Here is a 231,701-nt window from a genome sequence, read left to right on the forward strand (position 1 = left end):
GGGCGCAGTTTTGTCTGGGTTTTGTCTGGTTTTAGGTTGTCTTGTCACTTCCTGTTTTATCTTTGAAAAGCTAACTCTCCCGAGGATCCACAGAAACGTGGCGATGGCCGTGGACAAGACCGTGGCAAAGAAACGCTGGAGGTTCGCACAAGAAGAAACGAGACACTCTGGCAGAAGACAAAAAGAGGACACAACCTTTAAGCAGGGGGGAGTAGGTGAAATCAATCAGGACAAATGACAACACACGAAGAAGAGCAATTGATCTGAAACAAGAGGGAGAGTTAGCTTTTCAAAACAAAACAGGAGAACATGAGAACCATATATACTAGGGGTGTGGGGAAAAATCGATTCGAATACGAATCGAATCAAAAACGTTGTGCGATTCAGAATCGATTGTCAATTAAAAAAAATATATATATTTTTTTTTTAATCAATCCAACAAACCACTACACAGCAATACCATAACAATGCAATCCAATTCCAAAACCAAACCTGACCCAGCAACACTCAGAACTGCAATAAACAGAGCAATTGAAAGGTGATACAAACACAACACAGAGCAAACCAAAAGTAGTGAAACAAAAATGAATATTATCAACAACAGTATCAATATTAGTTATAATTTCAGCAGAGCAGTGATTAAAAATCCCTCATTGACATTATCATTAGACATTTATAAAGAATAAACAAAAAGAACAATAGTGTCACAGTGGCTTACACTTGCATCGCATCTCATAAGCTTGACAACACACTGTGTCCAATGTTTTCACAAAGATAAAACAAGTCATATTTTTGGTTCGTTTAATAATTAAATCAAATTTACATTATTGCAATCAGTTGATAAAACATTGTCATTTAAAATTATAAAAGCTTTTTAAAACAAATCTACTACTCTACTAGCATGTCAGCAGACTGGGGTAGATCCTGCTGAAATCCTATGTATTGAATGAATACAGAATCGTTTTGAATCGAAAAAATATCGTTTTTGAATCGAGAATTGCGTTGAATCTAAAAAAATCGATATATTATCGAATCGCGACCCCAAGAATTGATTTTGAATCGAATCGTGAGACTCCCAAAGATTTGCAGCCCTAATATATACACTATATTGCCAAAAGTATTTTGCCACCTGCCCTGACTCACATATGAACTTGAAGTGTCATCCCATTCCTAATCTATAGGGTTCAATATGATGTTGGTCCACCTTTTGCAGCTATCACAGTTTCAACTCTTCTGGAAAAGCTGTCCACGAGGTTGTGGAGTGTTTTTTATAGGAATTTTCCACCATTCTTCCAAAAGCGCATTGGTGATGTCACACACTGATGTTGGTCGAGAAGGCCTTGCTCTCAATCTCCGTTCTAATTAATCCCAAAATTGTTCTATCTGGTTCAGGTCAGGACTCTGTGCAGGCCAGTCAAGTTTATCCACACCAGACTTTGTCATTCATGTTTTTATGGACCTTGCTTCTTTGTGCAATGGTGCACAGTCATGTTGGAAGTGGAAGGGGCCTGTTTCCACTAGGTTGGGAGCATGGAATTGTCCAAAATGTTTTGGTGTCCTGGAGCATTCAAAGGTACTTTCACTGGAACTAAGTGGCCAAACCCAACTCCTGTAAAACAACCCTAACCATAAAGCCTCCTCCACCAAATTTCACACTCGGCACAATGCAGTCCGAAGTGTCGCATTCTCCTGGCAACCTCCAAACCCAGACTTGTCCATCAGATTGCCAGATGGAAATGGATAATTCATCACTCCAGAGAACGTGTCTCCACTGCTCTAGAGCCCAGTGGCGATGTGCTTTACACAACTACATTCAACGCTTCCATGGCAGCTGCTCAGCCATGGAAACCCATTCCATGAAGCTCTCTGCGTACTGTGCATAGGCTAATTGGAAAGTCACGTGAAGTTTGGAGCTCTGTAGCAACTGACTGTGCAGAAATTTGGCAACCTCTTTGCACTATGCAGTTAAACATCCGCTGAACCCTCTCTGTGAGTTTACGTGGCCTACCCCTTCGTAGCTGAGATGCTGTTGTTCCCAAACTCTGCCACTTTCTCATAATAACCTAACTTTGGAATATTAAGGAGCGAGGACATTTCACGACTGGATTTGTTGAACAGGTGGCACCCTGTGACAGTTCCATGCTGGAAATCATAGAGAGCAGCCCATTCTTTCACAAATGTTTGTAGGAACAGTCTCCATGCCTAAGTGCTTGATATTATACACCTGTGGCTGGGCAAAGTGATTAAGACACCTGATTCTCATCATTTGGATTGGTGGCCAAATACTTCTGGCAATTTAGTGTATATGTATATATATATACATTTGTGCACAATAATAAACAATCACAGACATTCAGTATGTATGCAGTACTATAGCTGAAAAGAAAATGCCGTTACAAAACATCTTGTATTGTGAATTAACCTGTGAGACAGCGCCCTCTGCTGGATTTAAAGTCGCAACACTCTTTCTCCCTGCAGATTGTGCCATCAAACCACTTTCTGTGTAGGTAACCATAAATAAATTAATTATTTGCAATACATAACAGGTTGTTTATTTATTTTTAATTTATTTCTTTTACAACCATTCTATTCTTAAATGTGACTGCAGGAACAAAAAACAGAATGAATTATTAATCTATGTAAATACAGCATTAAAGGGGAAAAAAGAGGCATTATTTAGCAGAGTCACTTTGAAATATTGCCCATTATTCATCAAACGTGAAAGCTCAGACTTGGCCCACTCCTAAAAGACACAAATAGTACTTCATTAATACCCAATGACTAGCGGTTAGAATACAATTTATGGCTCTACTTTTCCCTCTGACTCAGCAGAGCTTCCAGCTAATTTAATTTAGCCATGTCCACTGAACATTCCATCTTGCTTTTGCAGCCCACTCTTGGTTTAACATGTATAAGTAATGATATATACAGTAAGTACAACAATAAGATACCTGATAGAATAAAAGTGGTGGCCGGCGGGCCACATCCGGCCTGCCAAAGCTTTTCATTTGGCCCGTCGACCATCACCCATATAGGCTTAATGAAACCGTTCAAACTGGGGTCGCTCATGTATGCAATACTCCCGCCGTTCCGCAGGAGGCGAAAGAGAAACATATATGCCAAAATTAAACATCAGTGGGTGAGTAGAAGAAGACTACTCATTCAAACCAAAAATCGGCCTTGAAAACATTCTAAATAAATCTTTTTAAAGGGGAACATTATCACCTGACCTATGTAAGCGTCAATATATATCTTGATGTTGCAGGAAAAAGACCATATATTTTTTAACCGATTTCCGAACTCTAAGTGGGTGAATTTTGGCGAATTAAAGGCCTTTCTATTATTCGCTCTCAGAGCGTGACGTCACCTACGTAGTCAGTCTGCCATTTTCTCAAACACATTACAGACATCGAGTCTAATCAGCTCTGTTATTTTCCATTTTTTCGACTGTTTTCCGTACCTTGGAGACATCATGCCTCGTCGGTGTGTTGTCGGAGGGTGTAACAGCACGATCAGGGACGGATTCAAGTTGACTTACGTGGAGTGTGCTTCGATTAGCACAGCATGCTAATCGATGCTAACATGCTATTTAGGCTAGCTGTATGTGCATTTGTAGCTATATTTGCATCCAGCCTTTCTCTCCACCCACATTTGATGCCAAACAAACACTTACCAATCGACAGATTTAAGTTGCTTCAGTGTCACAAGATGCGAAAGTCCCGATCGTTTGGTCTGCACATTTTACCAGTGATGCTAAGGCAGACATGGCACAGAGATGTATGGACATCCTACGACACTCAATCGAAGGCGATCGCCGAATAGCATCAATAGCTATTTGCTCAATAGCTTCAGTTTCTTCTTCAATTTCGTTTTCGCTATCTGCCTCCATACTCCAACCATCCGTTTCAATACATGCGTAATCTGTTGAATCGCTAAAGCCGCTGAAATCCGAGTCTGAATCCGAGCTAATGTCGCTATATCTTGCTGTGCTATCCGCCATGTTGGTATCACTAAAAGACGTCACAGGAAAATGGATGATGGATTTAAAGATAGCGAAAATCAGGCACTTTAAAGCCTTTTTTCGGGATATTCCATGATGGGTAAAATTTTTTTAAAAACATCGAAAAATAAAATAAGCCACTGGGAACTGATTTTTATTGGTTTTGACCCTTCTGAAATTGTGACAATGTTACCCTTTAACAGCGACTGGACAACAAAGTGTAAATGTATTGAAGTAGCCGATTTTGTGATGTATTTTGTATTTGTGGTTGTGTTGTTTTTTGGCTGAGTCACTCTCGCGATCAAAACTCGTTTAATAGTGAATACATGTACGGCTGAATTTTATAAGTAGAGTGTTGTAGTAGTTTATCGTGTGAATGTATCAATACTAAACTTTCTATTCTACAATGTTGAATACACAATGAACATTATTCTTCTGTAATGTTTATTTTATGTTTTATGAACAATTTCCCTTGTGGATCGATAAAGTTTGTCTAAGTCAAAGTTCACATTTTCAGTCCTACAAAACTAAATAAAGGAAGAAATGTAATGCAGCTGGGATAGGCTCCAGTCACCCCTGCAACCCTGAGAGGGACAAGCGGTAGAACATGGATGGATGAATGGATGTAAATAAATACACCTGAAAAAAGGCAAATAATTTAAAAGAAGGCACATCAATCCTCAACAAAACTGATGAAGTTTCGGTTTCATGCTGTTAACTATCTGTCAAGCTGCACATACTGGAAACGAATAGTGAGAATAACACATTTCTTGACAGTGTAGCATGACAGCTGATGTATTTACTTTGCAATTAATTAAACGAAGTCTCAGAGTAATTTAAACTGTGGAGGCACTTTTTAATGAAACAACACAATTTTTACGTTCGGTCCCTGAGCCCTGAGGCTCCTGAAACTGTGGCCCTCTTCATTATGTAGTTGAATAGCCCTGATGTAAGCCAATGCAAATATAGCAACACATTCACATATAAAACATTCTCTTTCACTACATAACATCGTTGGAGCAAAATAAAGTCAATAATTAAAAAAAAACCCTAAATAACACAAACTAGTATATATACATACAAAACACACACACACACACACACACACACACACACACACACACACACACACACACACACACGCACACACACATATATTTCTACATATATATATACAGTATATATATATATATATATATATATATACATACATATATATAAATACTAATATAGTATATATATGTATATATACACACACATACGTGTATATATATATATATACATATACATATACCTGTACATATATACATATATATACACACTAATATAATATATTTATGTATATATATATATACATATACACACACACACACACACACACACACACACACACACACCACACACACACACACACACACACACACACACACACACACACACACACACATACACACACACACACACACACACACATATATGTATATATTTGAAATATTGGATATTGTTTAAAAACAATACAATAGAATGTGCAACAAACAACAACAGTAGTTTTTTGAAGTGATGTATTAACGGTGTAAGCATTTACCATTGAGTATGGACTTCTATGGTATCTCCTCAGAGCTGTTTCACACCATCGACAGCTTCTCCATATTTCCGTGGATAAATGTCTGCCACTTACATAATTCAATGTCTATCTCCGGAATATTCTCTGCATTACCTTTACACTAACTTTCCTTACCATCAAAATCCAATGGATACCACAAAACACACTTGAGATAGTAATTCGAGATAAGATTAAAGAGAATTTAAACAAATTAAATAACATTAGCATCACTTTTATTTTTATTGAAGACTCTTGTTGACACCATCTTTGTACTTTGCTACAACTTCTGTCTTAAATCCAATAGTGTTTCGCACCTTCTTTAGCTTAAGTGCTAACATTCACAACTTTATTTGGCCCCATGGTGGCTAATTTTGCAGTCACACTCAATAAAGAAAAGCACAGAGACTTGCGCCATCCAGCAAAAAACCACAGTGTGTACCAGTGATGATGTGATAGAGCAGTGTTTTTCAACATTTTTTTCATTGAAAAAATATGAAGGCACACCACTAGCAGAAACATAAAAAAATGAAACTCCACCAAGTTGTCTTTTTTTTTTTTAGTTCGTTGTTGTTTTCCTGTGTGTAGTGATTTAGTTCCTGTCTTGCACTGTTATTTTGGTGGCTTTTCCCGTTTTGTTGGTGTTTTCCTGTGGCAGCTTCACGCCTTCCTTTGAGTGCTATTGCCTGACCTGCTTTGTATTGACAATGAAGACTATTTCAGTCGTGCGGACGCTATCCTTTATATATTATATATATTATATATTACATTATTACAATATGTATATTATATATTATGTACACTATTTCAGTTTTGTGGATGCTATCCTTCTTTGTGGGGACATTGTTGGTTGTCATGTCACGTACACATTGTAAGTCTTTGCTGTCGTCCAGCATTCTGTTTTCGTTTACTTTGTAGCCAGTTCAGTTTTACTTTCATTTTGCATAGCCATCCCTATACTTCAGCGCCTTTTCCTAGCGAGACTTGCCTTTTCTTCATTTTTGGTTTAATCAATCAATCAATGTTTATTTATATAGCCCCAAATCACAAATGTCTCAAAGGACTGCACAAATCATTACGACTACAACATCCTCGGAAGAACCCACAAAAGGGCAAGGAAAACTCACACCCAGTGGGCAGGGAGAATTCACATTCAGTGGGACGCCAGCGACAATGCTGACTATGAGAAACCTTGGAGAGGACCTCAGTAGTGGGCAACCCCCCCCCTCTAGGGGACCGAAAGCAATGGATGTCGAGCGGGTCTAACATGATACTGTGAAAGTTCAATCCATAGTGGCTCCAAGACAGCAGTGAGAGTTCCGTCCACAGGAAACCATCTCAAGCGGATCAGCAGCGTAGAGATGTCCCCAACCGATACAGGCGAGCGGTCCATCCTGGGTCCCGACGAGCGGTCCATCCTGGGTCTCGACTCTGGACAGTCAGTACTTCATCCATGGTCATCGGACCGGACCCCCTCCACAAGGGAGGGGGGGACATAGGAGAAAGAAAAGAAGCGGCAGATCAACTGGTCTAAAAAGGAGGTCTATTTAAAGGCTAGAGTATACAGATGAGTTTTAAGATGAGACTTAAATGCTTCTACTGAGGTAGCATCTCGAACTGTTACCGGGAGGGCATTCCAGAGTACTGGAGCCCGAACGGAAAACGCTCTATAGCCCGCAGACTTTTTTTGAGCTCTAGGAATCACTAATAAGCCGGAGTCTTTTGAACGCAGATTTCTTGCCGGGACATACGGTACAATACAATCGGCAAGATAGGCTGGAGCTAGACCGTGTAGTATTTTATACGTAAATAGTAAAACCTTAAAGTCACATCTTAAGTGCACAGGAAGCCAGTGCAGGTGAGCCAGTACAGGCGTAATATGATCAAACTTTCTTGTTCTTGTCAAAAGTCTAGCAGCCGCATTTTGTACCAACTGTAATCTTTTAATGCTAGACATTGGGAGACCCGAAAATAATACGTTACAGTAATCGAGACGAGACGTAACAAACGCATGGATAATGATCTCGGCGTCTTTAGTGGACAAAATGGAGCGAATTTTAGCGATATTACGGAGATGAAAGAAGGCCGTTTTAGTAACGCTTTTAATGTGTGACTCAAAGGAGAGAGTTGGGTCGAGGATAATACCCAGATTTTTTACAGAGTCACCTTGTTTTATTATTTGGTTGTCAAATGTTAAAGTTGTATTATTAAATAGAGGTCGGTGTCTAGCAGGACCGATAATCACCATTTCCGTTTTTTTGGCATTAAGTTGCAAAAAGTTAGCGGACATCCATTGTTTAATTTCATTAAGACACGCTTCCAACTGACTACAGTCCGGCGTGTTGGTCAGCTTTAGGGGCATGTAAAGTTGTAAAGTTGGGTGTCATCAGCATAACAGTGAAAGCTAATACCGTATTTGCGTATGACGTCACCTAGCGGCAGCATGTAGATGCTGAAGAGTACAGGGCCAAGGACCGAACCCTGGGGAACTCCACACGTTACCTTAACATAGTCCGAGGTCACACTGTTATAGGAGACGCACTGCATCCTATCAGTAAGATAAGAGTTAAACCATGACAGGGCTGAGTCTGAAATACCAATTCGTATTTTGATACGCTCTAATAAAATATTATGATCGACGGTATCGAAAGCAGCGCTAAGATCGAGGAGCAGCAACATAGATGACGCATCAGAGTCCATCGTTAGCAATAGATCATTAGTCAGTTTTGCGAGGGCTGTCTCAGTCGAGTGATTTGCCCTGAAACCGGATTGAAAGGTTTCACATAGATTGTTAAACGCTAAGTGCTCATTTAGCTGCTCTGCAACAATTTTTTCGAGGATTTTCGAAATAAAGGGAAGGTGAGACACCGGTCGGTAGTTTACCATGAGGTCTGGATCGAGGTTAGGTCTTTTAAGGAGAGGATGAATAACCGCTTTTTTGAATGCAACGGGAACAGTGCCCGAGGAAAGTGATAAGTTTATAATATTTAGCACTGATGGACCTAATAATACAAAAAGCTCCTTGATAAGTTTCCCAGGAAGTGGGTCAAGTAAACATGTTGTTTGTTTTATTCCATTTACACGTTGTAACAATCCTTCTAATGTTATTTCATCAAAACGAGAGAAACTATTTTGGATATTTGCAGTATCCGCCGTATATACAATCGTATCTGTGTTACTATAACCCCGTTGTAGCTGGGACGCATTGTCTTTAATCTCCTTTCTAATAAGTTCAATTTTCTTATTAAAGAACTTCATAAAGTCATCTGCCGAATGGGTGGAGCTACTGGAAGGAGTCCCTTGTTGGGTTAGCGATGCTACTGTACTAAACAAAAATTTTGGATCGTTTTTATTAATGCGGATGAGATTTGAGTAATAATTAGTTTTAGCTAAGGTAAGCATGCGTTTATAAGTTATTAAACTATCACTCCATGCTTGATGGTGCACCTCAAGTTTAGTCGTGCGCCATTTGCGTTCCAGCTTTCTACATAATAATTTCTGAGCTCTAGTTTCTTCAGTAAACCATGGCGTACGCCTTTTTGGAGCCTTTTTTAACTTCAGCGGTGCTATACTATCAATGGTTTCGCGCAGGGCGTTGTTAAAGTTGTTAGTGAGGTTATCAATAGAGCCCACATACTTTGGGAACGGTGCCATTACCGAGGGCAGTAGGTCCGCAAGAGTCGTCGTTGTGGCAGCATTAATGTTGCGGCTGCTATAGCAGTTATTATTATTATTAGCTTGCCGAACATGAGTCTGAACTTCGAATTTTATAAGGTAATGATCGGACATTACTTTAGTATACGGGAGTATCATAACTTTGGAGACTGTGATACCTCTGACAAGCACTAGGTCTATCGTATTACCGCTGCGATGCGTCGGTTCATTTATTATTTGTGTAAGACCACAGCTATCAATTATAGTCTGGAGCGCCACGCACGGTGGGTCCAATGGGGTATTCATATGGATATTAAAGTCCCCCATTATAATTATATTATCGGCGTGCGTCACTAGATCAGCAACAAACTCTGAGAATTCACTAATAAAGTCCGAATAGGGCCCTGGGGGGCGGTAGATAACGGCCAGGCACAGAGGCAGAGGTGTGGCAGACTTCATAGAAAGCACCTCAAACGATTTATATTTATTATTTAAGTTAGGACTAAAGTTAAAGTTTTCGTTGTATATTAGTGCGACACCCCCTCCCCTTTTGAGGTGACGGGCAATATGCGCATTCGTATAGTTAGGAGGGGATGCCTCATTTATCGCAAAAAAGTCGTCTGGTTTAAGCCAGGTTTCGCTAAGACCGATGACGTTAAGGTTGTTGTCTCTAATGACCTCATTGACTAATAACGTTTTGGGAGACAAAGATCTGATGTTTAGAAAGCCCATATTATAGGTAGTGGGCTGTTTTAAGGAGTTGTTGATAAAATTATCCGTAGTAGCAATATTAATAATGTTGCGTTTATTATGCGCAGTGTACTTAAAATAATTACGACCATATCTAGGAATTGATATGACGGGAATTTTCAGATTGTCTACTTGGCGCTGCGATAAACTGAACGCATCATAATTTGCCACCTCAGTAGAACGCATGACTAACTCTGACGAAGTCATAGACACAGTAGAAAAAACATTTTGTGAGTTGTGTATTATTCTACGAAAATTGCTATGTGTACAGGGATCATCCAGCCTGGCGCTGGCTAGTTCTAACTTAACTGACTCCATACCCAGGCTAGCAGGCTCTGTAATTGCCTGTGACCGGGCTTGCTCTAGTGCAGTTAGTCAAATGTGGCTCAATGCGAAGTCTATGTTCCGAGACAAGAGGATAGCGCCTTCCTGGTTAGGGTGAAGGCCGTCTCTCCTCAGCAAGCCAGGTTTGCCCCAGAAAGAGGGCCAATTATCAATAAACGTAAATCCCTGTTGTCTGCAGAAGCTATCCAGCCACCTGTTAAGAGAGACTAATCTGCTATATCTCTCATCATTGCCTCTCCCAGGCAGGGGGCCAGAGACAATTACTCGATGCCTGGACATCTTTCTGGCGAGATTACAAGCCCTGGCTATGTTTCTCTTTGTAATCTCTGATTGTCTCATCCTAACGTCATTGGAGCCAACGTGCATTACTATATTCGCATAACTAGTGGTGCGGTTAGCCTGCCGTACGTGCTTACTAGACCTGTTGCGAGTTAGCTCCCTAAGATTAGCTTCAATGTCAGGTGCTCTGCCCCCGGGAATACACTTAATTGTGGCTGGTTTGCTAAGCTTTATGTTTCGGGTGATGGAGTCCCCTATAACTAAAGTGTGGTGCCCGGTAGACTGGGGTGTAGGACTAGCTAAAGGGCTAAATCTATTATGCGTCTCAACCGGTACACCGTAGCTTGTAGGCCGCTTAGGGCTGCTACAAGCTGGGCTAGTTAGCTCGCTACAGCTAACGCTAGCAGATGTGTCCGCAACATCTAAAGTTACGAAATTACACTGCTCTAACTGGCGGACACGGCTCTCTAGCAAAGCCAACCTATCCATGAGTAAAGTGCACGAAGCGCAGGAAGCCATACTCACAGAAACTTTCCGTCGCCGAGTGGAGTGCCAGCTGTCTTCGGGAAGTGGTGGTCACGGTGGCGGGGGAGAAGCTTCCTTCAGACCGGCGCTGCCTTTCTCCGCTAGCCTCGTTAGCTTAGCAGCTAGCTAGCTGAGGGCGAAGTGGTGAGACAGAGATCGGGTGATTTGCAAGTTAAATTGAACTATTAAATATGTTCGATAAGTTGTAAATAAAGCTGCAAAACAGTTAAAATCACACAGATAGAACGATACTTAGCTTTTTTGCAACAAGAGCAGTCAGCGAGCAGTCATTCACGTTGACTTTAAGCGTAACATACCTTTTTACCTGCACACTCTCTACCGCTGTGCTCTGCATTTTGGGGTCACCACAAACCACAACGTGTTCCGACTTCCACAAAGTAATGAACTACCTTCTGCCACCTACAGATATGGAGTATTACATGGTTACCCTGCCGAAATCTATACAGCACACTAGATAACGGCACATTATTCGCAGATTCTAAATATTGATTTGCGAATAATACGTTTTGGACCAATTAGGTAAAGTTGCATTATTTCTCACGGCTCGCCAGACGATATCCCACGGCACACAGGGCACATGTGGTTGAAAAATACTGTCATAGCGGGCTGACAGAGCAAGGGGAGAATGCCTTCACAGTTTACTGTACTGTACTATCAAGTATCAAAAATATCAAAAGTGTAAGAACATTAACAACAAACCAAAATACAAGAATATATAGCGCTTTTCTACCTTCAAGGTACTCAAAGCGCTTTGACACTATTTCCACATTCACCCATACACACATACATTCACACACTGATGGCGGGAGCTGCCATGCAAGGCCCTAACCACGAACCATCAGGAGCAAGGGTGAAGTGTCCTTCTCAAGGACTCAACAGACGTGACGAGGTTGGTAGAAGGTGGGGATTGAACCAGGAACCCTCAGGTTGCTGGCACGGCCACTCTCCCAACCGCACCACGCCGTCCCCAAGAAGTATAGCTTTGATGCAGACACTGCCCTGGCTATTGTTTCTATCGATATTTATCCCTCCACCCTCACAAGACGACCATGATGACAGGTACTGTGTATGTAAGCCTGAATGTTTTCTCACTTAAAGCAGAATTCGTTCCAGGGTGAGAAGATAGTCGATGCAATAAGCTCTTTAACACGTCATGTGTCAGCTGCTAACAACATCAGACTGTAATTTGGAAGTACAGTAAACGATTCCACCCACTGATGGGGTGTCATTGGATTGCTGGGTTAAGATGGATTCGGTAGGCTTCATAAATGAAACATGGGACCACTACCACTTGTTTGAATATCTGGGATGTGGCGTTGTTAATGACAGCCCGCCTGCAAAGATCAGAAAAGAATATAAGAAATATGCAAGGGTGCACAGTGTTCCTTGACGTAGCGTCCACTTGAACATGTGAACAATCTATATAAACAAGAAACGAGTGCTTTTCACAGAATTTCCTTAGCACATTTCACAGAAAGCTAACTGTGGGGATTAGTGAGTCAACCAGCAATCATGCTGTCAATTCCTATTTATTATTCATAGAGCCATGGTAACAAGAAAAGCTGTGGTCCTCGTGAGCCCGCCTGTCTGCAGAACCTCATTAGGCCCAGCTCAGAATGATTACAGCTACACAGCTTAGTCATACTCGTATAAGGGTGCAATTGGCAACAGATTAATTAGGTGGTGTCAGTCATCTGTGGCATCTCTGCATGTGTACCGTATGGCATATTTCTTGATGAAGACTAAAAAAATTATAATTGCTCTTTTTGTGTCACAGCAGGTGTAACCTGGTAAATGTAAAGCATTGGAGTAAAAGTATCGGACTCACACTTTGCTAATGGACTGAGATCCTGCACACAAAGTAACCCAGCTCAAGAAGACACATGTAGAGGTCGCTGACATACACACTTTATGTGGTTGTTAAAGCGCCACAACTACTAGTGGGGGCCACATGATCATGGCGACCTTGGCTTGTTCTACTTTGATTGACTGAATTACTTCATGGATAGGATTCAGAGTTCGTACGGTTGCTTAAAAACTTTGAAAATGCTTGGATTTTAATGTTGTGTTTTCAAGGTTTGAAAAATGCTTGAATTTTGGGTGAAGCGCCTGGAAATGCTTGGAAATGTTCATCATATTTTTTGGCAGTCTGACTCATTCATCCATCCATTTCTACCGCTTATTTTCCTTTAGGGCGGCGGGGGGCGCTGGTGCCTATCTGAGCTACAATCGGGCGGGAGGCGGGGTACACCCTGGACAAGTCGCCACCTCATCACAGGGCCAACACAGACAGACAGACAACATTCACACTCACATTCACACACTAGCGCCAATTTAGTGTTGCCAATCAACCTATCCCCAACTACAGTACATACAAACGTACATACACACTCACGATGCATACATCCACACATTCACTGTACAAACATACATATACACATACTGTACATATACAAGCACATATGCATCCATACACTCATGCAAATAATCAGGTATTATCAAACATAAATTAACATTGTTGCCCTTGGGGAAACTGGGTAACACATGGCACACTGACAAAGCTTAACCTATTATTACTATAACAATCTACAAGGTTAATACAGTGTGCTTGTTTTTCTTCTCCTCCATTTATCTGCTTTCTTTTGTAATTGAAGTTATTATTACATATATGTATTGTTGCATGTGAAACAATTGTATTGTTAGTTATAGAGGTAATTATTGTTATTATTCATTATCAAGAGTGCTATTTCTATTGGTATTTGTATTGCTCCATTTGTAGTGTAATATTGTTCATTGTCATTTCTGTGTTATCAATATTTATTTCACTAACTGCTTCTTTGGTACCCCTTTTTGTATCATATTTGTACATATCATATTTGCTGATGCTGCTCTGTCATCGTTGTTGTAGTTGTCTGTCTGTCCTATCCCCCTTTTGTCCCCGCAATTTCCCCTATTAATGTAAATCTATTTAATAAAGTCAAATAAAAATACGACAACAAGAGAAGTATCCCAAACTTCTCTTCTGTAAAGTACATTTGTACAGCCGATACAGGCATCTACATCAACAATATTATTTGCCTAAGTAGCTGGACAGGACAAAAAAAAAAGAAAGAAAATAAATATCTGATTGTTTATTTTCAGCTTTAATGAGAGAATATATTGTAAACATGTTTAAGTCTGACATGAGATTCCAATCATAAACATAGTTTCCTTTCAACTTGTGATTTTTCATGTTAATTAAGTTATTAGTTACCACTGCTGGCTCAATAAGCAATACTTATTTCACCCAGTCAAACATAAATCAATAATTTAGTAACCTTGCTGATAATCTGTTTATCTCTTTGTTAAAAATATGATGAACCGTTCATATATTTGTAAAAGGGATCAAACACTTCTCATTGACATGGACAACAGACAGCGTTTGTAAACACACAGATGATATTTATTCTGTCGTGATTTTTACATTCAGTTGAACATTTCCTTTTTTGTTGTCGTTGTTGTTAAATCCTATTGTACTTTTTTTTTTACTTAACACACACTTTACTGATGTTCAGGTTTGCTTCTGTTCACAATGGAAGTTGCAGTATCACTGTTATTATTCAAAACATATCTGATGCTTTGAGGCTTTCAGGTGCCTCGGATAATGTTGGAAAATGCGTTTTTGATCATTTCCAGGGATATGGTCTCATACCTTTGTGCTTTTGAACGGATATACAGTTTGCAGTTTTGTAAACATAAATACATATCTGCATGATTCTCCATTTTGGCTACACTGATGCTTTAATCAAACCTTTACTTTCAGTGTTGTGCTTTTATTTTTCTAAATGCTATCCTCACACCCTTTGTCCTTTTAATGGGTTTTTCCTGTTCAGTGCTGAATGTGTGCTTGCATTTTTCCCTTTGTCAAATTTAAGCAGCACAGCCCTTGATGTCTAGTTGTGTTTAAGTCATTTCATGCTTAATTTCCTTCGCAACAAACGCAAAAGAACATTGCACAGAGCCTGAATGAATGTACAAAAAATATCCTCAAAAACCGCATTCCATCTTGCAGACATGAACCAAATTCGCCTATTTTGTGGTTTCCAAGAACCGAGTGTTGCAGAAGAACCCATTTAAGTTGACAGACTTACTGTATAATGCCTTAAGACATGACCACAAATTTGGGGTTGCAAAAGAAGAAAATACCTTTAGTCCTATGCCTGCTTTATTGATTTTGACTATAGCTGTCAAAGTTACACACATTAACAAAAAAATGGAGGCATTCATCGTAAAAAAAAAATAAAAAAACACTGATTAATCACAATTTATATTGAGCGCACATGCTCCTTTACATTAACCGCAGATGGTTGCCTTAAAGTGACGCAGGTTGCTTTACGGTGAGCTATCAGATCAATGCATGCGTCAGTGCAAAGATGAGTGAGGAGACTCCCACTGGTGTCCTAACTGGCAAATTGTACTTTAAAATACAGTTGTCCCTCATTTCTTACTGTTAATTTGTCCTGAACATGACCGCGATTAATGTATTTCTGCAAAGTAAAAGTTATCAATTATATATCAGTATTTTCATAGCTGGAGCCAGGAGCAAAACATGTATATGTACATATATATATATATATATATATATATATATATATATATATATATATATATGTATGTATGTATGTATAAATATATGCTTTTTTAACATTATGAGAACCCTCTAGACATTCTGAGTGCCGAAAAAAATCGATTCACATCCGAATCGAAATTCTTAATACTCCCAATTGTAAGTCGATTTTTTTATTTTTTATTATTAGAAACAATTTTTAAAATATGTTTGTAGCCCATCTCCATGCAACCCGAATGAGCTTTTTTAGCCTGTAATCTAAATGATACATTGCGAGAATTGGTTTGAACCTGGAATTATGTTAAATCGAGAATCGATTCTTAATCGAATCGTCATCACAGGAATCAGAATCGGACCGAATCTTTAGGTGCCCAAAGATTCAGACCCCTACTTCCTTTAGTCATGTTTACACTCTTTTAATACAATGAACTAATGCTGTGCTTGAGACTGGGCCAATCAGTGGCCACGATACTGAACAGTTCGCTCTGATTGGTTTGGTCTCATCTAGTGGCCAATACTAATGTAGTGTTAATATTAATATTTTATTTAGTATTTTTTTATGATCTAAAATTCCCAATTTAGGATCAAAAATGGTAAAATAGGATTAACATTTTTTCTGGAAAATATCCCATCCATCCATCCATTTTTTCTACTGCTTATTCCCTTTAGGGTTGTGGGGGGCGCTGGTGCCTATCTCCGCTACAATCGAGCAGAAGGCGGGGTACACCCTGGACAAGTTGCAACCTCATTGCACGGCCGGAAAATATACCCAAAAAATCTAAATAATATTGTCCCCAAGTTTTGAAGGACAAAATGACGCATTCAAGTACTGAAATATGTATGAAAATCTATTTAAAAAACAGTTATTTACTGTGATTGATCATGAGTAATCAAAATGAAATATGTGATAAGACACATTTAAAAAATTGACAGCACTAATTTTGAAACTACTACAAACCTGATTTGAAGAACACATTTCGACATACACAGATTGGAAATCCACATTGATTTAGCAGGCACTTTTTATTAACAGTAAGTGGACACCATGGACCGAGTCTTGATGAGTTGGTCGAGACAGATGGGTCGTCGATATAAACAGGGTCAATTTAAAGGTGTTCCTTGTACTGAGGCCAGGGAAACGCTTGTCCATGAATGTGATACTGAAGTGGTCCCTCAACAAATTAGATAAATAATTGATCTAATAAATTATTTTAATGATAACTGTATAAGTTACTGTTTTACGAATATATTCTCATTATTTTATATATCATTAAAAATGCTAATTTATCTCAATTTGTTTAGGGTCTCATCCATTTTTAATGTGTTTATAGAACTATTTTAATGTTTTTTTACTAATAATTATTTTACTTTTTCTTATATAAATGCAATTGTATTCAAAATGTTGTACCAGCATAAATAAATCATTTTAAATCAAATACAAATACAAATAATTTTGTTTCCCCATAAAACAGAAAACTGGTATCCTTAAGATCTTGTTTATTAGTTTTTAGCTAACTTCAAGTACTGGTAAATTTAGTTCCTGGAGTTAACAAGCTTCCTCTGAGCCATTATATTTGAGATACATAAAAAGTAAGCCTGTCCTGATGCAACTTTCTCACTTCCGATATAATACCGAAATTAGGGCCTAGAGTTTTGGCCGATACCGTTATTAATATGATACCAGCACAAATCATAGTACAAACTATTATTTTATAGTGTAGAATGTTAGAAAAGGCTTGCTCAAGTGAAATTACTCAGAGAAAAATGGTACCAATAAGAAATAACCTTATGACAGCCTTATGGAGAGTGATTGTTTAAGTTGAATGAAGCGGACACGTTTGTTACTGGATACTTTCTAATGCGCTTCTGCCTAGGGGAATTTGTATCAGTAATTGATACACTACTATAATTATGTTAACCTTGTTTATATTGACAAATAGCAATATTGTCAATGAATGGCACTTAATACAAATGTCTAGCTCTTATGCTAATGTGTGCTTAGCTGTTGTGTAGCTGTTAACTCCCAGTAGCCTGTAGCCTACCTTGTTTACCTTTTGTAAATGACTTCAGCAAAATAGAAGAAAAGACCAAGCTTGTGTGCTTCCCGGAGGACATTAGTTATGAACTGTCAGACTATCTTTGCACATGTAAATGTAATGGAATTTCTGACTTTATTGTGATTAATTTATACCTTATTTGTGTCTGTTTAAAGTCCGAAAAAGAAGGTCTATTTAAAAGCCTATTTCTGAATCACTGGGAAACAAAATGTAAGGTAAAGTTCAGTTTGTGAGCACTATGACCATTCTAAGAAATGTTATGAGTATTTGTTATGACTAGGAGATCCACGATTATGTTGATGCCAGGTGTGGCAAAAACAACCCGACCTCGACCCATGAGGAGTCATATAAAAAAGCCATGGACCAAGAGAAGAAAAATGATTTGCATTTTTTTGTTTGATTCTGTTTTCCCCTGAAGGACGATGTCTGTCTGCATATGGGCAATTAAATCCAACCTGTACTTTTGATATTTGGTAAATAAAACTTTTGTGCTAAAACCACTTTGTTTGCAGTTAAGTTTCGGACCTTTCCACTACATAAACACACTGCAGGACTGCTTGTATCAGAGCTGTTAAACGCAAGACGATATTTTCCGATTCTTGTTTTTTTTGTTGTTGCTGATATTAGATTGGGACACCCCTTTTTAAAAGGCGCCCAGTTTCAGGTTCTGGGGTAAAGTTCCTCCGGTGAAAAATATGTTTAAGATGATAAACATTTCTTTTTCCTGTTCTTGTAAATCTATAACGTCATGTCAAATACTTTAAATGAGTGGATACATTTCGCCCGTTTCATTCAAAAATACATTTTTGTTGATGGCAGCCTTGATTTTAACATTTAATGTTGCTTCTTCTTCTTCTTTTTTTTTTTTTTACCAACCAAGCATTTCTGAGTCCCCTTGTTTTTGGGGGGTCAACTAATAATAATTGCAAAGGAAACACAGTACAGTGCCTGTTTTGATACTTTTTTTTTTTTGTGGTTCAGGAGAAGAAGTGTTGACTAAGCGATGAGCGAAAAATGAAGTGCCTTCATTAAAACATCTTGTGCTTTGATACTAAACTATTTCCTTGTTCTAGTGAAAGCAAAATTATCATTATCTGAATCCATTCTTCCACTGAAAGCTGAATTATTTAACATTTTATTGGCCAGGTGACTCATTTGCATTAAACAGGATACTGCATCTCTCCATTATCAAATCTTGCCACACCCAAAATGTTGGGCTATTTTTATATATTTTTTTCTCTCCAGAATAAACCCTTGCATCACACACAAACACACTTCATACGTACATTTACAGCTAGGACTAGAATGGGAAAACTTGCTCTAACAATGTCAATGGCTTCATTATAAAGGAAGTTAATTTGATTTAAAAAAAAAATGGGATCGAATGCACCTAAAAGAGGCTGAGATGACGCTTCCTGGTTGTCTCCGGAATATTCTGTACAGTATGATACAACAACTTAGGTCCAAGATATCCTTCTGGTCTACTTGTCCCGAAGTTAGGAAGGGCTTCAGAAGTCAGGTCCATTCCTAACTGAAGAAATATCCACAAGGAACTTCCATCCTCCTTTTAGAGTTCTGCAGTCCATAGTTTATAGTCACATGAGAGCAGCAGTTCAGAGACAGACTTCCCGGTCCATTGTCCATCTTTACAGTTTTGTTTCAAGCTCAGGTGTCCTTTCCTTTTTCCAGGCTGTAGCAACCTCACAACAATAAAAACAAGCACAACTTGGTATTTTTCTTAATATATTTCCGTAGTTTGCCAGTTTTTCTCATATTTTTTTTCAATATAGCAGATTTTCAAACACCCAAAACACAGAAATAAAAAGAAAACATCTGGGGAGATTGGCGATAAATTGATGGATGGACAAATGGAACAGTCGTTTTTCCTCTTTTTGTTGCCGGTTTTCGGTATTTAGCACACGGTGCCGTTCTCCTGTCGGGACTTGGGGCAGGTGGAGCGCGGTATGGGCTGCACGGAGGGCGCCAGCGTGCAGAAGAAGCCGGCGATGAGGGTGAGGCCCAGTCCTCCCCAGGCGCAGAACATGGACCAGCCGTACCCGTGGCCGATGTCGTCTGGCAGGCCGTACAGATAGCGAGGGTAGCGTGAGAGTTCAAAGTTGATGCCGGCGACACAGGTGCAAAGGGAGATGATGCAGAAGGTGCCTGCAGTAACAGATCACACGCGACCATGAGAGACAAGCCAGCGAGCAGTAACTCTAATGCGATCATTTGGTGGCAAAACCTGCGGCGTCTGATCTAACACCTGAGGAAGGAAACAAGCTTTTATTTGTTTTCTTATACATACACAGGAATAATAAAACATTTAATAATTATTATAATTTCTTAATTTTATATAGCAATTTTCATCAAAATTCAGATGCTTTACACACACAGGCGCACCCCCCCCCCCCCCCCCCCCCCAAAAAAAATCCAGTTATACCTATTTACTGTATAAATGGTAAATGGGTTATACTTGTATAGCGCTTTTCTACCTTTAAGGTACTCAAAGCGCTTTGACACTACTTCCACATTCACCCATTCACACACACATTCACACACTGATGGAGGGAGCTGCCATGCAAGGCCTTAACCACGACCCATCAGGAGCAAGGGTGAAGTGTCTTGCTCAGGACACAACGGACGTGACAAAGTTGGTAGAAGGTGGGGATTGAACAGGAACCCACAAGTTGCTGGCACGGCCACGCTCTCAACTGCGCCACGTTGTCCGTATTTACTTATAGATTACCTATTAATACACTAATTTGCTAATTATGATATGAATGATATTAGTTTTTAGCACAACTGCAGCATTCTTTGCGCAGCAATTCAGGACTGATAATTGATAATAAATAAACAACATTTTTTATTTCTAAAGTGATTCAAAAGAAATCATTTTAAACTACTATGTGTGATGATATAAATAAAGACATTACAATTAATGAAATAAATACAATAAAAGAACAGAGTTATTATTCCATATATTCTTAAAATGAACATACCAGATAACATGTTTTTTATTTCTTATAAAATACAGAAAATAAAAGTATTTAAAAAACATATTATGAAGAAAAAATGTAATTCAATCAATCAATCAATGTTTATTTATTTAGCCCTAAATCACAATTGTCTCAAAGGACTGTACAAACCATTACGACTACGACATCCTCGGAAGAACCCACAAAAGTGCAAGGAAAACTCACACCCAGTGGGCAGGGAGAATTCACATCCAGTGGGACGCCAGGACATTAGTACAGCGTCAGTCAAACTAATTATGTATATTTTTTAAATTACCATCTTAAATCAAAAAAATAAATCCTCTCAAAAATATATGTGTATATTTGGAATGTAATTTAAAACAGGATTAAATATTAATGTACAAATCATTTCCATCAAATCATTGGGGTGCCGGAGCCTATCCAAGCTGCACCCGGGCGTAAGGTGGGGTACACCCTGGACTAGTCACACTCACATTCACAAACTCGGGCCAATTTAGTGTTGCCAATCAGCCTATCCCCATGTGCATGTTTTTGGAGGTGGGAGGAAGCCGGTATACCCAAAGAGAACTCACGGGGGGAACATGAAAACTCCACACGGAAAGATTTTCTGTATTTCTTATAAAATACAAACAATACAAGTATTTAAAAAAATGTAAAAATATTATGGAAAAATAATTAAAATGTTATAATTAATATTTTTTTAGTTAATTACATAAATTAGGACATTAGCACAGTGTCAGTCAAACTAATTATGTATATTTTTTAAATTACCATCTTAAATCACAAAATAAATCCTCTAAAAATATATATAAAACATGGAATGTAATTTAAAACATAATTAAATAATAATTTAAAAATAATTCAAATCAAATCATTAAAAAAAAAACCCAAAAAACCCAATACATTTATTAAATTATTAGAACATAATTACATATATTATTTAAATAATTTGTTAGAGTAATATATAATGTATTATATATGTATTTTATATTAGTTCATGTTGTATTATTTATTTACATTATACATCCATCCAACCATTTCCTGCCGCTTGTTCCTCTTGCGGTCATGGGGGGTGCCGGAGCCTATCCCAGCTGCACCCGGGCGTAAGGCGGGGTACACCCTGGACAAGTCACACATTCACATTCGCAAACTAGGGCCAATTTAGTGTTGTCAATCAGCCTATCCCCAGGTGCATGTCTTTGGAGGTGGGAGGAAGCCGGAGTACCCGGAGGGAACCCACGCAGTCACAGGGAGAACATGCAAACTCCACACAGAAAGATCCCGAGCTTGAGAATCAAACCCAGAACCTTTTCACTGTGTGATGCACAAGCAGTAAGCACTGCACCACCGTGCTGCCCTACATTATAGTGAAGTGAATTATATTTATATAGCGCTTTTTCTCTAGTGACTCAAAGCGCTTTACATAGTGAAACCCAAAATCTAAGTTACATTTAAACCAGTGTGGGTGGCACTGGGAGCAGGTGGGTAAAGTGTCTTGCACAAGGACACAACGGCAGTGACTATGATGGCGGAAGCAGGGATCGAACCTGCAACCCTCTACCAACCGAGCTATACCGCCCCATTATACAATACAGTAAAAATTATATATATTTTTGCGAAATTTCCAATTTTATACTGTATGATTTTTCCCCCTTGTGTGTTTGCTGACTCACCTCCCATCAGGAAAAGCAGTCCGGCCACATACTGCATGAGTCCCCGGTCCCAGCAGCAGCCTAGCACGCCGATGACCCAACCGAACAAAATGATGGCCACGGCCATGCCCATGAACCCTGCCGTCATTCGCCGCAAATCTGCGGACACACAAGTACACAGGACGTGTTAGGTGACTGACACAGGTGTGAGCAAGGACAGGTTGCTCCAGAAGGACAACAGTGTGAACACCATGGGACTAATGACAGTCACAGTACCATGACTTCAGCTACGAAGGTGACAACGAAGAAGCAAAAGCACTTGCGGCAAAAACCCTCCTTCCTCCCTTTTCCTTCCTTAAGTAGATTAGAATGTCACGGGTGAGCAAGTCGGGAGGTTTAAGAGGGCGACTGTTGTTGTTAGAGGGTGACGGGCGGGCTGAGAAAAGGTCACAACATTTCCCCTGAGAGCATAAATTAAGAACACCAGAAGACGAACCTACACTCATGTAACACATAATGTGCACACAAGTACAGGGGATTTGTATTTATTTGTTTGCACACGCATGCCAACACAAAACGCATTGAAGTTTAGTTAACATTCTACATAATAGTACATAAATGTCACCGCAGTGTCATGTATATGTATAGCAGAAGAATATGGAAAACTATTGTTGGGTCAGTAGATACATGTACAAACCTATACATAAAAATAAACATACATTGTATGTCTACTAGAGATGCGCGGTTTGCGTTCTCATCCGCGGGTCGGGCGGTTGACATGATGAAAAAATAGATTTTAATTAGATTCAGGCGGGTGGCGGCTTAACCATCCGGAAATATTTGATATACATGGTCCTGGGATCGGTATCCTTTGCCATTCAAAGAGCCATTTAAGGCCCGTGTCATAAAGCAAAGAAGACAATAGGAGACGCTATTATTCTCCTGAATGACTGCCGGCAGTCACCCAGAAAATAAGTATTAGGGCGTGCTATGAAGCCTTTAGCTCTGTCGCCTTCTACAGCATGTACAATCTGATTGTCAGTCCAGCATCATGTTGTGTGTGGCTTCCGAGGCAAAACGCACACGACTGCAAGGCATACTGGGTGACACAGAGTACACTAATGGTTGTGATATAAACATTTTTAACACTCTTAGTAATATGTGCCACGCTGTGAAGCCACACCAATTAAGAACGACAAACACATTTCGGGAGAACATCCTCACAGTAACACAACATAAACGCAACACAAAAAATACCCATTATCCTTTGTATTCATGACCCTTCCTGACTATTTTATACACCCCGCTAGCAGAGTGCGTCGGTAACGTGGGCAGGGTTGGGGGCGCGGGGGTGTAAAATATATTCAGGAATTGTCACGGATACAAAGGATTATGGGTATTTGTTGTGTTGCGTTTATGTTGTGTTACTGTGAGGATGTTCTCCTGAAATGTGTTTGTCAATCTTGTATTGTGTGGCTTCACAGCGTGGCGCATATTAGTGAGTGTTAAAGTTGTTTGTATCACAACCATCAGTGTACTCTGTATCACCCAGTATGTCTTTCAATCTTGTACATGTGATTGAGGAAGCTGCACACAACATGTTGCCAGACCAACAATCGGTGTGTACATGTTGTTGAAGGTTTCTAAGGCAATGGCTTCACAGCACGCCCATATTCTTGTCATCAGGATGAACGCTATTGGATAGTCGCGAGAACGTTAGCGGCTCCAATTGTCTTCATTACTCTGTGAAACAGGTTTAAATAGCTCTGTGAGTGGTAAAGGCGGTCGACGTCTGATATATTTCAGTGGGCGGGTACGGTCCTGATAAAATGTTGGTTCGGGTGGATGGCGGGTGGATGACGACTTTGGTGATGTGGATGCGGATGATATAATTGCCTATCCGCGCATTTCTAATGTCTACATAACATATTGACAAAATGTTGTCTTATAAACAGTGGAGCAGTCAGTAGTAATATGGGGGTGGAGGATTGGTGGTAGCGGGGGGTGTATATTGTAGCGTCCCAGAAGAGTTGGTGCTGCAAGGGCTTTTGGGTATTTGTTCTGTTGTGTTTATGTTGTGTTACGGTTTGGATGTTCTCCTGAAAAGTGTTTGTAATTCTTGTGTGGGTTTGGTGTGGGTTCACAGTATGGCGCATATTTGTAACAGTGTTAAAGTTGTTTGTACGGCCACCCTCAGTGTGACCTGTATGGCTGTTGATCAAGTATGTCTTGCATTTGCTTGTGTGTTTAAAATCAGTACATTTTTATCCGATTGGGCCGGCACACTGTTTGTGTGAAGGAAAAAGCAGACGTGACGACAGGTTGTATAGGACACTAAAGGCAGGGTCTTTAAGGCACGCCCCCAATATTGTTGTCTGGGTGGAAATCGGGAGAAATTCGGGAGAATGGTTGCCCCGAGAGATTTTCGGGAGGGGCACTGAAATTCGGGAGTGTCCTGGGAAAATAGGTAGGGTTGGCAAGTATGAGCAGGAGTGAGAGTCGGCCGGGCCCTCCCAAGTCCCCCGCTACATTTGGGACCCAGGAGATGGCGCCGTCGGAGAAGACGGCCTGTTACGCCGACAATAGACCACGCCGAACCCGTCTACGGACTGTGGTCGGTCGCTTCGGGTCATCAATGAAGACGTGGGAATTGGCGGACAGTGCGGCATGCGAGTGCGGTGACCTTGAGCAGACCGTCAAATTAGCTAGTTATCTCTTCATTTTTTTCGGTTGAATTTTGAATTTTAAAGAGTCGAAATTGAAGAAAAACTATGTTTCAAAATTTAATTTTCATTTTTTTCTTGTTTTCTCCTCTTTTAAACCGTTCAATTAAGTGTTTTTTTTTCATCTTCTATTCTCTACAAAAAAACCTTCCGTAAAAAGAAAAAAAATGTACAACGGAATGACAGACAGAAATACTCTTTTTTTTAATATATATATATATATATATATATATATATATATTGATTTGTTTATTAAAGGTAAATTGAGCAACTTGGCTATTTATGGAAATTTATTTAAGTGTGTATCAAACTGGTAGTCCTTCGCATTAATCAGTACCCAAGAAGTAGCTTTTGGTTTCAAAAAGGTTGGTGACCCCTGATTCAAACCATTCAAAAATGTAAGACAGTTCTTAATTTTTGCTCGTGTCAAGCAATACCGATTAGAATGTGATATTTGTAAACATAAAAGGCACATTCTTACAAACATTTTTTAAATAATTGATAAAGATAAAACACGTAATTCCGAGGAATTCCAGAAAATAATTTATTGGATCTGTTAGAATTTTGATTATTAATAGCAACATATTGAGTAGTATATACATTCACCTGGTAAGGTTTTTATTTTTATTTTTATTTGATTAATTTAGTTGCCTTTAAAAAAAAATTAAACATTTTAATTTTAACAACTACTTTGTAGGAACATAATAGTGTTTAACTTTATTCATTAAAAAAGGGCAATTAAATAAATCACAACATACTACAGTGTTTGTTTTCATCTTATTGTGATAGGTTCTCGTGTGAAGAGTTGATTAAACAATGATGCGCTCAAAAAAAAGGGGATGCATCTTTATAAAAATGATTTATAAATTATAAATTATTAGGACATATTTCCGGTGAAATGGATTGAAAAAATGGCAGATGTTTATAGGACTACAACAATGGCGACTTGTTATTTTATAGGCGGTCTTCCAGTGAATTAGACTACAAAAATGGCCGATGTCTGTGGGACTACAAAAATGTCGAGCGAATATGATGTTAGCGAAAACCCGATAGAAATTAGTATAAAAATGGCAGATGTCTGTAGACTACAAAAATGGTGACAGGATAGGATGGAATCGTTTATTTCAGCTAAACAAAAATGAGACTACGAATATGGCGGACGTCTGTAGGACTACGAAGATGGTGACTGAATATGATTTAAACGAGCTTCCTGTAAAAAAGGACTACAAAAATGGTGGATGTCTGATGGACTATAAAAATGGCGATTTGCTATGAGTGGTCCGAACACTTCCCAGGGGGCGACGTCTTCCCTTGCAGCCCCCCTTTTTAGAATCTTAAAACTGACGGAAGTAAATGCTTTAAACAAATCTAAAAATATGCTCTGAGAGTATATTTCTTGTTCGGTAATTGATCTGATTCTGTGAAGGTAGTAGTGTTGATCAGTTTGGTATTATTTTTGTATTCATACATGGTTACATTGTTTTTCCTGCAGATATCGCTATTATCTATTTAAGTTACCCACAAAAATACTTTCTTTATTTAATAAGTGAGCGAATGCCTAATGGCGAGTATATCCTAGAGCAGGGGTCTCAGACACGCGGCCCAGTCTGCGAGATGTTTTTTTGCGGCCCCCACCTTAATATGAAAGTTTAATGTTAGTGCGGCCCACACATTTGATATGAATGGCGCTTGACAGCGTTGTGTTATTTGGGTCCAAAATGGCTCTTTCAACGTTCTAGGTTGCCTACCCCAGCATAAGTGGAAAAGCGGCAAACGAGTGAAAGCGATAGAGACGTTGCCATGGAGACGAGGGTTTTCTTACGTGCCTGGCTGTAGTCACACCGCGACACCTGTCCGTCATTAATAACAGTCCCCAATAATCTGGACCAATTCAAACCGTTATTTGTTTTTTTATTGTTTAATTTCCATAGCCTCACACGATGAACACTACATATATTTCGATATGACGCCGGATAACACTCTGGGAGCCGTCACTTTTTTGCGCTCGCTATTATCCCGCGACCGCCGTGTTGCTGTAGGGAGGAAAAGCGGAATGACACACATTGCGGAAAAAACATTATTCTTAGTGCGTTGGCTAACTACAAATATATTCCACAACCCCAAACATGTCTTTTTCAAAGCCTGCAGTGAAGAGAAGGGTTAGTGATGTGCAAAGACAATTCCAGGAAAAGTGGGAGATTCAATATTCTTTTGTTGAGCACAGGGGCACCCCGACGTGTCTTATCTGCACGGACAAAGTTGCGGTGCACAAGGGATACAAATTGAAACATTATTATACAACTAGACATGTTGAGGAGTATGCCACATTTTTTTAAAGAAATCTTTTCTTGCAGCCCAGCTTCACCCAGACTCCGTGTCCAGTGGCCCCCAGGTAGATTGAGTTTGAGACCCCTATCCTAGAGTATATAAGAAAGGGTTGGAGGTTGTAGCGTTCAAAGGAAGGCTGTCAGCATATTGCGGATAAAGTGAAGTGAATTATATTTATATAGCGCTTTTCTCAAGTGACTCAAAGCGCTTTACATAGTGACACCCAATATCTAAGTTACATTTAAACCAGTGTGGGTGGCACTGGGAGCAGGTGGGTAAAGTGTCTTGCCCAAGGACACAACGGCAGTAACTAGGATGGCACAAGCGGGAATCAAACCTGCAACCCTCAAGTTGCTGGCACGGCCACTCTACCAACTGAGCTATTGCTGTCAATACTTGAATAAGTCTCATGGGAACGTCTTGGAAAAGGAGCGTGATGTGTTAAATGATGACACCCTGCAGTTCGGATGAAAAGATGTAAGTCTGTCTTCCCACAAGCGACGGATTATAACAGGGCGCCGCGTGAGACAGGCTGCCCTTTGTCACGGTGCAGTGAAAAGCAGCAGCCATGAACAAAGAAAAAAAGGATCAATATTAAATACAACAATGACCGATGGTAAAAAGGAGTGCTCAAAAATGGATTGAAAATTGATCTACAGTAAATCCCAATTATTATTTATTCTGATTCCAATAATATTAATATTCTGATTTCAATTTATATCCTTTTATTATTTATTCACAATAAAAAAAAAATAATTAATTGTATTTCTTTAGGAATCAATTTTAAAAAAGTCACTTACTGTATTAGGCCATCACCACGCTTACTTGATGCACACATCTGTCAGAAGCCTTTTGCAACCTGTTTTTAAAAGGCTTTATTGTAATTTTCAAACCAAATAATATATTGCAAGAATAGGTTTGAATCGAGAATTGGTTCTGAATCGGACTCAAAGGAAATCATGAGTTGTTGTAAGTTCACCATCTCTAATAGTAAATGTATTCCTTATTTGTAAGCCCTTTTTGGCACTTACAGTAGTACCACAAATATATTGTGAATATAATCAATGTTCTAGATGGATAAAACTGTACTTTATTGAGTGGTTTATGGGTATTTCTGCTACTATGTGGTTTTCCTCAGCAATTTTAACACCAAAAGCCTGTTAGCAAGACTTTTCAAGACATAGTCATTAAAGAAATAAAGTAAGGGCAGTTGAATTGTAATAGTTGACAACCTATTAAAGCTTTGAAACTTATAAATTACTTAAAAAATATATACATTTTATGGCCAAAAAATAAGCGTTCTTAATTTGTTCACCTGTCATTACCCTGAGTAAAGCTTTGGGTCTGTGCCACCTCAAACCTTCACAAACAACCAGAACTTCCCGAATGGTCTATTTTAAAACGTCAATAAAACTGCATAGCGGCTTATTGAGGAATGCTGGCAAAAAAGTAATTTGTAGATGAAAACAATACATCATAGTCAGCATTTTTGCTGACTCCTACACGACGCAGCGAAAGCACACACTTCTATGGATATCACAAATGTTCCATATAATTTTTTTTTTCTTTAACGTATTTTTTGACTAAACTGTGCACGTGAAGTGTGAAATAAATCATGTGCTGACAGGATGCTTGTCAGTCACATACTGTAACCACACCGACCTCTGGCGGCATAGCTCGGTTGGTAGAGTGGCCGTGCCAGAAACTTGAGGGTTGCAGGTTCGATTCCCGCTTCTGCCATCCTAGTCACTGCTGTTGTGTCCTTGGGCAAGACACTTTACCAACCTGCTCCCAGTGCCACCCACACCGGTTTGAAAATGTAACTTAGATATTGGGTTTCACTATGTAAAGCGCTTTGAGTCACTAGAGAAAAGCGCTATATAAATGTAATTCACTTCACACTTCACACCCCTGCAACTTGGCATGAGGTTTAGCGTGATGGAGTCTGTCTGACAGCCTGCTGACTATATATGTACTCACTTTTAGGTCTAATGTTCCCTCATTTGCTGCTACATCGATTTGTATTAATAGTGGACCCTGGCGATAATGATGAAGTTGAGAATACATTGGTACCTCGATTTACGAACGCCTCTTTTTGCGACCTTTTCGGTTTACGAATATGTCTCTGCGTGCAGTCACAAACATTTCATTCAATCATTTTGCATGTTGCTTTAAGCCTTTTTGATGACACCACTTTTTGTACACACGGGCATGGTAATTTTGGAGAGGTGCGGGCTCCTATGTCACATCCTGTTTACATCCTGTACACGGCTATTTGGATGAGCTTTGACGGCGAGCGGCGCTTTCAACTTTTTTATTTCCACAATTGTCATACCTTTCGCCGGTCAGAACTGTGTCAGTCTATCTTAGGGATCACTTTGTATGATCAGACATGCTTTAAATGTGTCCAAACTGACAGTCTCGCTGTAAAGTTTCAGGTTGCGAGAGAACTGATTCAAGCTACCGCTTTGGCTAGTTAGCCGCCAGCTTGGGGCCCCTTCACTTCCAGGACTTTATCAGCAAAGGGGGTTTGGTGCCGCAGCAATTTAATTGTGATGGGACCGAAAAAGATACCACAGCGGACCTTTATTACAGCGTAGGACAAGGCACTACCGGGACACAAGCCGATGAAGGATCGTCTCACACTGATAGTTTGTGCTAATGCAAGCGGTGATTACGTGTAGCTACAGTTCCTTTATCACTCCAAAACTCCCAAAGTCTTCAACAGAGCCACAAATATTTGCACTCAGATGGTAAAATTTTATGTGGTTGTGCTGTTTGGAAAAAAAATAAATTGTTGAGCCGTTAACCCTTTGTTATGTTGGTTTGAGATTATATATCAATCAATAAATAAATCATTCAATCAATGTTTACTTACATAGCCCTAAATCACGAGAGTCTCAAAGGGCTGCACAAGCAACAACGACATTCTAGGCACAGATCCCACACCAGGGCAAGAAAAAACTCAACCAGAAGGGATAACAATGAGAAACCTTCGAGGGGATTGCAGATTTGGGGACCTGTCCAGTGGATCTAGCATAATATACTGTGTGTATATATATATATATATACATATATATATATATATATATATATATATATATATATACACATATATATATATATATATATATATATATATATATATATATATATATATACATATATATATATATATATATATATATATATATTAGTTGTCATAGGTGCTTTTACCTATATATATATATATATATATATATATATATATATATATATATATATATATATATATATATATATATATATATATATATTAACTGTCATAGGTGCTTTTACCTGTTAAACTGAAATAAATGCATTGTTATTTAGATGTGCATGACAACAGACAGTTTCTGACTGGCTCCGAGGCGGGTAGTACTAGCGCCATGTCACGTCTACCGTACCTCTCTCTTGGTGACAAATGTCACCAAGCAGTGACGTAGTTTGTGGTCAAAACCTTGCAACAATTTGCCTCAGTATATGCTCCTGATTTTCAGTAGGTTAATGCTCTAATTCAGAGAAACGTTGTCCTCCATTCTCACTCAGTCAATTCCCCTTTAAGACGTCACTGTAGGATTTGTCGGGTTATTCCACCTCTAAAACTAAAAATGTATGCTAATCCACCCGTTTGTTCTCTTCTTTTTCCAATTAAGAATCGATAAGAGCACCGATAACGAACCAAATCTTTAAGCACTATCGAAAGTGGGATCGGAACCCGGAAAATCGTATTAATTCCCATCCTTACACAATGCACCAACTTGGTGTGCAGTGCGACGTCACATAACTTTTTGCAGATTAATACATAGACCAGAAACAACGCACATTAATAACAGCACCTTCGAACCTTGCACGGCGTCTCCCATAATATGAGTTTTTTTATTAAACATTGCTATCACAATGTTGGAGTATACTTGTCATCCTAGCAATAGTCGTGATACTACATAGTTGCTCTACTTTCAGTAATATTTCTGCCCTGAGAGTCCTATGTCAGGTCACATCAATCCTCAGCATGCGGTCTGCAAGGCGCCCGATGCAGGAAGTCACTCTGTGAAGACCCTAATGCAGCACACATGTCCTACTGACTACACTAATGGCATGTGACGACAATGTATCACATCGCACATCCGGTCCTTTGTCATGCTGAATATGCCTATACACCACAAGCCCTGCTCAAATCAATTGAGATTTAATCGTTTAGTAAAACTATTTAAGTTATATTATTTTCGATTAATTGTTTAATGAGTATAACTGATCACAATTAATTGAATCTGGACTGAATGGAGTGCCTGGTACTTTAAATAAGCTGACATTAGTTTTCGAACATCGCTGATAGGAGCTTTCTCAGGGCCTTCAATCGATCAAAAGCGAACTGTTTAATACGTCTGAGAAGACATTTTGCATCTCATCGAAGTAGCCTCATCAGTTCATGCTCAAAGACTTAGATTGGTCTGATCGAGTCTCGCGCACATAAAAGCAGTGGTATGTTGGGACTCAAGTTTTTTTTTATTATTACACAAATTAAAAGGGCATTTTCAATGTTGATGATGGGCATTTTTAGGAAAAAAAGAATACAAGTTATGGCTTGCAAAGCTTGTTTATTTCAAGTTTCTTTAAAGTATGAATTGAGGCTATAAAGTGTGCTCAATCTGACTACTTGATTAATCGAACAAACTAATTGATTGATTACAAACATATATCCACTATCTTTGGTAATTCATGAATGAAAATGTTAAAAAATGTTTCGGCCCAGGTTGACTCAAAAGTATCAACCTGATCCAACGAAAACGTCAACATTTTTTTTGAGATACAATATTTTACCAAAGTGAGAACAACCTTCAGATTTAAGCGACCATTGTTAATACTGTATATATACCTGATATTTGGATAAACATTAGAGTAGTCAGTGTACAGCTTGTATAACAGACTTATCCCCTGGAAACACCTAAACCAAGAGGCTGCAACTATCGATTATTTCAGTAATCTAGTAATCTATTGATTAGATTGTGCCATTAATCGAGTAATCAGATTAAACACACTTTAGAGCCTCAATGTGTATTTTAGGGGGAAAAAAATGTTCAGCTTAAAATAACCTTAATTTTTTTGCCTAATAAACACATGATCAACATTGAAATTTGACTTTTAATATGTGTGCATTAATAAAAAACAATTACGATAAAGATATTTGCTGTTCACCCCCAAACAGCGCTCTATTTCAACCGCAGTGCAGAATCTATTTGAAGTTTAATTTGTATTATTTACTCTCATTAAACGATGATCGATGCAACAGAATATAAAGAATTTTCGTAGTAGAATCAACTACATGGATTTAATCGATTAATTGTTGTAGCCCTACACAGCCAATGTTTTCCAAAAAGCTGGCAACACAAGTGAGTGCAAAGATAACTATTTTGCCTACAGTCACAGTCTGGGACCGCAAGAATGCTGCAGGCATTGGGAAGCTGCGGTTCATGACTAAAAACATATACTGTGACAATCTTCAAGGGAAACATGGAGGAACTCAAGGTGTCTAACAAAAAAAAAATAAATTATGCATGCAGGTTGTTTTTTAACCAGGACAGGAGAAGCTGGCAACATAACATAGTAATATTAGCTGCAGGTATAAACAGAGTTGATAAAATGCGAGGATTAAAAGTGATCCAAGTCTCGAGGCGCTGATATCAGCAATTCTGTGACATGCAAAGTTGCGGAATGCAATCAGGAAAAGGACAGAATGACAGGACCGCCGACTGAGCTGTCAGTCAGGAAACAAGCGAAGGAAATCCAGCAGTGGACGGAACGTGTGAGTAAACATGCTTAGTCCCAGCTTCCTTTTTGCTGCCACCAACACAACAGTCTGAGGAATATTAATATAAAGTCGCTGTTTGAAAACTGTATGTGCTTTAAACGAGAGGCTCATGTGGGATTGGTATGGTCTGAAAGTAGTGTGTGTGTGTGTGTGTGTGTGTGTGTGTCTATGTATATATTGTATATATCCATATGTATATATATATATATATATATATATGTGTAGGTGTGGGAAAAATCACAAGACTACTTCATCACTACAGAACTGTTTCAAGAGGGGTTCCCTCAATCATCAGGAGATTTTAATGGAAGCATTCACATACAATGGTTTATATAGGGCACAGATATATATATATATATATATATATATATATATATATATATATATATATATATATATATATATATATATATATATAGGCTGTTTTAGGGAATTTTTGATCAAATTATCCGTAGTAGCAATATTAATAATGTTGTGTTTATTCTGCGTAGTGCACTTAAAATAAGAATGACCATATCTAGGAATTGATATGATGGGAATTTTCTGATTGTTTGCTTGGTGCTTTAATAAACTGAACGCATATACATGGTACTATTTGTGATGTTACGAGCCAGGGAAAATAGAACTACCCTACCCAGCATGCAACAGGAGTGACGAGCATGCGCGGTAGCCCGGTATAGGTTGTGTCGCCATGACGGCATCTTGTATGTTGTGATATGCACGCTCTGAAAGCAAACGTTAAGAACTCAGCCAACACTCCTCGTCTGCATTATTCACAAATAGACAGACAACACATATACTCCGCTGCTTCACAAGCCGCTGGATGTAGCCGGCAAAGTATTCCCATGCTAGCTAGCCGGTCTAGCAAGCACCCGTCATTCAGTCCAAAACGGCCCGATCTATCCACATCCAGAATTGTCTGGCGGTCGTAAGTGATCCCGGAGTGACCACGCTGTAAGCCAGCCATGAAATTTGCAGAATTGTCCGGTATTTTTGCCAAATGTTCCATCTTTACCAAGAGCCCCTCGACGGCGAAGCCCGTCCGGGTGACGCCATCTTGTTAAGAAAAGGCGTTAACAAAATAAAAGCATGTAAACAACATAAGCAAATGTGCGATAAAATAATTGTCGGCGTTAATAGATTGATGAGTTAACTAATAATTAACGCATTAATTTGCCCACCCCTAATGTATATATACTGTACATATATATAAAATATATATATATATATATATATATATATATATATATATATATATATATATATATATATATATATATATACATATATATATATATATATATATATATATATATATATATATATATATATATATATAGATATATATATATATATATATACACACACATTTATAAACCTCCGATCGGGATTCGGGCCCAGTACTTTTGCATTAATGCTATGCGCCACAGGAATCAGTTTGTTGGAATGGAGAAATATGCTATTATGTTCTTGTCAGTGACGGAGCAGGACACATTAAAAAGTCCCAGGTATTCATCATTCAATATATTTTGTGTATTTCTTCACGCAAAACAGACAGAAATAGAAGATAAAGATAGAGTCGAGTTTGTTGGAAATGTAATCATTTTACCATAGGAGAGTCAATAATGGTTCCAACAACATGTCGAACATATTCCTCTAAAGTAGAGAAAAAAAACACCCTGTTAATCATAAACAGTGTTCCTTGTTGCAGACTTCAAGTTTACAGGAGACTATTATGGCAATTATGTCGATTGTTAAAGCTTCTAATCAATGTCGCCCACTCGCCTGGGGTCCATGAGCAGCACATTTCACTTGCTTGGTAATTAAGACCTGTGAGAGTGTTTTGATGTCTTCTCGTGCGAGAGAAAACCCTGCTGTATTTCCTGACATGTCTGCCGGCAGGCACAAATATGTTGAATTCCACTTTTGTTCCGCGTCCCTTGGGTTGTCAACCCGCTCCGGAGCGGCGGCTCAAACACTCCCAGGAAGCCTGAAGCAATAAATGATCATCGTTTTTGCAATTCTTGTACTCCACAACGTTGGAATTGAGCATGGAGTAGGTTGCTGGGCTAAAAGGCAAACATAAAGCCCAGGCAGACGGGGCCGTGTCGGTGAGAGCTGGGGTAAACATGGAGCACTGTGTGAAGATGAGGTGAGTCAGACTGAATAACCCTTCTGTTTCCACATCACTTTCCCCGCTGAGATGGTGTTCACGCTTGCTGATTCCAGTTTTATTTATAATTTTTTATGCTCTAACCCACAAGTCGTGACAGATGCTCAGTCCCCCAGAAGCAGCAGTTCCATCTTGTTTCTGCAATGTGAGGATTTGATCATTTTTAGGTCCAGAACTATAAAATAAGTGACATGTCAGTATTAGAGGGGCTCCTTAAGTCTGTCTGGGTTATGTCGGCGACCCGTCTAACATGTTATTCTTATTAATTGAAATTGCCCACATGGGCATACTTGGTTGACAGCTTTTTTTGACATAAAAGAGCGAAAGGGTTCATTTTTATGGATAATGCGTTTATGTCGACATGTGGTGCAATATTGTCAACTTCCTCAAACTTACATAGGAGCAACACCGACACACAGACTGAAAAGGTGTGTTATAGTTTTGCTACGGGGCCATCTTTTGGAAAAGTTTGCTCACTGCATGTTCTGCGTGTTAAAGGTCTACAGTATCGCCTCCTGTTTTGTGCCTTTAATCAGCAGCATAAATTTCGTTCTGTCTATGAGTTATCCACAGCGTTTTTACACGTACAGTTTCTTCATTCATCACTATTAGTAATGTTTATACGTTTTACAATATAACTAAAACAATCCATACTTACTAAACGTCACATGTTTGATAGTAGTGTTTTCATGCACATTTATATGTATCCTAAAGTGATCAAGCTAGCGTCATTAACATTAGCTCATATGCCAACACATTTAGAATCATCAATCAGTCAAAGTTTAGTTATTTAGCCCTAATCCACAAGTGTCTCAAAGGGCTGCACAAGCCACAATGACATCCTGGGCTCAGATCCCACATCAGGGCAAGAAAAGACTCAACCCAATGGGATTACAATGAAAAACCTTGGAACGGACCGCAGATGTGGGGACCCCTCCTGGGCGACCGCTGCAATGGATGTCGAGTGGTTCGAGATCATAGTGTGAGAGTCCAGTCCATAGTGGACTACAAGTGTCTGTTTGTACCATTAACTCACAATGGCAATCTTTTTGTATTGTATCAGTTTCACAAATTCCTCAGTAAATTCACCAAAACGTTACCGAGGAGTTGTTGAGTCTGTTAAACTGATTGGATACATAGTATGGGTGTGGGAAAAAATCGATTCGAATTTGAATCGCGATTGTCACTTTGTGCGATTCAGAATCGATTCTCATTTTTAAAACATTTATTCTTTTATTTATTTATATATATATATATATATATATTTTTTTTTTAATCAATCCAACAAACCCCTACACAGCAATACCATAACAATGCAATCCAATTCCAAAACCAAACCTGACCCAGCAACACTCAGAACTGCAATAAACAGAGCCAACGAGAGAAGACACAAACACGACTCTGAACAAACCAAAAGTAGTGAAACAAAAATGAATATTATCAACAACAGTATCAATATTATGTTATAATTTCAGCATAGCAGTGATTAAAAATCCCTCATTGACATTATCATTAGACATTTATAAAAAATAGTAAAAAAGAACAATAGTGTCACAGTGGCTTACACTTGCATCGCATCTCATAAGCTTGACAACACACTGTGTCCAATGTTTTCACAAAGATAAAATAAGTCATATTTTTGGTTCTTTTAATAGTTGAAACTAATTTACATTATTGCAATCAGTTGATAAAACATTGTCCTTTACAATTATAAAAGCTTTTTACAAAAATCTACTACTCTGCTTGCATGTCAGCAGACTGGGGTGGATCCTGCTGAAATCCTATGTATTGAATGAATATAGAATCCTTTTAAATCGGGGAAAAAATCGTTTTTGAATCGAGAATCTTGTTGAATTAAAAAAAAATCGATTTTGAATCGAATTGTGACCCAAAGAATCTATATTGAATCGAATTCTGGGACACCCAAAGATTCACAGCCCTAATACCTAGCTTTGGCAGATAGTGGGTCCATGACGATGACTTCTGTTTTGTTTGATCAGCCCTGTACTGCCGTGTTACAGACACTGTTTGGAAACAATTATTCCTTTATTAAACTAATAAGTTTACATTTAATGTGTGTGTCTCTCTATATATATAAATACATATATATATATATATATATGTATGTATATATATATATATATATATATATATACATACATATATATATATATATATATACATACATATATATATATATACATACATATATATATATATATATATATATATATATGTATATATATATATATATATATATATATATACATATATATATATATATATATATATATATATATATATACATATATATATACACACACACGCACACACATATACATATACTGGACATACGTATATATATATATATATATATATATATATATATATATATATATATATATATATATATATATATACTGTTGCGCTAGTAAATAAACAGTTAATGTGCACGCAAATGGCTAGTTTAATTTTGGTCGACAACCACTTATGTCGACGTGATTCAGTCTAAAGGAACTTTAACGGGTTCCACTGTACATTCCAGTGTGAATGCCAAGCAAACTTTCATCCGAACGGAGCCTGACTGAAGAAGACCGGGGAAAATTTCGGACTAAAACCAGAATCACGAGTCATTTTTCTCTCTCCATCCAACAGTTTTTTTTTGGACAATAAGGCTGACAGTGACCCTCAACAAGTAAATTATGTAATCTCCACAGCAAACATTGTATTGTGCTTCACGCTGTGACACACAGCGGGCAACTTTGCTGCTGTCTGTGTAACAAATGAGCACAGAAGATGACTCATTTATTCACACGCCGTTAGAACTTGCTTTTAAGGACGGGAACAAAACCCCCACCTCTCTTTCATATCTGCCTTGATAAGTCGTGTCTATCAGTGGGAGTGCATTCAAACATGAGCACTGTTACAAATGTGCTGGTGTATATGTATTAAAACAACAGATATTCAAAACATTAAAACTTTTTTGAATTTTGCTTATCGTTCACAATCATAATGAGAGACATGACGACAAAAGTTTTTTTTTTTTTTTTTTTCCGCTTTCTAACTTATTAATATCAGCTGTTTCCTGGTGGCAAGCTAGCAGCGAATTGGAGCAATCATCTCTATTACTAAATCACTTTATAATGCATTCAAAAATGGTCACCAATTCTTCATTCACGTTCCGTAACCTAATAACAAAACTGTAGCGACATTGTTACTGTAAGAGCGAACACCGATGAACTATTTTTCTAGCGACATCAGCGCGCTTCACTATAAACCGTAGAAGCTAACTACAGCAAACTATAAGCTAGCTTTCACGTCAGCACTAGAGATACGCGGATAGCCCATTATATCATCCGCAACCGCATCACTAAAGTCGTCATCCACTCGCCATCCACCCGAACCAACATTTTATGAAAACTGCAACCGCCCGCCCGTTGTTATTTATCAGGGGTTGACAATCTTTATCACTCTAAGAGCTATTTTGACCCGTTTCACAGAGTAAAGAAGACAATGGGAGCAGCAAATATTCTCGCAAATATCTGCTGGTGCTCATCCTGCTAACAAGAATAAGTGTGTGCTATACAGCCATTGCCTTGAACGCCTTCAACAACATGTACAAACTGTTTGCCAGTCCAGCAACATGTTGTGTGTAGCTTCCGCAGACACATGTACAAGATTGAAAGGCATACTGGGTGACACCGAGTTTACTGATGGTTGCAATATAAACAATTTTAACACTCTTACTAATATGCGCCACGCTGTGAAGCCACACCAAACAAGCATGACAAACACATTTTGGGAGAACATCCTCACAGTAACAACAAAAACCCAACACAACAAATACCCAGAATCCTTTGCATCCATGACTATTCCTGAATATGTTTTACACCCCGCTAGCACCGAACCCTGCGCCCCCAACATCGCCACCTTACCGACGCACGGCTACTGATTTTGACTTTGGCTTTTACCCTTGGAAGACGGAGAAAAACCTGCAAATAACGGGCGGACCCGTTAAAAGTAAATAAATTACCTATCAGTGCTATCTCCCATTCTAAAACAGGAGTCATACATTTTTATTTTTAGTCAAGCATAAAGTCTGATTTTAACGGTTATACAAAAAAATACGAACACCCTAAACACGTGCAAACTTAATAGTAAACATGCAAAGCTGATCTACTAAGCTCGTGCGCAAAGGACTTTGTCTCTGAAATGAGAAAATTTGATATTTGAAATTAAGATTTAACAATTTATGGTGTCATTAATATATGCAGGAAATATGCTGATTATGAGAACACCCACAATACTGGGAGGATGAGATGCAAACATAATCATTTAGCACTTGCAATGTGATTTATCGAGATTAAAACTGTTTAGTGGCCCCTGTTTGTTGTCTGTATTCAGCAAATCCAGAAAAACTGGCACAGTTAGGCACAAATGGTTTTCGTCTGTATGTGTGCCAACATATTTGCACCATAAGAAATTAAAATATTAGATTAGATTAGATTAGATAGATTAGATAGTACTTTATTTATTCCGTCAGGAGAGTTCCTTCAGGAAAATTACAATTTTCAGCACAATCCCATTCAAGATCAGACAAACATTACAGGGAGACAGAACATTAAACATTTCGTCATCATTTTACAATTTTATTGCTGCTGAATGACTTCAGGGGCTGATTTAAAAAAAACATTGATTTGTTTTAGTGACTGTTTTTGTTACTATTTATTTTTTTTAATCTTTTTTTTTTTCCATTTAGGAGATATACTGTATCTCCCATATGCCAATGCTTTTGGCCACCTATAGAGCACTTTCAGCATGCTAAAAGTTGGTTTTGTTGTCTAGCTTGCGCTTCTATACAGCCCGGAAAAGGTGATACAAATTATATTTGTGTTCCGCATGTTAAACAACATCTGCGATGAGGTGGCGACTTGTCCAGGGTATACGCCACCTTCCGCCCGATTGTATCTGAGATAGGCGCAAGCGTCCCCCGTGACCTCAGAGGGAATAAGCAGTAGAAAATGTATGGATGTTCAACAACATGATAAAACATGACAGGTTTGAGGGAAATGAGTGTCTCCATGGTGGCAGCCAGTATACACACAAAAACATAATTTAGGTATGGCAATCTGCACCACTTTTGCACTCGTTTTTAATTGCACACACAGTCACAGTAGATCACCAGCAACACCCCCACACAGTACACACAATTTTATAGTATGCACACGCTATTTAGCATGCATTATTTGGATCTCAGTAGATCAAGCCCCAACCATTCTTCGACACTTTAAGCTAACTGTTGGAGACTCCTCGCCTTAACCAAATAATGTGCCTCTTTGTTATTGAACAGGTTTCAAATTTGGGTTAACACAGTAAGCAACAATTACCGGCATACGGAACTTTCAAAACATGCAATTGCACAAAAATACATCTTGTCAAAGCATCCTCCTGCTGGAAAATGTTGAATGAATTGACTTTTTGAAATTTTCTTAGAAATAACTCTTAACATTAATAATTTGTTTTTGTCATAAGAAGGACAGGGTGGACTAGGAATTGATGAATTGGTTAACTCAGATGGGTTGTCGACATAAACTGCATGAGGCTTTTCCTCTGCATAAATCACGTACAACTTCACATGCAGGGTTGCAGCCAAGGAGGCTGGTGTTCAGAAGAAGCACTGTAGTGTATTCACAGGGTAAAACATTGTCATGTCTTCCTGAATGTTTGTCAGTGTGTTGGCATGCCGGGCAACGTTCCCTCTAAGGTACACGCCTGTGCAATTGCACATTGCTCACGCGTCCCCTGCGCACAGCAAATCTAGGCCTCGCACAAAATCGAATAAAAAGATAAACGCATAACAGTGTGCACGTCTGCCGTCGCTCACATGTGCGCCACTGAATGCTCAAGGAGTTTTGGCGTTTGCTTGCACATATGAAAAATTGGAAGGAAAATTGATGCCGGGCATGAACGTAATCAGAATGAGACAGGCGGCTGTCATTTATCTGTTTTTTCTTCTTCTGCTTAATAGGTTCCATTGTTCAACTTTAATTACAGACCAGTAGCTATGCAAAAAGATGTGCTGCAATTGCATGATGGTTGACAAAACAAGATGTCAAGAACGGAGGAGCACAAAATAAAATGGTAACAGAAATCATGTTTGTTGTGCCGCTTTAGAGTTACTCTTGTTGGCCAGACTGCATGAACGTGCTAAAATGACCAAGGCAGTGACCTTTGCAATCGTATGCAGCTGACTCATTCGTTAAAACACCACTTCTCAAATTGGGTCTCACTTTTTTTTTTTTTTGTAAGTTAGTTGGTTTATAGGTCAGTTACACAAACCTAAAAGTAGCACATGTGGTTATCAACTAAACAAAGTGGATGAAGCCGAGAAGTCTGGGTGTCCCTACTGAGACTACTACCTGGACCGACAGAAAATGGATCAGGGAACTTTTTTCATCTATTTGTTCTGTTTCATAAGCCCCTCCAGACTTGGCAGATTGTCGTATACTGTACATGTATAGTAGGTATACGTTTACCTTAATACAATTCAATTCAGCTAAAACAATTTACAAAAACATCCTGATATGTAGAGCTGAGAGGCCTACTGAAATTAGATTTTCTTATTTAAACGGGGATAGCAGGTCCATTCTATGTGTCATACTTGATCATTTCGCAATATTGCCATATTTTTGCTGAAAGGATTTAGTAGAGAACATCCACGATAAAGTTCGCAACTAGAGAAAAGCCCTGCCTCTACCGGAAGTCGCAGACGATAACGTCACATGTTGATGGCTCCTCATATATTCACATTGATTTTAATGGGAGCCTCCAACAAAAACAGCAATTCAGACCGAGAAAACGACAATTTCATCTTTAATTTGAGCGAGGATGAAAGATTCGTGTTTGAGGATATTGATAATGACGGACTAGAAAAAAACAAAAAAAAAACAAGTAAAAAAAAACGCGATTACAATCGCGTTGCATTGAGACGGATTCATATGTTTTTAGAGACATTTACTAGGATAATTCTGGGAAATCCCTTATCTTTCTATTGTGTTGCTAGTGTCTTAGTGAGTTCTAACAGTACCTGATAGTCGGAAGTGTACGTCCACGGCCGGGTGTTGACGCGCAGTGTCTCGGGGAAGTCGACGGCAGCTGTATGGACGGCACAAGCTCATCTGATATCCGGTAAGAAGCGACTTTTTAACCATAATTTTCTCACCGAAACCTGCTGGTTGACATTCGGTCGGGATCCATGTCCGCTGTGATCATACTAAAGTTTCACCTCCGTGAATTTTAAACAAGGAATCACCGTGTGTTTGTGTGGCTAAAGGCTAAAGCTTCCCAACTCCGTCTTTCTACTTTGACTTTTCCAATATTGATTGAACAAATTACAAAAGATTCAGCAACACAGATCTTCAAAATAGTGTGTAATTATGTCGTTACAGCAGACGACTTTTAGCTGTGTGTGTACGCAGCACTCATATTCATAACAGCCCGTGACGTCACGCGTACACGTCATCATTACACGACATTCATTTAAAAATTAATTTAAAATTGCAATTTAGTAAACTAAAAAGGCCGTATACATATAACTTATATTCAATTGAATAAACTGCAAAGACAAAATATTTAATGTTCGAACTGAGAAACAACATTTTTCTTTGCAAATAGTCATTAACTTAGATTTTAATGGCAGCAACACATCGCAAACAAGTTGGCACAGAGGCATTTTTACCACTGTGTTATATGGCCTTTCTTTTTAACAACACTCAGTAAATGTTTGAGAACTGAGGGGACCACTTTTTGAAGTTTTTCAGGTGGAATTATTTCCCATTCTTGCTTGATGTACAGCTTAAAGTTGTTCAACAGTCCGGGGTCTCCGTTGTGGTATTTTATATTTCATAATACGCCACACGTTGTCAATGGGAGACAGGATGATTCAGGATAGATGGATGGATGGATGGATGGATGGAAAAACGTTGCTTGGATGGCAACATATGTTGCTCCAAAACCTGTATGTTTTTTTCAGCATTAATGGTGCCTTCACAGATATGTAAGTTACCCATGCCTTTAGCACTAATGCACCCCCATACCATCACAGATGCTGGTTTTTGAACTTTGTGCCTAGAACAGTCTGTATGGTACTTTTCCTCTTTGGTCCGGAGGACATGACGTCCATAGTTTCCAAAAACAATTCGAAATGTGGACTCGTCAGATCACAGAACACCTTTCCACTTTGAATCAGTCCATCTTTGATGAGCTTGGGCCCAGCGAAGCCGGCGGCGTTTCTGGGTGTTGTTGATAAATGGCTTTGGCTTTGCATAGTAGAGTTTTAACTTGCGCTTACAGATGTAGAAAAAACTACTGCTAACAAAAAACACACAAAATAATTTGCCAACCATGAAGATGAAGTTTGGGAACATAAATTATGTATTGAAGAAAATAAGAGTACTGTTATCAAAAACAGATGCCAATAACAGGGAAATATTAGGACTCACATTGGAAAACATATTATAATACACACGTCGATTTTATTTTTCCTATGGAATTTGATATGATAGTGTCCTGGCTCCATACCAGAAAGTCCCAAAGTTCCAACAATGCCAACAAGATGCCAACCTTGCAGGCACAAGACATTAAAACAACATTGAGAACTTATTCAATTAGGTCCTAACACAAACTTGCCAACCCTAATGATTTTTCCAGGAGACTCCCGAATTTCAGTACCCCTCCCGAAAATCTCCCGGGGTAACAAATCTCCCGAATTTCTCCCGATTTTCACCCGGACAACAATATTGAAGGCGTGCCTTAAAGGCACTGCCTTTAGCGTCCGCCACAACCTGTTGTCGAATCCGCTTTTTCTCGAAGTAAACAGCATGTTTGTATGCGGCTTCTACAGACACACATAAGTGAATGCAAAGCATACTTGATTAACAGCCATACAGGTCACACTGAGGGTGGGCGTATAAACAACTTTAACACTGTTACAAATGTGCGACACACTGTGAAATCACACCAAACAAGAATGACGAACACATTTCGGGAGAACGGCCGCACCGTAACACAACATAAACACAACAGAACAAATACCCAGAACCTCTTGCAGCCCTAACTCTTCCAGGACGCTACAATATACACTCCCACTACCACCAACCCTCTACCCCCCATCCACCCGAATTCAGAGGTTTCAAGGTTGGCAAGTATGTCCTAACATTGAGCAAGTCTAACGTAGCGTAGAAACAACATACTTTTTGACGACATTTCATCAATGTTGGGTTCTGACGTTGATTTGACCATTGAATTTTGGTAATTTCACAACCAGTAGTCTACAACACAAATACAACGTTGAAACAACATGATGTTTGACAACGTTCCTTCAATATCAGGTTGTGACATTGATCTCACCTTTGAAATTCAGTCATTTCCCAACCAACAAAGTCGATCCGACGATGGACATCAACATTTTGTCAATCTACAAATACAACTATTTTGCAACGTTGTTTCGAAGTCAGTTTTAAAAGACATCTACGTACAATCAACATTGTATCAATGTCTTGTGCCTGCTGGGAAAGCTCAAGGTTCCATACACGTGATGTACGAGTCCACGGATCAGAGAGACTGAACCTTCGCGAGGAGAGGTGTTGGAGGGCAAAACAATTCCGCAAGGTTTTGCTGTTGTAAGCATGTAGCCTTGTCACTGATGCCGCCTGCAGCCACAGCGCGTTGAGGGGAGCGGAGGGGGGCTTAATTTCATTACCCATGTCAACTGCCTCAGGGGACAAAACAATAGAGTAGGGAAATCAAATTACACGAGAGAAGAGGATGATTCGATGCTGCAGTCAAGTATTGTTGACGTCCTTTGCCGAGGCAGACCTCACAAAGCGCTCGTGGCTTTGATAGTTCTCCTCAGGGATACAGAGTGACCATATGGAGGATTTGGTGGCATGTCAGTCAGAACAGAGTCATGTTTAAAGGGAGTTTGCTCAACTAAACGAGAGGCACCGCCATGACTGCTACCAAGGACGTGTGTGGCTGTGTCCGGATGCATGCAATTGCTGTCGTTTTGACGAAACAAACCAAAATAACACATCTGAAAATAGTTCTCAACATACTCCAGCTCATAAACTTTCAATCAAGCATATTTTTATTTTGTCAATGTAGAATTTTGCGGCCATGATTGACGTACTCTGCTGCTACATTCCTGCAGTGTTTCGTGACCACCAAGCACTCTAACACTCACCTGACGACGCAAATCATGTAAGAAAACCCACGCAGTCACGGGGAGAACATGCAAACTCCACACAAAATGATCCCGAGCCCGGGATTGAACTCAGGACATTTGTATTGTGAGGAACACGCAGTAGCCCCATGTTCCACCGTGCTGCCCAGGTCCACAACATATTTTGCTTCATTCATTATTTACATATTTCTTGCAACTTTATGTTATATATATTTTTTCTGAGATTTGTAGTTAATTTTCTCATAAATTATTACACCCAAAATGTGGTTTCTTTTACTCATCTATTTGTATTTGTTTGACTTTGTCTTCCACTGCTACCTTTTTGCATTATTTTCATTTTACTAAGATTCAAAGATTGTTTGTTTTGGTCAAATCATCTCTTTGATGTACTGTATTAATTTATTCTGTTATTTGTATTAGCGTCTGTGTGTTCTCTCTTGAACAAAACACAAACGTGTTGTGTTTACCTCGCACAAGACGCTGCGATCAATGGCTTTCCAGTGTTGATGGCAAATCTTTACTTCCCTTTCTTTTCCAGGTTGTTGGGGAAGCGATGCCAACACTTTTCACAATTATTTCAGCTGGAGCAGCTTCATGGTGCACAGCAGGGCATTTTGATAGGTTGAAAAACTAACGAGGAAACACCGCAAACAGATTGGATCAGTTAGTAGTCGTAGTAGTCATGGCGCCCTCTAGTCATGTGAGTGCCTTTTGGACAATCATTGAGGAGATGGTCTTAAACCAAGTTGGCCATACTCTCTTTAAACACGACTTTGAGTCTGAGGCAGCATGAACACCCTCTTAAAGGCCTACTGAAATTAGATTTTCTTATTTAAACGGGGATAGCAGGTCCATTCCATGTGTCATACTTGATAATTTCACGATATTGCCATATTTTTGCTGAAAGGATTTAGTAGAGAACATCCACGATAACGTTCGCAACTTTCGGTGCTAAGAGAAAAGCCCTGCCTCTACCGGAAGTAGCAGACAATGACGTTGCAAATGTGGGGGCTCCTCATGTATTCATTGTTTTTAATGGGAGCTTCTGACAAAAAGTGCTATTCTGACCGAGAAAACGACAATTTCCCCATTAATTTGAGCAAGGATGAAGGATTCGTGTTTGAGGATATTGATAGCGGCGGACTAGAGAAAAAAAAAAAGTAAAAAAAAAAAAACGCGATTGGGGCGGATTCCGATGTTTTTAGACACATTTAATAGGATAATTCTGGGAAATCCCTTATCTTTCTATTGTGTTGCTAGTGTTTTAGTGAGTTTAATATTACCTGATAGTCGGAGGTGTGTCTCCACGGGTGTCTTGACGCCAATGTCTCAGGGGAGACGACGGCAGCTATGGAAGACACAAGCTCAGCTTTTCTCCGGTAAGAAGGGGACTTTTTAACCACAATTTTCTCACCAAAACCTGCTGGTTGACATTCCGTCTTGATTCATGCTCGCTTGACCGCGCTCTGATCCATAGTAAAGTTTCACCTCCAGGAATTTTAAACAAGGAATCATCGTGTGTTTTTGTGGCTAAAGGCTAAAGCTTCCCAACTCCATCTTTCTACTTTGACTCCTCCAATATTAATTAAACAAATTGCAAAATATATAGCAACACAGATGTCCAAAATACTGTGTAATTATGCCGTTTAAGCAGACGACATTTAGCTGTGTGTGTGCAGCGCTCATACTTCCTAAAAACCCGTGACGTCTTGCGTACATGTCATCATTACACAATGTTTCCAGGACGAAACTCCCGGGAAATTTAAAATTGTAATTTAGTAAACTAAAAAGGCCGTATTGGCATGTGTTGCAATGTTAATATTTCATCATTGATATATAAACTATCAGACTGCGTGGTGGGTAGTAGTGGGCTTCAGTAGGCCTTTAAGGTCCAAAATGCCCTTAACACATGCCAAAATACAAGTTCAAAGGGATTTTTATACAGGCATCTTTTTTCCCATTATGATTATGACAACCTGGATCCCCAGGGTCAACCGGAGGTCTGGGATAGGGCGAGATGATTCATTTCAATCCGACATGGATAGAAAAAGAACAGCAACACTGGAACCGACACACTGTTTTAATGTTCAAACATGTAATAAAAATAATAAAGTAAGTTTTAGCCAGTGCTGCATGCATGTATGAAAGTGCACCAGCACCATAAAAATACAATTATATGATCCATTACATATAGTGTATGTACGTTCCATAAATAAATGCTCCCTGCTTTCTACAGCAATTATGACTCACAGGAGTCCATATACTGGAAGTGTTCTGTCTTAATACACTGTTACCATGACAACAATGCAACTGGACTGGGCTCACCCGACCTATAACACCATGTTGGGGACACTGGTTGTCTTTTCAGTTTTTAATGACATAGTTACAGTATCCATGGGCAGGATGATGAATCCTTACGATTCTAATTATTTGAAAGAAAACATTAATTTACTGAATATGTCCCTTAAATGGAGATTAGCCAATTTACTGATTATTGTCTCACTAGTCTCACTTTAACACGTGAAATTGATTAGTCGCTAAATCAATAACAACCACAAATGCCAAATGTAATAAATCAAAGTGATGAAATTAAGAGGGCTAACTCTGTCAGAGCTTGTGTTGTGTTGTATTACAGAGTCTGTGTGACACAAAGATGGTTTCAGTCACAGACTGAACAGGCGGCAATCAAAGAATATATGACAGAGACTTCGCCCTCTCTAAGGTCAGCCAGCTCAAACTAAATTTCTGCTCCAGTTGCTGTAAGTTACGTTCGCTGCAAACATTGTTTAGTGGCTGGCATCTAGGGTTCTGTGAAAATGTGGTACATGTAAAAATATGCTACCCAACGCTACTGGGCATCAGCGCTAAAAGTGTAACGGCGCCAAGGCATGTTGATGGCAGAGGTTGTCTTTCCAGGAAGCGGCGGAACGACCGGAAACAGCTTGCATGTAAGAAGAATGATTTATTCTTCTTGAAAACATACCAAATACAAAATAAACAAAATAAGTGTGCCTATAGCACGGAAAGCTAACGGGAAAGCCAACAGGAAAATCTGAGCATAAGAACAGGACAAAGTTTAGCTCAGGAAAACAAAGGGTAGACATCGTAACTCGTTGCATGAAAGCAAAGAAAAGAACCAGCTTGAGTGAGGCGAAAAGGCAGGACTAAATAACTCTCTGATCAGTGCCCAGGAACAGGTGAGCCTCCCGAACACTAATCAGCACCCATGACAACCGAGGAACAAAAAACTGGGGTGCTGAAACAAAACTTAAACCACACGTGAACCCAAACCTAAATCAACTATGATCCGGGCAACACAAAAGGTTTCCTCAAACAAAATAACTATAGCAATTTAGGGAAAAACGTTGCTGTGTTGTGGTTATTTTGAGCATTTTGTTTTACATACCAAGAAAACACACTGAAACAAAAACGGGTATGAACCTTGATTAACCTAAAAGGCATGACTGGTTGTCTATACTGACCGTCATCAAACTTTTTTCCACCAAGTACCACATCAGAAAACACTTGGCTCTCTAAGTAGCACCACAATGACCAACATTAAAACACAGCCGGCCTATGTTTTCATTTAAAGCAAAAGCAAATGTTTTATTTAACAAGTATCTTTTTGGCCACTTTGACATTACACACAGTTTGAACAGTAACACTGTGTTTGGCTATTGCTTGGACTAAAAATGACGTCAAGTACGGCTCATTGAATACGCGTGGTGGTCAAGCCGGCGTCTGTTCTCAATGGATACTGGGCGCCATTTAGCCTTTCCCGAAGAACTATGCCCTATGCTTGTGTTGTTTACGACTGTACTGTACTGTTTGATTTGCAAAAAAGATAACCGTTTCTTCAGAGTTTCTCGAGGGGTTATCAAGAATAGCGTAAGAGAGCAACATTTTATGAAAGACGACAAAAAAAAACATGCCACGCACTCCAGTCCAAGGGAGCAGAACCGAAGAATGCACAAGTTTGCAGAGGTCACCTCGTTAATGGTATGTTGATATACTTTTAGCAGGTATTATTTTTCATTTAAGTAATATTTTGATATTATGTTACGTCGAGCTCGCATGGCTTTTTCTCCCAAGATGCAGACAGAACTCCGGATGCAGTGTGCAAGTAACAAAATGACTTTATGTTCATGAATCAGGCAGGAACAAACAAACACAAGGAGAGCGTGCCGATTTCACAGGTAATGCCTATAGCAGAGGGAGCTAACGGAATAGCTAACAAGGAAACACATAATGAAAGGCTTAGCCTCGAGATCCAAAGGGTAATCGACGTAAACTGTTGCATAGAAGCAAACAAAAGCACCAGACCCGGTGTGGCGAAAGGCAGGACTAAATAGCTCTCTGACTAGTGCCCGGAAACAGGTGAGCATCCTGAACGCTAATCAGAGGCAGGTGAAAACAATGAGTAGCCATGGCAACCAAGGGGACACAAAACAGGGGTGTTGAAACCGAACTAAGCCAACAAGTGAAATAAAACGTAAACAAACTATGATCTGGGCAACGAATCATAAAATACTATTTGTATGTCTTAAAATCATGTTTGCTACGAGTTTTCCGTAAAGAACCAACTCGGCGTGTCTAAATAAAAGAAATCAAATGTAAGCAATATCTAAAAGAGTTAAGCTACCAAATGCAGCAATCATAAATGAAACTTTCATCATATACACAATGTTGACATCTATAGTTATGTTTTGATGAAGATGGGGAAAAACACCCATACTTGTAAGTGACGCGTGCAACAGCACTAAACATGGTGGTAGACGCAAAATCATGAAATGCAACATTAGCTGAGCACAAACGATGCATATACTGTATATTCAGGAGAGTCTTGATATCAATGTACTTGACCCAGCCACACACAAAGAAGTTGTAAACCTTTATGCTTTTTCTAGTTTTCCCCTGTTTTGTCCTGTAGAATGATGTCTGGAACACATGATAGTGTGATGTTTGGGAGCTGCGCCAACAAATAATCCCATCACTCGACAAATCTTTGAAAAAAAAAAAAAAAAGGGATTGTGGTGGGCGTGGCCCGCGGACCTACAGCGAAGCGGGGTGTGGCAGAAGCGGCTTTGAGATCAGCAACAGGTGCGTAGATGACACAGCTGAGAGTGTTTGTCTGATCACCTGTCGCTCTGTTGGCGGTTGGCGAAGCACGAGGAGAGCAAGACAGATAACTCTGAAGGAAAGACAATTGCTGAAAAGCACAGAAGGACTTTTGCATGAGCCCTTGAAAAATAAATATTGTTAAACCTTCAAAAGGAGCGGTGATGTCAGTGACTGGTGGCCCAAAGAACCTGGAAGGGAGCGACTTCCACAGGGATCTATTTCATTGCATAGCTGGATTTTTTGCCCATATCTGCTTTTTTGCAGTAAGATCCAGGCCCCTTGTGTAGACAGCTAGTTCACGCGCTGCTTGCTGTACAACAGTCATATTGGCTTGTTTGACCACCACTGTTTTTTACTTTTTTACTTGAAGTCACGTGTCGGAATACATCCATCCATCCATCCATTTTCTACCGCTTATTCCCTTTGGGCTCGCGGGGGGCGCTGGTGTCTATCTCAGCTACAATCGGGCGGAAGGCAGGGTAAACCCTGGACAAGTCGCCACCTCATCGCAGGGCCAACACAGATAGACACTCACATTCACATACTTGGGCCGATTCAGTGTTGCCAATCAACCTATCCCCAGGTGCATGTCTTTGGAGGTGGGAGGAAGCCAGAGTACCCGGAGGGAACCCACGCATTCACGGGGACGACATGCAAACCCCACACAGAAAGATCCCGAGCCAGGGATTAAACCCAGGAATACTGGACTTTTGTATTATGAGGCAGACGCATTAAACCCTCTGTCACCGTGCTGCCCGTGCTGTCGGAATACAATCATTAAAAAAATATAACATTACACTTCAATTAGGTGATTCTTTGGTGTACCACTCGATGAAGTACACATACCACTAGTGGTATACGTACCACAGTTTGAGAATCACTGGTCTACACTGTATGGTGACAGCACTAATGTCAATAATAAGTATTTTGACAAGCTCATATATGAATAATAAACAAACTATAAAAGCACTTGTCCCTATTCGGGACATTTTCTCAAAATGTCATCAAATACTGTGCGTTACTTATGGAACTAACTATTAAATTATGCAGGTTGTTGCATTTTTCTTTTAATGAAGCATGACCTTTTTCAGACCAGCTGTAGCCATGATCCTTTTACAAACCCCGTTTCCATATGAGTTGGGACATTGTGTTAGATGTAAATATAAACGGAATAAAATGATTTGCAAATCATTTTCAACCTATATACAATTGAATATGCCACAAAGACAACATATTTGAAGTTAAAACTGACAAACTTTTTTTGTTGTTGCAAATAATCATTAACTTTAGAATTTGATGCCAGCAACATGTGACAAAGAGGTTGGGAAAGGTGGCAATAAATACTGATAAAGTTGAGGAATGCTCATCAAACACTTATTTGGAACATCCCACAGCAGTGCAGGCTAATTGGGAACAGGTGGGTGCCATGATTGGCAGCTTCCATGAAATGCTAAGTAGTTCACAAACAAGGATGGGGCAAGGGTCACCAATTTGTAAGCAAATTGTCGAACAGTTTTAGAACAACATTTCTCAATGAGCTATTACAAGGAATTTAGGGATTTTACCATCTACGGTCCGTAAAATCATCAAAAGGTTCAGAGAATCTGGAGAAATCACTGCACGTAAGCGATGATATTACGGACCTTTGATCCCTCAGGCTGCATCAAAAACCGACATCAGTGTGTAAAGAAAATCACCACATGGGCTCAGGAACATTTCATAAAACCACCGGCAATAACTACAGTTGGTCGCTACATCTGTAAGTGCAAGTTAAAATTCTTCTATGCAAAGCGGAAGCCATTTATCAATAACACCCAGGAACGCCGCACGTTTCGCGGGGCCCACGCTTATCTAAGATGGACTGATGCAAAGTGGTAAAGTGTTCCGTGGTCTGACGAGTCCACATTTCAAATTATGTTTGGAAACTGTGGACGTGGTGTCCTCCGGAACAAAGAGGAAAAAAAACATCCGGATTGTTATAGGCGCAAATTTCAAAAGCCAGCATCTGTGATGGTATGGGGGTGTGTTAGTGCCCAAGGCATGGGTAACTTACACATCTGTGAAGGCAACATTAATGCTCAATGGTCCATACAGGTTTTGGAGCAACATTTGTTGTCCTCCAAGCAACGTTATCATGGATGCCCTTGCTTATTTCAGTAGAACAATGCCAAGCCACGTGTTAAAACAGCGTGGCATCGTAGTAAAATAGTGCGGGTACTTTCTTGGCCCGCCTGCAGTCCAGATATGTCTCCCATCGAAAATGTGTGGCGCATTATGAAGTGTAAAATACGACAGCGGAGACAGGTGTGCAGGAACCGAGAGTAGCAGCTGAAACCAATAAGAAACCATGGAAACAGACTAAACAGGAACTAAGCAGGTGGAACGACGGAGAGTGATACAAAAATAGAGCAGAAAACAATAATATGTAGAGATCCGAGCAGCGGATCTCAACAATAACACTGTTATTGATACGTGAGACGTTAGTGAAACTCTAGTTTTTATGCGGACAAAACAGATTTAGTATCCCAGCAAGTTCACTTTGGCATTAACTCTTTACTAGTGCAAGTGGCAGCTATCACACGCACACAAACACGCACGGTACTACTATTACTATTACTACTACTACTACTACTACTACTACTACTACTACTACGGGGAATAATGTTCACTCAATAAAGCGACAATCATCAACCATACCAATCGTACAATACCCCGTTTGTAGACAAAGAGAGACATTGATGGACATTTAATCGCTTTACTAACCATCAGAGAAAACTTTCCACATGCGCTGCGCCGACAAGCCAATGGGGACGCCCTTGCAACAGGTACCGCCTTTTAAAAGGCACACCCTCACCTCTTATGAAACATCTCTTAAAATCTCTTAACTGCATACGCCAGTTATATAAAAGTTAAAAAAAATGCAATTAATTACTATTTCTAGTAACATATATTAAAAAGTAACTACCAACTGTAATTAATTACTTTTAAAGTAAAGCATTTAAGACAAGAATTCCATTTCCAACTAGAGAAAATATGTTGCAGTGTGTTGTAAATGTTCTTATATCTTTTAGCTGCACGTGTACTAACATTAGATAAATGATAAATGGGTTGTACATTTACCCATTCACACACACATTCACACACTGATGGAGGGAGCTGCCATGCAAGGTGCCAACCAGCACCCATCAGGAGCAAGGGTGAAGTGTCTTGCTCAGGACACAACGGACATGACGAGGTTGGTACTAGGTGGGATTTGAACCAGGGACCCTCGGGTTGCGCACGGCCACTCTCCCACTGCGCCACGCCGTCCCATTAGCTCTATTATAACGTCATAAGTGATTGTAAAAGGGGCATCTTTTGTGGAACAGGCTGTAGTATCTGTCTCTCACATGCACAAGTACTATTAAAAAAAAAGTTAGGCACCAGCAGCAGTAGAACAGTATTTCTTTTTAACTAAATACTTACTCCTAGTCAAGTAATTATTTGGTTGAATATTTAATGACTTTACTGATACTTGAGTATCTCACTTAAGTAAAACTTGTCCACTCTACCCACGAGTCAATCAATCAATGAATGTTTATTTATATAGCCCCAAATCACAAATGTCTCAAAGGACTGCACAAATCATTACGACTACAACATCCTCGGAAGAACCCACAAAAGGGCAAGGAAAACTCACACCCAGTAGGCAGGGAGAATTCACATCCAGTGGGACGCCAGTGACAATGCTGACTATGAGAAACCTTGGAGAGGACCTCAGATGTGGGCAACCCCCCCCCCCCCTCTAGGGGACCGAAAGCAATGGATGTCGAGCGGGTCTAACATGATACTGTGAAAGTTCAATCCATAGTGGCTCCAAGACAGCAGTGAGAGTCCCGTCCACAGGAAACCATCTCAAGTGGATCAGCAGCGTAGAGATGTCCCCAACCGATACAGGCGAGCGGTCCATCCTGGGTCCGACGAGCGGTCCATCCTGGGTCTCGACTCTGGACAGCCATGGTCATCGGACCGGACCCCCTTCACAAGGGAGGGGGGGACATAGGAGAAAGAAAAGAAGCGGCAGATCAAGTGGTCTAAAAAGGAGGTCTATTTAAAGGCTAGAGTATACAGATGAGTTTTAAGGTGAGACTTAAATGCTTCTACTGAGGTAGCATCTCGAACTGTTACCGGGAGGGCATTCCAGAGTACTGGAGCCCGAACGGAAAACGCTCTATAGCCCGCAGACTTTTTTTGAGCTCTAGGAATCACTAATAAGCCGGAGTCTTTTGAACGCAGATTTCTTGCCGGGACATACGGTACAATACAATCGGCAAGATAGGCTGGAGCTAGACCGTGTAGTATTTTATACGTAAGTAGTAAAACCTTAAAGTCACATCTTAAGTGCACAGGAAGCCAGTGCAGGTGAGCCAGTACAGGCGTAATATGATCAAACTTTCTTGTTCTTGTCAAAAGTCTAGCAGCCGCATTTTGTACCAACTGTAATCTTTTAATGCTAGACATGGGGGGACCCGAAAATAATACGTTACAGTAATCGAGACGAGACGTAACAAACGCATGGATAATGATCTCGGCGTCTTTAGTGGACAAAATGGAGCGAATTTTAGCGATATTACGGAGATGAAAGAAGGCCGTTTTAGTAACGCTTTTAATGTGTGACTCAAAGGAGAGAGTTGGGTCGAAGATAATACCCAGATTTTTTACAGAGTCACCTTGTTTTATTATTTGGTTGTCAAATGTTAAAGTTGTATTATTAAATAGAGGTCGGTGTCTAGCAGGACCGATAATCAGCATTTCCGTTTTTTTGGCATTAAGTTGCAAAAAGTTAGCGGACTACAGTCCGGCGTGTTGGTCAGCTTTAGGGGCATGTGGAGTTGGGTGTCATCAGCATAACAGTGAAAGCTAATACCGTATTTGCGTATGACGTCACCCAGCGGCAGCATGCAGATGCTGAAGAGTACAGGGCCAAGGACCGAACCCTGGGGAACTCCACACGTTACCTTAACATAGTCCGAGGTCACATTGTTATGGGAGACACACTGCATCCTATCAGTAAGATAAGAGTTAAACCAAGACAGGGCTGAGTCTGACATACCAATTCGTATTTTGATACGCTCTAATAAAATATTATGATCGACGGTATCGAAAGCAGCGCTAAGATCGAGGAGCAGCAACATAGATGACGCATCAGAGTCCATCGTTAGCAATAGATCATTAGTCAATTTTGCGAGGGCTGTCTCAGTCGAGTGATTTGCCCTGAAACCGGATTGAAAGGTTTCACATAGATTGTTAAACGCTAAGTGCTCATTTAGCTGCTCTGCAACAATTTTTTCGAGGATTTTCGAAATAAATGGAAGGTGAGACACCGGTCGGTAGTTTACCATGAGGTCAGGATCGAGGTTAGGTCTTTTAAGGAGAGGATGAATAACCGCTTTTTTGAATGCAACGGGAACAGTGCCCGAGGAAAGTGATAAGTTTATAATATTTAGCACTGATGGACCTAATAATACAAAAAGCTCCTTGATAAGTTTCCCAGGAAGTGGGTCAAGTAAACATGTTGTAACAAACATAAGGGGGTGACTTGCTAGCACATGTACAGGAGCACCAAGCATCGCTTGATACTAAAGTCAAAGTAAAGCTGTCTTGAAGTGGATGAACTCCCCCTTCAGCATTAGTGACACAAACACAAATGACAAATGTACTAACTTGTTCCTGAAGACAATTCAGCACACTAATACAACTAACACCAGCTAGCAAACATGGCACAATGTTTTGTTTGACTTTAATGCTGAAATTAAAGTTACATTTAAGGAAATAAAATAATACTAACTCAATAATACAAAATTAACATCTCCAAAACATGTGTGGACAAGTTGTGCCATGCACATTCACCACCCTATAAGATAATAGGGTTATTCTGACGTCACATACTGTCAGAATCTCATACAAGCGACCGCTAATTTCTGTAAATGTCATCTATCCAATATGGCATGTAAGAAGAATGAGATAATATTTTAGCAAAGGAGTGTGAAGCGAATGGGATAAGAATCAGCACCTACAAGTCCGAGTCCATGGTTCTCGCCCGGAAAAGGGTGGAGTGCCATCTCCGGGTTGGGTAAGAGATCTCGCCCCATGTGGAGTTCAAGTACCTCGGAGTCTTGTTCACGAGTGAGGGAAGAGTGGATTGTGAGATCAACAGGCGGATCGGTGCGGCGTCTTAAGTTATGCGGACCCTGTATCGATCCGTTGTGGTGAAGAAGGAGCTTAACCACAAGGCGAAGCTCTCAATTTACTGGTCGATCCACGTTCCGATCCTCACCTGTGGTCTATGAGCTCTGGGTTATAACCGAAAGGACAAGATCACAGGTACAAGCGGCCTCCACATCAGATGAGGTGGTTTGGGCATCTGGTCAGGATGCCACCCAAACACCTCCCCAAGGAGGTGTTTAGGGCACGTCCGACTGGTAGGAGGCCTCGGGGAAGACCCAGGACACGTTGGGAACAGTATGTCTCTCGGCTGGCCTGGGAACGCCTCAGGATCCCCCGGGAGGAGCTGGACCATGTGGCTGGGGAGAGGGAAGACTTCCCTGCTTAGGCTGCTGCCCCTGTGACCTGACCTCGGATAAGCGGAGGAAAATGGATGGATGGATATTCAATTTTAGCAAGTTGATTTTATATTTCTAATATGTTGTGTTCCTGTATAGTACAGTTTGAAAATAAATGACCCACATACATTTTAGGTGGAGACATAATTACACCAAAACTGAAAATTAGAACTACCGTATTTTTCGGACTATAAGTCGCTGTTTTTTTCATAGTTAGGTGCGACATATACTCCAGAGCGACTTATGTGTGAAATTATTAAAACATTACCGTAAAATATCAAATGATATCTCATTCGCGAAAGAGACGAAGAAAATGTCAGCAATCGTCACATACACGTCAGCCAATAAGAATTCAGCGGGGGAGGGTCATGGCAGAAGTGCATTGTGGGTCATGGAATGCTAACTGCTATAGGCTACTTTACTGCCATAAAATGGATCATTTCATCGTTGGCGGTAACTTATAAAAACTGAGAAGGGCTGAACAAAAATGGCACCGAAAAGGATATCGTGTACTGCAGATTACAAGCTGGACGTAGTGAAATATGCAGCAGAAAATGACAGAAGGAAGCGGAGCATACCTTTGCAGTTGGCAGAGTTGTTTACAAGCGACATCGAGGAAGAAGATTTCATCAAATTTATCGATTAGGAGTGACAGATTCTATATATTATAGTTATTTGAATGACTCTTACCATAATATGCTACGTTAACATACCAGGCACGTTGGTTATTTATGCGTCATATAATGTACACTTATTCAGCCTGTTGTTCACTATTCTTTATTTATTTTGAACTGCCTTTCAAATGTTTATTCTTGGTGTTGGATTTTATGAAATAGATTTCCCCTAAAAATGCGACTTATACTCCAGTGCGACGTATTAGGGCTGTGAATCTTTGGGTGTCCCACGATTCGATTCAATATCGATTCTTGGGTCACGATTCGATTCAAAATCAATTTTTTTTTTTTCAATTCAACAAGATTCTTGATTCAAAAACGATTTTTTCCCGATTCAAAAGGATTCTCTGTTCATTCAATACATAGGATTTCAGCAGGATCTACCCCAGTCTGCTGAAATGCAAGCAGAGTAGTAGATTTTTGTAAAAAGCTTTTATAATTGTAAAGGATAATGTTTTGTCAACTGATTGCAAAAAAATAAATTTGTTTTAACTATTAAACAAACCAAAAATATGACTTATTTTATCTTTGTGAAAATATTGGACAGTGTGTTGTCAAGGGACGGCGTGGCGCAGTGGGAGAGTGGCCGTGCACAACCCGAGGGTCCCTGGTTCAAATCCCACCTAGTACCAACCTCGTCACGTCCGTTGTGTCCTGAGCAAGACACTTCACCCTGGCTCCTGATGGGTGCTCGTTAGCGCCTTGCATGGCAGCTCCCTCCATCAGTGTGTGAATGTGTGTGTGAATGTGTGTGTGAATGTCTGTGTGAATGGGTAAATGTGGAAGTAGTGTCGAAGCGCTTTGAGTACCTTGAAGGTAGAAAAGCGCTATACAAGTACAACCCATTTACCATTTATGTATGAGATCCGATGCAAGTGTAAGCCACTGTGACACTATTGTTTTTTTTTTTTATAAACGTGTAATGATAATGTCAATGAGGGATTTTTAATCACTGCTATGTTGAAATTCTAACTAATATTGATACTGTTGTTGATAATATTCATTTTTGTTTCACTACTCTTGGTTTGTTCTGTGTCGTGTTTGTGTCTCCTCTCAATTGGTCTGTTTATTGCAGTTCTGAGTGTTGCTGGGTCAGGTTTGGTTTTGGAATTGGATTGCATTGTTATGGTATTGCTGTGTATTGTTTTGCTGGATTGTTAAAAAAACAAAAACAAAAAAATTAAAAAATCGATTTTTTAAAAATGAGAATCGATTCTGAATTGCACAACGTAAGAATCGCGATTCAAATTCAAATCGATTTTTTCCCACACCCCTACGACGTATATATGTTTTTTTCCTTCATTTTTATGCATTTTCGGCCGGTGCAATTTATACTCCTGAGCGATTTATAATCCGAAAAATTCGGTATGTACATAGAACATACTCAGTATTCTTATTTTAAGTGTAACACTACATTGCATTTTAAGCCAAACATGCTGCAGCATTCTACACCACTGCTGTAGCGACAAACTTGCTCTGTTTGTCAAATATTTGATGGGATCTTCTTGTTCTATTTGGAAAAAAAAAAAAACAACACATTTTTGTTTCTACTCCAGATGGAGCAGCAAGACTGTAAACACTGCATATGTGATGAGTATTCCCAGCAACCTGATAGCATATTTAATCACCTTGCAGTTCTAAAGCATGTCGCCTGTCGACAAAAGCTGTATTAGAAAACTCTGAATGAGGGTTAATGACTACAATCAAAGAGGATAAAAATCAGCAGTCTCTGCAACATCAATTCTGATAGCAAACTGGGAAAGAAAATTACTCAATATAGCGCCTCGGGAAGTTTTCCTTCCCTTGCCAAGCCGGCTGACATACTCCTCTGCTAACACAGTTTAATGTGCTGCTCTCTGGAAATTGCTGTGCGGCTTAGTGGGGACATGCATGCTGCAGAGGCTCTGTCACTGCACAGCATTATTTCAGCATTGCTTAGCATCGGCCCTGTTTTTAATGGCTGCATTTATTTTTCTTTTTTTTTTTGGAGAGAGAGATAGATGGAGGATTTTCTTAATCTTTCAAGGGCTGACGCCAAGTTGCTGAGCGAGTGGCGCTCTTGCGTACCCTACAAAAAAAAAGAAAAAAAAAGCTGTTTGACTGATTCAAAGGCAGAACAGGACGCATTAGAGAGGAGAAGGCGGTGGAAGTAGTGAAAGGCAGCGCTGGAGCAGGGAGATACTCAAAGCTCTTAGCCGTTAATAACATGGAAATATGGAGAGCACAATCCAGAGCGGCTCAAACTTTACCCCCCATGGTACTAACTTTATGCATTACGTTGGTGTTTTGCAGCAAACCACATGAACACTGTACATTCTGTTATTAAAAACATACAGCAGGCGTGTCATCAAGCATGTTATCAAGGCTCCTCAAGGGCCAGTAGAGTGCAACTCGATCAAGTCAGGCCCGCTTATGTCGACAACGCGTCAGTCAGCACAAAAAGTCCCATTGCATTGTTCTTATGACTAAAAAGTAAGTGATGTCAACACAAATGGGGAACCTCACTCTTGTCGACATACAATTTCACAGCATCAAAACAAAAGTTTCAAAATAAAAACATGGCCATATTAACTTATATTCTACCACAGGAACTATCAAAATGGACCCATTTTTTTTCATCAGCAAAAAAAAAAAGATTAAAATCATGAATTGGATGATGCATCCATCCATCCATTTTTTTTTTACCGCTTATTCCCTCTCGGTGCTGGTGCCTATCTCAGCTACAATCGGGCGAAGGGAGGGGTACGCCCTGGACAAGTCGCCACCTCATCGCAGGGCCAACACAGATAGACAGACAACATTCACACTCACATTCACACACTAGGGCCAATTTAGTGTTGCCAATCAACCTATCCCCAGGTGCATGTCTTTGGAAGTGGGAGGAAGCTGGAGTACCCAGAGGGAACCCATGCAGTCACGGGGAGGACATGCAAACTCCACACAGAAAGATCCCAAGCTCGGGATTAAACCCAGGATTACTCAGGACCTTCGTATTGTGAGGCAGATACACTAACCCCTCTACCACCATGCTGCCCTAGGATGATATTGGCTTGCATATAAAATTTCCATTACAAGCAATCCTGCATCATTTTTACTGGTGCAAAGCTGGACAGCCAAATATCATATAAATAGCCTCCAATAAGCACACAAGGTTGATCTTTTATTCTCTTTTAATCAAGTATGCAGGTTAATTTGTGTCTTCATTAGGAAAGCTAAATTTATGTAGCTGAAATTTTTGCGTTTGATTTTTGTGAACTGAATTTTTTTTTTTTACATCAAATTATGCTGACAGTTTCATTGAAAACAAACGTGTGTGTTTAGAAATTCAGTGTTTTAAAATCCATCCATCCATCCATCCATCCATCATCTTCCGCTTATCCGAGGTCGGGTCGCGGGGGCAGCAGCCTAAGCAGGGAAGCCCAGACTTCCCTCTCCCGAGCCACTTCGTCCAGCTCTTCCCGGGGGATCCCGAGGCGTTCCCAGGCCAGCCGGGAGACATAGTCTTCCCAACGTGTCCTGAGTCTTCCCCAGTGGCCTCCTACCGTTTGGACGTGCCCTAAACACCTCCCTAGGGAGGCGTTCGGGTGGCATCCTGACCAGATGCCCGAACCACCTCATCTGGCTCCTCTCGATGTGGAGGAGCAGCGGCTTTACTTTGAGTTCCTCCCGGATGGCAGAGCTTCTCACCCTATCTCTAAGGGAGAGCCCCACCACACGGCGGAGGAAACTCATTTCGGCCGCTTGTACTCGTGATCTTATCCTTTTGGTCATGACCCAAAGCTCATGACCATAGGTGAGGATGGGAACGTAGATCGACCGGTAAATTGAGAGCTTTGCCTTCCGGCTCAGCTCCTTCTTCACCACAACGGATCGATACAACGTCCGCATTACTGAAGACGCCGCACCGATCCGCCTGTCGATCTCACGATCCATTCTTCCCCCACTCGTGAACAAGACTCCGAGGTACTTGAACTCCTCCACTTGGGGCAAGGTCTCCTCCCCAACCCGGAGATGGCACTCCACCCTTTTCGGAGCGAGAACCATGGACTCGGACTTGGAGGTGCTGATTCTCATTCCGGTCGCTTCACACTCGGCTGCGAACCGATCCAGTGAGAGCTGAAGATCCCGGCCAGATGAAGCCATCAGGACCACATCATCTGCAAAAAGCAGAGACCTAATCCCGCGGCCACCAAACCGGAACCCCTCAACGCCTTGACTGCGCCTAGAAATTCTGTCCATAAAAGTTATGAACAGAATCGGTGACAAAGGACAGCCTTGGCGGAGTCCAACCCTCACTGGAAACGTGTCCAACTTACTGCCAGCAATGCGGACCAAGCTCTGACACTGATCATACAGGGAGCGGACCGCCACAATAAGACAGTCCAGTACCCCATACTCTCTGAGCACTCCCCAGAGGACTTCCCGAGGGACATGGTCGAATGCCTTCTCCAAGTCCACAAAGCACATGTAGACTGGTTGGGCAAACTCCCATGCACCCTCAAGAACCCTGCCAAGAGTATAGAGCTGGTCCACAGTTCCACAACCAGGACGAAAACCACACTGTTCCTCCTGAATCCGAGGTTCGACTATCCGGCGTAGCCTCCTTTCCAGTACACCTGAATAAACCTTACCGGGAAGGCTGAGGAGTGTGATCCCACGATAGTTGGAACACACCCTCCGGTCCCCCTTCTTAAAGAGAGGGACTACCACCCCGGTCTGCCAATCCGGAGGTACCGCCCCCGATGTCCACGCGATGCTGCAGTCTTGTCAACCAAGACAGCCCCACAGCATCCAGAGCCTTAAGGAACTCCGGGCGGATCTCATCTACCCCCGGGGCCTTGCCACCGAGGAGCTTTTTAACTACCTCAGCAACCTCAGCTCCAGAAATAGGAGAGCCCACCATAGATTCCCAGGCACCGATTCCTCAAAGGAAGACATGTTGGTGGGATTGAGGAGGTCTTCGAAGTATTCCCTCCACCGATCCACAACATCCGCAGTCGAAGTCAGCGGAACACCATCCGCACCATACACGGTATTGATAGTGCACTGCTTCCCCTTCCTGAGGCGGCGTATGGTGTTCCAGAATCGCTTCGAAGCCGTCTGGATGTCGTTTTCCATGGCTTCCCCGAACTCTTCCCATTTCCGAATTTTTGCCTCCGCGACCGCTAAAGCTGCACACCGCTTGGCCCGTCGGTACCTGTCCACTGCCTCCTGAGTCCTATGAGCCAAAAGAACCCAAAAGGACTCCTTCTTCAGCCTGACGGCATCCCTCACTGCTGGTGTCCACCAACGGGTTCTGGGATTACCGCCACGACAGGCACAAACAACCTTGCGGCCACAGCTCCAATCAGCCACCTCAACAATAGAGGTTCGGAACATGGTCCACTCGGACTCAATGTCCAGCACCTCCCTCGTGACATGTTCAAAGTTCTTCCGGAGGTGGGAATTGAAACTCTCTCTGACAGGAGACTCTGTCAGACGTTCCCAGCAGACCCTCACAATGCGCTTGGGCCTGCCAGGTCTGTCTGGCATCCTCCCCCACCATCGCAGCCAACTAACCACCAGGTGGTGATCGGTAGAAAGCTCCGCTCTTCTCTTCATCCGAGTGTCCAAAAATGAGGCCGCAAATCCGATGACACAACTACAAAGTCGATCATGGAACTGCGGCCTAGGGTGTCCTGGTGCCAAGTGCACATATGGACACACTTATGTTTGAACATGGTGTTTGTTATGGACAATCCGTGACGAGCACAAAAGTCCAATAACAAAACACCACTCGGGTTTAGATCCGGGCGGCCATTCTTCCCAATCACGCCTCTCCAGATTTCACTGTCGTTGCCGACATGAGCGTTGAAGTCTCCCAGTAGGACAAGGGAATCACCCTTTTAAAATCAGTTGTTAAAAAAATCAGTTTAAGTGTATAACAATTCAGTAAAACAATATTCAGTGTATACAAATTCAGTATAAAAAAAAATCAGTATAGAGAAATTCAGTGTCGAAAAATTTGCTGTTTTAAAAAGCAAGACTCACTTCCGGTAAATTAAGACTGAAGCGATCGATCCTGTCTCAGAACCAGCCAATGAGGTGTCAAGTTTGAAGTCATGTGACATGGGTCTTGCAAATCAGCATAAAAATGCAGTTAACTGGGCTACCTGGGCATAAGACAACATAATTAACACTTGGCTTGACTACTTGTGCAGTTCATTTTTAATTCCACAAACTGCTGGAAACATCTACTTATATTTGTTCTTGTGTGTGTGTAAGTATGGCACTTGAGAATGTACAATATTCCTTACAAAATTACCTACAGACTGACAAACAGTTTATGTCCATTTGGCTGACTGACGTCGACATAAACGGTTGTTGACATAATTGAAACCATAACAAGCTGTTGCCTGCATTTTTACTTGTAACTGTGGCCGGACATAAGAAGAATGGGCAGATCAATGTTTTACAGGTAGCTGTTGAAACAGTTTCGCTTCGTTTGTGTTTTGATGATCTGCTTTCATGTTTTATATTCTTATCCAACGGAGCTGCGGTGATTTCCTTGAATCAAAAACACTTCCGTACATGAACAAATCTTTAATTTTGGTGGCTGTTTTTAAACAATGGCATTGAAATCCAGGTTATTGCCGTCTTGCCCTTATTTTGAAGCCCACTTTGCACTGAACAGGAACAGGTTTTAATGCTGGGGTACCTAAGTTATTTTCTTTAACTAAAAAATATACATGTTGCATCATGCAGTATATCATAACAGTAATCATTCCGGAAAAAAAATAATACTATGACATGATACTCACATTTTACATAAAAATAATTTTTGGGTTCTTGAATTTTGTGTCGACATCAGTTTAAGGCGTTTAAAGAACAGTAACTAATAGAAAAATAATCAGGTTCCGCAGTATGATTACTATCCAACATTGTCCCTAAAAGGATGTCGAGGTTGTGAGTTCAAACCCCGGCCAAGTCATACCAAAGACTATAAAAATGGGACCCATTACCTCCCTGCTTGGCACTCAGCATCAAGGGTTGGAATTGGGCGTAAAATCACCAAAAATTATTCCCAGGCGTGGCCACCACTGCTGCTCATTGCTCCCCTCTCTTCACATGGGGCGAGCAAGGGTGATGGGTCAAATGCAGAGAATAATTTCGCCACAACTAGTGTGTGTGTGTGTAACAATCACGGGTACTTTAACTTAAACTTAAATTTAGTTAATTGGATAATGTTGTCTGTCTATCTCTGTTGGCCCTGCGATGAGGTTGTAACTTGTCCAGGGTGTACCCTGGCTTCCGCCCGATTGTAGCTGAGATAGGCACCAGCGCCCCCCACGACCCCAAAGGGAATAAGCGGTAGGAAATGGATGGATGGATAGTTTGATTCGGACCAATCCCGTCCTTCAGAATGTTTTCACCACTTTGCTGGATTTGCTGGGAGCAGTTCATTCACCATCATGGTCCGATACAATGTCATCTATCAAAACCATCTGTTGTTTCTCCGCAGTCTGTTGATGCAGCATCTTATGCTTGTACTTGTTGAGACTGTCTCTGCCAGTCATTCGCGTTGCTTCAATTGCTTTGAGTGCCCTTTGGCGTCAAGAACCTCATCTTTTCTTACCTCAGATTGCACAGCTTTGTAGACTTTAGTTTTAATCCCCGGTGCTAACTCGCACTTGTCCTTGTCAACCTACTTATTGGTTATAACAGCAACTCGAGTTTTTCAAGACTTTTTTTTTCTACAATTTTTTATATGTTGGGAGAATACCCAGCAGGCACAAGACATTAAAACTACGTTGAGATCTTATTGAATTAAGCAACTCTAACGTAACGTTGAAACAACATGCTTTTTCATCCATCCATCCATCTTCAACAGCTTATCTGGAATCGGGTCGCGGGGACAACAGCTCCAGCAGAGACCCCCAAACTTCCCTCTCCAGAGCAACATTAGCAACTTCCTCCTGGGGGATCTCGAAGCGTTCCCAGGCCAGAGAGGAGATGTAATCCCCACATCTGTCTGTTGGCCTGCTGCAGGGTTCCCTCCAAAGTGGGACATGCAACGAGGACGCTTGTGAGGCATCCGCACGAGATGCCCGAACCACCTAAGCTGGTTTCTTTCCAAGCGAAGGAGCATGGAATATGCTTTTTGACAACGTTTAATCGATGTTGGGTTCTGATGTTGATTTGACCATTGACATTTGGTCATTTCCCTACCAACAACGTGGATCCAACGTTGGACGTCAACGTTGTTTCAATTCAAAAATACAACCATTTTGCATTGTATGGCTGGGTATGGCTGTTCCACTACTGCAACTATGCTGTTTTAATTTAAGAACATGCTATTTAAAATCGCAAACTAATGAATAATGAATGTAATGTTTTTTTTTGAAGCATGCAAAATTACATAGAGAGATCGTGGGCACATTTTGGATGGATAGTTGGCGTGATTCAGGAGACAGAAAAGGTAAGCAAAGTGCAGGTAAAAATATATTTGTTAACAAAAATAGTTCAACAGGGAAGTGCACAAAAAAGGCGGCCTCATTAATACAAACCAGGCACAAGTCAGAAACAACTTAGGTTGTGCAGGAAGTCGGGTATATACCATTCACTGTGGCATAAAGAATACACAACACAGGAAAACACAAGGTCCAACATTTATAACAGGTCATAACAAATTTGGGTTTTTTATCTAAACATGTTTTTCCCTATGTTGTTCCTTAAATTAGCTTAGCAAGGCTATCCGAAAAATAACCAAATTGACCCCAAAGGCCCACTTAAAATTTGAATTGTTGATACCACATTTACAGTATCCGAACATAAACTAATGCATTTCCTTATGTACAGATTTCCATTTGAACTCCCGCACTAGCTTTACAATGTTGTTTCAATATTTTTCCACAAAGTAGTGCTACTGTATCCCCACTCAAAGCATGCAGCAAGCCGACACAAATGGAAGTGTCATGACAGGTTGGACTTTGTGTTGTCCTGTGTTTTGTGTTTCTTTTGTGTCAGCGCTCCTTCCTCCCTTGTTTCCCCACTTCCTTTAGACTTACTTGCACGGAAGTCCAACTAGTGAGTTTTTTTGCCGTGTCTGCCTACACGCAGATGCTGGTTCAGTGTGTATCGTCTGAATGCCACAGTATGGGTTTCGCTAAGCCAGAGTTCCTGCACAAAACTGTTTTGTTATTTCTGCCTGCTTGTAAAGGTACCATCTTATTTGCACATTTCTTGCTGTCTCTGCATCCTGAAGTTACGCCAACAATCACAATGCGGCAAAGTGACAGGAACTGCATTTCATATTTTTATATGTACTGTCCGTCGAGCAATGCGCAGTAGAGGACGACTGGGGTTGTAGTGGTTTTAAGAATGCAGACAAACAATGTGGCAGCGTGCAGTAAAAAGGGAATTTATGGATAAGACAAACAAAACAAAAAGCGAGAGCAATGGGGAAGTGTTCTGAACGGACAGACTATGAAGGAAACAAAACAAAATGCTGGAACACAGCAAAAACACTTACTAGGAACGTGGAGCAAACGGCGTCCACAAAGAACCTGCGTACTTGAGCTCTGCATTGACCGAATCCTCAACAGTCACCACTGAATCGTGAATAATGTCCCTACAACGCAATGGTGTCGCAAGTTCAACTTAAATAGTGCTAATTACAAACAAAACACAGGTGAGGGGAAAATTGCTCGAAGGCAGGCATAAAGCTGCTCCAGTAAAGGGAAATACAAGTGAAAAAACACAAAATAAGAGCGCAAGACGGAATTAAAACTACACGCAGCAATTTACCAAGAAACTCAAATTAAGGCACGGCATGGTCTGAAAAGACATGATACTGTCCAACGATTGATTTTTTAAATCAGATTAAACATCCATCCATCCATCCATCCATTTTCTACCGCTTAGTCCCTTTAGTGGTTGCGGGGGGCGCTGGCGTTATCTCAGCTGCAATTGGGCGGAAGGCGGCGTACACCCTGGACAAGTCGCCACCTCATCGCAGGGCCAACACAGATAGACAGACAACCTTCACACACTAGGGCCAATTTAGTGTTGCCAATCAACCTATCCCCAGGTGCATGTCTTTGGAAGTGGGAGGAAGCCAGAGTACCCGGAGGGATCCCACACATTCACGGGGAGAACATGCAAACTCCACACAGAAAGATCCCGAGCCTGGGATTGAACCCATGACTGCAGGACCTTTGTATTGTGAGGCAGACACACTAACCCCTCTGCCACCGTGAAGCCCCAGATTAAACATATTTTTGAATTTTTTGGGAAAAGTATTACAAAAAAAAAAAAAAAAGAAATTACATGTACAAAAGTATTCACAGCCTTTGCCATGAAGCTCAAAAGTGAGCTGAGTGCCATGTTGTTACCGACAGTTTGGTTATGTTTGGGTTTTCCTCTGTGTTTGTGTTTAATTTCCTGTCAGCACTCATATTTCGGTTTCATTTCCTGCATGTCTCCCTGAGCGCTCGTTTCCCTCACCTGATTGGCGGCCTGACACACCTGGTTGCTGTTGCCAACCAGGCAGCTATTTATGCCTGCCTTGCCCTCCTGTCAGGGCTCGATGATTGTATCCTGGTGCCTGTTTCCTGTAACTTGTTATCCTGTTTCCTGTTTTCCCTGCATTTCCTTTTGACAATAAAGTCATGTTTTCCTGCGCTGCGCCTGCCATCTCTGCATCTTGGGGTTCCAGACCGGCAGCAGTCCCTGACACTAAGGGCCATCCTGTTTTAACTTCTCAACTAGGAAAGTACCTTTGGCTGTCCTAAAAGACGCCATCGCCTCTTTTGCATAGGTTATGGCAATGGATGCTGTAGGAGAAATACAAAAGTGACTTTTAAAAATGATAATTATGGATTAAAACGGCAGATTACTTTTCTTCTTTCGATTCTTAGTTGTTGTTTTAATCAATTTTGTTCTGCATTAATACATGGTAGAGTATCAAAGTTGATTAAAAAAAAGGAGGATTTTGATATTCACTACGCAACCATATTCAATGACTGGCTCGTTAACATGAACAATAGAATTGAGACGTTGCAGTGATTTTATATTGGCTTGACATGACAGTGAAAAAATATTTATATCTCGCTCTTTAAACCAAGGCAGATACAGCGGCAGCCTTTCACATGTGTATTTCATTTGCAGTCTGGAGGCGTCTGGGTCTCCTCTCTGCTCTGACATGATGAGCTAGCTAGCGAGACGTTCAACTTTTGTAACACAGACACACACACACACACACACACACACACACACACACACACACACACACACACACACACACACACACACGCACGCGATTTCGATGTGAGTAAGTGGCTGAGGCTGTGTACAGTAATCAAATCAAATTAGGTGATTTGATGATCAGTGTGACAGTAAAGAAACATTTACATTTGAAATTCTTTCTTTCTTTCTTTCTTTCTTTCTTTAGTTTATTTCGAACATGAACACACTTACAATATAAAACATCACACAGTTTCATATCATTTCACTTTACATCATGTCCGAAAAGGAGTAGGAAGAAACAAAGTTTTTTAATCCTACCCCTTTCCCACTTCAGAGCGTTTACAAATAAATATATAGAATCATTTACTGACCTTTTTATAATAAAATAACATCTGTGCATTAGTATACACAGCAATATTGTAATATGTAATAAATTAATTCAGTCATTAACCTATTGAGATGCAGAATATCTTATTTTCAATAAGGTTGAAAGTATTTCTCATAATTCTTCTTCTTTGTCCTTTGTAAGCACTATTAATTAGAACAACCTCTTAAACTGGATCAAATCAGTACTTTTTTTAATCAAAACTTTTTTATTTTATCCATTCCATAATTTAATTAATCAAAAATCCAGACGAAAGTAAGAAATCGTAAATTCTGACTTACCACCAGCTGACCGACAGCACCCCTCACTGCTCGTTGGCGCTTTCACCTCAGACTTCAAGACTTCAAAAAGTCTCCAAGACAGGAACAAAAGTATCCAATAACATCCGACAAAAGTCGCAAGATTTTTTGCGAGGAGCTGCTAAGATGATTGGAAAGTCGCCAGATTTAGCAACAAAATCGGTCAATTGGCAACTGATCATCCCTGAGATGTTCCCACACCCTAATTGGAGTCCACCTGTGGTAAATTCAGTTAGCAGAACATGATTTTCTGACTGCTGTGAATACTTTCCACATGCAGTGTGTGTGTGTTAGCTTGTTATCAGGATTTCTTAAAAAACAATAACATCTCTTCCAGTGGTTCTCAACCTTTTTTCAGTGATTTACCCCCTGTTAACATTTTTTTTTAATTCAAGTACCCCCTAATCAGAACAAAGCATTTTTGGTTGAAAAAAAGAGATAAAGAAGTAAAATACAGCACTATGTCATCAGTTTCTGATTTATAAAATTGTATAACAGTGCAAAATATAGATATAAAAATAACTAAAACCTTAAATAAACAATAAACAAGTGATTCAATTATAAATAAAGATTTCTACACATAGAAGTAATTAACTTAAAGTGCCCTCTTTGGGGATTGTAATAGAGATCCATCTGGATTCATGAACTTAATTCTAAACATTTCTTCACAAAAAAAGAAATTTTTAACGTCAATATTTATGGAAAATCTAGCTGTCAACATTGAATATTGCATTGTTGCATTTCTTTTCACAGTTTATGAACTTACATTCATATTTTCTTGAAGTATATTCAATAAATATATTTATGAAGGATTTTTAAATTGTTTTTTTTTTTTAGAATATTTAAAAAAAATCTCCCGTACCCCTTGGCATACCTTCAAGTACCCCCAGGGGTATGCGTAACCCCATTTGAGAACCACTGATCTATTCCAATGCAACTTTGTGGTTGTCTCATTTTGAAAAAAAAAATGTTTTGCTGAAAATGCAGTATTTTACTGAAAACATCACTATATAGTCTTATAGACTCAAGCACACACAAAGTCAACCGGGACGTCACGTTTCTTTATTGTTATTTATTCCATAACCCCCATCTCGAGACAACACACCTTCATATCATATATGATTAGATGAGCCGCTCTAATTCCTCTGCCAGCTGAATATAATGCTACCGCTCTGTCCTGACGCGACCTGCTGAAGTAAATCTCATTCAATCCATTTGCAACGCCAACTCAAATTTTTCATATCTTGGCTTTAAAGCTCAAATCCCAATAAATGACCTCAGCCTGCAAACTGGAGAGTACTCATTCCCTCACGCAGACTGGAAGGCAGCAAGAGCATCCTGGTCCATTTGGGGCTTAAGTGCCTCCGTCTCTGCTGCTCTGGCTGTCGCTGAAAAGACGTCTTGAATACTTTTTGTGATCTTATCTTGGCGCTAATAAGAGCGAGGAGAGGAACGGCCCGGGCAGGTTGAGGCGAGCAGAATAAAAGTAAAAGTAATTACTTCATAAACTGTAAGTGCGAGATTAAAGAGACAGAGGTCAAAGAGATGGACTCCGTACCAAAGGAGATGAAATGATGGATACTATCAAGCGTCCATTGGCAGAGCTTTAAATATGATTTATTCACTTTTCGTTATCTCGGTTTAACATGGCAAATATGCCTAAATAAGCACTTAGTCAAATTACTCCAAAGTAATTGCAAAGACGATGGGTCACCTGGGGCTCACTTCCATGTTAATTCTCAGTAATATATTCATATTCTACCTCTGAAAGGAATTTGCATGGAAGCCTTTTTTTTTCATTGCGATGCAACAGTATGCTTGACAAAATGTGCATGGTGGAACCCAGCAAGTCTTCCATTTATAACGCAGACGCTTCAGACCTAATACAAGTGCTGTGCTTCATCCAAGACTTGGTGTCAGGCGGATTTAAGCTCAAAGTCAGCATGCAACTGTTTCTTAAATCTCGCCAGAGAGGGAAGTTGTCTCTCTCTGAAAGCCGGGAGACAGGAACAGAAGGAGGAAGAGTCCCCAGCAAGAGTGTGATTGACGCACATTGGGACGTTTCCATTTGAGGAAGATTGACAGTGTTGTGACTTCCGTACAGTAATCTTTGTGGGACATCACAGAGTGTCAATGTTGGAGTTGAAGCTGCATGTTGAAGTTTTGGCACTAAAACGACCTCATAAACTGCTCTTAATCAAAGTCCTTGAGTAATGACCTGCCAACACGGGTCATGTCTTGTTTTGGTTTTGTTGTGATGTTCCCTCTGTCAAGTGTTTTGTTCTGTTCCCATCGCTCCTTGTCTGTCTTTGTTTACATTTGTGTTGCTCGGTGCGCTGAATATTACACACCCGTTTCTATTTATTGATGACTGTCCCCACCTGTTGCGAACACTAAATCTCGCCGTTCACTCTTGTGAAGTTTGGTTCAGTCTTTGCTACTGTCAATTTATTATGCGAGATTCACGCTACGACCTTGGTTTTTGTTATTTTGCTATTGTAAGTTTGCCTTGAGCTTCTAGGACGCTTCCAGCTGCTCAAACCTTTATGCATTTTGCCTCGTTTAAAGGGGAACTGCACTTTTTTTGGAATTTTGTCCATCGTTCACAGACATTACGAAAGACATATCGACTGATGTATTTTTTTTTTTTATTGCATTCAAAATAGTAAATACATGCGATCAAAAGTCTGCTTACAATGGATCCTATGAGAGGTGCTCTATTTTGCCTGTTAAGCCTTTAAAAAAGCCCGTATAACTGGGTTGGTAGAGTGGCTTCAATCCCCACTTCCGCATTCCTAGTCAGTGCCGTTGTGTCCCTGGGCAAGACACTTTACCCACCTGCTCCCAGTTCCACCCACACTGGTTTAAATGTAACTTAGATATTGGGTTTCACTATATAAAAGCGCTTTGAGTCGCTAGAGAAAAGCACTATAAAAATATGATTAACTGCACTTCACTAAAAAACATCCAAACACCTCCATTAGGGTTTTATCTACAAACCCCGTTTCCATATGAGTTGGTAAATTGTGTTAGATGTAAATACAAACAGAATACAATGATTTGCAAATCATTTTCAACCCATATTCAGTTGAATATGCTACAGGGAAAACATATTTGATGTTCAAACTGATGAAAACATTTTTTTTGTGCAAATGATCATTAACTTTAAAATTTGATGCCAGCAACACGTGACAAAGAAGTTGGGAAAGGTGGCAATACATACTGGTAAAGTTGAGGAAGGCTCATCAAACACTTATTTGGAAGATCCCACAGGTGTGCAGGCTAATTGGGAACAGTTGGGTGCAAGATTGGGTATAAAATTGCTATGTCTTTCACAAGAAAGGATGGGGCGAGGTGCACCCCTTAACAGTTTAAGAACAATGTTTCTCAAAGTGCAATTGCAAGAAATGTAGGGATTTCGACATCTACGGTCCATAATATCATCAAAAGGTTCAGAGAATCTGGAGAAATCACTCCACCGTAAGCGGAATGACAGTGACCTTCGATCCCTCAGACGGCACTGTATCAAAAACCGACATCAATCTCTAAAGGATATCACCACATGGATTCAGGAACACTTCAGAAAACCACTGTCACTAAATACAGTTTGTCGCTAGATCTGTAAGTGCAAGTTAAAGATCCCATATGCAAAGCGAAAGCCATTTATCAACAACATCCAGAAATGCCGCCGACTTCTCTGGGCCTGAGATCCTCTAATTTGGACTGATGCAAAGTGGAAAAGTGTTCTGTGGTGGCGACAAGTCCACATTTCAAATTGTTTTTTGGAAATATTCGACAACTTGTCATCCGGACAAAGGGCAAACTAGCTTTTGTGGCAATGTTGACATCATCGGCTGGTGAGCTGCTTTCTGGCCTCGGATCTTGTGAAAGTGTATTTCTGGGTATAAATATTGTCTCTCTCTTTTATAGTGGAGAGATGAAGACATAATTAGACAAATTTGAAATTCACTTTCATTTGAATTTAGATTGTTCGCCACTGAAAAAAAGATGTGCACATGTGTGAAAGCTGACCAATTCAAAACAAAAGCAAAGCAAATATGCAAGCAATGGTTGTTTTCAGTTTTGGTTTTGTCGACAACTGCTTATGTTGATATTGGGATCCCCCCAAAAGTATTCTACAAAATAGAAATAATTACAAACGATAGAGATTCCAGCGCTGAGAGAGAGTGTACCAAACTAGCTGGAGGTCGAAATCTCTAAAATGGTTGCTTGTATCCTCATGCTTTTGCCCACAAAGTTTGCACCTCTTTGGCAGGAATTGAAACTAAAAGTTAACTTGACTCGTATGCCTAGAGCATACACATTCTCCTCCACTCTCTCTCTCTCCAGGCTTATACCTAATCTTCTAGAGCCTAAATGAGATACAATCAGTGACGTGCGGTGAGGTTCATGGCTGGTGAGGCACTGACTTCATCACAGTCAGATTTATAAACATATGAACCGTATGTAGTATCTTATTCACCATTTGATTGGCAGCAGTTAACGGGTTATGTTTAAAAGCTCATACCAGCATTCTTCCCTGCTTGGCACTCAGCATCAAGGGTTGGAATTGGGGGTTAAATCACCAAAAATGATTCCCGGCCGCTGCTGCTCACTGCTCCCCTCACCTCCCAGGGGGTGAACAAGGGGATGGGTCAAATGCAGAGGACACATTTCACCACACCTAGTGTGTGTGTGACAATCATTGGTACCCTAACTTAATGTAGCAGGTACTTTAGCTAGTATAGTATAGTATAAAAATATTACACTTATTATTATCATTATTAGCGATAATACTGCTAGCATTAACAATATTAAATAATCACATGTATGTACAAAATAACAAACACGACAGTACACAGTGTTGTCACTATGACAGGTGTAACTGCGCTCCAGCGGCCGTGTTAATTCATTGTCGTTACAATAGCATAAAAAATGCAGATGGCCTTAAAACACCACAATACTCAGTCACCATATTTAGGTGCCCAAAATAAAGATTCGACATAAATATGAATTCAATCGGATCAGAAACATTGGAGGAAACGGGATTAAAACCAGATGCTAACCGCCCATAGAAAATACATTGGTACGGCTAGTTGCTACTATTAGCAAACAAATTCACTTACCAACTCGGCTTAATATCTCAACATCGACACACTCTTTCGTCGCAACTCGGCCCTGATGGTCGGCACCTATAAGTTTACAATTAGTTCTAAAATGTTGGACGGTTGTTTTTTCGATATGCAGTCAAACGACAACTTTAAAACATACCGGCTTCAGATGTCCGCAGGCCTAGCTGAGTAGTGCAAGAATGATCTCTGGGATCACTAGCGCCCTCTACTACTAGGAGGCCGGAGAACAGGTGCCTCACATAGTGGGTCTTCGCAGCCGTTTTATGATTGCCCAGCACAAGAAATACGTTACACACATACAGTTGACAAAATACACTGTACATTATATACCTCAGCTAACTAAACTATGGAAATGTATCATATAATTCATATAGCAATACGGTCTCACTGCACAGTAGGCCAGCAGTTAGCCGAGTCATTGCGCAATCCATGGTGAGGCTCAACTGGCTGTGACTCACCGCAAGTAATTCTCAGTATTTGTAATTAAGTAATTAAGCGATTTTGAATAAAAAATCATTTAAAACTGGGGAAGTTAAATGGAAAATAAATTTATAATATATTCACTGGATACATATAACAATATAATATATATTTTTTCTTATTACATTTTTTTCTTTTTATGATGGATACAATGTGTGTGTATTTGCAAGGATAAATACACAGAGTGTATTCATGTTATGTCCCTCAACATTATATACAGTACAAGAGATGAGATCTCATGTACAGTTCACTCTGTCCAAAAGTGGGAAATAGTCCTCTGAAGTGAGTCAGCCAGTCTGTGAGTCATCAATATTAATGGGTTACACTGTGCTATAGTAAAGGGCCGTAATTTTATACAAGCAAGATTAAGAAATTATTTGGGTAGAAATGGCCAACTGATTTATTTATTAATTTTTTTTAAATAATGACATTCATTTGTGTACCGCTTGTCCTCATTATTGTTATGAGTGAACTGAAGTCTATCCCAGCTGACGTCCCACACATAATGTATAAAAAAAAAAAAAAAAAAAAAAAAAAAACGGTTCAGACAAGAGTCTGCAAATAAGCTAACATTTGGTACGTGTGAACTTGCACACACCACACAGAGAGATGCTCTGACAGAGGTGTCATTCGAGGCGGGCATGCTAACCACTAAGCCACTGTGCTGCTCTCAAACTGATTGCAATGAATTCTGTCCTTGCATGACTGTGAATGAAATTTGCAGTACACACTAAGATTTCAGCTCAACATACTTTTGAAGACATGCTTGCATACATGTGATACGCAAAACACACAAATTGCACAAAAACCGGTTCCTTGCAAAAACATGTGTTGTTGGATGATGGCCATTTCTTACATTTTGTGGTAATTTGGCTTAATATCTTAAAGTTACGGTGGGTCTTTTGTATAGCAAGTTGAGCCATGTGAAACATTTTAAATCATAGTACCAGCCCTACCGTGTGATGTGTTTGTCAAAACAATTGTTAAAAACCTCAAGATCAGCTCTTTTACCTCTGCAAGAAGGTAAATGTACTTACCAGGGTTTGTCTGTTAGTTAGTTAACAACATAACTCAAACAGTTTTAAATACATTTTGATTAAACTTTCTGGAAATCAATCAATATTGGGATAAGAAACACGTGATTAGATTTTGGGGTTGATCCAGATCATTTCTACAACGTTACCTTCATTTTCGTTACCAGACTGAACTTCTTTGTGTGTAATGCTACTGTACACAGTGGTAAAGGAGGGGAAAGATTGACAAGAGGGTTCACTCTATTTCATTCTGCAAACAGTGAACCCTCTTGCAGCCTGTTTGGAAACAACAGATAAACGAAACAAACAAACACACAGACAAGGCAATTTAATTTATACTTCGGTTCATTACCTCCGCCAGGATGTTATGTACTGTGTTCACTGGGGTTTGTTTGTCCATCCGTTTATTAGTTAAGAACATAACTTAAAATACTAGTTAATTTTGATTTAACTTTCAGGAAATATCCAAAATGGACTAAGTATCAATTGATTTCTTTTCCGTCAGGATTAAGAAAATGTTTTAAGTATTCTTTGCTTTTGGAAGATGCTAAGATCTGAGCTTTTCTAGATATTTTTTAGATTATTTTGGATAAAATTTATGGATTTGATCTTCATAGTTTTCTAATAGAATGCTCTTTTGTTAGCTTTTCATGGATTCTAGCAAACCCAAATTGCAGGACCTGCACATGACTGACGGCCACAAATCGTTTCCAGATGTGTTTGTCTACAGCTTGCAGATACGGCACGTGATTGCAGGGGATTTATATTGCTGCCTACTTTTCGGACATTGTGTGCATATTTTGGTTTCAATTATAGACACAAACCAGCTTCAGGGGGTCCTGTAATACTTTTTTTTTTTTAATGATATTGGATGCTTTTGGAGTTTTATAGTAAGATTACTTTAATAACATACTCCATAAATCCTGAGTTGTGTGTAGAGTAAATTTGCATTCTTACCATGGATATCTGGTCTAAATAACTGGCAACGCATGCTGGTCTCATGATCTAGGGCTGCATGAGTGTTTCCATCCCTGGGGAACCTTTGAGAAGCAGAGCCCTTCATATAGTCAAACTGGGCCGCATGTAGGGTTGTCCCGATATTAATATGTTGGTACTGGAATCTGTACCGAAATTATTTTGATACTTTTCAATACTTTTCTAAATAAAGGGGAACACAAAAAAATGTATTATTGGTTTTATTTTAACGAAACATCTTACGGTACATTAAACATATGTTGTTTTTTTATAAAATAGTGAGCATACAAGACAACTTGTCTTTTATTAATAAGTAAACAACTAAAGGCTCCTAATTAGTCTTCTGACACATGCAGTAACATATTGTGTCATTTTCCATTCTATTATTTTGTCAAAATTATGAAGGACAAGTGGTAGAAAATCAATTATTAATCTACTTCTTCATTTACTGCTAATATCTGCTTACTTTGTCTTTTAACATGTTCCATTCACACTTCTGTTAAAATGTAATAATCACTCATAATTCTGACGTTTGATACTTTACATTAGTTTTGGATGATACCACACATTTGGGTATCAATACGATACCAAGTCGTTACAGGATCCTACAATGGTCATATTCAAAGTCCTCATGTGTCCAGAGACATATTTCCCGTGTTTATAAACATAATATAAATAAAAATAAATAAATAAAAATAATATTGAAAAATATTGACGTAATCATAGTAGTATCGACTAGATACGCTACTACTGTACTTGGTACTTTTTAGAGTCGGTATAGAACTGAATATGATTCAATAGTGTCAGAGTACTATACTAATGCCGGTATACCGTACAACCCTAACCGCATGGGAGTTTTAATTCAATTTTTTTCCTGCTTGCACACCTTGCACAGGTGGACCAAAATGCTGAATCACTAAGTCATGCCTCTCTTGATCATACCAACATTACGGTCCATGAATTTAAAAGAGAAGGGATCGTTTTAATCCCCCTACTATATTGTAACCGAAACCCTTCTGAGTTGAAGCGAGGTAAACCCGCAAAAAGCTTTGAGATGTCGACTAACTCCCCCCCCCCACCATCCGCCAGCCTGTTTTCTGTCAGCCTCGGCGACTGAGGATGACTGCGTTTGTATTCTCCTGAGGACGACAGAGAAAGAGACAGGCGGTATGCAGGAGGTACCGAGAAGCAAGGCGAGGGAAGACAGATGACCTTGGTGTCTGAGGCTGAAGAGTGGCCGCTGCTGCAAGAGTGCGGCGAGAAGATAAGAGACAGAGCTTGACATACCCTGACGCCACGCAGCGTTAAAGCCGGACACATTTTCTCCCACGGCGTTGTGATTATGTATAGTCAACGAGGACGCTTTGGCGACTGGCTTAGGTTCTACTTCCATCTGTGCGCTCACACAACATCGCCACTTCTTATCTGCCCTGCGTACATGTGACTCATGTTTTATTCATTTTCATTACAGGGGCTAATAATGGAGCTTAAACAAGAAATAGCAACATCAGTAGACCAACACAAAAATGTATACTAGCACTCAGTTCTGGTCTGAAGTGAATGGAATGATTATATAGAGGTGCAACACGTGTTTTTTTAAAAACTAGCTGCAATTAATTTGGTATTTTCTCTCATTTACACAGGGTCAGAGTTATAATTACACGTTCAAACATGTCGATACACCCCCATTTATACTTGGTAATATTTGTATTAGTATGTTTCATCTCAATACACACACTTTTAGTAGCCTGTTCTGTAACGACAGCCAGCCAATGCAGTGATCTAGTCAGGACTCGAGCAGCAGTATTCTTTACAGCTCGTTTAGAGAGCCTTTTGAGATGTCCATTACAGTAGTCTAACTTGCTGGAGGCAAAGGCATGGATTAGTCTTTCTAAGTCTGATTCAGACATTCCTCTGATTTTAGCAATGTTTTTCAGGTGGTGAAAAGCTGCTAATGTTATTGACTTAATGTGTCCGAGTCCATTATTACTCTTAGATTTCTAAGACGATTATTAGGTTTCAGTGAAAGGGTCTCAAGATGACTGATAATAGTTTGTCTTTGCTTCTGTGTGGCAAAGACAATGACCTCAATTTTGTCTGAGTTTAGCTAAAGAAAATTGTTTTGCAGCCGCAAACTGATCAGTTCAATACAATGACAAAGTAAAAAAAACAGACTAATGTTCACCTGCCGTCACTGACACGTAGAGCTGAGTGTCATTTGCATAGTTATGGTAGGACACATTGAACCTGCGTATTAGCTGACATAGTGGCAGCATGTACAAGTTGAACAACAGGGGTCCCAAAACTGACCTACAGGTTGTAGCCATTTGGTCAGAGACAGTTGCCAATTCCAACAAATTATGTCCTGTGATCGAGATAGGACTTGAACCGGTTAAGAACAGAACCAGATATTCTCACCCAGTTTTCTGACCTCTGTATTAAGATAGTATGGTCAGCTGTGTCAAAGGTAGCGATCAGGTCCAGCAGAACCAAGACTGAGACTTATCCTGCATTGTGTTCAGGCGGATATAATTTGTCACGTTCATAGGCTCTGTTTCGGTGCTGTGGTGAAGCCGAAAGCCTGATTAAAAATATCAAACACATTGTTAAACAGGAGGAAGTCAGTAAGATATTGTTATACAACCTTTTTTTAGGACTTTGCCCAAAAATGTGCAGTTCGATATGGGCTGACAGTTTTTCAGTAGTTAAGCATCAAGACTACTCTTCTTTAGGAAGGCCTTAATGACAGCAGTTTTTAAGGCATTGGGAAATGTTCCAGTCCGAAGTGAAATTGATGACTTAATGAACAGATTTAAACAAATTAAATTCATGTGTTTTAGTATCTACTGACAAGTTTTTCGTACATATGAAAAAAAACTTTTGCAATATGCAATTTCTCGCATCTGAAGCGCAGTCTCGCATTTGGTGCCAGAGCACACTTCCGGAGCGCTAAAAAATTGTGTTACATTGTGGATGCACTAAAATTCTAAAATTCCCAGAAAAAGTGTTACATATCTGTTGAATGTTTCAAAACACAGCAAAACGCAACAAGCAGGAGGAGCATGATTGAATGAACGTGCAGTAAATGAGTGTATTCATGGTGACAGCAGGTAGTACTTGCAAAAACCCAATTTAATTAAGGCGATCCGCACCAGTTATCAATTGTAAACACAGTCTTAGTAGATCACACGCATCACACCCACTAATAGGACACACAATTTTATGGTTTGCACATGCTGTTTAGCACGTGGTATTTGGGTCTTACAAGATCAGGACCTATACAAACAGTATAAAGTTCAACAGATCATCAACATTAACATACAGGGTGTTTTGAAACCTAATCATTTCCACAAACTGTGTCCGTATGCTATCCTTTTTGAGTCTTCCCCTAACAACCACACGGCCAACTGCTGGTTTGGGTCTAACAGACAAGTAAAAAAAATCCCACAAAGATCTGATATAGCATTGATAACATCCACCTTCTGAAAATTACTTAAAAAGTAATTAACTATAGTTATTTGTTACTGTATCAAGAATGTAATTGAACTACTAACAGAATTACTCTTTAATAACTGTAATAAATTACTTGTAAAAAAAACAACTTCACATTTCAGTCCCATGTGATGACCAGGCAGACTGCAAGTCCATCCATCAATCCATCCATCCATCCATCCATCCATCCATCCATTTCCTACCGCCTGTCCGTCTCTGGGTCAAGGGGTTGCTGGAGCCTACCCAACCTGATCTTGGGCGAAAGGCGGGGTACACCCTGGACAAGTCGCCACCTCATTGCAGGACCAACACAGACAGACAATATTCACAATCACATTTACACACTAGACTAAAAATAATTCAGTGAAATCATCAATAAAATAATTCCGTTGTGGTTTGTCAATCGTAATATTAGATTTGGAGGATTGTTTTATCTCCATTTTGAATGACACATACTCAAATGATGAAACAAAACAAAATGACAAATGTGGGTGAGAACATTATTTGTGCCATATTATTGAATATGGCACGAACCCTTCTGGTTTTGTCGTGTCTCAGAAGCAAAGTGAAAGTGAGGTGGACTAGAGTCATTCAGAACTGCATTTGCAGTGTTTTTGTCAAGCCACGTCTCATTTAAGAAAATAGAAAATACAACTATGAATTAAAAAATAATGTGTTACTCAAAGATCCGACTTTGAGTACTGCGTGTTTGAGATTAGCAGATTAGCTCCTGTGAAACTGGACACTGCATGTGTTCTTGCAGGGGATGTGGATTCGATATCTGATCAGACAATCCAACTAATTTGCAGTTTAAAAATTACACATTGTAGTGTAATAATGCACATTGTCATTTCTGTATTATTATTTATTTTACTAACTGCTTTTTTGCTATCACTTTTACCATCATATTTCTACATATCCTATTTGCTGATGTTGTTCTATTGTTGTTGTTGTTATTTTTGTGATTGCTTTTGTTTTTGTCTCTCTGTCTTATCCCCCTCTTTTCTCCACAATTTTAAATACAAATAAGGCAACAAGAGAAGTATCCCACACTTTTATTTTGTGAGGTAAATTTGTACAGCCGATACGGGCATCTACATCAACAACATGATTTGCCTGAGTACCTGGACAGGACAAAAAAAATACAAAAAAATACAAATTACATTGTTGTATGTATTCAGTTTTCAAATTTAGGAAGGTTGGGAACTCCTGCACTGTTTGTATGGTTCAGCAGACAGATCAGCATTATTAGCGGTGTAGGCAAATGATAAATACACAACAAAATGGTTTAGAGGTGCAGTAATGTTTTTGCATATACTATTAATAGACACTACAAAACTAAAAAAAAATGCATTATAAAATATATAATTTAGTTTGCGATTTTACACCCTATTTCCTTTTCATCTAATATCAATATGGGGGTAGCCTTTAGACCAGGGGTCGGGAACCTTTTTGGCTGAGAGAGCCATGAAAGCCAAATATTTTAAAATGTATTTCCGTTAGAGCCATAAAATATTTTTTTAACACGTGCATTTTTAAGTAAGACCAACATTTTTAGGGTACAATGAGTCTATTATTCTTTTTACTAACATTTTTATTCTGAAGCTAATCAATAAATACAATACTACTTACAATTAAGGCGACTTCTTGAACAGGTGTGGTAGAAAACACATGGATGAATTAAAATTTATATTTTGAATGTTATATTTAACACAGTAATTACCAGCGGAATTATTAATTACTTAACGTGTTAACTAATGTCAGCTAAGATTTATCTGAGGGCCAAATGCACTCATCAAAAGACCCACATCTGGCTCGAGAGCCATAGTTTCCCTACCCCTGCTTTACACCATTGGTCGGCAACCCAAAATGTTGAGAGCCATATTGGACCAAAAATACAAAATTAAAAGCCGTATACAAGTCTAATAATGAAGGGGACACATGATATAAGTGTCAATATTAGCTATAAGAGCATACCATCTAAATGACTATGTGTCGCAGACTGAAGCAATTCTTTGTTGACAGAAATGTTGAAATTTAGTATTTATTCTACACATTTTTACAACATCAGAAACCATTCGTAAAACAGAAGGTAAGATAACTCTTTGAAATTACTGTCTTAATGGCCAAAGTTATAGATGTGTGTGTCCAAGTTAAAGGAAACGGCAGACTGTCTGCTTTTAATGATGCATTACAATCTTTGGCAAGGTAAGTAACGTTTGCTGTGGTCTGGAACAAAATGGCCCACAAACAACAATCAGAAATGCAGCCAATATTACATACAGATAATATGTTTTGAGACATCCATCCATCCATCCATTCTGTACTGCTTGTCCCTTTCGGGGTTGCGGGGGGTGCTATGAGAACATGTATAATTTGATTATATACAAAGGGGATAAAAGTAAAGGATACTAAATGAGCTGAAATATACTAGTTAGCCTAAATAGGGTGTTAGCATTGATTAGCTTGCAGTCATGTACTGACCAAATATGGCTGATTAGCACTCCAACAAGTAAATAACATTAACAAAACTCACCTTTGTGCATCCATGCAGAGCATAAAACCTTTGGTGGACAAAATTGAACAAAAGAGGAGTGGAAGATTTTTCATGTAAACAAACTGTTGCGTCACAGTCCACACTATGGTGAGTTCAAGAACCGCCGAAATTAGTAGGTAAAAAACGATGTTCATCAAATACTCTCATCAGTGAAGCATACACACATACATATTAAACAGATGAGTTTCTAAGGTTTGCGTCATGTGTGTCCTCAAACAAAAAACACACTAAAACAAACAAAACATTTTTCCCCCATCTCTTTTCCATTTTAAATCATTTTTTAAAAATGCTCCAGGGAGCCCCTAGAGCGGCACTAAAGAGCCGCATGCGGCTCGAGAGCCGCGAGTTACTGACCCCAGCTTTAGACGGATGAGAATTCCTTAGGTGGCCAAAGTGAAACTGTAAGTCAGATAAGTCAGAGTGCATTGTGAACTCACATCTGGCACTTGATCTAAGGAAGCTAAGCTCTCTATCGGCTTCTTTTTACGCTTCTTTTTTTTTTGCACTCATCCTAAATGACTGCAGTATTTCTGAGCTGGTGGATACAGAAGCTGCGTGATGTTACTAACCGGATTAACAGTTCAAGAGAAAACCCACTGCACTAACTGCAAAAAAATTATTAAAAAAACACATTCTTATTCATCAAATATATTTATTGCGACATGAGAAAAATAGTGGCTGTTCTTGCCATGTTTTGTGCATGACTCAGCCGGATGAGTGAATCTGAATCATATGCAAATGTCACTTGAAGGCTCCCATATTTCCCTAAAGCTTTTTTTTTTTTTTTTTTTGCAACTTACTTTTTGGAATGGAACGTTGAAATATCTGACAAGTGTGTGGTACTACTGTCATACCAGCTCCCACTTACTCATCCCGAGTTGCCTCAAAAGCTGACAGCCAAGCAAATGATGTTAGACAAAAACAAAGTTAATAAAACTACAATCATAATAATTGAAGTTTGCAACCCATTTTCTTTTTGGTCAGATTTTCATAAACCTCTCTTGACTTCAGACCCGCTAAATACTACCAAACAGTTGCTAATTTTCAGGATTTTAACCAGTCAAATGCTGGGTTAATATTTTTAGGAAATAATATTTCATCCAATAAATACTGAGAAGATATTTTTGCACATTATGTATACTCAACTAATGCATGTTGCACTCTCTGACCACCTTCAGACCAAAAAATGTTACACATATGAATAAAAAAAACTATTGAATAATCATTCATCAATATGTTTTTTATATTTTTTCATAAATCACTCAAGACTACCAAACATTGTATGTTTTTCAGGATTTTAACCCCTCAAATGTCAAATAATGAATAATTATTAATGTAAAAAGAGAAGTATTTACCATATTAAAAATATTTAAATAAATAAATGATAAATGGGTTGTACTTGTATAGCGCTTTTCTACCTTCAAGGTACTCAAAGCGCTTTGACACTACTTCCACATTTACCCATTCACACACACATTCACACACTGATGGAGGGAGCTGCCATGCAAGGCGCCAACCAGGACCCATCAGGAGCAAGGGTGAAGTGTCTTGCTCAGGACACAACGGACGTGACGAAGTTGGTACTAGGTGGGAATTGAACCAGGGACCCTCGGGTTGTGCACGGCCACTCTCCCACTGCGCCACGCCGTCCCATATTTTTACCATATTAAAAATATATACTATTTTAATGATTTTACTGCCATTACCAAAACCATGCATTCTGTTTTGTTTGCATTTCATTTTGAAGAAAAAAATTAATATTTGACATGTTCACTGTATTCTAACTCCAGTATGCATTAACATGATGGGGAGATGCAACCCCATAGCCTTTTATGTTGTGACAATTAGCCTACAACTATGCAGCTTTAGTATCAGTCCGACCAGCATGCTCCATTTTGCTCCTAGAGTAAGTCTTGTATGACACAACACAAAGAGACCGCCACAACATTTGAAGAGAAACCGATGTCAAGTTCATCTGTACAGCAATAACCAATTAGTTTTTTTCCCCCTCACTTTTCATAAAATTCGAATTTTCGGTAAAATGTTGAATGTGTTTTGGAACCTACCTGCATAACATTCTGGCGAATTGAGACACCAATTTTTTTGTTTTGTTTTTCCATTGAATATTACTATAACATGGGGCCAAAGAAAGTTGCGAGGGACATCGTTTTGATTGAAAAAAGGTAAAAAACACTACCCAAGTCACGAAAGAAATTGAGTTGGGGTCTACGCGACTCTCCCTTTCCCCACGCTCTCTCTCTCTGCTCATTTCTGTTTTCGCCCACAAGAGTCCATCCATCCATTTCTACCGCTTGTCCCTTTTGGGGTCACGGGGGTAGATGGAGTCTTATTTTAGCTGCATTCGGGCGGTAGGTGGGGTTCACCCTGGACAGGTCGCTACCTCATCGCAGGGCCAACACAGATAGACAGACAACATTCACACTCACATTAACACACTAGGGGCAATCAACCTATCCCCAGGTGCATGTCTTTGGAAGTGGGAGGAAGCCGGAGTACCCGGAGGGAACCCACGCAGTCACGGAACAGATCATGCAAACTACATTCAGAAAGACCCCGAGCTCGGGAACCGAACTTAGGACCTTTGTATTGTGAGGCACATACACAAACTCCTGGTCCACCGTGCTGCCCTGCCAACAAGAGTCTTAAAAAAAAAAAGTAGTTAAATGTTAATGTATTAATTGCATTTGTCGTGTGTGTTTTTATTTGCTAGTGTCACCATACTTGCCAACCCTCCCGGATTTTTCGGGAGACTCCCGAAATCCAGCGCCTCTCCCGAAAACCTCACAGGACAAATTTTCTCCTGAAAATCTCCCGAAATTCAGGCGGAGCTGGAGGCCACGCACCCTCCAGCTTCATGAGGACCTGAGTGACGTGTCTCAGAACGTGTCTGCCCAATGACGTTATAACTGTAGAATGATTGACGGCGAGTTCTTGGTTTCTTTTGTGGGTTTATTGTTAGGCAGTTTCATTAACGTCCTCCCAGCACGTTAACAACACACAACATGACAACAACAGCAGTCACGTTTACGTCCACCATTCTACCGTATGGCAGTTTGTCTGCCGTAAACAGCATGTGACACTCTTAAACAGGACAATACTGCCATCTACTGTACATGCACCAGTACAACACCTCCAGGCAACTTCAACCCTTTACTATTCCTCCTACATTCACATCCCATGTCCCCGGATTGTAAATAACCTAATGTAACTAATCGAATGTATTTCTAATGTATCTAATTGTTCTTATGCTATCTGAACTCACTATGTTCTCTGCTGGCTGTACATATCCTACTAAGTCACACCTACACTGTTTCAATGTCCATTTCTCTGTTGATGCAATTGTTGATGACTGAAGTACTGATATCAACCAAAGCTCCTCATCCCACCCCCCGGATTGTAAATGATGTAAATAATTCAATGTATATACTGTGACGATTAACTTGTGTGATGACTGTATTATGCTGATAGTATATATTTGTACCATGATTTGATTAACGTGGACCCTGACTTAAACAACTTGAAAAACTTATTGCGGTTTTACCATTTAGGGGTCAATTGTACGGAATATGTACTGTACTCTGCAATCTACTAATAAAAGTTTCAATCAATCAATCAATCGTGCAAGTATGAGTGTCACTCACACCGCAGTTTGAGAAGCAATGACGTAGACGTTGAAGGTGCGATATAATGACTAAGAAAACATTGCATCACTCTCACATCGTTAAAAGGATTTGGCTCTCTGCTGCTGATTCAAGTCCCTCCCATTTCCCCAGCTAAGCTACTACTGCTGCGGTTGTCATAGAGTAAGAGTGGCTTTTGCAGACAAATCCCCTAACCCAAAGCCTCATCCTGGAGCTCTTGTGACTCATACATTTGACTGTGTGCGCGTGACAATTCTTTTTCAGCTCTCCACTTTCAATGGAATTGGGGATAAGGGAGAGGCAAAAACAATGATATGATCTCCATGGATGGATATAGAATGTTGCAAAGACTGGATTTGCATAACTGTTAGATTGTAAACGTGCCACTTTAGATCAGGGGCGTCACTAGACCTAATACTGTACTGGGGCACACATAATTCATGTGAGCGTGCAAAGCACGCAAGCAAAAACATTTTTAGCACTTATTTATCATAAAAAATACATAAATAGTGCTTTAAACTATGAAATCATATCAGATTATGTTGTATGGATCTTTGATTAACCACCTGAAATTAACTAATGCATTTGACCTACTTGTGCACTTTTTTACTCCAGACTTCTGAACTGCTACTGGTAAAAGCAAAAAGGAAGAGCAATCAGTAAAACAAAAAATAAAGCACCCTTACATCTCTGGGTTATTTTATATTATTTAATTTCCATTTATGGCAATGTGGCTAATCCTATTTCAGAAACATAAAACTGTAAAATATACACAAAACAATAACGCCACAGTAGTAGAATAAATGAACAACTGTTGTGTGTCTGTTCAGGGAATCATTTTCTGAGAAGTAAACTGTAACGTCTCGTTTTCATTTTTGCAAAGTGGTCAATCACTCTGGACAGACATGGAAATATTACAGTAACTGTTATACAGTTGACCAGTGGTTCCCAACTGCTGGGTCGTGACATAAAAGTGGATTGTGTGTCATTTTCAGTCAGATGTGTGAATGAAAAAAACAAAGTTTAGGGAGAAAAAAATCAAATTTTGGCAACAAAACCAGATATTTTTAGCCATTTTTCTAGTGACTATTAGTGAGTATTTTAGCAAAAGGCAAACCGACTAACAAGTTGGAGGAGGACTCAGGACAGACATGGAAATATATTTTAAAAAAATCTAAATGGGGCAACAAAACCCGATATTTTTAGCCATTTTTCTGAAAACAAATACAGAAATGTTACTATTTTTTCTGGAAACAAAACCAGATGCTTTAGCTGTAGCCATTTTTCTGGTGACAAAACAAGATTATTTTAGTCAAAGTCGCACCGATTAACAAGACAAGTTTACTGTGCTATTTTTCTGTGAAATAAACTTGAATGATTTAAAAATTGGCTCACGACTTGATGATATGGAAAAATGTTTTTCTTCCTGAAGATAAACCATTTGAGAAGCACTCAACTCACACATGCTTACTCCAAATCATCATTGATGCAGAACCAGCAGACAATAACCAACATTATGTTTCATGTTCATTGGAAATTCCCCCGACTGCTCGTACAGCAAATGAATATGTTTGTCTTGATACAAGGAATAACGTTAGCTAACTTAGCATCAACTTAAGACAATGATGTTGCCTAGCTAGCTAGAACTTCACTTACATCTCTCATTCCTCGCTTCTTCTTCATTGCTGCGGGCAAATAACTTTCTGATATCTATCTAGGAGCTACAGTTTGAGTCAAATCAAAATCAAAATAATGTAATTAACAAATTGTTGTTGGCTAACGTTACCTGCCTCACACAGTGATTCGCAGCCCCCCTCTCTCTCTCTCTCTCTCTCTCTCTCTCTCTTTCTCTCTCTCTCTCTCTCTCTCTCTCTCTCAACCGAAGTCTCGATCCACACGTGAATAAATTACCACATTAATTAGCCATGTGCTCATTGTTAGTGGAGTGAATACAGTAGCAATCAATTACCATAATAAGTAGTATGTGTGCTGTTGTCTATGTTATGTAGACTTAAAACTCTGAAGCGTTTTTTTTTTTATTGGTGACATTTTTACGAGCAGACGAGCATGTTCGGCAGCGCACAATCACAGAGTACTAAAAAACAGAAAAGAGAGAACGGACTCATTTTGGCTTAAAAACTAACGATAGAGTTGAAGTTATAACACTGAAACACCCTCAGTAAGAGGTGCTTCAAGACATGGCTAGCTACCTAGCAGCTAAAGTTCAGCCGCAGTCTGGAGAGCATACTTGCCAACCTTGAGATCTCCGAATTCGGGAGGTGGGGGTGGGGGTGTGTTTGGGGGCGTGGTTAAGAGGGGAGGAGTATATTTACAGCTGTTGTGTGCACATTTGTGTACTGCACTTTCTAAAGTAAATGTTATTGTCACGTATGCATGATTGATTGAAACTTTTATTAGTAGATTGCACAGTTCAGTACATATTCCGTAAAATTGACCACTAAATTGTAAAACCGCAATAAGTTTTTCAACTTGTTTAAGTCGGGGTGTATGTTAATCAATTCATGGTACAAATATATACTATCAGCATAATACAGTCATCACACAAGTTAATCATCATAGTATATACATTGAGTTATTTACATTATTTACAATCTGGGGGGTGGGATAAGGAGCTTTGGTTGATATCAGTACTTCAGTCATCAACAATTGCATCAACAGAGAAATGGACATTGAAACAGTGTAGGTGTGACTTAGTAGGATATGTACAGCCAGCAGAGAACATAGTGAGTTCAGATAGCATAAGAACAAGTATATACATTAGAAATACATTCGATTATTTACATTAGGTTATTTACAATCCGGGGAGATGAGATGTGAATGTAGGAGGATAAGTAAAGGGTTGAAGTTGCCTGGAGGTGTTGTGTTGCATGTACAGTAGATGGCAGTATTGTCCTATTTAAGAGTGCCACATGCTGCTTACGGCAGACAAACTGCCTTACGGTAGAGTGGTAGACGTAAACGTGACTGCTGTTGTTGTGTGTTGTTACAGCGCTGGGAGGACGTTAATGAAACTGCCTAACAATAAACCCAAATAAGAAACCAAGAACTCGCCCTCGATCATTCTACAGTTATAACGTCATTGGGCAGACACGCTCTCAGACACGTCACTCAGGTCCTCATGGAGCTGGAAGGGCATGGCCTCCAGCTCCGCCTGAATTTCGGGAGATTTTCGGGAGAACATTTGTCCCGGGAGGTTTTCGGGAGAGGCGCTGGATTTCGGGAGTCCCCCGGAAAATCCGTGAGGGTTGGCCAGTATGCTGGAGGGTTTTAGCTTCTTCTATATCACTAATCCTTCGCCTCCATGGCGACAAATAAAGTAAGGTTCCTATCCCCAGGTGCATGTCTTTGGAGGTGGGAGGAAACCGGAGCACCCGGAGGAAACCCACGCAGTCACGGAGAGAACATGCAAACTCCACACAGAAAGATCCCGAGCCGGGATTGAACTCAGGACTACTCAGGACATTTGTATTGTGTACCAAACAAAATAGCTTCAAGGTAGGTAAGGTCAACCAGACTTAATCTTTTCATTAGGCGCACCGGGTGCAACGTCGAGTTTTGAGAAAAAAAAATGTTTTTAATTGTGCCTTATTGTGCTGAAAATATGGTATTAATCGAACCTTCTACCTGCACGTTGCTGCTGTCTCTGCATCCTGAGGTGACACCGCCTGCCAACATGCCAGAACGTAACACTTTTAAGTCATAAGGACTCGGTGGACTGGGACTTGGTGAGTTGGTCAACTTAAACCAATTTAATCGGATCTTTGGTTTATACATTTATATTTGTGCGTTTATTTCATAAATCTTTGGAATTATATTTTATTTTATTAATGTCATTCTAAGAAGCTGAAAATAATTGTTTTAAACAGCCCAAACACATTCAGGTTAGGGAGTTTTAAATATCTTGATAAAGGTTTGTTTGTTGTTTGAAAGTGTGCTAGATGAAATATGAATTTAGTATGGTCCTCAGAGGACTTAATAAAACTACTTACACACATTAGCGGAACGGATAAAAAATGCATGCCATTCAAATCCATCCCCTCCTGCACTTTTTGCAGTCTGATGAGTTATTGTCAATGTTTTTTTAATCAGGTGTGATTTTGCCTCCATGAATATGAATGAGTCGCAGCTCCCCATCAAGCTTTTTAACCATCTCTCATTTCTGGCTTGAAACTCCTCGCCAATGGCCACATCCAAACTTTGCATATTATGTGTCAGAGCTACTTTATTACAGTGACACAGTTTCCTCTCCGTTGGAGTCTTTCAGGACAGAAGTGTTCAACATTTTTCCACCGAGGGCCTCGCAAAGAAACATTGAAAGCTGCATTTTGTACATGGGAGATGCTAAAAACGATCAAACATGGGTCAACACATGCTAAGTTATCGTGACAAAACATCCAAATATTAGCTTTGTGTTATATGTGACACAGCAAACTAGAGTAATGTTTGATTATTTCTGGTTATAATAAATGTATATATTTTTTACAATTAAAACAACAATTTGCCAGGCTGACAACGGTGGGACATTTTTTTTAAGGTGGTATTTTTATTTGTATTTATTTATTTATTTACAGACATAAATAGTTTTGTATTTTCTTTCTGTCTTCAAGTTCTAATGGATTTATTACAATCTTTGCAAGCTCGGTACGTTTGCTGTGGTCTGGAACAACATGCCACGCAAACAACTATCAGAAATGCAGCCAATATTACATACAGATAATGTGTCATGAGACATGCAGATATGACATAAATACACAGAGGACATACGTAAAGGAAATTAAATGAGCTCAAATATACCTACAAAAGGCATAATGATGCAATGTTTACATAAGCCTAAATAGCATGTTAGCATCGAATTAGCTTGCAGTCATAAACTAACCAAATTTGCTTGATATAAGCACTCCACACAATATCATCAACAAAGCTCACCTTTGTGCATTCACTGACAGTAATAAAAAGTTTGGTGAAATTAGACAAAAAAGAAATGGCATAAAACACGTCTTTCTGTGCCAATGTCGGAGAAAGTTGTACATGTAAACAAACCACGGTGAGTTCAACAACTGCCGAAAATAGGACAAAACAGCGCTCACCAAATACTCTCATCAGTGAAGCATGTTTAACATAGACAGTCAAATTTATAACAATTAAGAAAGAATTGTGTCATGTTTGTCCTCCCACAGAAACCATATTAAAGCAAAAATATTACTTTTCCCTCATCTTTTAAAATGTTCATACATTTTTGAAAAAGCTGAAGAGCTGCGCATTGTCGACCCCCCCGCCCTGATATAATGCCAGGGAAAATGTTGTGTACGCATACGACTTAAATGGTGACTTCCTTGAGGTAATTATGCATATAACATACTGTGGAGGGAGGTATTGCCAGCGTTGCCTGCAGGAGCAAAGGTCACCTTCTCTGTCCATGGTGCTGAGGACAGAGCACCATCACACAAGGGCGTGGCAGTGCTGACAGCAAGACACAGCTGGCAGGTGATTAGATTTCACAGGTGGTACGTGTTGATCTGATCATCTGTTGTCTTTAACACTGAGCGGCCGGGAGCAGGAGAGGAGAGAGGATACGGACGTGACTGAAAAGTCACGTTCTGCGGGGGAAAGATTTTGATAATAACCGATGTACATTAAAAACTTTGTTAGAAAAAATGCATGCTTAGCTCATGTGCCGTGTCTTCAGTGGAACTGCTAGGAGGCGACTTCCAATTATACATTTATATAACTTGGGATAATGTCATGGCACACTGCTGTGGGAACACCAAGAGGCTCCACTGTGAGCCAAGCAGGACACGCCCCCATGCTCGTTGCGCAGACCGCACCCACGCGCTGACACAGCCGGTGGCAATCTCCCAACGACACACCTGGGACTAATGAGAGGCGACAGAATAAAGAGCCTCATCGCTGACTGCTTCTCGTCGGAACGTAGCCCTGGTTACAGTAAGCTCTCACGTCTCTGGCTCCCCTCTTGTGCTTTCTCTCTTGCCCGTTTTTGCCTTCCTTGTGCCTGGCCCTGATTTTGTCCTTTTGTCTTCTCCTGTTCCCACAGCCATCGTGCCTCAGTCGTTGCCTTGCACTTCCACCCGGATTCCGATTGCCTTCCTCGATTCTAGACCCCCTCACCCGGATTTGGACCTCGGACGCTTATCTCCTGCCCCACGGATCTTGCTTGGATCACATCCCCTTTTGGATCTTCCCCTCTGGACTTGGACGCTGCCACAACCAACACGCACCTTCAACAAACCCACGGTAATTCACATTGTGTTAATTTCCACACATATTCTAACATCCACACACATAGTTGCATACACACTCCACGTATTCATTAAAGACTCAATAAATCCATTGAGCTATACCTCCTGTTGTTGTGCCGTCTCCTTCCCCCTTGTCGATACATAACAGATAAACTAAAAAAAGCAAACCAAAAAAACAACTGCAGGTCTTTTGACCCCCGAACAGTCAATTAAAACTAAATAGTTCAAGTACACCCTGCAACAAATGATTCCGTCTTTGATGCCTCCACTCCAAATAAGATTGCCACATTGCTTATGGCAGAGTCCACATTGTCCTCACAGTGCCCCTGCATTGACGCAACGAGGCGGCAGAAGAGCGAGGAAAAGAGGACAGGAAACAATTGTGCAGCAGGCATTTACTTCTACACATGCAAATGATACATGGGTGTTCCAGTAAATCAATGTTTGTTTATGTGACCTACCGTGACCCTCTAATACAAGACTATTAGTCTCTCGACTGTATCTGCAGGACAGATGTTACACACACCTTGGTTTTTAATTTTAGATTGCGATGGTTTTCAAAACAAACAAGACATAAAACATATCACCAGCAATTCAAAAAAAGCCCCCAGGTTTGCACATTAATCATATTTATATTGGGTGGGTTTCATTTCACGGCAACATCAATATTGTTAAGCAGCCAAGTGACGTATTTCTGTAATCCCGTCTCCTCACCTGCATGTACGCCGCTGCAACACAAGTTGGCGCCAAGTGTTGTAAAATGGATTTTGAATGAAAATATGTCCAGCAGTGTTACATTTCAATAAGACCTGCATTTAGGTATTTACAATACAAATAGAACAATATAATTTTTACAATATAAATACAATATTTAAGTTGTGTCTACTTGAAAGTCACCTTTCATGCTATATATACTTTTAGTCATGTCTTGTCTTGTTTGGGTTATTATTCTTCTCTATGTTTAGAATGTGTTTATGTTGCCAGCCTTTTTTCCCTACTTATTTACCTTTCTTGTTATTAGAAAGTTAAAGTTAAAGTACCACTGATAGTCACACACACACACTAGGTGTGGTGAAATTATCCTCTGCATTTGACCTATCCCCTTGTTCACTGCCTGGGAGGTTTGGGGAGCAGTGAGCAGCAGCGGGTGCCTCGCTCGAGAATCATTTTTGTGATTTAACCCCCAATTCCAACGCTTGATGCTGAGTGCCAAGCAGGGAAGCAATCGGTCCCATTTTTATAGTCCTTGGTATGACTCGGCCTGGGTATGAACTCACGATCTTCCTGTCTCAGGACAAACACTCTAACCAAAAAGCCACTGAGCAAGCATTGATTTATCACACCTGCAGCCCCAGATAAGTGATCAGGAGGCTCACCTGCTCCTGATCGTTAATCAGAGAGCTTTTTATACCAGTTTTGCATCACGCGACTGTTTGCGTTCATGCATTAGATATATGCTAACTGCTTAGGTTTATGTTTTGTCGATGGTGCTATGCTAAGGACGTTACGTTTTTCTTTAGGGTTTACATTATCTGGGTGACCTTCATGTAGAGCTATTGCAAGTTTCAACATATTGCTCATATATCCTCCTCTTGAAGAAATAGCAACCTTTGAATTATATTACAAGTAGCGCTGTTGCAATAGTTTCTAGTAAAATGTTGCCAAACTTCCATGCGCTTCTTTATGTTGCTGTTTGACGTCACTTTGCGCATGATGTGATGATATCATCCTCACCTGGAGGAACGGTTAAAGGAATCCTTTGAACAAATAGAAAGCGATTCCAGAGAAATTCCTACACTGTTACCCGGTTTTGAACAAGCAGATATGCGCTTCTGGTAGGTTTAAACATACTTTAGTCTTGATGAACAAACTTTTTATGCTACATCGGAGCTAGTTTAGCGAGCATGATGATGTGTGTGTCGTTCATATTTGCTAACATAGCGTTTGCAATGAGGTGATGAAACATTTTAAATTGTTTACGCAGACACACGACAGCCGCGGAGGAAACACAATGGTCATTGACTTCCAGAAGAAAGTGACTCCTGTGGAGCCCATCAAGATCCAGGGCCGGGAGGTGGCAGTACAAGAACCTGTGAGTCCATTTCAACAGCAGACTGGACTGGAAGGACAACTGCAAAGCTGTTTACAAGAAGGGCACAAGCACACTCTTTTTTCTGAGGAAGCTTAGGTCCTTTAATGTGTGCAGCAAGCTGTTGGATATCTTTTATCAGTCCGTTGTGGCCAGTGCCCTGTACTTTGCAGTGGTTTGTTGGGGGAGCAGCACCAGCAAAAGGGACTTAAACCGGATTGAAAAACTGATCTATTGGCACACAGTTGGAGGCGTTTGTGTGAGTGAGGGACAGGAAGACACTGGACAAACTGCTCGCCATCATAGACAATCCTGCCCACCCACGCCACCAGACAATTGAAGGACAGCGGAGTTCATACTCCAACCGGATCCTTCAGCTTTGTTCTCACGGTGTTCGATGAAAGAACTCCTTCATTTTGCACTCCATCTAGCTGTATAATCACTCGCCATACAGAAATAGATAATATCTGTCTATTACCTGATTGCTTCTATGTTAGCTACTTCCTTTTTTTTTGTAATGTATATGTTCTGCTGGATCTCCTCTATTTTATGTTGCCCTTTGTTGTTGTTGTTGTTGTTGCAGCTGTTACATATACTTTAATATTGTACATGGTATATGGGATTTGTTATAGATTGTATATATTATGTCAAAATATATAATATATATAAGTATACATTTTATACTGTATATATGATATGTTAATATTATTTATATGTTATATTTTATATTGCTACTATGGTACATTGATTGGCAACACTAAATTAGCCCCAGTGTGTAAATATGAGTGTGAATGTTCTCTGTCTATTTGTGTTGGCCCTGCGATTAGGTGGCGACTTGTCCAGGGTGTAAACCACCTTCCGGCCGAATGCAGCTGAGATAGGCTCCAGTGACCCCCCGCGACCACGAAAGGGACAAACGATAGAAAATGGATGGATGGATGGATGGTACATTTTTAGTCTACTTTATACCTGCATTATACTTTCCAACCCTATCCTTTCCAACCTTTGTAACTGAGCTACTGTGTGGAACAATTTCCCTTGTGGATTAATAAAGTTTGTCTAAGTCTAAGAATAAAGAAAAAGTGTTCGGTGCTCACTTGGATTGTGTTTATATAGATTCAGGTATGTAGTATTTATGGTTTCATATTGTATTTGTTGTAAGTTAATCTAAATGATAAAAGAAAGTAAAGAAATAGTTATCAATCTTTACATCACACACAATTAACCGTCGTATCGTTGCCATTCTACACTTTTAACAAAAGTTACAATATTAAACGTCACGAGTACATAAGTACATTATATAACAGTAAAACACTGTTCTTTAGCAGTAGCGTACAGTAGGAAAGGAAAGAAACAACCAATCGTTCTTCTGGTGGCCGAGCTTGACATTTTTCTATCTAAAATAATATGACGTGTGTATTATTATTAAGTGTGTGTGTCTGCTGCATGTTTAGTTAATCGTTGTGGTTTGTGCAGCCCTTTGAGACACTGGTGAATTAGGGCTATATAAATAAACATTGATTGATTGATTGATTGAGATAAGGATGAAGTTGTGTTGCCATAGTGATAATAGTAGTTACTACTGTACATCACAATCACAGCTTTGTCGCTGACTGCTGTTGTGCATGCCTCCTTCCTGCCGGGGCGGCGACATAGCAGAAAGGAGGTTGCGACATCATCATTCTCTGGTACTGGTGTTTGGAGTGGAATATTCAAAATGGCTGACTGAGTTTGCAGCATTTTAGGACATTTTAGACGGTATTTTCACATAATTTGTGGATTGTTAATACCCGAACGCCTCCCTAGGGATGTGTTTAGGGCACGTCCAGCTGGTAGGAGGCCACGGGGAAGACCCAGGACACGTTGGAAAGACTATGTCTCCCGGCTGGCCTGGGAACGCCTCGGGATCCCCCGGGAAGAGCTAGACGAAGTGGCTGGAGATAGGGAAGTCTGGGCTTCCCTGCTTAGGCTGCTGCCCCCGCGACCCGACCTCGGATAAGCGGAAGATGATGGATGGATGGATGGATGGATGTTAATACAATTGAACATGGTTTATTTGATAAAATGAAACAAAAAAAACAAAAACAAAAAACAATAGTCAGCTTGTCTTTCCACTCTACTGGTACATTAATCATACTTGGCTGATATTATTATTATTATATAAGGTGTCACCTCTCCCAATTTATGGAACTCACTCCGCGTGATGTGCGATACCACTGATTTTCTTTATGGCTGGGGTGGGCAATACAGATCCAATACTTTGTGTAAATATGTCTAATGTATCTGGTAAAAATGAAAAAGTAGTGTGTTTCAAGTGTTGCTGCTCTTGTGGAATCATCGTCAACGATAAACCATAGGGTGAAACAAATTATTCTGCACTGAATGTGTTATCTTATTTATTTTCAACTCAGGATGTAGTGCCACCATATAGCCTACTATAAACAGATACATACACTTGCGGTTTTATGTATTTTATTAATTGCCACTCATTTTCTTAAATAAACACTGTTCCACTGTGCTTGCCTAGGCGGAAGAAAAAGTACTTCCCACCGATCACATTTCATATATACAAGACCTCAATGATTTAGTTGTTAGTGTGTTATTGTTATTATACATCATCTCAAATAAATCAAGTATCAAAAGTATTGATATTTTGATTTAAGAATCCATATTACAAAATGAAGATCTGTTGTCAGCAATATTTCAGTATCTATCTTGTGTCCTCCTATCCCACTCCTTAATGTTATGTTAGCATGCAGGATTATATAAAACGTGATTACATTGTACAACAGTTTGTTGGGAGACACACTTTAACATAGCTGTTATGTTCCCACTTGGCACGCTTAAATAAATAAAAAATCATGTTTTGGAAAAGCTCCCTGGTTAATTTAATTTTAACACCACTTTAGCTTTATAATAATGTTACACTGTAGCAAAATGTATAATCATGTCCAATAATCCCTGCTCAATATTTGGGATATTTAAGAAAATGAAAACCTGAGCCACAAATGGATCCAATTATTCTCCATTATGTGTTAAAGGCCTACTGAAACCCACAACTACCGACCACAAAGTCTGATGGTTTATCCAATCCAATCCACTTTATTTATATAGCACATTTAAACAACAGGAACAGTTCCAAAGTGCTGCACAGCCATGTTAAAAACAATATTAAAAAACAATATTATGCTCCACCAATGACTGAAAAAAAACAAAAAATAAATATAAAACCAATATAAAAACAATATAAAAATAAATATGATTAAAAACAATTTTAAAGGGTAAAATCAATTAAAACAGTAAAATAGATATCAAAGTGTATAAAAAACACAGAGGACAACAGAGGACATAGGACCACACAACTCACGTAGTGTTAAAAGCCGAATATATATATATTTATATATCAATGATGAAATATTAACATTGCAACAAATGCCAATACGGACTTTTTAGTTGACTAAATTGCAATTTTAAATTTCCCGCGAATGTCGTGTTGAAAACGTCGCGGTATGATGACGCGTGCGTTTGACGTCTCGGGTTGTAGCGGACATTATTTTCCAGCCCGATCCAAGTTATAAGTAGTCTGCTTTAATCACATAATTACACAGTATTCTGGACATCTGTGTTGCTGAATCTTTTGCAATTTGTTCAACTAATAATGGAGAAGTCAAAGATGGAGGTGGGAAGCTTTTAGCCTTTGGCCACAAAAACACAGCCGGTGTTTCCTTGTTTAAAATTCCCGAAAATGAAGCTTTACTATGGATCAGAGCGGTCAAGCGAACATGGATCCTGACAACATGTCAAAGGGGAGTTTTCGGTGAGAAAATTGTGGTAATAAGTCGCCTCTTATCGGAGACATCAGCGGAGCTTCCGTCCTGCTGCAGCTGCCGTGACTTCCCTCGGAGACTCTGGCGTCAACACACCTGTGGCCACACCCCTCCGACTTTCCGGTACAATTTAACTCACTAAAACACTAGCAACACAATAGGCAGATAAGGGATTTTCCAGAATTATCCTAGTAAATGTGTCTAATAACATATAAATTGCTCACACTGCAATCGCCTTTTTTTTTTTTTTAGTCTTTCACTCTAAATTTCCTCATCCACAAATCTTTCATCCTCGCTCAAATTAATGGGGAAATTGTAGCTTTCTCGGTCCAAATAGCTGTAGCTGCTGCTGGCTATGATTGTAAACAATGTGATGCTGTGAGGAGCCCTACAACCTGTGACGTCACGCGCACATCGTCTGCTACTTCCGGTAAAGGCTAGGCTTTTTTTATTAGCGACCAAAAGTTGCGAACTTTATTGTCGATGTTCTCTACTAAATCCTTTCAGCAAAAATATGGCAATATCGCAAAATGATCAAGTATGACACATAGAATGGACCTGCTATCCCCGTTTAAATAAGAAAATCTCATTTCAGTAGGCCTTTAACTCAATGGCCTCATGAATTTAGCTTGCATACGCACAAAAAGCTGGCATACGCCCATTTTTACGGCAAAGTTGAGATATAACAAAACTGACGTTGACGTTTACGGACATTTCTACAGGCTGGGGATACTTTGGTGACACACAGATGTGTGGGTTTGGACTTTACCAACATTAAATTCCAACAATGTAAAAAGATCGAGACAAGGACTAAACATTAATTTTTTCGCCAATATATTTAAAACTTCAATTTCATATTAATATTTGCGAGGATGTCTACTAATTTATCTCGGTGATAACGTTGCCACCTACTGCTGTCACAAAGTGTTCCTGACTTCAGCACCAGCTTGCGGACAGTTGCAGAAGTCCGGGGTTGGGGCATATTAATGGCATCAGATATCCACGTCACCTGTCTTGTAATAATAAACTGAGTAATCAAACAAGAGTCAAAGTCTTTAATATCCATTTTGAAATGCTGGCATGTTAAAATGTGAAATATTTCAAACCAAATATTACATAACTTTTACAAGGAATTCCGGCTGTTAGCACATTTTGTTGTAAGTTACACAAATGACATTGAAGGTAATCAGAGTTACCTGCCTCTTCAAAAGTTTTACATTTTATTGCAGGTTTGCTCAAAACACAAGAGAGGGAAGTTGCCCCTACTGACTCCTACTGAATTCTGATTGGCAGATCTAAGGCACATGGCTAATTTTAATATGATTTGCATATTTTTAAGGGGCGTGCAATGCAAACATCTGCAATCAATTCCACGTTGACTGGACTATAACCACAAAAAAAAAATGCTTTGTTTTAGTGCCTGCGCGCACGGTGGAAGAAGAGTTAGCGCGTCTGCCTCACAATACGAAGGTCCAGAGTAGTCCTGAGTTCAATCCCGGGCTCGGGATCTTTCTGTGTAGAGTTTGCATGTCCTCCCCGTGACTGCGTGGTTCCCTTCCGGGTACTCCGGCTTCCTCCCACTTCCAAAGACATGCACCTGGGGATAGGTTGATTGGCAACACTAAATTTGCCCTAGTGTGTGAATGTGAGTGTGAATGTTGTCTGTCTATCTGTGTTGGCCCTGCAATGAATTCGCCACTTGTCCAGGGTCTACTCTGCTTTCCCCCCAATTGTAGCTGAGATAGGCTCCAGTGGCCCCCGCGACCCCGAAGGGAATAGGCGGTAGAAAATGGATGGATGGATGGATGGATAGTGCCTGCGCACACTTTAAAACATCATCAATTTTCTGGATTTGAACGTGCGCCAATTTTGATTTGGAAATCCACACAACTCTTAATATAAAAAGCCCCAAAACTGCACTGCAGCAATGGAAATTACAGTCTTCACAAACTTTGCTGCATGAAAAATATAATAATCATGTAGTATTATTTTGAGATTAAAAAAAAAAGAAAACAAAGTCGTTCCACAGACTTGCATAATATAATCAATTTCAAAAGAAGCCGGTAAGTCTGTCCCGATCATGCCGACAACTCGTTGAGATTGACGGCTTAGTTGACATACATTTAAGACCCAAAATACTCGCACTGTACAGTGCTGCAATATAATGTATCTTTTTTCATACAATATTATTTAAACAAAGAAGCTTGTTGCATTGTTAGAATTGTGCTGTTTTGGTGGGCCGTTAGACCTCAATTTGCAACATTGATTCGAGATACAATTGATTTAAATAAAGAGCTTTGTCACAGAACCTCGTTAGTTGAGGTCCTACTGTATCACACGTTTTCCCAATGTGTCTGGACAAATTCTGTGATTCCGATTATGTGGATGAGCGCTGTGGATGTCAGCGAGTCCTTGGTCGAAACACTTGGTGAATACTAGAATCTTATACCTCATGATATGTCCCTATAAACAATCACATACAGTATATTTTGTGGAAATATGGTGGCTGCCCAACTTCCTGTCTTACCCCGTGGGCTGCAGTGTCTCAGAGCTCTTCCCTCTGGTCTGCATCCATATATGGATGAGCGCTGATGAATCACCGGGCCCAAAGGCGTGCTCACTCAACTGGACACTGATTTCCTGTGGAACTCTGTGGAACCCGAATCACAAAACGGGCGCGTCGGCGCCGGCCAGCCGCGTTTTTCTGCAGGGTTTTTTCCATCCCTCGGTAATTATGCCTAATCTTACTTGCCATCAATCATGTGCAAACACCTCCAGATTCTGTTTTTGTTTGAGTGACAAAGCACCGCTTATCATGCCAATCAAAAGCCCTTTCACCAAGGCTAAATATAGAAACAAACTGGGTTCTAATTATTGTACGGATAATTGCCTGCTGTTTAGCATAATTGCCTTTACGTCACGTTTCATGGCGGATTATTTTTATGGTATGAATTTAAAGACGCTAAAGTCGAAGACTTTCAAAATCTGCACTTAATTTTTACTCTGCTTATTTTCACCAAGTTTTGAGCAAAGCAATGACTTGCAGTTCAGTAAAACACTTCAAAACTAATCCTGTATGACATTCTGACTACTAACTTATATTTGTAGGGTATTTTGTTGAACAAATTGGATTCATGCAAGCAAATGATATTTGATTATTATATCTAAATATTTATATATTGCTATAAGTATTTGGCCACCAGTCTTGACTCTCATATGAACTTGAAGTGCCATCCCATTACTAACCCATAGGGTTCAATATGATGTGGGTCCACCTTTTGCAGCTATTACAGCTTCAACTCTTCTGGGAAGGCTGTCCACAAGGTTGCAGAGTGTGTTTATAGGAATTTTCGACCATTCTTCCAAAAGCGCATTGGTGAGGTCACACACTGATGTTGGTCGAAAAGGCCTGGCTCTCAGTCTCCGTTCTAATTAATCCCTAAGGTCTTATATCGGGTTCAGGTCAGGACTCTGTACAAGCCAGTCAAGTTCATTTACACCAGACTCTGTCATCCATGTCTTTTGAGACCTTGCTTTGTGCAAGAAAAAGGGCCCAAAATGTTCCCACAAGGTTGGGGGCATGGAATTGTCCAAAATGTTTTAGCATCCTGTAGCATTCAAAGTTCCTTTCAATGGAACTAAGGGGCCAAGCCCAACACTTGAAAAACAACCCCACACCATAATTCCTCCTCCACCAAATGTCACACTTGGCACAATGCAGTCCGAAATGTACCGTTCTCCTGGAAAACTCCAAACCCCGACTCGTCCATCAGATTGCCAGATGGAAAAGCATGAATTATCACTCCAGAGAAGGCGTCTCCACTGCTCTAGTGTCCAGTGGTGACGTGCTTTACACCACTGCATCCGACATTTTGCATTGGACTTGGTGATGTGTGGCTTTCATACAGCTGCTCGGCCATGGACACACATTGAATGACGCTCTCTGTGTACTGCACGTGGGCTAATTGGAAATTCACATGAAGTTTGGAGCTCTGTAGCAACTGACTGTGCGACTGAAAGTCGGCTACCTCTTTGCACTATGCGTTTCAGCATCCACTGACCCCTCTCTCTCAGTTTACATGGCCTACCACTAGGGGGCTGAGTTGCTGTTGTTCCCAAACTCTTCCATTTTCTTACACTAAAATTGGATTTTGGAATATTTAGTAGTGAGGGAATTTCACCACTAGTTCTGTTGCACAGGTGGCATCCTATGACAGTTGCACACTAGAAATCACTGAGCTCCTAAGAGCGGCCCATTCTTTCACAAATGTTTGTAGAAACAGTCTCCATGCCCAAGTGCTTGATTTTATTCGCCAGGTCAAGTGATTAGGACACCTGCGTCTAATCATTTGGATGAGTGGCCAAATACTTTTGGCAATATAGTGTACACACACACATATATATATATATATATATATATATATATATATATATATATATATATATATATATATATATATATATATATATATATATGTATATATATATATATATATATATATATATATATATATATATATATATACATATATATATATATATATATATCCAATCCATCCATTTTCTACCGCTTATTCCCTTTTGGGATCGCGAGGGGCGCTGTGCCTATCTCAGCTACAATCGGGCGGAAGGCGGGGTACACCCTGGACAAGTCACCACCTCATCACAGGGCCAACACAGATAGACAGACAACATTCACACTCACATTCACACACTAGGGCCAATTTAGTGTTGCCAATCAACCTATCCCCAGGTGCATGTCTTTGGAAGTGGGAGGAAGCTGGAGTACCCGGAGGGAACCCATGGATTCACGGGGAGAACATGCAAACTCCACACAGAAAGATCCTGAGCCCGGGTTTGAACCCAGGACTACTCAGGACTTTTGTATTGTGAGGCAGACGCACTAACCCCTCTTCCGTAAATATATATATATATATTTCTATAAAACGGAGACAGAGCATTAAACGGCTTGGATTAAGTTTGCCCTCAAATGTATTATCCTGCACTGTTATTCTTGGATTCGATTGGCATTTTCAAAAACTATTTTTGTTTTCTATCCAGATTCCGAAGTGACTGCAGCTCTCAAAAGCCCACATTTTCAGTTGAGCTTGGGCGGTTTATGTGTTGTCGAATCTCCCCGCAAAATCTGAACACGTCATCATTTTTGGCTCCTCTTCTACATAAAGCTAGCCTCGATACAAGCTTCGCTGAAACGCAACCTCCATTACTCGACACCTTGGCACAATTAATCCCATCGCTATTAAATACTTTTTGCCTGCCTCCACAGCAACCATGACACCGACTGATCTGAACACCGTACATAAATTAAAGGCCAATATCTTTACATAACGCCACTGTCGTTGAGAATTAATGGATTTCACTTCAGTGGTACCTAAACTTCGAGTATTTTGTGCTAAAGCTGTCTCTTAACTGTTATGCATCACATTCCAAGCAAAAAAATGTAATTACAAGCATCCCCGCCATTAGTTGTCGTAGCAAATGTTCGAATGAATCCCGTAAGATCCACTCATTTAATAAGCAAGCGTACACGCAGAAATCTGACTTTGTGACTGCAAAGTTGAGATGTATCAAGAGGGAACTGGGCGTTGAAATGTGCTGTGCCTCATGCAAACGTACGCATACTTCTACAGGCTGTGGATACTTTGGTGTATAGGTCATAAAAAATGAATTTATATGGGTGTAAACAGTCACCCCACATCTTCTAAAGTTTTACGTATCTTTTACACGGGGTGCAGCACTAATTAATCTACAGTCCCCTCGTCTGTTTTGGTTGGGCACATACATCTTCTTCACCTTCTTCCTGGTGTCCAACCATTTCTATTTTTATTTTAGCCTGTATGCGGTTCTCTGCGCACACAGCATTCTCATAATCTCAAACCTCTTTCGTTCGCTGGAAAAACGAGAAAGAAGCACCTTGTACTGGATTGTAATTGGGCAGAGCCTTCAGAAGTCACGCACAAGGCTAATTTAATATGACTTGAGTATTTATTATTATCTTGGCTTGCCCAGCCACGCGCCAGACATCCGCAATCAATTCCGAATGTATCAAATAAATGTGCTCGGATTAGAGTCTGCTCACACTTTAATAAATCTCATTTTTTTCTTGAGTCTGCGGTTTACCGGATTTCAACATACGCAAAGTTTTTAGTAGGAAATCCACGCAACTCTTAATACATGAGGTCCCTGGTCTAACTTGCTAGCTTTACCTTATAGTTCAAGCTTGGGCAACTATTTTACTTGGGTGGCCAGATTTAGATAAAAAGGTGTGTCTGGGGGCTGGTATATCTATTTTTAGGAACACTATTACAAAACCTCACAATAATGATTGAAAGCAAAAAACATTATGACAGACCGCCTTAAAAAATGGAATGGAATTTGACTTTTTTTTTTTACTGAATGAGACACACCCATAATGTACATGAAAATAAAGAATGTGAGATTTACAATATCAACTATTAAGGATAAAACACTGAATATTGACAACATATTTTACAATCAACCGAAACACAACCAAAATGCAACAAACATAGTGAAATATGAACGTGAATGGTCAATGGGTTATACAATCCCCGTTTACATACCAGTTGGGAAATTGTGTTCGATGTAAATATAAATGGAATACAATGATTCGCAAATCATTTTCAACCCATATTCAGTTGAATATGCTACAAAGACAACATATTTGATGTTAAAACTGATAAACATTTTTTTTGTTGCAAATAATCATTAACTTTAGAATTTGATGCCAGCAACACATGACAAAGAAGTAGGGAAAGGTGGCAATAAATACTAATAAAGTTGAGGAATGCTCATCAAACACTTATTTGGAACATCTCACAGGTGTGCAGGCTAATTGGGAACAGGTGGATGCCATTATTGGGTATAAAAGCAGCTTCCATGAAATGCTAAGTAATTCACAAACAAGGATGGGGGGAGGGTCATCACTTTGTAAACAAATTGTCGAACAGTTTTAGAACAACATTTCTCAACGAACTATTGCAAGGAATTTAAAATCATCAAAAGGTTCAGAGAATCTGGAGAAATCACTGCACGTAAGCTATGATATTACGGACCTTCGACCCCTCAGGCGGTACTGCATCAAAAACCGACATCAGTGTGTAAAGGATATCACCACACGGGCTCAGGAACACTTCATAAAACCACTGTCAGTAACTACAGTTGGTCGCTACATCTGTAAGTCCAAGTTAAAACTCTACTGTGCAAAGTGAAAGCCATTTATCAACAACACAAAGGAACGCCTGGCCCTGTAATGAGGTGGCGACTTTGTCCAGGGTGTACCCGCCTTCCGCCCGATTGTAGCTGAGATAGGCACCAGCGCCCCCCTGCGACCCCAAAGGGAATAAGCGGTAGAAATGGATGGATGGATGGATGGATGGACAAAGGAACGCCGCCGCCTTCGCTGGGCCTGAGCTTATCTAAGATGGACTGATGCAAAGTGGAAAAGTGTTCTGTGGTCTGACGAGTCCACATTTCAAATTATATTTGGAAACTGTGGACGTAATGTGTCCTCCGGAACAAAGAGGAAAATAACCATCCGGATTGTTATAGGCGCAAAGTTCAAAAGCCAGCATCTGTGATGGTATGGGGGTGTATTAGTGCCCAAGGCATGGGAAACTTACACGTGTGAAGGCAACATTAATGCTGAATGGTCCTTACAGGTTTTGGAGCAACATATGTTGTCATCCAAGCAACGTTATCATGGACGCCCCTGCTTATTTTAGCCAAACAATGCCAAGCCACGTGTTACAACAGCGTGGCTTCATAGTAAAAGAGTGCAGGTACTTACCTGGCCCGCCTGCAGTCCAGACATGTCTCCCATCGAAAATGTGTGGCACATTATGAAGAGTAAAATACGACAACAAGACCCCGGACTGTTGAACAACTAAAGCTCTACATAAAACAAGAATGAGAAAGAATTCCACTTCTAAAGCTTCAACAATTAGTTTCCTCAGTTCACAAACGTTTGTTGAGTGTTGTTAAAAGAAAAGGTGATGTAACACAGTGGTGAACATGCCCTTTCCCAACTACTTAGGCACGTGTTGCAGCCATGGAATTCTAAGTTAATTATTACTTGCAAAAAAAAATAAAGTTTATGAGTTTGAACATCAAATATCTTGTCTTTGTAGTGTATTCAACTGAATATGGGTTGAAAAGGATTTGAAAATCATTGTATTCCATTTATATTTACATCCAACAAAATTTCCCAACTCATATGGAAACGGGGTTTGTACTCGTATAATGCTTTTCTACCCCTTTTTAAGGAGCCCAAAGCACTTTGACACAATTTCCACATTCGCCCATTCACACACACATTCACACACTGACGGTGGGAGCTGCCATGCAAGGCGCTCACCAGGACCCATCAGGAGCAAGGGTGAAGTGTCTTGCCCAAGGGCACAACGGAAGTGACTAGGATGGTAGAAGGTGGGGATTGAACCAGTAACCCTCAGATTGCTAGCACAGCCACTCTACCAACTTCACCACACCATCCGTGAAGGGTAAAAAGACCACCACCTACAATCTGAGATATCTCATAGTGACCAAAGTAACTAATTAGATGACCATAGTAACTAAATAGATGACCATAGTAACTAGTATGTGTTCCAAGCATTGAAAGACTTAGTATAGTTGAAGACTTACGGTCAATAGAAAACATCACTGCACATCATAATGTCCGCTACACTTTCCATCTTAAACTTCTACCTAAAACCATTATTTGGTAATATCCGGTGGGCCAGATTGAAAAGCTCAACGGCCTTAATTTGCCCAGGTCTGTTATAGTTGAAGAGCGACATAACTTAGTGTTTTCCAAGCATGTGCAGGAAGAAAGTGAGTGTGCAGGACAGTCTTGGGAAGAAAAGGTGGGTGATATTCTTTCAATTAAAAACACGACAGAGCATGTAGTTGATTTGTTAAAACAGTTACACTGCTGGTCGGTGCCATATTGAAGCAGAAAGAAGTCAATAATGCCAGCTATGGATTTTGAAATAATATATAAATGGCGGACATTCATTCCCGAATATACAAAGAAGTTGATGGTGTGTTTGACGTAGAAGTATCTGAAAGGAGATTATTATAATCAGCATGGATGGATGTAAATCAAGTACAACTGTACACTGTGCAATTGTTCATCCATCAATTATGAAAATTAACAATTGTTTTGTGGAAAATTGAGCATTTCTGCTTTTTTTGGAAGCATACGCAATATTGCTGACTAATCACAGTGTCACCAGCTGTGGAGAACAGCTCTTAGACAGGCGGCGGGTCAGAGACTCTTTCGTCATGGGATGCCTGAGAAACATTCACTTCACGTTTCCAGTTAATAGCATGATTTCATAAAATGATATGCAGTGTTAGTTTGTTACTTACCTGCAGTATTAAGATTAGAGGATGTGCTGACTTTACTTACAACCTCGGAGGGGATCGAAAATGCGTCATCAATTCAACGTTATCACATGCTGTGTCTGCCAATGTTTCTGCTAGTATTTTCACAATTTGATGCAATATCCACATTGCAAGTGTCGCACGTTGCCCTGTTGCCTTCCTTTCTCGTGAATAAATCTAACATCTGTGCTGCTGATCGGGACTGTGCCTAGTGACGTCATGATTGATGACATCATGCGCGGTGACATCATGCGTCACCGCAAAAAGGTAATCGTTAAGCCAACTGTGAAACCATTTCCAGCTATTGAAACCCTAGGGTCCGGTTCTCAACAAGAACCGGTTTTTGATTCCCACCCCTGGCGACACCTGGCATGTGTGTAAAGAAACAGCCGGCCATGTTTTGGCCTCATATATCTCTGCACGCAAACACATTTTATAGTGTTGGGATGCTATTCTATTCTATTCTATTCTATTCTATTATATGATGTTTCTTCACGTAATCAAGGCTTGTCAGGACGTGCTGCTGTCAGACACCAAGCTCTCCATGTCATCACGCGCCTCTGAGACATCTTGCGGTACACCCTAGGGGTCAATTCTGGGACTTAAATTGTTAAATCTTTACATAAAAGACATTTATAAAGTCACCCGGGACCTAAAGTTATTATATTTTGAAGTACAAATAATAACAGAAAAAATATACAAAATAAAAAGATAGTTTGACAGAAACAGACAATCCTTGAATCTCAGTAAAACCAAAATTATGCTGTTCAGTAACAGCAGTAAAGAAAGTCAAACACAAATACTATCGACGGTGTAGAGAACAAGGAAAATAAATCAATTTTGCGGGTATAACAATTGATGATGAAATTAACTGGAAATTAAATGAACAAATGAAAAATATGTATTGGACAAAAAAAATCACTCCATATTCTCTACCGCTCTCTTGTGTTACCATATCTGAGCTATTGTGCAGAAATATGAGGCAATATTTACAAAAGTACATACACTTCACTCACTAACCGTGTTACAAAAAATATCAGTTAGAATAATACATAATGTTGGATATAGAAAACATACAAACTGTAAATGGCAGCAAATTTTGTTCTTGAGAAAATGCAGTTCTGTCACTTTTTTTTGTGCCTGTATTTTGAAGAGCCCACTTTTATTCTGTTACTTCCTTTATTGCTGATACTTTACTTCCTGCTGCTGTTCCATCTGACATCAACAGCATACTCACGTTACTCCAGGACTGTTAAAACATGCTGACAAAGATATGTTTGTCATGTTTTGTGTGGATATTTGTAAAAACTCATTTTATTGTGCCTCGTGTTTGTGTTGTTTATGTGTCACATTTAAGCAGAGTCACTACGAGCTGTGTGTGGAAGCTAGGCTAACAAGCTGAGCAAACTTAGCACCCTTGGAAGCGGAAGGAGGTACTAGGAGGAGACTAATAGTTTATTTATTTAAAACAAGTGGTTCATTTCATTTAAAACAAATAGGAAAATGTCATTATTTTTATTTACTAAAATGGATGTGATCATAAGTTTGAAAATGTAAACATAATTTATGTTTTGTTTGTGGAAATATGGTACGATGGAATTTGTATTTTCTGTCCATCTTCATAGTTTTCACGGTGTCAAAATTGTGAGAAAAGGAGGAGAGAATTAAAGTTCCACCAGTCGAAGCTCTCTGCATCTTGTGTCATTACTCCAAGTGGGCCGCTACACAAACCTTTCATTTATCAAATCAAAAATATTGAAATTCAATGACTTAGTGCATTTGCTAACAGGTAAAATTATGTTCAAAGCAAACTATAATCTACCCAAGAAAATACAACAATTCCTTTCAACAAAAGACGATAAATATAACCTTAGAGCAAAGTCAAAATCAAAACATCTGTATGGACGTACCACACTAAAAACCTTTAGAATATCAGTACGTGATCACATTTTGGAATAGATCAGGCACAAAAGTCAAAAAGTGAATCAACATGATTCACTTTAAAAACCTGTTCAAACTATAAGCGTTTACAAAGTGCAAGGAAGAATTACACGTCATGGACTTATTGAAAATAAGATATAATTCTTTAAGTGAATCGTAACTGATATAATTATTGATAAGGAAAACTGATGTATATACAATGCATGGATATAAATTGTAACTGATAAGTGCATTTTTTTTTTTTTTTTTTTGCTGATTTCGAACTGATATCCCATTGGGACACCCTCAGAGAACTTGAAAGAGGTCAGTATGAATATGTATTATACTCATTTGTATACACTAGCCTTTAAATAGACCCCCCGTTTAGACCAGTTGATCTGCTGTCTCCTTTCTGCTCTGTACCCCTCTCCTGCATATATAGGTAATGAGGTGACCACAGATGACGTGCTAGCTGTTCAAAGTCGGGATCCGGGGTGGACCACTCATCTGTGCATCAGTTGGGGATGAATCTGCGTTGCTGACTTGTCTCTACTCAAAATGATCCCCTGGTGGCCCCACAATGGACTAGACTCTCACACTATTAAGTAGATCCACTCGACGCTCTTTGCATCCCCACATCTGCAGTCTCCTCCAAGGTTTCTTATTGTATCCCATTGGGTTGAGTTTTCTCTTGCCCTGTTGTGGGATCTGAGCTGAGGATGTCGTTTTAGCTTGTGCAGCCCTTGAAACACTTGGAATTTAGGGCTATATAAATAAACGTTTATTGATTGACTTGAGCAGCCACCCTTCTGAGGGCCAAACCGAACAATTCAGCGGGCCAAATTTGTCCCCCCAGGCCACACTTTGGTCACCCCTGCATGACAACGAGTCAGTATACACTTCTACATGTCCTCATCTGTTTATTTCTCTTCAAAAAAGCACCATACATTGGACCGAGCGTAGACGATTGGCAAAATGAAATTAATCAGATTCGACCAAGAAAGTCCTTAGTCAAAGACGGTCCTATTGGGGACTATGAAGAACATATATTAGGAATGACAACCTAGTCGGTGTTATGCTTTGGAAAAAAGAGGCATTTGACACAGGCGGACACTGCACTCATATTTGTTGTTGGTGTAAATGACTAAAGTGATTGAGGGTTTTGAGGTTCTCTCTTATCAGCTCAGCGGCATGAAAGCAGAGAACCTGCACAGCAATGAATCAATGAGTTAAACCCTGTCATCTTCACTGCAGGCAGCCACATATGCCAGATGGGATTGAGTGGGAGTGGCCACGTTGTTAAAAAAATATATACCAGTGCGTAGCTACAACCTTTTAAAATGCTACCTTTTTGGATTATACACTGTCAGTCACTAGGAGCTTTTCCCATGCTTACAATTTGAACGTTCCTTTTGAAGTAGCAAAATCCCTAAGCGGCTGTATTAGAAAACTCTCCTTCCAATTTTTTTCTCGTCTAAAAGCTAGCTTCAAAAAACGAAGGCACGCACAGACAATAGAGATGGCGTTCTGTGTAGTCGCCGTCGTTGCTTTGAGGGGTTATTTTGGTTACCGACTCTGCTGCGCTGACTCAAGTCGCTGCAGCGTTTCTGACTGATGGAAACAAATGAGTATCATGTTCATCTCGGAGTGTTCAAGGCGGCCTCATTGTCACCCCCTCAAATATTTGTCAGGCCTGCCCAAGTTCAATTTCACACACTTCATGAGAAGCTAGGCCAGGTTGTCATTCTTGCTTAATCTATACAAGGCCCAAAGGCAGCGTGGGAGGATTTCGGTCCATGGTGTCTCTCCAGTTCAACAACAAACTATTAAACTCTGCCAGCTGACCAAATATCTCGAAAGGGCAAAGTTGAAGTGGGGTTACTCGTACGTAAAATTGTTTCTTTTCATCTAACGGTGTGCGATCACAATATTACAATGTCTTGTAGACCAAAATGACAGCAAATAATAACCAGGATACTACAGTGGAACCCTGGTTATGTCAACAATCCATCAATATCGGTCAACTCATCATGGCTCATACCAGCATGTTATTATTAGTACCTAATACCCAAATGTTGTCAAGATTCCACTTAAAAGGGCTGTTTGCAACATTTTCCCAGATGTTTAGAGAAGGACACAATGACATAACCGGTATTAGAATAGTACCGCGATACTAATGAATAATTTTCGGTACTATATGGCCTCTGAAAAGTACCGGTAAAATTGACATTATTTTCATAACATTTATATTATGTTTACAAACTCAGGAAATGTGTTCCTGGACACATGAGGACTGTGTATGATCCTGTAACGACTTGGTATCGGATTGATACCCAAATTTGCGGTATCATCCAAAACTAATGTAAAGTATCAAACAACAGAAGAATAAGTGATTAACAGATTTAACAGAAGTACAGATAGAACATGTTAAAAGAGAAAGTAAGCAGATATTAACAGTAAAAATTAAGTAGTAGATTAATAATCAATCTTTATAGCTTGTCCTTTTTGATTTTGAACAAATAATAAAATGATAAAATGACACAATATGTTACTGCATATGTCCGCAGACTAATTAGGAGCCTTTTATTGTTTACTTACTACTAAAAGACAAGTTGTCTTGTATGTTCACTATTTTATTTAAGGACAAACTTGCAATAAGGCTTAGACTTAGACTTCCTTTTTATTGTCATTTAAATTTGAACTTTACAGTACAAATAAGAATGACATTTTGTTGCATTAGCTCATGGTAGTGCAGGATAAAAAAAAAAAGCAATAAGGTGCAGATATACAGTAAATAAATAGATTACTGTACAGACAAATATATTTCAATGTTTGTATTTACATTTTTTGAGTTGATTTTCATAAAATATGCTATTTAACTGCTACTGTTTAACAAGGACTGATTTAAATTGTGTTTGCACAACAAATGTTTTGGCGCTTTTGTTCATGTGGGAGAATATTCCAATAAATGTGCACTGAACCGTACTTTTGAATTCATTATTGGGCTTTGCGTATACAATGCAGTTAATCGCGATTAATGATAGAAATAGTGCGATTAACTTCAATTAAAATTTTTAATCGTTGCCCAGCCCTAATAAAATTTGATACATGCAGAACAAAATTGGTTCAATATTAAAGAAAATGATCTATTCGCCAACAGGAAAAAAGTTATTTTGCCGTACTTGGATGCATGCATTTTTTATCTCACTTTTTTTATCACTCCCACTACGTTATTCATCTCTCCTACAGCGTCCATTGCAATCAATTATGCAAATGAAACAATTAAGTCATGTAGTGCCTTCTGGCGACGTTGCCTACTGAGGAGACTGCAACACTGGACTTCCTGTTCAGTGCAAAGTAAGCTGTAAAATGAAAGCATGATATGAACCCATTTAAATTTTTTATGTTATCCGCCAGAACTAAATATTTGCACATGTATCAAAGTCTTCATATTGTTGTAAGCAAGAACAAAATGTATCTTTATTAGATAAGAGTGTAAAATATGATATGAAAACAGAATAATCTAAAAAGAATGGAGGAAAAGGATGTCAACAAACTATCCTCTCTTATAGCATTCCCCTTAGGACTATGGACAAAGTCACAAATAAATGTGCAAGCAATGGCTACTTTCGGTATCAGTTATGTAGACCAGTGGTTCTCAACCTTTTTTCAGTGATGTACCCCCCTGTGAACATTTTTTTAATTCAAGTACCCCCTAATCAGAGCAAAGCATTTTTGGTTGAAAAAAAGAGATAAAGAAGTAAAATACAGCACTATGTCATCAGTTTCTGATTTATTAAATTGTATAACAGTGCAAAATATTGCTCATTTGTAGTGGTCTTTCTTGAACTATTTGGAAATAAAGATATAAAAATAACTAAAACCTTGTTAAAAAATAAACAAGTGATTTAATTAAAAATTTAGATTTCTACACATAGAAGTAATCATCACATTTAAGTGCCCTCTTTGGGGATTGTAATAAGAGATCCATCTGGAGTCATCAACTTAATTCTAAACATTTCTTCACAAAAAAAGTGATCTTTACATCAATATTTATGGAGCATGTCCACAAAAAATCTAGCTGTCAACACTGAATATTGCATTGTTGCATTTCTTTTCACAGTTTATGAACTTACATTCATATTTTGTTGAAGTATTATTCAATAAATATATTTATAAAGGATTTTTGAATTGTTGCTATTTTTGGAATAGTTTTTAAAAAATCTCACGTACCCCTTGGCATACCTTCAAGTATCCCCAGAGGTACGCGTACCCCCATTTGAGAACCACTGATGTAGACAACCGCTTATGTTGACGTCAGTCAGCAATCCCGAGGCGCATCAAAATGAACAGGTTCCATTAAAAAGTGGCTTATTCCAGGTGATTGTAGGTTTGTATATTAAAGAATTTGTGAAAATAATAAGTCCTTTTCTACCACCTAATTATACTGCCTATAACACACACCTTTTTGCAGCTCTGCTGTTGATGGAGTGAGATGTTTACACCTCGTACCTGACCTCAACGAGCGTCTACGCTGACCTATGCAATTCACACCACAGTGATAACACGGCAACGTGGGATATCTTTACACACCAGCGGCTCTGTTACTACGTCAATACAAACAAAAACATATACTGAGGGCCTGGTCTCCTGAAGGTTTGCATGTATTAAAACACATGCAAACTTGATAGTGCACGCAAATCTGGTTAAGTAAACCTGTGCGCAGAAGATTGTGTCGTTCAAAAAAGCAAACTAGATAGAAGAATATGCAAACTATGTGCGGATTATCAATATTGGGAGGAAGAGATGCAACTATAAAAGGATTTAGCCAGTTCAATGTGATTTATCAAGACAAACTGTTCTGCGGCTGCGGTTTTGCGTCTACATTTAGCACAATTTAAATCAACATGCAAACTGGCACACTTACGGCCGTGGAAAAAGTGCGCGATTACACTGCAGAGACAGACAATGAAGGGACAATCCTCTATCTGTGTGGGTGGTGTGAAAACAACTTTTTGCAATGTGCATTCACAACACTGCTGCTCCCAAGAACATGAAGGTGTGCTAAAAATAGATTATGTTTAGATCAGGGGTTCTTAAAGGGGAACATTATCACAATTTCATAAGGGTTGAAGCCAATAAAAATCAGTTCCCAGTAGCTTATTTTATTTTTTGAAGTGTTTTTCAAAATTTTACCCATCCCGGAATATCACTAAAAAAAGTTTTAAAGTGCCTGATTTTCGCTATCTGGGAAGCCATCGTCCATTTTCCTGTGACGTCATCCAGTGATGCCAATACGGATAGCACAGCAAGATATAGCGACATTAGCTCGGATTCAGACTCGGATTTAAGCAGTTTAAGCGATTCAACAGATTACGCATGTATTGAAACGGATGGTTGGAGTATGGAGGCAGATAGCGGAAACGAAATTGAAGCAGAAACTGAAGCTATTGAGCGAATAGCTATTGATGCTATTCGGCCATGTATGCCTTAGCATCGCCGGTAAAATGTGCAGACCAACGATCGGAAGTTTCGCATCTTGTGACACTGGATCAACTTAAATCCATCGATTGGTAAGTGTTTGTTTGGCATTAAATGTGGGTGGAGGGAAACACTGGATGTAAATATAGTTTCAAATGTACATACAGTTAGCCTTAATAGCATGTTATCATCGATTAGCTGGCAGTCATGCCGCGACCAAATATGTCTGATTAGCACATAAGTCAACAACATAAAAAAAAACTCACCTTTGTGATTTCGTTGACTTTATCGTTGGAAATGCATCTGCAGGTTATCCATACATCTCTGTGCCATGTCTGCCTTAGCACCGGCGGTAAAATGTGCAGACACTCCGGCACATTCAATGGGGGTCTGGCGGCAGATTTCTTTAACTTTATCGTTGGAAATGCATCTGCTTTGAGTGTCGCAGGATATCCACACAATCTTGCCATCTCTGTAGTAGCATAGCTTTCGTCGGTAAAGTGTGCGGAACAAACGACTGACCATTTCGTCGGCTTTCCCCAAACCTTTGTATTTTGAACAAATTTCGTCCAATTTCTTGCCACTTTCGCATCTTTGGGCTAGTGGTGCAACTTGAATCCCTCCCTGTTAGTGTTGTTACACCCTCCGACAACACACCGACGAGGCATGATGTCTCCAAGATTCCAGCAAATAGTCGAAAAAACTGAAAATAACAGAGCTGAGATGCAGAGTTTGTAATGTGTTTGAGAAAATGGCGGCTTTATTACCTAGGTAACGTCACGTTCAGACGTCATCGCTCTGAGAGCGATAAATAGAAAGGCGTTTAATTCGCCAAAATTCACCCATTTAGAGTTCGGAACTCGGTTAAAAAAATATATGGTCTTTTTTCTGCAACATCAAGGTATATATTGACGCTTACATAGGTCTGGTGATTATGTTCCCCTTTAACCTTTTTGACTTCTGTGTCCAATTTTATCACTGCAGAGGGGCAGAGGGCCCACTCAAATAGTAACACCGAATTAATATTCTTACGCTTATTTTAATCACATTCAAAAATTATATCTAACTTACTTACAATTTAACAGGATACAACTCGGTAAATGATATGAAACAATGTGTTAATCACAAAGATTATTGTCAAGGCTTTGGTCAGGCTGATTACAAAAATAAATACTAAGCAAATATACATCAAAAGAAGGGACGTATAGACTGATTAAGAATACATTTACATACAATTACGCAGTGCTAAAATCATTTATAACTGAGGCAATAATAAATAATAATAATATATGTTTCTTATCTAAACAGTCAATACAATTTAAGTGTATGTGAAAATACAGTTTCATCACTTTATTCATAGTTATTGCGCCTGAAAAACGTATTTATAACTTTAGCGTCAGACTTCTTCTGTTTGTTTGATATTGTCATTAATGCCACAAGTGGTGGAAAAGTGTATTACAACTGAATACCGCTGCGACGAATACGGGCCGCAGCTGAGAAACATATTTTTGGGGGCCCTTTTGGGGGATTGGGCTATGGTTAACAAACACTGGTCTAGATAGCACTACTACCATCCATCCATCCATCCATCATCTTCCGCTTATCCGAGGTCGGGTCGCGGGGGCAGCAGCCTAAGCAGGGAAGCCCAGACTTCCCTATCTCCAGCCACTTCGTCTAGCTCTTCCCGGGGGATCCCGAGGCGTTCCCAGGCCAGCCGGGAGACATAGTCTTTCCAACGTGTCCTGGGTCTTCCCCGTGGCCTCCTACCAGCTGGACGTGCCCTAAACACATCCCTAGGGAGGCGTTCGGGTGGCATCCTGACCAGATGCCCGAACCACCTCATCTGGCTCCTCTCGATGTGGAGGAGCAGCGGCTTTACGTTGAGCTCCTCCCGGATGGCAGAGCTTCTCACCCTATCTCTAAGGGAGAGCCCCGCCACCCGGCGGGGGAAACTCATTTCGGCCGCTTGTACCCGTGATCTTATCCTTTCGGTCATGACCCAAAGCTCATGACCATAGGTGAGGATGGGAACGTAGATCGACCGGTAAATTGAGAGCTTTGCCTTCCGGCTCAGCTCCTTCTTCACCACAACGGATCGATACAACGTCCGCATTACTGAAGACGCCGCACCGATCCGCTTGTCGATCTCACGATCCACTCTTCCCCCACTCGTGAACAAGACTCCTAGGTACTTGAACTCCTCCACTTGGGGCAGGGTCTCCTCCCCAACCCGGAGATGGCACTCCACCCTTTTCCGGGCGAGAACCATGGACTCGGACTTGGAGGTGCTGATTCTCATTCCGGTCGCTTCACACTCGGCTGCGAACCGATCCAGTGAGAGCTGAAGATCCCGGCCAGATGAAGCCATCAGGACTACATCATCTGCAAAAAGCAGAGACCTAATCCCGTGGCCACCAAACCGGAACCCCTCAACGCCTTGACTGCCCCTAGAAATTCTGTCCATAAAAGTTATGAACAGAATCGGTGACAAAGGACAGCCTTGGCGGAGTCCAACCTTCACTGGAAACGTGTCCGACTTACTGCCAGCAATGCGGACCAAGCTCTGACACTGATCATACAGGGAGCGGACTGCCACAATAAGACAGTCCGATACCCCATACTCTCTGAGCACTCCCCACAGGACTTCCCGAGGGACACGGTCGAATGCCTTCTCCAAGTCCACAAAGCACATGTAGACTGGTTGGGCAAACTCCCATGCACCCTCAAGAACCCTGCCGAGAATATAGAGCTGGTCCACAGTTCCACGACCAGGACGAAAACCACACTGTTCCTCCTGAATCCGAGGTTCGACTATCCGGCGAAGCCTCCTCTCCAGTACACCTGAATAAACCTTACCGGGAAGGCTGAGGAGTGTGATCCCACGATAGTTGGAACACACCCTCCGGTCCCCCTTCTTAAAGAGAGGGACCACCACCCCGGTCTGCCAATCCAGAGGTACCGCCCCCGATGTCCACGCGATGCTGCAGAGTCTTGTCAACCAAGACAGCCCCACAGCATCCAGAGCCTTAAGGAACTCCGGGCGGATCTCATCCACCCCCGGGGCCTTGCCGCCGAGGAGCTTTTTAACTACCTCAGCGACCTCAGCCCCAGAAATAGGAGAGTCCACTACAGATTCCCCAGGCACCGCTTCCTCAAAGAAAGACGTGTTGGTGGGATTGAGGAGGTCTTCGAAGTATTCCCTCCACCGATCCACAACATCCGCAGTCGAAGTCAGCAGAACACCATCCGCACCATACACGGTGTTGATAGTGCACTGCTTCCCCTTCCTGAGGCGCCGTATGGTGGTCCAGAATCGCTTCGAAGCCGTCCGGAAGTCGTTTTCCATGGCTTCCCCGAACTCTTCCCATGTCCGAGTTTTTGCCTCCGCGACCGCTAAAGCTGCACACCGCTTGGCCCGTCGGTACCCGTCCACTGCCTCCGGAGTCCTATGAGCCAAAAGAACCCGATAGGACTCCTTCTTCAGCTTGACGGCATCCCTCACTGCTGGTGTCCACCAACGGGTTCTGGGATTACCGCCACGACAGGCACCAACAACCTTGCGGCCACAGCTCCAATCAGCCGCCTCGACAATAGAGGTTCGGAACATGGTCCACTCGGACTCAATGTCCCGCACCTCCCTCGTGACATGTTCAAAGTTCTCCCGGAGGTGTGAATTGAAACTCTCTCTGACAGGAGACTCTGCCAGACGTTCCCAGCAGACCCTCACAATGCGCTTGGGCCTGCCAGGTCTGTCCGGCATCCTCCCCCACCATCGCAGCCAACTCACCACCAGGTGGTGATCGGTAGAAAGCTCCGCCCCTCTCTTCACCCGAGTGTCCAAAACATAAGGCCGCAAATCCGATGACACAACTACAAAGTCGATCATGGAACTGCGGCCTAGGGTGTCCTGGTGCCAAGTGCACATATGGACACCCTTATGTTTGAACATGGTGTTTGTTATCGACAAACTGTGACGAGCACAAAAGTCCAATAACAAAACACCACTCGGGTTTAGATCCGGGCGACCATTCTTCCCAATCACGCCTCTCCAGGTTTCACTGTCGTTGCCAACATGAGCGTTGAAGTCTCCCAGTAGGACAAGGGAATCACCCGGAGGAGCACTTTCCAGAACTCCCTCGAGTGTACCCAAAAAGGGTGGGTATTCTTAACTGCTGTTTGGTGCGTAAGCACAAACAACAGTCAGGACCCGTCCCCCCACCCGAAGGCGAAGGGAAGCTACCCTCTCGTCCACTGGGTTGAACTCAAACGTACAGGCTTTGAGCCGGGGGGCAACCAGAATTGCCACTCCAGCCCGTCGCCTCTCACTGCCGGCAACGCCAGAGTGGAAGAGGGTCCAGTCCCTCTCGAGAGAACTGGTTCCATAGCCCTTGCTGTGCGTCGAGGTGAGTCCGACTATATCCAGCCGGAACTTCTCTACCTCGCGCACTAGCTCAGGCTCCTTCCCCCCCAGTGAGGTGACGTTCCACGTCCCAAGAGCTAGCTTCTGTAGCCGAGGATCGGACCGCCAAGTGCCCTGCCTTCGGCTGCCGCCCAGCTCACAATGCACCCGACCTCTATGGCCCCTCCTATGAGTGGTGAGCCCATTGGAGGGATGACCCACGTTGCCTCTTCGGGCTGTGCCCGGCCGGGCCCCATGGGAACAGGCCCGACCACCAGGCGCTCGCCATCGTGCACCAACTCCGGGCCTGGCTCCAGAGCGGGGCCCCGGTGACCCACGTCCGGGCGAGGGAAATCTGGGTTCATTTCGTTGTAATTCCATAGAAGTCTTTGAGCTGCTCTTTGTCTGATCACTCACCTAGGACCTGTTTGTCTTGGGAGACCCTACCAGGGGGCATGAAAACCCCCAGACAACATAGCTCCTAGGATCATTGGGACACGCAAACTCCTCTACCACGGTAAGGTAGCAGCTCAGAGAGGAGTAGCACTACTACATCGCCCAGAAAAGGTGCTACATATTATATTTTTCTGAGGAAACATGACCAAACAGCACAGGTTGGACCATTAGAACATATGACATCATGAATGTGGGGGAAAGAGTGTCTTCATGGTGACACTCAATATAGTGCATTCAAAATCCTCATTTAGAAAGGGAAATCTGCACCACATTTGCACTTCAATTGTAAACTTAGTCTTAGTAGATCAGACGCAACACTCCCACTCTAACACTTTTCAAATTGATCTTACTTTCGTAGTTGACCAGGCCTAACATGTACATTTAAAAATGCCTTTTTTGCTTTAAAACGTAGCCATGACATGGCATTGTGCAATGTTAACTCACATGTCAGTTTGCCTCCACACTTAACCTAGATTTTATCCACCTTTGATTGAATAAATACGGTTAACCTTCAGCACGGCTTTTTGTTAGTAAATGTGTGTCATGCCCTTCACTTGTAAAATATAGGACAACTAAATAAAACGTCCTCTGGAACCCACTGCCGGTTCAAGGCCATCTCATTGGGTCATCCAGTACCCTGCAATGTTAATGGATTTAGTGCAAATGCTTAGTCATCAGACAGTGACTCGTTTGTACCTCCCTTTGCTATTTACATTTCAACACAGGAGGGGCGGCCCATCGGTTGGAAGGTGTGGGAGTTATCTCATTATGATATTCCGTGTGGATAGACCCGTAATAAGGACATTCAACATTTCTGACTACATAGAGGTGACCTTCTTGTCACAAATATGAGCTATGTGTTTTGCGGGAGCTTGCCAAGATAGCAGAGATGAAAATCCCTGTCCTCGTGCATGAAAAAGAGTAAGTGGCTTGAAGTTAATGCTACATCAGTAAATATGATGTCACTTCATTCATTGTTCAACCGACTACCTATTACAGATTTTATTGAGACATTTGGGGGCAATGTCATGGTAAGATAAATCCCCAACTGTGTGTTTTACAGAGTTACATGCAGTTAAGACACAAGTACAATCCATATCCTCATTTATTTGTAGGTTTTGGTGGGACAGTGCTGGTATCACCAGATCAAAAATGATAATATTACAAATGATCATGTTTATTATGAGTGTAATGGTAAACACAGCATGGTACGTACCTGTCCTTTAATGCCCCAGTTTAGTTCCTTTTAGGTATGGTAAATAATTTAGCTTATGTGTGAACAGCTTTAATAATTTTTTGGGCTTTTAAATGTAACATCCATCCATCCATCTTCTTCCGCTTATACGAGGTTGGGTCGCGGGGGCAGCCACTCCGATCCGCCTGTCAATCTCACGATCCACTCTTCCCTCACTCGTGAACAAGACTCCTTGTTACTTGAACTCCTCTACTTGGGGCAGGGTCTCCTCCCCAACCCGGAGATGACACTCCATCCTTTTCCGGGAGAGAACCATGGACTCGGACTTGGAGGTGCTTAATCTCATTCCGGTCGCTTCACACGCGGCTGCGAACCGATCCAGTAAGAGCTGAAGATCCCGGCCAGTTGAAGCCATCAGGACCACATTATCTGCAAAAAGCAGAGACCTAATCCCGCGGCCACCAAACCGGAACCCCTAAACCCTTAAATGTAACATGTAAAGCCAAAATATGCTGACAGGTAAATGAAAATATAATGATTCAATAAGAACATCAAAATATAAATATAAAGTACAGAAACATTTAAGAGACCACATTGATACATTTTGTATGTCAAAGATGATAAAACCAATGTACAGTAAAGTTAACACATTAACTATATGTTATTGATATTACATTTTATTATTAAATAAAACAGGCCAAGACATTGTCATGCAGAGATATGAATAGTATTAACTTGTACAACATGTAATGTACAGAACATTTATTCAGGTCGAAAATTGGCAGATTACATTACCAAACATCTTTGACAATCAAAGCATAACAATCTACATTTTGTGTTATTATTGTTTGAAACTGGTTTCAAAACATGGCAGTCTAGCTCTTCTCCTCTGAATGCAAGTGCTTCTACAGCAGGAATACAAATTCTATATTCCTTCAAAATACAAAATCTGGCAAGACACCAACACACTGCAGGTATTTTTTTTTTTATAGTCATTAAATCGTGTTTATGTCCTTTTTGTGTTGAGCTGTTTATAAAATATTTGTATAAAGAAAACTATTTGTCCAGTGATGGGAGTAAACTGAAAATTATCTGTCCAGGGTACATTTTTAATAACAAAATATTATATTCATCTGAAAAATCCAATATTTTTAAATTAACCATAAGCAAACTGCGATTAATCGCAAATGTTATATTTAATTGTTTGACAGCCCTAATATACAGGGATGTCCTGATCAACATATTTGGCCTCCGATCCGATTTTTGGCCTCATATCCGTACAAATTTTGAGTCTCGATCCGATATATTGACAATTAATCATAAAACTATGTATATGATCTCACAAGAAGGCTATGGCTACTGGTCAAACGTAAAACGATGCTTCGATCAAATAAACTGCTGTTGACTAATTTTCATGGTCGATTTTGTTGACTGAGGACCTGATCGACTAAGGTCCAAATACCATTCGCTAAACTGTGTGTGCAAACAATGAACGTGCTAGTACCAGTAACGTGCAGTCAGGGGAGGCAAGTGAGGTAGTGCCTCACCTGCCACCAGGTGGCTTAACCTTGAGATGTTCCAAAACGAAGTAATAAAATAAAATAAGTTTTAATATTTCTCTTTTGGTTTATGCTTTCTATGTGATTTTGGTGTGGTTCCTGTAAAATTGCGTAAATTCAATTTTTTCTTGATCAAAACAATGCAGCAGATGAGAAGTGAGGCAGACACAGGTGGTCCCTCCACGATTTCATGCGAGGGGGAGCATGCTTGTTGCCACGGGAAAAGGAAGGCCATGAGGCAGCAAGTACCTCTGCCTCAAGGTAGGCGGCGATATTTTGTCAACTTGCAGTTCAATGCCTCAGCAGTACTCTGACTCGCCACACTGGGAGAAGTGGGGGCGCTCAAGCTAGCAGACACAGGTCTCTCCAGCAGAAGCCAGCCTTTATTTCTTTTCTTTTTTTTTTTAACTGTATTCGTAGCAAACATGGCATTTTTATTGGAGTAAGCCACTGTTTGTGGGTGTTTTTTGTCAGATGCAAAAATATTGTAAAATTTTTTGGAATGAAATTAAATTAAATGAATGTGTCTGCCAATATGGAGGATTATATACTGTATCCAAGATGAAATACTTCTCTAAACTGTACTTTAAGACAAAATAAATGTGGTCATACAAAGACTGTTTTCATGGAGGATAGCTGTTGCTGTTTCAGATACAAATACAGAAAGGTAAAATACACTCACAATACTTGATTTATTTTGTTAAAAGCAAATGGGACCAAAAAGTATTTGATAACAACTTTATTAAATACTTTTTGGACCCATTTATCATATCATAATATCATTATGATAAGGTTTTTATGAAAGCGAATAACTCCCTTTTTTTCTTGTACCCGTAATGTGCAACCTAAATCAACAATGACTAGAGCTGCACATATTAATATGAGTAAAAAAAAAAGGAAGAAAAAAGTATGTATGCCTCACCTGGTGTTTAGTTCACCGCACATCACTGGTTTGTACTATTAGTGTGATCTACTAAGACTGTGTACAATTGACAACTCGTGTGTACTGCCCTAAATAAGTTACATCTTTGCATGTTCTACTTGCTGTAGCCACGGAGACACATATTTACTCCCCATTCATGTTGTTATGCTGGCCAACTTGTGTGCAATGTTGTTGAATTAGCACCACATATCTATAATCTGTAATATATTTTCTGCAACATAGATTTACAATCAAGACAACATAATGTAGTTTTAGCTTTAGGGAGGCAGTGGACTATCACAACATCATGTGTCGGGAATTATCCATATGCAAGAAAATGCATATTGTATGATTTAGTTTTTCAAATAAGAGATTATATGATACTACATTTCCTAAACAAAAAAGTACATACACCGGCTTTAACAACCCGAATATTTAAGGTGCAAGTGGTTGCAAAATGTACTTACAACAGTATTATCAAAAAAATATATACATTAGAAAAAAGACAGGTGGAAACAGACAGCTGAGTCCTGGGAGGTTCGGAGACAAGAGAAGCTGTTTTCTCCAAGCTTGGCACCTGACAGCCAATGACGAGTCAAGACTGAAACAGGAAACTGTGACAGTATGAGGTCAGAGCGTGTTTTTGCTTGGCTCTGTTGCCTTGTAGACTGGGAAGTTTACAACGACCCCCCCTACCCAAAGGGAGAAACGGAGTGGCAGGTGTCCTAAAAACTGGACTCGTCATACTGACCGCGTTTCCAACCGACACTGACATAATCCTACAAAAGGAACAGCGCTGTGGAGGAGAGACCCCCTGCTGCTGAGTGAATCGAATTAATGAAAATAGTAACAGTGATGGTAGATCAAAAGTGAAGTGTTCATTAGTTGCACACATGAAAGTGTAGAACAAACAGCACACTGACCTCGTCCCTTATGAATAATTCACATTGTTCTTCATAATAAATAGCAGTGTTTGCAGTCATTTGAAACAATTACGAAACCTTAGGATTGTCATGTTTTTCAACCAATCCTGCAAGAATCCTATTAACACACTCTTATCAGTCTCCTAAAGGTGTGTACCAAATTTTGTGGCGATTCGGCCAAACACCCTAAAGTTACAGTGGGTGTTTTTTTTAGAGCACATTGAGCTGTGTGAGATATTTTCAGTAACTAACAGTAAAGGTTTTTCAGTCACTGTCACCGACGTCCCACTTGGGTGAGTTTTTCATTGCCCTTATGTGGGCTCTGTACAGAAGATGTCGTTGTGGTTTGTGTAGCCCTTTGAGACACTTGCGATTTAGGGCTATACAAATAAACATTAATTCATTGATTGATTGATAACTCGGACTTATTAAATAAAACTTGCAGCCCCATGTGGTGTTTTGTTCAGAAAAATAACCGCTAAAAACTGAACAGGGGTGCTTGTTTTGCCAACTTTCCACCCTTTTGTGTGCAGTTAACTTACACAAACAAGATGTTTAGAGAAATGTATCTCAGAATGTGGTCCTCTGACCAGGGTTGAGAGTCGTTTTAATTTGCACGATTCTGGCTCTAAATGATTCTTGATATCCAAATTTTTTAAGAGGAACAGTGCATTTCTTTCAATATGCACGATAACAAAAAGGGTAATATTAAAGAAATGAATAGATGTTGGTAGTCCAACACATTCTGACTGGTATACACAAGTGATGGAGATGATATCAGTAGAAAAAAATGCATTTAGTTTTAATAATAACGAATCATATATTGGAATATGGGATCCATTATTTAAATTTGTTTTAACTATTAAATGAACCAAAAATATGACTGATTTTCATCTTTGTGACAATATTGGACACAGTTTGTTGTCAAGCTTATGAGATGCGATGCAAGTGTAAGCCACTGTGACACTATTGTTCATTTTTGTATTTTTTTATTTTTTACAAATGTCTAATGATAATGTAAATGAGGGATTTTTAATCACTGCTATGTTGAAATTGTTATTAGTATTGAAACTGTTCTTGATAATATTCTATTTAGTTTCACTACTTTTTGATTGTTCTGTGTCGTGTTTGTGTGTCCTCTCAATTGCTCTGTTTATTGTTGCTGTTCTGAGTGTTGCTGGGTCAGCTTTGGTTTTGGAATTGGATTGCTTTGTCATGGTATTGCTGTGTATTGTTTTGTTGGATTGAATACATTTTGCAAAAAACAAACAAAAAAAAAACAGGAAGGGTGAACATTTTACATGGCATTTCTCACGGGGCTAATTTTGACAAGTACATAAATATCGATCTTTTGAATTTTAATATAAATATTTGGAAGTTCCTTTCACAGTTTTACTTTATTTATGAAAACCTCATTAAAAAAATTTAGACACATCCTGGTGTTTGTGTTCGAGATAAGGATGTTCCGATCACAATTTTATGCTGCCGATTCCGATACGATCACATGTATTAACGGTACTTGTTTGTTGTTATTTACGGTCAGTGCTATTTACAGTGCAACAATATCTACACTACAGATGCACGGATAGGCAATTATATCATCCGCATCACCAAAGTTGTCATCCACCCACCGTTCACCCGAACCAACATTTTATCAGGACCGTACCCGCCTGCCAACCGCCCACAGAAATACATCAGAGGTTGTCCGCCTTTACCACTCACAGAACTATTTAAACCTGTTTCACAGAATAATGATGACAATTGTAGCCACTAACGTTCCCGCAACTATCCAATAGCATTCATCCTGATTACAAGAATATGGACGTACTGTGAAGCCATCGCCTTAGACACCTTCAACAACATGTACGAACCGATTGTTGGTCCAGCAACATGTTGTGTGCAGCTGCCGCAATCACACGTATGGTGGGATTGAAAGGCATACTGGGTGATACAGAGTACACTGATGGTTGTGATATAAACAACTTTAACACTTACTAATATGCGCCACGCTGTGAAGCCACACCCAACAAGATTGACAAACACATTTCGGGAGAACATCCTCACAGTAACACAACATAAACGCAACACAAAAATACCCAGAATCCTTTGTATCGGTGACACTGCCTGAATATATTTTACACCCCCGCGCCCCCAACCCCGCCCACCTTACCGACGCACCGGGGGGAGGGGGGGGGGGGGTGTATAAAATAGTCAGGCAGTTTCATGAATACAAAGGATTATGGGTATTTGTTGTGTTGCGTTCATGTTGTGTTACTGTGAGGATGTTCTCCCGAAATGTGTTTGTCGTTCTTAATTGGTGTGGCTTCACAGCGTGGTGCATATTACTAAGAGTGGTAAAATTGTTTATATCACAACCATTAGTGTACTCTGTGTCACCCAGTATGCCTTGCAGTTGTGTGCGTGTTGCCGCGGAAGCCACACACAACATGATGCTGGACTGACAAGCAGATCGTGTATGATGTAGTAAGCCACAAAGCCAATGGCTTCATAGCACGCCCTACTAGTTATTATCTGGGTGTCTATAGGCAGTCATTCGGGAGAATAACAGCGTCTCTTATTGTCTTCTTTGCTATATGACGCAGGTCTTAAATGGTACTTTGAATGGCAAAGGATACCGATCACAGAACCATGCATATCAAGTATTTATCCGCCACCCGCCCGAATCTAATTAAAATCTATTTTTTCGTCATGTCAACCGCCCGACCCGCGGTTTATCCGCGGACTCTGCGGATGAGACCTAATCTACACAATATTTAAACTACTTATATATTTTATTTTGTTACAACCAATTGTTTGAACAAAACAAAGTCCCTCACGTTGCGATTGTTGCCGTGACTGCCGGATGCAGAGGAAGCAGGCAATGTGCAGGTGAGATGGTGCCTTCATTGGGAACAACAGGCAAAATCCACACAGTATTGCAGGAACTCAGGAATAATACTTTGTAGTCAGTGTTCAAGAGTAACTCTCTTTTACTACGTGCCTTGCACCAGTCTTTTGTTTCTGCGTGTTTTTGCTCTCTAAGTACATAAGTAAATTGTACGATCTGTACACCGTCTGTCCTCCTGTGCCCAGGACATAATTCCCTGACTTTCCAAACATTGATAAAAACAACAATAACAAAGAGAAAATAACAATTCTTATACAATTACTTTGTTATCTATCACATACTGATACCACGCTTGGTATCAACATCAATCTGTCTTACATTTACGTGTGCTTGGCTAAACAGCAACAGATCAGCCCAACAGTTGCTGTTTCATTATTCTCTCTTTAGACTGTTAACAACAATAATAAAAACTGCATGCTTACTTTCTTATGTACTGCAGTTCCATTTAGCTGTGTTATACTTTACGAACCACTTGTGTTGTTACAAGCTAGTTTAGCAACTAGCTTAGCTTTTCTGTTCCTGCTTGTTCTTACTGTGTGTGTAACTTGTTTAGCCTCATCCTTCAGTCCTCCAGTGATGTTAATACTTGTAAGAAATGTAGTTTCTCTGACGCTATGGAACATTATTGACTTTACAAAAGCGGTCTTTGTAGAAAGTTAGCTGTCTCGCCGCTGAGGAAGTTATTTTTGGTCGATGTCGAAAATAAGAACCCACATTTAAAATCATAGATGGTTCCAGGAGAATCGGAATGTAAGAATGTGTCATGCCCAACTCTACTTCTGACTATTTTTTGATGTTAAGTAATCCTTTTTGCGAAAAAATGTTAAGAACTATTCCTAAAAAGCAGAGGTTCTCAAACATTTTTCACCAAGTCCTACCCCAGAAAAAACTTGTCTCTCCAAGTATTACCGTAATGACTAACATTAAAATAAAGTGTCGTATGAGGCCTAATTATTCAATAAAAACAAGGTAAACCTTTTATTTAACAAGTATATTTGATATCTTTGGTTATTATAATGGTACACACAGTTTAAACAGTAACACTATTTAAATATAGGAAAATAAAACACTGTACTTTAATCAGGTGATTATTTGTCGTACCACTAGAGGGAGCCTGCGTACTACTAGTGGTGCACATACCACCTGCAATAGAGCTTTGCAATCCAATATTTGTCATGTAATATAAAACAGAGCAAGGAGTATGATTGCAGACTTACGGAGGGAGTGCCACTCATCCTGTCTTATTGTCTTGGTGTTGTTGTACGAGAGGTTCTTGGGTATTGTGGCTGAGGAATAGTGGTACTTGATGTAGGAGCACCTTGCAATGGAACCTACAGAGGAAAAAAAACTGGTTAGAATGTTGACCATTGATATAAAGGTTCATCATTACTTAGTGATACAACACAGAATTATTGCAAATTTTTTGTGCGATATTTGCTGTGGTTCTCTTTCTATTTCTATTACATAGGGTGATGAATCATTGATGGGGTGATTATATGACACCAAATTGTGAACGTCCTCATGCATTAGCAATTGTACTGTGGGCTTTGGCTATGTGCATTATCTTGCGATGATGCTTATCAAGTTATTTATAACTGATGGGGAAAACCCTCACATTTTCTATATGGGCAAGCCAGATGTGCTCATGCACAAGCAAGTGGGCTGGGTCTGTACCAGGGAAGTGTACATCCCCTTCGACTTCAGGCATCCAATTGCCTCGTGTGAATGCGTAATTAATCGCCCTGCAATTGTCCAGGGTGTAGCTTTTCTCGAAAGTCGAATGGACCTGATAGGATATCCAGCATAGAAATGGGATGTATTGTGCGGCTACATTGACTCACAGGTTGTTGCATAAGCACCACACTGACAACACAGGGCAGGACTTAAAGGAACGATGTGATAAAAATGCTACGTTCTACCGTGATCCAGTTCCGAGGCAATGTGTGCCGTTATTGACGAAATAGGCAAATCCAAAACCCAAGACTCTTTTCTGACATTGCTGAAGGATTTCTTGAAACATTCTGTCTCTACTGAAACATTTAGAACTCCAACCCAATGGTATAATGTGCTCTTTTAAGGCTATTACTTCGGGATTTTCCAATCAGGGTTTTATGATGGGGCTTCACGGTGGCAGAGGGGTTAGTGCGTCTGCCTCACAATACGAAGGTCCTGCAGTCCTGGGTTCAAATCCAGGCTCGGGATCTTTCTGTGTGGAGTTTGCATGTTCTCCCCGTGAATGCGTGGGTTCCCTCCGGGTACACCGGCTTCCTCCCACTTCCAAAGACATGCACCTGGGGATAGGTTGATTGGCAACACTAAAATTGGCCCTAGTGTGTGAATGTGAGTGTGAATGTTGTCTGTCTATCTGTGTTGGCCCTGCGATGAGGTGGCGACTTGTCCAGGGTGTACCCCGCCTTCCGCCCGATTGTAGCTGAGATAGGCGCCAGCGCCCCCCGTGACCCCGAACGGGAATAAGCGGCAGAAAATGGATGGATGGGATGGGTTTTATGATGTCTATTCCAATAACGTCATCCAGGATACCAGTGCAGATCACATGTACAGTATTAGCTGTACATTTTTCAATTTATGTATGCTCCTCCTGTGTCCAGGTATATATTCCCAGAGTTTAACATGAACAAAGACAACAACAAAAACTGTTAATTATTGGCCAAATTCCCCAAAACGTGCAGTTACCCTTTAAGCGCAAGAAATATGACTAAGGTGGTGAAGCTGCATTTTCATTTATACTTTGATTTTTATTGACAGTTAAGTTAAGAAACATATTCAAGGAACTCTTCTGAAGGAATCAGTAAAGTATTATCCATCTATATTCATTAAAAAGTGCGCTTATTTATTTTAGCACAATGTAATTATATGTAAAATTATTTATTTTCAGTCCCTTTTTATGCAGTAAATTTTGTTAGTTCTTACTTTTCTCCTCAGCTCGACCTAAAACTAAGGTGTATGTGTTAAATAAATAATAATCATAGTTTGGTATCAGGGCAGCTCGGTGGAACAGGGGCTAGTGTGTCTGCCTCACAATACGAAGGTCCTGAGTAGTCCTGTTTTCAATCCCGGGCTCGGGATATTTCAGTGTGGAGTTTGCATGTTCTCCCCGTGACTGAGTGGGTTCCCTCTGGGTACTCCGGCTTCCTCACACTTCCAAAGACATGCACCTGAGGATAGGTTGATTGGGAACACTAGAAGTGTGTGAAAGTGAGTGTGAATGTTGTCTGTCCATCTGTGTTGGCCCTTCAATGAGGTGGAGACTTGTCCAGGGTGTACACCACCTTCCGCCCGATTGTGGCTAAGATAGGCACCAGCGCCCCCCGTGACCCTAAAGAGAATAAGCGGTAGGAAATGGATGGATGGATGGAGTTTGGTACCATTTGACAAGGTTGTAAACTGTCAGTGGGTTAGATATAATTATTTAATACAATGAAAATCCAGTGTAAAATTAGTCCAGTGTCAATGTTTGAGTGGGTCCCGGACCCCTCTGTAGTGAAAAGTTGAGCCAAGAGGTCAAAAAGGTTAAGAACTGCTGAGTTAATGCATTAAGTATGACATATCTGAACTAAAAGGTATAAAGACATTACTACAGTCCTTTACTGTTATATTCATATAATATTTTTTAAACTTTATTTATTGTGATTATAATTTCGTACAACAATTAAAGGCAAAAATCACAAAATCCTTCAATGATGTATCGGTGTCAGTATACTGGCTCTATATTAACTTGGTTAGTAGAAGATCGATACTTAAACTTGCAGTATCGCCCCACCCAAGGACACACTAAATGTTTATTCCTCGGAAGAGCTTCTTGTTTTGGACATCGTTACAGCATGTCCACCCTAATTATCTCTTGCAAGGCTGCCAGGCTTAGTGAACATTATATTATTGCAGTCCCGGGAGATTTTGAACGGCATAAACAGAGATCATCAGGATATCCATCCCCCAACCGAGCCTCTTCGCCGACGTCCTGCAGCCATCCATGCACATACTCTGGCACAAACCCAGGAGATCACGGCAGCTGATAACGATAATTAGCCTTTCATGACGATCTTCCCTGCAGTCGGGACCCATTCTCTTTCATTTCATTTCAGATTTTGATTATGATAAAAATGGGAATTCTAAAACTGCTACCTACTGCAACATTTTCTTTTTCAGAAAATTCAGTTCCTACAAGCGTAACCCTGCCAATATGGATTCCCATTGAGATTTTAGAACTTGATTTCCAATTGAGCATTTTTGCAAAACAACTAAGGCAAAGATGCTTGTACCAGGATGAAAAAACATATTGATTTATCAGTCATTGTCATACGCGACAAAACACATGCTTGTTTCGAGGCCAGCAAAATTCACTGTCGACAACGTCAGAACTCCTGGCATTTGAAGGCAAGCCGTGATCTTACTCTGTGTGATCCTGACGGCTTTCGACGATGCGCTGATGTCTGGTTTTAGAAAAAGAAAGACGGATCTAAGAAGCTGGCGGCCAGTAGAGTTATGGAGCTCAAATGGATTTTCCTGACGTTCAAGGAAACCCCAAAGCGCTGGAGGGAATTCAAATGTGCCAATAAACTCAACTGCTTGGAACACAGCTCACCTAAGAACTCTCACATAGATGGTTAGTCATTGAAAGAAGATAATATCATCGATATTCACTTATATTATTGGATTTTAAAGAATTATTTATGTAGTGCTCGTTTAGCTCTTAGGGAATCAATGTTGCTCTTGTGGAGCCCCTATGGGTTGTACTTTATACTTTAGAAGACATGCTGCTATTCACCTAAAGATTATAGTGGAATTTTTGTTGGCATGACCCCATTATGTAGAGACAACAGGCAACAAATACTGCATGTAAGATGATTACTTTATTAGGAACAGCAGGCTGACTCTACGCAGGTAATGCAGGAACTCCGGAATAATGCTTTGTCAGTGTGCATGAGTTTCTGTGTTAACACATGCCTTGCACTCGGCTTTTGTTTCCAATGTTTTTTGCTGTCTAAGTCAGTTCAGTTTCAGTTTATTTCGAACATACATATGATACAATGTAATGCATCACGCAATTCCAGTTCTTTCATTACAGCATGTCGGAAAAGGGGTAGAGAGCTTATTTAATCCTGACCCTTTTCATACCATGGCAACTGTATCCAATTTCCTTGTTATCTGTAACAGAACAGTGAATAAATAAATAATACATAAATGATGCACTAAGCAAAGAAATATTAAATACATAAACAATCTTTGTCTCCATAAAAAAATAAAAAAAGGGGGTAGGGGATTTAAGATGTTCATCACAATTCTTGTTCTGTGTACTTTGTGATCACTTGGAGTTTGAACAGTCTCTTAAACTGAAATATATTGGTGCTTTGTTTGATTTCTTTGGTTAATCCATTCCACACTTTAATTCCACATACTGATATGCTAAAGATTTTAAGTTTTGCACAAGGATACAAATGTTTTCAATTAAATTTTCCTCCAAGGTTATATTTCTCCTCTTTTGTTGAGAAGAATTTCAGTACATTCTTGGGTAGCAGGTTACAATTTGCTTTGTACATACTTTTAGCTGTTTGCAAATGCACCAATTTGTTGAATTTCAATAGTTGTAATTTAATAAATAAAGGGTTTGTATGTTCTCTAAAGTCAATTTTAATTTTCCAAGACAAACAGTACACAATACCTAAACAAAATCTAAAACTACAAAAACTTGTTCAAATCTTTTGGGTTTTGCATTAAAAGTCCACCTGCGTATTCCCTGAGTTTGTAAACATCAACAAAAAAGATTGAGGAAATACAAATCTCATATACTGAAAGGACACAACTTGTAGCATCAATATAAAATAGACAAATTAACTTTGAACCTGTTAAGTTGTCGCCCCTCAGACTGATTGATTGACGTCGACATAAGCGTTCGCCGGCATAACTAAAATCAAAACTAGTCAGTTCTTGTACTTTGATTTATTTTTAAGCTTACTTTGCACTAAACAGGAAGTCATTGTGTGCATGTTTGAAATGCTGTGTAACGAGACAGTAGTTGTGGTTGTCATTTCAACAATGAATGTTACGGCTCAGGTTCCTGCCGCCTCTCATTCATCTGTGCGCGCCTCTAGACATGCCCACGGTCGTGCCCTCCGCGCAGCTGCAGGCAATCTGAAATCTACACACCTGACACCGAATTAGACTCCACTCCCTTCATAAGCCAGTGGGTCCTGCGTTCCAGTGCCAGAACATAGCTACTTGTCTCAGTACTGTAAGCCTCCATGTCACTCCCTATGTGCATCCGTTCTCTCTGTGTTTACCCTCCTCTGTGCTCATCGTCTTGTGTCCTATGTCTGCTACCCGCAGCGTTTCCCCATGTCCTGGTTTTGAGTTATGAGTCTCATCTCCCCGAATTCCCTCTGGCTCCCTGGCTGCCTTCCCGGATCTCGACCTCTCGCCTGGACACCGACCTTGACGCCTTGCTCCTGCCTTTGACCTCTCGCCTGCCCACGGACCTCGGAGCTTGCCTTGCCCTCCTTGTACTTCCCCATCTCGCTCAATACACACTATCAACAACTCCCTGTGACACTCAGTTAAACACAACACATAGTCACACCATACTTATTTGGATTAATTACACACTCCACTTCCTTGTGTTTAATAAACACGTCTCATACTATCGACACTCTTGTCTCAGTGCCGTCTCCTTCTCAATCTCCACAGTACTGTCACAATGAAGTTGACAATATTACAATACATGCCAACATAAACGATTGATTTTTCATAAAAATTTCCTCTTTGGGTCTCAAATTGCACTTTTTACAAACAAGAAGAACACGGTGAAGAAAGACCGGATTACCTGGTAGACATAAGTGAGACTGACTTAAACAGCTTCCACTGTTCATTATAAATTTTTAGACTAAATTCAAGTTGCTCTGGCACTGAAACGTTGGTGTACAGTGTTGTGAGGTCAGTGTTGTATATTCAGCCTTTCTGTTCGACAGTGATGAATGGGTAAGCATAAAGTTTGAAGATGGGCGGAGGTTTTCTCCTTGTCCATAAAACAAGAACTCCTTAGACAGCAAGTGTAGCTCAGCAGGTTTCAGAAGTACAGGTAAATAAAACACGTCCAGTCTGCTCCCCAAAAGACAACAATGAAATGTGCTATAGAGAGCATTGGAGCAGAACTAATTAACCAAACATTTCTTTAACTCCTCCATGAAGAAATGTTATGATGCATTTTTTGTTTCTCCCATGACAGTTTTCAGAAATCACCACAAGGCTAGCCAAGTGCGACATCACATTGTCCCTTTCGGAGGAGCTCCGAGCTGGGCTTTTCCGGCTCCAACCCCCTTAACAAGTGTCAAATATCAAAGATACATGAAGAGATACAACGTGAAAAGAAGCTCCAGAAATATCTGACAAGCAATTGGCCTGGGAGTAGAAATCCGATATGTGATTTTGGTATTGATTAGGCAATTTGCTGGGACATTCAGTGCTTAGTGATCCCACTTATTCTTCTCAGGGTTATCTGGACAGCAGCCATTCCTTGAATTGAGCGGCAGGTGTGGGACCACGATGAGAGGTCATCAGTTAATCAGACATACGCAGGTATATCAACTCGACCACCATGTCTTTGGTTAGAGGTCCAAGAAACAGCCGGAGAGAACCAAACACATCCTGACATACTCTCACTTGAGAATTCGAAGCGGGTTTGTCCTGATTTACTAAGATCCAAATACCACAAGCTAAACAGCATGTGCAATCTTTAAAAATAGAGTGTACTATTAGAGCAGGGGTCATCAACCCAAAATGTTGAAAGAGCCATATGGGACCAAAAATACAAATAAAAATCAATCTGGAGCTGGAAAATATTAAAAGCCTTAAATAAGTGATACAATGAAGTAACACACATGATATAAGTGTCTATATTATCAACATTAGCCTACTATCAAAATAACTATGTGTCGCAGGCTGACACAAATCTTCGTTGACATAATTGTTGAAATTTAATATTTATTCTACCCTTTTTACAACATTGGAAAACATTAGTAAAATGGAGGTTTCTCCAAGAGTGAGATAACTCCTCTAAATTACTGGTTTGGAATGGCCAAAAGTATAAATGCAGCCAATATTACGTACAGAGACTTGCAAATATAAATAAAATATGCAAAGGACATATGTAAAGGAAATTAAATGAGCTCAAATATTCCTAAGAGTGAGGCATAATGATGCAATCTGTACATAAAGCTAGCCTAAGTAGCATGTTAGCATCGATTAGCTTGCAGTCAGGCATTGACCAAATATGCTTGATAAACACTTCACACAAGTCAATAACATCAACAAACCTCACCTTTGTGCATTCACACACAGCGTTAAACGTTTGGTGGACAAAATGAGACAAATTTTCGCGATTAATTACGAGTTAACTGGACAAATGTGATTAATCCTGATTAAATATTGTAGTCATTAGGCAGGCCTAGCTAAACTTTTAATTTAGATCTCTCATTAGAGAAATGAATAATTACGTTAACTTAAAAGTGTTATTGGGTTAATTGTTTGTCTTATTTCCGGTCAGCGCTCTTATCTTTGTATCCCCTTCCTGTTTTCCTCCATTTGCTTGCACTTCTTTACGCTGAACGCTGGCTTCCTCACCTGTCCGTGATTGGAAATCAGGTTGTTTCTTATGCCAAACCTGTCCTCTGGACCTGGCTGGATCATTGTGCATTTTGCTATGGGCCTCATCTCAATGTGCCATTGATTTCCCTCCGCTTCCTGCACTCTTCCCTGCTAAATTTGTAGATATGTTTTTGTCATCAAATACAATTTTACCTGCACTTTGCTTGCCGTCATTGATTCCTGGGGTCCAAACCAACATACCTAAGCCAGATCATGACATGCGTCTCATAATGGTCACATTTGCACTCCCCAGTGACAAACCACACAAGATCACTGGCAACAAGGTTAGTTTTTAACATCTGATAATGATCATATCAGTTGTGTAACTCCAAAATGAGATCAAAAGCCCAAGTTGGATGTTAATTCTGTCCTGAAATGAGCATTAGTGCAATGCATGTAAAACCCTTCTGGACAAAAGAATGGGAAATGGGAATCATGTAATTCCATGCTTGTGATACATTCAATATCCTGCTGCATCAATCACTATGTCCTCCCCCTGGCTCGAAGCGGTTCACATGTTTAATTTCCTCCTTTCCAAGGGAGGTTGACATTCATCTGTACTGCTTGTGGACTACATACCGCACCGTTTTTATTTATTTTGCACCGGAAGACACATTACAATTCCCAAGATTAAACCTTTTCGCCAAAAAGCACAGCTGCGACGGGTGCATAACGCTTCGGCTCTGTCCAAATGGATTTCTAACTCGAGTAATTTAAGCGAATTGCCCTTCAGCCTTTCGCAAACATTTCCGAGACAGACACTCTTTCCCCTCTCATACTGCATGTACCTAAAGAGATTGTACTATAGTGACTGGACGCATGTGTGTTTGTGCATGGCTGTCTATAGATAAAAGATATGCACTGCATACGGAAAATATGAGGCTGTATAATAGGAAACTTCTAGACCAGTGGTCACCAACCTTTTCGAGCCGAAGAACCCTGCTTGTATATATATTTATATAAATATACACACACACACACACATATACTATATATATATATATATATATATGTATATATAATATATATATATATATGTATATATATATATATACATATATATATATATATGTACATGTAAAAATTTACAAACATATTCCTGGGTATTGTGGCCAAACGGCTCAATTTTTGTTTTATTTGACCATATGACTTTCCTCCAGATGGTCTTATCTTTGTCCATGTGGTGTCAAATGAAACAAAAACATATTTGGCCACAATACCCAGCAATATGTTTGGAGGAGAAAAGGTGAGGCCTTTAATCCCAGGAACACCATACCAACCATCAAGCACGGTGGTGGTAGTATTATGCTCTGGGCCTGTTTTGCTGCCAATGGAACTGGTGCTTTACAGAGAGTAAATGGGACAAGGAAAAGGAGAATTACCTCCAAATTCTTCAGGATAACCTAAAATCATCAGCACAGAGGTTGGGTCTTGGCCGCGGTTTAGTGTTCCAACAGGGCAATGACGCGAAACACACGTCAAAAGTGGTAAAGGAATGGCTAAATCAGGCTAGAATGAAAGTTTTAGAATGGCCTTCCCGAAGTCCTGACTTAAACAATGCTAAAGAAACAAGTCCATGTCAGAAAACAATACATTTCCATATGAGTTGGGAAATTGTGTTAGATGTAAATATAAACGCAATACAATGATTTTCAAATCATTTTCAACCCACATTCAGTTGAATATGCTACAAAGACAACATATTTGATGTTCAAACTGATAAACATTTTTTTTTTTTTGCAAATAATCATTAACTTTAGAATTTGATGCCAGCAACACGTGACAAAAATGTTGGGAAAGGTGGCAATAAATACTAATAAAGTTGAGGAATGCTCAACAAACACTTATTTGAAACATCCCACAGGTCTGCAGGCTAATTGGGAACAGGTGGGTGCCATGATTGGGTATAAAAACAGCTTCCCAAAAAATGCTCAGTCTTACACAAGATAGGATGGGGCGAGGTACACCCCTTTGTCCACAACTGCATGAGCAAATAGTCAAACAGTTTAAGAACAACCTTTCTCAAAGTGCATTTGCAAGAAATTTAGTGATTCCAACATCTACGGTCCATAATATCATCAAAAGGTTCAGAGAATATGGAGAAATAACTCCACATAGGCGGCATGGCCGGAAACCAACATTGAATGACCGTGACCTTTGATCCCTCGGACGGCAATGTATCAAAAACCAACATCAATCTCTAAAGGATATCACCACATGGGCTCAGGAAGACTTAGAAAACCACTGTCACTAAATACAGTTTGTTGTTACATCTGTAAGTGGAAGTTAAGGCTCTACTACGCAAAGCGACAGAACAAAACAACATCCAGAAATGCCGCCGGCTTCTCTGGGCCCGAGACAATCTAAGATGGACTGATGCAAAGTGGAAAAGTGTTTTGTGGTCTGACGAGTCCACATATCAAATTGTTTTTGGAATAATTCGACATTTTATTATCTGGACCAAAGGGGAAGCGAACTATCCAGACTGTTATCGACACAAAGTTCAAAAGCCAGCATATGTGATGGTATGGGGGAGCATTAGTAGAATTGAATAGAATAGAATAGAATAGAATAGAATAGAATAGAATAGAATGGACTTTATTGTCATTATATTTGCATATAACGAGATTAAAGACTCCAACTTAAGGTGCGGTAGTGGGAACAAATATGGGGTGAAATAAATAACACAAGATGTAATAAAGGAAAAAACTAACAATTGAAATATACAGACTACTATCCAATAAAAATAATAAGCAATTCTGTACAATATACAAGACACTATAGAAATACAAAATACTGTACAATATACAGAACAACACAAGAAGATCGAAGTAATAAATAACAATCAGTGTCGGACGTATTGCACTCGAAGGGTAGTATTGCAAGTGACCAAGGCATGGGTAACATACACATCTGTGAAGGCACCATTAATGCTGAAAGGTACATACAGGTTTTGGAACAACATATGCTGCCATCCAAGCACCGTCTTTTTTATGGACGTCCCTGCTTGTTTTAGCAAGACAATGCCAAGCCAAATTCAACACGTGTTACAACAGCGTGGCTTCGTAAAAAAGAGTGCGGGTACTTTCCTGGTCGCCTGCAGTCCAGACCTGTCTCCCATCGAAAATGTGTGGCGCATTATGAAGCGTAAAATACGACAGTGGAGACCCCGGACTGTTGAACGACTGAAGCTCTACATAAAACAAGAATGGGAAAGAATTCCACATTCAAAGCTTCAACAATTAGTTTCCTCAGTTCACAAACATTTATTGAGTGTTGTTAAAAGAAAAGGTGATGTAACACAGTGGTGAACATGCCCTTTCCCAACTACTTTGTCACGTGTTGCAGCCATGAAATTCTAAGTAAATTATTATTTGGAAAAAAAAAACAAGTTCATGAGTTTGAACATCAAATATCTTTTCTTTGTAGTGCATTCAACTGAATATGGGTTGAAAAGGATTTGCAAATCATTGTATTCCATTTATATTTACATCTAACACAATTTCCCAACTCATTTGGAAACGGGGTTTGTACTTTGTGAACACTTGTAGTTTGAACAGTCTCTTAAATTGAATCATTTTGGTGTGTTGTTTGATGTCTTTGGTTAATCCATTCCATAATTTAATCCCACATACTGATATGCCAAAGGTTTTAAGTGTTGTACGAGCAAACACATGTTTTAATCTACATTTTCTTCTAAGGTTATATTTTTCTTCTTTTGTTGAGAGTAATTGTTGTACATTCTTGGGTAACAGGTTATAGTTTGCTTTGTACACCATTTTAGCTGTTAGTAAATGCACCAAGTTGTTGAATTTCAATAATTGTGATTCAATACATAAAGGGTTTGTATGTTCTCTATATCCAACATTATGTATTATTCTAATTAATCTTTTTTGTAAATCAGTTAGTGAATGAAGCGCTCATGTGTAGTTGTGTTCCCAGTACTTGTGTAATTTTACCAACTAACATAGAAAACTACCAACTAACAGTCGGTTGCAATCTTAATTCTGAGCAAGGGAATTCAAGGTTCATCCATGGCTAAGATGTTTTGTGGAAATTAAAAAAATGTTTGGCTGTGCTGAGAAGTGGGAACGTGAGCCAGCTGCAGTTTCATCCTTGCATCACGGCAGATGGGAGCTGCTGCTGCAGTTCAAGCCCTGGATGGCCTCATTTTGTTGTGACCCACTTCCAGGCGAAAGAAAAAAAAGGAAAAAAAAAAAGCCCCCCCACAGCGAGACCCATGGGATTAACATGGAAAGCCGGACGGATGCTGTTCTCCCTGCTCGAAAGATGCAAAAGGGCAAATTGGGGCAGCGGGCTTTAGCTTGTGGTAGGGATGGACGAGGATGGGGTGAAAGTGTACCACCCCGTATTCACTAATACCAGCTGTCTTTTATTTATCCCTATAAACATGCCAACAAATCTTGTGTGTGTACATGTGCGTATGTGTACATGAGCGTGTGTGTGTGTGTGTGTGTGTGCGTGTGTGTGTGTGTGTGTGTGCGTGTGTGTGTGTGTGTGTGTGCGTGTGTGTGTGTGTGTGTGTGTGTGTGTGTGTGTGTGTGTGTGTGTGTGAATGTGTATGTGTGTGTACTCCAGTATCTGTAAATGGAGCTTATACAGCCCTACACTGTATTTGGCCAATCAATGTTTAATGCCAAAATTAAACATATATGTTTCGTATACCAGTTGGCTCAAGATGGTTGAAGCAGTTGAGGTCAAAGTTCAAGTGGCTAAGTCCCTACCTGAAACATACAAAACTCAAGAAAAAAAACTTGACCACGAATTATATGACAAAGTGATACAAGAAGGCTGAGGGAGAGAGACGGAATCACCGAATGCCCCTTTCCACAGCACCACATTTAAAGCTATGGGTCACTCATACACCACAAATAGTGGTAGTAGTGGTAGTTTATTTAATACAAATAAAACCAAAAATTAATAATATTAAAAACTAAAATTATGATAATACCAATACTGTACTGTGCAGCTATAGAAACAAATACAGGTGCAACTTAATTGATTAGAACTTGTGCAAAAATTAATTCATGTCAGCCTTTCAACTCCAAATGTGGGACTAATATGTGATATAATCTCATTAAATGCAAAGTAAATTATGGCAAGCCTTTATGTGTTCTAATTTTGATGATCATGTCTTTTCAATTTGAGGTTTCCATAAACTGTAAGCCAGGGGTGTCAACCTCAAATACAGAGTGAGCCAAAATTTTAAACTGAACAAAGCCGCGGGCCAAGGTTGAACAAATTAACCTTTTAATAGGGACCCAAACAAGTTTTGTATTAAATATTGAACAAGCAAGGCTTATGTAACTTTAGTGACATGCAAAATCCAGTTTCAAATAATAATAATAATAATTGAAGAAAATATCAATGGCATATCAAATAAAATTTAAATAAAAATGAAATGCCTTTTGTTCTATTTGCAATCTTCTGAGGTAAATATCATTTTTTTTCCACAGGCTAATAATACATTTGAAAATCAAATAACAATAATGAATGAACCAAACTTTCAAGCCTTGAAGTAGCAAGAGAAAATGCATGAATAAAATGTTAATTATTGGTCAGTTTGCTGGAAGTTTCCCGGAATAGTTAGTGCTGCAAGGGGTTCTGGGTATTTGTTCTGTTGTGTTACGGTGCGGATGTTCACCTAAAATGTGTTTGTCATTCTTGTTTGGTGTGGGTTCACAGTGTGGCGCATATTTGTAACAGTGTTAAAGTTGTTTATACGGCCACCCTCAGTGTGACCTGTATGGCTGTTGACCAAGTATGCGTTGCATTCACTGTGTGTGTGTGTGTGTGTGTGTGTGTGTGTGTGTGTGTGTGTGTGTGTGTGTGTGTGTGTGTGTGTGTGTGTGTGTGTGTGTGTGCGTGTGTGTGTGCGTGTGTGTGTGTGTGTGTGTGTGTAAAAGCCACAAATATTAAGTGACACGCTGTTAGTATGGAGGAAAAGCGGACGTGACGACAGGTTGTAGAGAACGCTAAAGGCAGTGCCTTAAATGCACGCCCCCAATATAGTTGTCCAGGTGGAAATCGGTAGAAATTCGGGAGAATGGTTGCCCCGGGAGATTTTCGGGAGGGGAACTGAACTTCGGGAGTCTACTGGGAAAATTAGGAGGGTTGGCAAGTATGAGTATTAGCGGTGAATGCGGTGTTACAGTGGCACCGACGCTGTATAACACCGGTGGGCCAGCTCTAATGCTAAATTGATATTGCCTCAAGGGCCAAATTAAATTACACGGTGGGCCAGATTTGGCCCGCTGGCCAGAGTTTGACACCCATGCTGTAGGCCATAATCATCAAATTTGTATCAAAATGAGGCTTGAAATATCTTCAGTTGCATGTTATAAGTTTATATAGTTATATGCTGTATTACTGTCACCTTGTATATATAGCGTATTTCCCGGACTATAAGACACTCCTTTTTTGCTACGCTTTGGACCCAGCTGCTTATAAAATGGTGCACCTGACCTCTGTATTTTTTTCTTGGTAACGTACATGATGTTTTGTATTCAACAAATTGCTCTAATAGAACACAGACGGAGACACTGATAAGGTGTGATTTTGTTTGTGCTATGGGGCCATCTTTTGGACTGGTTTGCTCACTGCACATGCTGCGGGTTAAGAATTGACTTCCTCTTTCGTTCCTTAAACCGGAGGTATTCATTCGTAATGTTTCTGCGAGAAATAATTCTTCGTTCATCACTCTGAGCAATGTTTGTAAGTTTTACAATACAACTAAAACAATTGATACTTACTAAACTGTTTCATGTGTGATGATTTTAAGAGCGCTTTCATGCATATTTGTAGGTGCTATTGTAATGAAATCCAGCTAGCGCCGTTAACAGGAGCAAATATGCTAACTATAGATTTCCGATAATGGCTTTTTTGCCGATATCCGATATTGTCCAACCCTTAATTACCGATTCCGATATCAACCGATACCGATATGCACAGTCGTGGAATTTAACACATTAGTATGCCTAATTTTGTGGTGATGTCCCGCTGGATGCATCAAACAATGTAACAAGGTTTTCCAAAATAAATCAACTCAAGTTATGGAAAAAAATGCCAACATGGCACTGTCATATTTATTATAAAAGTCACAAAGTGCATTATTTTTTTTAACATGCCTCAAAACAGAAGTTTGGAATTTGGGACATGCTCTCCATGAGAGAGCATGAGGAGGTTGAGGTGGGCGGAGTTGGGGGTGCGGGGCTGAGGTGGGGGGATCCGGTGGGGTGTAGATTGCAGCGTCCCGGAAGAGTTGGTGCTGCAAGGGGTGCTGGGTATTTGTTCTGTTGTGTTTATGTTCTGTTACGGTGCGGATGTTCTCTCGAAATGTGTTTGTCATTCTTGTTTGGTGTGGATTCACAGTGTGGCGCATATTTGAAACGGTGTTAAAGTTGTTTATACGGCCACCCTCAGTCTGACCTGTATGGCTGTTGACCAAGTATGACTTGCATTCACTTGTGTGTGTGGAAAGCCGTAGATATTATGTGACTGGGCCGGCACGCAAAGGAAGTGCCTCTAAGGTACTTCTCCCTACGTCCGTGTATCACTCCGTACAGAGGCGTTTTTAAAAAGTCATAAATTTTACTTTTTGAAACCAATACCGATAATTTCCAATATTACATTTTAAAGCATTTATCGGTCGATAATATCGGCAGCCCGATGTTGTCGGACATCTCTAATGCTAACACGTTCACAAGTGTCTGTGTTAGTATTATTAACTTACAATTGCATACTTTTTGTATTGTTTTAGTTTTGTAAACCAAAACGCAACCGTGGAGTTGAGTATGTTTAGCTGATTATAGAGCGAGCTTGCGCCGCTTGTGGGTCCATGATGATGACTTCTGTTTTGTTTGATCAGCCGTTTTACTGCCGTGTTACAGGCGCCGCTTAGAAACAATTAAGGTATGTAAATACATGCTTACAAAATCTTATGTTAATGGGCGGGGGGTTGCCCACATATGCGGTCCTCTCCAAGGTTTCTCATAGTCATCATTGTCACTGTCACCGACGTCCCACTGGGCTGAGTTCTCCTTGCCCTTATGTGGGCTTTACCGCGGATGTCGTTGTGGTTTGTGCAGCCCTTTTAGACACTAGTGGTTTAGGGCTATATAAACAAACATTGATTGATTGATTGATTGATTGAATGATTGATATCCTACAGAAAAAGGAGTATTTATTTTGTATAACACTAATTATTACAGCAAAACATGTCTTATTGCAAAGCATGTCCTCTTTTACATAAGACATACAAACGTCCTAAATCACCAAGTGTCTGACCTCTTCTGCAACATTAAATGTACTCCAAAAGGGAGTGAAACAATCATGTTGGCTGTCTCTACACTTTGCAACCCCAAAAAGTAGAAATCCTGCTTATTTCAGCATTAAAGTTCAGTCAATTATTCCGCGGTCCATTTTTTGAGCCCCTCGAGAAGCATTTTGTCGGATCCGGACTGGCACCTGTGGCAACGTCAGCAAGTTCCACTCACATTCCGCAATCGCGTTGGAGCTGCGTTTTGAGCAGTTTTTTTCCCAAAAAAGATGTATTAATGTATTAAAATTCCTTCGAATTGACAAATCCTGCTGATTTTAGGGAAACAAATGAGTTCTTAAACAGGGCATGTCTCATTAAAATGTGAGAGAGTGGCGACACTCGTCTACACACGTGCGACGCACACTTGTATCTGACAGAAATAATAAGCTCCCGAGGATGACTTCTAAAGTATTGCACACTAAATATGAATCTCGTCTGGTAAAGATCATCTCAGGAGACGCAACCCGCCAGGTGCGGTGTGCGACAGGAATGTTTTTTTGTACAATATTTGAAGCTTTCAAGAGAAAATGCCAACGCTAGCCTTCAGGTATAGGGCTAACCTTTTACTTTTGGGGAGAATGAAAGAGATATAAATGTCCAAACTGTGCACAGCCATCAAGACCTTTGCTGCACTATACATTGTGACACAGAATGCTTTATTTTGTTTATACATAACTTTATTAGGCTGTCTATAACCTAACCTTACGTCGACACAAAGGGTTGTGCACCTTTATTCGACATTAAAAAATAGCTAGTCTCAGTTATGGCGACCAAAACTGTAGAAGTAAGGCACAACTTGCGACAATTCTTGCAAAAACCTTCCTTTGATGACATGTTTGGTTGCCTTGGTGATAGGGTTGTACGGTATACCGGTATTAGTATAATACAGCGATACTAATTAATCATATTTGGTAATACACCGCCTCTAAAAAGTACTGGACCCCCACCTGTCGTCATGCAGACAAGCATGTTCGGCATTGCACAATCATGGAGTACATGGCTAGCTAGCTAGCGGCTAATATATATCCGCAGTCAGCAGTGTTGTAGCTACATCTAAATCACTGATCCTTGTCTCCATGGCAACTAGTTAAGTACATTTATTTCTAGTGTCACCCCTGTAGAACGAGTGATGGCCATTCATGCTTCACTACTCACCGCAGCACCCCGGACTCATAACATTGAATGTGTTAAAACTGGTCTATCTTTACCAAGGTCCAGTAAAGATTTCACTACGTCCGATCATTAAACATTGAGACAATTATCTTAACCTTGAACACACCACACATGAGTGAATGAAGAACATACTTAGTCAAAACCCATACATGTCACACTAAGGGTGGCCGTATGAGCAATGCCAACACTGTCATAAAAATGTGCCATATAGTGAAACCACACTAAACAACAATGACAAACACATTTTGGGAGAATATTTGCAATGCAACGCAACATAAACACTACAGAACAAATCCACAGAATTCCCTGCAGCACCAACTCCTCCGGTACGCTACAATGTAAACAAACGCCATTGGTGGATCCACACCTAACATTCACTGTAATGATACCAAGTACAATTGCGTATCTAGTCGATACTACAATAAATACATGGATATTTTTTAGCATCACAAAATCTTTTTTTTTTTTGTTAAATGTATATTATGTTTCTAAACTGAGGAAATATGTCCCTGGACACATGAGGACTTTGAATATAACCAATGTATGATCCTGTAACTACTTGGTATCACCCAAAACTAATGTAAATTATCAAACTACAGAAGAATAAGTGATTGTTACATTTTAACAGAAGTGTAGGTATGTAGGTAGTAAGGGATCTGAGCCGAGGATGTCGTTGTGACTTGTGCAGCCCTTTGAGACACCCGTGATTTAATGCTATATTAATAAACTTTGATTGATTGATAGGTGAAACACGTTGAAACAGAAAATAAGCAGATATCAACAGTTAATAACAAGTAGATTAACAATTAATTTTCTACCGCTCGTACTTAATAATGTTGACAAAATAATAGAATGGAAAATGGCAAAATATTTTACTGCATAAGTCAGCAGACTAATTAGGAGCTTTTGTTTGTTTACTGGGCAGCACGGGGGTTAGTGCATGTGCCTCACAATACGAAGGTCCTGAGTAGTCCTGAGTTCAGTCCCAGGCTCGGGATCTTTCTGTGTGGAGTTTGCATGTCCTCCCAGTGAATGCGTGGGTTCCCTCCGGGTACTCCGGCTTCCTCCCACTTCCAAAGACATGCACCTGGGGATAGGTTGATTGGCAACACTAAATTGGCCCTAGTGTGTGAATGTGAGTGTGAATGTTGTCTGTCTATCTGTGTTGGCCCTGCGATGAAGTAGCGACTTGTCCAGGGTGTAGTTCCCTTCCGCCCGAATGCAGCTGAGATAGGCTCCAGGACTCCCCGTGACCCTGAAAAGGACAAGCGGTAGGAAATGGATGGATGGATGTTTGTTTACTTACTAATAAAAGAAAAGTTGTCTTGTATGTTCAATATTTTATTTAAGGACAAACTTGCAATGAGAAACATATGTTTAATAAACCGTAAGATTTTTTTTGTTAAATTAAAGCCAATAATGAACATTTTTGTGGTCCCCTTCTTTACAAAAGTACCAAAATATTGATATCGGGACAACACCACTTGGTGACAATACTAACTTGTTAAGTTCCCAAAATATATGTGTTCACAGTACAACTACCAGACCTTTTTTGCGCTGGGTTTGGTAAATGTGCTCCTGATGTCTGCAAACGGGGAGACAGCTGAAGCTGCACTGAGACGGCACTGAGCTAACTCAGGTCGACATTGCACGTGTTGGCTGGCCTACATGCAGATTGCCTTGGGATCCTTTGACACTCCATGGAGACCCAGTGGAGACCTTCACGCTCGCTGTAGTGCGCCCAATACATGCTGGCTGAGGATGACTGTGTGGGCAAAGGTCAGTTTAATCTGCTTCCTTAATCGGATCCCACTCTCTTTGAAATACTCTGGACACAGAGCATCTGGAGGGTTTGGAACCCTGAACACTAGCAGTCAAGTCTGCATGGCTACGTTCCACCATACGTTTCTTCATTAAGTCCATGTTGGTTAGACATTTTCCTAGGATGCATGGTAAAACTCTGAAAAGCCTGCTAGAAAGTGAATTTTTAATTGGGCTGGGTCATGGCAAGGGCTTCATGATACGATAGAAAAAAATTTGGCCGGGGCCGAAAGTCGACTGCATTCAAAATAACACACACACACACACACACACATATATATATATATAAATATATATATATATATATATATATATATATATATATATATATATATATATATATATATATATATATATATATATATATATATATATATATATATATATATATAAATGATAAATGGGTTGTACTTGTATAGCGCTTTTCTACCTTCGAGGTACTCTAAGCGCTTTGACACTACTTCCAAATTTACCCATTCACACACTGATGGAGGGAGCTGCCATGCAAGGCGCTAACCAGCACCTATCAGGAGCAAAGGTGAAGTGTCTTGCTCAAGGACACAACGGACGTGACGAGGTTGGTACTAGGTGGGGATTGAACCAGGCAAAGGTGAAGTGTCTTGCTCAAGGACACAACGGACGTGACGAGGTTGGTACTAGGTGGGAATTGAACCAGGGATCCTCGGGTTGCGCACGGCCACTCTTCCACTGCGCCATATATATATATATATATATATATAGTTATAAAATTGTGTTATGTGTGACATGTTTGTTGACTTTTTGTGCTGGTTGAATTTTTTTTCCTGCGCCATGACTAGGGAAGCTTGTTTGCATTGTGTCATATAAGTATTGTTGTGCATATAGTCTTGAGAAAATACACTCAATGGTCATCGGCTTTTGTCACTCACGTTGTCCACAGGATCAACAAATAAGCACCTAACAGACCCACAAGCTATGCAAATTAAATGTATAAACACCCTGCCAAGATTGCTTGTTGGACTCGTGCCCTCTCTCGGCTAAATTAAAGATGTCCGTGGGTCGTAACTGGCCAGCGAGTTGTAGTTTGGACACCCCTGATTTAAGGAAAACCTTGGGTGGTTGGAAGAGGGACCAGCATACACCACAAGCACTTCAAAGCTTTTTAGCGGCCGAGGAGGCTTCAACCGCAGCAAGTTTTTAACTCTAATGAGACGTTTCTTTTTTAGGAAAAAATATACTTAAGTACACCCGAGGAGTACAGCCCAGGAGAAGGCACAACCGGGACACAAACTGATGAAGGATCACCGTTTACAACTCAAAAACTCTCACACTATTCAAAAAAAGTACCCTATGTTTCTCGAAAAAATACAAATATAAGTCTAACCCATCATTATTAGTCATTTTTGTTTTTTGAAACGTACAGAAGTTGAATACCCTTTCCTGCCACTGAAATTTCCAATAATTGTCTCAGAGGATAGGTGCGGATTGTCTTTCAGTTACAACAATATATTGTTAGCATACGTTTCAGGATAAATTGTCATATTGATTTTTTTTTTCATCCATTTTAATGATGTATGAGTAATATGTTGTGAACATGGTGCATAGCGGCTATTGTTGGAATCAAAGGATGCAGAGAAGGCAAGCGACGTGCAGGCAGAAGGTTTAATCGGATACCAGGGTGAACACAAGGAACAGGTCGACAGGAACTCACAAAGCAACAGAACACTCTGGCATACGCTTGATAATGAACCAGCACTGAAAGAGGGAACAAGGTGAAACTAAATAAAACTAATTAATAATGTGGAACAGATGTGTTGGTATAATAAGGAACAAAAATTAAACGAAAAATAAAAAAATCAGTCTAAGCCTGGACCCTGGAAAAGGGGTCCAGACTGAGGCCAAGGGGGGGAAAAAACTCTTAGCCATAGCACACATAAACATGTGTGTAATAAGGAAACATCAAAGAACACAAAGGACATTAAATACATTAAAAGAGCAGAGCTGATGCAACCAGCTGCCACTCCAGCAGTGCCACGTCTGCACACTGCCACAAAAGTAAAAAACAACAACAACAAAAAAACAATAATCAACTAATAATATTAATTGGGCACACATGATTGCACCATGCATATACAAGCAACCAAACAAAAACATAATGTCAACACCCATACACACTGTGATGGTCTCTGCGGTGTCCCACTGCGGTGGGGGGAGCAAGGCCAGAGAGAGGAACAGACCCAACAAAGCAACCTCGGCCACCCTTCTATGTCATGGATATGATAATGCCTCTGACCTAGCCCTAACATTGTAGAAAAAAACTAAACAAAAAAAACTGGCTTCTCTACACATCTTACAGTAAAAAATGGAGCTTTGCCAATTATCCGTCAATCAGCTACAGACGTCGGAGCTGTCCATTTTAGTTTTTCTTCAGCAAATAGGCGAAGCTAAAATAATGTTGCTGCTAAAATGTGTGTCTAACATTAGTGTGAACGGCTGGCAGCCCCCATCGTGCGGATTGCATGGACCATCGATGAAAGACATCGTGGAGCAGTTTTGACACTCGTTTATTATTTCAATAAACACTTCTGGGTCCCAGTCGGTCGCGCAGATTTCCAGCGCTTCCTTCTTTGCTGCTCGTCTCGGCTCGCCTTTCGGTCGCCGGTGACTCCGTCTTCCTCGGGGGCTCATCCCTCGTCTGGTCTCGCTCGTCTTGTTCGTTTACTGGTTCTCCTACTTCTTCGGCCCGATTGCTCCTCCTTCTCCCCTTTTATACAGCAGGAGAAGATGCACAGATTGAGAGCAGGTGTGTGTTTTACGCACCTGGCTCTGATTGCTGCAACGTCGCTCCAGGCGTGCCCTGCCTCTCCGCTCCGCCGCACACTCCGCCTTCTGGTCCCCAACTTGAGTAGGACCACGGTTTGTCCTACCCCGCTGTCGGCCCGTCGGCTCCGCCTCTCCACAGATAGCAAATAGTAATTCTTGTGTTGCTAACGTTTGTGACTGTGCCTCTACACTTGATAAAAAGTGTTGCGATGGGGAAAGTTTGAGTTCGGAGTAAATGAATTATCTGAACCCAGAATCCGGATTGTGTTGGACTTTACGCATTCACCGGTAGTATAATCATTACTGAGGAGTATAATGTGCATGTGAAGGTTGGCTTTGTTCTTCAGGCTGGCATTCAGAGAAGCCAGCTAGCAGTAATGACATGATGGCGGATATTCTAAACCTCAGCAAAACGATGCAAGGGCTATTCCGCGTATTGATGGAATAGATTTTTAGGCCTCAATAGCCAGGTCCAATTATTGTGCCCTTCGGCGTGTGGGATTCAGCATTCTGTGAAGAAAGTAAGGGAAAAAATAAGCAAGACACAATCTTAGTTGTTATCACTGCTTTCATCAGATTCAGCCTATTTTTATGTCCACTTTTGTTGTCCCCTTCCCATCTGATTTTACATTTTGAGCATAATGTGGGATTGGATGGAAGTATAAAATTAGCATTATATTAGAATAATGATGGCAGCATTCCCTGCAAGTTGCTGCTGCAGGCTCTTTTTCTGCTAGTGTATCTTGTTTCATTAATGTATTCTTTTGGTGTCTTTCTGCACATGGCCTCTTAACAACTTAACGTTTGGTGCTCATAGAAATTTACACTATGAAGGACATTTGTGGCGGCCCCTGTAGATTGCGCTCCTAATACTTCGGATTACACAATAGCATACTGCACATGGAACACAGACGTCAACGTTTTATAATTATTGGACAATAGGTCGAGGACGGGTATGGGGGGATGGAAATCTTGCAACAAACCCCAAACCCCAAACTCCCCTACACCCGGACACCAAACAGAAGCAATGCAACAATATCTCCTCTTTCTTCTTGACTAAAGTAGAAAACATTCGCTCCTCTCGCTCCACCTCCCCTGCCCCCCAGTCCCAACTGTCAACCCTCAGCCTGGGACCACTCAGCCTCTCTGCTGCTTCACAGACATCAAGCAGCAAGAAGTTGAGGGCTTCATGAGGAAGATGAAACCCTCCACCAGTGTCCTGGACCCCTTTTACTCAGCCCAGGGTAAAAACGCACACCCCTGCCATAAGTCCTTTGATCACCAAAATTATTAACCACTCCCTCCAGGCTTTTCAGGTCCCCTCTGTCCTGAAAACTGCAGTCATCAAACCACTCCTCAAAAAGCCCAGCCAAGACCCAGAAGTGCTGGCCAACTACCAACCGATCTCCAACCTCCCATTCCTCTCAAAGGTGCTGGAAAAGGTAGTTGCTGCCCAACATCATGACCATCTTAAAACCAACAACCTTTATGGAAGGTTCCAGTCTGGTGTCCGCTCAGGCCAGAGACTGCTCTGGTCAGGGTCAATCAATCAATCAATCAATCAATCAATGTTTATTTATATAGCCCCAAATCACAAATGTCTCAAAGGACTGCACAAATCATTACGACTACGACATCCTCGGAAGAACCCACAAAAGGGCAAGGAAAACTCACACCCAGTGGGCAGGGAGAATTCACATCCAGTGGGACGCCAGTGACAATGCTGACTATGAGAAACCTTGAAGAGGACCTCAGATGTGGGCAACCCCCCCCCCTAGGGGACCGAAAGCAATGGATGTCGAGCGGGTCTAACATGATACTGTGAAAGTTCAATCCATAGTGGCTCCAACACAGCCGCGAGAGTTCAGTTCAAGGCGGATCCAAGACAGCAGCGAGAGTCCCGTCCACAGGAAACCATCCCAAGCGGAGGCGGATCAGCAGCGTAGAGATGTCCCCAACCGATACACAGGCGAGCGGTCCATCCTGGGTCCCGACGAGCGGTCCATCCTGGGTCTCGACTCTGGACAGCCAGTACTTCATCCATGGTCATCGGACCGGACCCCCTCCACAAGGGAGGGGGGGACATAGGAGAAAAAAGAAAAGAAGCGGCAGATCAACTGGTCTAAAAAGGAGGTCTATTTAAAGGCTAGAGTATACAGATGAGTTTTAAGGTGAGACTTAAATGCTTCTACTGAGGTAGCATCTCAAACTGTTACCGGGAGGGCATTCCAGAGTACTGGAGCCCGGAATGAAAACGCTCTATAGCCCGCAGACTTTTTTGGGGCTTTGGGAATCACTAATAAGCCGGAGTCCTTTGAACGCAGATTTCTTGCCGGGACATATGGTACAATACAATAGGCAAGGTAGGATGGAGCTAGACCGTGTAGTATTTTATACGTAAGTAGTAAAACCTTAAAGTCACATCTTAAGTGCACAGGAAGCCAGTGCAGGTGAGCCAGTACAGGCGTAATGTGATCAATCTTTCTAGTTCTTGTCAAAAGTCTAGCAGCCGCATTTTGTACCAACTGTAATCTTTTAATGCTAGACATGGGGAGACCCGAAAAAAATACGTTACAGTAATCGAGACGAGACGTAAAGACGTAACATAAAGATCTCGGCGTCTTTAGTGGACAAAATGGAGCGAATTTTAGCGATATTATGTACATGAAAGAAGGCCGTTTTAGTAACGCTTTTAATGTGTGACTCAAAGGAGAGAGTTGGGTCGAAGATAATACCCAGATTTTTTACCGAGTCACCTTTTTTTATTATTTGTTTGTCAAATGTTAAAGTTGTATTATTAAATAGAGGTCGGTGTCTAGCAGGACCAATAATCAGCATTTCAGTTTTTTGGGCGTTAATTTGCAAAAAATTAGCGGACATCCATTGTTTAATTTCATTAAGACACGCTTCCAGCTGACTACAATCCGGCGTGTTGGTCAGCTTTAGGAGCATGTAGAGTTGGGTGTCATCAGCATAACAGTGAAAGCTAATACCGTATTTGCGTATGATGTCACCTAGCGGCAGCATGTAGATGCTGAAGAGTGCAGGGCCAAGGACCGAACCCTGGGGAACTACACACGTTACCTTAACATAGTCCGAGGTCATACTGTTATGGGAGACGCACTGCACCCTGTCAGTAAGATAAGAGTTAAACCAAGACAGGGCTAAGTCTGACATACCAATTCGTGTTTTGATACGCTCTAATAAAATATTATGATCGACGGTATCGAAAGCAGCGCTAAGATCGAGGAGCAGCAACATAGATGATGCATCAGAATCCATCGTTAGCAATAGATCATTAGTCATTTTTGCGAGGGCTGTCTCAGTAGAGTGATTTGCCCTGAAACCGGATTGAAAGGTTTCACATAGATTGTTAAACGCTAAATGTTCATTTAGCTGCTCTGCAACAATTTTTTCAAGGATTTTTTAAATAAAGGGAAGGTGAGACACCGGTCGGTAGTTTACCATGAGGTCGGGATCGAGGTTAGGTCTTTTAAGGAGAGGATGAATAACCACTTTTTTGAATGCTAGGGGAACAGTGCCCGAGGAAAGTGATAAGTTTATAATATTTAGCACTGATGGACCTAATAATACAAAAAGCTCCTTGATAAGTTTCCCAGGAAGTGGGTCAAGTAAACATGGTGTTTGTTTTATTCCATTCACACGTTGTAACAATTCTTCTGATGTTATTTCATCAAAAGGAGAGACACTATTTTGGATATTTGCAGTATCCGCCGTATATACAGTCGTATCTGTGTTTCTATAACCCAGTTGGATCGTTTTTATTAATGCGGATGAGATTTGAGTAATAATTAGCTTTAGCTAAGGTAAGCATGCGTTTATAAGTTATTAAACTATCACTCCATGCTTGATGGTGCACCTCAAGTTTAGTCGTGCACCATTTGCGTTCCAGCTTTCTACATAATAATTTCTGAGCTCTAGTTTCTTCAGTAAACCATGGCGTACGCCTTTTTGGAGCCTTTTTTAACTTCAGCGGTGCTATACTATCAATGGTTTCGCGCAGGGCATTGTTAAAGTTGTTAGTGAGGTTATCAATAGAGCCAAATAATTTGGGAATGGTGCCATTACCGAGGGCAGTAGGCCAGCAAGAGTCGTCGTTGTGGCAGCATTAATGTTGCGGCTGCTATAGCAGTTTTTATTATTAAACGCTAATAGGTCACCAATGACCTGCTGATAACTGTTGATGCTAGCTCACCATCCGTTCTCAACCTCACTGCAGCATTCGACACCTTCAGACTCTCTGACACTGCCCTAAACTGGTTCACGTCCTACCTCACCGAAAGAACTGAGTTTGTCTCTCTGGGAGAGGCAAAGTCGGACACACTCTCTGTCACCTGTGGTGTCCCACAATCACTCCTCGGCCCCACCCTTTTCACACTCAACATGCTCCCCCTTGGCCGTGTCATCAGCCAGCACGGAATATCATTCCACTGCTATGCCGATGACATCCAACTCTACCTGAAAACCAACCCAACACCCTCTGCAGCCCTGCCATCTTCCACACTTACCAACTGCCTGGAGGAGATAAAGGCGTGAATGAAACACAATTTTCTGCAACTGAACAGCTGCAAAACCGAAGCCATTCTCGTCAGCACCCCACATAAGACCCATCATCCACCATCATCAGCATCACCTTCTCCGGTCACGACATTCAACTCTCATCCTCAGTCACTAATCTAGGTGTTAGAATGGACCCTCACCTGACCTTTGAGGCTCACATAAAACAACTGTGCAAGACCTCCTTCTACCACCTCAGGAACATTGCAAAACTCCGCCCCTCACTCACTCTCTCTGATGCCAAGAGGCTCGTCCATGCCTTTGTCTCCTCCAGGCTAGACTACTGCAACACACTTCTTGTCCGGATCCTTAGCAAGAACATCCAGAAGTTGCAGTACTTACAAAATAGTGCTGCTAGGATCCTGATGAGAGTGCGGAAATAGGACTACATCACACCGGTTCTCAAATCCCTTCACTGGCTTTCTGTTCCACTCAGGATTGAATAAAAAGTATCCTTACTAACTCACCAATACCTCCATGGAAATACCCCCCTCTACATCAAATAACTGCTCACCCCCAAATCTTCCGCACGACACCTCCGCTCCGGACAGGCTAACTTCCTCCAACCTCCGAGGACAAACCTCCAAACTATGAGTGACCAGGCTTTCTGTTTCGCCGCTCCCAGTGGAACACTCTCCCTGACCACCTGAGAGTACCACAGACTGTGGACGCTTTTAAAAAAGGCTTAAAAACCCTTCTTTTAAAAAAAAGCATTTTTTAGATGTATGTGTAATAGTTCTAGCTATGAGGCTGTTCTAGTTTTTATTTTTTTTTACTATTTATTTTACTGGTTGGGGGCAGCTATTTGTGGTTCTAGCATTGTTGTTGTTGTTTTTTTATACACACTGTAGCACTTTGAGGCTGTTTGATCAATGTAAACTACTTTTATTATCAAAATCCATTGTTATTATTATAATTATTATTATTAACAACTCATGATTCGATTCAATACTGATTCCTGGCAAGACGATTTGATTTACAATCGTTTAAAACTGATTCCAAAACATCTTAAAAGAGGTTACAGTTTACAAAAGACCCCGTTTACACTGCACACCATCTCTGAGGGACACAGATCGGATTTTTTTGGCCAGCCTGAACGCTCCAAGGTGCTTCAAATCAGATTCAGGCCATGTCAGGAGGTAGTCTGAATCAGATTGGAATCGGATCTTTTCAAAGTTGACTTCAGTTTAAACGGCAATGCGACCCAAATGCAACATTTTTGTCAGATTTGGGCGAGCTACGACATTCATGTGAGCAGCTCGCCAGCAGAAATAGATAAATATGTATATATGTATATAGGTTAGGTCAGGAAAAAAACACAGAGGCTATATCATCCCTACAAGCCAGCTTTTATTAAACAGGCTTGTAGGGATGAAATAGCCACTGTGTTTTTTCATGACCTAACATATATTTTGCAAATAATTGACAAAATGTAACATATGAACATGTATTTTGATCTGAGGTAATAGCAATTGTTGAAGGACCAGAATTGACACTGTGGTGTATTTGCTTACAATAGAGTCTATGGTTGTCGTTTAATTTTACCTATCGATGTTACGCCTGGGTTGCATTTTTCTTCGTGGATCATTCTTCCAAGATACAGCAGGAACTCTGGAGGCAAGGTGCAAGTAAGACGATGATTTATTCTCATAAATCATTCAAAAATACAAGAATACAAACAAGCTAGCCGATAGCACGGGCAGCTAAGGCGAAACTTAGCACAAGAATGAAAATATAGAGACATAGGCACCAGAAGCAAGATATACAGTACACAAACTTAACTTGTTGCTTACAGAAAACTAGACAGCTAGACTGAGTGTTGCAAAAGACAGGAATAAGTAGCTCTTTGATTAGTGCCTTGAAGCAGGTGAGCATCCCGATCACTAATCAGAGGCAGGTGAAACTAATCAGCACCCATGACAACCAAGAAACACAAACCCAGGGGTGCTGAGAAAAAACTAAGGGAGTCTTAAACTAAAACAAAACATGATCCAGGCAACGGCTCATTACAATAGAGACCCTTAAAAAAACATCCTAACACCTCCATTAGGGTTTTATATACATGATGTAAGTATATATTTAATGTATTAACGGGCACAAGTATAATAACATTTAATATTTACGTATGTTGATAATTTCAAGCACAAATGGTGCATTATTTTAAAAAACACTTGGCTATCAAAGTGTCCCGACTTGTCAGTTTATATTCTCAGCCATCTCCTTCCACTGGAACCTATTTTAGCTGCATTTGGGTGGAAGGCGGTGTACACCCTGGACAAGTTGCTACCTCATTGCAGGGCCAACACAGATAGACAGACAACATTCACACTCACATTCACACACTAGGGCCAATTTAGTTTTGCTAATCAACCTATCCCCAGGTGCATGTGTTTGGAGGTGGGAGGAAGCCGGAGTACCCTCAATCATAAAAACAGTCAGACGGTAAAACAGGTACATTTATACCTGGCTAAATTGGAGTACCCTGAAACCTCTTTTCACACTTATTTTATTCAAGTGAAAGGATTTTCATGCTTTTTTCAATCAAAATTTAATTGAATTTGATGCATGTTTTCTACCAAAACAAATTCATGGAAAATAATATGTTCAATTGTTTATTTTTTTTTAGGGTGCAAATTAAAAGAAAATAACAATTAAAAAGGCATGTTTGAACTTAATTCTAAGTCCAGGAATTAAACCCGTTATGACTGTTAACAATTGTGGAAATTTGACATTATATTTCTCTCAGTGACAGCGGAGTAAGAGGCTTGGAATATGCTTTTAAACACCGTGTCATTCATTAATTGTCGTTTTGCTTATTTAAGCAAAACGGGCCCCACATGAATGCGAGGTCCTATGCACAGATCAGCAGGGGCGGCCCTGACAACATTTTTTGTTTCTTTTATTTATGCATGTATTGATCTGTTGTGGTGAAGAAGGAGCTGAGCCGGAAGGCAAAGATTTCAATTTACTGGTCGATCTACGTTCCCACCCTCACCTATGGTCATTAGCTTTGGGTTATGACAAGTTAGGACAAGATCACGGGTACAAGCGGCTGAAAAGAGTTTCTTCCGCCAGATGGCGAGGCCCTCCCTTAGAGATAGGGTGAGAAGCTCTGCCATCCGGAAGGAACTCAAAGTAAAGCCGCTGCTCCTCCACATCGAGAGGAGCCAGATGAGGTGGTTCTGGCATCTGGTTAGGATGCCACCCAAACGCTTCCCAAGGGAGGAGTTTCCGACACGTCCAACCAGTAGGAGGCCACAAGGAAGACCCGGTACACGTTGGGAAGACTATGTCTCCCGGCTGGCCTGGGAACACCTCGGGATCTCTCAGGAGGAGCTAGACCAAGTGGCTGGGGAGAGGGAAGTCTGGGTTTCTTTGCTTAGGCTGTTGCCCTTGCGACCTGACCTCGGATGAGCAGACAAAGCTGGATGGATGGATGGATGGATGCATGTCAGCACTGTGGTCTCTAGATTTGACCTTAATTAATGATCAGGATGCAATCAAATGCACTTTATTAGTCACTGATGCCACAACTAATCCATATGAATATCATTTTATGTGCACCCATTCTGGTTTAGGTCAACACATTCAGCAAGCATGATGATGCCTTTTCATTTCATCTCTAACCAAATGCAATAACCCCGCACGTCAAAGCAAACCTCCAGACAGCCCCTGATTCCCCCGAGGCCCCGCAGACGGACAGACTATATTCAATTAGCCACATTACGCTGCTAGCTAAAGCTCTCTGGAACGCATGGAGAGAAACTGCACTGGACCCTCCATTGACTGTTTAGTGTAATGATGATTTTAAAGCGAACCTGTATTTTTGCTGACAGGCAGTAAGAGAAGCCTCTGCAGATACCACAGGGTAATTACAAGGTGCTAACGCTGTTAATTATGTGGATATTAAAGCAGGAATAGGACCTTCGCCAATGAAGTGTCAGTAGCTAGACGTCCTCAGGCGCCTCGGTAGTTATTATTACTGTGGCAATTAACATCTGCACCTAACAGTTGTGGGTCGCCATGGTGATCATCTTCACACACAATGAACATCTAGTACAATGTGAGAACAGGCTCTTTTTCCCCCATCACAATTTACAAATGTATTAATATTTGCAAGATGAAATCACCATAAGCCTGTTTTTGTCAAACTGAGGGCACCAAAGTTTGTATTAACCTCTAAAGGCTTTAGTGGCCACATGCGTGGACAGCCCCTTTTAGCTCTTATTTCCAAAATTGTGTACACTACTGAATTTGGGTCTTATGCTGACATATGAACACTTATACTTCTATCCGTTGGTGTCAGAAGAGTATAACATACAATGGAATTTGGGAAAAAAAGTGTAAAAATAAAACTACATATGAAGTAAATGATAAATGGGTTGTAGTTGTATAGCGCTTTTCTACCTTCAAGGTACTCAAAGCGCTTTGACACTACATCCACATTTACCTAAACATTCACACACTGATGGAGGGAACTGCCATGCAAGGCGCTAACCAGCACCCATCAGGAGCAAGGGTGAAGTGTCTTGCTCAAGGACACAACAGATGTGACGAGGTTGGTACTAGGTGGGGATTGAACCAGGGACCCTCGGGTTGCGCACGGCCACTATTCCACTGCGCCATGCTGTCCCACACGTTTGTTACTTATGGACTAAGTATATCATATAAAAAAGAGGATTTTTAGTTTTTATTCTAATTAGGGTCCAATAAGCCCAAATAGCAAAGAGAAAAAAAGATTAAATATCATGTAAACAAACAGCTTGGGCCTTAAAACGTTAAGTTGCAAAATGCTGTAGGATTGATCATGATAAAGACATACGAGTTTTTAACAAATGTTGTTGTTTTTGGAGTAGGTGTTGGTGTTAGTAGTTTATGTACATGTACATGTCTCGGAACCCCTAAAATATACAAAGTTATAGCATTTTCAATTATTTTATGCAAAAAGGATACATTTTGTGCCCAAAATACCTGCTAGAAATAATTAGAAAATAATCACTAGTCATCTTCACTACACAGATGTTATACATTTACAATATAGAACACGACAATCATCAGCTAAAAGCAAAACAATTGTCAGGGAAATAAAACAAAAAGCATTTAAATGGGAAAATGTAAAAAACAACAACACTATAATCAGTGTATATAATTTTTCATTTTTTATTTTTTTGGACACAACAAACCAACAGCACCCTTAAAGGGGAACTGCGCTTTTTTTTTTTTAATTGTTCACAATCCTCAAAAGTTGTTTTTTTTGGATTGTCATTTGTAAAAATCGGCTTGTTCTTGGTAGCTGATAATGCAGCCAATGGGATCCATCCATTCTGCCTGTAAATCACTTAGCATCCAATAACTGCCAACAATACTTCCTGAACGTTCCGTAACCTGTATAATAACCAAACTGTAGCGACATTGTTATTGTAAGAGCAAACACTGAGGAACTCTTTTTCTAGCGTAGTAACACATCGCCTTACGCCAGAGATTTGGATGGTCATTTAGAGGGTGTTGTGTGCAAAATAGAGAGCCTCCATTGACTCCATTGTTAGCTGACTTGTTGTGTATTTATTTATTTACGACTTGGAATGCATAAAAAAAAGAAAAACACGTGTTCATGTGAATATTAGACAGCACATCTCTGTCTAATTTTTGCATATTTCAAGTATGACTGATCTAAGTACTATGGTTGGAGAGCAGAAGTCTTACATCAGCAGCTGAATGGCTTTTGAGTTTGTAATGCACAACTCAATGTGATAAGACACCAATCTGTACTGACTGAAAAACATGAAAAATCATATTACATTATTTGTAGAGTATTAGCCCACATTTCGTGTTCTGTTTGTGCACAGCTAGCTTGACAGTGTATGTATTTTGGTTGTAACAATAATTTTGGGTAGGCGATCTATTTCTCGTCGGCTCAGCTTCGCTCCAAGCTCCGCATTTACAGCGTCAAAGTCACGCCGACCTCACTTTCCCGGCTTTTGTCTGCACCAACGTTTCATTCTCTGTTTGTGCTCACTTCAATAAGCAGCTGTTCATCCTCTGTATGTTCATCTTCTAAAAGATAAGGTTGTGAATCCTCATTTGTCCAAAAATTAGGCTTTGTCGTTGTTTTATACCAAATCTGCCATGATTAGAACACACATGTGTTTGTTTCCAAAAGTAGGAACACACATTTGTTGCCAGAAGTTGGACTCGTGCTGCTATGGGAACGGAAATAAATGCGAAGAGGAAATAAGTTCCTGCCATGCATAAAATGAACAACAATTCCAAAATACCAAGAAAAAAACACCTGATTGTTGATGAACAATACAATAAACAATTAACGTGATATATAACAATATTTAGTATATTATTACATTGTCTGTCCATCTGTGTTGGCCCTGCAATGAGATGGCGACTTGTCCAGGGTGTACCCGCCTTCCGCCTGAATGCAGCTGAGATAGGCAAGCGGTAGAAAATGGATGGATGCATGGATGGATTATAATTCATCTAGCAGTGACTTTAAAACTGTGGTTTGTGTAACACTACGTCAAATAATCACTTGATTAAAATACAGTGTTTTATTTTCATGTATAACACAGTGTCACTGTTCATACTGTATGTAATGTTACAGTGGACAAAAATATGCCTGTTTGTTCATGAGTACTTAAGTCTCCTGTGCTACTGTATTTAAATGTTGGTTATTTTAGTGGTACTTGGAGAGCCAAGTTTTCTCTGAGGTGGTACTTGATGAAAAAAGTCTGAAAACCACTGTCATATATCATATACACTATATAGCCAAAAGTATTTGGCCACCTGCCTTTACTCACATATGAATTTGAAGTGCCATTTTGGAATCCTGGAGCATTCAAAGTTCCTTTCACTGGAACTAAGCGGCCAAACTCAAATCCTGAAAAACAACCCCACACCATAATTCCTCCTACACCAAATTTCACACTCGGCACAATGCAGTCCGAAAGGTAGCGTTCTCCTGGCAACCTCTGAACCCAGACTTGTCCATCAGATTTCCAGATAGAAAAGCGTGATTCATCACTTCAGAGAAGGTGTCTCCACTGCTCTAGAGTCCAGTGGTGATGTGCTTTATACAACTGCATCCGACGCTTCGCATTTGACTTGGTGACGTATGGCTTAGATGCAGCTGATCGGCCATGGAAACCGATCAGCCCGATGGCCGCCCCTGTGAATCATTTTGGTGACTTAACCCCCAATTCCAACCCTTGATGCTGAGTGCCAAGCAGTGGTCCCTTTTTTATGGTCTTTGGTAAGACTCGGCCGGGGTTTGAACTCACGACCTACCGATCTCAGGGCGGAACTCTCTAACCACAAGTCCACTGAGCAAGCAAGAGTCCTTTTCCGCTGCAACTCAGGCGTCATGACAACAAAAGCTGGCCAAAATGGACGTTTACTGCATGATTATGAAACTCGTCTTACCTTGGCTAATTTCTGTTCTTTACACGGTGACAGACAACCACAATGTATTCCCCAAAAGCATCCCCCAACTTTTTATGCTACAGGATTATGGAGCGTAAAAGTTTAGAAAGTAAGTTACTGTGAACACTGAAAATCAGCTAGTGATTTGTCCTTTTAACCTGGGTATGATAGTGCCTCTATGCTAATACTTTCGGACCATTATTTATGTTATGGGGGTGTGAGCTGTTCACGCTTGAATACACGCGTGGATTCATCCTTTGCTAACTTTTCCCAGATTTCAGCTCAAAGCGCACGCTCCATGCATTTAATTAACACCGGCTATAACCTAGTTAGTGCACTTCCATCTGTACAATTCCTCTGGGGGCGTGGAGAGAGGCGCAGGGGGTGTTTGTGTGTGCATGATGTATCGTCTCACACCTTTCCGGATCCTGCACTTTTTCATTAATCAACTCCTTTCTTACCTACACTAACCCACTTAAAAAAAAGAAGTGGAAAGAGAACATGGTAATGCAGCTTAAAAACTTGCCAGTTAACAAAGTACATTTTTTTTAAAAAGGTCATAAATGTTAATATCAAATAAACGTAGTCAGGAAAGTTCAATAATAAGACTAACGACACAATCTATCAAAACTACAAAATAGTCTGTTCCACCTGGATAGCAAACCTAACTTGAAACACTTCACTCAACACAGGCCTCATAACGTCATTAAAGCTCACCTTTAGGCATTCACACACAACAGCAGCATTTTGGTAGAATGAGGTGATTAAAAAAGAGGTAAAAATAAAAATATGATACGATAATCTATGGCAGCATAGAGGAAAGTAATGTGCAAGTGTAACTTTTGTATCTCATTGCACAATAACTGTGGTGCGTTCAAAGACCCTCGAAACAGTTTTAAAAGTAGAATGTAAAAACAAGTTGCCTCTATATTGAAGGTACTATCATATATATATATATATATATATATCCATCCATCCATCCATCATCTTCCGCTTATCCGAGGTCGGGTCGCGGGGGCAACAGCCTAAGCAGGGAAACCCAGACTTCCCTCTCCCCAGCCACTTCGTCCAGCTCTTCCCGGGGGATCCCGAGGCGTTCCCAGGCCAGCCGGGAGACATAGTCTTCCCAACGTGTCCTGGGTCTTCCCCGTGGCCTCCTACCGGTTGGACGTGCCCTAAACACCTCCCTAGGGAGGCGTTCGGGTGGCATCCTGACCAGATGCCCGAACCACCTCATCTGGCTCCTCTCGATGTGAAGGAGCAGCGGCTTTACTTTGAGTCCCTCCCGGATGGCAGAGCTTCTCACCCTATCTCTAAGGGAGAGCCCCGCCACACGGCGGAGGAAACTCATTTCGGCCGCTTGTACCCGTGATCTTATCCTTTCGGTCATGACCCAAAGCTCATGACCATAGGTGAGGATGGGAACGTAGATCGACCGGTAAATTGAGAGCTTTGCCATCCGGCTCAGCTCCTTCTTCACCACAACGGATCGGTACAACGTCCGCATTACTGAAGACGCCGCACCGATCCGCCTGTCGATCTCACGATCCACTCTTCCCTCACTCGTGAACAAGACTCCCAGGTACTTGAACTCCTCCACTTGGGGCAGGGTCTCCTCCCCAACCCGGAGATGGCATTCCACCCTTTTCCGGGCGAGAACCATGGACTCGGACTTGGAGGTGCTGATTCTCATTCCGGTCGCTTCACACTCGGCTGCAAACCGATCCAGCGAGAGCTGAAGATCCCGGTCAGATGAAGCCATCAGGACCACATCATCTGCAAAAAGCAGAGACCTAATCCTGCGGTTACCAAACCGGAACCCCTCAACGCCTTGACTGCGCCTAGAAATTCTGTCCATAAAAGTTATGAACAGAATCGGTGACAAAGGACAGCCTTGGCGGAGTCCAACCCTCACTGGAAATGTGTTCGACTTACTGCCGGACCAAGCTCTGGCACTGATCGTACAGGGAACGGACCGCCACAATAAGACAGTCCAGTACCCCATACACTCTGAGCACTCCCCACAGGACTTCCCGAGGGACACGGTCGAATGCCTTCTCCAAGTCCACAAAGCACATGTAGACTGGTTGGGCAAACTCCCATGCACCCTCAAGAACCCTGCCGAGAGTATAGAGCTGGTCCACAGTTCCACGACCAGGACGAAAACCACACTGTTCCTCCTGAATCCGAGGTTTGACTATCCGACATAGCCTCCTCTCCAGTACACCTGAATAAACCTTACCGGGAAGGCTGAGGAGTGTGATCCCACGATAGTTGGAACACACCCTCCGGTCCCCCTTCTTAAAGAGAGGAACCACCACCCCGGTCTGCCAATCCAGAGGTACCGCCCCCGATGTCCACGCGATGCTGCAAAGTCTTGTCAACCAAGACAGCCCCACAGCATCCAGAGCCTTAAGGAACTCCGGGCGGATCTCGTCCACCCCTGGGGCCTTGCCACCGAGGAGCTTTTTAACTACCTCAGCGACCTCAGCCCCAGAAATAGGTTCACCAAAGATTCCCCAGGCACTGCTTCCTCATAGGAAGACGTGTTGGTGGGATTGAGGAGGTCTTCGAAGTATTCCTTCCACCTATCCACAACATCCGCAGTTGAGGTCAGCAGAACACCATCCGCACCATACACGGTGTTGATAGTGCACTGCATCCCCTTCCTGAGGCGGCGGACGGTGGTCCAGAATCGCTTCGAAGCCGTCCGGAAGTCGTTTTCCATGGCTTCCCCGAACTCCTCCCATGTCCGAGTTTTTGCCTCCGCGACCGCTGAAGCTGCACACCGCTTGGCCTGTCGGTACCTGTCCACTGCCTCCGGAGTCCTATGAGCCAAAAGGACCCGATAGGACTCCTTCTTCAGCTTGACGGCATCCCTCACCGCTGGTGTCCACCAAGGGGTTTTAGGATTGCCGCCCCGACAGGCACCAACTACCTTGCGGCCACAGCTCCGATCTGCCGCCTCGACAATAGAGGTGCGGAACATGGTCCACTCGGACTCAATGTCCAGCACCTCCCTCGTGACATGTTCAAAGTTCTTCTGGAGGTGGGAATTGAAACTTTGTCTGACAGGAGACTCTGCCAGACGTTCCCAGCAGACCCTCACAATGCGTTTGGCCATCCCAGGTCTGTCCGGCATCCTCCCCCACCATCGCAGCCAACTCACCACCAGGTGGTGATCGGTAGAAAGCTCCGCCCCTGTCTTCACCCGAGTGTCCAAAACATGAGGCCGCAAATCCGATGGCACAACTACAAAGTCGATCATGGAACTTCGGCCTAGGGTGTCCTGGTGCCAAGTGCACATATGGACACCCTTGTGTTTGAACATGGTGTTTGTTATGGACAAACCGTGACGAGCACAAAAGTCCAATAACAAAACACCACTCGGGTTCAGATCCGGGCGGCCATTCTTCCCAATCACGCCTTTCCAGGTTTCACTGTCGTTGCCAACGTGAGCGTTGAAGTCTCCCAGTAGGACAAGGGAATCACCCGGGGGAGCACTTTCCAGTACTCCCTCGAGTGTTCCCAAAAAGGGTGGGTACTCTGAACTGCTGTTTGGTGCATAAGCACAAACAACAGTCAGGACCCGTCCCCCCACCCGAAGGCGGAGGGAGGCTACCCTTTCGTCCACCGGGTTGAACTCCAACGTACAGGCTTTGAGCCGGGGGGAAACAAGAATTGCCACCCCAGCCCGCCGGCTCTCACTGCCGGCAACGCCAGAGTGGAAGAGGGTCCAATCCCTCTCGAGAGAAGTGGTTCCAGAGCCCTTGCTGTGCGTCGAAGTGAGTCCGACTATATCCAGCCGGAATTTCTCGACTTCGCGCACTAGCTCAGGCTCTTTCCCCCCCAGTGACGTGACGTTCCACGTCCCAAGAGCTAGCTTCTGTAGCCGAGGATCGGACCGCCAAGTGCCCTGCCTTCGGCTGCCGCCCAGCTCACATTGCACCCGACCTCTATGGCCCCTGCTATGGGTGGTGAGCCCATTGGAGGGGTGACCCACGTTGCCTCTTCGGGCTGTGCCCGGCCGGGCCCCATGGGAACAGGCCCGGCCACCAGGCGCTTGCCATCGTGCCCCACCTCCGGGCCTGGCTCCAGAGGGGGGCCCCGGTGATCCGCGTCCGGGCGAGGGAAATCTGGGTCCATGATTTTTCTTCTTCATAAAGGTCTTCGAGCTGCTCTTTGTCTGATCCCTCACCTAGAACATGTTTGCCTTGGGAGACCCTACCAGGGGGCATTATGCCCCCGGACAACATAGCTCCTAGGATCATTGGGACACGCAAACTCCTCTACCATGATAAGGTTGCAGCTCAGAGAGGAGTATATATATATATATATATATATATATATATATATATATATATATATATATATATATGATGTATGACACCGAAAGACTTACAAAGTTTGTGAGTAAATAGATATGTTAAAAATAGTATCAATCCCCCGGAGATTCCCCAGCCATTTTGAGAGCTAATGAGTTAGCCTGTTACGTCATTGCATGACACATTGGTAGGAACCGAAGTTCTCCTCATCACCAACAACAATGCAAATCATGAAGACTTTGTCAAAGCAAATAATGATTTCTTGGGGAAAAATTATGATCCAGAAACATATATTGTTGATCCTGAATATATGGAGGAGGATCTATAAGTTTTGAAAGCTCTGCTAAACAGATCCAGCGTTAGTGAAACACTATAGTCTCATGTAGCAGTATTGCAGTAAACAAGAAATACAAACTACAAACATAGTAAAATGATAGCTTACTGTACAATATCTGCTCTTGCTGCGATGACGACTGATAGGATGTTGGTATATTCCGGTTCATATGAAGACTTAATCATGATACACACGAAGGGTTAACAAGGAGAAGTTTCCCTGCAGATATGGTTTTCAGTTGTGTGTGTTCGTCTCCATGTACGGGTATGAATTGAATGTCACAGATGAACAATTTCTAGATTAATGGTTAAATCTTATGATGAGAGGCATGATTTATAATTTAGAACAATTTGACAAGCCATGTCACGATGATGCGGGAACAGCAGGACACCGGTGCTGGCTCACAAAGCAGCGCAGTGTTATTTGGCTGTGTGCTAGCAATCCGCCGCTATATAAAAAACTTTGTCTGCGTTAGCGTTTAAAATAAGAACATCGCTAATATTCTGTTTGCATTCAGGTCACGATATGTAGATAGAGTATTGTTGGCGAGATTTGGATGGTCATGTGGAGTGTTGTGTGCAAAATAGAAAGCCTCCATTGACTACATTGTTAGCTGACTTTCTGTGTATTTATTTATTTACAACTTGGAATGCATGAAAAAAGAAAAATATATGTGTTCATGTGATTGTTAGACAGCACATCTGTCTAATTTTTGCGTATTTTAAGTATGACTGATATAAATACTATGGTCGGAGTGCAGAAGTCTTATTCCATCGACGTCAATGTACAAAAATTACCGAAGACGTTCGAAGCATCCACCCATCCATTTCTACCGCTTTTCCCTTTGTAAATTATTTACAGGTATTTATCTGTACGTTCTAGATATGTTAATGCAATCTTTAGAAAGTCAAAAACCTAGTTAGGGTTTTACATGTATTTTAAAAGCTGTCATTGTCGCGAAGTTTCATGGCTGCGGAAGTTTTGACCCCACGATGCAGGAAATGCATGCTGAAGTCCTAAAAATAACCAATTCCCGAGCACTGAGGAACAGGCGAAGCAGGCATAAATAGCCGCATAGCCGCCTGATTGGCAACTGCAAACAGGTGTGCCAGGCTGCCAATCAGGGACAAGTGAGGGAAACGAGCTCTCAGGGAGACAAGCAGGAAGGGGAACAAAAATAAGAGGGCCGACATAAAACAAACACCAAACAAGGAACCACCACCAGAAGTGAAGTGACAGATCGTCACAGTCATGATAGTTTGGATGTTTATTTTAGTGTGCCTGGTGTTATTTCCGTTCCTACACTCTTGTTTTCTTGTTTCCATTTCTTTTGCGCTTTTATTTTCTCTCACTTCACCTGTGGCCGGAGCGCTGTTTGCGTCACCTGTCTCAGATTGGCAATCAGGACACACCTGCTTCTGGTTGCCGATCAGAATGCTTCTTCAACGTTCCTCTGGACAGGGCTGAATCATTACTGTTTTGCGGCTACGCTAGACTGATCATACGTCCTCTTTTCCCCGGACATGTCCTCTTTTGGGGGCAAGGATTTTTAAATGCCTCAAATGTCCGGGGTTTTGAGTTAGGGTTGCGTGTATTTTCAATGTAAGTACAGGGTTGAGAAGGGGTTAAAAACAAAGTTTAATTGTAAAGGTATGCATACACAGTAACATCCATGAGGGAGGGGCAGAGATAAAGAGAGCGAGAGAACGAGGTGTTGAGTGTTAATCAAGGCATACTTGATCAAAAGCCTTTTTTTTTTTTTTTTTTTCTTTGTCATGTAAAAGGGACGTTTTTGTAATGAAAAAGGGAGGTTTTTGCGGGTAGTGCACTAATTGTAAGTGTATATTGTATTTTTTATGTTGATTTAATAATAAAAAAAATATATATATATTTTTTTTCATTTTATTTTTTTTTAATTTTTAAATAAAAATGAATAAAACATTATTCTGCGGCCCGGTACCAATTGGGCCACTGCCTTGTAACACTGATTCTTCCGGGATGCTGCAATATACACCCAGCTACACCCTACACCCCCCCCCCCCTCACCCCCCCACCTTAACCCCGATTATGTCACATCAAATATTCCACTTTGAAAAATATTTTTTGTGGAACATTTGGGTTATTTTGTGTGTTTGCCATAAAAAAACATAGTTTTGTTCGAGAAAAAGGGCGTGAAACAAACAAACACAAAAACAACATAAAATAAAATAAAACATTTTGAAATGAGGAATAGATCTGAAGTTGATGTAGACTCCAGAGATTTAAGCGTTAAATATAAAATGTATGTATGCCCTGGCACACCATTATCATCATTTCATGACCGAAGTGTCATGATACGTTCCCCGGGTCATGGCATGATTTATGTTTGGTACTTTTTCTGTGTTAGTCTGTTTCCTGGGTGCACCCTCTTTCCCTTTTTACTGTTGGTTTCCATGGGTACTGATTCTTCTCACCTATCTTAGTTTTGCAATTAGTGTTCCCACCAGGTGTTTTGGTTAATCACTTCCCTTTATAGTTTCCTGTCACCCAGCAATAGTTGCTGCGTCAGTGTTTGCAATAAGCAACAGTTATGTTCTCCCGGGTTTTTCTCCTCGCTCTAGTGATTTGTGTACAGTCTTGCTGTCCTCATTTTTTTCAACCTTTGTGACATTTTTGTTTTGTTTAGCTCCACGCTTGCTAGCGTCCTCAGTATGTATTTTTGATCCTGCCTTTATTTATTAAAAGACTTCATCTTACTTCCATGCTACTCCTGCTTGTTTCCTGCGTTGGAGGGGAACACGACAATCGCAGCCATGCGTCGAAGACGTAACACGAAACAAAACACTGTTTACACTTTTACTCTGAAATAAATACACCTACAACTTATTAAATAAATACATAGAAAAAATTACCAGCTGTGGTAAAGTATAGATCCATGACGGAAAGAAGAAAGTGAATGAATGTTTATAACTACATTTACATATGTATACAAATGTGTCTTCTTTGAGGTGGCGACTTGTCCAGGGTGTACACCGCCTTCCGCCCGATTGTAGCTGAGATATGCACCAGCATTAACCCCGCGAACCCAAAGGGAATAAGCAGTGCAAAATGGATGGATGGATAGATGGATGGATTTGTCTTCTTTTTGTATTATTTATTTTAATGAATTAAGTAACGTTTATGACAACCATTTTCCCCCCAAAAATATAGAATGTGAGATATAACAGGACAAAGCATACGTTTATCATTTTTTTTCAAAAGACTTACAAAAAAGTGGGACCCCAAAAATGTACTGTGGGACCCCATTTTTATGACTTGATGGATCAATATATTATTTTTAAAGCAAGTTCGAGTATCATTAGCAAATTTTCACCAAGTCCTGGCCTTGGCATGCTGCCCACCTTGGGACGCATATGTGTCCTCTTTTTGGGATTTTAGAATATGGTCAGCCTAGGCTATGCTAACTCATCAGGCGTTAGTTTTCTGTGCATTTCCTAGCTGCATAAGTTTCCATTTGTTAATTACCTTTTTACTGTCTGCTGTCTCTGCATCTTGGAGTCGCATTAAAGCGTCGCTGCCAAAACATGAGAATGGTTTCAGCCAAATCCATGCAATAACTATTTGTTTGTGCATGTAGCCATGTCAACAGGGGCGGTTCTAGGCATGCTTATATGAGGGGGCAGTCAGAAATGTGAAGGGGGCATCATGTGTACACATCATGCTCCAGCACTTTTTTTTCTGTGCTTATAGTAACGATGCTTTCTTCATTGAAATGGGTCTTTAGCTATGTGTCCAACCCCAACCTGGAGTAGTGGATTGCACTTTGTCAGGCCTCTACCTTCAGACCTGTCCAACTTGGGTGTCCCACCTGAAGACTAAGATCCTGCTGGTATAGCTCTTACGGTCAATGAGGCACGCAAACCCCCTGACCACAATAAGGTAGCAATCCCTCAGGGGGGGGAAACATTAACAGCGCTGCCATATTTCTGACAGGGGAAACAGAAGCAGGCGTCTCGCACCACAGAATACTTTAGCCATGGTCGTGTGCGGTACCAGGCAGGATTGAATGATCTTAATGTTGTACCAAATGCACGCTTTGGGTAGCCACCCAGTATTGGCTGAGATGGTGCGTTGCCATTTAAGTCACTGGGTACATGAGCAGGCTGCATTGGGGGAGCGCTTGTTGGGGGGACGGAGGGAGCTGGTGCAGGAGAAACAGTGCTTGCTGGTGCTAAAGGTGCAGTATTGCTAGCTGCTGTCCCTGATGTACTAGCAGTAGCATCATTGCTACTACTACATGCAGGAGCAGGACTAGACTTTTTAAATACTCTGAAAAATGGATGCATTACATAGCATTAACTTTCTCTTTGTGAGCTGCTGGAAGCTGGAGCAGAAAATAAGTGAGTTTGAACAACAACAGAATAAACCCGCTGTGATTACATGAAGAAATACAACAACAGTACAGGACTACAGCCTGGGGCGGAGCTTTACGTAGGGGTCTGTCAGACACAGGTCACTTGTCTTCAGTTTTTCGCATGCAGTGGACGTGGGCACTCATCTGGGCACAAAATTCATTCACTCCAATGTATGTGTTGCCCACTTGCTTGTAAATTGATGAAAACGGCTGTGTTTTTGTTTTTAGGGTGTCTTGGTCATATCAAATGAAACTTATAATTTGTTTATTACAAAATGTAGATTGAAACATTAAAGGTTGACTATGTAGAATTACAAGAAAAATAACAGAAAAAGAATTCCAGCAGTCGATTGCCAGACCGTTGCTAAGTAAAACGGGCCGTTGCTAGGGACTCCGCTCTGAACAGAGGACAGCAGAGGAGGACTGCTAAGCAGGATATATACCTTATGTTTGATTTTTCCTGACATTAACAGCATCATAAATGACTTGTAGCTTGTTACAGAGACAGTGGAGGCTCTCTGCCTTCCAAACCACTGCTGCTCAGAGCCTCCGCTGTCACTGCTCTCGTCAAGTTGTAAAAAAAAAACAAAAAAACAAGAAACTCCGTAGCACCGAAAGTCCGCGACGATAAACGTGTTTATGACGGATAAGACTACACAAATACACCCATCCTAACAAGTATATGATAAATGTAAACAACTTTTCATTTTCTTTTACTTTCATACTGCAACAGTGATTGGATGTTTGCTGAGGGCTGAGGGGTGTATGCGGGTGTGTGTCTGCTGCGCAGCCTGTGGAATGTTGAATACACGCACAGCGGAGGGAGGGATGAAAGGGAAGCCGACAATACTATATCGTGTGTGTCCCTTTTTCGGCAGATTTTTCTGCTAGTGCAGATAATTTTGTCAACTTGTAATGTAGTAATTTTGTGAGTTTATTAAAATTTGCTTTCTCAAATTTTGATTTGAGGGGGCAAGACATTTATTTAAGGGGGCTCTGCCCCCTCTTGCCCCTGCGTAGAGCCGGCCATGCATGTCAAGTGTGTGTGTATGTGTCGGGGACATTTGTTTTTTTAGGGTGTGATGGGGGGCGCCTTTAGGAGTCTCGTGAATGGGGACACGGTGTTTGGTACTATGACCCAGGTGAGTGGTGTCACCAATATAGTGTGACGTTATGTAAACTTGCTTGAAAACATTTTGTGACATTTGTGCCTTGTCACCAAAAATATGATACGAAAATGATAGCCTGTTACAGTGTAACCCCTTGAAGAAGGTCAGGTGTACGTGAAAAACCTGTCATTCTCGACCAAATCATTAATTAAATTGAAAGGCGTCATTTTTTATGAACAATCGATTGTAAAATGAGTGTAAAACGACAACAGCACCTTGACTACTGTCTAATTCAGGGGTCCCTAAACTACGGCCCGTGGGCCAGATACGGCCCGCCAGCGTCAAAAATCCAGCCCGCGGCTAGATCAGACTAAAAAAAAAATAAAAGTTAATTTTTTTTTAATTATTATTAATTTAATCTGTCCTTTTGTGCATCAATCTATTTTCTACCCATTGTTACTCTCGGGGTCTCTTAGCAGCTCAGGCAAAATAGATTGTCTAAAAATGCATTTTCCCATCGATAACATGTCATATACAAAAGTCTCCGAGTGTAGAGTTTTTAAACATCAGTGGGAATATATATATATATATATATATATATATATATATACACCACAAGACCCCAAGAATCGATATTGAATCGAATCGTGGGACACCAAAATATTCACAGCCCTAATATATACGTATATATATGTGTACATATATATATATACAGTATATATATATATATATATATATATATATATATATATATGTATACATATATATACATACATATTTATATATATATATACATTCATATATATATATATATATATATATATATATATTATATATATATATATGTATATATACATGTACATTCATTTATATATATATATATATATATACATATAAACATCGAGAGGAGCCAGATGAGGTGGTTCGGGCATCTGGTCAGGATGCCACCCGAACGCCTCCCTAGGGATGTGTTTAGGGCACGTCCAGCTGGTAGGAGGCCACGGGGAAGACCCAGGACACGTTGGAAAGACTATGTCTCCCGGCTGGCCTGGGAACGCCTCGGGATCCCCCGGGAAGAGCTAGACGAAGTGGCTGGAGATAGGGAAGTCTGGGCTTCCCTGCTTAGGCTGCTGCCCCCGCGACCCGACCTCGGATAAGCGGAAGATGATGGATGGATGGATGGATATATATACATATATATATATATAAATAGCCCGGCTAATGGCCAGTTTTTTTTTTAACACAATGTGGCCCTCAGGTCGAAAAGTTTGAGGACCCCTGGTCTAATTACACAGCATGTAAAATGTACAAACACTGACTTCCTGTCCTGTGTAAAGTAAGCTTCAATATAAAAGCATGTCAGTCATGACTTGGAATTTGGTTTAATAACATACACATATATACATGAATTTACTTTATCGAGAGGATTTTCCAGTAGAATAAAAATGTGTGCCAAAAATGTGTGTTCACCCCAAAGAGTTCAATCTTTATCTGATCAGACAAGATAATTTTGTTTTTAATGGTGTGAGAGTCTTTCTGGTGCATTTGGGCAAACCTTTAACTAAGAAATGGCTTCTGTCTGGCCAGGATAAAATAAAGGCGTGATTGGTGGTTTGCTGCAGAAATGGTTTTCCTTCTGGAAGGTTCTCCTCTCTCCACACAGGAATACTGTTGCTCTGACAGAGTGACCATCAGGTTCTTGGTCACCTCCTTGACTAGACTAAGAAGAATGCAGCAATGTACAGAAACACCCTTGTTGAAAAGCAACGCTTCCCCTCCAACCTGGTGAAACTTGAGAGGTGCTGCAAAGAGGACTGGGCAAAAATGCTCAATGATAGGTGAACTAAGCTTAAAAAAAGACTTGAAGCTTTAATTTCTGCCAAAGGTGCATCAACAAAGTATTAAGCAAAGGGTCTGAATAATTATGTTGGTGTGTTTTTTTTAAATTTGTTTATGGGGTATTGTGTGTAGAATTTTGAGGAAAATTTTGGAGTAAGGCTGTAACAACACAATGAGGAAAAAGTGAAGCACTGAGAATATTTTCCGGATGCAATGTATATTTGGTGGTGCCTTCCGTAGTTGGTTAGATTTAGGCACAAAGAACTGATGGATCAGTTTGATATTAGTCATTCAATCAGAGTCACTCAAACTATGGCAAGCCACGAGGACCAAAGTTTATCATCTTAAAAAAAATATGTATGGAGTCGTGAATGGGAAATACAAGCGAGGTGAAATGTCAATTGTGGTGTGAGAATGAGCGAAATTGCCTGACTTTCACACTCAAAGCGTGTAAACAGGTTCCACTCTATCTACATAGTCAATAAGTAACCCAGGAAGCTGACAAGGTTAAAATCCTGGTTAGACTCATCCCCTCAGTCTAGTCTAGACTGAGTTATTGATCCACAGTTGTGATACTAAGGCCTCAAAAGGATTCACCTGGCAGGCTGAACCCTGGAGTGTGACGCAAGCGAGCTGCAGCTGCACTTTTGTGCCTCGCTCTTCTTTTTTCTCACTCTCTCCTGTTTGAAATTCTCATCCACACGCCCGTGGTAGGGACAAGGCAAGGAAGAGACTTCTGTGTTGTCCAATTAGCCAAACAGTGAGCAAAATTGGGTCCAACAAATGACTAATCACTTCTATGTTTGCTAAAAGGTCAACATGGATCATGAGACATGATCAAAACAATCCCAACTGCATTTAAAGCGGCGGTTCACTGGATGATAGAGAGCAAAATGTTTTCTCCTGCTCAGCCATGCTTTAGTGGACAAGCCCCGAAATGCCCATCCGGCAACTTCATTTTCCAGAAAAATAAAGGTCTAAAAAATATGATTAAAGCAATTCATGTTGTAGGAATTGGAATCCCGCAAGCCCTCTCTGAAAACTGGCCTGTGGCCATGCCATCTCCAGTGTTCCATTTTTTGTGTTACACAAGAATTAACTGGGGTCTAGCTAAGCCTTCTGGGGGATTAAATCGGCAGTTGAGTGGGCATTCTATCTTTAGGAACATGAAGCTGGGATGTACAGAGCATTTTTAGGAATCAGATGTTTACGATGGACAATGTGTAAATCAGAAAAAAGAATGCAAACTGACATGTGTTTAGGGATGCAGTACATTCTGTAGTTAAGCCTGCAATACAGCAAGTAGGCCACATATTCATTTAAATCTGGAACTCGTTTATGTCGACGCCACTCCAACTGGCTGTGTGATGTCGACATAAGCTGTTGTCCATACTGAAATCGAAACCAGAATTGCTTGCACAATCACTTGTAACAGTAAGGATAATTCTTCTGTTTTCATATCAAGATGGAGGGGGGGGGGTCCATCTCCCAGGAAGGCAGATGGACTAATCGGGACATGGCGTGCAGGTAAAAACATGATTTAATCATAAATCTCAAAAAGGTGAAAACAAAAAGGCGCATAAAGCGAAAGCACAACTTGACGCAGGAGACAAAACTAACACTTAGAATGAACTATGGGCATGAAACACAAGTAGCTAACTGTGGCATGAATAAACAAAAAATTACTTGGCATGGCATGAAAAAAACAGAGGCATTGCATGAAACAAGCAAGACTTACTGTGGCAAGAACAGAGTGTGAAACGAACAATGACGCCAGGGCGACTGACTGGCAAAGACAGGCTTAAATACTGACTCTGATTAGTGCTCGGGAAGCTGGTGAGCGGGCGAGCACTAATCAGAGACAGGTGAACACAATGAGTAACCAAGGTGACAAAACAAACAAGGAAGTGCAAACAGGAACTAATTGAGTCGTCATGGACACTAAAACAAACAAGGGTGCTCAAAAACAGGAACTAATGGAGTCCAAAACTAGCAGAAAAATAACAAGACATAAACCAGACCACAGAACATGACACACTATTTTATACTCTAACAGAGCTCCTGCAGTAATTATGTTGTGCGATTTTTTTTCTACATTTAAAACACTTCCTGGTGGTCTACATAACAGGAAATGGTGGTTCTTTGGTCAAAATGTTGCATAGGTTATGTTTTAAGGACCATTTTTCGAATTATTTTCTTACCGCCTCTTTAGAATGCTCCGTTTTGTGGGCAGTCTTTAACTGCCTTCGCTTCGACTCTGTTGTAGTGTTTAGTGCTTCCATAGTGGATCTACTGACTGATAAAAGTTTGGATTATACGCAACTTTGTATTGAAATCGCAACAGTGTAGGATGCATGTGCATGTACGAACCAGTCTGCCCCACAACAAGAGAATAGCCAAAAACAAGGAGCCTATTGACTACAGCACGGTCTACATTGACGGACCTGCTCAAGGAATTAATTTGTTTCTAAACCAAACTCTCAATTAAATTAAAGTGCAAATGAAAATACAGCTTCACCACTATAGTCATCATTTTTTAAAGAAAGTTATCTGTGACTTTAGCTCCAACTCCTTCGGTTTGCATGATATTGTCATTACTGCCCCAAGTGGTGAAAAGGTGTGTTACAACTGAGTACCAATGTGACCCATATAAACCACCATTGAGAAACAGATGTTTTTTTGGCCGCCCTCTAGGGCCCCTATGGTCTGATCCACAACGCAAATGACCTAAAATGATTATTACTGCCCTAAACTCCAGAGGTGCTCACCTGTTTTTCTGCGAAAAGGAGAGAAGTCTCACATATTGACAGAATCACAGGTCTGTTTTATCCCAGCAATCCGATCTTCAGCATCAGCTCCCCTCCGGATCAATACGGAAGCGCGCAAGAGTGCACTGGTAGTTCACTGCCCTACACCGAGTCATCCATCAGCGGGCTCGCTCAGGGTTAAGAGGAGGATGTCAGGGCCGTTCCTACAAGCGTGTCATTAAAAAAGGCCAACGCAAGGTTGCGTTTCACAGACTATCAGGGACGCCAACCACAAGGTACATGCTGTAGAATAAGACATGTTACTTTTTCATCCAAAAAACGTGCATGTAGTCATGCAAAATAAAACAACTTCTATTTGGAAGTTGAATCTTCAGCATGAGACTTTTCACAGAGAACTTTAAGACTTCTATTAAGCTCGATGTTTGCTGTCACTTTCATCTACTTCCGCAGACAGCTCCAATGGTGAACATTAGAGATGTCCGATAATGGCTTTTTTGCCGATATCCGATATTCCGATATTGCCCAACTCTTAATTACCGATTCTGATATAAACCGATACAGATATATACAGTCGTGGAATTAACACTATGTTATGCCTAATTTTGTTGTGATGCCCCGCTAGATGCATGAAACAATGTAACAAGGTTTTCCAAAAAAAATCTATTCAAGTAATGGAAAAAAATGCCAACATGGCACTGCCATATTTATTATTGAAGTCACAAAGTGCATTATTTTTGTTTAACATGCCTCAAAAGAGCAGCTTGGAATTCGGGACATGCTCTCCCTGAGAAAGCATGAGTAAGTTGAGGTGGGCAGGGTTGAGGGGGACTGGGTTGAGGTGTGGGGGGGGGCTATATCGTTACGTCCCAGAAGAGTCCATGCTTCAAGGGGTTCTGGGTATTTGTTCTGTTGTGTTTATGTTGTGTTACGGTGCGGATGTTCTCCCGAAATATGTTTGTCATTCTTGTTTGGTGTGGGTTCACAGTGTGGCGCATATTTGTAACGGTTTTAAAAGTTGTTTAAGCGGCCACCCTCAGTGTTACCTGTATGGCTGTTGACCAAGAAGCCGCTGGCTTCGTTGGGTCCGAGCTCATGGACTGATGCAAAGTGGAAAAGTGTTCTGTGGTCTGACGAATCCACATTTCAAATTATATTTGGAAACTGTGGACGTGGTGTCCTCTCGAACAAAAAGGGAAAATAACTATCCGGATTGTTATAGGCGCAAAGTTCAAAAGTCAGCGTCTGTGATGGTATGGGGGTGTACTAGTGGCCAAGGCATGGGTAACTTACACATCTGTGAAGGCACCATTAATGCTAAAAGGTACGTACAGTTTTTGGAGCAACATATGTTGTCATCCAAGCAACGTTATCATGGACGCCCCTGCTTATTTTAGCCAGACAATGCCAAGCCACGTGTTACCACAGCGTGGTTTCGTAGTAAAAGAGTGCGCGTACTTTCCTGGCCCGCCTGCAGTCCAGACCTGTCTCCCATCGAAAATATGTGGCACATTATGAAATGTAAAATATGACAGCGGAGACCCCGGACTGTTAAACGACTAAAGCTCTACATAAAACAAGAACGAGAAAGAATTCCACTTTCAAAGCTTCAACAAATTAGTTTCCTCAGAAAATACAAAAATACAACACACAACGCAGAAACGTTATAGGGAGACCAAGGACTAGACGGACCCAGCATAGGGAAGCCAGCTTCAAGGGTTACATATATATTTATTTTTATATACAGTGGGGCAAAAAAGTATTTAGTCAGCCACCGATTGTGCAAGTTCTCCCACTTAAAGGGATGACAGAGGTCTTTAATTTTCATCATAGGTACACCTCAACTGTGAGAGACAGAATGTGAAAAAAAAATCCAGTACTTCACATTGTAGGAATTTTACAGAATTTATTTGTAAATTATGGTAGAAAATAAGTATTTGGTCACTTCAAACAAGGAAGATCTCTGGCTCTCACAGACCTGTAACTTCTTCTTTAAGAAGCTCTTCTGTCCTCCTCTCATTACCTGTATTAAGGGCACTTGTTTGAACTCGTTATCTGTATAAAAGACACCTGTCCACAGCCTCAAACAGTCAGACTCCAAACTCCACTGTGGCCAAGACCAAAGAGCTGTCAAAGGACACCAGGAAAAGAATTGTAGACCTGTACCAGATTGGGAAGAGTGAATCTACAATAGGCAAGCAACTTGGTGTGAAAAAATCAACTGTGGGAGCAATTATCAGAAAATGGAAGACATACAAGACCACTAATAATCTCCCTTGATCTGGGGCTCCACGCAAGATCTCATCCCGTGGGGTCAAAATGATCATGAGAACAGTGAGCAAAAATCCCAGAACCACACGGGGGGACCTGGTGAATGACCTCCAGAGAGCTGGAACCAAAGTAACAAAGGTTACCATCAGTAACACATTGAGCCGACAGGGAATGAAATCATGCAGTGCCAGACGTGTCCCCCTGCTTAAACCAGTGCATGTCCAGGACCGTCTGAAGTTTGCCAGAGAGCACATGGATGATGCAGCAGAGGATTGGGAGAATGTCATGTGGTCAGATGAAACCAAAATAGAACTTTTTGGTATAAACTCTACTCGTCGTGTTTGGAGGAAGAAGAATATTGAGTTGCATCCCAAGAACACCATACCTACTGTGAAGCATGGTGGTGGAAACATCATGCTTTGGGGCTGTTTTTCTGCTAAGGGGACAGGACGACTGATCCGTGTTAAGGAAAGAATGAATGGGGCCATGTATCGTGAGATTTTGAGCCAAAACCTCCTTTGAATGGTTGACCAAATACTTATGTTCCACCGTAATTTACAAATGAATTCTTTAAAACTCCTACAATGTGAATTCCTGGATTTTTTTTTCACACTCTGGTGGGAGAACTTGCATAATCGGTGGCTAACTAAATACTTTTTTGCCCCACTGTATGTATATATATATCCATCCATCTATCCATCATCTTCCGCTTATCCGAGGTCAGGTCGCGGGGGTAGCAGCCTAAGCAGGGAAGCCCAGACTTCCCTCTCCCCAGCCACTTCGTTTAGCTCTTCCTGGGGGATCCCGAGGCGTTCCCAGGCCAGCCGGGAGACATAGTCTTCCCGAAGTGTCCTGGGTCTTCCCCGTGGCCTCCTACCGGTTGGACGTGCCCTAAACACCTCCCTAGGGAGGCGTTCGGGTGGCATCCTGACCAGATGCCCGAACCACCTCATCTGGCTCCTCTCGATGTGGAGGAGCAGCGGCTTTACTTTGAGCTCCTCCCGGATGGCAGAGCTTCTCACCCTATCTCTAAGGGAAAGCCCCGCCACCCGGCGGAGGAAACTCATTTCGGCCGCTTGTACCCGTGATCTTATCCTTTTGGTCATGACCCAAAGCTCATGACCCTAGGTGAGGATGGGAACGTAGATCGACCGGTAAATTGAGAGCTTTGCCTTTCGGCTCAGCTCCTTCTTCACCACAACGGATCGATACAGCGTCCGCATTACTGAAGACGCCGCACCGATCCGCCTGTCGATCTCACAATCCACTCTTCCCCCACTCGTGAACAAGACTCCTAGGTACTTGAACTCCTCCACTTGGGGCAGGGTCTCCTCCCCAACCCGGAGATGGCACTCCACCCATGGACTCGGACTTGGAGGTGCTGATTCTCATTCCAGTCGCTTCACACTCGGCTGCGAACCGATCCAGTGAGACCTGAAGATCCCGGCCAGATGAAGCCATCAGGACCACATCATCTGCAAAAAGCAGAGACCTAATCCCGCGGCCACCAAATCGGAACCCCTCAACGCCTTGACTGCGCCTAGAAATTCTGTCCATAAAAGTTATGAACAGAATCGGTGAGAAAGGACAGCCTTGGCGGAGTCCAACCCTCACTGGAAACGTGTCCGACTTACTGCCGGCAATGCGGACCAAGCTCTGACACTGATCATACAGGGAACGGACCGCCACAATAAGACAGTCCGGTACCTCATACTCTCTGAGCACTCCCCACAGGACTTCCCGAGGGACACGGTCGAATGCCTTCTCCAAGTCCACAAAGCACATGTAGACTGGTTGGGCAAACTCCCATGCACCCTCAAGAACCCTGCCGAGAGTATAGAGCTGGTCCACAGTTCCACGACCAGGACGAAAACCACACTGTTCCTCCTGAATCCGAGGTTCGGCTATCCGGCGTAGCCTCCTCTCCTGTACACTTAATAAACCTTACCGGGAAGGCTGAGGAGTGTGATCCCACGATAGTTGGAACACACCCTCCGGTCCCCCTTCTTAAAGAGAGGGACCACCACCCCGGTCTGCCAATCCAGAGGTACCGCCCCCGATGTCCACGCGATGCTGCAGAGTCTTGTCAACCAAGACAGCCCCACAGCATCCAGAGCCTTAAGGAACTCCGGGCGGATCTCATCTACCCCTGGGGCCTTGCCGCAGAGGAGTTTTTTAACTACCTCAGCAACCTCAGCCCCAGAAATAGGAGAGCCCACCACGGATTCCCCAGGCACCGCTTCCTCAAAGGAAGACGTGTTGGTGGGATTGAGGAGGTCTTCGAAGTATTCCCTCCACCGATCCACAACATACGCAGTCGAAGTCAGCAGAACACCATCCGCACCATACACGGTATTGATAGTGCACTGCTTCCCCTTCCTGAGGCGGCGTATGGTGGTCCAGAATCGCTTCGAAGCCGTCCGGAAGTCGTTTTCCATGGCTTCCCCGAACTCTTCCCATGTCCGAGTTTTTGCCTCTGCAACCGCTAAAGCTGCACACCGCTTGGCCCGTCGATACCCGTCCACTGCCTCTGGAGTCTTATGAGCCAAAAGAACCCGATAGGACTCCTCCTTCAGCTTGACGGCATCCCTCACTGCTGGTGTCCACCAACGGGTTCTGGGATTGCCGCCACGACAGGCACCAACAACCTTGCGGCCACAGCTCCAATCAGCCGCCTCGACAATAGAGGTTCGGAACATGGTCCTCTCGGACTCAATGTCCCGCACCTCCCTCGTGACATGTTCAAAGTTCTTCCCGAGGTGGGAATTGAAACTCTCTCTGACAGGAGACTCTGCCAGACGTTCCCAGCAGACCCTCACAATGCGCTTGGGCCTGCCAGGTCTGTCCGGCATCCTCCCCCACCATCGCAGCCAACTCACCACCAGGTGGTGATCAGTAGAAAGCTCCGCCCCTCTCTTCACCCAAGTGTCCAAAACATGAGGCCGCAAAACCGATGACACAACTACAAAGTTGATCATGGAACTGCGGCCTAGGGTGTCCTGGTGCCAAGTGCATATATATATATGTATAAATATATATATATATATATATATATATATATATATATATATATATATATATATATATATATATATATATATATATATATATATATATATATAACCCTGACAGCTGAATCTAGTACATTGCAGCAACCTAAAAGTGTTTATACTGTAAGTATTGTACTTGTTACACACAATATGCATCTTAGTTATAGTTTTCATTACCAAATGATGAGGTGTTGAAATCCCCTTGTAATAGTGCTAATCCGTACAATGTATATTTATAGCTAATGTAAATTAGCATATTGGAAAAGTGGATCCTAACTTTATGTTCAAGCGTTTTCTATCAGGCATACTTTCTCTGATCATACTTGATTCAAAATTGCAATATGACCAAGAGGCATTTTGGCTAAGTCTGTTACTGTGCCTTCTTTTTGTGACCTGACACAAATCTACATACATACATACTATTTGGAAGCTATGTAATTAAACATAGTTCCATTACATCAGTCGACATGTTTTCTTCCACAATGCATTTCTCCTTGACAGCAGGCACCATCACCGGCTGGCTCTTTCTCAGCCACAGTTCATGCAATCACTAGGCGGGATACACAAGCTCTTACCCTGACAAAAGTGAAATTGCTCTCATTTCCAACATTACCCAAGAACGTTCCTTTTCCCTCAGAGTATTCTGACGTTGATCATTTTCACTTGAAAAAGTGCGCTTCCTTTATCGCACCCTACACACCTCACCGCTCCAAGCAGCGATCAGAAGATTTTAAAAGGCAAAAGCAGTCCAGCAAAGCCAAGACAGGAACATCTCCCCTCAGCCTTTATGGTGTGGCCTCTTTAAACATTTCTGACAGTGAAGTGATTGTAAGAGCAGAAACAAAGGAAAATCTTTTCATTTTTTAATGAAGATACAGTATTTCTTCAATAAATAAGAGTACCTGTTATTGTACTGTAGACACGTACTCCTTCCCTACTGTATGCAACCATTTAAAAATGTTATTAACACTTTGCTTACTTAGTTTAATACATATGTATTCATGCATATAGTTATATTATTGTGTTGTAAATACTACATTCTTTATTAAGTAAAAAAATATATACATTTTCAAAGATTCAATTCAGTTTGTGTTTTTTTTCTCTAGATTAATTAATCCTTAATTGAATTATTTTTAAAAATGATAGATAAATAGGTCAGTGATTGACAAAGGCTGGTGCACACTGTGTATTGTTACAGTGGCCAAAATATTAAATATACTTATTAAATATAACCTTTGCCTTATTTTTAATAAATACTTGGTCCTACTACGCTACTGAATTTTAATGTTGGTGATTATAGTGGTACATGGAGAGCCATGTATTTTCTGAGATGGTACTTAGTTTAAGAAGTTTCAGAACCTCTGTGATAGATTATGTTAGTTTCTAATAAGAACTCACTGCGTGGAATACAAAACATTACCTTGCCAAAATCTTTTTGACCCTTTAAGACTACCGTACATCATGTCTTGTATGCAAAGATATAGATGTACAGTCGTAGGACCAACACACTGAAGAAATCTGATTCTGTAGAATGGTACAATTATGTTTGTGTGTGGCATTGCCCATCAGCCTATCCTTCGGCATAGACACCTATTTAATTGTCTGCTCATGTTTCCGTTTTGTACTTTTAAAGGAAAAGTTAGTTTGATTTATGATAAAACTGCTGACATGCTAATTGACCATGCTTGTTTTATATGGAAGTTAACAGTAATATATAGAAAGTCTGCGGGTCGGCCTCCGTTGCGGGTAAGGGACCCACGAAACGGCCCTGTGTTGCAATGCCGTCTCACTCAAACTTCGCCAACCGATTGGAAGCGAGACCAAGACAACCAGTCTGATCTAGTTGTCATGCATCAGCGTCCCGCCAGTTCAGTATTTAGATGGCCTCTAAATGCGAAAAAAGTCTTTCCATCATGCTTTTTGCGAAAAACTTCTATATCGAAACGTCCCAAAACCTCATGAGATCGCAAAAATGTTTTAGCGCCCGTGCACGTCCCACTCAGACAGCGGTCACACGCCTACGCAACTTCGGGTAATCTGCAACCAGCGCACTTGGAAGAGTGAGGCTCGACTGCATAAAGACCAACGCAGCCTAGGATCCAGTGCTGGAACGTAGTTCTCTGTCCCACAGTAAGCTGTGCGTTTCTGGCTCCTCTCCTGGGTTTGCTTTCCATATTCCTCTGCTCCTTGTGCTCACTTGTTCCTGTTGTTTCCCTGTTCCCACAGTTTCCCCCGTTGCCTTGGAAGTGAGCTGTGCGCCTCACTTTCCTGGATCCCCCTCTGGACCCTGACTGCCTCCATTGATCCTTTACTTAGGACACGGACCTCAGGACACCTCTCTCCACCCGTACAGACCTCCTGATTTGATCACAGACCTTATTCTGCCCAGCCCCTTTGGATTTGTTTGCCTTTACAACCAACACGCACTTACAATAACCTCCTGGTAATATCCATCCATTTCCTACCGCTTGTCCCTTTTGGGGTTGCGGGGGGTGGTTGACCCTATATTCTGGTAATATTACCCTGTTAATTCCTGCATATAGTCTTGCATGCGCACACACAGTAGCATACACACTCCAATCACTCATCAAGCTGAATAAAACCCTTTGTTGAGCTATACTCCCTGTGTTGTGCCGTCCCCTTTCCCCCTGTCGTACATAACATTTCTAGGGGTAATGGAAACAGAGATACAGTACAGATTCTGACTTCGCTGAAGAAGGGTTTTGGTCTGACTTTAGATGGAAAATATTTGAAAAACTCAAACCAAACGTAATAGAAAAAACAGAAACATCTTCAAGAGAAGAAAGACTGAGTCAGAACCAGAAGGAAAAAAGGAGAACGAAGAGCAGACCCGACAATCAAAAACAGGAAATAAAACAAGGTATTCCATTTTGTGTCTTCTTTGACTGATGTTTTGAGAACTTGAACCATTGAGCCATATTGCAAAGAAGCCATTGCTGTCCATACTAAATGTAAAATTCAATAAGACATATTTGCAGATTACTTTGCATTTCCTTTTTGCTCATAATGCTAACCATATCAGTTTTGAAGTAATTATGGACCAGGGAAACAAAAAACATACAGGTAAGTGATCAAGTGATCATCTTCACTACGCGGGCGAATGGGCTGCAGTTTTAGTAGATGATGTCACACAGAGAGGGCGGCACCATATCAAGTCTGGCCATGTAAAGGGGGCGTTCCAAGTACACTTATTTAGCTGTCGATTACTATAAGACTAAATGATATCATAGAAAATGATTTCCAGATTGATTTTTAGGAGCAAACATATACATAAAGAGAATTTGTTTGCTTTGGCTCCATAAAGCTGGCATTATTTTTAGTAATAAGAAAATATGGTGTACCAGAACATTATGAGTTGGTCGACAGTAGGACTGACGTAAACTGGTTCCATTGTAGTAGGATTTAATGAGCAGATTACTAGTATTGTGTCTTTGGAAGTTGTTTTGGTTTGTTACCTCCCTCACAAATAATGTTCCAGTATTTACCTAAATAAGCCTCCTTCAACACTTTTTATAAGTTGTTCTAAAATGTCAATCTTGAAGAAAAATGCTGGAAGATTGCAGCCGCCGTCACTTTCAGAGAGATACACTGTGCCCATGTCTGTTCATGTATAATTGCCTGGATAAACAAAGAACACTGTGGCAAAAAGAGGCAACAAAAGCGGAAAAGCAATTTCAGAATCATATAATTGAGTGAGAGAAGATAAGCAGGACAAGGCACTATCTGCCGCATGTATATAGATTTATACACACTTTGTGTGTATGTGTGTGTGTGTGTGTGTGTGTGTGTGTGTGTGTGTGTGTGTGTGTGTGTGTGTGTGTGTGTGTGTGTGTGTGTGTGTGTGTGTGTGTGTGTGTGTGTGCATGCTTGTGAAAGGCAGTTTCCTGGTGCCACATTTCTTTTGACAGGCTTCCGCCAATTATTTGGGAGGAATGCATTTCATTTAAATGTCAAAGTCATTCTACTTCCGTAACTAAATGTGAAGGACATTAATTATATGCACCATATAACCCTTACCCACATTTTAAGGTGACGGTCTTGTGTGAAGTTTGTACATGCCACCCATTTATTCATTATCCATTCCTGATTAGTTTAGATGGATTAGACAGAACTGTATTGATCCCACAAGGGGGTGTATATTATACTGACACACACGCACACACACATTGATTTAAAATACTTATAGTCTATATAGTATATTTACTAAATATCAAAACAGATACATGTATACACAAACTATATATATATACATACATGTATGTATATATATATAAATATATATATATATATATATATATATATATATATATATATATATATATATATATATATATATATATATATTTATATATATATATATATATATATATATATATAAAAATAAATATATATATATATATATATATATATATATTATACGAATACGAATCGAATCGTTTACGTTGTGCGATTCCGAATTGATTCGAATTTTGACAAACAAACCACTACACAGCAATACCATAACAATGCAATCCAATTCCAAAACAAAACCTGACCCAGCAACACTCAGAACTGCAATAAACAGAGCAATTGAGAGGAGACAAACACAACACAGAACCAACCAAAAGTAATGAAACAAAAATTAATATTATCAACAAAAGTATCAATATTAATTATAATTTCAGCATAGCAGTGATTAAAAATCCCTCACTGACATTATCATTAGACATTTATAAAAATTAAAAAAAAGAACAATAATGTCACAGTGGCTTACACTTGCATCGCATCTCATAAGCTTGACAACACACTGTGTCCAATGTTTTCACATAGATAAAATAAGTCATATTCTTGGTTCGTTTAATAGCTAAAACAAATTTACATTATTGCAATCAGTTGATAAAACATTGTCCTTTACAATTATAAAAGCTTTTTTTTTTTAAATCTACTACTCTGCTTGCATGTCAGTACACTGGGGTAGATCCTGCTGAAATCCTATGTATTGAATGAATACAAAATTGTTTTGAATCGGAAAAATATCGTTTTTGAATCGAGAATCGAATTGAATAAAAAATTCGATATATTATCGAATCATGACCCCAAGAATCGATATTGAATCGAATCGTGGAACACCCAAAGATTCACAGCCCTAATATATATATATATATATATATATATATATATATATATGTAGGTGTGGGAAAAAATCACAAGACTACTTCATCTCTACAGATCTGTTTCATGAGGGGTTCCCTCAATCATCAGGAGATTTTAATGGAAGCATTCACATACAATGGTTTATATAGAGCACAGAGTGGGTGGGTACAGGCAGGCGTAGGGTGTGGTGATTGGCTCATGTGTTACCTAGGAGGTGTTTCCGTCTGTGGCGGCATGTTGAAATGATTTCACTGCGCTTGTTGAGGGATGATAGATCTAGATGATATATAATAAACAGTTTCTCTTTTAAGCATAGGTTGCATCTGTTATTACCACTGTTGTAAGGTGTGCTGGATGCAAGAATTTGCCATGTTATTGAATATTCAACATTATTGTCTTTGAGGTTCCAAATGTGTTTGCTGAGTTCTGTAGAATTCTGCAATGTCTGGTTTCTAAAGGAGGCGTTGTGATTATTCCATCTTGTTTTGAACGCTCCTTCGGTTAATCCTACGTACGTGTCGGATGTGTTAATGTCCTTGCGTATTACCTTTGCTTGGTAAACTACTGATGTCTGTAAGCACCTTCCGTTGAGAGGGCAATCGGGTTTCTTGCGACAGTTACATTCATTATTGGTTTCAGAGTCGTTTAGTCTGGGGGTAGGCAGTCCTTTCGCAATTGCTTTGTTGTGGTTTGAAATGATTTGTTGCATGTTATTCATACAGCTGTAGCTCAATTTAATGTTGTTCTTTTTGAATATTTTTCTTAGGGTGTTGCCTTTGGGGAAGTGTTTGTCGATCAGAGTGAGGAACTTGCTGCCGATGTTGGTTGAGACGTCTTTGCTGAATGGCGGATTGTACCAGATGATGTTGTTTCGTTTTCTGCTCTTTTTTGGTTGGTTTCCTGGAGTGGGTTCATAGGTGAGGGTGAAGTTGTATATTGCGCTCTACCACGGTATCGAGCACTATTCTCTGGATAATCCAATCAAGACATATATATATATATATATATATATATATGTATATATATATATATATATATATATAGGCAGAGTTATATCTGAAATTTGATTTAACGTATACTGATAACATAAAAATCAATTATATATATATATATATATATATTATTGTGTCTTAAAAATATATTTCCAGAAAAAAGTCTGAATAAAAGGGTCTGTTTTACAATAGATTCGAGTCAATGTGGTTCTTCCCCAAGCATAAGACGTCTGTGAGGGTATCATCTTCTTGCAGAGGGATTTGTTGTCTGAGTCCGACCCACCCCTTGAGCTCACCCTCTTTGTCTAAATAACATCTGTCACACTCACTAGACGTTACTATGGCAAACATGGCCATGAGATGATTGTTTATCGTCAGGAAGCAGATGACGCTCACAAAAAGTGGGGCTGTGCACATCGATCCAAATTAATATAAGTATCGTACCAGAATTGGATTGATATTAGTGTGATGAGATTGATATGTTTCAGTTCCTTTTCCCATCCATCCATTTCTACCGCCTGTCCTTTTTTGGGGTCACGGGGGCACACTGGAGCCTATCTCAGCTTCATTCAGGCAGAAGACGGCGTACACCCAGGACAAGTCGCCACCTCATCGCAGCAATTTAAAGTAATTGAAATAAAAAATATATGACTTTCGGGTCCACGGGGCAAAACTTGAGGGGATCCCAAAAAGGTTCAAACATTCATTCTTCCATTTTCTACCGCTTGCCCCTTTTGGGGTCGCTGGAGCCTATCTTTGTTGTTTCCTTAAATATCAGTTTTTTGTCATGTTGTTGATTTTTATATTTATATACGGTAGTACCTTAATTTATGAGCTTACCTTATTTTTCGGACTGTAAGTCGCAGTTTTTTTCATAGTTTGGCTGGGGGTGCGACATATACTCCGGAGCAACTTATGTGTGAAATTGTTAACACACTACCGTAAAATATATAATAATATTATTTAATCTCATTGGCGGAAGAGACGAAGAAAATGTCAGTCATCGTCACACACACGTCAGCAATCGTCACATACACGTCAACCAATAAGAATTCAGCGGGGGAAGGTCATGGCAGAAGTGCATTGTGGGTCATGGAATGCTAACTGCTATATGCTATATGCTACTGCTGTAGCTATTAAAATGGATCAATTAAATGGGTTCTATTTGTATAGCGCTTTTCTACCTTCAAGGTACTCAAAGCACTTTGACACTACTTCCACATTTACCCATTCACACACACATTCACACACTGATGGAGGGAGCTGCCATGCAAGGCGCCAACCAGCACCCATCAGGAGCAAGGGTGAAGTGTCTTGCTCAGGACACAACGGACGTGACGAGGTTGGTACTAGGTGGGATTTGAACCAGGGACCCTCGGGTTGCGCACGGCCACTCTCCCACTGCGCCACGCCGTCCCTACAATTCATCGTTGGCAGTAACTTATAAAAACTAAGAAGGGCTGAACAAAAATTGGACCGAAAAGGAGATCATGTACTGCAGACTACAAGCTGGACGTAGTGAAATATGCAGAAGAAAACGACAAGGTGAAGCGGAGCATACCTTCTGAGTTGGCAGAGTTGTTTAGAAGCGACATCGAGGAAGAAGATTTCATGGGATTTATCGTTTAGGAGTGACAGATTGTTTGGAAAACGTATGGCATGTTTTATATGTTATAGTAATTTGAATGACTTTTACCATAATATGTTACGTTGACATACCAGGCACCTTCTCCGTTGGTTATTTATGCGTCACATAACGTACACATATTCAGCCTGTTGTTCATTATTCTTTATCTATTTTAAATTGCCTTTCAAATGTCGATTCTTGGTGTTGGATTTTATAAAATAAATTTCCCCCAAAAATGCGACTTATACTCCAGTACGCCGTATATGTTTTTTTCCTTCTTTATTAGGCAGTTTCGGCCGGTGCGACGTATACTCCGGAGCGATTTATAATCTGAGTATACGGTAAATGGTTTTCTAAAAGAGCTCTTAACTCAAAACACTTTCATCTTAAATCAATGTCTCCCATTGAAGTGAAATTAAATCTCCCAAAACAACTCAGTTCTAACATATTACATGCCATTTAAAACCTTTGTAGATAATAAATCTTGTATGAGAACAATACAAAAGATTGTACTACTAACAACTACAATAGTTTTATGAAGTAATGTAATATTTATGTACAGCATCTACCTTGGAGAGTGCACTCCTACCATATCTCCTTCTCACTGTTTCGCCGTCAAACACACCATCAGCAGCATTTCCATAATTTGAAAATGTTGTTGAGATATTATTGTAAATATTCTTGGTCGGCATTGGACTCATTCTGCTTCAGTATGGTGCATACTCGCAGTGATACGCTCGAAATGCTTCGCCAAGTTGGCAACGCTCTGTCATGTTTTTAATTTTTTTTTTTATTCAATTAATATCATCCACTTTTTCTTCAATGCACATTCCTTTTACACTCACTTTTTATCTTCTTATGATTTGAAAAACAAAGTTATGTCGATCTTTGGCTATAAGCTAATGCCATGAATTGATTAACGTGGACCCCCAACTTAAACAAGTTGAAAAACTTATTCGGGTGTTACCATTTAGTGGTCAGTTGTACGGAATATGTACTGAACTGTGCAATCTACTAATAAAAGTATCAATCAATCAGCGAATAAGACCCAAGATTTTGGTCGGCTATTGCGGGATTCACTGTAATATTTACTACACCACCTCATAGTGGGGATGCTTGTAACTCAAATTTTGCCAGCCAGTAATTTTTTTTAAATAATAACCTGAGGGCAGACATAAATCCGTGAAAATATGGAGAAGCTGCTGATGGTGTTTGACAGAGACGAACCTAAATGAGATATTGAGAAGTTCCTTTTTCAAGGTAATTACTGTACATTATTATCACTTCATATATTTATAAAACTACTGTTGTTGTTGTTTTGTTTTTTCTGCAGCACATTATACTGCAATATAATATTTCTCATTTAGAAGCAAATTTTTTTGTTTTAAAATGAACTTTACATGTTAAAATTGTGCCGTCTGTTTTGGGTCGGGCAGATACCAATTTAATTGATTTCAATTAGTTTCAATGACGATACGTATTTGAGAAACAAGTGTTTTGAATCAATTGGGTTTGTAAGTTGAGGTACTACTGGTCTTGATTAACAAATAAAACGTACAATAATCAATCAATCAATGTTTATTTATATAGCCCCAAATCACAAATGTCTCAAAGGACTACACAAATCATTACGACTACAACATACTCGGAAGAACCCACAAAAGGGCAAGGACAACTCACACCCAGTGGGCAGGGAGAATTCACATCCAGTGGGACGCCAGTGACAATGCTGACTATGAGAAACTTTGGAGAGGACCTCGGATGTGGGCAACCCCCCCCCCCCCCCCCCCCCCCCCTCTAGGGGACCGAAAGCAATGGATGTCGAGCGGGTCTAACGTGATACTTTGAAAGTTCAATCCATAGTGGCTCCAACACAGCCGCGAGAGTTCAGTTCAAAGCGGATCCAAGACAGCAGCGAGAGTCCCGTCCACAGGAAACCATCTCAAGCGGAGGCGGATCAGCAGCATGGAGATGTCCCCAACCGATAAACAGGCGAGCGGTCCATCCTGGGTCCCGACGTGCGGTCCATCCCGGGTCTCGACTCTGGACAGCCAGTACTTCATCCATGGTCATCGAACCGGACCCCCTCCAAAAAGAAGGGGGGGACTTGGAGAAAAAAGAAAAGAAGCGGCAGATCAACTGGTCTAAAAAGGAGGTCTATTTAAAGGCTAGAGTATACAGATGAGTTTTAAGGTGAGACTTAAATGCTTCTACTGAGGTAGCATCTCAAACTGTTACCGGGAATCACTAATAAGCAGGAGTCTTTTGAACGCAGATTTCTTGCCGGGACATATGGTACAATACAATCGGCAAGGTAGGATGGAGCTAGACCGTGTAGTATTTTATACGTAAGTAGTAAAACCTTAAAGTCCCATCTTAAGTGCACAGGAAGCAAGTGCAGGTGAGCCAGTATAGGCGTAATGTGATCAAACTTTCTTGTTCTTGTCAAAAGTCTAGCAGCCGCATTTTGTACCAACTGTAATCTTTTAACGCTAGACATGGGGAGACCCGAAAATAATACGTTACAGTAATCGAGACGAGACGTAACAAACGCATGGATAATGATCTCGGCGTCTTTAGTGGACAAAATGGAGCGAATTTTAGCGATATTACGGAGATGAAAGAAGGCCGTTTTAGTAGAGAGTTGGGTCGAAGATAATACCCAGATTTTTTACCAAGTCACTTTGTTTTATTATTTGGTTGTCAAATGTTAAAGTTGTATTATTAAATAGAGGTCGGTGTCTAGCAGGACCGATAATCAGCATTTCCGTTTTTTTGGCGTTAAGTTGCAAAAAATTAGCGGACATCCATTGTTTAATTTCATTAAGACACGCTTCCAACTGACTACAGTCCGGCGTGTTGGTCAGCTTTAGGGGCATGTAGAGTTGGGTGTCATCAGCATAACAGTGAAAGCTAATACCGTATTTGCGTATGACGTCACCCAGCGGCAGCATGTGGATGCTGAAGAGTACAGGCCCAAGGACCGAACCCTGGGGAACTCCACACGTTACCTTAAGGTAGTCCGATGTCATACTGTTATGGGAGACGCACTGCACCCTGTCAGTAAGATAAGAGTTCAACCAAGACAGGGCTGAGTCTGACATACCATTTCGTGTTTTGATACGCTCCAATAAAATATTAGGATCGACGGTATCGAAAGCAGCGCTAAGATCGAGGAGCAGCAATATAGATGACGCATCAGAATCCATCGTTAGCAATAGATCATTAGTCATTTTTGCGAGGGCTGTCTCAGTAGAGTGATTTGCCCTGAAACCGGATTGAAAGGTTTCACATAGATTGTAAACGCTAAGCGTTCATTTAGCTGCTCTGCAACAATTTTTTCGAGGATTTTCGAAATAAAGGGAAGGTGAGACACCTGTCGGTAGTTTACCATGAGGTCAGGATCGAGGTTAGGTCTTTTAAGGAGAGGAGGATACATCTATTAATTAAAAATAACGGCCACCTTGGACATTTTGAATTAGCAGGATAAAAGGTTGTTTTCCTAGTGAGCTCATTTTAATTAAAAGTATATAATCTGGATGTTTGCAAACCAAAAAATGCTTTTTTACGGGACAGAATTAAGTCATTGTACAGCAGTCTTGAGCCATTTAAAGAGCCTTTCTTGTGATGGGAGGCAGCTGTAGCTACAGAGCTCCCTTCATTTCCCAGTCTTTGGACAGGGAGAATAAGGATCTGATTGATGCAGGCTCTTCCAGTAGGTCCACGGAGCTCGCTTGACTTGATAAAACATTGATTAACAGGGGAAGAGGGGAGACTGAAGATGTGTAGCAAGCGAAACCTGCCTGCCAAATAATAGAAAAGTCCACTGATGCTTTTCATGGGTCAAAAAACCTCTACGGTGTGTCTGGCAGTAAAAACCCTGTGAGAAATGTATCATTTGGACAACAATATTGCAGTAAGAAACCCAACTACTGGGCTCCATATGGATACTCTCCAGAACTATAAATATGGTACAAAAGCAGAACCTCTAACGTTACCACCCTAGTCATTTTGTCCACAGAGGGGCACCTACTGATACTTTAAAGCAGTGGTCCCCAACCACCGGGCCGATTGGTACTGGGCCGCAGAAGAATTTTTTATTAAAAAATTTTTTTTTAAAATATATATATATATATAGTTTTTTTTTTATTAAATCAACATAAAAAAACACAATATACACTTACAAATAGTGCACCAACCACAAAAAACTCCCTTTTTCATGACAAAAACGTCCTTTTTCATGACAAAGAAGAAAGAAAAAAAAAAGAAAAAAAAAAAGGACACCCCCCCACATTTTATAAAGCAACTGTTGAAGGATGCTGATATGTTGAAGAGTTCTTCTTTTTTACATAGCCATGTTAAGAGTAGCAAGTACTTTTCCTTTGTGTATTCTACCAGTTTCTCTTTGTCTTCAGATCCCAGGTTAGTGTCGTAAACCATCGGAATGTGAATACAACCCCTACGTCTCGATCTCCTTATGGTGTTGAGAGGAGGGTGGGCGGGTTTTATTTTGTGTGAAAAGAGTGTGTTTTTCCCTTTGAATGCAAGATCAACTAGAATATATCGGTTAAGTTGACCTCTTAAAGCTTTAGTAAAACTTGAAAATATTCCAATTCTGTCTCAATGGTCCTTCTTACTCAGCATATATGTCATCAAAAGAACTGGGGATTGACCAGTAACTTAGATTCCCTGGGAGGAAGAACTGGTGTGACGCAACACAACCCATAAATGTATATTAAAATGTTATTCACATAATAAAAGAACAATCTCAAGCCTGCATGTCAACTTTGTTATAGGTTACAAAGCTTAATATTACTATGAACTTTTCTCCTCACATCACACTTTCGTTGTCATTTTTTACATTTGTGTGTCTTTCTTTCTGTTTAAATAATATTTGTTTTATGCTATCGAAAAGGAGTGGTCGATCTAAATATTAGTATTGATACCAGAATTGGATTAACACTAGGGGGATGAGATTGATATTTTTCAGTTCTCTTCTGTTTTGTCAGAGTTGTGCACTGGTCTACAGTAAACGACGGAATGCAGAGACACCAAACATAGCACAAGCAAAAATGTATTTATTGACAAAAATAAGGCGACAGTGCAGCAAGAAGCAGTTCTGTCTGTCCCTCTTTATTGACTTTTCAAAGGCATTTGATACTGTTGATCATGGCATTTTAATCAAACGTCTTTCAGCTATTGTTTTTTCTCAGAAAGCAGTTGGATGGTTTGCAAATTACTTCACAAGTAGAACTCAGGCTGTTCAGATAGAAGGTTCCTCCTCAAACGTACTACAAGTGAAAAAGGGTGTCCCTCAAGGTTCTGTGGTGGGCCCCTTATTATTCACTATTTACATAAATAATCTTGGACGGAATATTCCGAACTCAACTTTCCATTTCTATGCTGATGATACTGTGACATATAGCATAGCACCAACTCCTGCTGAGTCCTTTAAATATCTACAATATGCATTTGACAGAGTACGAGAACAACTTTGCTATCTTCAACTGGTTTTAAATGCAGAGAAAACAAAGTGGATGTTCTTTACCACATCAAAAACTGTAAGATCAGCACTGTGTGAAAATTTTTTTACGACAAATGGGTAACAAATTATGTTAGTATCTCCTTTTAAATATTCAGGATTTTTATTTGATGACCACTTGAATTTTAAAAAACTGAAATTTTTAGATTAGATTAGATTAGATTAGATTAGATTAGATTAGATAGTACTTTATTTATTCCGTCAGGAGAGTTCCTTCAGGAAAATTAAAATTTTCAGCACAATCCCATTCAAGTTTAGACAAACATTACAGGGAGACAGAACATGATCGCTGACAGGTCTGCCTGCTTCCAGCGCCCCTTACAAAAAAGATGAGATACAGGTAAACAAGGAGGGGGAATAGAAGATTAAAACAAAATAAAAAAAATAAAAAAAATCGGTCTTAGCCTGGGCCCTGGAGCGGAGGTGTAGACTGAGGCCAAGGGAAAAAACAACAACTCATAGCCATGGTACACATCCCTCTTCCATGTGTGTAAGTTTTACTGGGATTTTATTATAGAAACAAGTCTTGCTCTTCTTTTACTGTGAAACAGAAATTGGTGGAAACAACCTTTTTACCTGTTACTGACTATGGAGATGTGTTGTACATGAATGCTACTGCTGATTGTCTCCACAAGCTGAATAGTGTGTACCACGGGGCACTGAGATTCATCACCAACTGTGCTCCCCTTACTCAACATTGTGTCTTATACTCAATGGTTAACTGGACATCTTTATGTGCTCGACGCCTCAATCATTGGTATGTTTTCATCTACAAAACCATTCTTTGTCTTTTAACAAAAAAAGAAGGAAGTCACAATCTGCGTTCAATGAATGTTTTTCAATTTGTCATCCCCAAAGTAAGAACTGAACTGGGCAAGAAAGCATTTAGGTTTTCAGCACCGAAGGCTTGGAATAACCTAAAATCGAATATTCAACTTCAAAGCCTTGTTACATTAAATTATTTTACAGCTTCTGTGAAAGGATTGCAGTCTACCTTGTCTGTATGTACATGTGTGATGTGAGCAAGCTTTAATGTTGTAAATGTGATGTTTTATGTGTTGTTTACTGTTTTTATTGTAACTTTGCTGCTGCCCTCTTGGCCAGGTCTCCCTTGGGAAAGAGATCTTTGATCTCGATGGGATTTTACCTGGTTAAATATAGGCTAAATAAATAAATAAAACATGAAGCATAGGAAAAGCTTAGTATATTTAGGAACAAAGGAAAATAAATTATCCACAAAAGCAAGCAATGATCCCCGTCCAGAGAACATGGATGGCATACAAAGCATCCTGATTGGCAACCAGAAACAGGTGCGTCCAGATTACCAATCAGGGATATGTGAGGAAACCTGTGTCCAGACTAGACAATTGGTGACAAACAGGAACTGTAACTGAAATAAACAAAGTCCATACTTGGCACAGCAAGTTATGACGTATAGAATAAAATATGTTTTTTTTTATGTTTTGCTATTGTTATGTTTATATATTGTTTACAAAAAATAAAATAAATTAAGGTAATTTATGGGCAAAAACCCTGCTTTATCTTGTGTTTATTTATTTGGATTTTGACAATGTTTTGCTCAAACAATTGCATATAAAAAATAATGTTTTTTTTATTTTGTTGATATTTTTACCTATTGTTGTATTCATATTTTGCTTCATTGTTCACAAATAGGTTAGTTTAAAGGCAAAAATCCCACGAATATTCAATGATCTTGAACAATTCCTAGTCAAAAGGGTTGATATCAGTATCAGTTTGGTGATACGTGCCCTGTACAGTATGTACTTGTTATGACAACAGTAGCAATACCACCCACCTCTGATACTGTAGGTCACCAGAATGCAAATATGTGCAAATATGACTCCATTTCTATCATAGTTTCACTTTATTTTTGTGATATTATAACTTTCCCAACTTAAATATACTACAATTACAACGTTATTTTGTGTTTTGTTTCTCATACAATCATTTTGATGTTTTTTCTCGTCAGAATACATTTTTCTTTAATACTATAACTTTATTCTCCTAATGTTCATGACTTTATTCTCATAAAAAAAATCCCTTTCTTTTTTAATTTTTGCTTTTCTACTTTAGTTAAACTGAATTTTTAGGAACTGCTGAGGGCGAAAATATTAACACAAATTACCCCACTGATAGGCTATTGTAGCCCTAAAGGATTTAAAGAGCTGTGGCCAAAATACGGCCCAAACTCAAATGTATTTTTCTTCATATTTGAAGAATACAACTGATTATTAATAATGTACTTCCATACATTGATATTGTCTCTGTCATTTCCTGTAAGCGCGCAATAGACAGTAGATCATTTATTATTAACGAACCATTTTCCTTCGGTGTGTGACAAATGGAAATAAGTGTCTATGTGCTTGTGGTTATCCACAGGCTGGAACACAAAGTTGTCTGTGTTTCCATGGGCTCTACAGCAAGAGGTCTACAGATGTTGATATGGACTGGCTGACATACTAACGTTTGTTTTGTAGGGTGCATTGAGCTGGTTTCAGGTCAATCCGGTTTAGGGGGTCAAACCTGAGTGTTTTTGGGGGGGTTTGATAAGGTTAGGAGTAAAGAAATCCGGACTTCAAAATGAATAAACTGTTACCAAGTTTTTAGCATATCTTTTAAATGTATTCAAATAAAACAGCGGTGTCCTAACTACAGCAGGAGGGCGAAATATGGCCCACCGGCTTCCTCAATTTAGCCCGTGAGACCTCATAAGTTCAAAAAGAATACGGATCGCGGGGTGTTTACAAATTAATTTTAGATACCGGCATGTTGTTACAAATTTGCCACCATCTTATAGACTGTGTGAACGCAGTAAATCAGGTCAATAACCATGACTTGTGCTTTTAAAAGAATGAAGCACAGCAATTACTTAAATGACCCAGTCCAAACAACCTTCCCAAGTCATGGCACAAAAAAACAACACAAAAAGTCAACACCCATGGTCACACATAAGACAACCTGCTCACTGAACTTTGTGGATGTTATAAAAAAAATAACATCTAAGAGTTGTAAAAAATTCAAAATTGGGGAAAAATGCAATACACTCTCTACATGCAGACAATTTTAGCACATTTTAGTACCTCCAGGACAAAAAAGTCCTCGTGGAGTTTTATGTGCACAAAACATTTACGGATTCATATTTGTTTTTAGCTTTTTTTCCTCGATTCAGTCCTACATAAAACATAAATAAAATAAAAACAAAACATGTATAATATTTTGTGTTTTTTAATTCCCCTTTAAATGCCCATTTGATCTGATTTTGTCAGTTTTTTGTATTTCGAAAAATCGATTCAGTAATAGTTAAAGGGCTCAGGGTACAGTTTGTACTTTCAGTGGCCTAATGGTTAGAGTGTACGCCCTGAGATCGGTAGGTTGTGCGTTCAAACCCCAGCCGAGTCATACCGAAGACTATCAAAATGGGACCCATTACCTCCCTGTTTGGCACTCAGCATCAAGGGTTGGAATTGGGGGTTGATTCACCAAAAATTATTCCCGGGCGTGGCACCGCTGCTGCCCACTGCTCCCCTCACCTCCCAAGGGCTGAACAAGGGGATGGGGTCAAATGCAGAGGACACATTTCACCACACTTAGTGTGAGTGTGACAATCATTGGTACTTTAACTTAAACTAAAGATCAGGCCTACAGTACAACAGTGATTCTCAAACTATGGTACGGGTACCACTAGTAGGTACCAAATAATCACTAAATTTAGTGATTAGTGTTATATTTTCCAATATTCAAAAACAGTGTTACTGTTCAAACTTTGTATAATGTTACAGTGGAAAATTAAATATACTAGTAAATAAAACCTCTACTTTGTTTTTAATGAAGACTGAGGCCTACTATGCTACTGTTTTTTTAAATGTTGGTCATTATGTTGTTACTTGGAGAGGAAAGTGTTTTCTGAGGTAGTACTTTGTGAGAAAGGTTTTAGAACCACTGCAGTACAGTATGTAAGATTTCAAATAAAACTATTGTTAATATATTGTTACTGTTTATAATATCAGTAACAATATATTGTTACTGATATTATTAATCAGTAACAATATATTGATTGTAGCTGAGATAGGCGCCAGCGCCCCCCGCGACCCCGAAAGGGAATAAGCGGTAGAAATGGATGGATGGATGGAATTACAGGTGCCAATTTTGGGACATTTTTCATACACCTTAACTCCCTAAGGACTTTTTCAAGCTGGTGGAGCTTAACTGCCAAAACAGTACATTATGTATGCCCCAGAAAGTTTAATTATGTAAGCAAGTTTTTTAATGTGATTAATTGCAATTATTCAAAATTCCAAAGTGTGATTAATCCAATTTGAAAAATTAGTATGAGCATAGTTGGCAAACACAATATAGATTTTTGCAGATTTTATAGACTAAGGAATTCCCTGTTGTAAGTTAGTGTGCCCTTGCAATGATTGCAAAGATGGTAATTTGATATAAAATGTCGCACCTTGATGCATGGTAACGCTGCATTGTCATTAAAAATTAATATTCGCTGTACTATCTCTGTGAACTGTATGCGCCCCATACTGGAGATGCATCGACACATTCCATATTGTAAGGGCTAGGAGAGCAAAATTATGTAATTTAGTCTTGAAAATACTGTTAGTATTCAATTATTTTGTGGGCACGAGGGAGCCAGGAGGCAGTCTGGCCCGGCACGCTGCTTTTGCACACAGCAGGGTTGCTAATGAGCACTGGGTGTTACCACATGTACCTGAATTATTTAACTGCTTCCAGGAAGATGAGCGATCTACTGGTGATAACAAACAGTCTGCATGCCATGTAAATATTCTCAAAGACGGCATACATTTCACCACTGAAAAAGCTGAACTAACAGGCAACCAGCATATAAAGTACAAGTGCATATCAATTAGTACTTTTTAAAATTGCAGGTACATTTGTTACAGTTAATGATTATTATGTTTTCATTATTGTTGCAGTTCCAACTTGCTGCCATTTTGACTAAACGGTGCAAAGTAACCATTATATCATAATATTGTAATACACAAAAAGATCCAGAAGAAACAAATTATTTTTTTCTTTTTTTTCATTACGAGCCATCTTGGAGGCATTGAACCAATATAGATAAAATTTGCTATAGGATATAGATTTTTCATAGGGCTGATATGATTAGTCGGCATAATCGACATTATTTATACAGATTTGTCGACAAAGATGTGTTATTGTCGACTAGAATCTTAATAACGTTTTAATTGATAGACCACCAGGAATGTTCATATTTACACTTTTATTTGGGTAAATACAAGAAAGTAAATAACCCAAACCGTACTGGATAAAAAGGTTTTTGAACTGAATGTCATGTTTACAGGACATCTTGTACTTTCAGCGCTGTATGGTGATTATTTTGATACTGTGGATACGTATTTTGTGTAATAAACAATTTGTTTCCCAGTAACTTATTGTCATTTTGTAACAATTAAATCATCTACAATAAATTTTAAAAATGTGTTAAAATTAAACGTCAAGCTCAAACTAATTGAAAAACAAATTGTTGACTCGTCGAATAATAGAATAGTACTAATATAATAATAAAAATAAATAATAATAGCATTTTAGAATTGACTAAAATAACCCTGCTGCACAAAAAACAACATATTTCCTCCTTGTGACATGACAAAAAAATGCCCTACTGAAGATGCAATATATTTTGAAGACAATTTTTGCCTAATAAACAAATGAAATCCTAAGTTATGAATTGGCCAAGAATTTTAGATTCTTATATTGTTCTCCCCCAGCATGGTGCTGCATTTTCCTATTCAAAGCTTGCAGCAAAGTTGCTCATCTGTTGCTGTTTTCTATAAGGGTCCCTTGCAATTGAAGTGTGTCTGTGTTTGTGTGTGTGCGTGTGAGTGTGAGAGTGCGTGTGTGTGTGTGTAATAATGTTTGGACTGATGTATAATTTATGTTCAAAACAAGTGTCTGTTGGTGCGGTTGATGCTCTCTTTTCCTTTGTTTGCTCAATTTTGCATTCAATTCACTGTAATGCATTTGGGGGCTGATCTTCTCAAATCCAAACAAGTGCTAAATGGTGTGTGCGAATAATAAAAGTGTGTGTACTTTTAGAGGGCATAATGCGAGTCATCTGCTGAGACCGTGTATACAATTGATAGCAAGTGCAAGTGTGGTCCTATTTCCCTTAGATGTTTGCATGTACTTTAGGCTGTAACTACAAAGACACTAATTTGCCTCCACATTTATGTTATCATACACTCCAACCTGTGGCCATTTGCCATGTTGTTGACATGCAGCACACAAATATAACTTTTCTAGGATTCATTGAAATGTGATCTAGATATTGTCTGGTGTGCCTTGGGAAATTATGCAACTTCAACTAAATGGTCCCAAAAATATTTTCAAATCAATAATTATAATCTGCAAATAATGTGCCGTTGTCTAGTGTCTGTGCTGCATGGAGCTCGGCAGGGTAACCATGTAATATTCCATATCAGTAGGTGGCAGCAGGTAGCTGCTCTGTAGAAGTTGGAATATGTCGAGGATGGTTTGTCGTGATCCCAATATGCAGAGCACAGCGGGAGACAGCGTGCAGGTAAAAAGCTATGTTACGCTTGAACCAAAAATGAACAAAAGGCAAGTCAAGCTAGGAAAAGGCACTGGGATGGCTTTGCAAAACGAAAGTAAAACTGAACTGGCTGCAAAGTAAACAAAAGCAGAATGCTGGATGACGGCAAAGACTTACAGTGTGTGTCCATACATGACATGACAATAGATAGATAGATAGATAGATAGATAGATAGATAGATAGATAGATAGATAGATAGATGGATAGATAGATAGATAGATAGATAGATAGATAGATAGATAGATAGATAGATAGATAGATAGATAGATAGATAGATAGATAGATAGATAGATAGATAGATAGATAGATAGATAGATAGATAGATAGATAGATAGATAGATGGATGGATAGATAGATACATAGATAGATAGATGGATAGATAGTACTTTATTGATTCATTCAGGAGAGTTCCTCCAGGAAAATTAAAATTCCAGCAGCAGTGTACGGAGTTGAAATCAATAAAAAAAAAAAAGTAAAAAGTAAATAACAGGGGTTTAAATAGAAACAAAATAGAGAAATATTACAATAAGAATAAAAAATAAAAAGCAACAATGGGAATAAAAATATAACAGTAAAATAAGAATTTTACAAGAGAAAGTAGGCAGTAGTGACCATGTTATGAAAACGTATTGCACTGTTATTGTTTTGCATCCCCTGTCATCCTTGTACCCCCCGCCCCAAAGAGGAGTTGTACAGTCTAATGGCGTGTGGGACAAAGGAGTTTTTGATCAACAATGTCTACACAAAGAAGGATAGCGTCCGCACAACTGAAATAGTCTTGTTTGCTAATACAAAGCAGGTCTGGCAATGGTGCTCAAAGGGAGGCATAAAGCTGCTACAGCAAAACACCAACAAAACAGTAAAAGCCACCCAAATGACAGGGCGAGACAGGAACTAAAGCACTGCACGCAGGAAAACATCAAACTAAAAAAAAAAAAAAAACAACTTGGTGGAGTTTCATTTTTTAACGTTTCTGCTGGTGTGCCTCCTTATTTTTTCCAATGAAAAAAATGTGCCTTGGCTCAAAAAGGGTTGAGAAACACTGATCTAGTCAACACAACTTCTAGCATGCTGAAGGTATGCTCTGGAAAGTCTGCAGCGTTGCTGACAAGTTTTTCCATATTGCAGATATGTTAATACTATGTCTATCATATGAAAAAAAAAGCATACACCAAAACAAATCAATTGAATTAGATTTCCTGGAATTATATAGCTGAAAAATTATATGTTTAATATTGTTTTATTTATGATAACACAAACGCAGACAGAATATTCTCTTCCTTTTTCAAAGCCATTTGTGCGTGACTGTGCTAGTTTGCACAAACATTCCAGACATGCTAAATCTAGATGCAAAACAATTTTAATCTTGATGAATCACATTGTGTATGCTTAATAATTATATTTGTACTTCTTTCTGCAAGTATTGTTGGCGTTCTGTAATCAACATAAATGTTGCCTACATGTGAAGACCGACACTAAATGGATTGCGCTCACTATTTTGCTCATTTAAGAGACGTTTCTCTCAATATCTAAACAAAACAGCCAGATCTTCCCTTGTTGACAAACCAAGAAAGGGTAATATTAAATAACACATCTCATTAAAATTGAATTATTTGTATTTTCCAGTGCTCAGGTCACTGCACTGGCTTCCTGTCACTCAGAGAATAGAGTTCTAAGACTTTTCATTGTCTCGCACCAAAGTCAATTTCTTACGTGTTAGAGCAATGTGAACCCTTTCTAGCGTTGGGGAATCTTAAGGAATGATCTATTGGTGGTGGCCAGAGTCAGGATGAGACTAGGTGAGGCTGCATTTCAGTTTTCTGCTCCAAAAATCCTTAAAACACTTATTTTTAACTGTGCACATGACAACTAAAGGTGTTTTATCTACACTCATAGTTTTTATTATTTTATGGTTATTTTTATGAAAATGTTGTATCTATGATTTTATTTGCCTTTGAGTGATTTCATGCGTCTGTAAAGCACTTTGAATTGCCTTACGTACAAATTGTGCCATATAAATAACATTGCGCTATACAACAACAAAAAAAGCAGTGCGGGACGAAAACGGCCACTTTGGGCAACATTATCAGGGTCAAAGGGCACAGCAATTCCCCGGAAAACATACTGTCATAGAACAGGAGCTGGGTTTATTTTAGATGCCAGGATGACTGTATGTGTGTGCGATTGAATCAAGACAAACAAGAATGGGTATGTGTGTGTTCTTGTATTTATTCCCTTCTTGAGACATCAACAAGGAAAAGTACCTTCCATATGAGGACCGGTGAACAAGTTTGTACTAAAATCAGGGTCCCGATACGGAAAACCATTGCATGTAATAGAGAGCGAAATATTAGAATCCGTGCACATTGCTCCAAAGTCTGGATTTTTTGTTGATTTAATTTGCATACAAAAGTAAACATTGACAGGTGCAAAGGCAGCAATATATGATAAAACAAGACAGCAGCTAAATAAGGACTTCCTTATTCATCCCTGAAAAAAACCCGCCAGGTGAACAGCAGATTTTACAACTTCCGGTGCAGACGTAAGACAACCCGTGACCCATATGTGACCATAGGATGAACAAGTATGTCGGTTTTAAAAGTGCTCCCCCTCTGCTCAACATATGTAATAACAAGTGGGTGTAAGAAATTGAAATGTGCCCCCTTTGGCCAAAATTTACTAAGAAAAAAATATGATATACATATAGACATACTGTAATAACACAAAAAATACAAAAAATCACTAAAAGCTTAACCTTTTTATATTTTTGTATAGTATGTACAGTATATATTATTAATTTTGCAAATATACATTTTTATATATCTAGAAAGGGTGGTCCTAAAGAGGTAGGCATTTTTTGGAGGTCTCAATAAGGTAACAAATACAAGTGTGTGTGTGTGAGTGTGTGTGTGTGTGTGTGTGTGTGTGTGTGTGTGTGTGTGTGTGTGTGTGTGTGTGTGTGTGTGTGTGTGGGTGTGTGTGTGTGTGTGTGTGTGTGTGTGTGGTGTCAAGCACTCAACGGTGGCACTTGTGTGGTGCTTGGCATAATGGCATCAATTCCTCATTGTTTTTCTGAGCATATGGTATTGGTGACAGGAAGAAGGCAGTGGTCATCCACTGACTCACACCCATCCATTCCAGCACATGCCATTACGCTCTTAATGCGACCGGAGAAACTTTTGAAAATGGAGGGTTTTAGTGGTTTTCATGTTGACCCATTACCGCCGCTTCCCTCCGCTGCCTCCATAAATCTACATAACGATGCATCTCCAAAGGAAGACGCTGCGGCGACGAGGAGACAAATGGAAGCTTGAAAAACGAACAGCTGACGCATCGAGATAAATGTACTGTATGGGCGCGGAACATCACAACATTGTTAAAAATTAAGTGAATTGGAATTGATTGACGCAACGATGAGATGCAATAATTACAGCTAGTTTATCATTAATACCAGGTATAATGTTTATTCTTGGAAAATATGCAGACATTAACTAAATAAGGCATGAGTTGTTAGTTTGAAGACGAACAGGCACATTCCATAACCTATGAGCCTGAAAAGTCAAACAAAACTTACGCTGTCTAAAATCGCACATTTCTCCACGCAGCCGAGCATTTCAAGCGCGTAAATGCGTTTACTTATGCGCTCGCGATGCTAAGTGTAGGTATAGAAGTGTGGAAATTGACACACATTCTTAGAGTTCAAACATTCTTATGAGACTTCAGCCTAATGAACGTTTGAAGGGCTAACTCTGAAATGTTGGCAACATGTGAAGATAGCCATAGATCAGAAACTTACAGTACAATGAGGCGTTGTGATGCATTCGACGACACATGCCTGGTTGTAAACATTATTAACAGTGTAGGTGCAATGTCATCTGGGGGCAGTGTGATGCATTCAATTCCGCATGCATTTTTTAAACACGAATGTTAAAAGGCAGTTCTCGCATTATATGATGCATTCATGGCACATGCACGGTGGTAAACTATATTTGTGAAAAGGCAGTTTCCGTGTCATATGATGCATTCAATGGCACACATATAGGTTGTAAACCATATTATTACCTTTGTACGTTTGGTGTTATTTATGTGGGGGCAGTGTAATGCATTTAATGGCACATACACTGTAAGGCTGGTTCGGCAACGTGGTACCGGGTTCGATTCCCTCGTGGATGCGTCAGACGAAGAACACAACAAAGGTAGGATCTAACAAATTTATTAACAAAAGGTGAGCTCTGAACAAAAACACTGGAGCTAATAAAAAAAAGGGAAAAAAAAGACGCTAACTTGAAAGCTAGGAAATATAAAGAACTAAGACTTGGCACGATGGCACAAAAAGTAAAAACAAAGATGATTAGCATGTGAGCTAAAGATGACAATAAGGTGGCTTAGCTAATGGGCTAGCGAGAAAACATACCTGATGTTACTTGTTGCATGTGAGCAAATTAGAGTCCCAGAAAGAATAAACAGAAGACGCTGGCTTATAAAGAAAAGGTGATTAGCAGAGACTGGTGTGCAGGGACCGGGAGTAGAAGCTGAAACTAATAAGTAACCATGGTGATGGACTAAACGGGAAATAAACAGGTCAGACGGAGAATGAAAACACAGATGGAAAAAATAAACAATAACATGAAGATCCGAGTAACGTATCTTAACATATATGGTTGTAAACTATTTGTTAAGATAGTTTTTGCGACACATCCGATTCAGTGGTCTAGTGGTTAGAGTGTCCGTCCTGAGATTGGTTGGTTTTGAGTTCAAACCCCAGCCGAGTGATACCAAAGACTATAAAAATGGGACCCATTACCTCCCTGCTTGGCACCCAGCATCAAGGGTTGGAATTGGGGGTTAAATCACCAAAACGCTGCTGTTCACTTCTCCCCTCACCTCCCGGGGGTGAACAAGGGTGAATAATTTCACCACACTTAGTGTGTGCGTTTTAGAATAATTATACATATAAGTTAGAGTTAGCACACAACTCTTATGCTAAAAGGCTGTTGCTATTGTTATCTAATATGCGCTTTTCTGCTTCATGCAAGGGCACACAACGTGTTATCTTCCACAGCATATGAGGGGTGGCCTCGCTGCAGATGTTTTCTTTGTTTTAGCCCACTAACAGCCAAGGACTTCAAGTACCTCAACAACGATAAGACAGCACGCAGACAAAGCAGAGACAAGACAATAACAAGGCCCCCACCACATTCTGTCACGTATTGTAAATACTGGTGCTGCTTTGCAGGATGTGTGACCACTCCCTTTAGAGGCAGCCTCAGTGATGTTAACTCGGGAACTCCAAGGTAAATAGAGGAGCGTGTGGGGCTGTACCTTAGAGCGTGGTGGGAGACTATAACTGAGTGTGCAGCCCCAAACGTTTCACCTCATGAGCAAAATTGAAGTCTGTCTCTGCCTGACTCCTTCTTCTTGTCTTGTGTAATAGATAGTTCGGTGTTTAAACCTGACAGTGTGTGACAATAATTGGTACCTTAACTTTAACATGATGCATTCAATGGCAAATGCATGGTTGTAAATTATTTAATCACTTAAGTATGTGTGGTGTTATGAGAATAGGCGCCGATCCCGTGGGTGCCCTGGGGCCCGAGCACCCACGGACGATGCCGAGCACCCATGTGGGATTCATAGCAACTTTCAATCTGTAAAATATATTTTTTTAATCAATCTTGTTGTAGTTAATGTTGTGGCGAGTTTGGTCCGTTATATGGGATAATAACTTTGCTGAATGTCAATTTTTTTTTTAATACACACACACTGAGCACCCACTGGCAGAAATGTAGATTGCCTCCTATTGTTATGAGGAGGCATTTAATGGCACATGCATGGTTGTAAACTATATTTTTCAAAAGATAATTTTTGCGACATGTCATGCATTCAAGTTCAAATACACGGTTAGAACGATATTACCTGTGTACATGTGGAAACACTGATGCATTCAAGTGCACATGCACAGTTGTAAACTATATTTTTTCAAAACAGCGTTCAATGACACATGCACGGTTGTAAACGATATTACCTGTGTACATGCGGTCTTAAGTGGGGGCATTGTGATGCACTCAATGGGACTTGCACGGTTGTAAACTATATTTGTCAAAAGACATTTTCGACATATACATTCAAATTCAAATGCATGATTGTAAACTATATTATTACCTTTGTATATGTGGAGGCACTGTGATGCATTCAATTGCACATGCACAGTTGTTTAACTATATTTTTTGAAAGACAGTGTTTGCACCATATAATGTATCCAATGGCACATGCACAACTGTACACTATATCATCACTTGTGTACTCATGATGTTATGTGGAAGGACTGTGATGCATTCAATTCAACGGTTGTAGATTATATTTTTTTTAAAGGCAGTTGTTGCGCCATATGATGCTCATGCACAGTTTTAAACTACCTGTTTACTCGCGGTGTTATTTGGGAGCAGTGTGATGCATTCAATTGCAAGTGCACACTTGTAAACTATTTTTGTTGATTTGCATGTTTGCAGTGTTATAGGGAGGCATTATAATGCTTCATGGAGCAGCAACATAGAAGCATTTTCCATTCCCGTTTGCTACTTATGACACACCATAGTGCATATTTTCTTGCAAAAAATAATGAATAGCAAATAGCAGTAAGCTAAAAGCATAACCATTACTGACTAGCATGAACGTGACCAGAGAAGCTTTACCACCCACAATGATGAATGAGGCATTCAGAGAATACGGATAAAACGCTATCACTTTGCATATAATTTCTTGTTCTGTTTATGGCAGCCCACCACTAATGAATGCGCACCGTCAAAAATAGATTAGGAGGTACGTGTTTGTCGTAGTTCATAACCACATTATCACGCACCTGGGGTCTCATGTATTAAGCGTGCGTACGCACAAACACCTGGCGTAAGCACTTTTCCACGGCAAAGTTGAGATGTGTCAAGATTGTGGAAATGTGCTGGGCCTCATGCCAACTTCATGGCTGCCGTATGCACATTTCTACAGGCTGGGGATACTTTTGCAATACACAGAGGTGGCCTTCGGGCCTCTCCAACATTTGATTAATACAACGTAGAAAGATCAAGGCAAGGACACAAAATTCACTTTTTCGTCAATGCATTTAATGCTTTTTGCTTATAATATTTGAGAGGACATCTACTAATTTATGTAAGCAATTGTTTTCCACCTGCAGCCGCGAGTGGTTGCAACACAACTGGCACTGAGGATGCAATCTTACTTGGAAGGGAGGAAACAGGTGGTAGAGGTGAACAGCACCGTGTCCCTTTCCCTCTCAGTAAGCTGTGGAGTCCCCCAAAGGCAGTATACTAGAACCTTTCCTGTTCCTAATATACGTAAATGACATGCCATCAGCATGCCACTGTGAATTGTTCCTGTTTGCGGATGACTCGGCCCTGCTGGTATCCGGCAAGGACAAGTCACAGGTGGAACAATTCCTCAGTGCTGAACTCCTTAATATTTGCAACTGGCTCGCTGACAACAAGCTATCCATACACTTAGGTAAAATGGAATCCATCCGATTTGGGTCCCACATCAACCTTAAGAAAGTCAGTGACTTCACTATAAAAGTGGGTGACATTGTAATCACCAGGAAAGATGAGATCACCAACCTAGGTTCCATTCTAGAGGCCAATCTTTCCTGTGATAAAATGACAACCAAGGTCATCAAACAGGTCAACCAAAGAACGAGATTCTTCTACAGAATCTCCTCTCTGATCAACAAAAGCACCTTGAAGATTCTAGCGGCAACTCTCATTCAACCCTTTTTCCATTACACTTGCACCTCCTGGTACCCCAGCACCTCCAAAACCCTCAAATCTAGACTCCAAACATCCCAAAATAAGCTAGTCTGGTTACTTTTAGACCTCCACCCCAGATCACACCTCACTCCAACCCACTTCTCCAAAATAGGCTGGCTCAGGGTGGATGACAGAGTAAAACAACTCACGCCTAGTTTATAAAATCCGCTACACCTCCCTGATACCGAAGTACATGTCAAACTACTTCCTTAACGTAAATGACCGTCATAACCACAACACCAGGGGGAGCTCCACAAACCACGTTAAACCCAGATTCCGATCTAACAAAGGTATTAACTCATTCTCTTTCCATGCCACATCAATGTGGAATGGACTCCCAACAGGTGTAAAAGTAAGTGCATCTCTATCCTCCTTCAAAACCGCTCTAAAACAACACCTCCAGGCAACTTCAACCCTTTACTAATACCCTCCTCCATTCACATTCCATCCCTCCGGATTGTAAATAACCTAATGTAAATAATCAAATGTATTTCTGATGTATATACTTGTTCTTATGCTATTTGAACTCACTATATTCTCTGCTCGCTGTAAATATCCTAAGTAAGACCTACACTGTTTCAATGTCTATTTCTCTGTTGATGCAATTGTTGATGACTGAAGTACTGATATCCACCAAAGCTCCTCATCCCACCCCCCGGATTTTAAATAATGTAAATAATTCAATGTATATACTTTGATGATTAACTTGTGTGATGACTGTATTATGCTGATAGTAAATATTCGTACCATGAATTGATTACCGTGGACCTCGACTTAAACAAGTTGAAAAACGTATTCGGGTGTTACCATTTAGTAGTCAATTGTACGGAATATGTACTGAACTGTGCAATCTACTAATAAAAGTTTCAATCAATCAAAAAAGGATGGTGGAGTAATGGCCGGACTTTGTGTCACGTACAGTTGCTAATGCAAGTAGCTCTGCTGTGTTATATAATGAATTGACCAATCAACAAGAGTCAAAGTCCTTTGTATTCTTTTAGATGTGTTGGCATGTTTAGATGGTCTGCTAGAGAATAACAATAGGAATATGGAGCAGGAGAGATGGGTGTTCCCAAATTAAGGCCTTACTTACTAAGATCCAAATAATATGTGCTAAACAGTAGGTGCACACTATAAAATTGTGTGTACTATTAGTGGGCGTGTTGCTGGTGATCTACAAAGACAGTTGATGACAAGTGCTAAAGTGGTGCAGACCGCCCGATCCAAATTAGTTTTTTGCGCGTATATTTTCTGTCACCAAGGACACACTCAATTTTCTAAACATGTATGGCATCATTTGGTCCAACCAGGGGCATTTTGTCACACAAATATCATATGAACCACCTATTCTATTGAAATGCGATATAGACGAGTAAACTTGAATTTTTTAGACTGCTGAAGGTGCGCCTCGCAACACATTCATCCATCCATTTTACAACAGCTTATTCCCTTTGGGGTCGCAGGGGGCGCTGGTGCCTATCTCATTTACAATTGACATAAAATGACCAATTGGGCAAATATATTACTCTTTTGGCTAGCAAATGTTAAGTGAATGTGTGTCATCTTAATCCGACCCTTTTAAGTAATTACTGCAAAAAGTTGTCAACTGTGGAGGGACAGAGCCGTCGAGCCGACAGCGGGATAGGACAAACGCCGGTCCTACCCGAGATGGTGGCCAGGAGGCGGGGCATGCGGCAGACAGAAGAGGCGGGACGCACTCGGAGCGACGCTGCAGCCAGCCAAGTCGAGTGCGTACACGACACACCTTCGCTCAATCTTTTCATCTTCTGATGCAGTATAAAAGGGGAGCGGGAGGAACGACCGGCGCAGAAATAGGCGAGGAAAACTTGGACAACAACGACCACGAGCACGACGAGCGAGACCCAGAGCAAGATGAGCCCCCGCAGCAGACGCAGCCACCGGACACCGAAAGGTGTGCCGCGACCAGCAGGAAGAGCCCGCGCGCTAGAAAGTTGCGTGGCCAGAAGACGAAAGGTTTATTGAAAGAATAAACACAAGTCAAACCTGCTATGATGCGTCATGCATTGATCAGCACTGCAACCCACACGATGACGGAAGGAGACGCGTCACATCAACATAAACCAAACTCATACTGTAGGCCTAGGGGGGTTGTTTCATTGTATTGAATGACCATATGTTAATTTAGATTAAATTGGGTAGTCTTGTAAAGGCTGTGTATTTTTTTTAATATTGTATTTATTTACCCAAGCCAATTAGGGCTGCATTTTGTGCAACCTTGATTTGGACTTTGACAATGTGGGTCTCCCTGAATAGTGTCCTCGCCAATTGACCTTATATGGTAGACGCATTGGGGATGAGTACCGAATTGTTACTCATTAATTCCTTGTCGATTCACGTAACATCTAGCCCTACATACAGTCTATGTTATACCGAGGTTGCATCGACCTGACTAAAGCACTTGGAGAAAAATCATATTCATAGCGAACTGCCTCTTGGTAATGATACAATTTTCCATGCCAACAAAGAAAGCATGTCTGATAGAAAGCACTCAAATATAGGGCTTCATTTTCCAAGCTAGCACAATTGTAATTTACACTGGATATGCCATGTACATGATGCTGATTTGCATTTGCAATTTTACACTTACTACGTTGGTTATTAAAAACTACAACTAAGACGCACATTACAATCAAACAGCTGGTGTGTAATACTGTAAGTACAATACTTAAGCTTTGCATGTGCTATCAAGTTTGCACATGTTTTGGTACATGCAAACCTTCAGTAAACCAGGACTTATCTACAAACCCCTTTTCCATATCAGAATCAGACATACTTTATTAATCCCCGAAGGGAAATTGAAATATGATTTGGAAAATTGGGTTGGATGTAAATATAAAAGGAATACAATAATTTGCAAATAATTTTCAACCTATATTCAGTTGAATATGCTACAAAGACAGCATATTTCATGTTCAAACTGATAAACATTTTTTTTTTTGCAAATAATCATTAACTATATAATTTGATGCCAGCAACACGTGACAAAGAAGTTGGGAATGGTGGCAATAAATACTGATAAAGTTGAGGAATGCTCATCAAACACTTATATGGAACATCCCTTAGGTGTGCAGGCTAATTGGGAACAGGTGGGTGCCATGACTGGGTATAAAAACAGCTTCCCAAAAAATGCTCAGTCTTTCACAAGAAAGGATGGGGCGAGGTACACCCCTTTGTCCACAACTGCGTGAGCAAATTATTGAACAGTTTAAGAACAAAGTGCAATTGCAAGAAATTTAGGGATTTGAACATCTACGGTCCACAATATCATCAAAAGGTTCAGAGAATCTGGAGAAATCACTCCACGTAAGCGGCATGGCCGGAAACCAACATTGAATGACCTTGACCTTCGATCCCTCAGACGGCACTGTATCAAAAACCGACATCAATCTTTAAAGGATATCACCACATGGGCTCAGGAACACTTCAGAAAACTACTGTCACTTAATACAGTTTGTCGCTACATCTGTAAGTGCAAGTTTCAGCTTCACTATGCCAGTGGTTCTCAAATGGGAGTATGCGTACCCCTGGGGGTACTTGAAGTTATGCCAAGGGGTACGTGAGATTTTTTTTTTAATTCTAAAAATAGCAATAATTCAAAAATTCTTTATAAATATATTTATTGAATAATCAACAAAATATGAATGTAAATTCATAAACTATGAAAAGAAATGCAACAATGCAATATTCAGTGTTGACAGCTAGATTTTTTGTGGACATGTTCCATAAATATTGATGTGAAGTGAAGTGAATTATATTTATATAGCACTTTTTCTCTAGTGACTCAAAGTGCTTTACATAGTGAAACCCAATATCTAAGTTACATTTAAACCAGTGTGGGTGGCACTGGGAGCAGGTGGGTAAAGTGTCTTGCCCAAGGACACAACGGCAGTGACTAGGATGGCGGAAGCCGGGATCGAACCTGCAACCCTCAAGTTGCTGGCACGGCCGCTCTACCAACCGAGCTATACCGCTCCATGTTAAAGATTTCTTTTTTTGTGAAGAAATGTTTAGAATTAAGTTCATGAATCCAGTTGGATCTCTATTGAAATCCCCAAAGAGGGCATTTTAAGTTGATGATTACTTTTATGTGTAGAAATCTTCATTTATAATTGAATCGCTTGTTAATTTTTCAACAAGTTTTTAGTTATTTTTATATATTTTTTTCCAAATAGTTCAAGAAAGACCACTACAAATGAGCAATATTTTGCACTGTTATACAATTTAATAAATGAGAAACTGATGACAAAGGCTTCACGGTGGCAGAGGGGTTAGTGCGTCTGCCTCACAATAACAAGTTCCTGCAGTCCTGGGTTCAAATCCAGGCTCGGGATCTTTCTGTGTGGAGTTTGCATGTTCTTCCCGTGGGTTCCCTCCGGGTACTCCGGCTTCCTCCCACTTCCAAAGACATGCACCTGGGGATAGGTTGATTGGCAACACTAAATGGTCCCTAGTGTGTGAATGTGAGTGTGAATGTTGTCTGTCTATCTGTGTTGGCCCTGCGATAAGGTGGCGACTTGTCCAGGGTGTACCCCGCCTTCCGCCCGATTGTAGCTGAGATAGGCGCCAGCGCCCCCCGCGACCCCAAAAGGGAATAAGCGGTAGAAAATGGATGGATGGATGATGACAAAGTGTTGTATTTTACTTCTTTATCTCTTTTTTCAATCCAAAATGCTTTGCTCTGATTAGGGGGTACTTGAATTTAAAAAATGTTCACACAGGGTACATCACTGAAAAAAGGTTGAGAACCACTGCACTATGCAAAGCAAAAGCCATTTATCAATCAATCAATCAATGTTTATTTATATAGCCCCAAATCACAAATGTCTCAAAGGACTGCACAAATCATTACGGCTACAACATCCTCGGAAGAACCCACAAAAGGGCAAGGAAAACTCACACCCAGTGGGAAGGGAGAATTCACATCCAGTGGGACGCAAGTGACAATGCTGACAATGAGAAACCTTGGAGAGGACCTCAGATGTGGGCAACCCCCCCCCCCCCCCCCCTCTAGGGGACCGAAAGCAATGGATGTTATTGATGTTATTTATCAATAACATCCAGAAACACCGCCAGCTTCTCTGGGCCCGAGATCATCTAATATGGACTGAAACAAAGTGGAAAAGTTTTCTGTCGTCTGAAGAGTCCACATTTCAATTTTTGGGGGGAAATATTCGACATTGTGTCATCCAGACCAAAGGGGAAGCGAACCATCCAGACTGTTATCGACGCAAAGTTCAAAAGCCAGCATCTGTGATGATATGGGGGTGCATTAGTGCTCAAGGCATGGGTAATTTACACATCTGTGAAGGCACCATTAATGCTGAAAGGTACATACAGGTGTTGGAACAACATATGCTGCCATCTAAGCGCCGTCTTTTTCATGGAAGCCCCTGCTTATTTCAGCAGGACAACGCCAAGCCACATTCGGCACGACTTACAACAGCGTGGTTTCGTAAAAAAAAGAGTGCTAATACTTTCCTGGCCCACCTGCAGTCCAGACCTGTCTCCAATCGAAAATGTGTGGCGCATTTTGAAGCGTAAAATACTACTACTTTGGCATGTGTTGCAGCCATGAAATTCTAAGTTAATTATTACTTGCAAAAGAAAATAAAGTTTATGAGTTTGAACATCAAATATCTTGTCTTTGTAGTGCGTTCAATTGAATATGGGTTGAAAAGGATTTGCAAATCCTTGTATTCTGTTTTTATTTACCTCTAACACAATTTCCCAACTCAAATAGAAACGGGTTTTGTACTAAACGTGTGCAAAGTGGATTGCATCTGTTAAGTGATTAGAATAAGGGGTGCAATCCATTTTGCATCTGTGTCTTCATTAATATGCAGAATATATGTTGATGATCAAAACGCCCACAATACCGGGAGGAGAAGATGCAAATATATTATTTAGCACACGCAATGTGATTCATCAACACTCACTGTTTTGTGAGCACTATTTAGCAATTTGTTTAGCACCTCAAACGGAGTTTAACACTGCACATAGTCCGTCCTACGTGTGTCAACATATTTGCATGGTCTCTCACATATAAAGAAATATTAAACACATCCTTTTATAGGTTTATAGTTGCATGCTGGGTGACTTAAGAGGGTGGTTGAAATAAATTAAGTTGATAAGTTTTGGTGTCCGCTGGCATTTTTTTTAATCCTGTATGTTTATTCATTTATAACAAATATCATAAACATTTCTCCTGTATGAAAAAAACTGATTTAAGTATTCATTTTTTTGCATCTTGAGCACAGTAAGTGCAGCCTCTATGATGAGCATACCTTCACGCTGAAAAAAAAAAGCGGGGGGGGGGGGGGGGGGGGGTTCTGTGGCAGATACACTTTGGACTGTGTCTAAAATGCCCATAAAAAGTGAAACATGTCTTCTGCATGTTTGAAAACATAGCAAAATGCCACAGGTAGGAACACGATAACGTGAATGTGCATTAAATAACCTTCAAACGGATACCAAACCACTTATTGCTCATTGTCATGACAACTACATACTTTCCACCACTTTACAATTGCACACACAGTGTTAAGTTAAAGTTAAAGTCCCAATGATTGTCACACACACACTGGGTGTGGTGAAATTTGTCCTCTGCATTTGACCCATCCCCATGTGAGGGGAGCAATGAGCGGCAGTGGTGGCCGTACTCAGGAATCATTTTGGTGATTTAACCGCCAATTCCAACCCCCTTGATGCTGAGTGCCAAGCAGGCAGGCAATGGGTCCCATTTTTCCAGTCTCAGGGTGGACACTCTAACCACAAGGCCACTGAGCTGGTCAGCTGGTTAGTAGATCACTCGCCACACGCCTATTAATAGTACAAAGTATTGTGTAGATTACACACGCTGTTTAGCGTGTGGTGTTTGGATCTTAGAAAATCAGACCCTTACAGTATGAATGAACACTTTTAGGGCTCAACAAAAGACAAGACTTGGACATTCAACTGAGTGGCAAATACTACATTCTGGCTACAGCAACACACCTGAGACAAACTTAATAAAATGCACACTTGCATATGAGACTCAGAAGTATAAGAAAACAAGATATATCCACTGGACTGTACAATTATCATTATCAGTGTGATGTTCATTGTTAACTAAAAGATATATTTAACAAATTACACAAATTATTAAACAAATTAATATTTATTACCACATACACACAGAAAAGTACACAAAAGTGATACCAGGGAGAACCAATGCTGATTCCCAGGTACCAGGAATATAAATGTGAAAAGGTACCCATCACTACATGTCATGAGAACAAGCCATGTTGTTTTTGTCAAAGCTGATGTTGCTGAGACCTAAAACGGCTCATACTGGTCTATGGAAGCATTCATGTGCTCACTGCATACTGTATATACATAAATACGTATACACACACTCTGACTGCCCATTACTGCAGATGATGGGCCATGGAGGCCAGCGAGGCATGCACACATAAAGGCACAGCTGCAGCACAATTCAGACTCCTCTCTCTTCACGCTTGGATTTAGTCCAGCAACATCCAACAGAAACCCCAGCACTGCTTCCTGTCCTTTTAACGCGCACAGTCCGCCCTTGTACCATTAGCAAGTTTGTGTGTTTGTGTTTAGGGGGGGGGAATAGGGATTTCTAGATGTGTCTTGGCTCTCCAAGCAAAGCCTCCATCATCTTCACCAACTCGAATGAAAAATCAATGCAGCTCATTGTGATTCACTATTTATCTTTAGCACATCCCATGCAGACTAGAATGGCTCTCACAGAAATATACATTTTACATTATCTAATAATTCGAACTGTAAAACAAGGGGGTGTAGTCAACACTTTTTCCACCGACAGCCGCATCAAGAAAAATTCAAAGATCTGTGGGGGCAGGGGGTACCATTTTTAGTGTGGTGCTAGTGAAAAAGGTATTTCCTGAATTAAACTTGCTGTGCTTCCGAAGTCGTCTTGTTGATACAAAATCATTCAAAAGTAAGTGCCGGGTTACATCAAACATATCAGTAACGGCGATGTAACGTATATCAAAGTAGTTCATTAGATTACATGTTACTAGTAAAAGTAACAGCGTTATATAGTATGATTTGATTTGGCGTGGTCTTGATTGGGATGTAGCAAAGAAATGTGCTTGGATTAGTGTGCACACGTTAATACATCCATATTTTTTTTTGTGCAACATTTTCTAGTTTTGAACGTATGCAATTTTTTTTTTTTTTAAACCCACACAGCTTTAAATACAAGAGGCCACTGGAATGCCAGAGGATAAGAAGATGGAGCAGGAGAGATAGGTGTTCCCAACTTGAGGCCTTACTGACTAGGATCCAAATACTATGTGCTAGACAGCAAGTGCAAACTATAAAATTGTGTGTACTATTAGTGGGCATGCTGCTGGTGATCTACAAAGAGAATTTATGACAAGTACTAAAGTGGTGCAGACCGCTCTATTCAAATTAGCTTTTTGCGTGTGTATTGGCTGTCACCATGGAGACACTCAATTTTCTACACATGTATGGCATCATACGGTCCAACCAGTGGATTTTGTCACACAAATATAATATGAACGACCTATTTTATTGAATAGCGCTATTACTAATGGTCAAACCCTGGCCGAGTCATACCAAAGACTATAAAAATTGGACCCTTTACCTCCCTGCTTGGCACTCAGCATCAAGGATTGGATTTGGGGGTTAAATGACCAAAAATGAATCCCGGGCACAGCCACCGCTGCTGCTCACTGCTCCCCTCACCTCCCAGGGGGTGATGGGTCAAATGCAGGGAAGAATTTCACCACACCTAGTGTGTGTGTGACAATCATTGGTACTTTAGCTTTAACTTAACTTTATTTCGAACACTGATCATCAACCAAATTTATGTCATGTATATTGTATGTCAACTATATTTCACTATCCGAGTTGGTGACATTAGCCGGACCAACTTAACCTTTTAAGACCAAAGCGGTTTGTTTACATGTTTTTTTTTTATTTGTCTTTGCTATTTGGGCTTATTGGACCCTAATTAGAATACAACCTAAAAATCATCTTTTGATATGATGTATTTAGTCCATAAGTACACAAATGTGTACTTAATGTGTAGTGACATGCATTTTTTTATTCTTACACTTTTTTTTTTTAAATTTCATTGTATGTTATACTGTTCTGACACCACTAAATGGCAGTATAAGTGTCCATCTGTCGGCATAAGACCCCATTTCAGTAGTGTACACAATTTTTGAAATACTGTAAGAACTAAAAATGTGCTGTCCACGCATGTGGCCACTAAGGCCTTTAGAGATTTTTAAAGCAGCACTAAGTAACTTCTCAACTTTCATAAAATATTTTCAGAAGTTTTGGGATGACATATGGATTTACAACTAGTTGAGTGACACCTGTCATGGCCTGGGGGGGTCTGTATCGCTCTTACTGGCACTAAGCAACATTAAGGAGGGTGGCAAGAACCCTGCTCCAAAAATAACTACATATGTGCTGACTACTTTACGGCATAAGTCACTGCCCCTTTCCCCATTCGTTATAAAGACGGATTTTGACGCCTGCGTGCAATTAATTACTGGTAACATGGCCGAAGCTGTAAAATAGCAAAAAAAAAAGACAAGTTTTGTCTGAGGAGACAAAAAAGGGAGGCTACCCGGAAAAAAGAACAGTCAAAGATCAAAAATGGCCCGGCTTTTACCCGCTGGCGTGAGCTCAAAGACGAGGAGGGATTTCAGATTGATGCTGTCTTGACTATTTCTGCTGGACAATAAGTTCCTTTCGAAGTTCAAATTAAAATAACGCTCATGTCGGAAATTTGCATGGTAGCAATAAATAGCCACGCGCGTGATAGTTTGCAGTTCCACACTGACATGACCAGCCACGCAACAAACTCAAAAGTACTGTATGAAGAAAAAAACAATGCGACGACTGCAACCTGCGAATATAAAGTTTGAGTAAAACATGTCGGTTCCTACTGTGGAAAGATCAGTCATACTGACTAATTTTGGAATTACCATGTCAGTTTGTATGTACGTGACAGTAGTTTCTGATGATATGTGCTAGTCCTCATTGGAAATGTGGTCTTCCTTAAGGCAAAACACTAGTGTTTGGTCCACTGGCCCTGCCACAATCAGTTTTGGTTGATTTTGTAAGTTCTTAAGTGGAGCTTTAAGTGGGTTCCACTTCATGACTAGCACCTGCATATCGTTGGATAGGAGTGTTTACATGCAAGAGAAAACTGGTTTACAATCGCATAATCTAGGTATGTTAATCTCATTTTTAAAATGTGTAAAACTACATTAGTTTTCCATAAAACATCTTAGGAGAGATTCCAAACTGCAAGCTACTTGTAAAAACCTTATTAAAGTTTTTATATGTGTAGTTAGCCTCAAACAAATTACGTTAATCATTAGTTTGTCTGTGCATTTAAACATACTGAGTGTTTGTGGGTCATTGAGGTTAGCTTCACAGGATTGATAACAAATAAGTAACGTTAAAGACCGAAATGAGGCCATTGGAAAAACTTGCCCTCAAGCTCAAATTATAGACAAAGTGAAAATAATGTAATTTTGTTGAGTAATTATTTATTTTTTTAATTAACGAAATGCTGCATAAATTAAAAAAACAACTAATTATGGATTATATTTATATAGCACTTCAAAGCCCTAATGAAAACTTGAAAGCCATCATTCAGTGACTCATTCACACCTCGATGGTGAATGAGTGACTGCTTGAGGGAGACTGACGGAACATGGCTGCCATTGTGCGCCCAGGGCCAACATTCATTCACATTCATACCAATGTGAGCGGCTCTGGGAAAGAGGTGATTGAAGTGTCATGCCCAAGGACACACCGGCAGTGACTAAATGGCGGAAACTGGATTCGTACCAGGAGCCCTCCAGTTTCTTGACGGCTGCGCTACAATCTGAGACACACCGCCCTTAAAAAAAAAATGCTAATACAATAACTGGCATGCACAAGGCATTGATACATTAATTATATGAAAACTGACTTCAAAAATACGGAATTTAGATTAACTTCAATTACTCACTTGTATAGTCAAAATTTGCTTAAATAGAATTAAGAAAACACACCAACAATCAGACATCTAGGAACACGTTTGAACAATATTTATTTGCTCAAAACTTGGATTACAGTTTCATCTAAAATTCTTTCAGGCTGTATTTTGTAGTGAAATTTGCCAGTGAGCGCACCAGTCGGAGTCTCATCACTCATTTTTGTACTGACGTCGACATTGATCTGATCACTGACTGTGAAAGAACTGGGCAAAATACGGCCCATTGAGAATCTTAATCTGGCCTGACGGACGTTATTTTCTTACCTTTCACATGGAAACTCTAGCCGCCATTTTGTGCAGTGCCGTATTCATATTACCGTTATTCTTGAAGTAGGGAAAGTATTCTAATGGTTGGAACCTGTTTTTGAGTGATTTATGTGTTGTTACGGCAACCTACGTCACAGCAACTCCAGACAGACGAGGCACCAAGCAATGTGTGTGGGGTTTGTTTACAGACCGGCCAAACTGCAGCAAGATTTTAACTACAAGATTTTTCAGAAAAGTTAGAATATATCAATTTGTAGGTGGATTTTATACCCTTTGCGTTCATATTTGTCTGTGTTTATTGCTTTTTGCTTGATTGTGAAAGATATTGATCACGGGGGAGGTCTGAGAAACATGAGCGACATTCATACAGTATGTTGTTAATCTTCAGTGTTTTATTGTTCATAGTTAATATTGTAAATCCCACAATCTTTATTTTCATGTACATTCTGGCTGTCTTATTCAGCAAAAAAATCTGGATTCCATTTCATTTTTTAGGTGAACTGTCATAACGTTTTTAGCATTCAATCAGACGTTAAACTACCACTGATAGTCACGCACACACCAAGTGTGATGAAATTACCCTCTGTATTTGACCCATCCCCCCCACCCCCGGGAGGTGAGGGGAGCAGTGAGCAGCAGCGGTGGCTTCGCTCGGGAATCATTTTGGTGATTTAATCCCCAAATCCAACACTTGATGCTGAATGCCAAGCAGGGAGGTAATGGGTCCCATTTTTATAGTCTTTGGTATGACTCGGCCAGGGTTTGAACTCACAACCTACCGATCTCAGGGCGGACACTAATCACAAGGCAACTGAGCATTATTATTGTACGTTATTGTATTAGTGTTCGTAAAAAAAGGGACTTTATCACATATACCTTACAGCAAATGTTTCCAACTAAATATGCATCTTATACACACGTACACACCAGCACCTGGCCACATTTTTCTCTCTCGATATGGTCCTGAGTCAAATTAAATGGCCAGGTCTGAATTAAGGTAAACATACTTTACATGATCAATCTAACCGTGTTCATGATTAATGGATAAATTGTTGTGAATAATCCCATTCATTAACTCGTTAATTTTGACAGCCTTAAAAATATACATAGTGTTTGTCATAATGAAAAACAACAACAAACAAATATTATGTCTAGTAATAAAAGATTACAGTTGGTAAAAAAGGCTTTTGACAAGAACGTTTGATCATATTACGCTTATACTGGCTCATCTGCTCTGGCTTCCTGTGCACTTAAGATGAAACTTTAAGGTTTTACTATACGTAAACGGTCTAGCTCCATCCTATCTTATTGATTGTATTGTACCATATGTCCCGGCAAGAAATCTGCATTCAAAGAACTCCGGCTTATTAGTGAATCCCAGAGCCCCCCAAAAAAGTCTGCGGGCAATCGAGCATATTCTATTCAGGCTCCAATACTCTGGAATGCCTTCCCTGTAGCAGTTAGAGATACTACTTTAGTAGAAATATTTAAGTCCCATCTTATAACTAATTTGTATACCCTAGCCCTTAAATAGACTCCCTTTTTAGACCAGTTGATCTGCCGTCTCTTTTCTGTTCTTCCGCCCTCTCCTGCGTGGAGAGGTTATTAGGTGCTCACAGATGATGCACTATAGCTGTTCAAAGTCAAGACCGGGGTGGACCACTAATCTGTGCATCAGTTGGGGACGTCTCTGCTGACTTGTCTCCACCTAAGATGATCCCCTGCTGGCCCCACTATGGACTAGACTCTCACACTGTAACTATAGATCCACTTGACATCCATTGCATCCTCACATATGCGGTCCCCTCCCAGGTTTCTCATTGTGCCCATTGGGTTGAGTTTTTTTCTTGCCCCGGTGTGAGATTTGAGCAGAGGATGTCGTAGTGGCTTGTGCAGTCCTTTGAGACACTTGTGATTTAGGGCTATATAAATAAACTTTGATTGATTCATTGAAATAGTCAACATCCATCCATGCATTTTTTTTCCACATGTCCCTTTTGGAGTCGCAGGGGGTGCTGGAGCCTATCTCAGCTGCATTCGAGCGGAAGGTGGTGTACACCCTGGACAAGTCACAACCTCATCACACGGCCGACACAGAGAGACAGACAACATTCACACTCACATTCACACACTAGGGCTAATTCTAGTGTTGCCAATCAACCTATTCCCAGGTGCATGGCTTTGGAGGTGGGAAGAAGCCGGAGTACCCGGAGGGAACCCATGCAGTCACGGGGAGGACATGCAAACTCCACACAGAAAGATCCGGAGCCCGATTGAACGCCAGGACCTCTGTATTGTGAGGCACATGCACTAACCCCTGTAACACCGTGCTGCCCGGTAAATACATTGCATAATTAATCTAAGAGTTTTCATGATTAATGCGATCAATTTATCAATCAACTTCTTAATTTTGACAGCCTTAAAAAAATATATAGTGTTTTTAATCATGAAAAATAACACAAACATTAAATAGTCAACAGTGGACTACCAATACTGTTATTGAGAAAATTGTCCTCCCATATTGAGCAGTTGAGTTGAGCCATTATACAAGCAGAAATGATTATGTCATTATTTGCAGTTGAAAGGTCAGTCAAAGCAGCATTTAGGCTGGCAAGTGCACACACAGATCAGCTCGTAATTAAAAAAAAAAAAAAGGCGTGAGAACAAACAGCCCCGAAACTTGCTGCATAACAGCAAGAAAACAAGCCTTTTTCTTTGGCCTTTGGTCAAATGAACAATCGTGCAGGATAATTGATTCTCCCTTATGGATGTCACAGCACCTGCCTGCAGGCCAACGTTTCTGCACGTCCAAGTCTCGCCTCCACATACCTTTCCGGATGAGGTCTTCGATCGCCTGGTCGAAGCCCAGCCGGTGGCACTTCCTCCAAAGCCCCATGTTGGTGGAGTTGTACTGCCTGTTGCACTCGTCCGCGGCGCTCATGGCGAACAGCTGCCGCCGACTGCGGGCCAGGGGCAGCTTCTCCTCGCCGCTCCGGCTGGCCCGCAGCGGCAGGCTGTTATTGGGGATGTAGATGAAGCCTGGGTCCTTGCGGCGGCTGGAGAAGCTCTGGCAGCGCTCCTTGTACCGCCTGGCGTCGGTCTCGTACCAGTGGTCGGAGCACATCGCCACCGCCAGCATGCCCAGGGCGCATAGAGACAGCGAGAGCCCGGCGTAGAGAAGCAACTTCCCGGCAGCCATGCTCGCCTCACAGCCGCATCAGCACCACGAAGGACGGACAGCTCCTTTCTGCGGATCCCCCCCTTTTTTCTCCTCCTCCTCCAGCTCACATCACCTCAGGAGAGTTTTTTTTAAGTGGGTTGCAATTGGAAGCCGAGATGTTGCAGAGGAAATAATAATCCTCTCCTTTTTCCCCGTCTTGTTCTGCAGCACGATGGAGACAAGACGAGGACGCTTATCTCAGCTCAGCAAACAGCAACACAACATGCACATCTTTAAAAAATGTGTTAATGAAATGGTGCATTTTATAAGCACAAAAAAAGAGGGGGTCCAGGAGAAACCCCGAAAAACGCGCACCTCAACATTATCACATATGCAATCTGCGTTTTGCAAGGAAAATAAAACATACCTGATGTGTGTACACCATGCAGCAGGGATGCAGAATGGGGAGGGATCCAGGCTCGCCGGTTGAGTCAGCAAAGCTTCCCCCTAAAATGCACGTCTGACGACGGCATGACGGCAGATGCAAGAGATGGGGCCCGACCGCCGACCAATCAACACCTATGTGTCTGCACAAGCATGTTAGCATAATGTGGGCTGCATGGGATTGGGTTGAGCTGTCTAAAAATACCACCACCTATCCGTCACGTGCCTACTCCAATAAAACCAAATTATTAATGCAAAAAGAGGGTGGTGGGGGGGGGGGGGTAGAACCTTACATCAAACCTACCAATTAAAGCTTTTTGATATACACTATACTGCCAAAAGTATTTGGCCACTTGCCTTTACTCACATATGAACTTGAAGTGCCATCCCATGGAATTGTCCGAAATGTTTTGGTATTCTGAAACATTCAAGGTTCCTTTCACTGGAACTAAGGGGCCAAGCCCAAATCCTGAAAAAACAACCCCATACCATAACACCTCCTCCACCAAATTTCACACTCGGCACAATGCAGTCCGAAATGTAGCAACCTCCAAATCCAGACTCGTCCATCAGATTGTCAGATAGAAAAGCGTGATTCATCATTTCAGAGAAGGTGTCTCCACTGCTCCAGAGTCCAGTGGCAACATGCTTTACACCACTGCATCCCACGCTTTGCATTGGACTTGGTGTTGTATGCCTTAGATGCAGCTGCTCGGCCATGGACACCCATCCCGTGAAGCTCTATGCGTACTGTAGGAGAGCTAATTGGAAAGCCAAATGAAGTTTGGAGCTCTGTAGCAACTGACTGTGCAGAAAGTTTTTACACTTTGCGCTTCAGCATCCGCTGAACCTTCTGTCAGTTTACGTGGCTTTCAGGTTCAAACACTGATGACATCTATTAAACGAGACAAAAGACAAGGAATCAAACAGAGACAGAGTTAAATTTATACTCGGATCCGAGGAGAGGCATGGCCATTGTACTGTCTGCACAAATCCTGCACCATGCTCTGCCCCAAGATCGTTCTCGTGGTTCTTTATTTGATTTTCACTCCCCTCCTTCCCACAACTGCTTCCTCATGGAAGTGGGTTGTGACCAGCATTGCCTTCAGTTCCCGAACAGATCAAAGAAAGTCCCATAAAATAGATCAAAGAGAGTCCCATAAAATGAATCAAAGAGAGTTCGTAAAAATACTTAAAAGAGTTCCTCTGGAAGTTGGGCAGATTCTGCCATCTGTCCGCATGGAAGTCCAGCATTCTTCTTGGAAAGTTCCAGCATTTTGTCTTCTCGTCAGGAACACAATGTAATACAAAGTTTTATTTGATAATTTACACACATTTTTTCTGACAGTGGCCTACCACTTGGTGGCTGACTTGCTGTTTCCAAACTCGTCACTTTTCTTATAATAAAGTTGACTTTGGAATATTTAGGAGCGAGGAAATTTCACGACTGGATTTGTTGCATGACAGTTCAACGCTGGAAATCACCGAGAACGACCCATTCTTTCACAAATGTTTGTAGAAACAGTCTCCAAGCCTAAGTGCTTGATTTTATACACCGGGCCAAGTGATTAGGACACCTGATTCTCATCATTTGGATGGGTGGCCTAATGCTTTAGCCAATACAGTGTAAATGTGCTGATAAATAGGCTTCTCTTTAAAAGTGGTAATTGCGGCGTTACCTCGCATACAATATGATACATATTGTACTACAATCTGGAGTTGTAGCTGAACTTCATGGAAAAGATACAGCTCAAAAGCCTACCCCCTCCATGCAAGTGCATTTTTTTTGGCTTTGTTTCTGTAAAGCTACCAAAGAAGGGGATCATGGATGGCAAAAGACAAAAAGAGTGATGACAACCATAGAATTGGATCATATATCAAATTGATTATCAATTGATAATACAAGGTGATAATACCGGGCAGCACAGTGGAGCAGTGCCTGACAATACGAAGGTCCTGGATTCAAACCCCAGGCTCGCGGTCTTTGTGTGGTGTTTGCATGTTCTACCCGTGACTCTGTGGGTTCCCTCCGGGTACTCCGGCTTCCTCCCACCTCCGCAGACATGCACCTGGGGATAGGTTGATTGGCAACACTAAATTGGCCCTAGTGTGTGAATGTGAGTGTGAATGTTGTCTGTCTATCTGTGTTGGCCCTGCGATGAGGTGGCGACTTGTCCTGGGTGTACCCCGCCTTCCGCCCGATTGTAGCTGAGATAGGCGCCAGCGCCCCCCGCGACCCCAAAAGGGAATAAGCGGTAGAAAATGGATGGATATATGTATGTATATAAGGGGCGGCATGGCGTAGTGGGTAGAGCGGCCGTGCCAGAAACCTGAGGGTTGTAGGTCCGCTTTTCACCTATTGACATCCAAATCGCTGCCGTTGTGTCCTTGGGCAGGACACTTCACCCTTGCCCCCGGTGCCGCTCACACTGGGGAATGAATGATGAATGAATGATTGGTGGTGGTCGGAGGGGCCGTAGGCACAAACTGGTAGCCACGCTTCTGTCAGTCTACCCCAGGGCAGCTGTGGCTACAGATGTAGCTTACCACCACCAGGTGTGAATGAATGATGGGTTCCCACTTCTCTGTGAGCGCTTTGAGTATCTAACAATAGAAAAGCGCGATATAGATCCAATCCATTATTGTTATTATTATTATTATTATTAATATTATTAGATCTCCCAAGAAAAGGCCAAGTTCAGCCCCCCCTTGTATGCAAAATATACTTAAAAGCGTCAAAATCAGGAGATAAAGGGAATGGTGTTTTTTTAATTTTTTTTTATTTTCAGTATTATTTGGTGCCCTCTCGTGCATATAAAGTGAATTGCATTTACCTCTCAGAATCCGGACCTATTATTTTTGCTTCATATGATGCGACCCCGAAAGGGACAAGTGGTTGGAAAAAGGATGGATGACGATCACTGAAAAGTGGGACACACCGATGTTTCTTCCTATGACCTCCAAAAATACGTGTTCATTATGATATTTGACAACATGTAAAGTTATTACTATTTGTAAATAACTTTAAGTGAGCTTTAATACGTGTGTGTATATATTGTACGTTAACTTGTTCCTTTATATGTTTGGGTGAAATCACTTCCTGCTATATTCACGTGACCATTCAAATAGGTTTAGTGGCCCTCACTTGGGAACTGTATATATATAGTTTATTTTCAGATATCCAAAATGTTAGGGAGGGGTTCTTATGAGTCAAAATCGAACACAAACTTGTAAGTAAAGCTGTTTTTTCAAACCTAAACAAAGGCATATATATTTTTGACCTGAACTGATTGAACAGCGAAAACTTTGCGTCATCAAAACAGGCGGACTTGTTAACAATGACAGAATTCCTGATTTACCTTTGCAACCTCATGGCTATGTTCAATATTCATAAATGTACCTTTAAAACAATGGGACTTTACTTTAAAACGCTTTCTACAACCAAAAAAACTGTGTTAACTATGATGCTGGGCTCCAAATTTGAATTATTTACGGAACTTGTGTGAGCCTATGGCTTTACATTTCCTTACACACACATACACATATATAAATACATATATATATATGTATATATATATATATATATATATATATATACTTTTATATATATTATATATATATATATAAATACATATATATATGTATATATATATGTATATATATATGTATATATATCTATATATATATACTTTTATATATATATATATAAATACATATATATATGTATATATATATATATATATATATATATATATATTTATATATGTATATATATACTTATACATATATATGTATATATATATATATATATATATATATATATATATATATATATATATATATATATATATATATATATATATATATATATATATATGTATGTGTGGGAAAAATCTCAAGACTATTTCTACTCTACAGAACTGTTTCATGAGGGATTCCTTCAATCATCAGGAGATTTTTTTACCCCTGTAAGACAACATAAACACAACAGTACAAATACCCAGAATCCCATGCATCCCTGACTATTCCTGGCTACATTATACACACGCTAGCATCCCCCCCCCCCCCCCCCCCCCCCATTACCCCGTGCGTCGGTTGAGGTGGGCGGTGTTTGGTGGGCGGTGTTTGGTGCTAGCGGGTGTTTTAATATAGCCAGGAAGAGTCAGGGATGCATGGGATTCTGGGTATTTGTACTGTTGTGTTTATGTTGTCTTACAGTGCGGATGTTCTCCCGAAATGTGTTTGTCATTCTTGTTTGGTGTGGGTTCACAGTGTGGCGCATTTTAGTAGGAGTGTTAAAGTTGTTTATATTACAACCCTCGGTGTAACCTGTATGGCTGTTGAACAAGTATGCCTTGCAGGTACATGCGTGAGTTGACAAGAGCTGCGTATAGCATGTGACCGGCCGACATGCAGATAGCATTGTGTAAAAGCGGGCACGACGACATGTTAAAGAGGAAGTTAAAAGTATTGTTATCACGGCACGCACTCAATATTGTAGACCGAGTGAAGAGCGGCCCCCGAGTGATTCCTGGGAGAGGCACCAAACTCCGGAAACCTTACATCAGAGTGACCATGATGCATGTGGCTCCGGAGCTGCGAATTGCCGACCCCTGATATATGTATACACATATATATATACATATATATATATATATATATACATATATATATATACACATATATATGTGTATACATATGTGGTCCTCTCCAAGGTTTCTCATAGTCATCACGGTCGGCGTCCCACTGGAGTGAGTTTTTCCTTACCCTTATATGGGCCCTACTGAGGATGTCGTTGTGGTTTGTTCAGCCTTTTGAGGCACTTGTGATTTAGGGCTATATGAATAAACGTTGATTGATTAATTGATTGACATATATATATATTAGGGCTGGGCAACGATTAAAAATTGTAATCGAAGTTAATCGCACTATTTCTCCGATTAATCGCGATTAACTGCATTGTATACGCAAAGCCCAATAATGAATTCAAAAGTAGTGTGTAATGCACCTTTATTGGAATATTCTCCCACATGAACAAAAGCGCCAAAACATTTGTTGTGCAAACACAATTTAAATCAGTCCTTGTTAAACAGTAGCAGTTAAATAGCATATTTTATGAAAATCAACTCAAAAAATGTAAATACAAACATTTAAGCTTATTGCCACTGCCAGGGTATTTAAGTTATCCTGTTTGTTATGGAAAATAAATATAATCTACATACAAATCTCTGAGCCACAATCATAACATCTGAACAGGCAATTTCTGAGGTAACAGCAGAAA

The 231,701-nt window shown here is 40.5% G+C and overlaps 1 protein-coding gene across 1 annotated transcript; it reads right to left on the reverse strand.

The window, feature by feature from the left end:
* Positions 1–14,386: 14,386 nt before the first annotated feature.
* On the reverse strand, positions 14,387–226,637 carry tmem178bb (transmembrane protein 178Bb). The gene is made up of 5 exons (XM_061913235.1): positions 226,404–226,637; positions 225,646–226,198; positions 130,019–130,132; positions 22,507–22,644; positions 14,387–20,000 (listed from the first exon to the last, which is right to left on the reverse strand). The coding sequence occupies exons 2-5, from the start codon at positions 226,013–226,015 to the stop codon at positions 19,750–19,752; spliced, it is 873 nt and encodes a 290-aa protein (XP_061769219.1). The 5' UTR covers positions 226,016–226,198; positions 226,404–226,637; the 3' UTR covers positions 14,387–19,749.
* Between the last annotated feature and the right edge of the window lie 5,064 nt (positions 226,638–231,701).

The sequence above is a fragment of the Nerophis ophidion genome, linkage group LG10 (genome assembly GCF_033978795.1).
Source record: "Nerophis ophidion isolate RoL-2023_Sa linkage group LG10, RoL_Noph_v1.0, whole genome shotgun sequence".
In the NCBI taxonomy this organism is placed as follows: Eukaryota; Metazoa; Chordata; class Actinopteri; order Syngnathiformes; family Syngnathidae; genus Nerophis; species Nerophis ophidion.

Bases quoted from the DNA above. Each gene is read 5' to 3' on its own strand.
- tmem178bb (XM_061913235.1), bottom strand. From the start codon at position 226,015: ATGGCTGCCGGGAAGTTGCTTCTCTACGCCGGGCTCTCGCTGTCTCTA. The intron at 22,645-130,018 runs GTAAGTCTGCAA...GTGTGTCCGCAG, and splicing joins GGATGAGTGGCACTCCCTCC to ATTTGCGGCGAATGACGGCA. The intron at 20,001-22,506 runs GTGAGTCAGCAA...CTGTTACTGCAG, and splicing joins ACTGCTTTTCCTGATGGGAG to GCACCTTCTGCATCATCTCC.